At 40.8% G+C, this 288,358-nt stretch overlaps 1 protein-coding gene across 1 annotated transcript; it reads right to left on the reverse strand.

Moving 5' to 3' along the window:
- Positions 1-55,916: 55,916 nt before the first annotated feature.
- NYAP2 (neuronal tyrosine-phosphorylated phosphoinositide-3-kinase adaptor 2) lies at positions 55,917-194,867 on the reverse strand (the record flags this gene model as incomplete). The annotated part of the gene is made up of 6 exons (XM_082319973.1): positions 194,656-194,867; positions 136,648-136,946; positions 110,230-111,327; positions 90,977-91,189; positions 82,159-82,262; positions 55,917-56,144 (listed from the first exon to the last, which is right to left on the reverse strand). The coding sequence occupies exons 1-6, from the start codon at positions 194,859-194,861 to the stop codon at positions 55,917-55,919; spliced, it is 2,148 nt and encodes a 715-aa protein (XP_082176099.1). The 5' UTR covers positions 194,862-194,867.
- Positions 194,868-288,358: the final 93,491 nt, after the last annotated feature.

Genomic DNA, 288,358 nt, shown 5'->3' on the forward strand with positions numbered 1-288,358 from the left:
TTTATGAACTATGCAATTACTACTTGGTTTGGGCTGTATCTAGGGCTTTGTATCATATAGAACAGAAATAGACAGTGAGATTTTTCTTAGGAAAGCATGAGAAGAGTTGCAGCTGTCATGCATGGTGCCTTGGCACCGTGATTTCTGAAAGGATGACCCAAGCATAGTAAGGCAGCTTGGTCAGTGCTTCCAAGCCCTTATACTCTGTGAAAGCATCTGACAGTTGAGGGCTCCAACATGAGCTTATGAAAATACAAAATGCAGCCTGATTTTTTTCTGTTGGTAAATAAGGTAATTTTTCTACAGGGAAATTATTATAGGAACCATTACATAAATGATGTAATCATGTATATCCCACGTGAGACTGGAAGATTAAAGTTTCAAAGAGCCAGGAGCCTAATTTTTGAGGTTTTTTTTTTTTTTTTTTTTAATGCTTAACTTTTATTGAGTTCCCTAAGCCTCTCTGAAAAAGCTCTGCCTTTATGAAGGCCGAGGCTGTAATGTTATTTCTAAAGTCTTTAGCAGGGTCAGGGTTCCACACTGGCTATTACTCTAAAATAAATATGCAGTCTCAACCACAGGCGAGAGGAGTTGCAGCGATTTCTGTGAAGTTGCGTCACGCCTTATGTAAGAGGCTGGCCAAGACAGTCAGAGTGGACCCTTGTGGCCTTATGAAACAATCAAACTTCACATGCCAAAAATACTGTCATTTGAAGAAAACAAAACTTGTGCAAAATCAAATCTTTTGGATTTATGCACATACCTAAATGCTCTGCCAAATCCAGGGTTTTTTTCATTATTATTTTAAAATCTGAACTTTGTTGGCTGAAGTGCTTAGTAATTGTGGTTGTTTACTCTATTACAGAAGTATATGACAGCTAGCAATCAGGCATGTCACTTGAAGAATTCACTGTGCCAATTATAAGTAGCACCCAAGTATTATCAAACTCCGCACAAGGGAATAGCGGGGCATCCCAGAGCTGCAGATTGGGAAGAGGGTCTCTCCTATCAATACCTTACCCTAATTTTTTTTTTTTTTATTTTGCCTGATTTGATCTCACCAGAGGCCAGGCCCTGTCCCAGGGGAGCACGACAAGCTGACAGGAGCTGTGGCACAAAAAGGAGCTGGATTCTGGTCCCTCGCCCAAGGCAAAGGGCCTCTGTGGTGGCACAGCCCTGGGCCGGCTCTGTGGAGCTGTGATGTTGGAGATGCTGGTGTAGGAAAAAATAGACTTGTAACATAAATTGACTCAAGATGAGTTTTTAACTGTTCATATTCATTGGCCAAAAACATTTTTTTCCACCCCTTTATCAGCCAGCCGTGCAGCAGGATATTTTGCAGGAAGGAGACGACACTTCTGAAACTACTCCAGCTGCTTCCCCATTTCCCACTCTCAGATGCCAGGTATCTAATGGGTCTTCAGCTCTGCCCTGCTTCTTACATTAGACATAGGTTTTGTCTGCTGTAAACACAGCTCCTTGCTTAGAACAGCTGGAGCTCTCTATCCTTTGTAGGATTGAGAGCTATGGTCTCACACATATAAATGCTGTGATGAATGCTAGGATGTTAAAAATTCAAATATAAAGTTTGCCATGGAACTGTATTGCACACAGTTAACTACTTACAAACACAGAAGTCTCTAAGCTCCCACCAACAGATTCACATATAATTTTTGCATCACGTGCCCAGGAAAAACTTGGCAGTGTACAAATCACGGTTGCAAGATGCCTTTTTACTTTATTCTCTTAAGTGAAATTTTATTAGTTTTCAGACTTTTGCCATTATTGCACAGTGAAAGCATTCTCCATAGAAACACATAGCCATACTTCTGGGGTTTTGAATTTGCATTACTCCAATTAAAAAAAAATAACCAACCAAACAAACAAAAAAATCCAAACAAAAAACCTCTTGCATTGGGCTTCACTCACAGTAGGTTTGGACTCTGTCTTCACTGAAGAACACAAAACCAAGTTCTGCTTTTCCTGTTGAAACACATGGGATTTGTACTTGCACAGCTAAATCGCTGTTTAACTGGGGGCTTGCTGATTGACTTGTGCAAGCGGGGACAAGATCTTTTGCATCACTCCAGACTATGTTTTGTTTAATTCAAAGGTTTTTTTGGCATACCATGCTATAGGTAAAATGAATCTGTGAACTGTAGATAGAATATCAGTTAGTTTACTTATGAAATTATACTTCCAGTGGGGGGGCTCCCAGAAAAGTTGGGCTTTTTTAGCATAAAATTAGCCTTCAATCATGCAACTATTTGTAAGTGAAAAAGACCCAAGTATCACCCAGGTAGCACAGGATATTGTATGTAGGAGTTTGATTCAGACTGAAGTAAAATCTTTCACTTGCCATCAGAAGGGGAGAAAACTAAACAGTGCTAAATTCAGCCACCATAAAAAAGGTTACTATTTTATCACAGTATGGTTTCTGCCCAGATACTCTAGGGTAGTTTGTCTACTCTCTTAGCCTCATACACTTCCTGCGGGTGCTGCCCTGAGGGCTTGTAACATTCAAGAGCAGAACTAGCATACAGTTTTCTTATGCCAAGCGCTGCTTTCAAAGCAACGGTTGCTGCTTTGAACTTGTAGCTGATGTCTACAAAGAGCTGGGGACTTCATTCAGAAGAGCAGGGGTAATAACATTATGTATATATGAACAGGATGCAAGTATCTTACATCTGTGTGTATGTAAGAAATGTCCATTTGAATGACATTGCACATCATCTGCATGGCCATTTCTCTCTCAATACGTTTCCTAATTAATTGGTTCTATTAAATATTAGAAATTAGAGCTTTAGCTTAAGAAATAGATTAAAATGGATGTTTAAAACTCTATGTTGCTCATGCATGTCCTGATGATTTAGTTCACAAGTTGCAAGTTAAAATAATTAGAGCTCAGCAAAAATCCCACTGGATCAAGTTGTACCTTCAGCTGCACCCAATTAATTCAAAAGAGAGTGTGTTTATAGATTCTAGGTGGTCCAAGCAGCATCTTATGTTGACACCAATAAGACAAACAGTATTTAGCCCAAATAATTAATCCATAAAGTATATATTAAGCAGTACAACTAAGCACCGATTCGTAAGACTGAAGACAATGCTCCAAAATATTTTTTTTTCAAAATAGAATGCATGTAGAAAGTAATGACCTAGGTGACAGAGGTAAATTCTTCTATTTACAGGTGGTATTTTCATCTTAACATCTAAACTCACTTTGAATTTTCATAAGTTAAAAACAACTGCTGAGAATTGTACATACGTAAACACGGGCTGAACTGAAACAATTTTTTAAATGTAGATTGTTTGATGGCCAAATGGCAGTAATATGGCCAAAACCAAAATGGACTATGCAACTAAAAATATTGCTGCTGATTAGCTATAGTTTTTTTTCCTGAAAAAAATGTTCTCAACAGTTATTTGTAAAACATGCCTAATTTAAAAAAAAAAAAAAAAAAAAAGGAAAGAAGAGAAGGTACTTTGTTTATAATGTAATTACTTAACAATCTGCATGCTAAAGAGCACTTTGGGTTTCCCAGCATCCCAGGCAGGAATTTTCACTTAACATCTGCTTGCACTTTAACAGCTTACATAAAACAAAATTTTTAAAAAGTGTAAAATGCATAATTCTCTCAGTTGCAGAAGTATAAAGCAAGAGTAGGGGCGCTGGCTACAATACATGAATGCAGGTGTTTCCAAGTACATTAAAGGAAACATTATGCCTGATAAGCTTTGATTTTACCTTTGAATTCATTATGGGACCAAGTATGGCTCATAGGAGCTTAAGTGTTCAGGAGAGAGGCAGGAGGGGAACTGCCAGAACTGAAGTGCCTTATTTCTGTAAAGAGTATGCTTTCCCTTGGGACCTCAAGAAGGAGGAGTAAGGAAAATACCAACAGCTTCATGTTCTCTACACTCACTACCATAGGGGAGATTACTTTAATCCTTTAGAGTTTGGGGATGGAAGGGGAAGAGAAGGGCTCTGTGTATCTTCTCTCCAGTTAAATGCTCAACTACAGACCTCAACTGAGATAAAGCTGGCTCAAACTTTTTTTTTTAATTGAAAATAATTTAGTTCCCAAGTAGCAATATACCAACCTTACAAAGCAGGTTTCAGCTGGTACCTTATATATTTGAGCTATCGTAGTACCTGTTATTATTAACTATCAAACCTGATCACATTGTCTTTCAATGAATTCTCCCATTATTTTAACCTCTTCTAGAGAGGCTCGGTTTTTGTATGCTTCATATTTACAGCTCCTCAAGTAGTCTGTAAACAAAACCCATCTGTTAGCTATACCTGCGTTTATTTGGCTACGTGTGCTATATTCATACCATGACATTGCTTCTACTCCTGCTTTGGATTACTCAAAACTTCCGAAGTGAGCAGCATCACTAGTGCCAGTCAACAAGAGCTGCTGCAAACACTGTTTTCTAGTATTTGCATAGCTGTACAGATAAAATAGTGAATCTAGTTATGATTACTAGGTTAAGTATCTTGCTGAAGGACCTGGTGCAATACTATGAACAACCACAGAGGTTGCAGCAAAACAGACTTTACAGGTAACTAAGCTACAGACAGTGCCAGGCTCAGCACCTTTAGAGATGGGCAATCAGGAAATTAAAGTTAACATAAGGCAACTGGTGTCTTTCAGCTTTTCTGAAAGGTTGAATCCACCACATCTACACGTTTCTTAAGCAAGTCAGGATCACTTCTCCAGAAGAGCTGCATGCATGTCACAGCTCTGCTCTTTGTTAAGCATTTTTTTTTCCTAAATCTAAAGTCCCTTGCAGCCATTTTGGTGGCCAAATTCAAGTAGATCAACTTGCTCCCTTAAAGCAATATGCAAAAAGTCTCCTAGCACATAGACTTTCCTTCCAACAGAGCTACACTAGTAGGAAAAAGAAGGTATCTCCCCCTTCATTTCTAAACTATATACATTTTTAATTACAGAATCAGATTTAATAAAACAAGTAAGAATTAAATCCTATAAAAAACTTCCATACTTTCCTCTTTTTTTTTTTTCCTCCTAAAAAGAGTGATTTCTTTCCACATTTTCACATCTCTAAGTGGGTTTTCCACAGAAGCCCAGTAACCAGATTTCCACTCTATACCATGGACTCTGACTAGGCATTCAGTGCCATGGCCTTTTGATTTTTACAGTGCACAGATCTTAACCCAAGAGGTGAGAATTCAGCTGGGGGCTGGGGACATCCCAAAGGCACACAGAGCTGGGTTCTTTCACAAGCAAGATTTCATGCTCTGCGCAAAAGCCTCCTCATGAGGAGACCAGCACGTGCCCAGGGCACTCTTGTGGCTCAGTTCTTTGGAGAGGCTGGCTGCTGCATCACTCCTTGCTGCAACTGAGGGGACTGCATGCCACCAGCCTTCAACCTCCTGCCAAGTGCTAGTGGCTGAGAAGACAGCAGCAAAGAAGGGAGGCTGTCTTTGGACCACGTGTGTCAGGAGTTGCTGGCTGCAACCAGTCCTGCAGCACTCCCGTGCCAGCCTGACAGCAAAGAGCCATCACCTCATCTGAATTTGCAAATGCAACTATTTTCCTCCTGAGTTTAATTAGATTGAGTTACATCTGTATTAGGGAGGCACCCTCCCCTGCCAAAAGCCATAGCTTGAAGCAAGTTTTTCCCACTGCAAAAGCTAGTATTAAAACAAGATGCTGCTAAGTTTCCACCTTCACAAGTCATATTAAGATGATTACTCATTAACTCTTTTTTTTTTCTGCACTACCAAATGAGATGAGAGTTACAAGAAAACACTAACACAGGTAAGACTTTTATTACTTGCCAATTAGTTTAACTGATTGTGTGTAGAAACCATGGAAAATTGCCATTGGTTAATACAATGCAGGTATATATGCTGACAGACAAATTAAAGAAATTATACCTTTATAAAGGTGATGACTTTCTGATTTCAGTTTTCATGGAGGTAACAAATATAAATGGAGCTCCATCTCCTGAAAATTCGCTTACTCCCTAAGAGCACCAACTCGAATTCCAGGTGCTCACAGGGGAAGTCTTATTCTGCTACTGGACATTTAACAGAGTGGTAAAATGCAGTGATCGTTTTGGTGATCCTTTTTACAGTGCTTTGAAGTGACATCTGAGTTTGTCTATAAGACTTCAACATTTGAAATCTTGTGTCAAGAAAGAAGCAGAGAGATTTCTTAGTGAACCAGAAAAAGGGTTACTTAAAGGGTGAGTACAAGCAACTTTGAATGTGAAAATGCTAAAAATAATCCAAGTACAAGATAAATCATGTTTCTGAGGTTTACAAAAAATGCATGATTTATGCTTTAAGTTCTGTAAGCAAGAAACTATAAAATACACGTGCTGTCTGAAAGCATGAAAATTCATAGTCAGGTGACTTATAGAAATAAGCATTCCCATACAAATAAAGTCATCGCTAGACTCCATGTCTCCATCTTTCCAGTTTGTTCCTACTCTGAACATCAAGGCCTGTTGATGCACTGCGTGTCTCTCTCGTATACTGCGCAGTATACTGGTTCTCAGACAGCCAAAGTCCTCCTGTATGGCTTTGGGGAGGTCTTTAAAGTGCTGCACTTCAGCTTAAACAAATAATAGTATGCAAAAGCCGTAGCAAAGTCCACCAGTGAATGGAGAGGGGCAACAGAAGTAAAGTAAGGCAGCTGGAAATCCCAAACACTCTTCATTTTCCCCCATTGCATTTTATCTTGCAAAAGAAGCTTAGAGTGCCGATTCCTTTATGCTTAAGTACTGAGGCAAGATTTAATGCTTAACTAATGTCGGTGGTACAACATCAACACCCTATTGTTCCTCACCCGTCACCTAAATCCACACTACAACCAGAAACAGTAGTGGGACACCAGTTTTCAGGAAGGCTCCAGGCAGGACCCAGAAATATCCAGAACAGGAAATCTAGTCTTTAGCATGTGTCCAAGTGGTTGAAACAATAATAAAGAATAAAAATAGTTAACACACTAATGTAATGGGCAAGAGCTGAGAATGCTTTTTACAAAGGGATATCATACTGCCCAAACCTAAGAGTTACCTGAAGGTGGTGTTGAGCAAGTGGCATATCAAGGCATCATCTCACAGTACTCTTGAAACAGCAAGAAGCATTAAGGGCTCTAAAGGAAACTGAACTGCCAGACAATCTATGCAAAATCCTCTCATGAAAAAAATTGTTCAACAATGAGAAAAGTTATTCTACAAAATAATTGAGCAGGTATCAAAATGACTGAAAAATTGCAGAAGGATTTCATGATATCAAACAAGCAATAAAGTCAGAAGTGAAATTCAAAGTAAAATTGTACATGCACGGAAAATAACCCTAAATACGTTAGAATTCATCATTGCTTAATTAGCTATAACATGAAAATTACATTGGATTCTATGTAGATAGGTGTGTGGAAAACGCAGCTTAATGCTGCACTCAAGAAGGCAAAAGGATGTGAAAGCATGATTAGAAGTGTAATGAACCTAAACAGAAAATGCCATTGCATTGCTATGCTAATGGTGCAGCCACTCCTTGATACTTTGCGTAGTTATGGTCACCTCACCTCAGAAGAGGGAAAAAGACTAGAAAAAAGCAAGGAGGATAATCTGAGAAATCCATAACAGCTTCCATGCGAGGAGATATTAAACAACTCAGAATTCTGGTGGAACAGCTGGAAGAGTGTGCCACAGATGTAATGGAACTTTCAAATATTGAAGGGGTGGATAAGGTTAACACCTGACTACCAGGAGTTAGCTATGAAAATACTGAGTGGTAAGCTCAGAAAAAAAGGAAGGGTCCTTTCCATGCAATGCTGCTAAAGTTGCAAAACACCACTATCAGAAGCACTGAATGCCAACAGAGAAACAAACAAACATTACCTTCTACAACATTTATACAAGTTCATAGAAAAAAGCCTCAAAGGATTATTAAAAACATTGGTGCAAATGAAGTCTTAGTCTTAAAAGGACTACAGACTGCCAAAAATTAGTAGTCGACACCAAGGATCATTATATGTTTGCCCTATTTTTATATTCCTTGCCTCAGCATGTGCTGCTGGCTGACTGCTGTCAAAGGCAAGATATTAGTTCAGAGGGACCATTAACCTAATCCAGTAGGGCTGTTCTGGATTCAGCCAGGGCACAAGGACATATGAAGTAGGTGCTATAAGTTTTGAACATCCACACTTTATTTAAAATTATTCAAATGGCAATAAAGAAGATTCATGGAATATATCTTGTTTTTATCCTCTGGTAATTTGAATTTCCTTCTCATTCAGACAAATCCCTTAACCTCTTCAATTACACCTTCACATTATGGAAAAGTTTAAAGAGTGTGTCCCATAACGAAAAGTTTATCATACAATATTAAAAAAAAAACAACACACACACACATCCCTACTGCATATTTTCTCCCTTTCTCTTTGATCCAGTCATTTTAATGGTTATGCACCTTTTCTCCATGAAATTGTCCAACTAAACTGTTGCATATTAAAAAGAAAAAATAACACCATCTCAGTTTCAAATAATAATTTTAGAAAATATATAACTTAACTTTGAGAAGATAATAAGAAAAAAGTTTGCAAAAGAGAGGCTTTGTGAATACTATCGAGTTGCTCCCAAGAGGCTGTGGGAGCCAGGTTCTTGGGGGGAAGAACAGAGAGCTCAGAAGTTACGTGCCTCCATGTGGCAAGAGGAATCCAAGTTCAGGCTTTTGACATGGAGTGTTCCTAAGCATGAGCGTGTTCTTTTCCCCCTAGACCAACCAAAGGATACATGCAACATCCAACCCCTTTGCTTACCACAGCAAGGAGTTGAATGAATGCCAGACATGTCCCTCATGATGCACAAACCCATCTCCTGGTTAAGCAGCAAAGTAGTGGAATGCCTCAGAAAGAAATACTGGTGCTCCATTTTCCCAAGGAATTGACTCTGAAGATAGTGAAGGGATAAACACTACTAGGACAAGGAATGGCTTTAACAGGTGTCAGGCACTAGTCTCCTAGCAGACAAATTACAAATACAGGACCTGTTCTATACATGAATGCAATAGCACGTTTCATTCCTGAGTAGTCAATGACTGTCAGCAGAAGGCAGGCGTCTGATACATGATCAGATGTTGTCTAGACTTCCTTGGGACACGCTTCATCCCTTGCATAAGCCACGTGGACACCAGCACAAGTTATCTGTGAGGATGTATCTCTAGCATTCATTGTGCCAAAGCAAGAAAATAAAGTAGGAAAATGTAACAAGTCAGGCAAGCGGAATTTCCTTTCACTTACAAAGTTGTTGCTAGGCTTTAGGACAGATTCCTTGTGATATGTCCAAGTCCGCTGGATGCAAGTGCAGCAGGCCAACAGAATAACCTCACTTTGCAAATTGTTCAAAATAGGACAATCCTGTATACTGCATAAGTTGGTCTAATAAGAGATGCTTCTGCTCTGCACAAACCTTGCTTTGTACTGAATCAATGATAGTCAATCTTTTTGTATTTTCTTTGGGCTATTTTGCCTTCTTGGTTAGAAGCACGGAAAGAATCATCAAAACATAGATCTACTCTGATTTTTCAGAAGGTTTTTGAACACAAGGAGGCCAATCAAGAGTAGCAATCTTCCATTTTGTCTTAAAGCATTGACTGCTAAATTCTCTATGAAAGTGACTAAAAAGAAATGGTTTATGTAGCCTCATTGGTTGACAAAAATAGAGCATCTTTGCACTAATCCTTTCCACTCCTGGGCTCTTCTTCCCTTTTTAGTATTGTTGGGATAATTGACCTCTCCTACAATCATTGTTCAAACCACTTTATATATCGCTATCAGCCTACTGATCTTCCTTTTCATCCTACTCTCAAGATCTATAACAATTTGTAACAATACTACCGATTTTATTGCTGTTAAGCAATGAATGCCTGCTATTATAATAAGTAGTCTGTGCAAACCATTTACATATCAGAACTTTTGTTTTCCATTTCCAATTTCGTCTCAACTTCTTCCTCTCTTGTAGGCCTATTCTCACAGTGCACTTTACATCCTGAAAGCTTGATATTTGAATCAGCTATAGTGATATAGCTGAATTGCAATAATGACATTCACCATCCTCCTGAAATGTTTAAAGGTGTATTATTTTTCCCCTGTACTCAAATTTCCTTTAAAAAACAGACTCAAGAAATGAATGCAAGAATTCAGGTTTTTTGTTCAAGTGCATCATCTTCAACTTCATTCTCAATTTGTTTTACAGAATGTGTTTGCCAGCTGTTCTTTTGTTATTTTCATACCTCTCTATATCCAATTTTCTAGTTAAATACTTACTATTTGGCCCAAATCCTGCTCCCTAATGTGCATGACCGGAAGTCACAAGCATATCCAAGAATTGGAATTGGCTCTAGCTATTTACCCACAGCCTGTCATGCCTTTGGGTTTTTTGGCCTACATCTGTTTCATTTTTCTTAAATGATCTAAGCCATTTTACTGAGGCAGCTTTTAACAGAAGTGTATATATCTAGCAGCACCTTTACTGAATTTAACATTACTCAGATCTGATGTTTTTAAACTGAGTGTGAAGCAGGTTATTTGATACAATATTCTCATTAGCTGAACAGAATCCAGTTCTTCTCACACATCAGTGCAATTTTTAAAATCACTTCAATTAGGAAGCCAAATTACATGGGTTACATAAGCTTTCTAGCAAATTTAATCTATAATACAATACCTGTTTATCGAGTGTAGGAGCATTGAGATGGTGTTATTAGATTCCCTTCCTCTTATAGCTCCATCATATACTTCCAGGCACTTCTATCCCCTCACTCTATATAAACACATGGAAATCTTTTAGACAAGCATACACAGTCAGCCTGTCTGTATATAACATAAACTACAGCTGTTACATTTGTGGAATTCAATATTTTTAATCTAATCACAGATTATTTTTACGTTAACATGGGAGACAACATTTATACTCTGACAGCAATTCATTCAGGAAATGGATAGCCGTTTAATTTGTGTCTTAGCATACTGGACTATTTTTAGTAAGGATTTTAAAGGTGGTTGGAAAATCATATCCAGAGAGTAGCTGTCAGTTGCTCACTGTCAGGAAAGAAGGGTATGTCAAAGCAGAGTTCTGCAAGAGTCCACACTGGCTCTGGTACTACTCACTGTATTGGAAGTTGGATGATCAAAGTGAATTTGAATTCTAAACAAACAAACAAAAAAGTAAAACCACAGATACAAGTCAATAGGTGAACAGACTGAGCATTCTTAAACAAAAAGAATTAACAATATAGGATTGTACAAGTAGCTGAGCTATGGAAAAGAACCAGGGAGTTATAGCAGATTGCAAGCATGAATAACATAAAATAGTCCCTTTGTTCTATTGATCATGCAGGTGCCACAGGGGAAGAACTAGCTCCACTGTGGCCACCAGACTATAAGAATTATCTAGGCCAATTAGAAAGAGGAGGGGAAAGCAATGAGAAATAATCAAGGCCTAGAAAATACAGCATATGAGGAAAGAATGAGTGAACTGCAATTATTTAACCTTAAAAAAACATGCTGAAGGGCAGACATGGTGAACTGTGGCAAGAAAGAAAACCTTTCCATTTCCATAGTAGATAGGTTTAGGGGCCAAAAGGCTTCAGCTGATGGAAATGACATCAAAGAACATGAGGAAAAAAATCTGTCGGAAGGTACAGTTCAGAAGTGCAGGAGTGGGCAACCAGCAGGGACTGAAGTGGCCTTCACTGCAAGGTTTTACAGCAAAGAAACATGGGCAGAAACAGCAGAGGCACAGCTGATCCCACCTTGGGAAAGCAGAGGGGATTTTACAGATCAGTAAACACGTGTCCTATAGAGAAGGTGAGTTTTTAATACTAGTCCTCCTGTGTTTCTGCTGCTGTTCTGAAAATTAGACCTCAGATATTTATTGATACTTCCTCTCAAACTGTTTTGAAGACTTTCATTCCTCTCTTGCTTGAGCCCCAATTCCTTATGTTTTCTACTTCACCTTACAGAATACACAGTGGAATTACTCATTACTGGCCTGAAAACAACAGCAGGTTTAGCTACAATGTATTGATCCTGCAGGATTACAAACAATGACAAGACATGAAAGAGATTCTTCCCTCCCCATGTTGACTTCTGTTTGGTCTAATTATACAAGACATTTCAGCTGTTGCCTTGCAAACTACTTCAGAAGGAAAAGAACATAAGCTCTGCCCTTCAGACCAGGGAAATGGTAATAAAGTGATGAAGTGATAAAACCCTGGCATGCCTTGTTTTAATGGTTCTACCAGAACAGGTAATTTCATAGTAAATATTACGATATTAGACCATTCCAATGAATTAGGCACAAAAGCTATACAATTAATCTTCAATAGATAAGCATGCAATGGAAGATAAATGCTGTTATTTATACCCGATAAAAGTGTGTAGAGTTTTTATAGTAATTTGTACTACAATTTGCTTATGTTCAGCAGAATAATTTTTTAAAAATTTTTTGCTGAAAAACTGGGCTTTGCTTGCCTTTTTTTGTGTGAAACAAACCTGCACTCCACAAAGTATTTTGTATACATTAACAGTATCTAGATTTCAGCCAAAGATTTTAAAATTATTTTAAATGGCTGCAGTGTCATCTGGTTTGTGAGATGGATGCCACTTGCCTCCATTTTGCAGGGAAATTGCATCCTACATCACGGTAAGCCCAGAAATGGGAACTTGAGAAGCTCATTGTCACCTCCCAGATGATCAGTTCCTGGCTTTCAGGCAAGATTTACACCCCACCCCAAAGAGTCAAAAGTTTGCCTTGGAAATTACCTCCATTACACCCTTCACCTCTTTTCCTCAGAACTTGCCATGGCAGTTGTTTTTTTATTCATAATGTATATTCATGCAACCCTCAAATTCATCTAAAGAATAATTAGGAGACTAAAAGACTGCCAGGAGATGTTCTGGTAGAAATTCTTTCTATAGGAAAATTACTAACTATTAAGTAGAGGGATTTCAGAGCTGGAAGACATGATTTATGGGACACACACACACACGCACACACAATGTCCTGTCTGGACAAAGAAAGCAAGCAACACTCCCCAGCTGTTACAAAACTTAGTTTTAAAAACAATGAATAATAAAAAAAACCATTGTCTTCTAAGTGTCATGAGCAGCATTTGCAGATAATTCCCACATCATGCCTATATCCTGTTTTCAAACAGAACTTTAGGATTTAGGAGACAAAAACCAAGGAACCTAAATCATCCAAGCAAGACTTTAGTATTTTGAAGTGTAAAGATGCACATGCCTAGATGAAACAGCTTTTGAAAGTGCCTAATCAGATTACATAGCAAATTGATTTTAGAAAAAGAAACAAAATTCTCACTTGTGTATGTCTTTAAAAGTATCTTTTTCATTTATATTTAAAGAAAAAGACCATGTTCTTTGCTCTTGTCATCCCTTTCTGAAAGTGCTAACCTGCAGTCTGGTGAAGTCCTTTAAAGACAGACTTTCTTTGTCTTTACCACCTCTCTAAAAGCTGTATAAGCAATTACCTTCTGCCCCAGTTACAGCCATACAGTATCCTGATTGCACAATGCAGCCCAATTACTCAGGCTGTACAGGAATGCCACAAGTTTCACTCTTAATGGAAAAAAGGTTTGAGGTGAAATAAAAGTAGATGTGGGCAATACTTTTTTTCTTCCTACTGCCCAGTTGTGCAACACTGTGACTCAATATCAAAACATTTGCTAAATACGAAACTTTTTTAATCATGACTTTTAGCTTAATTTACACTGAAGTTTTCAAATGAGAAGATTTATTCCTCCAAACATTATTAATCTAGAGATAAATTGTACACATGGGTATGGATGCTAAGTGGGAACATTCCTTCTCAGTCATCAAGCAAACAGTGTTGAACTATTTTAAAAGAGTAGTAAATAAAGTAACAATGACATCTTTTGGATATCTGCTCTGTTTAAATTGGCAGCTCAAACCTTTATCTTATTATCACCAAATTTCTACATAACCACAGTAATGCAAAATTAACCTTCTGCATCTAAAGACTAGCTGCCTGATCTTCCTTCTGCAGAGATAAAATTGATATGCTGCCCTTGGCTTCAGTGGCTGTAAGTCTCTGTTTCTACAGATTTTCTTAAACTAGATTGCATTATGTTTCATTTCAGTCCTTATTTTGTCAGGGACTTTATCTTTCAAGATGCTAAACTAACACATGCATTTGGTTTGTTTCTTTAAAGTGAGCACTGAGCCCCATTACAGCAGAAGTTTGACAGTGACAAAAGGTAATATGATTACCTGCTCGACAACCATTTTGTAATAAAATGTAACTGTTCCTCCCCCCATCTCTCCATAAAACAGGTAAGGAAGTGATCATGAACATAATTAAGTGTGGAACCAAGAATCATATACTCACTGATCAAGTAATTTTTTTCTTTAATAATGTCTTTCACCTTCATTCACTTTAACGTTGCAAACCTGCCCTGTCTTGCTGCACTAGATGTTGTGGAAACTCGTTACAAAGGACCATTTGTCCTCCGAATACGTAATGCAACAATAAGCATTATTAAATACACTTGTGATATGATCTCTTCTGAGAATGATTATATACTATGCAAAGATTTTTTCCATCTATAAGAATGATTTTAATAAAAAGTTATTAGAAAAAGAGAAGGTGAACAATTGCTTTTTCTAGAAATAGCTCGTTTATGCCAAATGTCATTCTATTTACCTCATATTCCACAATGATGCTTTGTTTGCCTCAGTCTGGTTTGCATTTCTGAACACTTGTCACTATTTGCAGGTAACTATTTTAGTTGCATGAAAAGCTATCAAATCCACATTAGCCAGCTTTTCAAATAAAATTTCAATCCTTTAAGTTGTTACAATTCTTGCAATGCTTAACCAGGATTTTAAAAGAAAAGAGGAAAGAGACTGTGCATTACTAAAAAAGTTTTCACTGAAAACTTCGAGTGCCATGAGAGTACTTTAAGAATGTACAGCTACCTGTACATTCTTCTTACTGACTTGAGACTTACTGATCATTTTCTTCCTACAAGAAAAGGGCTCATCCACAGTAAAATTACTTTTCTGACTGTTCCCGTAGGCAGCTTTAGCATGCCAAAACTACACTTTAGAGTGCTGCCACAAGTCATGACTACCGTAGGGTTTAGAGATGAGAGTTAACTAGGAAACTTGTCTTTTGCAACACTGGTCTCCATTCTCAGATGCCACGCTCTATCACGAAATAAATGAGCATGCCACAGGCCAGTCCAAGAATACACTGTGTTTTTCAATAAAAAGCCCTGGCCAATGTTCTAACTTTGCTGCAGGAATTGGTCTCTGTTCCTAAGCTTTTCAAGAACATTTGAACGCCATCTAGCAATGCAGCTATTGCTTTTAAATTAGTTACAGAAAATTTCACAATGCTTCTTGGAGGAACTGAAAGAAAAGTGTGCTAGGAATGCACTCAGAATTGGCCTTAAATAGATATAAATTGGTCTCAGCTTTGATTGAGATGAGCTCCAGATTACAGATCAGCCTGAAGAACCAGGATTTATTTAGGACTAAATAATTTTACCCTTGTTTATAAAACCAAGCCAGGCAGGTAACAATGGGAACCATGTTCGAAGCTACTCACACCTGCAACAGTCAAGACAAGAATGGCTGAAATGCACCCTTGAGTACCCGCAGGCATAATGCGACGGTGAGGCACTATCATACCTCATCCCACCCGTGGTGTTACTGGTGCTGCCCAACCATGTTTCTCCAGGTTTCTCTCTCCTGTTGACAAATGCTATCTGAGCACAATGCAAGCGTTGGCAGGAACTCATCCAGGCTGTGCAGATGTCCAGCAGCCAAGGCAGTCCTCAAGCCACAAAGCAAGCCCTGCCCACCTCTGAACCTTGTTTGTCCCCAGCCATGCCCTGAGGTACCAAAGACTGTACCTGCTACATGCATGATGCAGAAGGGCTCACAGCACACCCTTGGGAATGGCAACGGCTGCTGTCTCTTCTTTCACAGGTGAGTGCGGTAACCCCATTGCTGCCTCCTGCACTGCCCAACACCAGGTTCTGACTTGAAAGCACCACAGAGAAGGGAGAAAACCCCGCCAGGGTCCACAGCACTCATTAATGTCACCCTGCTGAGGAGGGACAGCTGGGGCCACACCAGCTTTCTTGGGAAGTTTGTCTAAATCCACCCCTAGAGGAACATAGTAAACTAAGACTGTTCTGTAGCCTCTATGACCATCCTACATGTAGCTATCAAATACAGAGTTAAGTTAGCCAATTAAACCAGAGCATACTACTCCTGCTGAATAGACTATAATAATTCTAGAGAAATAGATACCTATTTCCAGTGGTATTTGACAATCAGGATGTGTTGCATTACTAGGATTTAACAGGTTTTCAGTGGGATCTAATAAGTTCTGAAATATGCTCTCAGATTTTGCTATAGAGACAGTTCAACCTTGACAGATCCCAAGATAATCATCTTTTAAGGGCATTATGTACTTAGCTGACACAAATAACATTTTAATTACAGTTAATAAGAGTCAGATTTTGTTTTTAATTCCATGATGTCAAACCTGGCATGCTCCTTTAAGGAGTCTCTACAGAGAGCATAATAGTTTTTTCTGTAACTCATCTAGACTTTTTTTGCTCATGTCAGTTTGACCTTGAAGAGAACATGATGTCCTTTGAGATCCTTTTTTAAAAAAAAGTCACACTCAAGTCCAACAATTCTTTCTCTAAAGAGACCTCTGTATCTTTAGCTGGTGAAATCTGTTGCTCTATCATGCATTAAGAGGCAGTATTCCTTGTACTCCTTGTTTACAACAGAATACAGATACAATTGAGCTCTGATTTCAGAAGCATCACCACTAGTACTGGAATTTTTTGTACCAGTGATGGAAGTCTGATGGGATAGGCTGTTAAACATATGGCAAGGGGATGCAAATCTCTAAAGCTTATATATGGTCTGATCTTTTAGTTATTTAGATAGGATAAGAAACAAGGCTCCTGGAAGTTACTAGACAATGTGAATAGCCCAATTGATTTCAGTAAGGATATTTATGCATTATCCATTATTAAAAATTGGCAAATTGGGGCTATTACACTAACAATCACTTGTAACTGGTGTCAGTTAATTCATTACATTTGCCTGCATGTAACATCTGGTGTTTTTACTGATATCGTAAGCTGTCCTTCAGATTCCATCATCCTGCAATAGTTTAGTAGATGCTGTAAATGTGCCAGCAGCCTCACTATGATTTCACTAGATAGTTCAGTGTAATTAAACAAACAAGGCTGATAATAACAGAAATATTTTCCTACCATTACTGTTCTAAGGAATTAGGATTGACTACAGGAAGGGTTTAGAAAATCCACGAGACTAAGTTTTTCTGACATGAAGTGCCGGTCAAGTGCTCATGGACACCATTTTGTTTGCCTGGTCTATAAAGCGTACATACAATTCATCAAGCTCAACAGGGATATTAATCTAAGATAGATTTATACCTCCACATAATCCTGCTGGCAACTACTTAGTCATAGATAGTAAGGCCAAAAGGGACCGTTATGGTAGTATAGTCTGACCTCCTGCATAACACAGGCCAATGAACCTCACCCAATAATTTATGCTTCAAGACCATAATTTGCATCCAAGTTATAGCATCTCTTTTAGAAAGATCTTCAGTCATACCTTAAATACTCTAAGTGGAGGGGAGACCATTACATGTCTAGGTAAGTTGTTCCAGTGATGAATAACCCTTACTGATAAGAGACTGCCTTATCTCTAGTCTGAATTTACATAGCTTCACTTTTTTTGCCATTAAATTTCTCTATGCCTTTTCCAACTGAATGTAGGAGCTATCTATTATTTTTCCCTACAAAGACACTTGACTACTGTAATTCACATCTTAACCTTCACTTAGAGAAGCTAATAGACCAAGTAGACATCTCTCAACATAGAGCACATCCTTGTACTCTAATTAATTTTGTAGTTCTCTGCACTGGTTCTTATTTTAATGCATCCTTTCTGAAATTTCATACCAAAAGGGGCCACATCAATTCTACACCTCCAAAACGACTGTTTCTTTCTTATGACATGGATGCTCATGCTTAGTAAACAAACCCTCACAACCCTGTGTCCTCGTGAAACTAGACAAATTACTTAACTAGAATAGCTTTATAACATTAGAGTAATGAAAAACATATAAGCAATTAAAGATACATATAGATATCTTGGTGCGTAATTCCCACTGACAGGATGAAAAATACCTGATCCTGGATTTAAAAACATTCAGCTTTAATAGTTACTGCTTAGCCTACTGCCTTCATTTATGGTGAAGCCTGATTTTTTTCAGCATCAACATAGTTTTCTTTGTTTCTTTCACAACTCAGTACAGAAAAGTTTGTTGCATTTTTTTTTTTGCTAGGATTAAGTGATATTCCCCCCAAGTCTAATACTGGACATGACTGAAGTCAGGATTTCAGTTTGTTATCAAACATAAGAATTTCTTGTAACTACCCTTTACTTAACGAAGTGAGACAAACTTCAAGTATTTTTAGAATGTCCGATTTTATCTAAACTTCCTATTTGGGTGTGTCATTTTTAGCTTTAGGCTGCATTTCAGTTCCCAGAACCCTAAAAAAAATCCCCCTAATAACAAAACCACAAACTTTTGACATTTTTTACCCACACTTACAAAGTCAGTTTTGAGAGGAAAGAAGTTGTGTGCCAGCAAGGTCTGTATTGTTGGAAAATAAATAAATATAAACAAGTAATTAGTTCTACTTGATGTTGTTTAGAAGTGGCAGACAGTTAAATAAGCCCCTAAACTTCTGAAAGTTTATGCGTGGGAACGAGCACTCCAAACAGCACCCACTAACCCATTCCTTAGCTTGAGCCAGGATCTATTCTGTTTCTATGTCAGGATGTCTGCCAGGAAACTGAAGCAAGCAGTCACTTCTTTTCTGGTTCTATTAGGGAGCTCACAGATTTCTCTTGAACTGATTGCGCACTGTGTGTGCACATACATGCATTTATTTGTGTACACACATGCACGTGTGTATACCTATTGCAGCTGAATTGCCTTGATTTTTTGTGGGGTTTTTTGTTTGGTTGTTTTTTTAAGTGGGGAGGATTGACTATGCAGAGAGCCTTCCTTTGACCTGTGCACCAGTTCTCTGCCGAGGCCAAACCAATTACTATACCCAGCCACAGCCTATGAGGCTCAGTAACTACTTCTGAAAAACTAGTTGTACGTGTACTTCATGGACACAAGAGATGTTAGTCCCATACAAGCAGAGAGAAAAATTCAACTCAATTTATAAAACATTCATGCTGTCTGATTAACATCAGTTTGATACTGACCTCTTCTTTACATTTTGTAACTTAGACTTCAGGATCCATGGCAACTGTGTTGCATTTGAGGAAAAAAAAACAGTGCTAGAGAATCACAAAGTTATTTGACAGAGATGTGACATACTTTTTCTGCTTGCTTTGAATGTCCAAACTCCTAATATGCATTGAGGCACGTTGTCTTAATGCCTACTTTACAGCCTTAACATAATATCACATTCCAGATTCACAGCCACCCAAGATGGTTGCTTCTCTTATTGATATGGCAAATGCTAGAGCAAATGGGGTTAGGGGATTTCTGTTCTAAGACTGAAACAATACTAGATCACGATCCAGGGCAACTAAGTTCAAGGCTCTCATTAAAAATCTGGGTGACTTAATTACTAGCATTAACAATTAGAAGCTAGGCACACTGTGAAGATGGTATGTTTAATGCAACCCATGCCTCAGGCACCAGAGTTGGCAAGGCATTTCTTCATATTTAATTACACAACTATCACAGATTTTGGCTTTGTGCTAGAGTATCCCTATGTACAGGGGACTGGGAAATATATAGGGCAAAAACTTGCTCAGCAGGTGCCTCCGCCTTTCTGAAATACAGTTTCAGCAGTGCTACTGGCAACCCATTAGACATCTAGGTGAAACTGTAAGGGATCGGTACAAAAGAGACCTAGTCTTCCTCCCCTGTTCTGACCCTCTCTGCACCAGGTGAAGAAACATAAGCATAAAGTTACTGTGGAGGTCAGCATAGCACTAGGAACTGTGTTTACCAGCCAATGATTTCGCTGTGTGAGATCTCATTTGTATTATCTTTTTGCTATATGGTTCATTTCCCTGCTGTATTTTTGAGCTCGGCTTAACATTCACGTTTTCTATTCTGTTATTCATTCATGCACCAAAAAAAGAATGTGGTCATGTCCAACATTTGGCAATCTCCATACACGTTTTAATATAAAAGGGCCAAACACATCAGTACAATCTTGTTCTTGTGACTGGAAGTGACCTGCATTCATTAGCAAGACCAAATTTGTTATTTGAGTACTTCCTTCAAAACAACCTAATATTAGAGTTCTCAATCCTACCTATTTGTTCTATTAATCTCTTTCAAGTCAGTTATTCTGTGCTGATAATGTCTATATGTTTGTCACTTCTGCAGTTACAGGCTTCTTTCTTTTACTGTGGGGATCTCAACAAACTTGTGTCTTTTCCAGAATTACTGAGGAGTTTTGGAATAGAAGATAATTCAATCATCACTTCTTCAGACTTGTGCGGAAGTTTTACCAGGTGACAGTAAAACATAAGAGTGGGACTCCTGAGTTTCCATGTGTTACATCCTACAGAATTCAGCTATTTTTACTACTAGTGGCTTGTTCTTATGCATATACATATGAAGCATTAGAAAGTAATTTCAGCTCTTCCAGAAGACTTGCAGTCAGATATCTGACTATATTTTACAAAGCAGGGCAAAGTGTCATTCTTACCATTTTATTACACGGGGGAAATTGAAGAGCAGAGGCAGCAGAGCTAGTCACTGGTGGAGACAGGAGGTGGGTTCATTTTTCCTGCCTGTTAGACTGATATGCAGCCCAGGAACACAAGCAAACAGACTGAACCATGTCTTTATCTAGAGGTCTTTCAGTGCAAGTTGCACTGATACTTACAGCATGAAAACTGCTGAATGCTGTGCTTTTGCAATGAGGACTTTTGTAAAGTTTAATTACTTTAACTCAAAGCTTAAAAACAAGACCCACAAAAATTACACCAAATGGTGATATTGAAAAAAAAAATCCTTAGATATAATAACATTTAAAAATTTTTTAGCCTAATTGTAAGAATCTATAGAAACTTACAAAAGATTAAGTCCTTCTATAAAGCTAGAACCAACAAAAAAAAAAAGCAATATAAAGCTTGACGTGGCAAAAAAAGTGTTTCAAATTTCTGGAAAATTTCTTTTTAACAAGAGAGTTTGCTTCCTATTAATATGTACTGTGAGAAGCTACATGGAAGCAACTAGATAGGCCCAGTCCTATGCTAAACTGGAAAAAATTATTAAGTCATTTTTAGGATTTACTAATGCAGTAAATAAGGTTTTAGTTCACAAAGTAACACCCTCCAGACACAATGTGGAAACCACCAAAAGTCTGACTCATTACTATGAGTTATAAATCACAGATTAAGTCTTGATGAAAGGAGCCATGGGAGAACCCACACAGTTGAGAGATCAATGATGGTATAAACAGCTGTAACATTAGTAATTCACTTCAACTCCATCAAGTGAATAAGAACACCAGTTTTCTGAATTACCCTGTTATATTCACGTGGTTAGATGATAAAGGTTCAAGTAGAGACCTTACTTTTCATAGCTTATTTCTGTTAATAACACATAAGCTTAAGGTTTTAGAGATGCTCTTATTTTTGAAGGACTGTTAGAACGTTCCATAGAATAAATTTCATTTTCACCACTACCTTTTTTTTTTCTTCCCCTCTCCACCCCCCCTTCTTTCAAGCACAGGAATTCCCTGAATTTCCTGTTACATTTGTGATATATATTGTTAAATAGACACACCTTAACTAAAAACATATGGCTTCAAAGCCCTTTGCATTCTGAACTGAGTATGGAAGGGCCTAAACCAAAATAAACCAGAAGCAACCAGAAAGGTGCAAGAAAAATTAAAATAGGCTGGGTCCTGCTGAGAAGTGCAGACAATAGTGGTAAAATCTGTTTCCCTAGGAGACTTCATATATCACCGATATTCTGAGAAAAAGACACCAAGAGGACAATCACATATGGCCCCCAACGAACACTAAATCCAAAGTACATATATGTATAATACTGGCTTTTTAGACAGGAATCTTGAGTGCCTGAAGTGAGCCACTTTAAAGGATCTCTGACTTACCTTCACTCTCAGTTTTGCAGGTATTCTGTGGCAAGCCTCCCTTGCTCTGGAAAAAATGACTTGGTTCTCAGTCCACAACGGCTGCCCTCCCTAAAACGGGAAGAAAGGCTCCCTTAACAATGCAATAGGAGATTTTTAACTTACCACATTAGAGAGAAGCACCTCTGTAATATTACTCTTCTAAGTTATATGGCAACCCTTTCCCAGGGTCCTTTCACGGACCTCCTCACCTCCAAGACACCCACATTGGCTGCACGCTCACACCGAGCCAAAGACAGCCTCGTGCTCTCCCACAGCTTCTTCTGTGCACGTGACTGGGCAAAGGCAACACTCCCAGAACAGCTGAGCCTCATTGCCCTTAACAAGACTAGCTCCAAGTTTCCAAGGGAGACCCAAGTGCTGAGATTGGCCCTTTTATCACACCTGGGTGTGGTTAATTTAGTGACAAGCTGTGGATGCACTTAAATAAATGTTGCACATGATGTAAAGCTTTTCATGCCATCACAGACAAAGCTGACTTTGACATTGATACATTCAGTTATACTTGAGAGAAGCTGTTTTATCTGGCAGAACATTTTACAGGTGCATATACTGTAATTCAACAGGATTGCATGACTGAGTTGATAATTAGTGAGAGACCTTTTAACAGGCACAAACAAGAACCCAGGAAACTAATACCTTCCAGGAAACTTCTTTCTCACCTCCTAAGGGTTATATACCAGAGTGAGGAGTGGCTGACCAGGCTGACCATGAGCAGAAACACCTGGCAACTGCCACTACAAGGCTGCTGCAGAGCCAAATTAGAGACATTAGCAATATAAGTTAATTTCACTATATTTTGTTGTTCAGAAAAAAAATCATATGGGAAAAAAATTTAGAGTAAGAACAGGCAATAAAAATTATACCGTCTGCACTTGTCAAGTATACTTTGGGTTTGATATTCATATATTCCTATGCAGAAGCTAAGAAGTCATGGCAATACGCATATTGTTGTTTCTAGTAGGTGTTGATTAAACTATTAGAAGTTTTAAGAGAAGGATGCTCAAGTCATTACTCCTGTAACACTCTTCATCATTGTTCAGCTACAGTATGATTGAGCAAGGAGTTGACTAAGGGACTGCTGTAAAATGATGTCCAGTGTCAAGGAAGGGGAAAAAAAAGTGTAAAATGTATGCAGACAGCTAAGGATTGTGTTACCAAGCCTCTCTAGGTTCATATTGCCTAATGACCTTGTTCTTTGAATTTCAATTTCTGTCACCTTGCAGGGTCATTTTCATAGGCAGAGCATACAGTGAGAAATAAATCCTGGACTTACTCAGGTGGATAGAAACACACACTCACACCCGTTTCAGTATGGGCCACCTCTGACTAGTTCCACCTCAGGTTTGTGATGAAGTAATCCGGACTAGTTTAGCTTCTGCCACCTGCTGAAGGCTCAGCATTATAGTCGAGTCAGCATTTGTAGGAAGAGGTAATAGCCTTGATTAGAAGAACAGAAAAAAAGCTGGAAAAAAGCAGAGTAGCTTGCAGGCACTCAGCCCGTCAGCCCATGGCAGGCTGTGCAGAACACAATTTCAGACATGAAGACAGGCTGAATGCCTGAAAGCCTGTATTTTTCCAAGAATATCAAGCTAATAAAAACTATTAACTCTGCCCGCAGATCTTGCCTCCCTTATACTCTTAGACTATCATGGCTTCAGAAATGATCTTACAAACATCTGGGAGCCACCGCTGGCAGGGACGGGTGAGTTCCAGCAATGCTGCTCCCTGCCAGGCTATCCCTCTCATTTCCCAGCCAGAAATAAAAAGATGTGCTCCCTGTAAGAGTACTTTGAAGGGAGGGTGGCCATCATGTTCACCACAATTAGAGAGAAGACTTGTAAAAAGTATGCTCTGGGATTATAAAAGAACAACCTTGCTACTTTTTATGTCTCCAGTTCAAAGATGTCAATCCTGCCTCTGTATGTTGGAATAACGCTGATTTAGACCACAAGAAACAGATTGTTACAGATAAATTGCCAACTTCAGGCCAAAGTAACAACAAAATATAGCTTTTAAAGAGGCAGGTAGAGCTCAGAGAGAAATGAATCAACCTTTCCCATTCATCCCTGACCTTTTACAGTATGTGAAAACTCAGTCAATTAAAGAAAACAAAAACTAAAACAGCCAAACCAAAAACCCCAAACCAACCCCAAACCTCTTTTTTTACGAAACACCACAGCTGGATTTACTAAAATTATAGTTGAGACCACTGGAAAATTGCTAGGGTGATAAAGCAGCTTGTATCATAACCACCACTTTCATTCTGCTATGTGGTTTAAAAACTCATCTGATTTACTCTCTAGCATTTTTCTTGTCTGAAAAAATGTTGCTACACAATCTTTTGCGGTTAAAACTATGGCTGAGTCATTCTACTTTGCCACAGTTGACTTATCCTTCAGAAAGCCTGCTCCCACCACACTGTTTGGAGAGTGATTGGACATGCTTTGGCTTCTGCAGAGCTGTCCCATGGAAGGAGATCCTGTATATCTCCGCAGCTTGAAACCATACAGGAAGTTCTTTGGAAGCTAGGGACTAGCCAAGAAAATACAGGCGAGAAGCAGGAGTGTCTAAATACAGTAACAGCAAATGCAGCAAAGTGTATTGCAGCAGTTGTTAGCCTCTTTCACATCTTGACCGGAGGGTATTCTGGAAATAGGTTGCTTCCTACACATCTCAGCTTCCCACTTCTAGGCTCTCATTGAGAGATTATGATCTGTCTACAGCAGATAATCCACTTGACAGATTATTCCTATGGGAAAAAAGAATGGATGCAAGAGACCCAAGAGTGGGAGAAATGAGAGATTAAGACAAGGTCAAGGGAGAGTGTGAAATTGGTTGCAGAAAGGTGGAGAGGGATGAAGTCTGCCAAATAAACTCACTATAACAACATTACTTTTCATTATCTTCCACTTTTGCTCACCAATACTGCATGGACATCCCATGCTGGCTTGCAAATCCAGTAGACCCTGTTACTCCCCCTGCTTCTGTCGTCACATGCTATAAATATGCCAGCTCTGAACATCAGGGACATGGCAAGTAGGCCCCTGTAGACATGCTAGGTTTTCATCGTACGTGCCACCCATGAATTAAGACCCTGATTTTCTCTCATGAATAGCAATTTCTCCCTCCCCAGCAGTAAAATCTTTAGCAGTCACTGAACGTGTTCTGTCCCAAAACTCAGCACTCCCCTCATTTACTATTTGGCACCAATTGGTTTATCATGGGAGAAGATGCTAAACAGTTGGTGAGATTAGTCAGGCAAAAGAAAACAGCCACATCAAAACAAATATTTATTTAAAATAACTCTATGATAAAAACTGTTCTTTGGCTCTCACATCCCTGGAGTAATAATAGCAGATCTTACTGAAAGTGGAAGTTCAGATATGATACAGTCTTAAATGATCAGAGACAAAAAATCCAGCAGACTGTGTTCTCAGCTCATAAAAACACCACATAAAATTTAACATATTTACTGCAGCCCCCAAGGGTGCATAGTAAAAAGGTGTATTTTGTACTGTGCAAGACCTATCTCAAGCCTATTTCATTTCACTTGGGAGTCTTGTTTTCCCTGGTTTTAAGTGACTTCCTTCTGATCTGTGCTCAGTAAGAGAGGGAGTTAGATACAGCCTCTGTAAAAGAACAAGCCAGGTTTATTTATTTAGTATTGTTTCACTGCATAATGAGATCTTACAGTGAATATGGGTAGACTTTTTGTGGTTAAGAAAAGCTGCTCTAAGCAGGTGGATGTTAGTGCTTTCCAAGGGACTCCTGGCAGCTAACATGCATGTAGCCACAGGAAAGGAAAGAAGCCCATGACCCTGTGCTGGAACAGCAATGTAGCAGCATTAATGGCCAGGGTTTAAATGCAATTTAAGGACAGCATCTTTCCCTGGACCAGAATGGTGCAGAAGTGACTTAGAGAAATTTTTCACTCCATGACTGCCCCCTGAACTGTACAAGAGATAGAAAATATAGCCACAAAGATCTGGCCCAGAATACTGATAATGCCTTAAACATCTGTCATCTCTGAACACACGAAGTCCAAGCTTTATCACAACATAACTTTATGGATCCTTTGATAGCACAAGAAACAGAAGATCCAGTAAAAATTATCATATGTAAGCAGTTACCAACCATTTATCATAGGTGTCTTCATTTTCAGGTGCAGACAGAAACCGTGGTTATGTTGGACATTTTGTGGCTAACCTTGGCAAATGCTGCAGTTATAATGGCAGCTACCATACACAACACTGACAATTCTGAAAGATCACTGCTGAATATTTTTCTAACACCACCTTTTTTTATCCTGAAGTGCACAGGTAATTGCAACAGTACTGTATCCAAGATTTTTTAGGTCCACGATGTAAGTGTTGATCAACAGCTGAGAGGTAAGGTGCCAGGGGATGCCCTCACTGCCAGATAACCAGCCTTGCCAGGGAAGGGCTCCTCTGTCACACTCAGGTTTTTCCCCAGGATTCTGAAAATTCTCAGACTATTCAAGACAAAAACACCAGATTATTAAAAAAAAAAAAAAAAAAAAAAGGAAATGTTGTTTTCTAGTTTAGAGGTGTGGTTTATGCTGTCAGATATGAGCCCATAAGATATAATAGCAGTACTAAATGCAGTCTGTTATTACAATCTGAAGATTGTATTGTCATGACAATACGAAGGCAGCACATTTAAAGTTAGACACAAAACCTTAATGCTATATTTTCCTGATTTTTGAGAGCGTAACAATGCAGTGAAGTTCTCTTAGTGCAGTATTTTTAGTTAGCTACTTTTTAAGGCTGAGCATTCTGTGAATGTAAAATCATTGAAAACCTAAAATTGCCAATACTTTAGATTCTATAAATTTAGAAATATTTAGGCTTATGTAGGGAAAAAAATTAATACTAGATCCCCACCTTTTTCTCTTCCCTCCAGTATCCCTCAAAACAATTTATTAACAGCACATATAAGAATAGTAATTTATAACAGAAAAAAAAAAAAAGCTTGATAAAATACAAGTATAGCACAAGAAGAAACATTCACTTAGTCCCTAAGGAAATGAATAGTTCTATCTATAATAAAGATTCATCAGGGAAAAACCTAACTATATTGCCTTTGTTGTGGTTCATATTGAATTTCATTCCTGTGAGCCAGGTGGTACATAAAGATGCAAAAATCAGATTTTTCAGATAAGCCACAAAGCAAAAGAAATTAAGGCTATGGCAGATGGATTATCTCAAACCCAGGAAAAAGACTACTAAGAAAAATATATAAAGAACTAAAATGTTGATTATTTTCCTGATATGATGTCAGGATAATATTGGTATGCAACTAACTTCTAGAGCTCAGGAATCCATCTGTACTCTGGGATCAATCAGTTCTAATACAATGAAAAGCAAACTGTGGAAGGCATCAAAGGCAGACCTCAGTTGCTACAGAGTTTGCTTTGACTATATTTCAGTATTGTATCCATTGTCTTTACCCACCTTCTATGAAAATTTGACTGTGAGATCAAATCTATCCTAATATTCAATCTACGTGAAATAAGTTCACCACTTAGGCACACACAAGTCCATGAGACCAGATGGGATCCACTCAAGGGTACTGAGAGAGCTGGCAGAAGTGCTAACCAAGCCACTTTCCATCATCTATCAACAGCCCTGGCTAACCAGGGAGGTCCCGGTCGACTGGTGGTTAGCAAATATGACACCTATCTACCAGAAGAGCCAGAAGGAGGATCCAGGGAACTACATGGAGCAGATCATCCTGAGTGCCATCATGCGGCACATACAGGGGGTCAGGCCCAGTCAGCATGGGTTTATGAAAGGCTGCTTGACTAACCTGGTCTCCATCTATGACTAGGTAACCCACTTAGTGGATGAGGGGAAGGCTATGGATGTTGTCTACCTGGACTTTAGTAAAGCCTTTGACACTGTCTCCCACAGCATTCTCCTGGAGAAACTGGCTGCTCATGGCTTGGACGGGCATACTCTTCACTGGGTAGAAAACTGGCTGGATGGCCGGGCTCAGAGAGTTGTGGTGAATGGAGTTAAATCCAGTTGGCAGCCAGTCACAAGTGGTGTTCCCCAGGGCTCAGTACTGGGGCCAGTCCAGTTTAATATCTTTATCAATGATCTGGATGAGAGCATTGAGTGGACCCTCAGTAAGTTTGCAGATGACACCAAGTTGGCTGGGATGTTGATCTGCTGGAGGGTAGAAAGGCTCTACAGAGGGACCTGGACAGGCTGGATCGATGGGATGAGGCCAACTATATGACGTTCAACGAGGCTCAGTGCTGGGTCCTGCACTTGGGTCACAACAACCCCACGCAACGCTACAGGTTTGGAGAGGAGTGGCTGGAGAGCTGCCTGGCTGAAAAGGACCTGGGGGTGTTGGCTGACAGCTGCCTGAACATGAGCCAGCAGTGTGCCCAGGTGGCCAAGAGGCCCAATGGCGTCCTGGCTTGCATCAAGAATAGCGTGGCCAGCAGGACTAAGGAAGTGATCGTCCCCTTGTAGTCAGCACTGGTGAGGCCGCACCTTGAGTACTGTGTTCAGTTTTGGGCCCCTCACTACAAGAAGGACATCGAGGTGCTGGAGCGTGTCCAAAGGGCAATGAAGCTGGTGAAGGGTCTAGAGCACAAGTCTTAGGAGGAGCGGCTGAGGGAGCTGGGGTTGTTTAGCCTGGAGAAAAGGAGGCTGAGGGGAGACCTTGTTGCTCTCTACAGCTACCTGAAAGAAGGTTGTAGCGAGGTGGGGGTCGGTCTCTTCTCCCTAGTAACAAGCAATAGGACAAGAGGAAATGGCATCAAACTGCGCCAGGGGAGGTTTAGATTGGATATTAGGAAAAATTTCTTCATCAAAAGGGTTGTCAAGCAATGGAATAGGCTGCCCAGGGAAGTGGTTGAGCCATCATCCCTGGAGGTATTTAAAAGACGTGTAAGATGTGGTGCTTAGAGACATGGTTTAGTGGTACTCGGCAGTACTAAGTTAGCACTTGGACTTGATCTTAAAGGTCTTTTCCAACCTAAACGATTCTGTGATAAGCTGAAACAAACAGGTACAATGCCACTGTTTCCCAGTAATTGAGATATTGGCTTTGTAGCTCCACTTTTGTAGAGCACGTTTAGAAAAACTGCTAAGAGAAAGGGTAGACAAAGGCAGTTCTTCACCAAGAACAAACACATACCTATCACAATCATATATAAATATACAACTTTACCTCTGAGTCTAGGATCAGTTAAGAGCACTTCAGTCTCTGAAGAAAGTAATTTTGCTAGTGGTGGTGATAGGTGTACCCTAGGCATCCATAAATAGCAATGCAAAGTGTAGCATGGAAGTGCCCATACTGGTTTTAGCCTGCCTGGAAAAGCTTCCAGATCAGGGAACCTTTCCCTGCTCTCCTAAGGCAGTTTTTCAGTCATTCTTGGATTGCTGGGGTCATAACACTGGTTCTGTTTCACCAACTAAGTCAAATTCTGTTGGTCAAGCTACCTATTGCTGAAGACTGTGAAATTAAAATAAGAAAATGTCCCCTAGTTTTTGTTACCCACAACAAAATTTCATTAACATAGTTATCAGAAAGAAATTAACTTGACAGCTATCTCACTTTCATCACTGCCATTTGTATTTTTGATATTCCTGGTTATTTCCCATTTTAATGGGCATTGGACTTAGAGTGGTCTGGAGGACTTTGAGGAAGCAAATTCTCCTATGACCCATCAAGCACCTTGCATGATCAGGCCTGTGCAAAACCAAAACAGAAATTTAAAATTTACTTTTACACTCTATAAACATAGTCCCAGTGGCAACATAACTTGCATTTCCCTTTGCTGGTCAGTACTAAACTTCAAGTAGTAAACAATGGCACGGTGCCAAATTTCCACACATGAACAATAAAAATATAATCTTGTTATTGGTATGGGATAGAGAAAAGCAGAGCTCTAAGGCGAATTAAGATAAGCCTTTTTCACTTAGGGCCAGATCCAGAACTTCTCAATAGGCACTTAACTCCCATTTGTTTCACTTTCCCTCAGAGAATTGGGCAAGTATGAGTTCTGTCTTTAAATACCCTTGTGAACTCGGGACTTAATTTACCAAGTGCTTAATGGAGGTTAAGGGTAATTTATTTATGAATATTCTCCTGTGTTTCCATTCCAGGCACTGGGGCTGGCATTAAGTTAACTACTGGAAATTGCTTTGACAAAACATGTCTTGTGAACTAGCAAGAGTTAGATGCTTGCAAATAGAGTTTTTGAGCACATTTGAACTAGCAAAGGAGAAATACTTTTTATGTGTAGCTGTGGTTTGATTTTAATATTGAGGGTTCTGGAAATGATTTAGAAAAAACATTTTTCTCAAAACCATTATTTTGTCACTTTTTCTTTTTTTTTAATCAAGAAGTAAATATACTAAAAAAATTGACAGGTTGGTTATAAGTTAAATAACCTACAGAAGGCTGGAATAAGTAGCAATTAGACAGAAAACAATAAATCCAATCAACTGCTAATAATGGTGCCTAAATGGTTCTAAATCACCCAAATGCCCATGTCGCCTGTGACAAGCAAGCTGAGATCTCCTGAAACAGGATGATTAAATCTCTGGAGTGAGGCTTATTCCCTCTGGCCATTCCCTTCTTTGAGCTTCTGCTCCCTGAGATGAGAGGCTCCTTAGTCAGACGTAACAGGTTTTTCATTAGTCAACCTAAGACTGGAAATTCTGCTTGTTACTCCCAAAGGCAGGAAGGCATTTCCACACGCTAGCTGGGCCCACACATCTGTGGCATGTAGCAGGTGTTCACACAGCCAGCACGCTTCCTACTTCCTCAATAAAAAAGAAAATCAAAACACAACAGCAATCGCCAAAACAAGGTATGTGCACGAATGACAGCAGGTCTGCCAAAACTTGTTGTAATCCATGCTTATTTACAAATGTTCTTAACACATCAACAGCCTTCACCCATGAAACCTGGGACAGTCTGGAATGACAGAACCACAAAAACAAGCAAAGAACATGCTCTAGTGAGCTGATATGTATTTTCCCATTAAGGTTGGAGGAAAAAAAAAAAAGGTGCAATCATACTTTTTCAGTCATAGATTAGGAGCTGCAGAGGTGGTGGGACCTTGATGGGATGGGTGCATGAGCAAGAACTTGCTTTTTGGAAACAAAGGTGATACAGGCTGTCTTCTGATGTTGTCACAGCCTCATCAATGCAGGAGATTATTTCTTGCTAAATGTCAAGTTATCCTGTGCCCCTCTAAGGTGTTCTGCTGTCTATGCTGAAGGCCAGCTCTGATACAGGGTAGCTGTAACCCATAGGAGGAAAAGATCTGTGTGAGGCAGCTGAGAGGTGCTTCACTGGGGCCCCCTCCCTCTTTGCTCAAGCAGCTGCTTTAATCTCAAGCCCTCTGCCTTGTCCCTGCCTGAGCTGCTTTGCATGTGTGCCTGGCCACGTGCCTCTCTGAACTGGATCTCAGCTTGCTGACTTAACTTACTGGCCCTGGTAGTAGTGAGAAAGGTGTCAAAACGCTTTGAATCCTTTTTTTTTTTTTTTTTTTAAGCTAATATTGCTCAACCAGTACCAGTAGGTGCAAGAAATCACACTGCAGTGCATTGGGACAATTTAGATTCATGATTACTCTACTTTCCTCTGAAAGAAGTTTTATGATACCCACACTCATAGTACATTTCACTGTATATAATTTTTCTTTTTTAAGCACTATGTTCCTCTTTAACGGACAAGTAATGAAACTCAAAGACTACCTATCTGCAGTGAGAAGGCAGACAAAACTGACGACTTGTTTTAAAATCATTATGTGGCTATGCATTTTTCTTAAAATGCTTCTTCATTGAGTAATAATATCTATCTTGTAACCTTAATTTTTTTTGGTGCTGATATATAACACATTTGATATAAAAACATTGTTGTAAGTACATCCTTATGTGGTTTCTGTAAAACTCAATGACCCTAAGGAAAGGGATTAATAGATTAATTTTTGCATTTTTTTCTTTTAATTAAGCTGTTAAACTTTTTTTTCTGAGGATACACATAGTTCATCCAGCTTGCCCTAGTTTATGTCCACACATGTCCTGCTATTTGCTCTGTTGCATAGAAAAAAGAATATATATATTGATGTTGCTTAAAGTCCACAAAGAGAACACATTAATTTTGACTGGTTCTTGAACTTGGTCAGAGTAATGTAATACTTTATTGCCTGTTTGTACATTATATGCAAAAAATCCGTTATAAGATACAAAGAGTTATTATGCAATAGCAAATGAAGTTTCCTTATCTTTCTCTTGAATAACTAGCAGCTCTTAAAAAGAAGCAGAAAATTTTACATGAGCCACGCCTTAGTTTGCAATTAATTTCCTTTAATTACATTTCTTATTATTTTAAACTTCAGCATCTTGAGACTCAGTTCCTAGTCATTCAGAGGAGAAATTCCATTAGATCCAGTGCTGCATGAAAATTTTAAACCACAATAGCATAGGTAAAATTAAATCATTTGGTGGCTGAACTTGTGTTTAAAACAGATTCATTCATTATTCCTTTTAATTGGAGATTAAAGTACTCTACATTATAGGAATCAAATACACTCTTGAAATCTCTGCTCTCAGGAATTCACCTACTACCCCTCCTTTTTTAATCTCTTAGTGTGTGGGAAAGAAAGAGAGAGGGGAGGTGAAACAACAAGTCTGAAATCAGATAAAAAGGAAAAAATACCCATATGTTGAGGGAAGCATAAAAAAGGGGCGGGAACAATTCTAGTCACAGATATTTCTCACTGCAGGGACTTAAAACCCCCCTAACTGAATGAGAGAATAACAGGAAGAGAGGTTAATGTTGAGGAGGAAAAGGTAGTGGTATGGTACCATGTATTTTCTCCTTCCTGAAATACTGCTTTCAACAGATATTTTCAGAAGACATTGATTGGTCATAGACTTAATTCAAGGTGAAGTTTTCCAGTTTCTGCAAGAAGACTTGGAAATCTTTCACAATAAATACATAACCATGATTTATAGAAATTTGCTTCAGGCAGATTTTACTGTTTTCAGAGAAAATTGAAACAAAATGCACTGTAAAATAACTAATAACCCCAAATCCAACTTCCACTCAACAAAAAAAAAAAAAAATCAAAACAAAACCAAGAGGTTTATTTCCTCATAAGCCCCTATAAAGTAAATAAGAGCTAGCTTTTGAGACCATTAATCATGACAGCTAATCCTTGCCTCTACAAAGAGGCTCACCAGCTTCAGCATGGCTTCTTATGTGCTTACAGCGCTCCCCAGGGTGAAGAGCTCAGTGGTTTTGTCCACAACCTAGAGATAAGAGATAGAAACAAGAACAGTGCCTAGTCACATCTTAGTCTCCATGAAATCAGGGAGGCCTGTGTTCCTATTGTAATTTCTGTTTTAAAGCATCAGCCCAAGTGTGGTTAATGAGAGAGGTGGAGAAGTCTTTTCTCAGCACATACTTCCCATTACTCAAGCACAGGCTTCCAGTAACCAGGCATGGACAAAGCGGTAACCAACAGGATAGCAGAACTGCGTTGTTGTTGCATGTTTGTCTGCATGTGAAACATTTCAGGAAGAATGACAAATTATATATTTTGGTAGGTTTAAATGAAAGTTTTCCAGATGCTGAATGAAAAAGTAGAATGTCATCTTCTTATGTCTTTGTGACTAATGGAATTGGACAAAACATTTTTCTAAATATTGTATTGTGATTTGACAGCAAGTATAAAGGAAGTAGAAGAGTTTTGATTTCGAACAATAGAGAGAATTTAAGCAAGCCCAAGCTTAAATGCCTTGCTGCTAATATTTGAAATTACTCTACCCAAAGCCATTTTAAATTTAGCAGATGGAACTCTCTCTCTAATGGCAAAACCCAACACGATTAATCTTGGATTTAAATAATATTTAACTCCAAAGTGTTCAAAAAGCTGGAGCCAAATATTGTAGCCATAGCTAATCTCAGAACAAGTGAGAACATTGCAACACAATTCAAACCACAAGATGGAAGCTGAATGTTAAACAACATCTGGGAGAAGAACAGTCATATGAAGTGCTGTTATTCAAAAAACCCAAAGTTTTAAATGGACACAAAAAAGCAATTTTGCTTAAGGAGACTAGTTAGAAAAAATAAACAAACACATTCTCCCGTAATAGAATAACTGAGTTCTGCACAGTACCTGAAGTGTCAAATAGTGTAACTGAGGGGCAAGATACAAAAGCTCTTTCAGAACTGTGATCTCTTCTCCAACACAAGTGTTGAAATGAGAATTCATATTTCTTTGAAGCCCTTGAAATCATTTTAGTGCATCATGGGCTACAGAAACCTGCAACTCTCTCTCACTACAAGTATCTAAAAGCAGAAGAAAGGATTGCCAACTACACTAATTTTTTTTTTTTTTCTCTCACACAGCCTGGTTGGACATAGATGTGGTTATTTTTTCCCGATGGAAAAAGTTATATTACAAAATACTAAGAAATTCTGCTGGAACAGAAATACTGCTCAGGAAATCATTATTTTTATTTTATTTTTTTCATTTAAAGTTGCAGACAGACTTAAAGCAAATGCATACCTGCTGAGCAGAAGTGCAGGCAGGCTTAGACAAATGTGTACATGCCATAATTCTTCCTGAATTTCTCAAGCAAAGTCTGATCTACTCTCATTTGAGGCCCAAGAACTTGTTAGTCATTTGGAAAGTATTGGGTAAATATCAATTCAAAGGAATCAACATCATTAATTCCAGAACAGGGAGCAAGTCAACAAGAGCAAAAAGCACCAATGCCCTTAAACTACAATATTTTAGGTAAAGGAAAAATACACATTTCATAGAATTGTATTCGTATTACTGCCTTGCCATTCAGGGAGAGAAGAAGATTATTATTACGACAGTGCATGATGTTGTTATAATTATCCTTGGCATAAACATTCAGGCTGCGCCATTTTGTTTTATTTTTTTTTTACTGTGCCAGAAGCAATGCTAGTGTCACTGTCTGGTTCTTTTCTTCTGTCATATCTTGAAAGTATCTTTAGATATTATGAAGGTTAAAAATACTCTTATCAGACAGAAATGGGATTGAATACAACATACTCCTTGTGTCCCACCCCCAAGAAGGAAATTTCTATGTAAAGAAAAGTAGGGGGTGATACATAATGAGAAAGGTGACAGAAAGAAAGTGAAGATAAACCAGAGGAAAAGATAAGCAGAGGAGAACAGATGGAAAAAAGCAGAGATTGGATAACAAAAGGAATTTCACTAGACAGCTCTCAAAATTTAACACAATACTGTTTGTGAAGCTCCACTGGAGATTACAGCCCTCGCAGGCAGCCTCCTTCATCCTGAAACATCTTCAGTCCTGAGGCCAGGGCCACTGAAATGTGTTGCACCTGCACTAGGCACAACGCTCCTTCTCACCACATAGCACTCCCCACGTGTTGCTTGTGTTGGACAAATGTCCAGTGAATGTCTCAACTAGACTAGTTGGGAAAGTCACATCTATTCCTTCAAAAGGTGATAGAGTTTTGAAAACTTTCTTCCCTTCTAGGAGGGGGCAAAAACTTACGCGGTTTTTTGCTCTGTGGAAAGGGAATTCTAGAAAAAAAGAACTGTTTTGGAAGAACCATAATGAATTTTCTCTTCCTGCTGTCTGCTGGAAAGGATCTTGGTAATTTCACAGGAGTAAAAAATATATTAAAAAAATTGACATGAACAGCCTAGGCTGACAGAGGGAAGCCAAGCTCCCAGATATATATTGCCTCCCTTGGCTGGCTGCTGAAGGGGCAGCAAGGCTGCAGCGTACTCAGCATCTTCACCTCCCAGTAAGATATTCAGAGGAAAAAAGCTTCTCAGTTTCATTTTCTCTCTTCAGGCAAAGTTTTCCTGAGGGGAAAATATTTTCTTTCCTGTAGAATCATAATTTTCCCATGGAAAAAAAAAAAGTTATTTCACCAAAAAGGGCATTTCATTTCAGAGAATTTGCATGATGGAAGAGATCCATGTGATTTTATCATCTGATAAAATTGATTTCACAATAAATTCTTTTTTTAATATTTGTTAGGAATAGATTATTAGCTCTTGAGAAATCACTCCACTGCCTTTCTATTTAGATCTTCATAATTTACATTTTTAGTAAAAATGAACCACTTCCAAAAGAATAACTCTTAAAAATAAGCTTCTTTTCTGACTGTTGGAGTTACTGTTCTTTCCTGTCTCTGCTGCTCTTTCCAATACTCCAGTATTCAAGTTGCTTATCTGGAGCCTTTAGGATCCTCGAGAAGTCCTCAACCTCATATGGTGAAATTTTAACCTCATGTGATTAAAATACAGAGATGCTTAGGCTGCACATTGTGTTTCCTAGGAAAGGTTCAGCTCATCAGCTGGGATTCAGTTACTGAGCATGCAAAGTCAGTAACATCTCACATCTCAGACATGACACAAGAACTGGGAAGGACAAAGTAACTAAAGATTAGCTGGGACCTCCACTCTTCAGAGGTTCACACGGTGCAACGAGCAGCATAACCACATAACCCCTCGTGCCCCCCCCCGCATCATGTGGTGAATCAAGTTCAAGATCCTTTTAACTTTAATAACTCTCTATTCTTGCTCCATCTTACCAAATTGATCCTTTAATCTCCACGTGCCAAATCGAACACTTTGTTCTCACACAGTGCATCTCTTCCCAAAGCCTGGCTGGAACCTCAGGGGCCCATACTCTTTGTTGAGACTCCCTGGTACTTACTGTGGTGATTTCCCCAGCCCATTCAAGAACTATAAGGTCATAACCATTAACACCTAAAACAAACTTTATCTGTTTGGGCCATTATTATTCCTTCGTTCTCTTAGATCTGTCTTTTATTGCAGTGTATTTTTTAAGAACTGTATTGAAAATGTTCCATAAAATCCATGACATACAAACAAATCAGCTCCACTTCTCTAGACAAATGTGCTTTTAAAGATTCAGTCAGAAAAATATTTGTGATTAGTTGCAAGTACTGCATTATGGGTCATCTCTTTCTAGGTGAAGAACACAAAAAGGCAAACTGTCTTTATGTCCTTTATTCCACAGTATAGCTACTGTGTAATAGACAGCCCTTTGTCCACTGCATCATTTGAAAACTCACCTATCCTGACTTTACCAAGTAGTCAATGCAGCATAAACGCCAGCAATCCTATGTGAGTTTAATTTGGCTAAGTAATGAGAAAAAAACCAAAACAAATCAAACGCCATAAAAAGTCTACCCTGCACCCAGTTTGCTATGTGCTTTGCCTGGAAACTATGGTTATCTTGTCTTATAAACACCTCCGGAAAGACTACCCTAAACTAGGAAGCTTTACAAAAGTGCAAATGAGGTTATGAGTTAGTCTGAAGCTAAGACATGGTATCACCTGGTTAATAAGATACTTTATGGATCTGTGATCTTTTAAGAACATCGTACACACTATTCCTTGTAGAAAATTTTTGCCATTCTTTTAGGAATCAATGAGAACTACTGAAATCTGTTCTTGGAAAGGAAAGAGATGAACAAAGGAAGCACAATCCTGCCTTGTAAGAATTCTGGCAGAGATATCTGATGAGTTAAAGACCTGATGAAGTACTGACAGCTAGAAACTCTCAGACCTATAATCATCCTCAGGGTACTTAATAGGCTTAACTAATAATGCCTTTAAATATCAGCTTCATACAAACCATTGGTTGAGTCATAGATCTTTGTATAAATGAGTACCTGGGAAATTTGAACAACTCTTGCATGACACTTTTTGAAAGTTGAAATGTGCTTTATGGAGGAAACTTCATTCCCTAATGTAAGAGACATTGCAGACCCACATCAGGTACTGCAGACAGTACTGATTCAGCCTCTTGAAGTCAAAAAGAATTGCTCACGCAGTATATTCAAGAATGATCCAAAATAGTCATACAATAAACAGGGTGACCATGAATGTAGCTCATCAAAATGTGATGCCAAGTGACTGTTGCTAGCTCTGGGACAATTTATGACCCGCTTAACCTGTCTGAGAACTGCCCTGCAAACTCCTTATGGTGCCGGTTTCTGCACAGCTCAGAGCTGCACGTCTTTTTGTAATAACACAGTAGGTGACGTGTATTTGCTTATGATTATGGAGGGAGCTGCACCTCTATTCTTGCTTACATAGCACTTGGCGTAAACATACAACATTCAACCTTGTATTCAAATACAGAGTTTTCCAGACTTAAGAACTGAGTAAAGTGTAAATAAAATCAGGCAAATGTATTTTGCTTCATTATAGACTTTACCACCTTTCAAACTTCAACTGCACTTCTGTTATTTCAATTTTTCTTGCCTTGAAACATCATTTTTTATGGTATTAATTTTTGGAGATACTGTGTGTATCTTTCATTTTAATTATAGTTTCAAGGTACTTGTTAACCTACAATTAGCACAGTGTGAAACTGAAGGAGAGCATCGGTTGGGCCCAGAATAACCTTGCAATTTTCTCCTTATTCTCAGCTTTCTAAGCTCTGAGGCTCCAGATTGTTTGATTCCCGTTGGATTTTTAGCCCATCGTGAACTTGACACAGTTGCTAAGATACATATCAGTCTGCACCATGTTGATACAATATTATTTAAACACTTGAAAGGGCAGCCTAACAGTTCTCTGTAAATACACAACTCCGCCATAAACTGTTCTCAGCAGAAACAAGCAGCCTGACACCAAAATTAAATCCAGTGTAATTCAAAGATTACTATGGAAGGCTTCATGAGCATCCACCCACCACCAGCAAAGCACCTCACAGTTGTGTTGCCACCCTGATCTAGCCTCACTGTACACATACGTCCTCTGGCTCGTTGCCTGCAGCAGAGCCCCTGCCTGAAGCTTTGTATCAAGTGAGACTCCTCTCCTGCTATTGCTGTCACAAGTATGCAGGGAATTTGATTTGATATTAGCGGCCCAGGGACAACAGTTGTTTCCAGGCCTGGTCCAGTAACCTGCACAAAGTCGATCTGACCGGAGCCCTGCTCATGACCAAAGGTCTTGCTGCACTGCCTGCTGTTGGAATTAAAAAAAAATAAAAGTTCTCCCCTTTACAAAGACGGGCCAGAGATTCACACAGTCAGCAGGAAAATACAAGGAGATAATACAGACCAAGCTCAGGAGGCTTTTCATGTAATTGACATTTGCCTTCCATGATACTTTGTTAGTTTGGACAACAACTGTATGGAAAAAGGTTTAAAGACTCGCTCAGATGATGCTAAGCAGTCTTTCCTGAAATACAAAGCAACTCTTTCACAGATGTAAGACTTCATGACAATATTTTCTCAGTGGTCTTTGCTGCTCAGCCTTTGTCCGTGGACTGGTGAGCCATACGTCACCTGATGCAATGACCACTACTTCTAACACAGTTTCTCTCCAAGGTGTGCACATGAGGGAGGTGTCTGACAGTGCCTTGCTGTCCTGGTTTTGGCTGGGATAGAGTTCATTTTCTTCCTAGTAGCTGGTATAGTGCTGTGTTTTGGATTTAGGACGAGAATAATGTTGATAACACACTGATGTTGTGGTTGTTGCTAAGAGTGCTTACACTAGTCAAGGACTTGGCTTCTCATGCCCTGCCAGCTGGAAGCTCGGAGAGGGCACAGCCAGGACAGCTGACCCAAACTGGCCAAAGGGCTATTCCATACCATATGACATCATGTTCAGTATATAAACCAGGGGGAACTGGTCAGGGGACAGCAACCACTGCTCAGGAACTGGCTGGGCATTGGTCAGCAGGTGGTGAGCAACTGCATTATGCATCACTTATTTTGTATATTCTTTTATCATCATCATCCTTATTATTACTATTATTTCCCTTCTTTTCCAGTCCTATTAAACTTTCTTTATCTCAACCCACAAATTTTACTTCCCCCTCCCCAATTCTCTCCCCCACCCCACTTCAGGGCAGGGAGAAGAGCGAGCAAATGGCTGTGTGGTCTTTAGCTGCCTGCCAGGTTAAACCACAACACTTGTAAACAATCAATAAACCAGAGGAGCTCACTTACCATAGGACAACCTTACAACAACATTTTGATTTTAATAGCTGATACAAAACCCAAGAATTCCCATGACTATTTCCAACTTTCTGAAGCTAGTGAGGAACTTAAGGGCAAAAGATCCATAGCTGGGACCCAAGATCCAGGGATCATATCTCATGCTGGGTGCTAACAGCATTGCCCTAGTGCAATCACCTCCTGCACCAAACCAAACATCAGCAATAATGGATCAAGTTTTCAAAAACAGAAAAAATTATCCCAAAACTGTATGTTGCTTTCAGAGTAAAAAATATTTCTATCCACAACATACCTTGATGAGTCCAGGATATTGTGATCTTGAGAGCTGTTTCACAAGAGCCAGGCATTAATATAGGTGCTCAAAACACCTGAAAATCCTTCCCCATTTACTCAGTTAATGCCTGCAGGGTTTGATTTTTTACTAATTATGCCAAGTTTCTTTGTGTCAGCCTTAAATTATAACAGTATCTTTGGCTGTTTTCCTGGTGTTATTTATCTGCATTAATTATGACACTGGTTAACATTTGTTTTCTCCCTTTTAGTTTTACTTCCTCCACTAGAGCACATTCAGTCTGTTCTTCAATATTTCACATTTTTTGGGTCAGGCGACAAATTTTTCAGTGCCTTATCTTCTCTCTTCTATGGTTGTTCAAATTGCTGCATTAACTTTTCTTCTACCTGATTTTGCCTTTTTCTATACATTCCTGTTCATCCCTTGAAATATTAAGTTCCCAATGATGAGATGAGTGAAAGCAGGACAAGCTGGGGTGCAGCCAATGACTCAGATCACCAGGCAAGTCCATAGCAGTGAGGCAGGTGCAAGGCACATCCAAGGCCAGACAGGACATCAGCCTCAGGGCTGGGGTCCAGATCATCAGGACAGGACAGGACAGGACAGGACAGGACAGGACAGGACAGGACAGGACAGGACAGGACAGTGGCAGAGCTGAAGACCACTGCTACCATATTGCTTAGTAAGAGACCAATGCCCCTGGGCTGAGCTTAAATGGGGCTCCTGGGCTCATGGGTAGGTGTGTGGTGGGGTGTGGTGGAGGCTCCAGGTGAGGCTGACCACGGCCATTAAGGAAAATGTGTCCACAGGGCTCTGACACAACACACATATATACAAACAAACAGGGATATTGCAATAGGCCAGGAATATTAGCAAAGGGCCATTGCCAGCTGGGATGCAACGACAGCTTTTCAGGGAAGGACAGCAATGTGGTCTACAGGTGTATGGCTTTTAAATTAATATGCTTACTTGGTGATTCCTCTCTATGCACTTGTGAGAATCCTCAGCAGAATGAAACCAACAAAATACTCTCAATATCTATGCCATGTAAGGGAAGACCTTCTTTTTTCATGCAAATATTTTCAACCTTCCTAACACATAGAAATAATTATGTATAGATTTCTTTTGGGTGCACTATCTAATCTGCAGAGATCTCGGCTACTATATGGCAAAGACTTTAATCAAACTCTTCTCATAACCATCACAGCATGATTTCTGGATTAGTCATGTATCTGTATTAATCATCTGCCTTCTAGAGACCATTAGATCAGAGTCAAAAATGCATCCTGAGTCAAAAAGTTAAAATAATACAGTGCAAGGCACTAACTGAAATCAGCTCTCTGGCAAAGATGGCCTCTCTCTCTTGCATAAAAAGACTTTCTATCTTACAGAACAGGCCACAACACATAGTATTTGTTTCTGCGTTGGTTTTTAGAGTCACATCATTTTGTGTGCTTGCAGAGGCAACCACTTTCCATGATTCTGAGGGCTTGTTTTAGGGTTTTCTTAATATTCATGTTGTCCATTGACACTATGCCCGCAGCCAGCTCTTCTGAAAGACCACACTGTGGCCACTGACCTAGTGTTTATGTGTCAGTATGTCATGCTCTGCCGCTCCAAATTCCTATCAGATTTTTTTTCTTTGCAGAACATACAATCATTTTGAAACTTGTTTCCAAAAGGAACAAGGTTTCTCGTCTTTCCTACTCCCACGTCCTAAACTACAGGAACAGCACCAAAATATTGATTTTTACTTAAGTTTTTTATTAATATATAAAACCTACTTAATGTTAAAAATGCATTTCAAAATGGAAAAAAATATTCCACTTGCAAAATAAACCATAGGACACACCATCATTCAAGAATGGCTTCGTATTTTTAAACATGACCAGAATTTTGTCATGTTTTGATATCAATAAAAAAAGATATCTAGACAAAAGACTTCTGTCAAGAATTTTCTGATCAACTGTACTTCCTATTCTTTGCATTTATCTTCCTGGTATGTCCTAACATTTATAATATGCAAAGACCACATGGTGGTCTTGGCCACATGGTATTTCATTCCATAGTTAAAATTGTCCCTCTTCCCTCAAGGAAAATGGAAAGAAATCCAATGGATATTTTCCTTAAAGCCAGGGCTGAATGATACAGTAATATCAGAACACAAGAGGCATAAGCAATGAGCCTGACAATTTGTCATTCTACTGCTAATCCCACCAGCCTGGAGCAGATGTGAACCTCCTCTCCTGCACAGCCACCAGTGATTACTCTACAAGCCTGACAGTCACCTCCAAGCACAGGGCGAGTGCTCTGGGCCATCAGAGGTGCAAGAGATGGTGTCCATTCCCTATCCACTGTACACACTTAGCTGTCTGTTTCTTCAGAACTGTTGTGGGCACCTCTCTGCTTGTAAACTGACTGTATTTTCAAAAGATCATTTGCAGTATGGCAGGAATAATCATCTGACATTAATTAGCTATGCAGTTGTTCTCTATCTTCTTTTCACTATGTAAGCTACAAGGTTAGGAAGACATCGAATACTTTGTTTTTTGTGAAGTGCTAAAATGACAGAGATATAATAATTTTTTGATGGTCACAAGGCATTTTTTATGATAGGCTGTGGTGATTGCGAGGCCTCCTGTTTCAGACATAGATGACTATGGAAAAGCCAGAAGAGGTGACTGAGAGCATGAAGGAGGCACGTGGTCCCAACAGAAATAAGACCTGCGAGTATGAGGGCTTTTTTTTGCAGGAGAAGGGAGAACAGAAATTATTCTCTAGTCCTACTCTGATCCCGTGAAACTGTGGAAACTCTGTAAATGAGAGGCTTGTGAAGATGCAAGATATTCCAGTTAGCACATTCTAGGATCTGTGTTACACTATTTCATACTTGTGAGTAAATATTTTCACCATTTTTTAAAGAAAATAAACCAAAGCACAGTTTTAAGATAGAATCATAGAATAACTGTTTTAAGATCCTGATTCTTGGATGAATATTGCACTAAGTATACATTTTTCATTGTAAATTCAGCACGGGAAAGCGTTCCCACGTGTTCTTAGGCCACAATGACACTCTCTAGTTAGGAGTTATGAGGAGGGCTATAATGTGAAGAAAAATCAATAGTGTTATTTTAAAATGTTCAGCCATGAAAGAACAATCAACGGTTGAAAAGACCAGAAATAATCAATTTCAATGAGCAGTTAAAATTAGGTAAGAAGGCAGCACAGAGATAGATAAAGATTAAACTGATAGGAAAGAATATTTAAAGCATTAATTAGATATACTAGAGCTTAATGCCCCTCAGAAGAGTTTTTAAAAGAAGGCTCTACCTTAAATTTTCACATTCCGTTGCAGAATTACATCAATCAAATAGCACATGACAAATGTGACACTGAAAGCTATTTTCTTTTAAAGCAGTTATAATTTGTTAAACTAAAGTCTATACTGCTGGCTAGATTCTGCAAGAGCATGTAATGGCATTTCTTTCCCCGTCTGAAGGTAACGTTGTACCGTCCAGAGGAAAGTTACTCCCATGCCTGAGTAAATAAGTGCCTAAATCTATGGCAAAGTAAATGGCATCATCAAATTAGGATTCCAGGCTGGAGCTGTCATAACATAGCATGACTCCTTCTTAATGTGAAAGACCTGAACGCCAACAAGGCAAATGATCCCATTTTCTTGTTCTTGTTCAGAAGCACTTGGAGTCAGGTATCCATTTTGTTTTTAAGATATACATACATACATGAATGTATGTGTGATATGTCCATTCCTTGTCATAGCAAACTAATTTATTCCTTATTTCAGAGGTTTACAGGAGAGTATCAGGAGAATAGAAACATATCACAAGACTTAAACTCACAAAACCCAAACCAAAAAACTCAGAGCAAACCAGCTAATAGCAGGAATCTGGAAAGCATCTATAAGGTGCACGTTGTAGAAAATGGGATTAGATTTAAAAAGGGGGAGGAGAGGTAAGGGAATACTCGAGGCTAAGATCTCCAAAGTTTTAAAATGTTCTCTGAAATACAGTGGGACAGGTTGACACTGGGCTCTCATTAAGGCTTTGATTTACCTTTAACGGTATCAGACAGCCAATAACAGTCTACCCAAAGATAAATCAAAGGTGTATAAAATATTCTCAGTCCAGGGTAAATCTGAAAGGGTATTTCTCAATGCTAGCATAGCAGTAAATGTACCATTAATTATTCTTCTTGGTTGTATTATCTAGCGCTCTTCAGTGGAGATACAGTTTGAAGAACAGAGGACACTTTGTCACGAGCAAAAATCCCAAGTCAGCATTTTGTCCAATTTCCTATTAGTCTGTCATGGAAACAGTATAAAACTTTCCTAAGACACGCCTTGAACTAGCAGAATATGTACATTAAGTACTATATTTCACCGTACCATGACACTAAACAATCCTTCCCTCCCCTAAACCCACTAACCTCACTTGACAGAGCATTCATTTATCTTGTGGACATACAGAAAAAGAAAAACCTGAGCAAAAGCCCTACATATTCATTCTTTCTCAGAGAGAGAACAGAAAGGTGATTTATATGTGGTAGAAGTCTGTTAACATAAGCAATAGTATCTCTGTGGAAATGAAATAGGCAGTAAGAAAGCTTTCTTATGGAAATACGAAGAGCCTGAGCTCAAATTTGCTTTTCTATGTTCCTGGAGGGGAGATTATGCTTAGATTATGCTCACTTGGATTAAAACTTGTCAAAATTTGAAATTCCCTTTCGGTACCAAGTCTCAAAATATCGCGTGTGTTTGAATTCCCGAACCAGATGGAAAGTAAAGGAATCTGAAACTTATTGCAAAAAAAAAAAAAAAAAAAAAAAAAAAAAAAATTCTGAAGTGTTACTTAGTTCATTTCAAAAAATGTTTTTATGAAGGGTTTTCAGCATTTCTCAGACATACATTCAGAGTGTTAATTCAGACAGTGTACTGGAGATTTGTACTTCTCTCCCTGTCTACAAAAATAGACATAAATGATGAAACAGAGGGGAGCTTCCTAGGATAAATGAAATGCCAGCAAAAGTACAAACAAAACCACATGATAACTGGTCAAATTCACAATCCCTGTCAGTCCATAGCACTAACTCCCTGGCACAACTGTCGGCAAGATCATTCCAGCATTGACTGTGGTAACTCTGTGCAGTACCTCTTTCTGAAGGGCTCACAGCGATATCCTGGTCACACATGAAGACACACACAGGCTCACAGGAGCGCGTACAGTGGCAGGGCAGCCCCTCTCCTGGTGTTCAGCTGAGATGCCTGGCTGGGCTTTCCCTCAAAGGACACCACCTTTCCGCTCCTCACAGTAATGCTGCAATCCCAAAAGAGTGCTGCAAGATGCTCTATATGTGGTATTCAGGTAAGCTTAAGTTACCCTTCTAGGTGTTGATTGTCAATCCTTTGACCCTGTGGACGGTATTGCAGGTTGTCCCCTGCTGACTGCTGCTGCCCAAGGAATAGAAGTCTAGTTTTTGTTGAGGCTGATGGCATTGCTTGCAAACTTGAGTACTCTGAACAGGTTGGATCTCAGTGTGGAAATTTCCTCTCTTATTCTGTGGTACCACCAGATTAGATGCCTTTTAGGAAGCTAGGCCAGATGTTCTGTCACCAAGGTCAGGGAGAGAGATGGCCAAAGCACAGCAGGGAAGCCCTACTGATGACAAGTGTGGAAATGGTGACTGAAACAGTTCAGAGGATGAAGCAACACTCCCACATTTTATGTGGTTATAACAGCACAGCAACAATGTATACTGGGAGGACCAAATGTTTTCCTCTGGTAAACTCATTCTTCTAATGTCAGTCTATCATTTTTATTCCTGCTTGACTTGCTTAAACTGCTTGGAAAACACACAAGTGAGGACTCATGTCTATATTGTTCTGAAACCTGTTGATCTTCGTGTCAGTCTAGAACAGCATCCGCTTCTGCCTACCCCAGAAACCAGCATCCAGGGGGTGATGGCAGACACAACCTTGCAGCCTGCCATGAATCAATCACAACAAAGTTTTGCATGGAGAGGTGATCATGGCTCCACTCCCCAATCCTGTTGTTCCCAATGACACAGTGTGTACCAGCACAATCCAGATTGCCACAGCCACCTGCAGTGGACACTGGGGTGCCACTCAACAAGCCAGGCAGTGCCCGGCCAGTCAAACACGTACCACAGGGAATAACTCAACCTGCCAACTTATTCCATATACAACTTGTGTCACCGCATCTCACACACAGGGTAAGAGCCAGGAAAAGAAAGTACTTGTTTCAGACTTCTTGGATGGGCCACACACTTCAGCAGAAATTGTGACAAAATTCTGAAACGCCGATGTATCTAAAAGCCAGGCAGAAAGTGAATGCCTCTGCCAGCTTGGCCGAAGACATCTCAGACTCTTTAAACTGGAAGAATAAACACATTAGAGATTCAGTTGTTGTGTTTACAAGAACAGTAAGAAAAACCCTGAAGAACCTGGGAAAGAAAAGAGCTCTTTGGTGGGAGCCGGATTCCACAGGAGTTATTTTTAATTTCTCCAGCCAGCTTGAGCTGGGGGAAGGCTGATTTTCCACTGCCCTGCACCTTGTGGAACCATTTACACTCCTCAAGTGGATGTAGAAACCAAACGTTACAGACACTAACAGCACCATTTAACACCCACTTCACAGAGGTGTTAATGTCTAAACAAAGTATAAGGTCATAGAGAGTAGGCCCAGAGACATTCAATTAAGAGCGATTGCTGAGGAAGTGCAGGCTCCTCTCCTCCAGGGCACTGACAGCCAGGGCACTTCCCACTGCTTCCCCAGGCAGGAGCCGTCATGTGGGGGCACCCTGCGATGGTTACCAAAACACTGTTCAGAGATTACCTTTTGGTGGGTGTCACGTGTGTTGGAGAGCTACGTCCCCATGACCTCCCCTCGTCCCAAGTGGTGCCTCTAGGCAACCCGCAGTGCTCTGCCTGCTGCCGCCCCAGCCAGCAGTGGGCTCTGTCCCCATGGGGCACCGCCGTGCTGCTGTGCATCTCTGAAATGAGAGCACAGGAGGGAGGTTATGGCAGGCATGACTGACCCCACATGAAGCCTGTCAGCCCAAAGCCCGCCGGGTGCACCTGAGCAAGAGGTAGCACTGCAGCGGCCCAAGGAGCTCAGCCTGTGCCAAGCGCTGGACTGGCCAAGCTGTGACCTGGAGAAGTGCTGGTCTCGCCAGCTGGAGACCAGAGATCCGGCTGCTGCCTCACCTCAGTGCGCTCCAGCAGTTTCTGCCCACCCCTGCCATGCCAGGGTGCTCTCCGAAGGAATGGGGTGGCCTCTCAGATGCCAAACTCTAGGGGAGGCTCCCCCGAGGTGGCTGGGCAGCGCAGCTGTGCTGGATACAGCTCCCTCAGGGGAGAGCCGCGTGTTGAGGGGCAGAGGGCCTTGGCTGCAAAAGTGGCGGGAAAGCCCAAGAGCGAGCAGGGGCCAGTGCGGCCAAGCGCCACTGCGCCTCGTTTGGGAAATGGACCCCACCTGGAAAACATGGAGACGACCCCGCTCACTGCAGGGGCACTGCAGCCTGGCACTGCTGCCTCAGGGGTTTCCTTCTTCCGGAGACTAAAGTGTAGCGTTTGCCGCCAAATTCCCAGTCATTTCTCTTTCCTCAACCCAACTGCCATTCTCTCCCAGCCCTGGGGCGTGCGGCCCAGCCCTTGGCACACAAGGTGGCACAAGGACCTGGTCCTCCTGGTGGGGCCATCAGCCCCGGGGACTGGGAGCTGCTCCCCCCATTCCCCTCCAAATGAGATCCCCTGTGGTCGCACGGGGACGGGCAGGGAGGTGGCATTCAGGCTGCAGCTGCCTCCCGCCGCCTGCCTGGCCCCTTGGAGCGGGCGTGGAGGCGGGGCGGCCACTGGCCCACCAGCCTCTGCCCTCACACCGGGGCTTTGCAGGCTCGAAGCCTTCTGGGTTCAGCCTTAGCTACCAGGAGGCTGTTGGAGACCAAGGATTTATCTCTTTTTTTTCTTTTCTCTTTTAAATTCATATTGCATCTCCTGGTATAAAGGTCTAGTCAGGTATTATTGCTGGATTTAGATCAAGTGAGGCTGCTGAATTAGAGGCCCCGTCATGCCAGAAGCAGATATGGTGCTGCTGGCCTCCAGAGATCAAAAGCAATCCAGCTCCCTCAGCCATCAGACGCCAGGAGCCTGGTCTCTCCCCAAAACTTGACCGATGATACTGCGGTTTCGGGCTGTCTCTGGAGTCCCTCTCCCCCGTCTCCCTGCTCCCAGCTGGGACAGGGCCATGGCCTGCTCTTCCATGCATGCTCAGGAGTGCTGGTTTGGCCTTTGGGTGTGACAGCGAGTTTTCTGCTCCTCACGTCAGCCCGTTCCCTTCTCACGAGCTGCTTTCTCCCTCAGCAGCACAGTCAGACATTCTTCTGGCTGATTTGCCCTCCACACCCTCCTCCCAGTGCCCCAGCGCCCATGTGCCCCAGCTCCTCAGCGGCTGCTGTGAGCTCCCAGCAGTTCTGCCACCCTCTTCCCTCTCTCTGTGTCGCTGCCCCCAGCCCAGGGGCCAAGGCAGGTTGCAGGAAGGGGGCAGGTCCACACTGGTACCTTGCCGGAGTAGGGCGAAGCTCCTGGTCTCCTCTGCCGGCTTCCTTGGGGGTTGGGGGGTAGGCAGAGCTCCTCCTGAGCCATTGCTGTGGGCTGCTCGTGGTGCAGGAGATACACGAGACAGAGGTGAAAGCTGAGGGAGAAGGTTTATGAGAAAATTTGTCCTTAGTTTTAATACACATAATTTAATTTCCTCCTGGCCTGTGCTGATGTCCTGCCAGCTGCAGTCAGAGAACCTCTCCCCTAGCACCGCTCTTTCTATTCCTCCACCCAAAGTTGGTTTGGGGGTGAGGATGTTTGGGCCTGGGAGAAACGTGGGCATCAGCCCTGGCCTTGCTGCCCACCAACTGCAGCTGTGGTCCAGCCTGCAGCTTCCCAGTACCTCCGTGTTTTATCAACTCTTTTTAGGCACTTCTGAATCCCTCCATGAAACTTGCTGTGTATACACCAAGAACAGCGTTGATAAATGCTATCCTCTAAAATAAAATTGATGGTGGTTCCTGCTCTTGCTCTCTTTGTATGTTTTTTGTGAGGGTTAGAGAGCGTAGAGCCAGCTGAGAAGAGGGGAGGGAGAGCACAACATTAACAGGAACAAAAGACAACAGGGGAACTCTCATTGTACCTACAAATATATTTCCCAAAGCACGACATGAAAGAAAGGATTGAGACAGAAAGAGAGAAGGGGACAAAGGAAGATGAAAATATGCCACAGGTGGGGAGAACACTAAAACCATCACCCACTCCAGCGCCAAAAATCTCAATTAAAAGGTGATAGGTGTGTAATTTTGTTTTAAAGGCAAAACCGCACCATAAAAGATATGTTGGCAGGCTTAGGAAATAAATGCCAAATGTGTTCAGTCTTGCCTTTGAGCCGTGTTTCTTTTCAGTTGTCTTTAGGTTTTGTAAATTTTATTTAGTTGCCTGTAGTTCCCTTGCCAGCTCTGTCAGCACTGGCCGTAGATCTGAGAGATGTTGGCCCATCTCTCCTCTAACGGCTGCTCGACTTCTCCGCTTTGCTCAGGGCAGGTTACTTGTTCCCAAGCAAGACAGGCCCCTGTGTGCTTTAATTGCTTCGCAGCCACTCTGGCACCAGCTAAGGTCACTCTGAGTGACTGCAGCTGAGAAACAGCAGTAACTCCAGCCAGTGTTATTGTGACGGTTTTTAAAATGCAAAAGGAGCAGAGACCCAAGATAGAGCACTGCAGGCACCTTTCCACTTTTAAATAAACTTAGAGCAAATGCGAATGTAAAATTCAACCATTGCTTTTTATGGTCTTGTCTCCTTTTAATTTAAGCCTCTTCTGTTTAAGAAACAATGGCACATAGAAAGTGTTTCTGCAGTGGCAAAGAAAGTGAATACACGTATTTCAAATAGGGAAAAATCTGAATTTGCCCCAAATTTATGCTCCCTGTTGCATTTAGCAATCCTCCCCTTTCGTTCCTTCTCTGGTTCAGGTGCTGCCGTCTCCAGCAGCGGTCAGGCATGGCACGGGGAGTGAGGTGGATGTTGGAAGTCATCCTGGAAAGTCTTTAGAAATGAGCTAGGACACAGGACTTCATGAACTGTCCCACTGAACAGTACAGACAACAACCTGACTCTTAAACTGACAGAATCTCTTTTCCTCTTTTAGGTCTGCAGAAATCCCTGTAAAACCTTGTTCTGTTCATTTCTAGTCATCCCTATAGGATTTCCCTATGAAACATGGAGCCTGGGACAAAATGGAGGAGTTTGCTTTGGAGGACGAGTCACCCTGAACATCCATGTCAGGGGGTGGTGAGAGGAAGAGGAGCATAAAGAGGTAGCAAAGCTCTTCAGCCACTATATGGGCCCTGGCAACGGGGTTGCTGCTGAGGAGAGCGAGGCTGTGCCCCAGGGAAAGCACATGGCGCCTGGGGCAGGGAAGCACTTGGAAGGCACTTTTTGGGTCATCTGCAACCTGGCTCAGAACCAGCTCCTGCAGAAGACAACCAGAAGATTCCCACTGGTTCACTTCTGCATACGTAACTATACAAACATGGGTAGTACCTTTTTTGCATATTAAAGGCAGCTTTTTCCATGAAGGGAGAGAAATTTGGTCTCTGCGCTATAGCAAGAACATTACTGTTTCTTATTGGGTTCTTTATTAACGACTTGCTTACTTGTTCTTGGAAACATTTTTAAATTACAAAATGTCTTCTTAAAAAAATTAGGGGGGAGGTTCGCTCAGTCACAGAATCCAGGCTACAAAACTTCAACAAAAACCACAAAATATTGAAAAATTGAGCACTGGAAGATCATTATCATTTGCAAGGTTGTACAGGTCCTTTTCTTCCCCCACAGCCCCTGTCCTGTCCCCTCCTCCCACCGTGGAATTCCTCTATAAGGGCTGGGTTTTACATCCCTATGGGAGTAAAGCTTCTGTCTGGAAACATGGATGATTATACTGACTTTTAAGCAGATTTTTTTAGAGCTTTATGGGGAGCGTGATGGGTCCCTCTCCCATTCATGGGTATTCTGCAAACAGAGATCTTTGAAGGAGGGTCTTTGAAGTGAGCATCTTCCATCCCAAACTGTGAAAGTTACTTATAGAAAAACTTGTCTGCTCTTCTGAGAAATCTTATCCTAAGGATTTAGTTGAGGATGGCACTCGTGGCGTTAGATGCAACCAGGCATGACTTGCAAATATTAACCTATTAAAGCAATTCATTCATTTCTTCCAACAAATGACGCGATTAAAAATGTGCCTAGGGAATGTCATAAATGTACATCTATGACTTGACTTTTCTTCCCAGGAATCTCTGGCTAATCCCTAGTGAATAACCCAGCTCTAAGCTGAAACCATCAAATGATAATGAACAGCCAAATATTTTAAACTATTGCTTTTTATTATAATTACACCGGAGCACAAATAAATAAGCACTAAATTATTGTAAAATATTGTCAATGCACTAAAGAAAGCAGAATTGATCTTCAAACAACATCTTATTACTTCAGAAGTATCAAAGTACATTTAATTACATCTTACCTAAAAAAATCAAGTACAAAAATGAAAAGAAAATTAATATGTATTTATACTGTGTATATAGAAACGGCTAATAATATATGATTACAGTTAGCCTCTAGCTACTCCTTACTCCTACACAATCTCAGGCACATACCTGACAATTTCTAACGAAATATGAAAAAAAGCAACATGACATTCAATTTCAAGATATCGGTAAATGTATTACATCGGAATGAACACAGAATGATTTCATTTTATTTAAAAACCCTGTCATTTAAAAACATAGTGCCGTTGTCCACTTAAAAATAAACAACCCAAACCAAAAAAACCCCATACCATTTTATACCATTTGCTTTAATTTGTCAAAAGGAGCAATAAAGTAGACATACATTGGCTAATATACGTAAACACATTTTTAGTGCAAGAATAACAAGACCTGTGACTTTACTGTGCTTTCTTGAAATCACAGTGCACTTTACACAAATTGCTACACTATAATGTTTAACTTCAGGAGTTTAAAGCAAAATAAGTGCATACCAAACAATTTCATATATACAGTCTTCGTAAGTGTGTGTATATATGTGATCTGTATGTATATACAGATTGCATATTTATACAGACTACGGCTTTAATGACCGTGTGTAACTAAGCACTGTCATTCACCCTGTGACACAGAAACTGCTGAGACAATAGGTGATGTAGAAAATGCTTAACAGCGTTTCGATGGCAGGCTCTCGGCAGTACGATGCACCTTTTACTCGAGCGATGGGGTGGGCCACCAGTCACGGGCCGGGACGGTGGCGTATGTCTGGCTCTGGCTCTGGCTCTGTCCGTGACCTTTGGAAACTTCTCCGCCTGAGCCTCACTTCCCTCCTCTGTAAAACGATTCTCGCAAGCGTGAGGTTTAGTTCACATTTCTAAAGTGCTTTGAAGGTAAGTGCTAAGTTATATTTTACTTTTTCCTGTACTGTCGCACTTTAAAACAAAAAGCCATTGTTTCCATGGGATCCAATGGAGGTCTGGAAGCACATGGGCAGTTATTTAGGAAGGACAACATAAACGGTGTTGAGCCATAAAAGCAAAACAAGAAGTGGTTTTAGGGTGGGCTAAGTGTACAAGCGAGTCTGCTTAGGACAAGAATGCTTCGATTCCCTGATCGTTATTCCTATTATGTATCGCTATGAAACGGACACAATATGAACAAACACTATTAAACACGTAACTGTTTACATTAACGTTTGTCTTCCCCCGAAGGGCCTGGCACTGCAGCGCCCGTGCGTACCCATGGGTCTGGACCGCAAAATCGATGCTTCGGCAGTGGGGTTTTTAAAGTAGCTGCTGCAGGAGGAGCCCAGTGCAGAGAGGGAGTACCAAGACTGACTGAATGCCGGCTTTCGTTTTGTCACCAGAGACTTAGTGCAGCTGGGGGAAAGGGCTGAGCTAAGTATTTCACACATGGTTATGAAAAATTCTTCTCTTGCCACATAACAAGGAAGACAAAGCATAAACACTTTCTGAATAATGAACCTGTTATCTCAACAGATTTCTCACGACCAACAAGTCGTCGTCTTTCCAGCAGAGTCTAGAACTTTGCGAGATCTCTGGAGTTTTTCTTCTGCCATTTTCTTTCTTTAAAAAAAAGAGAATAAGCAGAATATACAGTTGGTGTCTTTTGGATGTAACACGTGTTCAAAGATTCCTTCACAGCCTCTGGGTTTTTTCTGTCTTCTGTCATTTTGGCTGTGAGGGGCTCTTTAAATCTGCATTTCAATTGCGTACCCATTCCAGCCACTGTATATTCGTAACACGCACCGATATTTAATGTATGTGGGTATATACGTATGCACACATCTATGAGTATATAGAGAGATACATGCATATATACATATATATGTGTGTACACATATGCATATATACATATACAATAATGCTAATATACATACACACATATAAACACACACTTTATCTTTTACAGAAATCTCAGTTTGGACATCAAAATATACATTAGTTAATTAGTTATAAAATATTTAAAAACTTTATTTCAGAGGCTGAAAAGAAACTACTACTGATAAAGCATTACTCAAACTCAAACTTTAGCAATATAGATTACAAAAACCTTCTAAAATTTGTTATTTTTGGTTTTTTTGATCAGCAATTACAGCTGTGGCAATGCGGTCAATATAATTTCAAAGAAAAGCCAATATAACAAGAAGTTTCAAACAACACACCTTTTCTTCTCGGCGAATATAATATTAAAATGATTGTTTTAAAGAGGGACTTTTGTGCTACCAAACTTCAGACGCATAGATAGAAATTTAAATATACAAAATATATGCCATAGATCTTTTCTCCCGTACTCCACAGCAGTACAAGTTTCCCTCATTCTCAACAGATCCTTTTGGAAGATATTTCACCGCATGGATTTCACCCTCATAATCAGCATAAGCCATCTCTTTCTCCCGTTAAAACCAGGAGGTCATAATTCTTTGGTCATGACATAATATTCTGTTAAAATGGGTGTAATATAATACAGGATTGCAAGCCAATTACAGAAGCAGCCAGGAAGAAGAAACAGCATACCCGGGAGAACGTGTTACGTGGGCCTCTGCTTCAAAACCGCATGAAATCAAGAGGGATTTCCCTACTGGCTTTCAAGGGGTCTGAATTCCAGCCTTTATAAATAACACAAGGAAATCTGACATGGCGTAAAGTAAGGATGTGTTGCTGGATTGAAAAATAATAAACATGTAAACAGATTTTGTCGCCTTTATTTTCTGGACCAAAGACAAATGCGGACAGGAACCGTGGCTGCAGTGCCACTGCCTCAACCTGCTAAGCGACTGGGTCTCTCCGTCACGGGCTGTACAATGCTTAGTCACAGTGAACCATGGTCTCTGCTAGTCAGCTGAATGTACGAAGGAAGAGTTTCTGTTGCAGGCTTTCCTGCAGAAAATTTAGGGGTTTGGCCAAATAATCTTAGTAACTGATTCATATAAAACCACGGGCAATTTATCTGATTAACTTTATGGGAAAACTGATGCAGAACAATTCCTATTTTAAATGCAACTTGGGCATCCACGTTAAGCGCTTTTATTTGCATTGCTTGCAGTTTTGCCGTTTCCCACCAAAACTCTCTCCTTTGTCCAGCCCTCCCCCCCTAAAGCTAAGGACATCTAACGAGTACGACTCTAGGTAACTTCTACAGCCCTAGCACCGAGTTGTTTTGTACATTGTCCTGTTCAACAAAATGTACAACCGCATGCTTTTGTACAGAGGCCAAATCCAGGCAGGTAGGAGAAATAAAATGGTGGCGGCGGGGTGGGGGGGCGGACGACGACATTAGAATACCACATAGAAAATAGGTAATAAAACAGTATAACAGTAACATTATATAGTAAAATTCTTCATAAATTTTTGAATTTCTATATATATATTTAAACAGTGTATTAGTTTGGGTGTTTTCAATATATTGGTGAAATATTTACATTTTCTTATCTTCTGGATCCAAAAAAATCCTGGATAAATATGTCTGCCTTAATCCAGTCGGAAACTTAAATCTCTCTCTCGCTTGACAGGTGAGCACTGTATCGGTGTGGTTTTTCCCTAGGAAGTTCACCACCTGCAGCTAAGTCTTAGGTCAGAGCCTTTGCCTTATGAAGAAAGCAGGCTACCTGCGCACGGTGCAGCACAGTGGAGAGGGCATCCTCCACACGCCTGTCAAATTGCAGTGTCCCAGAAAACAGTTTGTTGTTTGGAATAAGGAGGAGGGCTGTATTTCTTGGTCCCGGTATTCTTTTTCCAGCTCGGCAAAATAGGCATGCTGTCCTGTTTGCAGAGTCCTTTTTCTGATTTCTGTCGAGCTTTTATTTCTTTGCAGAGGCAACGTTTTTTCTCAATCATATCCAGCATTGTATGGTCCCCTTGCAACCACTGCATACACGTCACCTATTGGGAGGGGGGCAGCGGGGAGAAAGAAAAGAAGGAAAAAGAAAAGAAGGAAAAAAGCATACAAATAACTATTTGGTCATAGACTGAATATGTTGTTTCTTTGCAAGGTTAACATTACTCTTATTTGAAACACTCTAATTTGTTTGATGAACAAAAAATCTCTGTGCCAACAACAGAAACAAAGCCAGTCTTTACTTCTAACTACTACTTTAAGAAAAAAAGGGTAATAAAAGGTTCCCTTTGTAACTTCTCCAGAGCACTGAAAGCTAATAAAGAGAAATGTTTTCGGCAAACTAGCACTGGTTGGATTTGAAATGATGGAATAGATCTTAAAAAAGCACATGGATCTTAACAACGTCCTTAAGATGTGGAAATAAAAAATTCTATACACTGAAACCCATGTTTTATTTTGCTTTCCAAATCCAATCTGTCACATTAAAAGCATGGTGTTAACACTTCTGAGTACCAAGCTAAATATAACTCTGTGTTTAATTTTTTTAAAATGATTTAATGAACTCCACGCAAATTATATGGATTAACCTATCCTATTCTGTGATGACATTTCATTAACTGGAAGGCACCAAGAGTTTAGAAGCTCCATGTTTTCGTGCATGTAGGATATCTGAAAACATGATCCTGATCCAAAAAAGGAGGTTAGCATATGTTTAGTTGTAAGTACAGGTCACAGCCCCTCTGAAGCCAGAGATTGTGGCTTCATTGGAGTTCAGTGGGGTGCTCAGATGATTGAAAATGTGTGTGTCTTCAAAGGCTTTCCATTGGAACCGCAATCGCTAATACTAAACTATCCTGAAAGGGCTCATTTTATTTGGATGGCACATTGTATACCTGCAAATCAGAAAACTTCCTCTCAACACTTACTTTGCAAATCTGAAGTGGTCTCGAGTCTCCCCAAATTTATTTTCCACATTAGTCATAAATTAAGGATTTGTGTGTAAGTAAATGCACGCAGGGGCTGTCCAAGTACATCTCTGATCTTGTCATGAAAACGCACGTGTACAGTTACACTTTGGCAGTGTTTTACAGTTCATGAAGGAAATGTACGTTTATTATTGAGAGTACTTGAGTACATTTAATAACGCATATGCCTTTCGTTCACAAATCTTAGAATGCCAAGCGTGGGCATACAGCAGGCTCCTAGAACTGGGGACTGGTCTTCTTAGAAACCAGTATGGAAACTTCCATTGATCTCAGTAGTTTTTGTGGTCAGCTTGAAACGTATTTACCATTTATTGATAAATAGATAGAGAAAATGTTCAGATTTATAGCAGGAAACAAAGCAAAAGGAATAAACATGAGCAAGCCTACCAGAAAAAGTAATAATAAATGATGTATTGAAACAGAAACATAAACAGGATACAGAAATGTGTGTATTTTTTTAAATATCTTTGTAAAAAAGAAGTTTTTAAGGGCTGACACAGGATAAAAGAGCTTCAGATAGAATTACCTTTCTTTATACTGAAACAAAACCATGCTTACCTTACACATTAGATAGTACTTTGAGTAGAACAAGTTTAAACCACAATATGAATTTTGTTCTTGAATATTCTTATGAATTTAGAATCACACAGGTAACCTGTCTGCAGTGTGTCCTCCTGAATGGCTGAGCTAGAAGTCTTCAGGAAGCCTGCTGTGCCTGCTCTTCCTAATCGAATACTTATTTTGCATTTCGGGAGTGATCTAACGTTTACTACGGTGCAGGCAGGTACAAGGCATGTCCTCCGCCACAGCCCTGAGACTTTCTCTCTGTGGGTGCCCAGGCCTGGTCCAAACCTCACCGCCTGCACCAGAGACACTCCTCCCCACCCCCTGGCTCGACTTGACGGGTCTTTGGACGAGGCTGTACCCGAGGCAGATTTCCTGCCGCTCTACTCATCAGGGACGTGTTCGTACTTACGCAGCTGCATCTTCACTTTGGCTGGGTCCTCCTATGTGGGGCAGGACAGGGACACGGTCTGCACACGATTCATTACACAAAACAGTCACAACACACAGCTGCACACCGGCTTCTGGGCTGGATTTGGCAATGGTGCTTGAGCGCGGGCTTCCTCTTCTAGGCATCGGGAAATACCTCCTCTTTTATAACCCATCATGTAAGTAAACAGAGCACGTGCCAATACCAGATCCTTAAGGCATGCCGTGTGCTCCAGTCACCACGCATCACAAGCACCATCCGCAGCAGGTGCAACAGCCACCGCGAGGGTGTTACATCCGCGTCGCCCCCGCTCTCACCACTGGACTACACACGGTGCCGTTGCCCACACAGTGTCTTCTGGTAGCTCATCTCCTTCATGGGACCCAACGGGACTGAAGCAGGATTTTGACATGCTAAGCTAGAAAATACCAGTTGCAACTTCCCAAAGATAGAACTGGTGTTGCAGAATGTATCAGTTACACAGACACTCTGCCACCCCCTGCAAAACAGCCCCTAAAATAAACCCGAGTGTAGGCAGCTCCAAAATCCTTTTTTATACCGGCCACCATATTGTGTTGCAGTTAGTGAATCATTTATTACGAAGAATTTGAGTTTTTCCACTTTCCCAGACAGAGATTTTCAAGACTACTTGCGATTTTTTTTATGTTATTTTTGTTTGATGGCTAAGTCCTTCACACCAGCATCACCTTAGATGTACCGTCCACATGGTACGTTCCTCTCCTGTAACTGCATTCAGGTAACGGTATGTGCAGCATGAACGTGCAGAACTGGTATGTGCAAAGTCATTTGCTAAAATAGGCGAAAAGTGAACACATATGATGTTGAAAGGCTTGAGGAAAAAAGCTTAAAAGTGAGAACAAATGTTAAAGGGTTTTATTTGATAGCTTTGCTCAGTTCTAGAGTTAATGTGCAACAAAACAAAAATGTACTGAACAAGGGTGCATGCCTCTTGAAGCTGCAAGACAGACCTAAGAGGAAATCACCAGTTTGTAGATCAATGAACTACAGATATGACAATAACCATGTTACTAATACAAAATCCCAAAGAGCGTTAATGAAATTTTCACTGTGTCCTAGACAAATTACAGGCGCTAAGGCTCACAAGCCAGCACTCAACCCAGCTGTTTAATCACAGCAGTAACCCCCGATGACTCCAGTAGGGCTACTGAGGTGTTTAAAGCTAATGTGTTTAACACTGCAGACTTAGGCCTAATCCTTCCTGTGACTGAACTGATGGCACTCACGCTTAGTTCCAGTACTAGTTTTTTTCATATCCTCCCTCCCTTCTGGCTTCAGCCTGCTCCTCTGGTCATGCACCAGGTTGTTAATACTCCTCCTATGTCATAACAAGGGATTTGTTCAGTGTGAGAGGCACAAAAAATAATGTTACAACTTAATTTATGGAAAAAAGTAGAGCACTCATAACATTACACAGCTATGCAGCTCTCCCGTTCCTGAAAGATCCCATAGCACGTGAGGAACAGTACACATACTGCAGCATGTCAGAGCTTGGCTGCAGATGTGGATGTAGGCAGACAGGCACAAAACACATCAGCACTGGAGGTAACAGCCAACAAGACACAGCACAGGAGAAGCAAAGTTGGTTTTGACCAGAGAGTCTTGGCCCAAAGCCTGTTCTTACTGAAAAGGGAAGAAAGAGCCAGCAGCTAATGTTAGGATTGTAAGGAGGGATCTCCTGGAGACCCCAGGATGTGTATCAGGTACTATGTCACATCATCTCCTCTGAATTATGAAATTTGCTGATTGTACATCAATTTTTGTTTTGATGGAATTTTTACTCATTAAATTTATCCAGGGTCTAAGACACAATGTTTTTTCAAAATCAGACAGAGCCAGAGAGTGAAGGAAAACACCAGCCAAAGGCCCAGAATTGTGGACATTCACCTAGGAGGTGTTGGAGGTAGGCTCAAATCCTTGCTCCTAAGCAGGCCGTAAAAGCTGTGTGATAACCTGGTGTGTAGGAACCCTACAGGAACGGTGGTCAGATAAATTATCTCACCTGAATGTGACTGAGCACAAGTGTAAATGCGGATGTCTCACGAGGTCCTGGTAAACACACTGACCCTTTGATTATTCATTATTCTCTGTTGGGTTTTGTTTTTTTTTTTTTTTCAGAAATCTTTCTTAAAGCAAATGCTTGCTCCAAACTTGAACATCAACAACAAAAAGTAAGAAACTTCTTCCACTATACAAAACTGCATTCTTCTATACAGTTTTAATCACCAGCTTTCTTGAAGGCCTTATGTTGCTACCTTACTTTTACTATCTGCCCTTATTTTTCTGGTATTTTTATTCCCAAAACATTGGAAGTGAATTTTATTAAGATCTGTTACATACACTCAGGTTCACTGTTGGCAGTGCCACGGAACAAGAAGTAATATAAAACCATCTTTCAACTAAGAAAAACCAACAACTTTACACATCCTCAAAACAATGCAAAATGTTTTGTCTAAGAAAACCTTTCTAAGTAAAAGAAGATCACTTCTGGTGAGTGTTTTAATGATTTATGAAGATCTGAGAAACAAACTGGACAAACTAGGTCCCTTCTCTGCAAAGCGCTATGGGTATATTTTTGTGTGTAGGTGCCTCCGTTAGCAGTGGGTCTGTCTTCATTTCTTCTTACCTCACAGGGCTGAAATTTTGAATTATTCCAGAAAGATAAGTAGCAGTCCCGACGGTTTACAAATATATGTATTGCTTAAATTAGATTGCCCTGAGCTAGGTCACAGACCTGTCCTGGAGCAGAGGTTTGACGGGCAGAACATCCACAGTTCAATCGCTTTTAGAGAACAGGACCCGGAGCCAAAGGTCAGGACAGGCCGTAGCTCTCTGCCACATCAGAATGTACTGAGAAAAGCTCATAAGCCCAGGGAAAACTCAAAACAGGCTTTGGGGAACAGACAATGACTCACGCTGCCAGGAACTCCCTGGTGTCACAGCAGACTATTTCTGTTTTCCATTGCCCTGGCGCGGGCCCTGCCCCGGCCCCGGGCACCCCCGCTGCTGCCCGCAGAACGATGCCGGCGCCGCTCCAGCCCGCGCTGTGTCGTGGCGGCCTGCACCAGCAGATTCACAAAAGTGCTCAAAATATGGGTGTTTAAAGCAAGACAAAGAAATGTAAATGAACATAGTTCTTTCCCTGTTCTTAACTAAGCAGGATAGTTTGGTTTGGCAAAGAGAATAACAGTTACAGATGGAAAAAGATAGAAGAAAATATTCTCCAACAATACAATTAAGCAGCTACTGGCGGATGCAACCTTGCACACCTGCTAGCTGTGGTCACCAGGCGCAGCAAACATCTTGTATCTTTTGGCTGGTGACTATTCACAATACGAGATATGACCTTCTGGCCCTTCAGGAACTGGACGGTCACCATAAGGAGCACCAGGCGAAGTGCATCAGTACAGTGCACAAGCCGGTCGGTGTAAGTTACCGAACACATGTATGCTACTGAAAAAAAGATGGCAATACCTGTAAGTTATACACAAACCAAATGCTCCCATGGAGCATAGCCTTTCCAAATGAAAAACATGAGAGGTGTGAAAAGAAAAATCTGGGAGCAGGACTGAAAATATAGAGTGAAAAATCCTCAGCACCAGGCCTGGGACTCTCTTTCTTAGGTGTGATAAATTTTACTTGCTCATGTGTGACAGACAAATAGCTACATAAATACATAGATAGATAATGCTCTCCCTTGGTAAAAAGATGTATGTGCTACCTAAGTCCCACTGATATCCTCTTGTCTCAACCCGAGCCCCACGTAACTTTAATCACGAGCCCCGCGCACCGGGCAGGCCGGCGCCCTGCGCTCCTGCCTGCGCCAGGAGGAAAGAAGAGCAAGTGCCGGGAGCGATTCTGCCCCTCCAAAGTCAGGCCGCAGGGTGAAGTGTAGGTAGGATAAAGTCACGCTAATTCCCAGCGCTGAGAGGTGTTTCAGGAAACCTATCATTGAAAGGTGCACTGTAATTTTTCACACGAGTGCCTGTGAAAATATGTGCTGCTAAAAATGCCATGGGGGAGAAGAAATATTTGAAATATCATAGGCAGCTCTATTACTAGTCACAAAGTTAGAAAATGCTGCCAATTTGCATTCATTTTTGAGGAAGCTTTTCTAACATTTGAATTGACCACCCGATATTTCATGCTCTGGACACTTCTATGACTGGGGGTTTTTTTTGATGCTGTATGAACTTTTAATGACCTAAAAAAAATATTTTCCACTATAGTTTATGTGAGGGCTTTAGACAACACCATATCCCATTCAGCTGTTTCTCCTCATGACAGCTTGGCTGCTAAGCTCTTGGTTTGCCTATTTTTAATGCTGCTGGTTTGAGGTGAAATCAGAAGCTCTGGGCAATAAGAGAGCCCCATGATACAGTGGTGCTTCCATAATTTTTTCCTAGTACGACAGGCTCCCACTTACTGTGCAGAGGTTGCAGAGGTTACGGGGCTGAGGAAGATGCTGTTCTCTTCTGGCCCTTGTGAGTGCCTCCCTCTCCTGCTGGATGGGCAGAGGGGCCGAGTCTTCATGGACAGGAAGGGTGGGGAAAACCACATCACACCTATGTGATCATGGATGTCATGTCCAAATACCCTTTTCTTTGTGACAACTGCATATCACATCAAATGAAAGCCCAACAGCTGATGTGAGGCTATAACAAAGTGATCTTAAACCAACACGGAATATAATGAAATAAAAAATACCAGCAACATTTGGAGGAGACTATTAGAAATGTCTCCTGGATCTGTAAACAAAGCAATCTCTAACAGTGCAATCTGTGTGCAGTGCTACGCATCATTCAGCAGAGCCAAGCATGCTGGCTTGTTTTGGCAGGCCACAGTAAGTGAAGAAGAAAGGCTTTCTGACAGCCACTTACCATCCTCTGGGAGGAAAAGGTACTCCCTCCCTCTCGCCTGTTCTCAGACAGGAGTTTCCAAACTCTCTTTCCCACTGAAACTCTTGACGGCACTTTCTCTGGTGCAGATGGGTCCCAGCCATCTGGCCGGGTAAGGTATTTCCACTCAGGAGTTTGTGAAATCCCACTCCTAGAAGGCACTCATGTGCCACCGGTGCAAGTGGTGGAGGGCTATGTTAAGCAGCAACAGTTACTTCACGATCTGCTATCTGATACTCTCAGCTTGACGTGGAGGTCCTCTTAGCACATGTTCGCAAAAGGGGAGTTGTCCAAGGCAGGAGTTCAGCCAGAATCAGGTTTCAGAAAATCTGAACAGCGAGATCCTCACCCATTTGAAGCCAACAGGAATGTACTGGCTGACTTCGTGGGCCCAAGAATTTGACTACAGTTTGTTCAAACAAACAGTCAAAAAACCCTCAAATGATTTAAAAAGCCTTCCGAAGAGCACTTGGAAAATTATGCTGGACAAGATTTCTTTTGCTAACCGTTAGCTATAACCATTGCACTGCGGCTGAATGTTGTTACTTCCAATGGCTGCAAAAGTCGGTAAGTGAGGGTCGAACTACAGGCTAAACCTGCAGTCATTTCTTTCTCTCTGACAGAGGTACTCTGGAATAATATTGACATGAAAGACAGCGTAATTTGGCCCAGGACAGTTAGTCGTTCATATAGCTCTGTACTGCTAACCCGTTCTCCTGTTACTGTTAAATTCAAAACAACAATGGATTATTAATGCAAAGGTGATTAAAAGTAACAGTACGTTGAGGAACACGCAGGATGTGCAAGGTGAGCTGTGAAAGCAGACACTCTCCATGCAATTCGCAGTGCATGGTAACGCTCCCCGGGGACACTGGATAACGTAACTGCAAATTCGGCTCTACAAGTGTCTGAGGTGTTTTCTGGAAGGTGTCCTACGATGCCAGCAACCACATGAGAATGACCCCGTGCGTTCCCGTACTCGCATCCCAAGCACAAGCACACGCAAGGTGCTAAGCACTACACAAACTACCCTCTCCGGCCTTTCACAGATTCTTCTTTTTAAGGGACACAAGTAACATCTCTGTTTTCCCTCTAAGCACTTGAGAAAGAGTTCCCCCACCACACTAGTCTTAATTTGGACAAAATAGTTGGGTGGGAAGGAGCACTTTGTAATTTTACCCTGTATGTTTAACATTAAAAGAATTCACTGACACCTGCTATTTCAACTTATAAAACTGTATATGCATCACACTTTAGGGCTATTGGAACATTTGAATTGCTGTGTTTAATGTTTTGATTTACATCATTATTCTAAATTTCTAAACTTCTGGAAATACGTCTTCTTACAAATGATACTTCTACAGAAAAAAATGAAAACTAGAGTCCCTGTAAAAACTGTTCTACCACCCTAATGTAATTATACGATGCGGTACCGTAAGAAAACTCTGGACACCCTTTTCCAAACACAGGACTCCCTAAAAGACTTATTTCATTGTCTTGCACTCTACGGCCTGACTAATCCACCACTTAAAAAAACCTGACAAGAATGTTTGGAACTCCAGGAATTCCCAAAGACTCAAGATTATGAGCAATTAATACTTATCCTAAAATTAAATTAGCAAATGGTTAGTAAACCTTCAGCACCTCTGATTCCAGACCTTCAGTTTCATGATTCATTGCTTCCAATTACTAAATGTCACAGTTACTTTATACAGAACCAGCCCTGCACATACTCCTATGCCTTGAGTTTTCCAGTAACCCTCAGATTATTGCTGAGGCTATCAATAAAGCAAACTTGAAGTGATAAATTCACTGTCCTGCTTTCCATTTTTATACTGGCAATCAGTCTAGCTATAGATCTTCCTGACCTTGCATTATTATCTTATTCGGAAACATGTATTCTTCTCATCTAAGCTTTTTTTTTTTAACACCAAACAACTGTCTGAAATGTACTGCTTGATCTACTGTAAATGCTAGTAAGTTTACAATAAGAGCCTGTAAAGGAACTCGTATTAGGGATATTGTGTAAAGTTGTCTCATGCATCTCATTTATGCAGTGGATCATCACAAAGTGCATTCCTATTGAGATCACTCATGAAAAATCTAAGCTTAATCTATGCCTTTGCTAAGCAATAAATGCAGAACTCAAGCAACCCACCATGATACATCCTGTCGTTCACTGTAAAATAGAAAGGAATTCAATATTGTATTATTCAATATTGTATTAGGTCAAAAAAATTCAATACTGTATTAGGTCAATCACAGGAGGGACAAAGGACAGAATACTTTGCTAGAGTCCAGCGCCACAGAGATCTCCTGCTAACTGCATTGTGCAGTACAGTACCTGCAGGGTAACACTCTGATGTCCTAGATTTCCTCGAGAGGTTGCTAACCCTGTCTCCCCACCTCTTCCTCTTGCTGGGGGTTGCTGCTCCATTGCACGTGTGCCTTAACTGCTCATGAACCAGTGCGTTGGGTTTGCATGGCAAGGTTTTGGTAGCGGGGGGACTACAGGGGTGGCTTCTGCGAGAACCTGCTAGAAGCTTCCCCTATGTCCAACAGAGCCAATACCAGCCGGCTCCAAGATGGACCCGCTGCTGGCCAAGGCCGAGCCCATCAGCGACCGTGGTAGGGCCTCTGGGATAACGTAGTTAAGAAGGGGGGAAAAAGCTGCGCAATAGAAACTGCAGCTGGAGAGAGGAGTGAGAATATGTGAGAGGAACAACCCTGCAGACACCAAGGTCAGTGAAGAAGGAGGGGGAGGAGGTGCTCCAGGTGCCGGAGCAGAGATTCCCCTGCAGCCCGTGGTGAAGACCACAGTGAGGCAGGCTGTGCCCCTGCAGCCCATGGAGGTTAGCGGTGGAGCAGATATCCACCTGCAGCCTGTGGAGGACCCTATGCCAGAGCAGGGGGATGCCCGAAGGAGGCTGTGACCCCGTGGGAAGCCCGCGCTGGAGCGGGCTCCTGGCAGGACCTGTAGGACCTGTAGAGAGACGAGCCCACGCTGGAGCAGGTTTGCTGGCAGGACTTGTGACCCTGTGGGGGACCCATGCTGGAGCAGTCTGTTCCTGAAGGACAGCACCCCATGGAAGGGACCCATGCTGGAGCAGTTTGTGAAGAACTGCAGCCCGTGGGAAGGACCCACGTTGGAGCAGTTCACGGAGGACTGTCTCCCGTGGAAGGGACCCACGCTGGAGCAGGGGAAGAGTGTGAGGAGTCCTCCCCCTGAGGAGGAAGGAGCGGCAGAGACGAGGTGTGATGAACTGACCACAACCCCCATTCCCTGTCCCCCTGCACCGCTGGGAGGGAGGAGGTAGAGAAAATCGGGAGTGAAGCTGAGCCTGGGAAGAAGGGAGGGGTGGGGGGAAGGTGTTTTAAGATTTAGTTTTTATTTTCTCATTACCTTACTCTGATTTGATTGGTAATAAATTAAACTAATTTCCCCAAGTCAAGTCTGTTTTGCCCGTGATGGTAATTGGTGAATGATCTCTCCCTGCCCTCATCTCGACCGCTGAGCCTTTTGTTGTATTTTCTCTCCCCTGTCCAGCTGAGGAGGGGAGTGACAGAGCGGCTTTGGTGGGCACCTGGCATCCAGCCAGGGTCAACCCGCCACAACCAGCCTTAAAACAGCAGGACAGTTCAAGGCAGCGACCTCAGTGACCACTACAGCGGGCCCTGCCTATGACCGAGTAACCACGTCCACAATACAACACACCTGTAATTAGTGTTTCTTACTCTAAATCATGGTAGTTTTCAAAAACTGCCTGATTCTAAATCTCATACTGAGATGAACAGCCCATCCCCCTTTGCCTTACGAGGTGGCACGGAGCAGTGAGAGCTGCTGGTGGGCAAGATCCTTTCCTCCTCCGGATCCAATCCCTGCGGACAGCAAAAGCTCTCGTGTACGAGGGAGCTGAAGGCAGCAGGATGCATGCTCTAGATATGGTTTCTGGTCACCCACCAGAGGCCAAGAAGGACCCAGAAATTTAATATGGAAGAATGAAAATGAGTGGAAACAAGACCAAGACCTTGGAAGAACTAAGAACTACAAGAAAGCAGACACTGAGGCCAATCCTAAAGTTACAAAAACGTGACATGTGGGGACACTACAAATTCCATTAGTTTCCCCATTTTATTGGACCTCATTTTTTCCAAGCTAAAAACACGTACATGAGCTTCAGCACTCTTCCTATTGAAGTCAGCACTAGAACTCAAGATTTAACTAGCCTTTATTGCTGTGACAGCTGAAGAACCTCACCACACTAGTTTGCCAGAAAAGCCCCTAAGTCTATATTTCTCCAGCATTTTCGAGAAAATGGTCACAAGAATAATTCTAAAATAAAAAAAATATAAAATTATCAAAGTAATATCTGGAGGGAGAATGCCTCAGCACTGAAAGGACTGGTGCCTTCAATTCCTCTTGTTTTGTATTAGGTGATCTAAATACACAAGTATCTCAGTTACAGACTGTAAAGTTGCTTTACAGATGAGAAATTTTGAAATACGCTCTTACATTTCTCCTCTTTTGATGGTGAAATTGAGTCAATGATCATTTTCTTAGACTAAATACCATTTCTCAAGTATTGTACTGATTGTACGGGGGGAAAAAAGTTTAGGAAAGCATGACTGAAAACAAGAATGTACAGAGATGATCATATTCTTGTAGGTGCTCACATCTTCCTTTTTAAAGATGCATAAAAACATGATTAAAACCCAGAGATCTCCATTTATGATTAACTTCTAACTCCAATTTCAAATGCAGTTAATGAACGGTTACTAGAGTTATAAACTGTACTGAGAGTTTCTAAAGAATCCAAAATGTAAGAGCCTGCCTTAGCATGAAATACCACATCTGCTCTACCCTCACAGCAACATCATGCCATTTCATTTATATAAGGAATTGCTAAACAATATAGTACCCAAATCCAATATAGACCTGATTTCCTGACACGCAGCATAGCTGAGATACTGGGAAGAAACTAAGACTGGCATCCGCGTGCTTTAGAAAATGGGATTCATTGTGTGCAGCGGTTCCCTGTACCTTGTTTCTGGTTTTCTGTTGAAAAGGCAGTCTCCAAACGGATGGCACTGGCCGATACAGCGTGTGACACCGATTCAGCATTAACTCGGTGAGAAGACTGCAAGACACTAAACCACGAGCACCGCTCTGCTGAACCAGGGCTTTGCTCGCAGGCTCCCACGCATGGAGTGACCAGGCAAACTCGACTTAGCCTGCGACAGCAGCACGGGTTGAAATCAAGTTCAGATCTCCAGAGCAGGGAGGAAATTTAAATATCCATCTTAAAAGGAATGGCTAATTCACAATGCATGGCAAACAAAACATTCACCTTCATGTTAACCTATACATACGTATCACCTGTAACATAAGCAAACAAATTGTCAACCAGCAAAAACGTGCTGTTTTTCTCTGATTATGTTTGTGTTTTAAAGTTTGGTGCAGAAATCAAGCAAGAGCTATGATCTGACCAACAGTTATTTTTAAAATACATATTGCTATTGTCTTTTCTCATTTTTATTCTTTTTTATTGGCAATTATACAGTTGTGATTATAAACCCCAGATAGTAAATGTGCTTTTCCTGACCGTAAAAAAAGAGATGGGCCAACCGAACCCAGGAATCCACTGATTGCCACTGACTTGCAAAGGCTTAAGATCAGGCTGCTGGCCCATAAACACCGAGCTCCATTAGTGGAATGTGTCCTTCCCCTCTCCTATTTTTTATTAAGGAAAAGCATTCCTTGGACATTCCAGTTATAGCTTATGAGTGAAATGGGAATTTGCTGTTGACGTGAGTGAGGTCAGAATTTAACCCTGCAACTTTAAATTAAAAAATGAAAAGGATTTTCTATTATGCAATTTTAGTTGGAGTGAAGGCTCTTCCTAGCAGTGGCTGTCATCCTTCAAGTTCCTCAGTATTTCCAGCATAAAGATCTGTCTTCTGAGATTTTTCTGAGTAGCTGCTGCCACTCTGCTGCAGTAACTTACTACGCACTGAGACTAGTCCGGCTGGACAAGCTAATACAATGATAAAATTAACTGTAGAGGAAGCAAATTTATCACTCCTAGGTCTCATAGAGAAACACACATGATTATCACTGAAGCTCCCATTCAATGAATAACTTAAACACATGCTCAACTGGAACATATGCATCAGTCGTCCCCTTGATTTACAGGGATATTTTGCTATCTAAGATAAGCCAGTGCTTTGCTACCTCAAGGCCAGATAATTGAGCATACATACAGTTGTGTGGTGATTAAGAATAATTTTACAAAGGACTAACAAATGATTGTTAGCTATTTTAATAAATGCCTAATCAATTGGCAATTACATGTTACTGTGGACTGCAAAGCATAAGAGGTTTGACAAATAGGGTCCGTAATGTTCCCATAAAATGGACTCATAAAGTACGGTATTTTCATCCATTCCTAAGGCTCACCTGCACTGGAGAAACTTTTCTTTCCAGCCTGAGGCCCTTCTATATCCAGTATTTATATGTGCGAGACATTACAGACATGGGTCACCCCCTAGATTGATTGCAAGTCCCTCATGTGACCAGAGTTGGGGTTTGCAGCACGACAGTCCAGCTGGTTAAGGGCGTTTCTAAACCTAGGAGCACTTGACCAGCCTAAGATACAGAGAACCAAAACTATACAGCGTGGGCTGTTACCAAACATTTTTCAGGCACAGAAAAGTGTCATGAGAAACACAAATATCTTTGCAATTTTGGATTTGTTCAAAAATTTTTTCTGAAGAACTGGAAACCTTAAAATTAGTAAAAATAATAATCTTTTAAAGTTCTCATTTAAAATACATGACATTTTTATTTTCATTGTTTAACAAGACAAAATGAGAATAAAAGTAGGTTATCAAAAGTGGGTGCTGGCATTCATACTTTTTTAGAATTGGCATACACATAATGTATATGAATAGCCACACATTTCTAGTGAAAGACTATGAACAAACACACATACATATACAGAGATATATAAACATACTATACATACATACATGAGTGAATATACATATTTATGTGCATACAGTATACAGACAAGATACTATACAGGTACAGTAAGTGCAATATACTGTATAAGGCTATACAAACACCGAAAGATTCTGGTGAAATGGTGACAACCATGAGAACGAAGCTTGGATGGTTTGTGACTTAACGCAGATGGTGGGGACGACCTTGCTGTTCCGTGTTGTGTTTTATGCATCAGGCACACACAGTTCGAACAGAAACATGGTACAATACATTCGGTTCATATACAAAAAAGGTAAGACAAGTGGGAGTGCATGGAGGTAACTGAAATGCATATGAGCAGACAAATAAGGTTGCTCTACCTAGAATACAGAATGTTTGGTTCATTTACAGAGAATGCCTATATATAAACCCATGCTTTCATGAATTCATGCCATTTTTATTTCTATTTTTTCCTTTAAGAATATTACAAAATTCTTGCCCTGAGTTAAACATAAATACACACAGAAAAGGGGGGGGAGGAAATTGCATGCTTCTGGTTTTTTTTTTTAAATATTTTTTTAACCAAGGCACAATGTCTTCAATAGTGGTTGCAAGACCATTTGAAATAAACTTAGCAATTGCTATTGTTCTGGTACTGCATCCTTCTTAATGTGACTAAACTAATTGTTTGCACACAAAAGCCTCAGAACAAGTTTTGAAGTGAATTTACAAGTTTTAGAAGAGAATAAGTAAATTTATGAGAAATGCCTTAAAGAGAGATTCCCTGAAGAGGAAGGAATGCTACCAAATTAAATTCCTTTATAGGCAACTTACTGGTTTTTGGACTGAAATTATTTGACATAAATTACATTACATATTTGTTTAGTACTACTGTAAGCTGTTACTTATTTTTAGTAGAACCATGTACAATGCTGTAGGAGCAGCTAAAAATGAGATGAAGAACTTCCAAATAATTTTTAGTTTCTTGTTGTAGGCAGGACAGGACAGCGATCTCGCTGATGCAGTGTTTTATAAGCTGCAAGAGTTACAGCTCAGGAACACTTGTTCAGTGACACCGTAAGACTTCCAAGGCGTGTATCTCCCCATCTCATCAACCTGCATAAGTCTTTTATTGGAAATACTAGTTATTAGTTTCTAGGTATATCATATTAAATTCTACATACCCGTGTACAAGTCTGACTCTCAAAAGAAAGGTCTGGGTGCAAAGGCCATGCTTGGCTGTTGCCCCCATGTCCAAGCCCTCAGGCTCCAGAGGCACACAGTTCTCACCAGCTTCTCACCAGTTTCCAGGGGCTCTGGAGGGTACCTCGCCTTCCAGGGAACAACCACCTACATTGTGCTGCATCAGCTACGGCATCTGTCCCCATAAATTTCTCTGTTGAGCTAAGACTATTTTTCAAAGTACTGAAACACACCATCCCAACTCCATCAAAAATAGGCACAACATAACAACCCCCCGAAATCACAGACCACGCAGATGAGATCTTCTCATGCCTGTTCTATGCCTTTTAAAGAAATTGTAACTCCCAATCTAAGAAACGACTAAGTAAAGACAGTAAAAAAACCTGTTGAGCGGGAAGTGAAAACCCTCATAAATGCTGTATTTCATTCTTTGTCAGAATATTGTTGTATTTGAAAAGTTTCAACAACTTCTGTGAGGGAACAAGCCTCTTTCTGTACTCTGCTGGCAAGCTTACAAAGCCCGTTCAAGAACAAGGAGAGATCAGAGTAAGGGAATGGACTGTTCTTCCTCCCACTCTCTTCCATCGCAGCTGAAACGGCGACAGCCAAGCCAGCACTCGAGGGTGAGGAAAGGTATGAAGACAGACTCTAGGTCTGGTGCTCAGAGATTGGTCGCTCTGTTCCCATCTCTGATACCCTCTTTCTGTGGCATTACTTTTCCTACAGCTGACCTGCTTTCACCCATCACTGCTTCTCCCCGACGCGTCTTTTTTGTGTCTAAAACCCATGCTATTGAGCGGTATGGAGAAAGAGAGCCACCAAAGCCATGCTGGGGCCTTGGGACCTACCACGACAGCAGTGCGTGCCCAGATCCACCTGTGTCTAGCTTCCCCCGCGCTGTGAATCAGAGGCCACATCGGTGGTGCGAGGGCCACCGAGTGTGCACTCTCTCATGCTCTTAAATCAGAGTCCTGGCAAAGGAGGACCCAGCAATGCAGTGACCTGCTTCTGCTGTATGGTCAGCCCAGCTGAATGCTGAAGAAAAGATGTTGGGACAGCAACAGCAGGGCTGTCTGCCAACAGAAGCTGGCTTTGACACATTTGCTTCTCGTGCCAATCAGTCAGGTGTGCCTTGGAGGTGAGGGATGATGGATGTGGCAATTCCATCCACTTCAAGGTTTGCTTTTTCTTTTTGTTCTTTCTTTTTAAATAAGCATTCTCTATTCACAGTTTGTATATTTAGAAACAATTTGCACCGCTCTGGACCCATGCACTGATTATGTAAGACCAGATTCAAGCCGAAACTCAACACAATGCAATGTGGAGCCTTCCCTAAAGCATTAACACTCTTGTTGTTGCTCTCACCCAAAATGTTGACAGCATATTCAGTTGGACTGACGACAGCAGAATTTTGCCTTCGTGTATGCAAGACAGTTGTCCTTGCAGGAAAAAAAAGAGCTGTCTAAAGTGATCCAACTGCTCCCTCTCGTGGGCATGGGGCTCTGCTGCACTTTGTAAAGGCACAAAAGCATACTCGGAAATCCAAACTCTCACAGATTTTTAGCAGTGCAAGCTCCCCAGAAGGCTGTGTGACACTTCAGGACACAGCTCATGCCCCGGCACTTCTTTCCAGGTGGCGGCGGTCAGTGTGATGACTCAAGCCTGACTCGTGGGAACATTCTGCCTGAACAAGAAGGCAAAACCCTATTGCTCTGGATGATTCAGACTTTCAAATACACTCAGGCCACACACTGGTCAAACCCAGACATCATCTCAAGGTAAAAGTTGGCCCATGTTGCATCAGTGAAGTGCCTGTGCCAGGGGTTTCTCTCTGTACCCCACCGTGGGTTCTTCCATGCCTGTCCATCCTCCCAGGCAGGACCCAGAGGAGTTTCCTCCTCCCAGCATCCATGAAATTCAGTCCATGTCTACATTCGTTTCCACCCATGTGGACACTAAAGACTTCTCCAGTGGAGGAGCAGGACTTCTCCATGAGAGGGCCATTTGAGAGAGACACACATCATTTTTAAAATGTCCCTAGTAAAATTTACCTGGTTTTCCATTAGATATTCAAATGCATTTCACTGTATTAGTGGCATATAAAACTAATTAAAATCACGGTCAAAGATACAGTAGGTTGCACCCCAAATAGTTTTTGCACTTTCTAATTTCACATAAACCAAAGCTTAAGCAATTCCTGACAGTCACGTACTTACCCATCTACTCCCATCTGAAACTGCTTGCTTTCTCATCTATTACACCAAGCTTACAAATCCTTGGGGTAAGGACAGTCTTTGTTCTACACACATTGTCTACCAACACGGGGACCTTATTTATGACTATGACTCTTAGACACCACCACAAACATTGTGGTAGATCCTAGTGGCCAACATTAAGCAGGTTTTGGATCCAGTGACTATCCCAAGCCTTATTAAAAGTGACGGTTAAACATAAGGAGTAATTAAGTCCCTTTAAGGGAATAGCTTCACAGGCAAAAATAGAAGCTACCATCCAAAGCAATAAATAGTGTATAGAAAGTCCAGACCAAAACCCCATGGGTCTCTGATTATAGAGTGAGAGGCATGGGACTGTTCCCACACTGTGGACATACATTTTGAATGAAGAAGAAGATCAAGTATCAAAAAGGAGCAACCATAATCTTGGCTCCAGGAGCACAGAGAGAGAGATCTCAGAGGCATTGCACTGGCCGAAGGGGAACACTTGGCATTTACACACAGGGAGAAGAAGAAAACGATTGCCACTATCCCATGAATTGTTTCATATGTTTTGCTATTCTACATCCAAAATACACAATAGACTTTCAAAACTTTTGAAAATTAGAGGAAAAAAGAGGGACAGAGTCATACCAAAGTGGCAATTAGCACAGTAGTTAGATATTCCTTTGGAACAGGAATTCGGGACTGCGTCTCCCCTGAGATCTTTAACCAGCAGCCCAGAGGGATCTTTTTTCCCTTTGGCCCAGAGAGCAAGTATGACAGAAGTGCGTTCTTTCATTGCGAATCCTTCCGCACTACTAGAACCTCAAAAGCAGAATCACTGGAGTCTGATGCTAGTTTCAGGTTGTGATTTGTCAAGGAGTGCATCTAGCAAAGATTTACAGCACTGAGCGATGACACAGGTTTATGCTATGTAGCAGATACGAATTCTCTTACTAGCACAGTTTTTGGGGGGGGGGGGGTACCATTTCTTTAGTATTCAAACTGGATGAAGGAGTACTTCAGTCTACAGAGCTCTCCATCTACCTGCAATGACTGTATTTCTTTCATATAATGGAAGTTAAAAAAAGACTGCTGTGATCAGATATGGAACAGTGGATCTTGATTTATAGGTGCTCGTTTTTCAGCAGCAGGATTCATTAAATGCAGCAGTCAGGAACCCAGCCCTGCTACAATGCCCGACAACTGCAGGGTGTTTACTGACTGCTTTGAACTCTTGTACACTATTGCTGGGGAAAATGGCAACTTTACGCTGAGAATAACAGAAGAGCGCAGATGCTTTGTTTATGCTCACAGAGTAGCGTAAAGCCCATATACTTTCAGATGCACATTTGCCAACTAAAGCATGATAATGTCAATTCATTGGGGAAGTACTTTGTCTATGTGCCTTCAAAAATAATTAGAGCCATAATAGTAACAATTTACCCTTCTTGCATTCATTAATTACAGGGCAAACAATGCTTACAAGGCACATAAGGACTATAATATGCTTTGTATACACAACTAAGGCTAGAGACATTAAGAGCTGGGCTTGTGATATTTAGTTGAGCCAGTACAGAGTTATTCATGAACTTGGGCATGAGACAAATACTTAGCTGTATTGCTGAAGAGTACTCAGTACTTGTCAAAATTCAACTCTAAGTTGTTTCTCTAAAGTTTGGTAAATTTCTTACAAGAGCTTATACTGCACTTAAACTACAGGGCATTGCTCTAAGAATGCACGTGGAGAGCAGCTAAATATACATCTCAGCTTTTTCTTGGTTGTATTTCCCTTCCATCACTCTTTTGTTTTAAAATGGAACAATTAGAATGCGTTTAGGCATTTTTCAGCTAGCATACAAAATTAAATAACGGTTGCCCTGAAGATAAGGTCTCACATCAGTTTTAATGCTAGAATCTTTTTTCACAATAGAATGTGCGTGTTATAATTGCATTTCGGCTAGCACCTAAATATTGGGTCTTAAACAAAATGTAATCTAAGCTGCTGGGTGGAAGAATTTGGGATTTAAGAGGTGAGGCTGGCGCAAGCCTCCCCGCTCCCTCCCTGATGCCAGCTGACGTGGTGCAGGGCCGCGCGTGGTGCTGGGACGGCAGCCACCCTTCTGCAGGCATGCAAGTACCGGCAAGGAGCGTGGCTTGCAACGGTTTCTGTACGAGGTTCTTGCCATTATTTGATGCAACACTTACGATTCCAGCCAGCAGGGAAAGAAAAACCCCCAACACACGGAAACCACTCTTCTTAAAAGAAACGATTTATCTCCTAGAAGACTCGGGTGGAGCTCCTGTAAGATCTGAGCGGGCTTTACCTTTCCCGAGGCTGCGCGGGCTGCCACCGGCTGTGCGGCTGCCGGGGAAGCCCCCGCCCCGCCCCCCCGGGGAGCCGCTTCCCCCAGCCCCGGGGGCGCGGCGCGGGCCGCGGCCGCCAGGCGGCGCCAGGGCCTCGCCGAGCGGGGCCGGGCGGCGGGCGGGGCCTGGTACGCGGCGGGGCGGGGCGGGGCGGGGCGGGGCGGGGCGGGGCGGGGCGGGGCGGGGCCCGGCCTCCCGCTCCGCGCGGGGACGGGCCCCGCCTGCCCGCGAGCGGCGCGGAGCGCAGCGCCGGCAGCCGCGGTGGCTCCCGCAGAGCCGAGCTGCCCGCGGCGCCCCGCCCGCTTGCCCAGCTCCGCCCAGCCCGCCGGGCCGCGGGGCGGCTGCCGGCCCGCCGGAACGGCAGCGCTGCCCCAGGCGGGCGCCCTGCTTCGCCTTCCCGGCCCTGGGAAAAACGATGCTTTTCCTAATCCGTTTGGGTTTTCCACACTGTTCGTTTCGGACAGTTGTTAAAGTGCATTTTCGTCCAGGACTTCTCCGGAACAGACCCAAACAATAAAGAGCGCATTTTCTCATGTTCTTGCTGAACATAAAAACTCTGCGTTATACCTATCTCAGACCAACTGGAAATAAATACAACGACAAAAGCCCTTCCACTTGCATATTTAAAAATCTGCCTTCTACTTGACTACCTACATGAATACATTAGAAAACTATGCTGGAACGACCCCGGTCTCTCGCTTTCAGGACCGTGCGGAGCCGGGGTTCCCATCTCCGCGCGAGGGCTCCCTGGGTGAGGCCAAGGGCCCAACCCCAGGGCCCGCGCCCGCGCCCGCGCCGCCCGGGGCCGCTGCTCCCCCGCGCCCTGCGAGCGAGCCTGACTGCGCCAGGAGGGAAGACGCCAAAAGTACGTCATTTCAAAGATTAACGGCAGGTAGGACCCAGCCGTATCATCCATATAGCTTCCCTCTGACACTCAGCACCCATGGATTAACTCTGAAAAGGTACAAATGTCTATTAAATAGCAATGGAAGTTTTAACGACTGTTATCTGTTCAGTGGTAAACGTCCAGGAGCCTCTAACACGCACAGAGCAGGAACGATCCCAGCTAGCTTTCCACAGCCGACAGAGGTGGTTAAATTAGGAGGATAAACTACCCGGTTATCCGAGGTAACAGACGCACAGCTCTACGTGGTCACTGAGGGTTTAGCGGGGTGAATCCCCTCTGCAGGTTCCTCTCTTCATATAACCCACGGGGAACCTGCATTATACCCCTGATTTAGACATCTCAGAGGTAGGTAGGATAGATCTCAGCTAAAGAGTATACACGGTCCTTCTACAAGTCTGTTTTATTATTTAGCCACCTAAATACAAATTTAAGGACCCAACTTGTATCTAAAATTCTTGCCTGTCCAAGATACATATTCAAATAAACTATTGATGGATTCACTTCATTTGGTGCAAGACAATAATTACATGGTCAAGTCCATTCAGTGAATGGGAGGCCTTTCCCCTTCGCTATATTATATTCAGACAAATCATAAAATAAGTGAAAGCTCTCCTCAATTTTGGAAGGTAATCGTTAGTTTGTCCATCACGTGGGGGCGTTCTGTGTCATGTTCACTGATGGGATTGTATGGGGGAAGAAAAATGCCATCTCAACTTGCTGAGGGCTCAGGCAGATACCGGGCAAGTAATGAAGTGAGCTGCATTTTTTTGGAAAAAGTAAGCCACAAAAAAATTGAGTGTTGATTCTGACATATTTTCTAGCTTTTTCTTCATTCCATCAATGCAAGTTGAAACTCCTTAGTTCGTAGCTGCCTGTGTATCTTCATTCCCTCCTCTGAGTTATTCCTTCTAATCTCAGCGTGGCTTCTGGATTTTACTTTGATCATTACTGTAAAGTTTAAATCTTCTTTCCTTGCTTAAATTGGAGCTAGATATCACTGCCCAGTCCTCCCCACAAGAAGACACCAGACCTTAAGAGGCGTGCAAGCCTTCAGAATTAAGATAGCATACCTCGAGGAAGCAACAGTAAAGGACAGTGCTGTCTTCCTGCTGAAAAGCAAGTAACTAACAGGCAGCATGAAGAGAGGCTGCACATTTGCAGATAAGGTGCACAGTTTTGTGGAAATCTGCTGAAAATAGGCTCTGCTTTGCAGAAAAGCTGGAATACCACAATGTAACTATCGGGAGTTTAGTTTTGAAAGGGTGTATTTTCCTTCAGATCGTGGATCTTCGTTATAAACATGCACTGCTGTGCTGCTATGCAGCTTAATACATGTGATTTTCCAATAGCTGTCTACATCTTAATGAAAACAAACTTCACTTCGCAAAATTCATTTGCAGCAAAAAATCTAGAGATAGTTATATTGGCTCCTTTTTCTTAAAATGGAAACCAGTGTTTTTTTGGTGTGCTGAAGACTGTTTTGGAGAAGCCTGGCAGCAGCCTAGAGATAATTTTATGTACATTAAAAATATGGATGCGAGATGCTCTGCTCTCCAGCAGAGGGACTTCCACAGTGCAGGTTGCTTGAAACATGTTCTTCTTTTGTGACAGACATGCTCAGTGCACATGTATCCTGTATGCGACAGGGATTTTTGAGTCCGTCGATGGAGTGTAATCCTTTGTTACCCTGAAGATGTGGAGAATGATAGGATGCAGGGAAACATCACTGTATCGCAGTGATACCCGTGACTCCAAATCCTGCTTGCTTTACGCAAGTGAACAATTCTGTTCAGTACGGGGATCTCCTGACATGACTGAGCATTGACTGCTGCAGGGTGAAACACCTGACCATGCCTGCTACAGAAGTCTCAGGCACCAGCAGAGGCTCCAGCAATACGGGTGATGAGTTATTTATTGGGGCATCCTTGGACCATGTTTATTTTACTTTATAAACCTCACATGGTGGTTAACTTCTACTGTTCTCTGTCCACTTGGATGGCTACACACGACTGGTACTTGTTATCATTTCCATATAAAGGCAAAACTCAGATGGACTTTCACTATTTCTAATTTTATTCACACATTTCTTATCTCTAAGATATAACTTACTGTACTTTCTAGAACATTTTTCCGTTCCCTATAAGCTCTCTGCTAACACCGGAGAACCTTTACACGGCATTACATTCTGTGATATCTAGAACACTTCTCTGCTACTTACACTCCACTCTTTAGGATATTTATATTAAGGTATGTATTTAGGAAATATAGCTATATGCCACTTCTGTAGCTCAAATATATTCCATACTTCTCCCATATTACAGTTCCAAGCTCTCCACTTGACTTCCTCTGCTACTTCCTGAATTTCTTAAACTTTGTCCTTACACAATCAATAACTTTAGTTCCAAGATAAACTTATGTTTATCTTTCAGTTTAAATGGAGTCAATTCACGACTTCATCCAAGGTTACTTCCTGCAACCAGCTCTTTCAAAATGCTCTCACCATTTACCAGAACGAAGTACAGAACTGCACGCTCTCTATTCAGCTCAGCATGTTGGTAACTGCTGGCTGCCACTACACTACGGAATTTTAATGTGTTCTCCATCAGAGACCAGCCACGTAATTAATCTCTGCTTGTAAACTCCTTCTTTTTATTTATAAGTGATCACTATAATGCTTACCATCAATACATCATAAATACATTCCGTGAGTATTAACTGGTTAATCCTCACAATTCCTACACCAATAAACAAACAAGAAAATAAGGTATAGGGGAGTTAAATCTCAATAGCTATATAATTAGCCAATATTTGATTGGAATTATAATTTAGGTTTCCTTAGATCAGACCCATTTTTAATTACTAAGCATCCTCACCGCTTCCTCGAATGATTCTCTGTTAAAAATTATGGGCCTTGAGAGCTCAGTTGCAAATCTTTTTTTTTCCCCCAAGTTAAGCATTTTGAAAAACATCAGTTTGGGATCCATGAAGACTTGAGCAAACCGATTAACAGTAATCTGCCCTTTCCCAGATCTTGTATCCCTGTATGAATGTTAGCTGTGCCCATCTCATCAACAAAGAGGTGGATAACAGGATGTGTCCTCTTAATCTTTTGGAAAGTCTAACTGCTGATTACGATGTGGTTAAGGAAACCATTATCAATACAATCAATAGTCACAGCACACGAAAAGAAATACCCTGAATGCCACAATCTCAGATTCAGAATGGGCTAACAACCCAGCCATTTCCAAACACATTTCACCTCTCATAGATTATTTGCACGTTAAGATAGAATAGGTGTATAAAGAACACAATCAAAGTAATGTTTGTATCTGCCATGGATATAAGACGACTTTTGTCATTCCACTGGAATCAGGGTCAAATCCACACCTTTAAAAAATTATGCCATCATAATAAATGACAACTTAATAGATGGACAGTAAGAGATTGACAGCTTGAAGGGAAGAATTACGGGAAGAGAAAGCTTTTACTAGTTTATCTTGTTTTTCATGAAGCCATGTCCATACCATACATTATTCAATTAACAAGATCACCCTCTACAGTCACTTGAAAATTCCTCTTATCCTCTTTGTTCCTTTCTTCTGTATGAAGTGAGGTGGATTTTTCCTCCACAGTTTCAGTGAACCCCGGCTGCAGCTTCTAAGAGGCTCATTATCTCTTCTATCACATCAGCTTCTGCTTTCAAGGCTTATTGTTTAGTTCTTAATATAAACTGAGAGACTAAAATCCCTTCAAAACACCCAAGGTGCCTTTGCCACTGAGAAATCAGCAAAGCATCATGTCTGCTGTAAGACCCATTTAATCAAAAGTCATATGCTACATGAACACTGGGACACTACAAACCTTTGGAAGTACAATTACCCTAATTTCTTCCTTAGATGAAGGAACACTTGACATGGTATTTAAATGGGCTGTCATTTTGAATCTCCATTATGGATTCGATTTTCTTATGTAAAATATACTTTAGAAATGTGCAAGGTTCTGTTAGGCATTGTGTCCAGCAGGGCTCAGAAGTGATACAATAGCATCAGTTTTGCACGTTAAAGAATATTAACCTGTATGGACTAGGCTACCCAAATATAACCTTCCTAACACGTAGTTGGCTGTCTGGATTGAGTAGATCAACCTTACTCTTCTGGTCTCTACTTTGGCCAAGACCTTCTAGAAGCAACTCACCCAGCTACAAACAACTTAAATATGTGATTATTACAAAGCTGTCCTCAGCAAGTTTTCCACTCAAATCTCATTGAAATTCAATAGGATTATGAGGACTAATTCCCTGAAAGCCAATCGAAAATTCACCATCTAAATAAGGGTGTCTGTGTGTGTGCATACATATATGTATGTGCACATATATACATATATGTTTATGTCCCTTCATGCATATATATACCCACACACAAACACAGTGATGCGTAGGCCCGTACACGTACACGCAAGTGATACAATACTGGAGTGTTTTGAGCTTGACAGAAGGCATTCACATTATGTTTAGTGAAACCTCTTCTCTCAATTGCTACTCTCAGCAGTTAGTTCTGTCAAACTAATAACACAGGTCTGCGCAGCAAAATGATACAATATCAGTATTAGCATATAAAATAAAGGTAAGTATAGGTTTCCCATGTCTTTATTTCTTTTCCATCTTCTCACTATTGGAGAAATTTGCCAAACCCAAACACTTTCATTTCTTTCTCAAGGGTCTATGTGGCATTTTTGTTTTCAATGAGGAAAAAAAAAAGTATCTCTGTTTAAGATACAGGGAGATGTTACCCCTTTGATTTGGTTTTTGATTCCTAACAACATACAATAAATATAACTACAGTGGACTATTTAATAGTCCTGTAAGCATTACATGGCCTATAGCTGAAGAGAGTCTAGCTGCCTTAACTAAACAAAATAACTTGCTGTAAGAGCAGTTTTCAGGACAGTGATAAATCACAGTGTAATACAATCATGCATTAAGCTCAAAACAAATGTGAGACTGGCACAAATATTTAAGTACAACTGGGCAGAAGTCAGGTATGTACAAGTCATTGACAAACATTGGTGCAAGTGCTTTAGACAAGACATTTAAAAGAAATTTACATAAAAACATAGGTTAAATTTATCAAAGTTTGATAAATTTTTAAGACAGTAAAAACGTACAGAAAACATGAAAAAATAAAAAAACCCAGCCAATTCATACAGTACAGTTTTACTACGTTTCTATTACAGAATGAAGACAGAAAAGGATACAAGGAATTAAGAGCAAAAAAAATTCTACTGGCTGTGGCCAGCGGAATTTCATTGCCAATGAGAGATGCGCACACACAGATGCACGCACACGCACAGAAAATAAAGACAAAAACCAAAAAAATCATTTACTGTAACAAACGACAGACACAGAGGTGAGAAACATTTGGCATGTTGCAGCACATGAAGTCATTCACGATTGGCTAACGATGGTACCTGGCTCGGCTGAAGATCACTGGCTTGCCTGAGCGGAGTAACGGATGGAGGAGGCACACCTGATGTGGATGCAGACCGACCTAATCTGCAACTTGCTTTAGGCTCTGCGAAGGGAGAGAGAAGAAAATACACCAGTGAACAGGAGGTGGGTTACTGCTGCAGTAAACTGACACATGGTGGACCCAGGATTCCCTTGAAACAGAGACTCCAGGCTTTGTTTCTAGTTAAAGTCTTGGGCATTTGGCTGAATCATGAGCAGAAGTTGAGATCAGAAGAAGGGGGATTAAGACAGAACCGATCCCATGTCCTGGCCTCTTTCCTCTCCTCTAGCATCTCTGAAGCTGAAGTATAGAGCATAAAACAGCAGACAGACAGGAAGCGTATAAAGGAAACCTTCTTGTTGCACATGCACACACACCCCCAGCACCTTTTTCTACTCCCCATAAAATACAGAAGTGATTAAGGGAGTTACAGCAGCTTCTGGTTTCATCTCTCGATCCCAGAGCTGAGGGAGATGGTAGCCCAAAGACTGATTGTGCTGAGGGAAAGCATGAAATGCCAGAAAATGAAGGACTGAGTGTATAAAAGTGGTGAGGATACTGTTGCACTTGGGGATTTGGAATGACACCAAAAATACTCGGAAATCTGATGTTAATGGCAGTGAATTGAGAGACAGAAAGTAGGAAGAAAGGAGAGAAACAGAACATCAACAGTGGCAAATTCTGAAGTCATTTCCCCAGAATCAGGGTGATTACAGAAGTAGAGCTTGCCTTGAGAGAAAGCTCTACTCCAGAGAACAACTGCGCAGAAATTACAGTTGTTTGATTTTCCTTCTGCTGTTGTACATGGAGGCATTTCTCAGAAGGCTCCCCATTGATTTCCAGCACAGGTTACTACTGTTAACATACTGACACGAAGGTGACCATGCAGCTCAGGACTCCTGGGTGAAGGTTTTTGTGTCTGAGCCATGCTGACACTAGTGTGCTACCCCAGTGTTCAACACCCCACATCTGGCCTAGGAGAAACTGTCTTTTCCTGAGGAAAGGGTCTGCCTTTTTCTGCCCAAGAAAAATATTTGTCCCTACATTTCCTGCTTATGGCTGAGGAAACATCTCAACCCATGACTTTTGGCTCAGATGACTGTGTTCATTCTCTTCATGTTTTGTAAGCCTTCCTCCCAACCCTGCACCTGTCTTTTCTATTTAGTGGGCAAACACTGAGACCAAGGACATTTGCACTCAGCAAACACTTTGTACAATAAGAGACTCTCAATTTTAGCATTGATAGTACTGCTTTACCATGAATAACAAGTAATTACAATAATACCATGCCTCCTTACAATAGGTTTAAAGAATTCCTCCTATTCAATCTCATGTTTTCAAGAAGAAAGGAAGGGCCTACGCCTCGTGCAATCCTGGTTTAGTAAGTCTGCCTTTGAAGCACATGTCTTCTCACATATCTTTTGCTTGTGTCTCTCTGAAATGTGTTTTCTCATGCCTCATTTACACTGCTGCTTTGTCTGTGTTTGTTTTATTCTACTATCTCTATTTCCTACGTGGATCTCTAGTACCATCACTAGCCACTGGTTGGACCATTGTTTGAAAGGAATAAGATGTCCATCACTAGCACGTCCTTCAGGTCACTTGGCACATCTTGGAAACCCGAGGACAGCTGGCACATTACGCGACCTACCAGCAACATGCTGAAATGTGTTCTTCCAATCTCACGGATGCTTTTTCATTGTCACCTTAAATGCTTATTCTCCTCGGATGTTTCAGAATTCAACAGGGTATGGAGAAGAGCTATCCACTTAAGCTGGAGCACTTAGACCAATGAAAGCATCTGTATGGGTGAATATTCATCAAATAATATTAATGGGTTGGTTAACATCCAGCTGGCTGAGCAGCAAAAATATCTATGCTGTTCCACGAATGCATTATTCAATTCACTCATTCCTAGTCAGTCTGTAAACATACCACGAGTCAACACGGCAATAAGCATACAGAAAGGAGCAGACTGATCTCCCCCATAACCTTGCATTTTGTACATAATCTGTTGTTTTGCTTTTTTTGGACTTGGGCAGTTATTCTGAAGGTTTGATTAGATTTGTTTTTGTTCTGATTTCACACTGTCTGTGTGCCAGATTTGTGACTGTTTATTTCAGTAATATAGATATAATAATGGATCTCATGTCTGTTCCTCCTGGAATTTTGCTGGGGTTTCAGAGAGGACAAGAATTGGGGTTTTTTGGTTGCTTTTCCCTACTGCTAAATAGAGACTCTGTTTTTGCTGTGACAAGCAGAATCAGACACCCAGCATGTAAAAAACTCCAAGGCACTGTCTGCCATTGCTTCTGAATTGTTTTCTTTGCTTTGGGAAAGCAGAGACAACTGTCATAATTTCCAATTTGGATATATGTGCAACAAGAGATTACCATTTCTTTGCCAAAGAGACTCCTTTCATCTGGCATCAAAGAAATAAAACCTATCACACACAGATGAAGTATTAGTTCCTTTATCTCCCTGTAATATACGTTACAGTATTAAGGAAACTATTGTGATTTCCATGGTGATCCTCACCAAAAGAGGTTTCAGCAACGGCTCCATCTAAGTTTTTTTTTTAGGTTCAGGAAGTTGGGTTATGCAGTGAAAGGGAAATGTTTGGTTTTTTTTTTTAATAGCCATTCCATTGGTCTCAGTGGGAATATTTTTAGACCAAATAAATACTCTGTTCTGCTGTAATTAGTGCTCTGAGTAACATCCTCACACTGCACACTACTGTGGGGGGAAAAAATATCCATAAATGGTCTGTTGCGTAAGTGCTGCCCAACTCACTGCTCTGTATTCTGCAGCATGTTATTTTTCAGCTGTGGACAGCTTATTCACTGTACTGAGGCTAACTGGATTTTGATCACTTCAAAATAATAATGATCACTTCAAATAATAACTTCTGCTTTGGGCTACCTAAAAACTAGTAAGAGGTCTTCTTGCATAATTATGTCCACCATCCAGTCACTTTCAGTACCTTTACCTCTTGGCTTCCATGTTTTAAGTGGTCGTTTCAGTTTGTCTGCAAGGCCTGCACATTGATACCGATTCTGGTTCTGGAACGAAAATGGGTTTTCCTATTTACTGCTGAGATTCTCGAAAGAAGAACAACTTCTGCCGGCAAATCTCCGTGACGGTTTCTAGTGTTTAATTTGTGTTTATCTCATGTGGACGGTATTGAGACAGCTCAATATTAACATCTGAAGTAAGTAGTCTTGAGACTTCTTGAGAAGTCCCCTTTGTGACAGTAATGCATGGTGTGGACAAGAGTGTTATCAGCCAGCCAGATAAGCACATAGGGAAGGCTCTGTAGGTATCTGTCCTCTGAGGAGGACCCATTTGCTCAGGGTCCATGATAACGCAAGCTAAAATACATCTAGCTCCACACTGCTAAAGTTAGCATGGCACCCCATCTCTGCACTGTGCTTCACTGTGCGGGTGGATCCTCTGGTTCTAAATCAAACCTGCCTGAAAGAGGGTTCCAGAGACCCCACGCCGAACACAGGGCCCCCCCTGCATCCACAGCTAGGGGCCCTTTGACACTGCTCTAAGCCACTCAAGTGCTGACAAGGGCTAACGGCCTACTGCCAGGCAAGGGAACTCATAGGCATATGTCTAAGTGCTTTACTGGACTGGGGCCAGGGGATGCAGTGCACTTGAGTAGCCATTAGAAATGCCTGTTGCAATCAATGGGCAGCATGAGGTTTGAATTCAGCAGATTGTTTGGGGTAGCTAGAGAGCTGCATAACATATTTAGTTATGTTATGCACAAAAATGTTCATAAGATTCAGTTGCTATGTTTAACTGATGAAACTTTGGTGGTATTATTTTGCACAGCTTCAAATGACGCATCCCTCGCGCTGTGCCATATTACGAAAATCGCAGTGCTCGCTAAGTGCCCGAACCACCTCCAGGAGCCAGGTGCAGATGCGGTGTAACGCTCGCAAGGGGATAGCGGGTCAGCTGTGTCTCAGTCCCCTGTTATGTCACCCACAGCAGCCACAACACTCCCAACAACGCTAGTGGTTGGGACCACAGCCACTGCAGCACGAAGTAAACCCACACAGCTGCAATGGTACCAGCATTACTGGACTCTCAGGTTTAAGCTGAGTCCATGTGTAATCCTGCTGGCATAAGCAAGCGGACAGCCCCAAAGGACAGCATTAAGGATGAGAATTTTAGGAGAGACTATCCAACGTAGAAATACAGGCCTTCCAATCCAAATAGGATTGCCTTAAAATTGTGTACTTACTTAATTATATATTTAAGCACTCACATAATGACCTGTTTTCCAAAAGTGCAAGTGCTGTCATCGTAACTAGAGATGTAGAGGCTTGGCTGGTTGCATTTGGGGCAGGGAGTGTTGTTGGATTTTCCTCAATAAAGCAGAGTGCTGAAATGCGACAAGATTTTATGGAAATATTTTCGATCAATTTTATACCAATGTGCTATGGTTTTCTATATTCTCCAGAAATACAACAGCTCTGCATGATTTTCATTTTTGGATCTTAACGGGAGGAGTTCTTTTTTTCATCCAAGGAAGGCTTCATTCTGCCTATCCTAATCTTAATTCAAAAAAATACTCTGGCTGTCACTTACATTGGAGAAGCTTCTTATCCTGTCACAGTCTCTTCTTTGCACATGAAAAGAGAAATATTGCTTATTTGCTACAGCTGCCAAGAAGCACGTTTTGAATTAAACAAGGCGATGTGACAGGCTGAGAGTAATCACATGCAAAAAAGAAAAAAAAAAAAAGAAGAAAAAGAAAACATGCATACTGGAAAAATGAATCACACCTATTATCATCATACTGGCCTGGCCATGTTGGTCTCCTAAAAAGAGATGAGTAAGCTGAAACGTAACTTGAAATTATGAAACGTTAAGGTGAAATAAACTATATAGTATTCTGGCACTTAAAAAAAAGTATTTAGGGCTTCACCCGCAGAAGCCACTTAGTGCTGAAATAGCACAGCAGCATGTCAAACTGAACTGTTTTCACAAAGGGAGCACTGAACCTGTAGAACTCAGTGTTACTACATATCCATAGGTCAAAAGCTTAGCAGGTCTCAAAACCAAGTCAGGTAATGAGAAAAACCATGTCTGTATTAGATGGAGTATGTTTTAAATTAAGATTTGTTCTGAACTGTCATGTCTCGGGTCTATGTCAATGACTGAGGCGATGAGGTAAGGAATAGTCATGTCCTACTGGCAGTGTTGTTTTCCTTAAAATTTCTTGTTCTTTTTCTCTGAAGCTTCTGGCATGACTACTGTCAGTTTTGGGGCTCTGGATCAAAAGGACAATTGTGCATTGTTCCAAATAGCTGTAATGCCACTGCTGCAGAGAGCAGCGTTCACTTCTACAGTCAGGCTCTGTGACTGTGTGATCCTGCACCCTGAAGATCACACACGTGGCTCGCGGTGCACTGGCTTGATGCCCTTAGTGTACAGCTCCCGGTACTACTCATTTTACTCCAGGTGACAGGAGCTGCTAGGGGAGAGCTTGTGTGCCGAGAACACGGATGACCAGTGTCGGCAAGGTCTGGAAGCATCGCATCCTGCGCTGGACCTCGTTGGGCAGGCTGCCCAGTAATATATACCTCCAGCATTAAGTTGCCTTCACTTGGAGAATCCTTGAGGATTTAGTAGCACAGTGATACTCTGATATTGCCTGTGAGGAGAAAATTTAGGGGTTGGTGGGAGTATGCGGTCGTCTTTGAGTGAAGCAGCCCTAGCTAGCATGAACTGGTACTTTGCCACCAGTCCCTTCTTGTACCAATGAATGCGTCTTGCACCTTGGGCTTCACAGGCATTGCTCCATTCCCAAAGAGCTTGAACTTAACTATTCATTACTTTTGCAAATCCACAACGCTAGACAGTAATTCCAATGAAGGGCGGGCATTTACTCCCTTCCTGATTATCTACAATGTTTTCAGCTAGAATACTAATGGGCTGGCTAAGTGACAAGCTGATGGTGATTCAAAACCAGGACACAACAACAGTGGAGTATCTGAGATTTAAAAGGCAGCGCAGTGCCTGTCTCTAGCAGCAGGTGGCAATGCAAAATGCTTCATGGTTGCAGTTAGGAAAAAAGCAGCAACATTCCAGAAAATACTCTTCAAAGCTCCTGGAGTGAAGTTATCACAGCCTTCTGTTTCACAGATCGCGTTTGGCTGTTCACTACAATTGCACTTACTTTCCTAAATGCCAGCATGCCCCCAAACCACTTACACTGCTTTCCATAAGAAGCAATAGGATGCCAAGAAACAGAAAGTGGCCTTGACAAATTATGTGACAGATGAGAGAACAATCAGGCATTAGAGACAGTGAGACCCATGTGCACTTGACAGGCCAGACTCATTTGAACAAAATGACCAGAAAGCTCAAGATTCTGTTTGGCGATGGCTCATTCCCCCTCTGATCTTACCAGGAGGTGCAGAGATGGGGAGAACCCACAAAAAATCAGTACTCTCACACAGGTATTCGCTCAGACCACTCCAGTTCCTAGTTAATCTGTGCCTCAGCAGAGCTGCCTGTTGAGCACACATGAGAAGTCCTTTCACATCCTTTCTGTTTTACAGCAGAGCAATTCAACCCCATTTGCTTTAAATTATTCCAACACTGCCCTACTAAATGCTTGTACCAGTGTGAACGAGGAAGTAGGCTGCAAACTGGTGTTTCAAGGACATGTCCACACAAAAAACATAGTCTTTTTTCTCTTATCTATGATGTTGGAAAGAGAGCAACAGCAACCACAACTGTACTGGGGACTGCCCTTATTTTGCTCCTGTGAAAAATCTAAGTTCTAAATTCCTAGAACAGAATTACTTTACCTCCTTGACTCCAGAAAGCATTTGTATCCATACAGATGCATTAAATCACTCTTCTTGCATTCTGTTACAGTTCTAATTTAATTGCGAAGAATGAACTGTTACAGTTCATGTACAAGTTCATTGAGGAGAACTGTGTACTGCATTTTGAATGCAATGCTCCACCAATTAAAGGTAAAACATGTTGCTCAGGCAACAGCTAGCGACACAGGGGAAAAAATATTCATGGCACACGAGAGGCAATATTCATCAAATGAAATGTCACAAAAACTGCAGGGAAAGAAAAATCATAATCAGCTTTCAGTTTTTAATCATAAAAAGGAGTCAAAATTCAGCCAATAAAATATTTCCATAATTTTTCTTTGACAGTTCTAGCTATGTAAGACAAAGTCACAGTTAACTAAATCAAGGCATGATTCAACAACTATTACAGTTTTCTGATGCCAAATGAAGATTGAGGCCAACATGTTTTGTCTGCTTTTGGAGATCAACCAACTCTTTAAAATAAAACTGATGCTGGAAGGTTGGACAGAAGTGCTATATTTTGCTAAGAACTTACTCTTTAATTTTCATTTCTCTTCTATTCTGCTTCATACTGTCATCTCGCAGAACTGGAAAGGCTGGTACACACCTTTGGTCTAATTACCAGATGTCCTGATACTTTGATGTGGTGCCTTTAAACCCACCCTTTTACCTGCATTAGCACAGATGATGCTCTAATACACTGGGAACAGAATTTTTAACAAAGCTATGAGCTAATCTGGAAAATTCCTACCTACCAGGATGCTTTGTGAGAACAGACACGTAAGCAAAAGGCAGTAACACCCAAATAACCTGTGCTAGAGTCATGAGATTTGCGGAAAAGTCACTTTTGCTGCCCCAGGAAGGACTGTCTTGGGGGGTGTGTACCAAGAAACACTGGACTACACGATTGCTGCAAATGCCATGTCACATCAGCAAAGCCTATTCAAGTTATATACTGAGTTTCAGGTGTCATTTCCAGCAATGCAGGGAAAATGTGAGTCCCATTATCACACAGGGAAGCGATGCCCTGGATGAGGGGCAAGCATCTCTGCTAGCTCGGCACTGTGAAGACTCATCTCTGCCACTGACTGCCCAGCTGATCTCTCGTGCAGGAATAATTTCTCGTTTGAGTAGCTCATTCATGGTCTTACGCTTACTGAACATTGACCATGAGGTTCCAGTACTATATATGCCAACTGTTTTTAAAGTGGATATTTTTCACAATCCAACCAACAACCAGTTAAGTTACTCTTTTAAGAGAACTGTCAAATCTCAAAAAGTAACAATGCAGTGCTTATGCCAGAGCTATAGATACCTGTTTACAGATGTCCATTCGTGTATTAGTTCCGTTTGTCTTAGTCAATTTATAAACAAGGGTCAATTATTTTTCATGGTTTATGGCAATTCACTATTTTATATATACAAAATTTAATGAATACAATGGATAGGTATAAATTTGAGAATTCTGAAATCCATAGTCACTTTTCTAGAAATTTATGTACAAGCATAAAGCAAAGGCTGCCTGTGTCCACTCACTGTGCATACCAGTAAGACAGCCTTGTCTCTGCACAGTGTGTTTTTGTTACTGTATGTGATATCTGAATTTATGACCTTCTCTCTGAGGCGCCATCCTGGAGGCGTCTTTGCCATAGTGTCCCTTTTCAATGTCAAGTGGAATTCCTTACTTATGGCATGTTTGCTTGCTTATATTACCTGCCACCATCCCAATCCTGTTCCCATACAGAGCACAAGCAGATAGCACAATGCTTATTAGTGCAGCAGTCAATAGGCAGGGCAGATCCCAGAAGATATCTGGAAGTCTAAAGAATCTGGATGCTTACCTACATCTGTGTATCTCTAGGGATCCTTCAGGTCACAAGGAGATTCATGAGATCTTCCCTGCTCTGCTACTTGACGTACCTGAGCTGTTGCTTCCAGCCAACATGGTTGGACTGACAGAGGATCTCCCCAGCCTGCTGGACACTACAGGCGGGCCTGGCGTTCCATCCCATTCCTGAGCTTTCCCTGGCTCCCTGGAGGAAGCTGTCCCATGATGGCCTCCCCTCTCTTTGTTTTCCAGCTTTGGTAGTGGTTCAGTGCTGTGACTTCTGATCTTCAGCTCATCTAGTGGTTCTACAAAATACACAAGTGCACATTTCGTTATGGAGTGTCTGCTAATTACCCACATCGTGTAACAATCTTTTGCTCAATATTTCATATATACCAATCATAAATCTTTTAAGGGTAATTTATATCATGATTTTACTGTCTAGGCCTAAAACATATAGTTTATGTAAGTTTCAATGCACTTATTAAAACCATACACAATGCAGCAGATGGATAAAATGTAACTTTTCTGTTACAACTTTTATATGCCAGGAAAATATTTTTGGAAATGGTATCCTACCAAATTATGCTTTTATTAACAATTCATTGAAATACTTGAACTCTTTTCAGCTGCCATTTCATTGGGAACAAGTTCTTCTTCAGGCACTTTCTAAGGAAGCTCTCTCCTAAGGCAATATTGTGCAACCAACATATCTGTACTCCTCATAAGCTCCAATAAAAAGCACACAATCCACAAAACTGTCCAGTGTTCCTATTTTGGGTGTGCCCAGCACCATAACCTAGGGAATAAAATTTCAGTTCGTTGGAAAATCCTTGGAGTCAGAAAATGACTTTCTGCTTGCAACACCATGAGTCAATATAAGGAGGAGAAATTAAAAAAACAGTTGAATGATTTTTCAAGTGAAGCAGTGATGTCTGCTTTCTTCATGGCTGGTGATTTTCTGTTGTTTTCTCGAGACCCTCATTTGTTTTCTTGCAGGTTGAGCAATGCATGGAGAAACAATCCATTCCTGATCTCTTCCATCTGTAGCTGTGAAAAATTCACACAAAAATCTAGATACAGAAGAACCATTAGATTGCTTTTAGTTGTAACAGCTACTTACTGTGTTAGTCACTTATTCAAAGCTTGCTGAACTCTTTGCCTCTTTTTAGCAAAAAAAAAAAAAAAAAAAAAAAAAAAAATCCCTCTGAGTTTGGGATATTGTACCTCATATTTAAGCCCAAAAGCATCCTTACATGGTACTCTCAGTTCTAGTCACTCAGGTTTATGAATCAAACCCCTGATGTACCTTAATTTCTGTATATATCTACAGTCTTGGAATTCACATTTGATAGAGATGGACCATCTTCCCTTAAGCCCTATCTCAAAATCTTTCTGTGGCTACAAGGGACATTACAAGGTTCGGGAGAGCCAAGCAAAGGGAAAACGCCAGGAGCCTGTCGCAGGCAGGAGACGACAACGGCTCCCCAGGGGACCCATGTGGAATGGCCGTGGCCTGGCTGTCCAGGACCGCCAGAGATGCAATGGCAAAATCTGTCTCAGCAGCCACTTCCTCTCCTAATGATCCCCATGGCCAGGAACTGGGACTATCCAACAGGAATTGCCACTCAGATGATAACAGTCGCAGAAAAAGAACCACATTCAAACCACTTTAATTTGTCTGTGGGTCAAAAACCCACACACTGTTTACCCTTGCTACAAGCAAACAGTGGAAGATGCAATATTAGATATCTATATGGTATTGTAGAGACCCCACCTATGCACAACAGTAACAAAATCTCATGTTGTTTTGAATTCTTTGACATTCCAGTCTGCAGATGAACTTGAGAAACAACACAGTCAGCCTAAAGTTTCCTCAAAGAAACATATAGGAAACATGTAAAAATATCTAACTGGATATGCAATGCAATATGTAATCGTTAGTGTATTTCATGAATTACTATCAGTTAATAGTAAAAATTAATGTTAAGGATATCATACCACAACTTTCAAGATTTTTTTTTAATTACTCGCAGTAGCAACACTCCATGAGAAAATGATAAAATGACCCCAGTTTAGCAAGTCTCGTAAATAGGATTCAGTGATATTTTATGTGACAAAGACCTTCAAAAATAAAACCTCTTCCTTGAACTTTTAGGGCACTTACCTGCTTCAATGTATGCAAAAAGACACTGTAATGAAAATCCAAATTGTTTGTTTTTCCTAGTTGGTACTGCCAGCAGGGTACAAGGTTGAATAACAGTCCGTATCAATATAACATGACATCTGCCTTTCAGGGACCTTTGCTACGAAATGTCGGTAACACATCTCTGACCATGACTGCGTAGATAGAGAGACTTGCTAATACAAAGAGCTGTGCAAAGAGATGTGGAGCCCAAATTATAACTCGATTTGAACTGTTTCAGTTATCAACAAAAATGCTCTTGTATTTTTGCTGAGCATTGATCTATCAAAAACAATTATGTACTTTTTCACATAACAGATACATGCAATCATATCTGATTTTTTTCTTTACACCAGTGACATTCACTTCTTTAAGACAGTACTTATCTGGGAAAAGGAAAGATATGAACAAAGTTTCAAAATGCCTTGGAAGTGCACACAATCCTCTTCCCCACCAATACAGGATGCTGTCTAGATTGCAGCTCTTCCTTGCCAGCGAAACAAAGAGAAAGCCAAAAGAACAGAATACGCTTTTAAAAAGTCAGAATCTGGTCCTGCAAGTGCCCCACCAACTTAACGCATCATTCAATAGATTTAATTTACTGTGTCATTCAGCTGCTACTGGAAATGCTGTGATTACCTTAGTGAAAACTTTCCCTGTGTGTGCCTCATTGACACTACTCGAACACCACCCCTTGAAATTTCACACCCTCATGCAGACAGCCCTTAGTTGCAGTGGAAACACTCTGGTTGAGTGTGGAGTTAAGGATTTATCCACTTCAGTTTACTTAACAGAGAAGCATTTGTACTTCTTGCCTGATAAAAATGATTTGTGCATTCTTAGTTTTATTATCAGCTGAATCAAAGCCCAGCAGTTCTCTGCAACCAGCTGGAAACTCTGGAAATATTCAGACTAAATAAAGATTTGGCTTATAGTCTACTTCTTTATAAGGTGTAGAAAATCAGTTTTCAGCTGGCTGTCTAGACTTTGTAAATTTACATTCCACTATCCTTTCTTGGGGATTTTCAGTTCTCAGTTTATCTGAAAAGTAATATATCCTAAAAATGAAAAGCAGATTGAATCAGATTATAATGTCATGCAACCCATCACAAAGCCTGAATCATTATTACTTGGTGATCACTATCAGTAACATTGATACACAGTCAGAAAAACAACGTCAGTGTTTTATATAGTTTTCTGTAATATTACTTTCCTGCTCACTTGCGAATACATAAAAAAATGAAAAAAAAAATTAATGGCTCACTTTTGCTCAAATATTTTGGGGAGATTTTAGAATAATTTCCACTTCCTTAATAAACGTCAATGGGAATCATACTCAAATTCAATAAAAAAAATCACTGTGCTAGTTCTTGCTCGACTAAACAGAACCTCAGTTCTAATGTGCCTGTGACAGCTCCAGAAACGCAGGACGTGCCCCTCCCAGGTCACAGTGCATTGCTGGGACCTTTTGTTGACTGTCCTGGTCACTTGGGTGTTTTTATACTGTCAGCTACTCCCTGCTGCAAATGCAGGTCCATGGAGCAAGCTCAGTGGCACAAATTATTGTGTCTCATAAAAGCACATTCGTTGCTCCATGTTTTTGCTCCTGCAGTCAGGCACGAGGCATTGGCAGAACGCAGAACATGCCAGTACCTGCTGGCTATGGTTACCTATAGGGTGGTGACCTTACCATCGACTGAAAATCAAACCATTTTTAAACAAGGTAACAAGGTAACCCTTTCTAAAAACCACACCAGGATTTAAATGGCCACTTTATCCACATTGATCCCATACTGAAATCATGAACTCTAACCAGTCATATATATATTCTGCTGAAAGGTAACAGCAGCTGCTGCCCAGCTTTTTTTCTATTTTTTGAGAAGTGTAGAAATACAGGTGGGATCTAAGTTACCTCATGCTGTTAAAAACCTTAATTTGGAGTTAGGAGATATTGAAGCTCAGTGTTATGCTCTCAATCATATGATGGCCGGAGGCAAATCTTTTCACAGTCAAGTGCTGTATTTTGAAAGCTGAAATTATTATGGAAAGCATCTTTATTGTTCAATAATTCGTAAGCCAAAATAGTACATAAAAATGTAAATTTCAAGAAATAATTCTCTGCTTTAAATATTTATGGATACAGTTGGTTGAACTGCCATAAACGCGTTCAAATGTTTCAAGCACTTCCAGGTGTCATTGTATTTCAATATTCAAAGATAGGCATTTTTCTTCTTTATTTCACCTGAATCTCAGGCTTTTCCATTTCAAGAATAAGATGGTGGCTTAAATCTCTTAGAGGGAATGTGTTTTACAAATAATTGACGTGTACAATTTCCCCTCTTTGAAAGGTCCCCTAATAGCTGCACACTAGGCAAGGATGGCATGTGAGCTGTGGTACTGGAAAACTCATAAATGCTAAAGAAAGGGAGAAACAAACTGAGTTAGTCAGCTGTAACTTGGACCAAAGCAAACTGAGAAATACAGCTACGAAAACATCTTACCTGAAAAGCTATCATTCAAATGAATATATACTCTGTGGCTGGTCTGCCACTCTGCTCTTAAGCACAAATTAATTTCAGGTCCTGGTGGCTTCTTAGTGTAACGCTAAGGGATAAACAGCAGAACCTTTATTACAGCTTGGGGTTTTGAGGGGAAGAAAGAAAAGTAATTGTCTTAAGGAACTTAAAATGAGGGTTGCTTTCTGCCATTTCTCTCAGCTGTGAGCTGAAATGTATAAGCTAATCATCCATGCATTATTCATTTACTGTTTTTTCTGTGTGTTTGTTATAAACCTAAATAAATAATACATCACTCTAGGCAGAACTCACATACTGTGAGAAGTAAATGGTACTACTCACAGAGTCTAAAATTCAGCATATGCATACAGGTGTAAGCAAATCAGTCGCTTGGGATGGGGTTTAGATGTGAATCAGAACTCCCGATCTCCTCCAGCCCCAACACGTCGGATCTCACCTCATACGGCCACAAGGCAGGCATGGACCTGGCCAAGGGAGCAGGAGCGCACAGCACCCCCAAGGGCACGCCTGGCCATCAGGAGGGGTGGAGACGCGGGACTAGACTGCAGCCAGCATGCGTGTCCGATGATTAGAGCTGCCAGGGACACGTCCCAGGCTTCAGCTCCTACCCCCGTACCTGGGGCAGAGCTGCCGAGCCGGCAGCAGCCCTGCTCAGCGAGCCGTGTCTAACCCAGGGTCCTGACCGGGGCAAGGCCAGGCACAGCTCCACCAGTGTCGCGTGTAACACTGCCAGCGTAACAGCAGCATGTGCCCATCCGCTACAGACTGACCACTGCCACGGACATCAGATGTAGAGCAATACTAAGCCCTTGAGGGGATCCCACAGTTTCTTCTTTCTGCACACCAGGGCCTTTTATTTACCTTTATTACACATTTAAAAATTAGAGCTGCCTTTTAATGGTTTTCTTGATGTGTGGTGGTTTGTCTGATCTGCACAACTGTAAGTTTATCCCAGCCTCTCCCAAAGAAAACTAATAGGCTATTAATACCACATGCAAGAAACATGGATAATTCTCAGTGCTTAAGCCATTTTTCCCCCCAAAATAGCAGTATATTATACTTACAGTGAAAGCCATTTTCTCATCTTTATTAACTATGGTAGTTTGTCTATTCTGACTTCATCTGCTTGCTAATTAACCAGAAGTTTGCTTTGCATATCAATTTTTAATACCCCCTTTTTACAGTTAAGTGAGAGTTGCAGCAGCCAGCTTGTTCAATTAAAAGCAGCTCTGACCTAGTTCCATGCAAAATCAATGGAAAGCCTGAAAGAGTCTCACAAACTAACATTTAAGGAGACATGACTGAAATGCTTCTCAGTGTTCACTGAGCACATGTTTCTGTGAGCAGTGTAGAGTTTGGTTTGGTTTGTTTTATATGGAGAAATCCGGCAGAGATCACATCTGCCTGCTACAGACGTGCAAAGATCAGCTCTGCCTGCCACAGACAGCGAAGGGAGGGGGAAGAGGGGTTGCTGAAGAAATGCGTTTGGTTGATTTTCTGTGGCTATCCCAAAGCTGCTAAGTGGGCAATCCTGGCTAGGAAAACAAGATAGGAAAAGAAAAAGCCCACACTGCAATTAGTTGAAGACTAACAAAAGAAGGGATAGATTTGTACCAAAAGATCATCCAACGCTTTAGAATAAAAATATTCAATGAAAATGATGAGTGTTATAATCTGGTTGAAAAAAATAGAATAGAGTAGAATAGAACAGAACAGGATAGCATAAGTTTCAACAAACTTCAGCTGGCATTATCAGTCACTTACAAGATGAAGTTTTTAGAATTCTGCATGATAAGCTATACATTTAACATTGTTTGATGTCCTAGCGTAAGAGGAAATATCTTCTTGTATCTTGATGCCTGATTGAACTACAGGAAAACCTCTTTCTGTTCTTCCATAAGGAGAGCCATTTGATCCAAGATGATTATATTTTGGCATGTATTATAGAACTGGTGACAATATAATACATCCCATTTCCAACAGGGACATCATCATTTCTTCATGATTTCTTCCAGTACTGCGCTTGATCTTTCAAGTGTGCCTATTCTGCTGCAGATCACCTCACAGCAAGATCCTTTGACTGAAAAGGCCACATCTGGAAGATATGCATTGTACAGATGTATTACCAAAGCAAATAAAAAGCAATGTCCTGCGACTCTCACCATTAAATCAAACAGCAGTCTTGGAAAGGATGTTCTTTTGGTACTCTAGTAATAGGTTTGCTGTTTACCTCGGACCAGTCACAATTACATAATTAAGCAGAATACTTTATTCTCTGATATTGACTGCATATTTTTCTTTTCTTTGCCTTTCAGAGCTGGCAATGTTGGGAATTGGTAACTTGCATTTAGGAGAACCTTAACAGAAGCCTCTGTGTTCCCCAGTGCCGCCTTAGGCAAAAACCTAAGTACAGCAAGTCAAAGGGAATTCTGCCATTGACTTCAACAGAGCAAGCTGAAGTCCAGCTGAACTTCCAGCAGGTATTATTTGGGGCTAGCCAGCTATGCTGATTCATATGAATGTACAGCACAGTTGATACTGGCGAGCTGCAAACATTTGTCTTACATAGTTTGTGCACCCAGATCTCCTGCTGATAATCCAGGCTGACCTTTCAGTCAAATAAGTAAAGGTCTGCACATGCATTTCATACCTGTAGATGGGTACATACATGGTCTATGTCTGTTTGCAGCAAACAGGATGTAAGTAGGAGAAGAAGGAAGATTACTAGTTTGAAAAGTCTGAATGTGGCCATCTTGTGAAACTTTCTTCTCTCCCCTGCCTCTGTTGGTATCACTGACACTAGCCTTGGATTACTTAGCAACACCTATATGCAACACAAGCATATACTGCCATCCCCACCCTAAACTCAACACTGATCAAAGAAAACACTGTTCGATGAAACATGCAATTAAACTGTGGAAATCAGTGACTGTAAAAGGTTGCCCAACTGTTAGCAGCATTTGATTTGAAGAGAAGATGGTGCCTACTCTTACTTAATTGCTTTCCTTCCCAACCCTGATCATTTCACTGCACGCTCATTCTGTTATTCAGGTTCTTAAATATACAGCCTTCGTGTTTGGCTGAGGAAACAATGGTTTGATGGGCGCTGCACATGTCCTAGCACAGTATGGCAAGAAATCAGAAAGCAAGTGTGAGCCAACAAAGCTAAAATATACAGACACTTTAAGAAAAATGTTTTTGTAGAAAGTTCATGACCTTAAGTTTCAAAGCTTCACTTCAAAAATATCAATCTTTCATAGAAGTGCTGACTATATTAAACTCGTCAACATTTTTTTGGTCAAGTTTTCTGCTGAAAAACAGCCTTTGAACTATATCAGCAGTGTGAATGCAGGGTTTTCCCATTGTTTGACCACTTTCATTTCTTCTAAAGCATATGCCTTCATCCAGATTCAGTAGTAAATGAGAATCTGTTGTTAGTCAGAAAAATGCAGAGACACTCATGAAAACTGGGGACAGAAACCCTCACTCTCATATTTTCACATTAAAAAAATCAATTAGAAAGTTGGAGTGAAAATAAATTCTTTCCTGCCTACTTTGTCTGTATTTTAACTACCCTTATGAAAAACATTTTTATTAATGCTTTTCTCTTTATTGACTCCATTAATGAATGAGAAAATTTGCCTTTCATTATTGGAACAAGAGTCTCATTTGTACAGCTCTCCTACCACGATACGTTACCAGTAAAAGGGAATCCTGATGTTGTCTTAACATTGGCCCTACCTGAATTTTGCTCTCAGTTTCACAAAGCCAGGCACAAGTGTACGGGCTTTTCTATGCAGCCTCTGTGCCAAGCCTACCCGCGTCAGGGTCCCAGGCACTATCTGCTCTGCAAGTTAACGCTCAAGGTTTCTCCCAATTACAGAATGAAACCCATATGTCACTCTGTCTTTCTATGCCTTTTAACAGAGTCAATCATTTTAGGCCCTCCTCACTTTCTAATTAGAGGTTTCATTTTGTGAACTGGTTTTACTCTTGCTAGCTAAGCAAGTGTTAAGCCATGACAGCACAGTCTTCAGATCCTGAGGAAATAAGTATAATTGCAGATGGCCTTATACAGCTCCGGCCGATGCCTGTGCTTGTAAGGCGTTGCTATTATTGCTTTCACAAGTGTGCAGAGCAGCTAGTGGGGCTGGCACAAGTGTCTCTGTATGTGTTACACCACATATAAATTAAATATAAATTACAGAAACATTGCCCGAGCAGTAAAATAGCTATAGAATTCCTGGAAGAAGGTACTTTTTGAGTTATATATTTAAGTCACACACAAAAATAAAGTAATTTCCATCTCCAGCAAAATTAAACATGCAGCTTCTCTTTTTCAGATGAGTAGTTACAAGAACAATAGTTCTCCTTACTCATTCTTAAATGCCAGATAAAGTGCTAATTGCATGTTACTGTTTTAACAAAAAAAATAATTATTACGGATGGATAATTCGGTTCAGAGGAGTAAAAGTAACCTGAACCTTCACATCAAATTGAATGTAAATTAACCTAATTTTTTAATATGCATTATTATCCTGACAATTATTTCCTCAATGTTCCTGTACTTCTCACTTTATCTATACCTAGCATGTTTGTACACCCCTAGAGTTTCATGGTTCAATATTTGAATCAATGTTACATGTATAACCCAAATAAAGCTATTTCTAACTCTTTGATTTCTCTTGTTACTGATAGACTCTTGGAAGGTCCAGACAAAATTTTAAGCAGAAGCATATCCACCTTTTCTCAGTTAAGAGTCTAAAACTTTTTATCAGAATGTTATCGGTAGGTTAGATAATACACTGACAAAAATGTGTAGCATATCATGCTGTCATCCACTATTTTTTCTTAGTCTTCGTATTATTCACCGCTACATTCTGGATACCTAAGTGCCTTGGCTTGCAGAGTGGTTTTGCAAGGAACAGCAGCCTAAGACAAGGAGAGGACCCCTCTTGCCTTGATTTATAATGGGATCCCCTGAAGTATATCTTATCTCATACTTCAAGGACCTTTGGATGGGGCCTTTAATGATGGGGTTTAAGAATTGAGCTCACTCTGCCAGGAATCACATCAGACATGCCAGAAAAAGTATGTTTTTTAAAAATGGACATATAAACCACTTAGCCCAAGAAATTGTCAGTCTTTGTTACACAGATCAGTGAGGTAAAGGCATTTTAAGAAATTCCAGGAGGAGAAATAGCAGTAAAAAGTATTGGAGGATTTTAGAACTGAGGGAGGAAACCTTGTTCTTTCCTTTATTCCTCCCAAAGTTCCCACCACCTTCTCTTAAAATCGCAAAGCTTCCACAGCTAAAGCTGTGTCACTGTAAGTACAGATAAGGCATTTAATTAAACTCCATCTCTTGTAAAGATGCAATGACAGCAGCTCAAGAGATCATGAAACCAGGTTTCAGATCATAAGCCAGCATGCATTTGATTTAACAGTGATCTTGAGCAGCTCCTCTGGCTATGATGTAGATATTCCAGTTTCTGGCAAAAAAGCAGATTTTTGTTTGCAAAACTGTTTTTTCTCTCATGATAAATTTTGGGGAAACTGTTATGTTCTGCTCTCTTCGAAACTTGCACAGTGTTTCACGTTCCTAAAGCTCACAGTCCTTGGCTTGGTGGTGGTGGTGTGGTCAGGGGGACTTTGGTTATTTTTCCTAAACAAAACTGCGATCTCGTTCCCTGTGATTGAGTTTAAGCAGACAGACTTAAGTGCTATCTCTATATACCTACTTGCAGAACACATCAAAGCTGGTTCAAAGTGCTTTATGAATATCGTGCTTCTTAAAAACAAACACAATAAATGAAGGCCTTCCTACTAATGGTCTCTAATTTTAGGATTTAACAAACAAAAATGCCCTTGAATCCCAATGCAAAGAAAACCTGATTCTTAAATTAGAAAAAATGCAGTTCAGGGTCCAGTGCTTGGTTATAAAGACAAGTTCTGAAAGATTTGGCAGCTGCCTTGAAAAAGCAGCCCTGTACTGCCAAAGCCAAAGGCAGGAGCGCCAGCTGGCCCCACCCTGAAAGTCAGCGCTTCAGCCAGCCAGCCAAGCCGACCCACCAAAAGATGCACTACAGTCCCCAGCCACTGGTTCGATCTACACTGTCATGAACTTGCTTTCTCCCTTTTGTAAAGCTAACATGCACAGGTATCTTTTTGACATCTGAACTGCAATTCCTGCTTAAAACTGCTAACTGGCCAATTGCTGCAACACATGATATGATTTTAGTAAGATACTCTACAAAAGTCCTATAAACCAAAGCTGACGCCAGACATTTCCTCCAGCAAGAGGCTCCGCATTATTTGCAAATAAATTATCTCCAACTGACACCAGGTTAGAGATAATCAGACAATCCCCTAACAGCTCTATAGGGTACAAAGTTCAAGCATGTCTATGTTCAATACAACCATGCACTGTTCTAGCAGACAGAAATAAAGCATGGCTCCCTATCAAATCCAGAAGCCCCAGGGAGGAGGACACGGGTGAGAGCGAGGGGTTGGGACAGCCACCCACCCCGGGTGCCACAGCTGCCGCCCTCGGGGCACCTCCTCTCAAACCTCTGGCACTGCCAGCCCAGCCGACTTCATTGAACGCAGCCGCGCCAACTTCCCGAGTAGAGGCTACGTAAATAAAACTGCACCATTCCTTTAAATCAAAGTCGTTTGATTCCTATCCTTGGTTTTTTTTCCCTTAGTTCTTTCACAAAAGGAGGACCCTGATACCCTACAGTGATACCACCTTCCCTAAAAAACACAGTGAGAATTTTAAGAAATTGTATTTAGCAGTTTCGTTGAAGGTAATGTATGCTTACAGAAAACATCACCAGATTAAGCATTTCTTACCATTACTATTGAGCACCCATAAATTGGTCGTAAATCGTGTGGTCCTGTTTGAAACAAAAAGACAATAAAGTCTCCTATTCGCCACCCTGCTGTATGACTACACCATTTTGAATACAAGCTGTTCTAGTCACAAAGGACACATTTATTTTCTTGAAGCCAGAGACGCAGATGGTGTAAACTGGAGTAGCTCTCCTGATTTCAAATAAGAAGTGGTGATTTATAAGTGCTGAGGATTTGGCCTAAAGGTCAAGGTACTCCTCTGGCTTAGAAAGCTCTGTTCAGGAAGGGGCGGGGGAGAGAAAAAAAATCAATGGCACTTAAAACTCAGAACCTATTATCATTATCCACGTCCTTAAGTGCAGCATGTGTTACTTATTCACAACACAGGGAAATAGGTGTCGGTAACTGAATTGAAGGCATTTTTTTCCCCTTTATTTTTAACGTCTTTCAGACAACTCACATCACAACTTTAGGTACATTAAACCTAAAGAGAAAATGTCTTTTTCAGTCCTTTACCTGAAACCGTCTGTTACTTGAAATCTAACAAAAAGAGAATAGTTTTATCTCTATTAATTTTTTTTTTACCCCTTACAAGTTTATTTCTTCTTCATAACAAGACACGTTGATTAAATTGCTAACCAGAAATTCTATCAAGCAGTCAAGTAATATAAACAGAAGGAATAAATAAATACGTATACATCAATCAGAAACAGCAGCTGTTTCCAGAAAAACCTGAGCAATTATTTATGAAATTATGTCTTCTTCAATGCTTCTGTATACCATCACAATCCCAGGAGGACCTGATTTTCTGATGAGCCTAAATTGCTGAATTAGAAGAGGAGACAATGTCATGGTACCAATTAGCAAAAGCACTGCATATCATCTCAAAACGCGTGTTTTCTATTTTAATAACTGCATGTAACAAAGACATTCCTTCATCTTAAAAATGGAGGGGACATCCCACCCATTAGTGACTTGAACAACTAAGTGCCTTTAAAATAGACATATTCGCTTTTGTGTGAAAGCAGCAAGACAACAAACGACATAGCGTGCATTTCAATCAAGGAACGGGTACCTACGGATTTATCCATTCGAAACAAGTCCTCAAACCTGGCACTATCCTTGGTGCCGAGAAAGAACTGAATTACTGGCATGCAATGCAAAACGGGGTGGCAATGGCATAGCTACGGCAGGGGATTAACACCCAGGGATGTGCAAGCTGCCACTGAGCTGCCGTGCATCCTTTCACACGTTCCTTCTTTGTACCTTTGCTTCTCAGCTCATTCTTTCCCACTTAGAATAAACCTAGGCAAAATGCTGGTTTCCTGCCTTTTTTGTGCTTAGCTGAATGACCCTACTGTCACGTTATGATTTTTCTTTCCAATTATTTCCTGTGATTGTTAATTGGGGAACACATGTCAGCTTCAACAAGTAAGAGGCTCCAGCTGGTCCGGCTAGCTGATCTGGATCAAAATATTTAGTCCAGTGCCCACCTCTTTTCGCTAGGGGATCTAAGGATTACTGGTGAAGGACAACAACAGGTACGGCTGAAGCAGCACTCAAGACCACTCAACTGCAAAATGAATCTTGTTTTTTTCCCAGAAGCTTGGCTCCTGAAGGATGCTGACCACATCTGGTCATCCCCATGTTTACACTTCAGTCATTTTCAGTTCTGTCTCACAGCACGGCACACTCACCCACACAGGCACGTCCCTCGGCGAAGGGCAGAGTTCCAGAGACCCAACTGACACCAGCAGACAGCTCATGACCTTTGTGCGTGCAGGTGTACGCAGCTCTTGCCTGCCCTGAACATGCACTCACAAGTGAGCACTTGAAGAAAGTACTTTTGATGCTGCAACTCCTTAGCTTGCTTATATCTCGACAGATAGTAATTGACAGGCAAGGACAGAGCCTCCTTCAGGCTTTAACTAAATGCAATTAACTGTGGTAAGACCATATCCTTCCAGTGGTGAACGAGTGTCATTCTCTTCAAAGCCGGTGTTCTCTTACCTTCTATTCCTTTTCCTCTGGCACTTTCCCCTGCTCCCTCCTCTAAGTCTTTTCTTTCAGATCTGCTTTCAGGACTGTCAAACAAGACATGACTGCTATGATCACCTCGTCTAATCTCATACATATCATGGGTCATCAGACTAGAAAAGCTAACTTCTAGTGAAACAGCTGCTTCACCTGTGACGGAGAAGCCAATACACCTCTGGCTCAGAGGTTCACGAGCAACTTCAGTTACGCAGTATTATTTCTGTAAAGCTGTAGCTATCTTATTAGACTGAACATAGCGTTCATACTGCATGCAATCAATTGCTACAATGCAGAAAAGGGCTGGAGAATTAGGCTGACATCCCTTTATATAAAACTACAGAAAATATATTAACCTAGAGGTTAGAAATGACATAGGCTTCCAAATTTCACTCTCCGGTACTGACTCTCAGCTATGCAGTAGTTGAGCAATGGTATGTAGTGGAGTAGCTAGAATACTTTTATGGCCAGCCTAGGCTTGCAGGCAAGCTCTTCCTCTTCAGAATACCAGAGGCTGAGCAGGTATCCAAATGAGAAGGTATGCACAGTTCAATGGCATACCAAGTCCACCCTGCTTAGGCCAACATTTTTCATCCTAGGTCCATTAGAAATATAAGCTGAAATCCTGCCGTGTCTGTCTACGTCCCTCATCCTGTGTTTAATGCACAGAGGTGGAGGTTAAACAGCCAAACAGACCCATGTGGGGTGAATTTTCACTTGACTCATTTCCCAAACTCTCTTTTCCAACATACTGTTTATCTAACAGGGAACCCAAAGCTGCTTTCTAGCTCCCTGGAAAGCACCAGCATTAAAAAAAAAAAAAAAAAAAAAAAAAAAAAGTAGAAATTTCCACTCTAACTCCACGATTTCTTCATGGGAGGGTCCCAGCTGCCTGAAATCAGCACGAGCTCCTTTTTAACAAGTTGAGCCACTTCTGCACCCCTCCCCTCCTCACACTATTTGACAGCTTATAATAAAATGTTTTACATTCCTAATGCAGTGGGTACCAGCCAGGAACAGGAACAGGAAATGTTAATAATTATCCCAATTTTCAATCACTTTAACTGAATTTTCAAAGTAGCACGTTCACAAATTTCCTCCCTATATGTGACTAGAAGCTGAAGAGTGAAGCTCTCCATACGCAAAAGCCAAAGCAGCTATGAAACCCTGCAGAGCAGCTAAGGAAAAGAGCAATGAGCTGCTGTGTATCGCATGTCCTGATCTCATACCTTGTGCACAGAGTCAGGGCACACAGCAGAGGTAACTACTATGTTGTGCAGTTCATTAGGGTGAATATTTGCAATACTTGCTCAAAACAGGCCTGAAGTTCTCAGGAAATTATGAAGAAACTGAAGCCTTAACAAATGGAAACAACCAATACACAAACAGAAAGGGCTGGTACTGGCAAGGGTTTACAGGACCATTTCACCCAGAAAAAACGTACTGCCTTGAAGTGAGCGCAGTTCAGATGCACACCAGCAGCTTCTCTGTTTTGTTTTTTAGGATGTGGGTATGCCTATAGGCACATGACTTCAGTTCTATATTGTCATGGAGTACCGCATGTTTCTATGGTGCAGAAAAGGCAGAGGCAGCAAATACAGCTGCAGAAGATCTGACGACCGTTCCTTCCCTCTCTCCCTCTGTAATTCCCGCTTTACTGAAGGACATGGGTAACACAGACACTCCGTGCATATGCTAAAAGCAAAGGGAATGTGTCACTCAACACAGCTGGATTGCGCGGTCGTACTTAAGCACCTTCCAACTGCATTAGAAAAGGACACACTGCAGCAGCCCAAGGACACCAGGCAGTGTTGGTACCCTTTAAATAGTTCCCCTCTGACCTCTGAGGACTGACGTTGTATTTCACAGCAGTCTGTCAACGGTTAGGGCACACTACTGTGGTATCCCACACAAAAGCAGGAAGAGTTAAAGAACAGTCAGTGGCAATTAATAATATCTATCTTTTCCACTCTTTGACATTTTTCATGCTCTACATCTTTCTTCAGTTTTCCATAAGGGTTCTCTCCATCTTTCTGCCTCTTTGTGACCGTCTTCCACCAATTTTTTCATTTCTGATTTGGCCTTACAATTTATGTTTCTTTGTTCTTTTCTCCCCACCTTCATAATTGTGCTGTAATGCATACTTAAGATACTAACAGCACACAAGAGGATTTTTAGAAGAACACAGCACAAGCGAGCTGCTTATAAAATCCAGATACACACATCACAGCTGCAGCCAGTGGATGCTGAGTGCATTCAGCAACATGTCTGGGGCTTCAGCGGAAGCTCATATCCTCAGAAAATGTGGCCCTGAGGTGACAGTCTCCTTAGTATCACTGATTTATCCCGATTTCCCACTAATGCAATTCCAGTGAACTCTATAGGAATAAAATGGAGGGGGATAAAAAAGGAAAAATGGCAGAAGAGTAAAGAAAATAATACAGAAAGGCTACAAGGGTAGCTTTGCTTGTGTATTAAAGCCGTTGACTGGAAATAAGATTTGTGCAGTTCCCCTCCTCAAAAAGAAACCCACTCAAAAATGCCACAAATTAAAAGCCAGCAAATACATTCTGAATTTGGACTCAGATGCCAAATTTCCACAAAGTCAGTTGCAGTAATAACAATAAAAATGAGAGAGAATTTTCTCTGTAACTGCTGCAATATTTTCCAAATACACTCAGCTGAATACAAAATTTAGTATTGTGCTATTTTTTTTTTTTGACTAGCATATGGCAGTGAGAGCTTCAGACAAGTCACAGAGGGCTGAGTCTTGGAGGATTCAATGAGAAAGTTGCTTGACATGTGCTCAGAATAATTTTATATTTTAGAAGCAAATATTCTTAGTTTCCTAGCATGATTTCGTAGGAGTCATGTAAGTTGTTTTTTTGTGTGTGTGTTTATTATCCTCTAGATTCTGGAAATCTTTCTGTATGCTGAGAGCAAATTACACTTAAGTGACAACTATAAAACCATGGCAGTCCCAATCTGTCCTATGCTATGCATTTGTTCTCTCATAGCTTTAAGGAAAAAAATCCAGAACTGTATGAGTGCCTTAGGTTTCCAGTGTGATTTGCAGGAGCAAGATTTCTTTAACAGATCGTATGATTAGTCTGCACTATCTATCACTATGTATAATCACGGCATATAAATGTGACAGTCTGGTCAAATTCTACGTTCAGATCACACAATTTAGATTCTTTATGGTGGATCATTTTAGTGTAGAATTGCAAGACATAAAATGCTAGACCGGTATGTGTTTTCTATAAATCTTAGGGTGTCTTCTACCTCTGTAATATCAGAGCACAAATCTGGTTCTTGCTCCGTGCAGTACTCCCACAGGATTAAGTCATACTGTAAATACCAGACAAATTACAATCGGATTAGATGAACAGTCTGTTCATTTACTCTACACAGCTGCACTCCAGAGTCTTTTCACCACTGGTGTCTATTTATAACATGAATGTTTTGTCCTTAAAGTAAATGAACACAGTTTCTGTTTCAGATCTCTCGTCTTAACGTTAATGACCAATAAGGAACACATTTCTACTTCCTAAGGAGCAAGCAGAATGCTCCTTGAGAGGCCAAGAAGAAAGCTGTTCTTGGTACAGATCTGCAGGGCAAGATTTATTTTAAATTTATCAGTGAAAAGTCCCTTGAAAGGTCTGCATTCAATTTCAGTCAAGTGGAATACAGAGAATATCTTTCTGGAGGTAGGTATGAGACAGCAGCACAGATTTGCTGAAATTTCCTGGGACTTGCCACAGTCGCTGCAGGAATTTCTACAGGTTCCGAACCTGGTACTTTGGCCTGCGTCAGTGAGCATTAAACTGTCCAACTTACGGAGCTCACCAGGTAGATCTGGTGTAGCATGGGGTTTACAGGGGATTTCTGCTCACTTATGAATAAGAAACATGTTTAATAATGTTCAATATTGTCTGCACTTTGCCAAAATCTCCCTACCACTTCACTGCAATTATTTATAAATGTCACATCACATCCCTCATAATTGTTCCCAATTACAAGAATCGTTTTGCCTTTTAGGTACAAACTTGCTTCCATCCAGCACACAAATCCAGTGTTATTGTATTTTTATTACTGTAATCACTTAGTGAAACCCTACTGAATCATGGAGCTAAGGCTTTCATAAAATAGCATTTATGATTACAGGCCACAAAAATTTTAAAGCCAAATTAAGCAAACTGCTGCACCAACTCATATTCTCAGTACCCTGCTAACTCCATTCTCACCCCCACCTTCTGATTTCAGAGTCATTATTCCTGATTTGCACAGAGATAAATAAGAATAAAACTGCTGAGGTTGGGGCAGTGGAGTCCATGAGTCAGGAGGAATGCTTTGTATGCCAACCCAAACATTGCCACCAAGGCTCTCCATACTTACACATTTGTATGTACTCACTCAGCTGCAGAGGTGCGAAGTGAGCAACCTCTGCCCATGAAAACCCAGAGGGGGTGTTCTTGTGAGCCCCCTGAGCATGCCCCAAAGTGATGTGACCACACTGCGATGAGTAATGTAACAGAGCAGCGCAAACACAACCAGAAAGGCAGTGCAGAATTCACTTCTCTTCTGTAGTGATATGGCAGCCTGGAAACCAGAACACCTTCCTTTATCAGGTATAAACCAACGTAGTTTATCACATTGTATTTAGTACATTACAGCTGCCAACTAGGTATAATATAGGACTTACATAAACATAAGATCAGCTGTTCTCCAAAGAGAGCTTTTCCGTTAGGTGGGTGTCAAGAATTCAAAGTCATAAACTGATTTTACTGAAGTTGGAGGAGAAAGCGTACTGAGCCCGCTTTGCACTCTGACAAAAGGTGTTATGGCTACCTTCCACTGCAAGACGTTGTCTTTGGCAGCACTGAATGGGAACGTTTTTGCAACAGAAATACTGGTGCCAGGTTCTGCTTTTACTCACACTTGTGACTCCTGCTGATTTCATTAGGAGTTTCCATATTTCACTAGCTCAGAAATAGGTGTACATTGTGTAAACCTGAATGCATATGGGACAACGATTTTATGATACAGCATATGAAAAGTCAATACTGGCTTAAGGTTTTCCTGCACAACTTCCTCCCGTGCTTTCCTCTGTGTGTGTGGGTAATGTGTTACAGGTCATGTTGGTTTTCAGATCGATTCACAGTATGGCCTCCCAACCAGTCACACTAGCACAGCTGAACGAGATACTCTGTGGCACAGTACGGAGGAAGGCAGCGGGAAGGAGAGGAATGGTTTAAGCTGGTACCTCTGGTTGCCATCACACACTGTGACCACTGGCCAAGTTAAGGGCGATCAACGGATCTTTGCCAAAAAAACAACTACTGTTTGGTTATTTTGTTACAAGCTGCTTGGACAATTACTGTGTCTTAGCATCCATCAAGAAAGGAAGGATGTGACATCGTGGGAAGATCCCAACTCATATGGGACCCTTAAAACTGTAGAAAAGTTAATGAAAACTGACTCCTTTTGCAAGACCAAGCCATGAATTGTACTTCTGTAGTGCAGTATGCATACTTAAAAATCTTAAAAATATAACAATATGAAGACTAAAGCAATTTTAACAATAATCACTTTTCTTCCTGTTACAAGCAATTTATATAAGGAATTCAGACTTCTGAGGTGTTTGGTTTTTGCAAGCGTTCGATTTAGTAAAATGTAGTGAAATATATTTTTATACAAGGAAGAACGAGGAAAAGTTACATCAAGAACTTACTTTCTGCAGGTTCCTTAGATCTTCTGCCACTGGAGGACTTCCTCAGGAGACTTCGTCCTGAGGTAAAGAGGCTGGTTAGTTCCTCCAGAGGACTGGTGGGTGTCCGAGAACGGGAACCACTCTGAGATGATGACCCGTAGGTACTGACCGAGGCATTTACCATCTTTCCTCCTTCTTGCAACGTGTTTCTGGCTGTAGAATGAGGCACTGATGGAGAGCTTCTTGAGAGACTTCCTGAATGTACAGAATCATAAGGTGGAGGTCTTTTGAGGCTTAAAGGGGTAAGAGACCTACCCATACTGACAGGAGAAGGTGAGGCAGAGTGACTTTTAGGATAACCATGTGGAGACTGTGTTCTGTATAAGGTAGAAGGATGAGGAGGTGAGGAGGTGTGCCCAGGGGTGCTAGTTCCATGAGATACTGTCTGGTCTTTCTCCAGTTTTTGATGGCCTGGTGTATGAGGTGGCAGTGAAGATGGAGAAGCTCCAGCTTGTTGTTTGATGTAAGACACATTTTCTAAAACGGGAAGCTTTGTGACCTCTAGTGGAGTTAGAGGAGACTCATCAGAATTCGGGGAACACTGCACTGGTGCCGGTGGGAACACCAGCAGTGGAGGTCTGTGAGAAAGCAGATTTGGAAATGGTGGGGGTATATCACACAGCAAGCCCTTGGGAGTAGATGGCACTGAAGACTTGGTGAAATCTAGGTCAGGCACTGTGGGAGTAGCACACTGAGAAGAACAAGTGTGATGGTCATATTCACATTGACATTTTGAATCTTGGCCTACATCATCAAATATAGGGTATTTCATCTCCTCATAGACTGCTTCGCTTTGGTCATCCTCGTCTTTTTTGAAGTCTCTGAGAATATTCCCAACCATTTCAATATAAACAGGCTCTTCTTCCTCTGTGTCTGGGGCAGGACTGCTGACCTGCGATAAAGAGGCATCCCTAGTGAGTGTTGTCTTCATAGGGCCATGCTTTTTGATATATGTTTCATCAAAAGATGTGCTTAGTTGAGTGTTTGGATTTCGTTTCGGCTTAGGAGGTGGAATCTTCTTTGTGTATTCATCACTGTGAGGTCTTGGTTTGGCTGACACTGAAAATGGAACAAAATATAAATTCATCAGAAGTATGTAACACACTTTGTCAACCATAGGATCTCTGTTACAGTGTCATAATTCTGGAATGGGTTTCCTGGGACCAGCCCGTTGCTGGTTTTCTCTGGTATTACATCAGTAGAACACTATAAAAATAACACCTTATTCAAAACACTCCTAATCTTCCCCCAGAATGCTCTGACACTCCAGCATTAAGTAGCCAGTGAGCACTTCCCTTTCTCCGAGACATCTGTTCTCTCCCAAACTCTTTCAACACAGGACTTTCCATTTTTAAATATTATGCTTTTCAAATACCACTGTGGGATTTTAAAGACCCCAAGAGTTGCCAAAGACATAAAACTAAGTATCCAAATGAACTTCTTATGGCTGCAAGAGAACAGTTAAGATCCTGGACATTCATACTGGAATGACAGTGATATAACTCTGCAGTGACATAGTGATGAATCAAGACGTTTTATTTATAGTAACTTCTTGCATAAAGCACAACAATTCTCTCAGCACTGACTGAGAAAGAAAACACTCATATACAAATGCTGTAAAATTTGCTGTTGGGATAATCGCAATCATTTATCTGGACTCTATCCTATGAATTAACGAGACTTCAGTGAAGCCAAGGGGGAACAAAGTGTCTCACAGATTCAGATCCTTCCCAAACAGGATATTTCTAGAAACAATAGACCATTTTGTCTTTGAAATTATAAATCAAAACACTGTGATGAAATTAGTTTGAAATGAGAGGTCAAGGGTTTTTTAGAAATTATCCTTTATGAGAATTAAACAATAAAGAAACTCATGGAAATTGCATGTTGTTCACTTTGCATAAATAGTTAATAAAACATCTCATTAAATGTTGGGGTTCATAAAATGCCTTATTAAATGTTTGGGTGAAGTCAGGTTTTATCCAAAGAGGACTCAACAAACTTATTCAGAAACAAAATTTACCACATACCCTAAACCTAATTTGTATTCCTATAGGGTAAATAGTTCTTGCATTGAAAGCCTTGATACCTCATTGGTAAGTTTCCCAATTTAAAAAAAATCCTGAACTACAGGCCAGCTTAGAACGGCAGCTTTCCTGTCTTACCAAACTTTGCTGCTCCTCGCAATTCACTGCTACAGATCTGCCACTGCAAAATCAGCACTCAGAGAAATTTCTGGACACTTTCTGCTGACCCCTCAGAAAACAGCCAGCAAATGTCTAATATCAAACCAAGCAGCCAGTGCTCATGGAGTTAAAAACCCTCTTTTAGGAACAGCCTCAAACATATTACTAAAGCCAGCAGCGAGGCACTGCTCTGCCAGCTGAAAGGCAGTATTTTGACAGTCTGCGAGGACGCCGGCTCAGGGCTGAAAGACGCCTGCATTACAGCATCTTACTAACATGATTTGGTCAGTATCAGAGGAGGATTCAAACATAGTGTTATCACGTTGTCACACTTCTGCTTTGATCTGCTAAATAATCTCTCTTCGTTTCTTACAAAACATTTAGCAATAAAGGCAGATGTTAAACAAGATTCCAGTTTTGTTTAGGAATAAGGAGCTGTGAACATATGCATGTGCACATATATGAAGTAATGAGACCACCCTTCATTGACAGCATTTGTTTCAGCTTAACGCATAACTAAGGTACAACAAAGCAAACAGAAAAAGAAATCTTGCTGAAATTTAAAAAAAAAAAAAACTACTCAAAAAAATGATATTATGCTTTCATGATGGTTCCAATTAATGCGTTCCACTTTGTAGGAGGCTAGGGATATGCAAAAGCTACCACAGATAAGAGTATTTGGTAGCTTAATAGTTTTTCACCATGTGGATATATCCTAATGCACCTTAAATTTGTCTTTTTAATTAACCCAAATTAATTTTTGGTGTAGCCAAAGGAAACGGTGCAGCTAGAAATAGATGTATAATGCAAATCAACTTCTGGCTTCATAGCTGGTGCTGTCATGAGGGTTTTGGCTTTTATGACAACGGGCCATTCTGCGATGACTATAGCCTGTTAGGGAGGGATGGGATCCACCCACCCAGAAGAGGGAAGGGAATCTTTGGCAGCAGGCTGGCCAACTTGGTGAGGCGGGCTTTAAACTGAAGGCCTCGGGGGGCGGGGTCCAAAGTGGCAACGCTCACACTATTGCAACCAACTGGGGAATAAGCCAGGCCAACCAGAGCAGCAACAAATGTTCCTTAGCTGCCTCCTAAGACGAGAACCAGAAGACCAACCACCTCAAGTGTGTGTATACCAATGCCCGCAGCCTGGGGAACAAACAGGAGCTCCATGCCCAGTCAGAAAGTTATGATATCATAGGAATAACTGAAACATGGTGGGACAACTCACATGACTGGAGGATTGTGATGGATGGCTATAGCCTGTTTCATAAAGAAAGGCAGGGAAGAAGAGGAGGAGGAGTTGTGCTCTATGTTAAGGAGAACCTTGAATGTATAGAAGTCAGGTAAGGCAATTGTGGAAGCCCTATTGAATGTCACTGGGTCAAGATCAGAGGGGTTGTCTCCAAGGGGGAATCTTACAGTAGGCATCTGCTACTGACCTCCAAACCAAGACGATAAGGCCAACAAAGCAATATTTGGGTCACTTAAGCAAGCTTCAGGTCAACAGAACCTGGTTCTTATGGGTGACTCCAACTACCCAGACATTTGTTGGAAGAACAATACAGCAGCTCACGTGTCATTCAAGTTCCTGGAATGCATAGAGCCGTGCTTTCTCATACAAATGTTAGATGTGCCAACCAGGAATGAGGCAGTGCTGGACTTGCTACTCACAAACCAAGAAAACCTGCTTTGTAATACCTCGGTTAGTGATAGCCTTGGCTGCAGTGATCACAATATTGTGGAGTTTGGGATCCTGCTGAGCATGCTGAAGGTTAGTACCATGACAAAGGTTTTAGATTTTAGAAGACCAAACTTCAGCTCACTCAGAGCTCAGTTGGGAGGGATTCTGTGGGAAGCTTCCATGAAGGATAAAGGAGCTAGCGAGTGCTGGGAGTTTTTCAAGGACGCTCCTGGAAGCACAAGACCCATTCATCCCCTTTAAGAGTAAGGGAAATAGGCAGAGGAAGAGAGCCCCTTGGCTTAACTGCAGGCTTCTGAGTCTGCTCAAAACCAAAAGAGAAGCATATCAGAGATGAAAAAGCAAACAAATACCCATTGAGAAGAAGGGCATTGCCAGGGTGTGCAGAGATGCAGTTAGAAAAGCAAAAGCTCAGCTTGAATTGAAATTGGCCAGAGATGTCACAAACTACAAGAAAGGGTTCTTCAGGTATGTAAAGAACAAGCAGAAACAGAAGGAAAATATCGGCCCGCTGTTAAATAGGAGAGGTCAATTAGTCACCAACAACGCTGAAAAGGCAGAGGTTCTCAGCACTTTCTTCACCTCTGTCCTTACCAGCACTGTTGGGCCCCAGGCCTTGGGAACAAAAATCCAGGTTGATGCAAACACAGATGCACTGTCAGTGAAGGAAGAGTTGGTATGAGAACTCTTACAGGAGCTTGACCCCTACAAATCAGTGGGCCCTGACATTATCCACCTGAGGGTCTTAGGAGAGCTGGCTGTTGTTATTTTGAGGCCACTCTCCATAATCTTTGAGAAGTCATGCAGACTGGGGGACATCCCAGAAGACTGGAAGAAGGCTAATGTCAGCCCCTTCTACAAGAAAGTCTTAAAGGAGAATCCAGGAAATTACAGGTCCCCCCCTTCAGTCCCTGGGAAAATTATGGAACAAATCATGCTGGGGGCTATCACAAGTCAAATGAAGCATGTGATTGGGAAAAGCCAGCATGGATTCACCAAAGGCAAATCATGCTTGACAAATCTGATCGCCTTCTACGACAAAGTAACCTGCTCGGTTGATGTGGGGTGAGCAGTGGACATTGTCTACCTGGTTTCTCCAAGGCTTTCGATACGGTTTCCCACAGCCTCCTCCTAGAGAAGCGGATGTGTTACAGTCTAGGTAAGCGGTCTGCGCAGTGGGTGGGGAACGGGCTGACAGGCCCAGAGGGTGGTGGTAAATAGCTCCTTTTCAAACTGGCAACCTGTCACAAGTGGGGTCCCACAGGGATGGATATTGGGCCGAATTATGTTTATTATCTTCATAAGTGATCTGGATGATAGGATCAAGTGCAGTTCTTTCCTTCATCACTTCTTGATGAGGTTGGCCAATGATACCAAACTGAGTGGGGAAGTGGACACTCTGGAACGGAGAGCCAGCCTGCAGGAAGACCTGGATAGGCTGGAAGAGTGGGCTAACAAGAACTTTATGAAGTTCAACAAGGACAAGTGTAAGGTCTTGCACCTGGGAAAACATAATCCAGGAGTGCAGCATAGGCTGGGATCTACCCAGCTGGGGAGCAGCTCTGTGGAAAGGGACCTGGGGGTGTTGGTGGACAACAAGCTCAATATGAGCGAAGTGTGCTGCTGCAGCAAAGAAAGCCAACAGGATGCGGGGTTGCATCAACAAGGGCATTGCCAGCAGAGATAAAAAAGTCATTATCCCACTCTACTCAGTGCTTGTCAGGCCACACCTGGAACACTGTGTTCAGTTTTGGTCCTCGCTATGCAAAAAAGATGTGGATGGGCTGGAGAGGGTCCAGAGAAGGTCCACCAAGATGATCAAAGGACTGGGAAGCCTGCTGTATGAGGAAAGGCTGACAGAACTGGGTTTGTTCAGCCTTGAGAAAAGGCGGCTTAGGGGAGACCTTATCACCATGTTCCAGTATTTAAAGGGTGGCTACAAAGAAGATGGAGACTCCCTTTTTACAAGGAGTCACATGGAAAAGACGAGGGGTAATGAGTACAAGTTATTCCTCTGGAGACTCCGATGGGACACAAGAGGAACATTTTTCACAACGAGAACAATCAGCCATTGAAATAATCTCCCCAGGGAAGTGGTGGATTCCCCAACATTGGACACTTTTAAGATTCAGCTGGACAGGGTGCTGGGCCACCTTGGCTAGACTGTGCTTTTGCCTAGAAAGGTTGGAACAGATGATCCTTGAGGTCCCTTCCAACCTGGTGTTCTATGATTCTATGAATTTTCTTGAATGTATTAGGATAGACTTTTGGGAATGAGATGTAGGCTACCAGAATCATTAGGGCTTTGCAGAAAATATTACTCCTGATGTATTTGACAATATTAGCAGATTTTTCTTGCCGTGCTTCCAGCTAAATCACTATTTCCTTTCTGTTTAGTCTGTTATTTGTATATTACATTCATATACATTCTACTGACATAAACTTAATCTCAATCCTCTCTCCACACCTCTGTTAATCTGATTTACAGCCCTGGCAAAAGCAATCTTCTTCAGATCAGTGTCATTAAAATGAAGAGACAGTCAACGAGACTGGCACAAACTGCCTGATCATTTCTGAACATGTTGCCCAGGACCTGAACTCTACTTTAGACTGGCTAAAGAATTAGAGACTTTGCTGCATTTGAAAATTGCGTATTTTGTATAGAGAGGCTTCTCGCAGTCTTCAGTTCCCTGTGCATCAAGCTACCATCCTTAATGGATACTTGAGATACAAATGTTTCCCGCTCCTCTGCCTTCCTCAGACCTCTGTCCCCTACGCTGTCTTCTACATCGCCTGTGCCACAGGTGTCACATGGAGAACGTGCTCTGTCTCATAGCCAGATCCCCACTCTTCTATCTCTTTATCTGGAGAGATGTTAATGATGGACAAAGTAATCAAAAGATACTCTTCTGCTGGAGGTCATTCAAGGCTAGCGTTAACTGATATTTTTACCTAAAAATAGCTAAAAGTGGTTAAGAGTACTGTGTTTTCAAACAAATTGCTAGAAATAGCATATTCTGCCTCTTCCCTCCTTGCATTTTCACAATTTTTATCCAACTGATGAGGTTCTGCCACGTGGTCTAGACCTGTCCTTAGGTGTTGAGGTTTGCATGTACAACATTCACAAGGTTTTACATTACAGACAAGGAAATGAGAAATGTCATGGAAAAATGATTGACATTCTGCCATCTAGTCTTGTAAAGTATTTTTGCATGGGTTGAAATTAAGTACCATAGTGACATACACAGCATTCTCATCTGCCATTGCATGATATGTAGCATTAGCCTAAAATATCTTGGTGACATTATCAACAAAAAGGTCAAATGACCCAGTCTTTCTGTATGATACACAGGGTAAAACATGACAAGGTGAAAGATTTACTTTCTATTTTCTATTAAAAGCATTTTTTCCTCTACCACAGTTTATTTTATTAAAGCACCTGTTTCCAGGAGGTGGTATGTTACTGAGATCTTTTCCCCTCCTTGACAAACTGGACTTTTCAAACTAAAATTTAAAACTAAATGCTTTAAAAATTTTATAAACCTCATAAAGGTATAGAGGCACCTCCTATATGCTACATGGAGTGAGAGCATTTGGTGCTATAAGACTTCCTAGAGAAAATACACAGGTACGTGGATAGGGTAAATAGCAAAGGAATCTTTTTATCATGACTGGGAACAGAGGAACTGCTCAACACCTACTGGGAACTCCCCTCAGCTGCAGTGGGGCATTCAGGAGGCAAACTGAATTAGCTTTAAGAAGGCTATGATGCAAGATGCTTATCATGTTTATTTAACAAAGGTTTCTAGTCTGAAACACAGCTCCATAGCAAGGGCTGAACTCTATGGCACACCCGATAATGGAATATGGATCATGAACTACTGCTCCAGCCCAGAATAACTGAGAAAAAAAACAGGAATCCTGCAACCGAACAGAGCTGTGGAAAGCTAATGAAAGGAGCAGGGAGTATTTGTACAGTTCCTGTGTTACCAACATTTGGCAGGGATAAATGTGCATGAATGCAGAAGCCCTGGCAAGATCCCATAGCCAATGAAAGGAGATTATTTGGCAATCTCCAGAGAGGAACAGGCAAGATTGCTTTAAGTACTTGACATTTATCAGGCAGAAAAAGCATTCGGTGCCTGCTGGGAACATAAACTACTATGAAAAGCAAACCATGCTGACATATTGGTGATACACATACTGCCATGTTGTCTGCTCTAAACATGGAGTAATTAAGTGCTTTTCAACACGGATTACTACGTCCTTGGTGCAATTGTCGCCAGTAACTTGCCTTGAGACTCTGCCACTCGCACGTCAGAGCACACGGGGCCCGATCCAAAGCTAAATGGAAGAAATGAAAATGAGGACTATTTCTCTCCCTGCCAGGTGCAAGTTCCCTTAAACAGCCATGCCAAAGTGCACCAGAAAGCTCTTGTCAGTGCTTCTATTACAGAGACACACAAATGCAAGAGTCCACCAGGTCTGCAAGGAGTTCGAGCCGACCAGAGGCGATCAGAGGAAGACAGCTCAGCAACTGCTACACGGTCCTCTGCCCTCAGGAGCTGCCCCGGCTGCGGGAGCTCGGGGTGCTATGCTAGCAGCTCCTTTTTTGCATCAGAACCGCCCAAACTACCACAGTTGATAAACTGGAGGCACGATGATCCCTGCAAACAAAACTGAACTTCATGGAGTTTACGCTGCTTGGGCAGGAACTCTCCATGTTTAATAGCATCCTACTACCAAGCAATTATCTAGCTCTAATAAACCGCAAGTGAAACAAAACATGCAGGCTGTAATAACTTCAGTTCTCATCTAGAAGCATGAAGCACAGTGCTTAAAATAGCCTTATGGAAGCCCTACTGAATAAGCAGAATATGACATTTTTGAAATGAGATATTTGTAGTGCAAAGGTTATGCATAGCTTTCAGACATGCCCAGATAATCTGCCTTTCATAGTTAATTTTGGAAATACAGAATGCTTCTGGTCATCTCATCCTTCTGAAGTATTTTTTTACTCTTTACGGAGAGACTGAAATACAAAAATGTGTTATCAGATTCATTTTTATTATTTGCTCACTGTATAAGGAATGAGTGAAAACATTTAAAAACTAAAATGAATATTGTCATTTTCTATTGTCCTTTGGGTGTTTACCAGCTTTTGCAGTTCAGAGACCAAGCAGATTTATTGTGCTGTTCACCACAACAAACAGAAAAAAACCCCATGTAACAGGAAAATTCCTCCCTTTCAATTTATACGAGAGGCTATAGCATTCAATTTCTTTCTAAATGAAGGAATGATTTGAGGCCTAAAAATTTTTAAATGTCTTAAAAATGTTACTTTCAACGCAGAAGAAATTAATCTTGCTGTATTTTGAGGGGTACCTCTATCAAAAAGAGCCTCCAGGAGTGAAAGGAAATAGAATGTCTTTAATTAAACCCTGAACATGCTGGATACTGAATCAAAGATGCACAGATTCTGATTTACATCACATAATTCAACAGAGAAAATCCAGCTCTAGGGTAGCACAGAACCTATATGCGTATGTCTAAGTTCAAGACTGTGTAACCCCACTGGCTTTAATGAAATGAACTGCTTGTTCGAAGTTGCACATGATCTTAAGTGCATTTGTGCACCAGTGCTTATATTGGGTTGGATTTAATTATCTCTGTAGATGAAGTTTGAATATTCTTAGTGAAACTGAATTTAAAAAGGCACAGTCCTCTGAACTGTGCAAAAGATCAGCACTCAGGAGACCCGAGTTTAATTCATCTCTTTGTCACAGACCACAGGGCCTTGCCTGTCATTTTACCCCTTAATGCCACTTTTCACCATCTATCTTTTGACAGTTTAGGCTCTAAGGTATTTTACACAAGGTTTTTATTTTAATTTATTTGTTTATATCAATCCTTGCACAGTGGTTCCCATCACTGGAAAGCAACAGTAGAAAACAAAAGCAAATTTAAATGCATCTGTTGGAGACGTGCAGTGTTGAACATGCATCTTTTCTTCTCCAAGGAATTTTTGAAGGCAAATGTTCCTACACCGTGAACAGCCATAAAATATACATACAAAGATGCATCTTAACAAATGACTATAGCAATGTCATCACTAGGTTGAAGTAACATCAGAGAATGTATCTCTGTCACGAAAAAAACCTGACTTTCAAAATAGCATTGTCCTCATGGACACAAGTCCTTTCCCTGCAGGTTACCTTTTCTTTTCTAAAAGATGTTAGTAGGAAAAAGCAAAGAGGGAAAGAACATGGATGGAATAAAAGGACCATCTGATTCATTCAAACAGCTTTGCAAGCAATAGGTGGTTTCAGCACAATGATTTCATGCAGTACATATTTCTTCCCCCTCCTGAATCTATTAGCTTTTACTGGAAATTATTTGGGCATTTAAAGAGGACAAAACTACACTGAAAGGACAAAAAGATAGTTTTATAAAATAATACTGATGTGCTACTTGGATGTCTCAAGGCTATGATTAAGAAGACTTCTTCAAAAGTATTCAGGTCCCTTTATTTTGGCTACAATTTCTTTCAGCTTTTAAAATTACTGGTTTCTGCTCTAATTCAAAGTAGTGGAAACCTAGTGGCTTCAGTAGTGATATTCCAGAATTAAACACCAGTATAATGGAGAGCAGAATTGGGCCCTGCAGTTAAATTCAGTTCTGCGTTAATCCAACAATACAACTACTGCAACTGATAGGCACCATGACTGAAGACATGCTGCTGCCAGATTCAGCTTAGGGCTGTGTATCTGGGCCACAAAACCAAATTCTCAGCCCCAACACCACGGCTCCTTACACGCTGTATATGCCAAAGTAGCCATACCTGCCTGGGATTCACAAAAGCCAGCCTACTGCACTAACCGCTCCACCGCCAGAGCCTCCTCCCAGCGTGGCAGGGGCTGCAGGTCCTTTGCTCTGCACTATCAAGATGAGGGCAGACCCAGAGATGCCAGGACATTTCAAAAACTTTGGAGTGTCAGCATGCTGGAGAGAGTCCCTCCCCAAACTGCCACGCTCCAGAGCAGACTGACTGCCAGGTTTTCTCCTCCGTAGCCCTTCACTTCTCTGTGCGTCCGCCTGACACACTGAGCTCTGCTTATTACCCTTTCCCACGGTGAAAAGGTCTCCAAAAGCTTTCAGAAAGTTACAAAGCAACTAAGTCTCCTTCTGAATGCCCAGCCTCGTGCTTTCATATATTTTGAACTTTACATCCTAGTTCTTTTAAAGAATGAGTAATTGATGTCCCTGATTTTTCCAGATAACATTGAATAGGCAAAGAAAAAAAGAAAAGAGAGTGTTTGAGAAATAATTACAAATTATTTGCAATCAAGCCTTTCTGTACTATTCACTGAAGCTAAAAGTTATTTTCAGTCGGCACAGCCCTGGAAAGGCAGAAAAAGCAAGATTTTGGATAAGTAAGAAAAGAAAAGTTAATTTGAATCATTCTCCTTTTACCGGAAAACTGATGAACTGAGTGCAAATGGAGGTGAACAAAAATCTCACAGTAACTTCTTTTAGGTTGCAATGACTTCTGAGTATCCATGCAGAAAAATATCCTTGAACTAATATCCCCAGACACAAGGGGCCAGGATCTATGGCATTACATGCGTGTAAGTCACAGCAGTTCCAGTGGAAGCAGGCTCTGAAGGGGGAGAGGTGGGAGGATTACTGGGGGAATGGGAATCTGAGTGAAGGATCCTCACGCTGCCCACACATGCAACCAATACTGCTGAGGAGCTGGTTTGTTCTGTTTCGGTTAGCCTGCAGTCTGCATATGCGAAACAGATTTTGCAGCCAATGCAACAGCAGCAATAAAAAAATTCTGTAACTGTATATAATCTGAAGGAATTTAGATATAGAAAGGCAATTGGCATGGGAATTTATCAATTGCAGGCATCATTAGATGAATTACATGAAGAGTGTGCAAATAGAACTACTGAATCATGCTTGCAGAGAAATTAAGTTACAAAGTGTACGTGCTTGTTTGTTGGTGGCTCTAGTGCTCTGCTGCGGGAACCTATAGAGAGTCGGAGCACTGAAGAGTTAAACATGGTCACAACAGAGTACGGAAAACCAGCCACAGATCAGCAGCATGAGCACAGCCCTTCAGTTTTAAAGCAACATTTATGGTATCTTGACTGTCATCTTGGAGATGAAACCTGAACAGCTTTCGCTGTTTTACTGTAAATTAACTGTTATCACTCTATTCTTATAGCTACCCACAAACTGACTGCATTTCACACTGAGAACGATGGGCGACATCAGCCCCCGCCACCCAGCATCTTCATTGCGGTGCAGCTATTAGAGCCCAGTTCTCATACAGCTGTCATCCTGCGCTACCTGCCCCCTCTCCCTCTCCGCAGCTACCCATCTCGCATTCCCCAAATATCACGCACAAGATGGTGGGGCTCTGCATTTTGTCTGACTGACTTTCTACAGGCTGTGCTGCGTGATGACTGCAAGTGCAGCACCATTTCTGTCGACCTGCAGAAAGAAAAGATCTCTCTTCTGCTCAGAAAGGGATGCTTCTGGGTATGTGTGAAGGGCTAAGTCCCACCGACACGTGCCTTAGACCCCTATGTCATATGAGCTTGGTATGTAATGGACACCATTATGATACCAGTAAGCCTTTGAGGGCCGAGCTGCTGATTCATGTATTATCTGCTGCCCAAAGGGCACCGAAGGCCTCTGTGGTATCATTTGGCAATGCTCACGCAAACAAAGGTATACTCCAGTCTGAATGCAACTCCTGGCTTCACAGGAACAACACTGCTATTGATTACTAGCTATCGTAGCTGAGGGAGGTGATGTGGGAAATCACCTGCTGGACTTCCATGAACTTGTTGGAGAAGGTACGGTACAGAGGCTTTCTGACCCAGTACTCATCGAGACACTGAATGAAACTGATCTCTGCAAGAGTTCCTGGCTCTGGGTGATTTCTAAATCCATTACCTGCACCCAAACAGTGGACTCTGAAATGATTTACAGAGAAAATGGGAAAGAAGGAAATCAAGCCAGAGAAAGAGCAAATGCTTAATGAAACAGTAAGTTTAGCTCACCTACTTCATTTATCTAGAAAAATAGTCTGTATTTGCTCACTTGATTTAATTGTTGCTTTGGTTCACAAACATGCTGTCCAGAACACTAGCGGTGACTATATGCAAAGACCTGAATAATTTGTCTGGAGATATGAGACTCTTCATTTTTTAGATCCACAGTAACGCCTATCTTCTACTTACAGATACAATAAGTAGGTCAAATCCATTGTTTGCTTATATAAGTAGCAATCTGTTTCCGAGCTTCTAAAATAATTGCAGCCCATTAAATCAAGCTGGCAGACCTACCGAGGTGATATTGTGCATAATACTGACCTCTTGGGGACTCCAACATGAAACGTACTGCGTCCAACTATTCCAGAGGCACGGCAGCCCCACAAATGCTGCTGCGCTTCCTCAGCGTCTCCCACCAGTGACAAGGAACCAACAGATTTCACTAACCTCCTCTCCCCCACAAATTCCGTGGGCTTTGTACAATTCTTTTCCTTGAGGCCACTGTATAAAAAGCCTCTTGCTGCTGCTGAATGACAGGTCCGGCAGGCCCTTCCGCCGTGGAGCTCACATTTCAAAACAAAGCACAAGGTTGATCGCAGGGGTCAAATGAGTCACCACAGCAGGAGCATCGGGAAAGCAAATGAGCCCCAATGAACAGGAGTTCATCTAGAGGGGCACTCTTGCCTCTACCAAAAGGACACAAGGTGACCCCACAGAAGCAGTTCCTGCAGGTTGTCACCGAGCATCTTTCGGGTGGATATGATGATAGCTGAAGTGGACAGAGCATTGTCAGAGCAGCTCACAGGCAGGCAGCAGTGCCTGGAGGTGTAACAGCTCTGCGGTCAGAGGCTGAGCGTTACTGCAATACTCAGTGTAATCGGCTTTAGGAAAAGAGCCTCACAGCTATTCATTTTACTTCCATCTCCATAGGGGTGACTCCTTTCTCCCCCTCAACTCTACGTGTTGACAAAATTACAGGCAAGCCACACGTTATCAGCTGCCTCCCACTCAGAGCTCCTCTGTGCACCTGGAATCTATAATTTCATCTTGCATTTATTTGCAGAGTGGTCTAGTGAAACTAGTACAGCCTATAATAGTGTTGATCTATAAGAGTCATGCAGCCAGGCCTAATCACCATAAATTCACCTGGTATGGCTGCAGTGTCCAGTACCATTTTGACAGTGTTGTACGCAGTTCCAGACAAGCTTCAGGAGAGCCCTCTCCTCTTTCAAACGCCAGGTTTAACCTCATTGTGCCACCTGAGAAGTGAGACAGAGGTTGAAAAGACAAAGATGGCGCACAAAAAGGAACAGAGGAATTGCTGCCAGAAGCTGTTCCTACCTCACCTGCGACTGCAGAACCTGTTCAGTTCAACTCACAGGCAGAACTAGTGGGAACAAGAAAGAGACTTGATTGAAAACTAGCACCCTGCAAAAAAGGGAAAAAAGACCAAGAAGTAGAAGACAGAAGATAGAACAATGAGGAAAAGTGGAGCGCCCTAGCATAAATGTTTGGAAAGCTGAGGTAAATGAAAGGCAATGAAAGCAAGAGCAGTATCACAGGCTAAAAGATCTTAGACAATATCTAAGGGAAGAAGCAGGCATCAACTACCAGAGTATGACTGGAGAGAGAGCGCCAAGATCATCATTTGCCCCAAAAAGCTCTTTACATGAATGAACTGTGTTGTTATTTCCCCCTGTCTCTCCCACACTGTTTGCAGTGAGCACACACACAGCACTCCCCTTCTCTTCTCTTCCCCTTTTTCTCCTTCCCATTTACTTATAATTTGGACCCATCCAACCTTGCAGCACAGCCCCTAAACCAGCCCTAATGGTTCCACTAAGGGCAGAATGCAATGGCATGGGTGCAGTATCAAGCCAATGCTGGCTTTCCCACTGAAAAGCCACTGACTGCTGAAACTTATCCCAGTCAGCTTTCTCAGATAACATGTCCTATCCTTTCCTTCGCCAAGCAACTTTTCATTGCAAGAAATGTTCTATCCTAGCTGTTGAAGTTCCCCATGAAGACTGAACTAGCATCTACTCCCCCTGTCACTAGGACACGGGGATGCACCCACGCTTTGAGCAGTTGCACCACCACAGGAAACGAGAAGCTGTTGCTATAACCCAGTGTTTACAGCCTGCTTCGTTTTGCTTTTGCTCAGAAGCAAAGCTCTTTGCAGGAATTCATCCGTACCACTGAGGCACAGGCTCTGGTACAGGACAGCACAGAACAGCCTAAGCTCTGAGGGGGGTTGTTACTTACCATCACCTGGGACTGTCTGTGCTGCAAACCAATGGCACTCAGCATTTCATAGAGCGGACCATAATCGCAGCCCAGATTTTGCCATCCTTATTCATGCACTGCAGCATCAGTGATACCAACAGGAGGCTGGGAAAGGGAACTTGAGCAGTTCCTGTGCTGAGAAGCTGCTTGAAGTCCTCGTTTCCCCAGTGACTGCCCTGAGTTCACAAATGAAATCTTGCCACATGTGTGAAATTTCACATTAAGCAAGGACAGTCTTTTTGAGGTATTCCCTTCTCTGCTCAAAAGCCTCCTTCTGCAGTGCTGCTCACAAAGGCACTCACATGTGTCCCATTAGCCCACGTTTTGACTGTGAGCAGAAATACTCTGATGATAAGCTGATTGCAAACTACCTCACAAAATAAAGCCCTTGTCACTATCTCTGTTTTACAAAGGAGGAATCTGGGACACTGAGAGCCAAGTGAAATGCTCAAGGTCATCTGAGCCAGTGACAGAGCTGTGAAGAGCCCTCCCTGTTCCTCCATTTACACCACTGGGAGATAGATAGTATTACAGAAGACTCCATTACTCACATGCAAGCATGTATTTGCAGGACTGGGATCTTATGGCAATTAGTCACTGCAGATATTTATCCACAACACCTGTAAAAATTATCTCATCTTTAATAGAAAATAACAAATAATTCAGAACCATAGAATCACCTTGAGCTTCCATGCTTTTGTTTGCAAAACCTCATATTTAAGAAAATACACAGGCTAGACATATTATCAAGTTTTTGAATCCACATTAGTGATATAGCTTCAAGTTTGTGCTTGGTACACATTTGTATGTTTGCTTTTTTTGGTTGTGTTGTTTTTTTTTTTTTTTTATTTTAATCAAAGGATTACTTACCACCTTATTCACCAAAATCCAAGTATTAAGAGACTTCCATTGTCATAAGCAAAAACCTAACCCCATTAAAACTTTCCCAATTAAGGAGCCTTGGGGCATCATCACACTGATCCTAAGGCAAGATTTATAGCCAAGCCATCCTTCGGTATTCTACCAAGAGGAAATGTAAGACAGCTCCCTTTGCAGTCATGCACGGAGGGGAAAGTGCCAGGAATCTTCTTCATCCCACAAAGCACTGTTAGGGCCAACAACCAAAAGGTTATACTGCTCCCAACACAGAGCTGAGTTCTTCCAGGCATGTTTAGGCTCAGAGAGTCCTGTACTTGCAGTACTGGTTTTGTTTTACTATTAAGTGTAAGAGGAGCTAGAATTATGCAATTGTTACGTACAAGCTGGTTGTGAATTGGAAGGCAGAGTATTATTCATGATTATCTCAGAGAAATTATGGAAGCCATGGCAAATATTATACCACTGCACTGGGAATGGATACTAAGCTATGCCTTTTGATGATGTCAAGTACACCATGCTCCAGCTTTTTACTTGCCACATCTAAGCCTCCCCCCACCCTGAACCAGCAGCAAATCACACTGGACTTTGGGGCATGTGCTTCTTGTTTGACATGCTAGCTGTTCAAAGTTATGGCCACTAAAATTAGCACAAAAATTTGTGTGTGCTTGGTTTTTTTTCCCTCGTGTATCTACGAAAAGCCCAGGCTGGTACACTGTGACCTCCACGCAAGTTGATGGCATTGCAAAAAGGAAGCTGTGCTCTGTTGAGCTGTCACTGCTGTGCACGTTATCCCAACGCAGCACTGTTTGCACACGTACGAATTGAAAAGCATGAAGTGCCAAACACAGTTGTAGTATGTCAGGTATATGTTGCTTGATGTCATCCAGCATTAAGCCAAGTGGAAGAGATGAAAGCAGCAAACCAGTGCACCAACCAGGACTACTATATTCACACAGTCATTAGAAAGAAATCACCAATAAAACAGCAGATAGCCATGACAGAATCTCACCTGGAGCCAGACTTAAATCTCCTGGGATGTGATTCTGCTAAGCACTGTGCGTTCCCAGTAAAGCCAAAGTGAGTGTAGGGTGCGCGCCCACCCCAGTAGCAGCCTCTTGGCAGGAAATGCTTTGAGAGCTCAGTCATGCTTCACTCCATAAGGATTTGTCTCATTTGGTTGTTTAAGTGAGAACAGAATTAGGACACCAGTTAAAAATAAGGTAAGACAAAGAGGTGGAAATCTAGTATGTGCTGTGGAATAAAAAGTGCAGCTGTTTTGTGTTTTTTCCTTTAATTCCAAATGAGTTTTGCCAGACATCTCTATTATCACAGACCAGCTCTGAGAGTAAACAGGGACTTCAGGATTTCAGTCTGATCAGTCAAGCCCTTACTCATTTATCTGTGATGTCTTTAACAGAAAATGCCAAAGACAGTATGGAAAACAGAAGTGTAGTATGAGTATTCCAAAATTGTTGTTTTTGTAGTTTCACGGGCATTTCGTTTTACTTAACAAATTCTGAAGGGCTGTCAAAATGAGGCAAGAGAATTACCTGGATTTCTCCTCCCCTCTTCTCCTGGCCCTGATTTCAGAGCCATTCAGTGATGCAAAATAATGCAAGAATCTAGTGTTTCATAGTATTTCAGCTCACAGGTGGAAATGCTGAGAAGGCCCAGTATTATGGTTCCCTGAGGTATAAACAAAGTAAAAAATGAAATATAGTCACAAATATGATGACTTACAGTTTTTTCTAGCAGTATTCCAGGCTTGACATACAGTGACCTGATGATAATGAATGGATTTATTGACACTGTAACCTTCCAGTTACATAGGGGCTGTCCGTCGAGGCTGCAAATGAACCATGCAGTGGACAAGAGCACCCACATGATAGCTTTCTTCAGAGACTCTCTCTTCATTGTGGTCTTTCTGATAAAGATTACTGATTCAGACACCTCAAGAGCACAGCTTAAGTACTTCCAGGGCTGTGTTGGCTCTAAAAGCAGACTAGTGACTTTCATATGATGTGAAACCTGTGCTAATTCTCTCTCCTAGATCCCAGCTGACTGCATGCGTAAGTGGCTGATCTGTCCTTGCTTTGTTGACATGTCCAGGGACTACAGCGACCCTATACAATCAGTGGACCTCAGGGTGGCAGCAGCCTGGAGAAAGTCTCCTACTCAGCATGTCTGTGTTATACCCAAGACTGCTTTGAGGTCCTAGATGGTTTGCTAATTCCAGGGCAGAATGGTGTGAATCCACAAGTGCAGTTTAGGCCTGGGGTTGCAACCAGGCTTATAAACTCTCCCGAGCCCTGGAGCACTGGGGTGCACAGTGCAGAAAAGCCCACATGCTCAGCAGGACTCACAAGTGTTTAGCAGGGCTTACTAGCCTCAGTCTAGGGCAGGCAGCCTCCTTCCAGACTGGCTGCATTTGCAGTCAATCTGGCAAATCAGCACAACACTCCCTGAACTCACATTATTAAGGCCTTTCCATTATCAAGAACATCACAGCTTCTATCACCCTTGAGAACAGAGAGATATCTGTACTGCAGGGGGGCTGCACATTTAATTTTGTGCTTTTTTACACAGGTGCAGCGTCTCTCAGCAAACGAGCAACATCCTAATGTGAAAAGAGAGATGAGGAATATATAAAGCAACTTTGTTAAATTAAAAAGAAAAAAAAAAGACACTAAGTACACAGGATAGACTAGCACAACATAGCTAAAGTACCAACTGCCAAGTCTTGGGCACAATGCAATTCCCAAGTGGGTAACTAGATCTTCATGTCTTTTACCACTGCATGGTCTATTTTCTGTTCAATGCTTGCAGCTTCCATTAACGTTAATGAGTATGCATATGTGCCTTGAGGGTAAGAACATACTCCCTCTGTGGCTTCAAAACTTGTTTATAAATCCCTCCAAAAATCACATTGTGTTCATTGCTCTGCACAGAAAACTATTATAACAGCTATAAGAACGGCTGCTTTCATTCCTTTCTTCCCCCTTGCCCTCCCTTATCTGAGGGACCAGAAAACAGACCTGAAAAGATGAAGGGCTGGAGGAGGTGGTACACACAGGAAAGTAACCCAGCTCTGGGAGCTGCAATCTGAAAACTGACTTGCTGCAGGGAGGGGCAAACTGAAATCTCAGCAAAAGCAAAGAAAACCAAACCCCAAACCGCTGAAAACCTCCCCCCCCCCCCCCCCCCCCCCAAAGCAAAGCCTTCGAAAATCTCTAAGCCATTAAATGCTAGAGGATAGACTGAACGTGTCCTTCCTGCTAGAGCACAGGTCAGTGGGAACAGGCTGCTTCAACAACCAAAGGGGCCAAACACAGAGCAGAGGCACCGCTGGGCAGAGTCCCACAGCAAAGTCAGGCCAGCGCTGCCCTCCAGCCTTTTAACCACGGCAGCAGCAAGGAGACTGCCGAGATGCAGGGCTGAACAAAGGGAAAGAAGTGCTAGGTTTCTAGTAGAGACTGCATTGCTCTAGTGCTGCTGAAGGCACCGTATATCCATCCCCGTGCCACCTGGACACGCAGGGCAGTTCTCTGGAGTCATGTATGGTAGTTAAGAGCCAAGTCCACCTCACTCTACTGACAACAGGGCATGTGTTTTCTGATGCTGGCTTTGACTTTTCCCTCTGTCATTGCCAGCTGCCTTCTCCCAATGTGCACAGTTTCAAGTTAAGCCCTCTCAAGACTCACAGTCTGCAAGAGATACATTACAGCATACAAAAAATAATGGGTAATGCAGCACTGAGATCAAGAATCAGATTAAAGTATGTGAAGGAAAACGGACACTGCTTTACACATGGCTGAATACTGGCTTGCATTATACCTATATAGCTAACGTGAACACTAGGTGCAGCTTCTCATGGATCAAAATGTTTTGCTTAAAATACAGAGCAGGCTGTAGGAAAGAGGAAAATGAGCTGAAAAACATACAGTGCACAACATGCAAGCACTCAGGCCTCTCAGGCACAATGACAGATGGGGGCTCCAGCTGAGCACCTGGCCGAGAAGCCCATGCTCTGGGAGGACGCCTGGGAGGACACCTCGGAGGCCGGACCGCAGGAGGCAGCGCACCCATGTCCTGCCACAGCCGCACAGCCTGTCCTTCCCCTGTTCTCAGACCCACAGCCCGGCATCACAGCAGCATCGCAGGCCACAGCGACGACTGGCCCTCGCTAAGAGGGAGCGCGTTGCAAGAGCCGCCGCACGAGTCTCGTGCTCGCTGCGCGGGGCTCTGACAGACATCGCCGCAGGATGCTTCTCCCCAGACCCACCCGCCCCACTCCCCTGACACAGCTCCTGCCCAGCAGCAGGGCGGTGCAGCAGCACCCACGTCTCAAAGGCACGTCCCTAAAATATTGCATTCTGCTACGGCAGCACTGGGTTGTCAGGCCTGGCAGGAGGCCACGCAGATAGCCCAGAAGCAGCAGCATCTTAAGCTGCCCGCAGCTATACCCACCAGAACTCATCTGTCAGTCCCTTTAGACTCCTTAGGTCTGAAGAGGGCTCATTAGTGATATTTCTCCCTTTAGTAGGCACAGATGAAAAGATGCAGAAATAAGATCTGGCTATAAGGAAGGACATGACATGGCTACTGCAGAGGACAGTATTTCAAAGTTCAGGTTAAATACATTATTCGCTAAGGTAGGAAATAAAAGGAAACCATCACCACGCAAAAACCGCAAAAGTGCTAAATCCCTTTAATCCAAGTTCTGTTTAATGAGAGTAGCAAAAGTTCAAGTTTACAATGCAGGGTCACCAGTCTAGCCGACAGAAAACTAGATTTATGAGAGAGACCAGCTGGACTGCAACTCCAGTTACAGGTACTGTAATTGCTTTTCTCCAGAGAAAAATTCTCCTTACAAGTTGCCCACCTTTAGAGCTTGCTGAGCAACAGAGAGAGGCTTCCACTGCATGGGCTTGGAAAGTAGCAAGAAGGATATCTTCTTCCACACACAACACTCAGAAGGAAAATGCTAAACAAATTGAGTGGGTTGGAGAGGTGGGGAACCCTGCAAGCATTTTCACGTATCAGACCTACACTTCCCGTGGGCTCTGGCAGGAGCAGAATTACAACCACGAACAGCCATTTTGAAAATGCTACTTTTAATTGGCATTTGTGTGCACATATTTGTATGTACATGCAAGCACACACAACTTGCATTTTCATTATACATAAATGTGTATATTATGTATACATAAATTACATTATATTATATGTATTTATGTGCATATATTTATATAATGCAGTCATCATCCATATTACTAAACAGAATTTTAATAAAGAGTTAACTTTCAAAATGCAATTCACTTATACCTCTTCATTTATATTTGCACTGCAGTAGATCTGTAAACCTTTCTTATGGACATGCAGTGATCATATCAAAAAACACTGCTTGAGGCTGGTTACATTCACCAATTATACTGTTTTGGTAATTCCTTTTTCAGTACGATTGGGCACCAAAAGCACATCAGTTAATTACACTCCTGCCTTTTCTCAATAAAGAGCCTTTGAGGATCAAGATTAGATATACCTTCCATGCTGAAATGTTATTTAAAATTACCCTTTTCAGTTCACTTCTCACTTCCAATGTGTGATGTGTTGGGCACAGCTACATTTGTTTGCTGTTCCTACCAGAGTTTGAAAACTCTGCAGAAAAGACAACCCACGTTTTTAAAAACAACTTTCTAGAAATCTGTCATGGAGAAGAAATGCATTGGGTGGAAGGCATTCAGTGGGTGCATATGAGCGGCAGCCGGAAGAATAAAAAAGGAATATTGAAGCCTAAGAAGGGACATAAAAGTGTGGAAACACAGCAACAAAGTCAAGTTAAGCAGAATGAGGCCTTCAGGCTGGAGGGTGCGCCTTCAGGCAGAAGCAAGGTAGACTGGGATGAGACACGAACGGAAGTGTTATCACACTGCTGCACAATGAGACAGGGTTAATACACGTCATCGCCAATTGAAAGAAGATGCTCACATTCCCACAAATTTGGAAGCAAGAGCACTTACAGGAAAAGTGTACAGAGCCGGTGTGGCTGTTACTATTTGTGCTTCAGGAGGAAAAGATCTTTCAAGCTCATGACCAAATTTCTTCTGCCACTTACTTCTGCAGTAAAGTCAGACTCATATTCAAAACATAATCTAATGTTATGGTAGTCATTATGATGGGATGGATTCAATATTTTGACTTTACCATGATCAGAAAAAGAATAAAAGTTACCATCAGTAACTGCTCTTGTTTGTATAAACTGGATCATTATCAAAAAGCAAGTAAACATGTTTAATAAAAATGAGTGGTGAGGCTGTCCCTGGTTGCCTAGGAAATGTAGCAAATTCCTTTTCAAAGTAGCCACAGGGTCAGACAATAGACATTATAGTCTGAATTATTCTGCATTGCCATAAAAAAAATGAGCTGGAAACAATTTTGTGACAACTCCTTTGTAGAAATTCCACAACAGTTGATGGAGAAACAATAGGGTTTTTCATAATTGTTTTCCATAGTTCCTGGAAAAAGCTGTAGCCATTCAGCCTGCAACTACCACAAGTACACGCAAATGTGTGAGACACGTGCATATACAAATATTTGGGTACAATATAGACAACAGCGCCTGAAAGTTAAACCTGCCTGTTCTTGGACTTGAGCTTCCAAAGACCTCTCTAGGAGAACATGAATATTGTATCCTATGGGCTATCTCACCTGAAATTGGAAAGATACAGATTTACAATTTCTTGAATTCAAAGACTTCTACTAGAATGAGAACTACTAGATATGGAAAAACTTAACCACTTGCATATAAAAAACAGACTGGCAGATTCAGAGCTTCACAGGTTTCTTTGAGCTAGACACAATTTCAGATACTAAATTTGCTGGGAATTAATTGTAGAGCAACCGTAATAATTTCATATTCTGGGACAAAGCTGGTTTAATATTTGTATCAAATCAATACTGCAGATAATGACCTTCATCTGGTTCTGCTCATCTTTAGATGCCCTCATCCATGTATGACCACAGTGTTCATATAAACATTCCTATGCTAGCCAGATGATGACTGTGAATATTCTTTCATCAAAACAAACATGTTACCTCGGAGTGCACGGGTGATAAAAAAGCCTCTCTCCTGGTGACACCAAAGCGTTTTAGAAATCCAGCCTGTTCATCCAAACGCTCTATTGTACCACCCTGGAGTATATCTCAGACTTTAAAATCTGACTGCTTACTTCAAAAAACCCCTACAATCTGATCTTACTTTCTATGTATCAAACTCTTTGGTGAAACCCCTATAAGTCTGGCACATATAAAACTAGACACATACAAACAGGGCAGATATTCTGAACACGTTAAAACAACAGCATGGTTAAAGGGTTCCGTCAATTCAAAATCTCCAGGACTTCTTCATGATAGTATAAAAGTGCCCAGTGCTGCACTACATACAAACCAGCAGAATGAATATAATACAGGTCATATATTAGGTATCATAGAGATTGTCAATATTCCATGAAGGCATTTAGTCACACTAAAAGGTAACATTTAAATATTACCTTTTATGCTAGTGACGGAGTATTAGTTATTAACTAGTTCTTTCCAGAGATCTTGCTATGAATATTCAGCTCTTGATTATAATAATGAATCCGAGGCGCAATACTGCAATACTTAGTACTATGGTGTAGTAGTACCATTGTCATACAGATTATCCAAAGCGAACAATACCAAGTGCTACAATACCACACGTGCCACTCGTAACCATCATGCGGTGGGATAGATCAAGCTCAACCTGTGCAGAGTGGGAAGAGGCAAAGTGGTACTTGGCCTTGGAAACAGAAATGTCAATCAATTTCAAACTTTGAAATCTGTCAGAAGGGACATGACTACATATTACATCCTTGGTGTCAAATATCAGATGGCAGGAGGAGATGAGGGAAAGGAAGCAAAATTTTCAGAACCTTGCATAATAATAATAATGCTGAAGAAGACCTAGTTTCATGAGCACACAGACTGCTTAAGGAGTCTGCCGTAACTTCTGTGAGATTGGTAAAATACTTGGATGTATTTCAATTATCACTACCATTATTTTTATTCTTATTGCTACTTTAAGGCTATCAAAGTCTCTTCCTTCTCAGTAAATGAGGGAAAGGGCTGGGGGATAGATGTAAAACAGACCTCATTCCTAATCATCCTAGAGATAATACCAAGGTCAGCTATGCCAAAGAGCACAATATACTGTGTGACTCAATGCGCACTTGCAGGAGTATTCATTGAACAAGTTACAAAACGTTAGAGCCTGTCTTACTGCCCTGTCTGCAAAACAAACTTCATTTAGCCTTGGTAATTCTGGTTGTGCAGACTCAGGAAGAAAGAGTGCTAAAATATATTAAAAATCATTAAAATATTTTAAAATATAGTATTTTTTTAAAGAACTTTAGAGTAACTTAAGAGCTCCTGCTTTTCACCTCAGAGCATATCAGACCAAGAAGCTTGTGCCTTGCATTTTCTTTTTGTGTTAAATGAAAGACTTGAAAGACTTTCTGATATGAGATTTTAAATCTGTCAGTGGAGTTGATGTAACAGTCACTGTAGAGGACAAGCTATGAAAGTAATGGTAAATATCATATGCAAAATAACTACCAACAACAGCATAAATAAATCTACAGTTTTGTTTAGTGTTTATGTTCAACCTTGCAATCGTAAACATACATGCCACCAGTTGAATTATACATTCCTTTGCATCTTTGTTATCACTGATGACTTTTTAAAATCAGATTTGCTTAAAAAGGGTTGTAGCATGAATGTAACTAACAAGTATTTCTGGCCACAACAACAAGCAAAAGGAATACACACTAAGAGCACAACATACTGCATGGGATATGTCCTGGTTTTGGCTGGGATAGAGTTAATTTTCTTCCTAGTAGCTGGTATAGTGCTGTGTTTTAGATTTAGGATGAGAATAATGTTGATAACACACTGATGTTTTAGTTGTTGCTAAGTAGTGCTTACACCAGTCAAGGACTTTTCAGCTGCCCATGCTCTGCCTGGTGCACAAGCTGGGAGGGGGCAGAGCCAGGACAGCTGACCCAGGCTGGCCACGGGGCTATGCCGTACCGTATGGCGTCATGCTCAGCATATAGACTGGGGAGGTTGGCCGGGGGACAGTGATTGCTGCCTGGAGATGGGCTAGGCATTGGTCAGTGGGTGGTGAGCAATTGCATTATGCATCACTTGTTTTGTATATTCTTTTATCATTATCATTATTATCATTATTTTCTCTTCATCTGCTGTCCTATTAAACTGTCTTTATCTCAACCCACGGGTTTTACTTTTTTTTTTCTGATTCTCTCCCCCATCCCACCAGGATGGGGGAGTGAGCGAGTGGCTGTGTGGTGCTTAGTTGCTGACTGGGGTTAAACCACGACAGATGTCAAAACTGATATGTAACATAGCAGTGGGAAAGACCAGCACTGATCAAACCCATTTGTCGCTAAGGGTTCCTTCTTACAGTTCACACTGTGAAGCAGGCTCGTCCTGATCTCTCCTAGCAGGGAGTACAGCTGGTCCTACTGCTGCACAAAATGCATTTCCAGCATGGAAGAAAGGAAGGAGAAGATCCCTATAGCTTTAGCTCATCTTTAGTAGTTCAGAGTAAGGAAGTGATATCCTTATTCAACACATTTGTTTATTTTCTTCTGAATGCTGCATTGGCTGAAATGTAACTGGGAGGAATGGGAAGAGAAAATGTAGTCTCATATGCAAACAGAAGCTTTGGGCAATACATTATATCATCTCGGGTACAATTTTTACTGTTGGATAATATTTCCTTGCTGTAGAGTTTCAGGGCCATGCAGTATTCTTTTTAATAGTGTCTGTCCTTCACTTCTTTGTTGAGGAGGACCCTTTCCAAAGGTGTGGTTTGCACAGTGCTAGTGATATGGTGAGTTGTCCTTGGCTGGTGTGCAGATAACATTGTCCTACATACATCCGATAGCAATCTCTTTTTCCCTTCATTTTGAATGAATTCAACTCATTCCTCAGTAATATAACCAGGCCATATAAGTGGTACAGTTCCGTGAGAAATGTCGAAGGTTGGCAATTACCCACTGGTCCAAAATTTGGAGAACAGTTATCTAGGATACCTGTGCTGGTACTGTTACACAGATGTGGAAACATAAGGTAATTCTTAAATGCAAGATTATCAACTGGATAATCTTAACACTGGGTCACCAAAAAACTTTTTTCCAAAGAATTATAGTGTTTACCTTCAGTCCTGTCCGGTAGTTTCCCACTTTTACTTGTTGTTCCAGTGTTGACTGTTTCAGATGAGGTGCTCAGTTTGGTGTTGGGGTCTCGCTTAGGTTTTGGAGGCGGCTGCTTACGAGAGCTGCTACTTTCGTCATCGGTTCCTCCAACAGAATGAAGAGACTGGGATCTCACCGTAAAGCCACTGGAGCACGGATGTGGCAGTCTGTCCTGAGGAGCAGGCATTGTCATAAATCCCATGCGGAAATGTTTCCCCACGTAGCTTCCTTCATTTCCTCTCACTACTTCTCCACCTATGCTGTAGGAGAAAATACGCATATAAGTAAATGATCCACCTTTGCCTGAACTGTACCTGGAACCAGGGTCTGAGTTCTGCCTGTGATAAGCAGATTGTACTTCTGAATTTGGAAACAAGCAATACTCTTTTCTTAAAACGATGACTACTAGAATAGAGTAGTCTATTTTTCAACATAAGTTGCCAGCAACTGAAATGTAGATACACTGCTATGCATTCACTCAAAATTTTACAAAAAGAAATTGAGAAAAGCTTTCGTTCAGGTTTCATAGCATTGTGACTAGAAATTGTCAACCATTGGAAATCAGAACTGAGTTTTCAGGAGGACGACAGACTGTGAGTAGGGCAAAAAATACTGCTTTAGAAACGCAACATCATGTATTGATCTCCACTCTCCTACGCTCATCTTTGACTACAGACACTCATGTACCTCGGAAAACAAGGCTCTTGGGGTCCGATCAATCATTTCCCTTCAGATTAAAGAATGGTAAGAGAAAGAAATACTCTAAAAATTGCTTGGACATAGGAAACTGAACATTAACATCTCATCAATACCATAAGAGGCTGCAACATGAGCAGCATCAGACCAGTAAGATAAAAGCGTAGGAGATGAAAAGGCTGTGGGACACCAGGAAGAAAATAACTTCCAACCATTCAGAAACACAGGTATGGAAGAAGGAAAGCTCAGTTGCAACAAGTGCTGTCATACCAAGTACTACATTGTACTGTGGATGGCAGGACTGAGAACCTGATATTACTCCTGCTATACTCATGCATGCTTATCAGTTCTGAAAAACAGCTCTTATGGTAAACCTACAGCACATTTCAATTAAGGCAATTCAGTGACTATGCAAAGAAACTCAGCAACACACACAGGTGAACATGGGCCTGTTTGCAAGGAGGTTTGAAATGGTACCACTGTGGGCATGTAGAAACGTCAGTATGAGAACTGTGAAGTCCCAGAAAGCCCTAATTACCCCTTGATTCCCCTTCACACAGTGTGAAGCTCTAAGCAGGGTCAGTCTGCTCCTCTGTAAGTTTCCTATTTGATGTTGCCTTGGGCTGGTGCAGTTTATTTGGTGCTGGAACACATTTTCTTCTTTAAAAGACAAGAACGTTTCTCAGTGGTTCATGTGAAGAGTGAGTAAGGTCACCTCATTCCCTGACACTATCCCCATCTTCATCGTAGGTACTACACAAGCTGTATCAAATTGTCCTAAAAGCATCAGATTGGCACCGTGCAACACACAACTTTGTGCATGATAAAGCAGAACCTTCGTTTCCTTACTACTGTCCTTGCATTTTTCTTTAATTATTTAATTTCTACTAGTGGAGAGGTCCACTTTCCAAATTGGTAACAACTGAACAGGTCTAACTGAACATGTGCCACTCTCCAGGGCCACTGACACCTACCCACACATGTACACACAGACGTATGCCACACATATGCACACACTGGTCCATGTTCATAACCAAGTTATTACCGAATCCTAATTGGCATCAATTCCAGAGGGATTTGCAGCCAGAAAGATCAAAAGGTAGAACTCATTAATTTGAAGATTAATAAAAAACCTGTAGCTAATTTAAATGATTAACTATGCCTCTACTAATCTTTCATAAATTGTTCTGAAAATAATATAATCCTCTGACGCGGGACTACAAAAAGGGCCTGTCACATTATTTAAAGAAGATTACTACCCAAACATGCTGAAGAACGCAGGTGGGGAGTCTGCTTCCTTCCTTAAGTCTGTTGGAGAAATCATGTTTAGCAAATAAAATTTCAGTTCGCCATGTCTCTGACATTAAAATTCTTATCAGGTTACACTATTTAATTTGTGCATTTACTTCACTGCTACATGGAGGTTTTTAAACCACACACTATAGGGCAGATTCTGTTGTGGATGGACTTGCACAAATTCCACTGAGGTGACAGGTTTCACCCTTTTCCTAAGAATACACAGAACTGCATTTATATGAAGCATGTTTTTTTTCAAAACTGCTACATCTTGTATTCCAGAAATAAAAACTTTCAAAATATAAGTCCAGTGTCTAAATGCACTGTCGCATTAAACCATTAAATCATGTCCTTTCTTTTTCCTTCCCTTCCCATAATTTTTTCATTCTTTATTGAATTCCTTTCAACATCACGGACAAAAACCTGTCTCGCCTGCTTCCTATGCTAACTCCAGAATAAACAGCCTATAGCCAGGTCTGAGAGAGGTTGCAGGTACAGATGGGAACAGACCTTGCTGTTCTGCTTCATGGCTGAAGTAGATCTGCTTGCTTTTGTACATCCTCTAATAGACAAAAACAGCAGGATGCCATTTCCCTCTTTTCAGACACATTTAAAATCATAGAAACATAGCATGATAGAACACCAGGTTGGAAGGGACCTCAAGGATCATCTGGTCCAGCCTTTCTAGGCAACAGCACGGTTTAGATGAGATGGCCCAGCACCCTGTCCAGCTGAGTCTTAAAGTGTCCAGTGTAGCAGAGTCAACCACTTCGCTGGGGAGGTTATTCCAATGGTTGACTGTTCTCATTGTGCAAAATTTTCCTCTCGTGTCCAATCAGAATCCCCCCGGGAGTAAAAGAGAGTCCATTTCTCTTTCAGCGTAGGAGACAACCTTCAGGTGATGGTTAGGCACTGTAAACCCCAAGCTGAAGAAGATTAGCCTCTAATTCTTGGACCATGGTCATCAACCAGAATCACAAAAGGCGTAGGTTTGTTACTTACGTTGGTAGCGATTCCTGAGTGTCGGGCAGTGGATGTTCGCTAGCACAGCTTGACTACTAAGTCCAAGCGTAACATTGGGTGGAGTGCCAAGTTCGCATCTCCGTAATACAGACTGAAATCCACCATGGTGCAAACAGAAACGAGTAACTCTAGACTGATACCCAGAGCACAAGTACAAAAGCAGCATGGCAGATTTCAAACGTGGCATCCCCTACCCTCAGGCAGCAGCATGCTGAAGCTCCATTTGGACTTGTGCAACACAGCTTTGCAATGCACAGTGCTGCTGATGTTACGTCATGAAACCAGACAGAATGAAAGGATTTATTTACATACTCCTCCTGCTTGCAACAACAGGAGTTGGCTGGGGCTGGTGTATGTCCCACTACAGCACAACAGGCCAAGAAAGATTTATATGCACCTTGCTGCATAAATGGCTACAGAGACAGCAAGGGAAAATAATTGTGTAGATCTCACTCCATTATTTCTGACAGGAAAGAGCCTGTGCTCCTCATTGTACTGATAATGAGTTCTATCTCATTTCAAAACCGTATTATGTGAGTTGCTGCAAGTATTACACAGTTTATTAATATATATGGAAATACAGATTTGGATTACTCCTCTGGGAAGTTTCAATTTGAACTTGGCCAGGTTCAACTGCTTCTCTGACAAAGAATTATGTACGGCGTTCAAATAACCGTTAAAAACGCAAGACATTTGTCGACAAAGAGAGACATGAATTATATAATAACAAAATTAATCATACGATCACTCACGTTACACACTTACAGCGAAGCTGACTTTGTGCTGAAAATGCACTTTGGCGTTTGCCTAGGTCTGGTGACTGATGCTGCAGTGGATGGGAAAAAGGGCAGTGCAGCGAGGCTGGCTCCAGACACCCTTAAGAAGACTGTTCTGAAGCAGCTCTCCTTTCAGAAACATGTCACAGGGCTTCTCCAAAGCCTACCTAACAAGTCCAGTGTAGACCATCGAGTGCTGCCAGACTACATGCTCTCTCCTTGGGTGCACTGGAAGGTAAGCGAGCTTCCCATCCCTCTCCCTCTTCCACACAGTACTGGAATCATTACAACAAATACCAAAATGGGTGTATCTGCCTTAAATCTGTAATAGTGGATTTCAGCTTTCATTTCCAAGATATGGACGAGAGCTCCAACTGATGGATCTGATGAGCCTTGTTATACCTCCAATACAGGTTTTATCTGTCAGCTGAGATTTCTGAGGTCAGAACTGGGCTAGCATAAAACCACACTGACCTTGCTGTTCCTACCTGCGGTATCAGCCTGCCTGCACGTAAGCTGCAATCATCACAGTCCTGGACACATTACAGCTCAGCTTACTGTGCTCTGCCTGCTCTAGTCTAGGAAGTAGATACTAGAGTATTGACCAAACTACAGCACAGAATAACTGAAAGGTTTACATGTTTGAAGAACTACAGAGGGGAAAGTCTTTTATATTATTCATTTTATTACACATCACAAGAGGGCAAGTTATAGAGGAAGACTAAACATGAAAAATTAACACAGAAAATACTCTAAATGGACAGAGCACGGGCAAGGTAATTTCCACCTTGCTTTGCCATGAGTCGTAACGTTCCTATTGACTAGGAATATATTTTCAAGTTCTTAAATTAGAAAACTAAGAAAAAGAACTTCTCATCACATTGCTGAAAAATACAAGGCAAAGAAAAAGTATCCAGAGACTGCCTGCCTCAATTGGTGTGGCCTTTTTAATTTGCATTGTTCCTACTTAGCATTGCAAATAACACTTTTAATTTGCTGTGAAGTTTCATTACTTGGTCCAGGCAGAAATTGAATTAATTCCTGGAAAACAAATTAATAGTTGTGTGAAAACTTTTGTTTCACTTGGTGTTACTGCTTTAACTATAAACAATGTGGAATATTAAATCCCTCAGTGCAGTTGTAAGGAGTAAGAGAATTCTTGGGAATATCTAAGTCCCACAAAGTCAGAATACCCTAGTGCTACCTTTTATTCCCAGCCATCTATCTACCCTTGTTCTTGGTATTCATCCAGAAATTCTCTTATCAGTTCAGACTTACAATGGATTAGTTTCATGCCTCAGGCACCAAGAACCGCTTGGTAGTTCTCCTCATCTTTGTATTTTTCTTTCTGTGCTCCTTTACATGAGATTTTCTGACTTTTTATCCACAAGTTCAAAACAGGAACTACACCTGATTATGAGACTTGACCTCCTAAGCAGGAGAAAGGGGAAGGTACTCTGCTGGTGACATGGCATCTTTGAAGGTATTTTGCCATTTCTTTGCTGTGATACACCCCAGTCTGGGACCACAGCAGGTCACCGTCCTTCTCTGAGTGTTGAAATTCAAGACAACCAAGAGAAGCCATCTCAGTAGCAGCTGCTCACTCTTCTTGTGCTTGAGGAAGGCAGTCACAGATACCGGTTTGTTAGCTGGCAGAAACTGAGCTGGGAGTTTCTGCAGGCTCCTCTGCAGAAGTGGGGAGAACTATGAATTACAGGGCAAACAATGCACATGGATGGCCAGGCCTCTTCCCTCTGGGGAGCTGCAAGCCCACGCAGTGCTACCCGCCCATGGCATGCATCTGATCCACCAGGGAAGCTGTCTGAGTCAGAGACTGAAAAAAAGAAGTGTCACAAAAAATTAACTGTGATGATGTAGGGAGATTTTTATAAGACCATCATAAAAATGACTAATCATCATCAAAAATACAAAAGTAATAAAAATACTTAACTCAAGGATTGTGTATGAGCTGGCTTGACTGAGCAAACAGCAGTTCATCCCTTGGCGCATGTACTTTTTTTGGGTTAAGAGAATAGGTACTGTTATTTTAACCACTTCATTACTCTTACAGCAATGAACACCCAGCTCCTCTGCTCATATCAAATGTTCTGAGTATAAAGGGCTGAAATGGCTTTGAAATGTCTACTCCCCATCAGAATAAATTATACACACATATACTAAGGATGACACATTTTACTTTGTATCTGAGAAGCACTTTCAAGATTAGCATAAATTATATTTGTAAATTAGAGGTTGGATGCCAAAAAACAGAAGATATACTATTTTTATCCCCCTAAACATGATTTCAGCAGACCATGAAATGTAATACTGAAGAAAGAAGGGCAGGATCACAATCATGGATTCAGGAACTGCACTCTAAGTATGGTTTTACACAAATCTACACCATTTTTATTACAGAAATTAAACATACAAACAAATTACATTTCTATTTTTTTTTTTAATCACACTTCAGAGGTCCCCCTCCTTATTCCCAAGGAATAACATACATGATTTTTTTCTGCATTACTTTTCTGAAAGACTCCAAATGACTCACAATGATCTTACACCAAGACCCAGAGGATAATACTACCATCCTTTTAGATACAGGCTAAAGTATAAATGAATCATGACAAAGGTCAAATTTAGAGTCATTTTGTGCAGCTGGAGGACTATCTAAAGTGAGCAACTGACATGTCTGTGCACAACAAACATCTTGCCTCTGCTTTTGAGGTAGGAGATCACGTGCTGCTTAAGAAGTCAGGCCTCTCAGGACACAGAATACATTAGTGCTATAAAATAAAATTAATTCTTTTATCACACCTGTCAAATCCACAGGCCCAGGGTTTGATCCTGCAAACATGCAATGGGCTGACACTCGCTCTGTGTGTACCTGCATTATCGCACAGCAATAACTAGGAAGCCTTGCAGAAATTGCTTGTCGCTTGTGAATCTGTTCTAAGCAATACCACTTGCAGAGATGTGCCCACGTAGTCTGACACTGGCTTATTTCTAGGAAATCATTTCTTCAAGCCAACCTATACATGTAACAGACCCCTAACAGCACTCTGTGCTGCTGTTGAGAGTCTGGTTCCTGCCATCCATGACAGGACTGAATCTTGCACGGAGAAGATTCTCCAGATCAAACCGAACCACCACATGTTGTGGCTGCACTGTAAGATTAACTGAGTCCCTGGTGAGCAGCCAAAAGACAGCTGTAATGCCTGTGCAGTGCACATGGACGATAAAAGCAACACTAACCAAGACTGTCCACAGCAGGTTTTCCATAAGATGCCAGATAACCTAATTTCAAATGATGATCTGCTATGCTCCACAGTAAACTATTTTTAGAATGCAAAAGGTTGAAAATGCTAGCAATAGTTGGGGTTTTGGAAAAAAAAAATCAAAATCAAAACAAAACCAAAACAAACCCAAAACACTTTATAGGAAACATTGATAAATAAAACTATGTATGCTATTTTTTCAACAAGTCTAACATTAGCTAGACAGCTTGGAAAGGAGTAACTGAGAAGTAAGGACCTTTCTGATCCACAGAGAGCCTAACAAAACTGTATTTCATAAGTTTGTGCAGATACTACTTCTTATTTCCACTGGCATTCCTTCTGTCTTTAGTAGGCTGCCTCTTAAACCGGGGACCAACGACAAGTACGTTGGGCTGAACACCCACGATGGCCTGATGTTGCTTTCCTCAGAGGACCAACACTTGCTACTGTACCTGGGGCACAGGGTCTCCAGTGCTCCAGCCCCACGTATGACTGGCGACTAACTGATGCATATGGAAAGCTTGGGAAGTTGTGAATACAGAGGACACTGAACAGGCAGGAGTGAAGAGCCCTCTGCTTTTACATGACTACAGATATTTTTAATTTTGCATGGGAGATGCACAGCTAAAAGCCAGTAAATGAAAGCTCATATGTTCAGAGTCACCTAGAATTAGACATCGACCATATGCAATGTTTAAACTGAGTGCAAATGCATGTTCGCGTTAATGGAGTGGGGTTTTGCATCCTGTCAAAAAAGGGTGGAGTTAGAACAAGGCTGTGTTTTTGTCACATTCAGTGGAAAACCACATGGCGCAGGCTCCACTCTGCCTGAGCAACTGTGCCTAAGTAAATATTTCAATGACATATAGGAATAAATTATCATATAAAATCATTTTTGTGGATTTTTGTAATAAAATGTTTCTTTGGTTTTGAGTCAAAGAGTTGTAATGGAAGGAAAATCTGTAAAAAGTAAGAAAGTCTTTTCATGGATCAGATGCTGGGAGAAGTTTAAACCTGGACAAATGAATGAAATGTGCCAACACTTTAAGAACAGCGATTTGTAAACCAAGTGCACTGTGCCTGCCGAGATATTACACTGTAACTAACCTTTCCAGATTCAGGCTTATTTCAAACAGTGATTGTACAGATGCTCTTCTGAGTCCCTCGAGCAAACATAACTCTACTTTTAAAATCCAAGCTCAAATACAAGGAAATTAAGGTTTTAAATAAATGCTTCCTATGACCTCCAGCCCCAAAGAGAAAGGAGTTTGATTCTGACCTGGCAGTGAACAGGAAGAAGAAGATTTCATTTTGGTGGAAAACCCCTCACAAATTTCACTTCAGCATGATCCATAGCAAAACATATAGATTTTTTTTGTTCAACCAGTGACCTGAAACTCCAGTTATTCACATAATTCTTCTGATAATATTGTCATTCGTAACTCTCAGTTCAAAATATATTCCCTGGGCTGGCTTGTCTCTCTGTTTTCTTTTATAAATGCCATGTGAGTAGGTAAGAAAGGGAGCGGCACTGCGGGGCGCGCAGAGCCTGGGAGGAAGTCTCAGTAGCACAGCCGCAGCAGGGATGCGACAGGGACGCAGGCTCCGCTGAAGGGACAGTTTTATGCAAATGCTTGTCTTTTGGCAGCTCACCACTCCAGATCTGTTATATTCATACAAGGCAATTTTGCTTCCAGACATCTCAGCACATGGCAAAACTCAGGGATTTGCATTCTCTTGAACAGGCATATATCCAAATATTCCAGGTACAATTTTAGGTACTGCTTTCATAGATATCCAGGGTCAGTTTGTAGTTACTAAAAAAGCATCTGCACATCAGCAATTTAAATGGGACCAAATCCATTTTAATCTACAAATTGTATTTTAAAATTTTTATTTAAGGGGAATGCACAGTGCAAGTTCCTACAGAACAGCACAAGGCCTACTTGGGTATTTTCCCCACTTAGAATGTTTCTGTGTGCTGAACTGGTCTTTGCACAGGAAACAAAAAAAATTATCTTCACCAGAAAATCCTTTTTTGCGGTGGGACAGCCCTGCTGAAGTCCATTAACTTGACTTTACAGCCAGCATTACTAACCGTGTGCTGTTAAGTATACATATTACCATCTCCCTGTTCCTTCTGATTTCTGGAGGGCCGGTTTCAGCTCGTTTGTCATCACCACTTTGTGATCTAACTGGACAGCATGAATATCTGTCTGTGCCTTGCAAAATGAAACAAAGACTCCAAAAAGCAGGCAAAACATTTTTCACAGGTGTGATAAACCCAGAAAACAGGAAAGGGAATCACTCCACACAGACATGTACATTGGTCTCTCTCTCTCCTTCTTCCCTGGACAGTCTCAGTCTGGTAAATAAAACTACACGAAATGCTGTACATCAGTATTGACAGCTCTCAGCGTCAAAGCCTGGAGAGGCTTGTTCACTAAGATACAAAGCCGCTTGGAAAATCTCTCTGCTTATATCACTTTTTTATCCATAGCAAAGTGACCATTATCGCCACAACAGAATATTAATGTGCTTCACACTTAAATTTAGAAATAATAAAAGAACTCTTTCCCTGTCTTGATGGATATCAGTTTCTTAGCCAGAGTTGTCAGAAGCTGGTTATTTGTTCAGAGAAATAAATAAAAAAGAACATTATATTTTCAGAAACACAGTTGATTTAGTATTGCATGTCAGAGCGTGTGAAAAGCAAGTGTAATGGGCATATAGGTGGTTAAGACTTAGTGATTTCAGTCCAGACACTGAAAGAGGCTAGCCAGCAAAAGTATAGCTTGTCCCATACATACATTTTCCTAGAGTGCCAGTTCCACACTCAGGTCTTCCAATACGTTCACTGCGTGTCCATGCATTCCCTTTAGAAATCAAGGTGAATTGTACAAATGCAAAGTACAGAAATTCTTTTCTCCTCTGTATCCGTGCACAGACCTAACGGGCCAGATCCAGTAACTCTAGCAGACTACTAAAAGGTCTCTACATATATGGGAATTTAACACCAGAGACAACCGGCTACTATAAAAGCTGCCAATAAATTGCCAAAGCTGCCAAAATTGAGCACACGCTGATTTTCATCACTCTCAGAATTACTTTTACAAATGGGGATGTTCAGCTAATTATTATTTTTTGGTCACTGCTGTGTTGTTTTGGTTTTGTTTTTTTTTTTTTCTTGCAGGGGTAGCTTTTTGCCAAATAGTTGAGCAAATACTATATCCACAAGCTGTGACACTGAAGGAAGGTGGTACTTAAATGCTCCTTTATTGACATATACTTACATTGCCCAAAGGATCATCACTACAGCCTATGAAGCTGCAGTGAAATGGAATTTTGCTAAAGTAACAGTGAGTATGTTTTCCAAGCTGTGAAAATCTGTGTGAGGATTTTATAGGGAGTTAAAACATTAAAACGAAGAGGAAACACCCTTGTAACCTGCATGCAACGGTTTAATGGTAAATTAAGTGGGGAATGTACTGGTTTAGTTCCCTGCATGAGATGTGATCAGCTCAGTGCTGTTCATCCTGAAAGTGTGTAAACTCCCTTTATTCCTCAGGTCACTCTTTGCAGCTGCCATTCATTGAGTGGCATGTTCAAGTATCTGAGCTTGCAAGAAATAGTGCTTTCTGTGCACTGAGGTGGTAAGCTGTGGCAACCGGAGTTACAGAAAGTCTGGACCTCATTTTACTAAAAGATGACAAACCAAAAATAACGTGTGCTGCTTTTCTTTGCACTAAGAATTACCATTAAAATCTGCAAAGCTGCTGGTAGTAAATTTTAGTGTATGTGCATTTCTAGGTCACTTAAGCCCCTTTGAAGAGTCTTCTAGCTAGAAACCATAACCCTGACAATATGAATTGTTTTTCCATCTCCCAATGCTACATTGCAGGCAGCAGTCTACTTTAAAACAACTTAAGCCAGCAAGGGGCTCAGAGACACCTTGTATGTGTGCTCGAAGCACTGCAGCCCAAATCAGCTAGTCTGCAGACTAGGCAGCACAAAGTGATATCTGTGTGTCTCTAGTAAGAGCAATTCAACTCTGGGTTGGTTTTTTTTTATTTTTTTAAAACAAGAAAATACTGTTGTTCTCTGCTCCAGAATACATGATGCCCCTTTCCCTGCCCTGCTGCCCAGTGCCCACACAGGACACAGAAGCCTGCTGCCAGGTACCCCAGGATTTCAAGTTTTGTAATGCTAAGCCAAAAAAAAAAAAAAAAAATCCTTCAAGATGGTCTCATGATAGAAATCTTAAACCAGAACAGCCTCGACTCAAAACATTTTGGGCCATTATGTATAGTACTGCACCCGGCAGGCTTTCAAGTCCTACAGAGAGCTCATGGCAACATATGTTTTAATAGGCACAGTCATCCACTTAGTAAATGCAGTAAAGGGCTACTGAGTTCTAGGAAGGATGAACAACCGCACTGGACTTCACACGCACACTTCCATGAATTTGCCTGGGAAATGGTTTTCTAAGCTACCTAGAATGGCATGGAGAAATGTTAATGTTTCTGGTGATGACCAGCTCATTATTTTGGTCTCTAGAATCTCTTTGTATTTTATTTTCTACTCAGTGAGAAGTGAAAGATAACAATTGTTAAATAAAGCCTATCAGCACCTAGTTATTTAGCCAGTGGATGCATTGCTTTACAACAAAAGCAGATGATTAGAGGTAAGAAAAGATAGAAGAAGCACAATTACATTACTGCAGATCTAAAAAGTGCCTTCTAGAATCCGTGTGGAGGTAAAGGGTAAAAACAGCATATTTCCCATTGGGGGTTTTGAGTTATATGGTTACCTGTGGTCAGGTTTTCAAGTTTTGCTTTATATCCACGAGCAACAACACGCTCTTAACATGAGAGCCAAGGCTCTTTTGTAATCCTACTGTTGGATTCTGGAAGGGAAAACTAAATACAATCTCAGGATTGTGAGACACTAGAGAAGAAACTTGGGAAATCAAAACTATGGAGTTTTACAGATGTTTGTGAGTGATCCAAGCTGAAGTTTTTAATCCACCCTCAGATATTAAAAGGGAGTTCATACTTCACAGGTGTATCCAGTAAAACCTTTAGGATAGCTTTGATTCAAGACCCAGATCAACGTCAAGAGGGCTCATGAAAGAATAGTGTCAAGGAAAGAAAATATCTCCCAGGGAAAGATTCCCTACTGTGAAAGTGACAAAACTGGGTTGCCTAATAGATGCTAGTCTATAATTCTTGAAATGCAGATAAAAATAAATGCAAATTATAATCTTTCATAATACATATGAGTTATTTATGCATATGCTTATTAATCTGTGTTTATTGCCCTTCAAGCTGAATAGAGAAACAATTAGATCCCTTTTTAGCAGTAGTAGTATGGGGCATGTAGATATATAACTTTGATTTACAGAGTATGACAGGCAATCAATGTGCGTCAGAGAAAGCCCACATCAGCAAAGAGAAATGTTAAAGCCGCATTTGAATTTTCTTTTTTAGAACTGAACAGATGAGTGTTTCCTTCATGTTCTGAACACAATGGGACTGGGAAATAACCTGAATTTCAGGCTAGGATAAAATGGATTGCTTCAAATTACAGGAAAATGAACAGCACTAATTTTATTCCGCACTTTCAGCAGAATCGAGTAGTGCATACCACAAAAAGGAAAGCCAGACATGTCCTTAAGTCTCTTATCAGACCTTTCCACTTGCACACACAAGTAGTATAGGAATGACAGCTAGAAATCAACTATTCTCCTACATTTTTCACTCTCATGACAGAAACATTAAATTTGGCTAGTGAACTGAAAAGTCTATGGATTTTTATTTTTTTTTAAATTATTAAACAAAACAGGAATACAGCCAGGAAATGAAAGACTGAATTCCTGTATTAATACTGATGTACAATGAGAGCAGTTAAAAGATCTCATTTAAAAGACATTGATATTACTTCCACAAAAGGTTTACCTCAGTTGTCAGAATATGAACCAACTACCTATTTCAGCTGGGAAGTGTCTGATTGCAAAGTCATGAAGCTGTCAAAGAGGCAGACTTGTAGGAAGCAAACATCTAAGCTGATCAAATCAGTAGCATCTTGCTTTTGAGACCAGAGGGTCAAATTCAACATAATGTCTCAAGTTTGAAAAAAAAACACTACAAAACTGAGAAACCTGAGCAAGACTACATTCCCCAGTCCCCTCTGTCCCATTATCAGACAGTCCCATCACATCCTTTGTCAAATCCTGGCTTGGACCCTTCCCACTAATACTTGATATGCTTTGTCAGGATGACAGGGTTAGAGCTGGGTATCACACAGTTCTGTTTTCTATGCAAACAAACAAATGTAAACTTTTTTCTTACAAGTCAAGTCACTCAGTGTGAATATAGTGCATATGAATGGCTGGACAAATGACCAAGGCTGTCCCTGGAGAGGAGCACTCTGTGCCCTGCTGCACCTTGTGGCTCCGCAAGGAGGAGAGTGGTCAGATTGGTCTCCGGAGTCACTTGGTCACCTCAGGGCTGCTCTTCTGTCCTGCCTTTTAACTGCAAAGTGCAAGGTAATTGAGAGACAAAACAGAGACTAAATCACGCACAAAAAGTTCTTGAGATTCAAGCTCCCCAAAATTTCCTTTAGAGACAGAGTTATACACACACATATACCTCCCACACATACAGTTTACTCATCCTATGCAGAAAGCTTCAGTCTCAGTGAGTGCTGTTTTCCAAGAACAATGCTCCAATACGTAATTTAATAATTCCATTGGTATTCTTTGGGAATAATGACCATTGTTGATCCTTCTTGTTTTGCTGCATTTTCTATTTTTTTGCTAGCTTCTATTCCTAATGTGTTTTATTACTATTCTGGTCCTTGCCAAGTCTGTCTGTTACCTGCTCATTAGAACTTCTGTGGCAGAAAATGTTCCTGCAAGAAACTAATTCTAGTACCTTTCAATTTATTTTCAGGCTGAGTGAGTCTATAAACTCAGATTATTATTAAGGTGAGCTTGCAGTGATGTGTTCGATAGACTCTGAATTTTGTTGTATTAAGGCAAAGGGAAATTCATCTACATAGCTTTATACTTCTTATATACTTCCCTATACTTCTTATACTTAATTCATGTATATAACTTTATACTTGGACGGCTGAACAAAAAATAAGTAATTATAGACCAAAGAAGCTTGCCTCTACTGGGGTTTAAAGTGACTAGCGGGTCCATAGGGAAAACTTAGAGAGTTTCTTTGTTAGACATAGGAGAGGGATATATGGCAACTAGCAATACAAACTTGTTGGGATGACTCTTTCACAATGGAAACCCACTTTGGGATTCTCCAAAGCAACGTTAAAATTTCCAAGAGCAGGCGTACACATGCTCTTAGTTAATATTGCTAATAAAACCACTAAGTAGCTCAGTGAGTTGAACCTACAGCAAGCTCCAGCAACACAGAGTTTTTATATGCAATTTGAGGGCTCCGTTCCCTACAGAATGATTGTAGAGTTCTTATTCCACTGCAGTTACGACTATAAAATATTAGCAATGTTAAGTAAATTACAAGAGATTACATGAGAAAGGCCTTCCATCAGTTAACAGCTGGGCCTCCAAGCTATCCACAACAGGCCTTATTGCTTGTCTCCACTTTTTTTTAAAAATCATATTAAAGTTGTTTACTAACACTTGAACTAAATAAAGAAAAAGAAAAAAAAAAAGAAACAAAACTCAGTTTAAATAATCAGAGCTAAAAGGTTTACAGCATGCATTTTCCCCAATTTATTATTAAAAACAGCAGCAAAAATTGACTGTGATTTTGCAAGGCCAGGAGAAAATTAAGCAATGTCTCATCTATGACTTCCAACTAAATTTTAAGCACTCTGGGGCTTTTAATATAAATGGCAATTTTATTGCTGGCATTAGAGATGTAGTCATCCTGATCTCCAAAAATGCCTGCCACTTTCTGGGCAGTTCTGTGAAATACTTGTACATTATTAACCACAGGACAGGTCATCTCAGACACAGAGCAATTACATGACTGTTGCAGAAGCATGCGTTCTCTTTGGGTACCAAACTTCAAAGCCACAGGCCAACAGAGGATCCGAACTGAGAGAAGCAGACTAAGCCACTGGCCAGCTACCCCTACTGAAACAAGGTGGCCTCAATGCCCTCTTTCCCCTTCCCCTGCATTTATTTTATCTACACCATCTCCTGGGTAGGAACAGTGGGCCTGTGTCCAGCAGGCAGTACCATCACAGCCAGACTTGGTCCCCAGGAGGCTCTTGTCTCCCCAAGAGCCGGAACAGCTCAGAAGCATCTCGTCAGACTAGCAAGCCTGTGCAGAGGGAGCCTGGCTCTACCCCAGTCATGCCTTAATGAGAAGATCATCTGCCTTGTTACAAAAGACACCAAATAAAAGCATGTATTTAGGACTCATACTGTCATGAGGGGGAAAACTGCTACTAAGTATTAGCTTATCACTAGGTATCCAACCAATTTCACAGAAGACTAGCAGCATCTCGTTCGGTTTAGGAATATAAACTTTCTCTGTTCAGTCCATTTATAAAATGTGAGAAGGCAGCAGGAAACCTCAAGATTCACGAGGACTTCCTGTAGAGAAACATCCACTGCTTGCTCTCTCATTTCTCTCAGCCTTTGATTTTAGTCTCATCTTTTCACAGTCCTTTCTTCTCATTTCTGGATGCCCCCTGTACTGCAGGGCCACCAATCGCCCTGTGCACTCCGTGTTACACACTGAGGGAACTTCTGTGCAAGTGTCCAGCACCACCACAGCTGTAGCCAGCTGTATGCCTGTTCAGACTGTTGTCTGTAAAGCTGACAACGCTTTACAACAGTTGATCTTAATCTAGGGACAAGGGGAAAGAAGAGCATGAAGAACACCAGGGAAAGCAGGGACCACCCTTGAGTCTACACAGATAGATGCAGTTTGTTTTGACAAAGAGGAGCTAGGCCTACACATGGAGCTGCACGGCAGGAGGATGGCAAGGACTTCAGAAGACTCACTGAGAAAGTGGGGTCCAGTCTGTACAGCTGTCTTGTATAGTTATATAGTCTCACAGACTTACAGTACCTGAGCATCTCCTCATCATTTACTTATCTCTGTGGGATAACTGCTATTGCCCCATTTCGAAGGCTGGAAGATGACACAGAACATACAGCCAAGCAAAAACCTGAATCCACGTCCCCTAATTCCCAGGCTGCAATCTCAAACCCAGAACCACCCTTCCCTTCTGTCACACTTCTGCTTTTCTCTAAGTGGTTAGAATTTCACCTCTGAAATACACAACAAATACTGGTCTGAATGCAGTGCAGCATGCCAGAAGACAGCCCCAGAGCCTTCAGAGAGGAGGGCATCGCAAGCCATCACAGATCACTTTATTTCAGGAAGAAGCTATTGACACTACGAAGGCCCCCCAACTCACTCCCTTTTGACACAATTGACAATGGCAGTCTCTCAGGAGAAGGCCAAGCCTCTGGCCTGAGAGCACAGAAGGGGTTTGCAGTGAGGCCTCAGACCTGGAAAGCAAGGGCAGAATGTGCTCTTGGCTTATCTACAGCTGTCATTTCATTCTTTCCCATGTTGCTTTCCAAAGTTCCCCAGCACACTGGCAGGAGAAGCAAAAGTCTGATGATGTGTAAAATACAAGCTATATACAAAAAGGATAAAATAAAATACCTCATGTTGTCGATACAATACAGCCCTTGGCCAGCGACCTGCGAATGGATTTGACTATTTGGGCAATCCGCTCCTGACAAAAGACATGACAGACAAAAATGCAAGAGTGTGTCCAGTACACGTCGTGAAGTACCAAGGCTGAAGGGACCAGTAGCAACTGGAGAAAGACAGAGGGAAGTTATTTTGCCTTTCAGAAGGCAGATAAGCAGGAAGAAGAGTACAATGAGAAAGAAAGGGGGAAGTCCTGCCCTGAGCATGCTAAGATGCTTCATGGATGGATGCATAGTTGGTGCACTGCAGATACACTTACACATAATAAACCTGAATTCATTAATACTAAATATTTACGCTCAGCTTGTAACTGGTCCAAAAAAGCAATTATGATACATCATGTTGACGGAGACTATAAAGCCATTAAAACTTGGATCACTCACACAAGATACTGTGTCAATGCACAGTTAACAATAACATCCCTAGTACAGTACATTTAGATGGGACAGTCCAATGCTTTCTAATAAAGCAATGCAAAATCTATGTTTTGCTGTGTCACACATCCTACAATGAGATCCCTTTAACTGAAAATATGCTACAGTGAAAGCCATGAATATGATTTCAGTTGCCCATTAAATTTAGCATAGTTTATCTGGTAAACTCAGAGGGAGCTCTTGGGACTGTACTTTGGCTGTAATATTTTCCCAGCAGCCTAACATATCATTCATGGAGGACATAAAACATAGAGATAAGCTGGTAGCAACAGCACCTTGAGCCTCATGATGGCAGGTGAAGAGAAGCCGTGAAGAGAAGCAGGTGAAGTGGAGATAGTAAAAGATTTTGAAATTACCAATAGCTACTTTAAAAACATGTGGCCTAAAATGCAGTCCAAATACACTGCAGGGAAATTGAAATACAAGCCGATGACATACAGAGGTTTTTGGGGAAGTAGCTGTCCAGTTTGGCATTGGGAATACATTACTACAACAACATGACCTACACAAGTCATGAGCATCCCCTCATTCCATTTACTCTTCTCTTTGGATAACGCTGTATATAAACACATGGTGCCACTGGTAAAACATCAGCTGCCAAGATAAATGGTAAAAGACATAGCATTAAATCAGCCATTTCCAGGGCCCAGATCCAAAGACACTAATCCTTTCATCAGGATTCAAACTGGCAATGTTCCATATAGGAGGACATTTGTTCTCTCTCTGGACTGGATATAAAACCCATCTGTTGAAGAGAGCAAAATCTCTTCTACTCTCAACTCCACTACTGAGTAAAAGCGCAAAACCATGTTTGCCTTTTGTGTGTCTCCAGAATCACCAAAGTGACCACGAGTACAATGACAATCCAATGACACTATTTGAGTAGGTGTTATAATGCTCAGGTCCAACTCAGATATAAGATTTTGCATTGTATTTTGTAAAGCCCATTGATGGTACAGGAGCATGCAACACGTTTGATCTACACCAGAATCAAATGTACTTACCTACTGTGTTTTGATACAGGCCCACCTTTGCACATGACTCGACAAGAGTCTTGAATTCACAAATGGATCCAAAGTTTGGATTTAGATCTGCTGACATGGCTCTCATTGCTGGCACAGCAATGGTATACTTCAAAATTTGCCTTTGTTTGGATCAGGGAAATCATGCCAGTGTTTTAGATACCATATCGTGTAACTGCTGAGTTTTTTGTGGTGACCTTCATTCCTTCACAAAACTCTCACCCACAGCAAGCAGCTTTCCAAAACAACAATTGCCATTTTCACATAGAAAGATGATCTGATTATTTAAGTCGAATGACATGTAAAATGAGTTAGAACTACTGTAGAAGATTCAGTCAATGATCATTTCCTTGAATTCCAGTTTTGCCATTCTGTTTATTCTTGAGGCTGAGCCTGAGAACTTATATCCATGCACAGATCAAATTGTATGTTGCTACTTTGGGCAACCACACACTGTAAATGTCATTGTATGTATCAATCAATAAAGATGTCTTATGTATTTCTCTGCTTGATTCCTGTGCACCAGGATGTTTACAAGATGGCCAAAGTCAAATAAATCATTATTTTCTGTGGTAGGAATAAATGTCTGGCCATTAACTTGGACATTCTATTTTACCCTAAAAACATGGGATAGGAGTGTGATACTGCCACTGAGAATAAACAAGAAGTAGGAGTATTTCAGTGATTCAAAGAAAAATCACAGTTCCAGTTTCCTTAGATATAGAAGGCCCAAGGAAGTATTAAATTAAATGTTAAAATTAACATCTACATTCTTTCTCAGGTAATTTATTTAATTACTATAAAGAAATTTCTCCAATTCTGTGTTGGCCATGTTATGCAATAAATGAAGAACCTCATCCTGTAGATTCCTATATATACAAGCAGAGTATTTTCAAGGCCAGTTCTTTTCTACTAGTATGTGTTTATGCATCTCATAATGTGTGAAATATGGTTCAGGCAAATTCAGTCTGAAAATCAAGTCATTTTTGCTATATTTACTTGCCATGTTGAGATGGAAAGTTTTTGGATATCAACTACGTTTTAAACAACATAGTTTTCTATACCTTATAAATAAAACTAAGTCTTGATAAGCTGTGTTCTAGCAACTTCTAAGGAGAAAACTACTTTCTAGAAGCATGATATAAAATATTACTTAGCAGAAACCATCAAGCAACTGTCTATTTTCCCAACGCTTTACAAAGCACTTTTTTGGACAATACATAAAAAGAAGTACCTAGTCTAACATCATGCATTGGTAGAACTCATGTTGCTAGGGTATGGTGTAAAAAGCATCAAAATCCACAACCGTTATAACTTTCTATCCATCAGTTTCAGCTCAGAAGAGTCATGGAAATATGTTAGAAGAATGTTCTTTACTCTTTTTTCCAAGTCAAGTAATCCCTGTCTTTTCAGTTTTTCCTCATGTTGCTGTCTAGATGGAGTTACCTTGTCAACAAAGTGTCATAATATTTCTTCAAAGTACTTAAAAATACTTTCTAAATGTGTTCTTTTAGGATAGATTAAAACACAATAAGCCATTCCAGTGCCTTCGAAAAATTAGAAGTAGCTTAAACCTCCCCAAATATTGATTTAGCTGCTAGAACAAAATAACTCTTTTGGGTAACCCTAATAAAGGATTTAAAATACTTACTAAACATGTATGATCTACTGGGTAAACACAACTGCGAAGAATCCATTTCAGTCTCTCAAGCAACACTTTGCATATTTTATAACTTTCCAGGGAAAACTTTCAGAAGTTCAGTAGTTTATTACGTATTTATTATTGAACTATACCTAGGGACCCAATTTAAACCTACATCATGTGAGAAGGAATCAGGATTGCTATCCCTTCCCAAGCCTCTACTGTGTTTGTCCTGGATCTGAGCACCATGAACGTGAGCACCTTGCACCAATGATGCATTCTACCTCCGAGTTCAACAGCACTAGGATTTTACTCTCTGAATTAAACCTGAAATTTGGCTTCCACTGTGGGCTTCCCTTGCTGCTCTTGCTTAGGACAGAGAGTTACCAATTAAATATTTCCTCATAAGTGAGAAGAAACTGGGGAATAATAATGTTCCTGGTAATGTTGGCTAAACAAGTATAAGCAGGGTGTGCCTTCAGATCAGCCCTGCCTGCAAGTGCAGGGTACCAATATGCCGCAAGCCAGATCCAGGCCACTGGGTTTTAAATGCTTCCTAGTGCTACTGCACATACAGCACTTTAACTATCTCTATTTCAAGGTCAACCTGAAGAGCTGTTGGCCCAGGGATGGGCAGAAGCTGCGTGATCTTGGTTTGAAGCATCCATATTACTGCTGGCCTGAGTTGGTCAGGAAAAAGACTACATTAGTAGAATATGATCTAAGTACAAGACTATTTATTCTGCTTCTATACTACATTGCTGAGCGAGCTTCACAGCACAAATTTAAAAACAGCTTAGTGGGAGCAACAAATCCTCTTCAATAACTATTAATCACCTCACGATTCTCACAGTGGGTATTAACCATCATGAGGCCTTCCCACTGAAGGACTAATAGCAAATCAGTGCAAGGCTGGGCTCTTACCGCTCTCCATCTAGCTGGAACTCTCTTCCTCATCCCATTCCCTCAAGGCAAGTGGGTTCTAACTTGGGGTGAAAACCAAATTCAGCTGGCACTATGAAGTGACCATCCTCCTCATGTCTGATTCCACAGCAGAGTCCAACCGTCTTGTAAAGCCCAGCATATCAATATGAGGTCTGATTGCATACTGCAGTGATTAGGGAGGGGATACATCTCATTTAGCCATCTCCAACAGGAAGGTAAGGAGCAATAACTCACTCAAGCCTGCAAACACAAGCCACAGCCCTCATCTTGCTTTTGGACAAAGGAGACCCCTTCCTTCCAGTCTGCACAATACGAGACCCAGGAGAACTAGCCAGTGAGCAACATCAATGAGACAAGCCAAACAGAGAGAATGGATCTCCAAGGAATGACAAAAGTACTTGCTCCATATGAGCAACTACATTTTGCAAGTTAAAATGCTCTGAAGGAGTTGGGAGCCAGTCAGGGAGCAGCATTCAGCGCAGCCTGGGAAAGTGATGAAGCAAAAGGGGCTGCCGAGCTGCTGCAGTAGTGCATGGGACTGCCTCTGTAAGGGGAAGGGCTGATAGCATCCTTATACTTTTTACTCATTAGACTAGAAAAGGAATTTTGCTTTATAACTAGAGGAAATACTTTTGGATCTATGAATAGCCACCAACTTTCTGGGATGCAGCAATACATGCTTTGAGCCTTGTCTTCTGCCCAGTCTGAGGCCCTCATGCAACCCAGCCACTTTGCAGGAAAGTCCCAGGGGTGGGGAGACGACCCACTTTAGGAGACGGCTCATCTGATGAAATAGGAGTTTCCTGTTAGGAGATCAGGACTTTCCTAGCTCCTTCTCCTCACACCAGTCTCCAGGGGAATGATGTGCCCAATTACTGACTTTTCAAACACTAGAACAATTCCCCTGTCCTTCATAAAGTATCTCTCACTGACCGGCATATAACCTCAGGTAATTAGGTAGATTCCTAGATGGCAAATACCCAAGATTAGTCTTTAATCTCAAGGGAAAGAATAGCGACAGAGCTTTTAAAAGATTTTCAGGTAATTCACAGAGACATTACATCCCTCATTACAGTCATCTTAAATGCAGCAGAATTGACTGAGTTGGAGTTTCTGGAATGAAATGAGATACAACCTAAAGCACACTGAACAGTCCTTTCCTGGGCATCTCCCCTGTTTCCTACTCAACCTCCTCAGACAGGTGATAAATGCATTCTCTCCATTTATTGGATCATATTTCAAACACAAATGTATGTGTCACTATACATCTGTGCACTCCCTAGATGGCCTCTCGAGATTATGCTAATGGGGCTGCAGCAGGACAGAACCAGGCTCAAGTCCCCATAAAGCATAACTCAGGACAGCAAGGGAGGCTGGTATTCATTCAGGACCCATATGGAAAAGAAATGATCCATTTCTTCAGAAGACCTCTCTAATTTAATTCTCAGCTAAACAGCAAAGCAGTTTCTATTCTTACCTGACCTAAGAGATCCTGGGGTGAGCAAATCCCTGAGTAAATGTCTGAGGTAACAGGGTACATTCACCCTGATCTGGGATCGGTTCAGACCTGGTTCTATGTAGCACTAAACATTAGACAATACTCCCAGACAACAAGATGCAAAGTGGGATGTGGTCATACCATGAAACTAATATGCTGCCCTGCTAAATCAGCCCAGTTAAAGTCACTATTACGTCTTTTCTACTGCAACTGCCCTTAAAGGTCCCACATGGGGACCCAATACTCATCCTTACAGACCATGAAAAAGCAAGAACCCAGAGCTAGTCATGAACCCAGGAGACCAGCTACTGATAGCCCCTGAGTTCTGAATTAAAAATCCTCAAAAGAAATTGTTTATAAACTATTTAGCAGCTCAGGAATTAGCTACAGAATTATCCAAACAGTTATAACAAATTTATAAACATATGAATAAAATCATAAGCCCCCTTAAGCAATTTATAAAGAAGAAAAATAACATGTCAATTATTTGCTGTAAAAAAATACTTCTATTTTAGCTTCTACTTACGTAGCTGCAAAAATAAACAGTTTGCAACCATGTTGTTTTGGCATAACCACATCTGAATTTAATTCTTAACAAAAAGCAGTTATGATTTTTGAAGTTCACTTTCATTTCAGATAAACAAAGAATTTTTTTTTTTTTTTTTTTTTTTTTGGTCTTTACACTTATAAAGTACAGGGCTTGGACCTTAGCGAGAATAGCCTACAGCATAGGAAGTCTGGACTGGAGGAGTTGCAGAAGTGCCTCTGGAGGTCCTGGGCAGATCACTAGGAGTCAGTGAGAGACAACTCTGGAGTCAAAAATTCCTGCTTATCAAGGATGAGATCTTGCAAGTTCACTAAATGTGACCTATTTCAAAGTTCAACAAGGTTCAGATAAAAATCTAAACTTTGTCTTGATTGTGAAGACACGGAGTAAAATACTCTATCCAAACCAATTTCACATCTGGTTAAATCTAGTTTTGGGGCTCAACCCTCAAAAGGTTATTCTAGAAAACTCTTGGGACATAAGTACAAAGCTGAGGCAGTATTATAGGATTGAGTGTTTTGATGAACATGGAGATTGGGAAAATGTATGGGGAACAGCTGAGAAATTACATCGAGAAGTAGTGAGCTTCACTTCAGGAAAAGACAGACAGATAATTGATTTCAAAGGGAAACAGACAGAATGGTAAAATGAACTACGTGGGGAAACCTCAGAGGACCTGAATTACTTTAAACACGTATGACTCAGTATCACTCGTCATGCAGATCAACTCTAATACTTTAGCCATACAAATTGAACAATTCCAGCTAATATAAAAAGGAGTCCATTAATTCTCTATGCATATTCATATGTAAAATAGATACGAGTATATAGTTATTTTTCAGAGTATGGTCAGACCTATACATCTTACATCTACATAGCTGCTAAAATTTCTATGCTTTAGATATGCAGCAGGAAACGTGGACTGATTTTACTTAATCAAATAAAAAAAAAGTTTGAACTGCTTTCTTATTTAGCTAACAGCATATAATAACCATAAGAACAAGCCATAAAGTTATCAGCTCATTTGCATGAATACCATACTAGAGTCAATGAAAGTATTCCAGATTTACAGAGTCATTGGGAGGAAGATAAGTCCACAGTGTATAAACATTAAAAAGACCCTAATTAGGATCAAGTATTTTTGACAATTTTATTTCCAGCTAATTAGCACCGATGTTTTAGTACTAGGACCTGCCTGCGCTGTATTCTGCAATAAAGAATGATTCATATCTACATTCAAATAAATAATTCAGCAAAGAAAGATGCATAGAAGTGCTTTTGTTTATAGTGCTGTCAAAATGAAATACTTGGGAAAAAAAAATGTTAATCATCATACACTTCTAACAGGTTGAGACTAGACTAAATGCTATTTACAGGGAATCAGCAAGCCACCCTGCGGACTCAGGATACTTAGTCACCAGAGCAGGTTTCTTGCAATCTGACATGTAAGGGCCAATTTCTGGTGTGTGTACACATTCCCACGTCTGTAACAGGAGCAATGGTTAGCCATATACAACTGGGAGACTGCGGCTCATCTTGGGTGGCTGCCTTTCTCTAGACCTTAAAGGGACTGTGGATGCTGCGGGGCTGCTGGCACTAAGGGGGAGAGCCTTAGCCCTGCATCCTGCAGAGGAACATGGATATGTGCTTGCACAACCCAGCACCCGAAACCAGAGTCAAGTTCAAGGACCATGCCCCACCCTGAGGCTTCTGCCATGTTCCTGTGCAAGGCAAATTGCTGCCATAGTATCATATACCTGCTGTATGGATGCAAAGGTACACAGAATCTGCAGGTACAAACCCAAGAAAATGGGATCACTGCACTTGCCATGTATAAAAACTTCCGCAAACACATGCAAAACTGTAAAGGCTGCACGTACAAGCCTCAATATTTAATGCAGAATCTGTAGATGAAGCGACCTGGAAATACACTAACCACTGAGAGAGAGGCTTCACATCCAAAACCCAGAAATAAATTGACAGTAGTAAGCAGAGAAACCTGAAGCACTCTTGTGACTCTTGTGCACAAAACAATTGCTTTATCCAAGGTGATTTTAAGAAAGACATGATCTCTAGGCAAGGCTGCTATCAGAAATGGCATAGGGAATAAGAACAAAACATCAGAACAGTCTCTCTAAGATTGCTGCGAAGGAGAGGACATTCCTAAAGTCACAGGCCATTCAGAATTTGGAAGACCTCCATCCATCTCTCAGCTTCAGCACACACTGCCTGGGCAGCCTGGCTCAATCATTCATATCATCATTTATAAAAGTATTCACCCTTTGGAGGCTCTTGTCCTTCCACAGCAGGTGCCTAGGCAGTTCAAACATGTAGCTCTGGCGATTCAAGCCATGGGACTAAAATGAGAAGAATCTAGGTTTTTGCCCCATTTTACAACCACACCATGGCAATCAGGTACACTGTGGATCAGAAGGTGCAGAGGCACTACAACAACAGGCAACACCTAAGTACTTAAGACATAGTGAGGAGAAGTGGTGCATTACAGCTATCATTTGTTTAGCATGTTAATAAAATCAGTTTCATATGTAACTAGCAGCAACTGCAAAACAGAAACCTATTTTTTACTCCAAATTTCTATCACTGTGTACAAAACATCTCAATGAGTATAAATAATTTTAATGTCCTGTTTTGCTCCTCTGTAAGTGGCAAAGCATTGACTTCAGCCAGAGTAAATTCTATACACGAATACTTTGTAGGTGATGTTTCTCTTCCCTTGTCTCAGCCCTGCTTTGGGCCAGATTGTCAGCTGCCGTAGGCTAGCAAAACTTCATAGGACTAAAGGAATGATGCTGACTTATGGCAACTACGGATCTCTGCTTTGTTAAGTATGAGGAGGAGGGAGAAGGGGAATTTATTAGTGTAGTTACTTTAAAAAGCCAATTACAATTTTATTAGAGCAAAAGCTTCAGCAGTTTCAGTTATTTACAATTTAACAACCATGCTATGAATTAAATTTATATGGATTTTTTTTTTTTTTAAATAATTAACACTATAAACAATAAAACGAATTGAGTGTTGATCAAGACAGTTTGGTGGTATTTTCCATTTGGTGAAGCCTTTATTATTACCACTTTAATGACCTGAACTTAGACATTCTGCTTCCTTTTACCATATGTCACTTTTATTCTGCCCTTCTGGATACATGTGTGGGAAGGAGTAGGACTGATGTATACTGGAAAAGTTAACTCAGTCAATTAATTAAAGCCTTTATTTTTACATAGCTAACATTCATGAAGTGGGAGATAAATTAATTCTAAACCAATAATAAAGAATCAACAGCATTAATTAGACCTTCAATAATGAGTGACAGTAATAACCCCAGAGAATAAACTCCATTTTAACTCTGGTAAATAAAAACTGATGCAATAGACTTGTAGTTTTGGTTCACTAGCAGAGATTCATGTACTTCACCTGAGGACAGTGAAGTCGTTGCTGAAGTCTCAGACAAGGTACTGGATTTGCATGCAGGGACTGCTTCTGCTGGATGGAAGCATTCAGCTTCTTCCTTACTCCCAGAGAGCTGACGTGAGTAGCTAGACTCTGATTTCACACCAGTTTAACACATCAGTAACATTTCAATAGTATAATTCAATCTCTGAAACTATATCTTGACTTACACTGATAGCTGGGCAAGGTTAAAAATCAGGCCAAGAGGAGAATTCCAGAAGCAAGGTAGCTATTGCCTGGAGACAGAAACGCACGTACCTCCCACATACCTATTCTCCGCAGAGAGAATCATTTCAGTCCATTCATCCAGAACAAGCAAACCCACAAATAGAAGAAATGAAGCTTTCTCCTTTGTGCTTGGATCCACAGCATAATGAGCTAAGATCTATCCTCTCTGCCATGGGCATATTAGCAAGCAGCTCCTACTGCCTCAAGGGAAGAAGAAAATGGGGGATAAGACAACTCCATCACGCCCACACCTATCTGCACCAGCAGGACAGTGGCACAGCGGGACTGGAGCCAAGAAATGAATTGGTCCTCCTCTACTCAGCCAGCTAAAACTACTTTTCCTCCCTCCCTTCCTTATTTCTGTAGCTGTTATCCTAAGCTGCTACCCTAGCCTTGTGCTTTTGATAACTATATCATGGATTGGCAGGGAAGCAAAGGCACCTCTGTCCTGTGGCTGCAGCTCCTCCCTCAAGCACGGCTGTGCTGGCTTTGGCTGAGGTAGAGTTAATTTTCTTCATAGTAGCTGGTATAGGGCTGAAAACAGTGTTGATAAAAGAGGGATGTTTTTGTTACTGCTGAGCAGGGCTTACACAGCATCAAGGCCTTTCCTGCCTCTCACCCCACCCCACCAGCGAGGAGGCTGGGGGTGCACAAGAAGCTGGGAGGGGACACGGCTGGGACAGCTGACCCCAACTGACCAAAGGGCTGTTCCATACCATATGGCGTCATGCTCAGCCCATAAAGCTGGGGGAAGAAGCAGGAAGGGGGGGACATTCAGAGTGATGGCATTTTGTCTTCCCAAGTAACCATTATGCATGATGGAGCCCTGCTTTCCTGGAGGTGGCTGAACACCTGCCTGCCGATGGGAAAGAGTGAATGAATTCCTTGTTTTGCTTTTGCTTGCATGTGCGGCTTTTGCTTTACTTATTAAACTGTCTTTATCTCAAGCCATGAGTTTTCTCACTTTTACCCTTGCGATGCTCTCCCCCATCCCACTGCAGGGGCGTGAGCGAGCGGCTCTGTGGGGCTTAGTTGCCAGCTGGGGTTAAACCATGACAACAGCCCTTCCCCAAGCTTCTCCTGGCCTGCAGCAGCCTTTTCCCCTGGCAGTGCTCCCACAAAGCAGTCTAATCCCTGAAGGGAAGAAGAGTTTGCAATCCCCAGTTCTGAAAAGAACACATATTTATTTGAAGCAGGCTCCAAATGCAGCAGAGCTGCATCCTTTTTCACAAGAACCAGTCAGTCAGTCATTAAAACTGACTGGACTTGACTGCCGGATTCTGCTTGCTGGCATTTTACAAAGCAGCCATGGCAGCTCCTCATTTGCTCCTCTGTGCAAACGTTAGCAATTACAGCTCACACAGACATGAAATGTAGGTATGTGGGCCTAATTAGAGCTGAAAAGATTTAAAGACAAATATTTTCCTTAGAGAAAACTCATCTGAAACCATACTTCAGACACTTGCTTGGACAGGTGCTTTGTGATAGAGTTATCCACATTGCACTGTGCTGGAAATCTTTAAGGAGAGCAAAGGAATCAAGAGCTCAGAGCAAGCTTTAATTCCAAACGCACCACTGATGTCTGTATTCCTGTGATCCCTTGACACATTTCTTTAACCAGCCAGCTGGGATTGCAGCCAGGCCAGTAACATTTAGTTCCAGACTACAGTAAAACCTATTTGTACATTCAGCCCTCTACCGTAGATCACAAACACTAATAGGTATCATTATGTTATATATAACAAAGAATTAGAGCTCAAACATAAACTATCTTTTAGAAGATGCTTTCATTAAACGATACTGCAGTGAGTCTGAAACCAAGTAAAATGCTGTCACCTGTCTCATTTGAGTTGACTTTCACTGTTCTATACAGTCAGTCTACTGTCATTTACAGTAATAGGAGAGATATTTTTAAACACCTTTGATCAGTCTTTTTTTTGTGGAAACAGCTGAAAATAAGGAGTTTCTGGTGCCATGTCATCCTGTCTCCTGTCCTACCACTTGCACTGACTGATTCCAGAGAAGTGAATGCCTTGGCTGATGGCAGAAATCCTGTAGCTTCATCAAAATCAGTGGCACAATGTGAGTTTGCATGCTCAAAAATTTGGCTTGGTAAGGATTTATCTACCATACCAAAACGTGGTCCTGGATAGCCATTTGCTTCCTCCAGCTAAATTAAAAATCCAAAGTTAAATTTGTTTAAAACACTAAAACAGAAAATCTATTTTCTTCTTGAACAGACCCCATGTGGAAACTTTAGAAGTCTGAATCTTCATAAGCAGATTAACTTTGGCATCTCCCACCATGAAGCAGGAATATTTAAATCTAAAAATAGCACACTAAAGCTGTTTTAAGTTGGATAATTCAGCCGGAGGTGGCTCTCATTTCATCTAGCTCTACCTAATTTGCTACAGCTAAAACCTATTTGAGACATGCTGCGCAAAAGGGACAAGCAAAGTGTCCCCTTGTCCATAGCTTAAAACACCACATTAAATCTTGCAAGTCACTGCACACATCCTGTCCTATATTTAAAAGGTCACATTTGAACAAGCTATCATTAATCACACATCCGCACAATTTAATCAACTGGTAGAGAGATTATATTAGTAGTTTCCTATAGCAGCATGCAAATCTTTTTGCCATTGTTCAGCTTCTTTCCAACAAAGCCAAGCCAGTTTACAGTAGAAAGGTGAAAAGCTAATGCTCATCTGCTAGAGGAGACAAACATAGGAGATGCCTGCTCTTTTTGTTTTCGTACTTAAAGATCAAGGAGAATGTACATTGGTATGGGGAGGTTGTTGTTTAATTATACAACAGCTATGGAGAGATAGCAATCTCTTTGAAGTGCTTTAACTTCTGTGCCACTTTCTCAAGTGAAAAAGGAAGAAAGATACTCATCACTTTGAATGCTGCCAGCTTAGATCTGGGGGAGGAGACAAGGGGGAAGAATGTCACATTGAGGAAGATATATATTCAAACTGATTAATAAATGTAAACACATCATTAGATTAAATAGCAGGTTAGTTTCCTGACAGCTAGGTTGTCAGGAGTAGAGAAAAGAAAGAATGAAAGATCACAAAAAAACCAAACAAACAGCAGCTAAAATGCTAGAGTTATTTGGAGCTTAATGCTGTTTCTATTTGAGTGGGTGAGTATCCTTCCATCAACTGGGTGCAGCAGGAGCTAGCCCTGGGTTGTTTTCTGCAATTCTTCGTGTCGGTGTCAATTAACTGATTCCTACTTTATTCAGCTTATGCATATTTAGAATCTAATTTTCAGGACATAGTGATTCCTTCTTCCCTCTCCAGGATTAGGACCTGATGTTCTTTCACAAGGGATTTCTTGTTTTAAGGAGGATATTCTGGCCTGGGGTAGGTAGGTATACCCTCCTGCTAGCTACAGAAAGATTATCTTTTTCAGCTATGAATATATTAAGGAGTAGTCAGGGAAGAGGAAAATTCTGCAAGTGTCTTGAACTGATCAAATCTGTCAAAACAAAAAAGGATACATTTTAGAAGGATAACTTCTTGAACAGGGAAGGCAGAGTACACTGACAGCATTTTTTCTTCCACTGAAATTCTTTAGAAATGTATTCTCAATAGGCAAACTATAAACTTTAAAACAAATTGTTAGAAAAGAAAGAAAATCTAGAGCAAGAACATGAAGAAATGAAATTAATTCCACTGTCTCTGTTATTTACTGAGTGATCGAAAATCTTCAGCTGTGAATTTCTCTGTTCAAAACCTCATATACTTTTTAGGCATAAGGATGGCTGAATTCAGTAAAAAATATGGACTGATAACCTAAGCAGTGAAAGTGTTGCCAGTTCAATTACACAGTTGATCAGTGCCCAGTAAAGCAGAAGGAGAAGGGAAAGATCATTTAAGCACAATATGTGAGAGGACAAAAAGTGATACCTTTTCTTGAGGTCTCCAGATCTGATCAAGTAATCTTCAGCTACTGCTTACAGAATTTTGGCCCTTCCATGACACAGATATTTATTTAATCTTCTATACAAGACAAATGCCTATACATGTTTTTAAATGAAATGTTGCTTAACTAAATAAAGAAAGCTTTTTTATTAAGTAGTATATCATTTCTATGTGCCATATGACACACATGGTTTTATTATCATAGCAATAACTTACATTTATCTCTGTGTACTTGCAAATACTCCCTAGAGACCAATGAAAGAGCATATGGCATAATGGCATCTCTTCAACTGTAATCATTATTAGTGGTACTTATCAAGTATTGAAGGTGAACTGGGGGCTTGTAAAAGATGAGCCCTTTAATATACATGCTTGCTTTTTGGTTTCAAACAAAATCAGTATTACAAAAGATGGTACATTATTCAACATTTTACAGTGAGGGTGCAGCTTTAGGAAGCACTAGTTTTGGCAACAAAACTGGCTTAAGAAGTTCTACCGGCCCTTTTCTTCTTTCACACAACCCTTTTATTTGGAGGCACAACAGTAATTTCTTCTCGGTAAAGATCCTGCTCCAAGTGTGCTCTGTTCCTACCTTGGAAGGCTTACTTCTAGACATGAGAAAATACTTTTCATAACTACCCAGTCCCACTCCAGCAGAAAGACTGGTTGCATCTTATTTGGAAAACACAGCTTTGTTTCTGTGGCTCAGAGACTGGCAAAGCTTATGACAGCATCTAATAGGCAGTAAAACTCGAATCCAGAATTAGGTCTTCAGTTAAATTCTCCCAAATTTTTGAGAGCTGTCTGGATTCAGGGAATTATGACTGAAGGCCAGACACCAAGGTTCAATGCCTAAACTCACATATGGGATATGTTTTTAATTCAGAAACTGAGCTAACATCCAATGATGGTAATGGGGATGCTCACGTCTTCTCTCCTTCCCAGTGAAGAACCAGGGGGTGTAAATAACGGAACTACTTCTAAACAGACCTGCAAAAATTGCTGTCTGATGCAACGGTGATAACAGGTCACCATGTTGTGTCTGACACCAAGCAGGTATTGCCATCACAAAATTACACCTTTACCTGGTAGCTGAAAGTCTCCAACTTTCATCCTAGTAGGTCAGAGGCATCTAGAGCTCCTGAACAAGTTACCCAGACTCTCCTCCCAACATTACAAATGCTACATAGAAACAGAGACACTGAGGAACACAACTTGAACAACATCACGCATCTCATGGGAATTCTGGGCTATATCCTTTCTCTCTGATTTAATTCTAGCATCCAAATACAATCTCAAATAGCCAGTGCCTCAGATTTTCTCATGAGCTGTACTCAATGCTCAGGCCTTCAGAAATGCCATTCTAGCCTGAAGCGTGAGGCTGTTTTTAATCTTCCTTAGAGCTTCTGGATGATGCAGTTGTACAAATATCAGACAACCTTAATATTTATTGCTTTCCAAACAGGAATAATTAGGATGTGTGTGACTGTTTTTCTCATCAAGAAGATGCATATTTGTAACTCCAGGACTCTGCCACGTGTACCTATGTGTCTGTACACAAAAGATGAGGTTTGCTTATCACTCCAGATGTCTGGTGCACAAGACATCTGATGCCCACAATAACAAAAAACCTGGGACATTAAATGTAGATGTAACTAGCAGTTTTATACCATATTCTACTTCCACTCACAATAAAACAGCTCAGTATCACTTTGAAACAGACCAGGGTTAACAGTCTGTTAACCCAAACTACTGACAAAAAGGTCTGTTGCTTCAAAATTTACATCTCAACAGCTGCTTAAGGAGTACCTTATCAACTCCTTTTCATAACTCATCTACTCTCTGTAATGAAGAGAAAACCAAAAACTTGGTTGCAGTTGTTTTCCTACAGGCTAATGGAATTAAATGGCTTCTGAACTCTAGTCTGTCTCAGAATCCTCAATTAAGGAATGGTACCTCCATTTTATTTAGAGGTTTTCCATTATTAAAAATGAGTATGGGAAGACATAAAGGAAGGAAAACAGTTTGAGACTCCTAAAATGATCAATGGCCTCTGAGCCAGCAGCTTTCAGCTTAAGATGGTGAAGAAAAAAAAAAAAAAAAAAATTAAAGGTGCATTACTCAGGAGGTACACAGGATACACCACACCACTGCCACAGCGGCTGAGTGAAAGGACCCACAGGCAGGACACGCCAATGCTGCCGTCTCCAGCGTCCCTCACATGCCACCACGGCCCCATAGCACGTACAGCACAGCCACAACCGGACGGTCCCTTCTGTACGTAGTTCATAGTCTGAACAGAGGAAGCAGGCAGAGAGGGGAGAAGTAAAGGAAAACAGGTTTAATGACTTTCTTAAGGTCGTATTTCATAACAGCAGCAGAGACAGAAGAAAATCCTTCTCTCCAAATCCCTACTTTGGTAACTTTTTGCCCACTAGAGTGCTGCGTATGGCAGGGGAGATTAAACAAGAGTCTCTCCAACCTTCTTCTTCTGGCCAACAGGATACTCCCCCCACTTTAACCTCTTATCTGTCTTAAAAAGAACCGAGGATTTCTTTACATCAGCTCGAGCTCTCCTATTGGAGACTTTTGAAACATATAGATAATTTCCAGCAGGTATTTTTTATTATTATTTATCTCCCTGTTACCATCTCCTACTCCTCACCCCTTCTCCCTTCTGCAATAACCTCCTCCCCCAGAAACCAAGTGAATCACAGTCTTCATGAAGAGGAAAGCACCAAGAAGCACATGCAAAAATTCTGTTGAAGAAAAAAAAAAAAAAAGAAAAAAGAAAAAAAAAAAAAAAGGAAGAAAAGAGGGCCAGGGCCAGTTAGGCATAAAAACATTTCCTGAGAAAAATCCCTGCAGAACTGGATGACACTAGGAGTTTGGACTTACAATTCTTAAGGAGAATAGGCAGAATAGACCCAACTAAACCACGCCTTTGTGGGCTTCTGGTTGAAGATGTAAGCAGCTACAGACTCACCAATACTGTTGTGTTAAAAGCAGCAATGGCAAAGCATGACATAAATATTCTTTGTCTCATACAGGAAAGGTATTCCATTTGCTTTGGGAACTATTCAATGTTATCTGCTAAGCTCCGTCTTAAAAGTTGCGTACAATAATAAAATAAAACCAAACACCATGATCACATACTAAGAATAACACACACAAAACAACTCACGGGTACTCTATAGGCTGAAATTTGTTTGCACCAATTATTCAGTGAGCACTTATGAATAATTAATGCATTGTGGAAATCACGATCAGCTTATGAATGATTTATGAACTGAAATATGGGCTGAATTTGTCAGATAACCTTATTTTCCACAAATCACTCAACCATCTCTTGCATTAAATGGTACCTACTAGTTTCCAAATAGCCCTACCTGCAAAATAGAATCTCTGCTTTCTGTGGCATGAGAAGAGCTTTTTAAACCAAATTTCTGGAGACCTTCCATAATATTATCTGTCAAAGCTTTGCTTGAAAAACAAGTAATTATCCAGAACCAATACTAATGCCATCCTATATTTTAATTACCAAAGGCTATAATATGACAGTTTGGCACCTACCCTATCAATCCCAAGTCTGCAAAGAGACTATGGGTGGAAATTACCTATCACAGAATACTTTATAGACTAGGAATAGTCCTGCCAATCACAGTGCCTTTAAAAGGAGTCATTATTTTTGAATGAGTTGTCTGGGAGAGAAAGAATAACTAAAACAGCCTCAGCAAGTGAATGAACATGACCAGAAATTTAAAATATTTAATTCTGAAGTATTTTAAAATGCTTAGGAAATTAACTCGGCAGCTTATAACAGAACCTCATTTCTTGAAGATTTTGTTCTATAGCCTGTTTAACCAAGGAATCTAAAAGCAGTTTATCGACATATACAAAAGACTTCCACATGGTAGGTAGCACTGGTACACAGAAACTGTCCTACTGGATCAGACCCAAAGTCTAGCTAGCCTGTTCTCTTCGATGGCACTCAAGGTTTACAGAAAGCTGTAAAAAACCTGGAGTAAGAAGCAAGATCTCTGCCATGCTCATAAACATCAGAAGGGCAAGCTGCTCTTCTTGGCCCAATTCCTACTTGGTGCCAGAGGCCCATGGAAGGTGCTATCACTGCATCCCTACAGATCGCAGGCACTGCTTGCCTCTGGCCCTTTCACATCAGTCACGAGGCAGAATGAGACTCCTCTTAGTGCCCTCTTTTCCCAAGCATCCCCACAGAGCCAGGAAAAACTTGGCTGAGGGTGAATCAGGGAACATCCTTTCAAAAAGCATTGCGATTTTATGAGTAATCCCTCTAATGTACAGACAGCAGCGGGTTTAACACACCATTACTGTCAAATGGCATGCGGGGCCTACTGCCTTAATTTAATGCTCTTGATTTGCTGAGTGAACACCAGGATGCAGAGAGACGGCTAGCCGTCGCACGCGATGTCAGCAGCCACTTCGGTTGTTCCTTCACAGCCTGTCACACCTCCAAAGAAAGGAGACATGAAACAGCTGGCGTATGCATCAGCTTAAGAAGGAACAACAACTCAGGTGGGATTTCATCTCCCTTGGGGTGGAACAACTCCACGTGGTGGAAAGCCACTAATGATCACGCAGTGCCGAGATGAGAAAGGCAACTTGATTATACTGTATTTGCTGCTTGCTTATGCAATTGTAAGGAAGGATTGCTGCAGTATTGCTAAAAGACCTGGAGGGCTTGTGACCTTTTGTTTTGCTTACTGCAATCTCTGACAGTTTCAGCAGCGTGATGGTTCATAGCAAGAAGCAAGTACTGCACTATTTGGAGTACAAATGAATAATGAATAGGAGCTGAATCAGGACCTTACTCCGTAAGAATCAGCATTCTTACTCTAATAGTGCCAAAATGCAACAGGCTACTCACGAATAAACCATACAGAGATTAAAAAATAGCATTTCCCCAATGATTTATTGCAAATAAAGTTCAGGAATGAGTTCATCCCAAACGTTACTCCACTAAATAAAGGAAGCTGCATTAGATCTGATGGTAGCCCTCACTGCTTCAGGACAAATTGTGGGTTTGGGAAAAGTGGAAGAAGGTATTAATTAAAGATTTTTGGAAACAGCTGGAATTGACTTCCGGCTTTTCATCTGGACAAATACAGTGAAATCAAAGTGGAAGCAAATTTAACATATTCTGCAGAAGTGCTTCATTCTCTTTTTGTTTACAACTACCATCCCAAATCAACAGGTATTCTAACATGGTTGAGACATGGTTATTGTAACAGGATGTATTATTAGCATGGTCAGGAAATGGTTCACTTGAGGCAATCAGAACAGACATAGAAGCTTTCATTATAATTACAAAATTGTGATGGTTTTTGACCACCTAGGTTTTTTTTTCCAGTGTGGGTATAGTATGACCTGACCACAGACCCATCACACACATTAAAAAGCAACAAAAAGCATATCAAAAGCATCAGTCTGCGAGGAAGAGGATAAAGACTAAACTGTCTTAACTGTTTCCTTCATGAGTAGGCATAAAGGACCTAAACAAATAGCAACACAGCTGTTACAAGAAGTGGAAACTCCATCTTACGAAAAATGGTCACAGATCGTGCCTTGTTGGGAAGGTCTCTCTCCTTTTGTTGCTTTGAGGCACTTCATAAATACAAAAAAGGGAGGGGAGAGGAGGGAATGCCAGAGACTGAAAACTCTGCTCCAGAAACCTACTTGCTTTAGGCTGAAAACTGAATTTTTAATTATCTATGCAATAAGGTTCTACAACTCCAGTGGGAGAAAACTGGCTACTTTTAAGATTAAGCTCAATTCGCTCCCGAATGCCTCATCAGCTTCTAAGAGACATTCGTTCGAAAGAATGCACAACTGGATCTCATCTTCCCCTTCTACATTGAAATGGTGGGCTCAGAGTAGGGTCTGAGTGCATGCCATAAAAGCCTTAGCCACCACAGGCTCAAAAATGCTCAGATTAGGATATGTTTCACTCTTTCCCATGCACACACAGAGAAAAATGAAAAGGACTGGGAAAAGTGATTTGCATCACTTTCAGCAGAAAGTATTGCAAAGAGACAAACAAGGACATCGCAGTGAAAGTAAAGCAACTACAAAGCTTTAGGTGAGGCAATTGGAGAGTATGAATCATCTTAAGGAACTTTGCCACTGCTTGTGAAACAAATTATTCATCAAATTACTTCTGCTGGTATTTGACTGGATCTAATAAATATCCCAAGGTTTAAAAAAGCACAGTGGTAAAACAGCAAGATTAGATATCTTTATATCCTGTGGTCTCATAACCACAATGAAGAAACTGAAAATTCTTGCAAATTGAAGACACCACTGAGGAGGCAAAGAATCAATTTTGATCATACAACCTGAAATTTGTTGTAGTTCAAACTAGAAAAAGGTTAATGTTTTGACTTTATGAAGAAAGAGAGAAAAATAGCAGGCAGTATATTTCTTTCTCAAGCTGTCATTTCATGCTCACCCTTCTGAACAAGTTCCACTCACCTTAGCTATCCGAAGACTACTGCAGCCTTTTAAACCAAAAGCTCCGGCAAGTCTGCAACATACTGAGACTTGCATCCCCTTGCAAATTCTAAGTTACTTACAGCCATACAGTAAACGTTCAGGCAATCCTGGTCATCCAGGCACCTTCTGTTACAACTTCAGTACCTGGGTCATATAGGTGGAGGCATTTACATTGGGATATAGTGCAAAATTAAACCTGAAAATGGCTGAATCTGAGCACCATCTGCTCATGAACACAGCTGTGGTTTGCAAAGCCAAGAGATACCTGACTTCACAAACCAAAAGGTGACTGTTGCACACTATAAGACCTTGCACTCACCAGAACTGCAACTCTCAACACACACATAAAACTGTCAACAAAACAATCAGTTCACAGGGATGCTAAACATGGGCTATTTGACATGTTTTGACTTTTACAGGTGGAGTCTAAACTTTGCAGTCCAGGCTGAACGTCTCTTGAAGTACTGGGATTGCCCAAAAACAACCTGTCTAGGAAGTGGCTACCATTAGCAAACAAACACCTCAATTTTCTTCATGTGCACATCTGCTCTTCTGCTTTGATCTACATGACCAAAAAAATGAGAAAAATAAACAGTCAAGTATGCAAATAATAACAGTAATATTAACAGTCTTGGACCTAAGAGAGGAAGAAAGGCAAGGCATAGAAAATTAAATGTTTTAAGTGAAACAAAGTTCAATTTGCTCTTCCAATGAAATTAAAAGACTTTCTTCAATGCACAGCCTAGTGCTGTAATTTGCCAGAGAAAGATTATATTGCAAGAATACACCTAAATTAATCTTCGTGTGTCACTCCGCTGTGGTCGCTTTGTAGAGACCTTACCTTCTCTTCTTTGCTGAAAGCTGATAGGTTTCCATGTACTACAGGGGACATGGTAGAAAGGACTTCCAGTTTCCAAACCAAGAAATGGAAAGGGTACGTTGTGGGACTGCAAATCACCAACAGCACATAATTATATCTGACAATTCCGTTCCTTTTGTTTTGGCAGAAAACAGCTGAGAATTTCAGTTCCTCTGCTGGCTCTCTTTGTTCTGTTTCTGCTTCATTGACTTTGGTGGTGGAGAGTTTCTTCCACAAGGCTGCTAACAAGTACTATGAAAAAAGTGGCACCTTGAATCACTGATGGTTCATAAAGCACATTGAAATAAACGTGGATCAACCACTGTTGGCCTTCACATGATCTTAGTCTATTAGGTGTATACTAATTCAGGTCCCCTTTTACTGCCTCTAGACTTTTGTGTTGCATTTCTGTAAGAAATGCTGCTCAATTGCCCCTTATGCGCTTCACTGAAAGCCTACTGTGGTCACATTGTCTTGCTGTCACCAGCATAGGAACCACAGCAAACCCACAGGACAGAACAAGCATCAGAGTGGTCTGGCAGGTTAACAGCTGTGCTGCCTTGCAGGGAAAACAGATACAGGGGATCATTTTAAGCAAGTAGAATGAATGTTTTCAGTGTGTTGGTTTTGTGTTTGTTTTTTGTTTGTTTGGGGTTTTTTGTTTGTTTGTTTGTTTTTGGTTTTGGGTTTTTTTGCATCTCCTAAGTATCACTCACATATTTATACCAGAGCTTATCTGGAATCTTCTGACAGGATACCTTATGTGAGAAAATTATGAAGGATTTTGCTACAAGCAAGACTTTCTGCAGCCTATGCCAGTTTTGATAGTGGTTTATGTCGAAAAACAACAACTGAAAAGTGAGCATATCCAGTGAATCAGTATTCAGCAGTGACATTTCAAGTTTTTAACACGTAGATGTTTCAACATGAAGTGACCTTTAATTTCAATATTTTAAAATTACATATAGAAAAAGAAAAATGTGGACCTTGCCTTTTAAGTTCATTTCCCAGGGGAAAAAAAAAAACCCAACAACTCTGGTTTTGGTTTTAGTTGGAAAGAAAAATTTGGAAGATGTAGAATTTCCTACAGAACAGAATTTTTGAAGTCTACATAACGCTTCTTCAATTGATCACAATTCTTTTGTAGGAGGAAAACGTGACTGTGGAGCTGAGAAAAAATTTCTCATGGCAGACTTAATTATTAACTAATGATGTGTAGAGTGAGAAAGCACAGAAAGACAATAGGTGCTGGGTTATTATTTGCCACACTTGGTGATATTAGACCAGAGGAATTCCAAACACTTGAAGTATTTTTACTTCTGCGTGATTTCTCTTATGCGTTTCTTTGCCTTGCTTTGATCTCATCTTCTTCAAACCACCCTTTTCTCACCGTTCTTGAGCTCTATTTAGTGAGAAGGGAAAGTTGCGGGGTTCTCTACCTGCAGCTTTCAAGCACACAGCTCCTAACTATCAGCATGCTCTTGCTGTGCTGTTCAGATTAGAATGAGGTCAGCTGAATCAGTGTAAAGCAGGGGGTGTGAATAAAAAATAAAAAAAAAAAAAAAAAAGGAAAAAAGAAATGGAAAAAGCAACATTATGCAATATTTTTGCCATAGTTGACAAGAATACCCATGGGCCTAATCCACTTTTCAGGCCTGATAAGTAGCAGATAGGCCGACAGAAGTTTCTAGTGGAGATAATTTTTCAAACAAACAAGAAACTAGGAGAGGAAGAGAAAAATTAGCCCAGCCTTCACAACCTTGTGCCTGCACTGCAACATACAGGCATATATTAGTTAGCACTAACCTGATCTTTCCTTTTCTATCAGGAGGAAAGCAAATGGTCTCCAGACACTAACTTGGGCATAGGGCTGGTCTAGCCATCTGTAATGATGCAGTCATGCTGCTGGTGAGTTTGGGCAAGCTTTAAGGCCTGCGAGTGAAGCAGCATGGGTATGTTAATAGGAATGCTTCCTGTCATCGTCTTCAGAAGGGGCTGTGATAGAGAAGCAGAGCTCAATCCGAGAAATCTGCTACTTTGTTCAGCATATATTTTCTTGAGGTGTTGGCTTCAAAAGGGAATTGCCTTCACCTGCGATTTCCTGCTCCAGTATTTGGCTCTGCTTATGCCTTCTAAAGTCATTGGACAAATTAAGACACTATAAGTGTTTCAAGCAATATTTGTTTTGAAGAACTAAAATACTGTGTCCTTGTTGTATCACAGTACTGGAAAACATAATCACTTTCCCTAAGATCTCTGATTACATTTGGGAAATACTATTGTTACTGTAAAAATCAAGGCCATGAATCCATTAATTTGACATCTACACCAGCCAGAAAGATGAAATGGATCTGAAATGGAAAGAAAGTGGCACTTGCATTTTTGCTCATCACCTAGCACTCCACTAGGTGAGCACAAGAGGTATTTACCTGCCCTCAGGTGGATTCCCTAATGTTCTCATCTTCAGCCTTCCATCAGGCATCAAAGCATAAAAGAGCAGAATTTGAACAAGCCATAACCTTCTCCAAACACCAGTCCTTTATACAACAAGCAGATCTGAGTTTCTTTTCCTTTTACACGGTAGCTGAATTCTCCAATGTATTCAAAGGCTAATACGCTGGGAGCCATCACGTTAAAGTAAAGATGACTGTGCACAACCTGTGTACAAACACTACTGTAAGTAGTCAGAGTTATGTTCCAACCACAACAAACCCCCTGACTCCTGTGGGAGGTACTTTTACTTAGTTAAATAAAGTAGAATCCAGTAGCCTCCGACAGGCACCTGGACTTATTTGCAACCCCTGTTCTAAAGACAGCTAATAAGCTTCCAAAGAAAGCTCCTGAAGTTACGTTCTTATTTGTACAAATCCCCTTCCTCGGAGGCTGCAGGCCCATGCCAGATGATAGCAGCTCTCTTCTAGAGCTACACGCAGTTGCACACGGCTGCAAAAGGTTGGCTATAGCACTGAGAAAAACAGCTCTACCTTGTGCCCTGAGTTCATGCTCAGATGGGACCTGCAGCTGCCACAGAGGAGCTGAGCTGTGGAGTTTGCCCTCTAAGCCACCTCCCCGTAACGCTGTCTCCCAGCCTCCTGCAGTCCCCTGGCCCCCCTCCTTTCTGGCTCAGGGAGGGGGAGGCACCACAACACTATTTATATACAAACCAGCTACTGCACAAGCAGTAAATCCAAGTACTGAGCAGCTGGTGGTTGCTCTGCCCAGTAAAACTTAATGTACTCAGAAGATTGACTGTCAGGAAAACGCCTCTGCAAATCATGTGGAATTTGACCACAAGCCATAGAAAGGCTCAACGCAGGTTAGTGCAACTTTGTGAAACCGAACAGATACAACTAATTACCAAAAAAGTCCAGCATATGAAAGGCCCTCAGGTATACTGACAGCTTTTTCTACCAAAAGCAAAAGCATTTTTTTCTGTCTTAATGCAAAATATCATGGTATAAATGAACATGTGGAAGGAAAAAAGATTTTTTTTTTAAATGATACAAAAAAGTAAATGGCAAAATATTTTAACCAGCACAGAAGACATACTATATGCCATTTAAACACAGAATTGACCTTGCAGTAGGAGGTTGAGCATGACTGTGTACAGCATGAGGGGACATGCTAGAAGAAAACACTACTTAAATTATGCATTATCTCATTAACTAGACTACAGTAGTTAATGCATATATCTGTAAACTAACTGCTAATGTGCATGGAACAAATATTTACATTTCTTTAATTAAAAAAAAATATGAACAGCCATATACTCCATAAAAAAATTTAAGGTCTGTTTTGCTAATAAGTATCAACTAAAATGGCTGGTCCTCATAATAAAATTATAAAGGGCAAGATTATCACCAATACCTCAAAACAGAAAATATGCAAGGGAAAGACCTTTTGCATCAGTCATTCCAAGAATTTCAGTATCAAAGTCATTTAGTTCCTTTTTTAGATTTTACTTATGCTACCTCCATATTGCAAGACGAGGGTGGAGAGTTGGTGATTATAGACAGCAGAATTGGAAATAGCATACGAAAAGCTGTGTGCCAAAGAAACAGCAAGGTACACATAGCACCACCTCATTCAGAGTGTCACCAACATCATTAGAGTGTTTATCCCAGTCTTTTATAAAGCACTTTATAATATGAGGTCTACAACAAATATGCACTTCTAAAGACCTTGCCATTAAAGAAAAAGACTGACAAAGCTTTTCCTACCCCTCATTTGCATGAAAGGGGCAAAAAAGGTTGAGAATAACCAACCTCCCTTTCTGCTTTTTGTCACTGCATTTCATTTGCTCTCAAAGAACACCCCAAAGTGATTCTGAAAAATGAAAAAGAAAAAAAAAAAGTTAGGAGATTCAGACTGCTTTTCAAAGAGGGGGGAAAGTTTCAGATTTGATTCTTTTTCACCTTGACAATTGTGCATCTAGATGTTGGAATATTATTTAAATGACACTTTTTTCCCCTGACTACATGTTTAGTGCGGAGTAAGAAAAAATTCATCACACAACAACAACAAAGTTGCAGCAAACCCCTTCATGGAATGGCTTCTCCTTACTCTTAGGGCTTTCTGCATCCAGACACAGCACGAGTGGTGGTGTTGCAGTCAGAATAGATCACCCAGCGACAAAGCTTTGCCCCTGCCCCTCACTGGCAGAGGCTCAGCTCCTTTTTCTAAGGCAGCATACCGTTTTGTCTACATTACACATGGGAGCCAACAGTGGATCACTGGGACCCCAAAGAGAAAAGAAGCAACCACCAGAAAGCCCTTGCTGTGCTCCTGTGGCCTAGGAGACAGCTTTCCAGAGAAGTCAGCAGGTGTCATTTTTAATAGGACAACTGGCACTTAATCCTTTGGCTACCCAATGCCGACTTCCACTGTTGGATTGCTACCAGTGGAAGTTAAAAGGATGATCACCTGTGAAACAGGCCAATGTGCCTGCAGCTCTGTTGTTTCTGATGCAGTCTTCAAAAGATGTGTTTCATCAGAACTTAACCAAGACTCCTTTGCAGCCACAAGGATCAGAGAATGAGCTAGAGTGACACTGAGGGGCTGGTAGCATCTTAAAACTCTGGCATGCTTCCCTGAAGCTAGAAGGTGAGAAGTTACCTGCATCAACAAAAAAAGGACTTGGCAGGTAAGTGTTTCTGGCACAATTTTTCTGGGGAAGTGACCTGCAGTTTGGCTATGCTCAAGCTTGGTGAAAACATCTACTTTTGTCTGTCCTGATGAACTTCAGTGAGCAGAAGGATTCACAGCCCTCACTGGGGCAAGGTGCAGAGGCCACAGGCCACGCTCCAGGACAACCCTCTGCCCCAGCCTTCCCAGACCCACATCCCACGAAACAGTAATGCACCTGTATGTACATACTTCAGCACTGCAATGGCAGAGCTACTGACCGAATACCAATTCAGATTTGAGCTTACTATTAGGCTGGTCGGAAGTGCTTATTCCTTCAGTATCATGGTGAGTTCTTCAATTTTACAGCTAGTGTTTCACATTAGCTAAAAATGAATCTTTATTTCCAGTAAAGAAAGCAATGGAAGATGTCACCATTCTGAAAACAGAGGGAGAAACCTCTGCTTCTCTATTTTTACTGCCTGTACTTAATTTACCAGATGCATGCCCTTAAAACCAAGAAAATGAATAGCTTAGGATGGCATAAAGCTTATACTGTCTACATAATAGCCACAGTGACACAGAGAAACGTAAACTTCATTGTGGCACAAACTTAGTTTGCACCCAAAATAAATTGTAGTACTTATCTCAAAGTGCAAGCACAACACAAAACATTTTAGAAAAAGAAACATAAAATAAGTCAGTGACTCATGCCGGTCAAACTTAACATCAGCATACATCAATAATGGAATCATAATACAGGAACACTGAACACTGCTACTATTATAGTAAGAACGTATCATTTTCAAGAAACTGTAGCTGTAAGTCTGTCACTAGAAAAATTGTATGTTTCTATATATTTTTTTTTCACATTTTCTGTATTATCAGTTAAAAAACATGCAATGTATGTAGATTTTGAGAGTGAGAGGGAAATGAAAATAGCAGATATTACACATTTAGAAAAAAACACAGGTCAAACTGAAAGCTCTCGTGTCATTTTCAAATGCCCTTCTTAAAACTGCATTTGACAAGAAAATGCATTCGGCTTATTTTGTGCATAGCTTAGAATTCAGGGCAGTCCACAGCTCTCGCCCTTCTAAGTGTTTGGGAATGGTAAACAAATTGGCAGATAATTATATTCTGTCTCTTAGCAACCTTAACTGTCTTGCAATGAAGTTATTGGGCTTTTTTTTTTTTCCTGATGTATTCTGGTAATGACATTATTTCCACAAATTTTAGACCCAGTCTGACAAACCCTTTTTGTACAGAACCTCCTGGATCAGCCCATCATTAAATGACAGCAAAGATCAGCTAGTGAAAGCTACCATCTTGTTTATAGTCTCTTGGGAAGACAATTCACAATAAACATATACTGAGGACAAACAAATGAGTAAGTAGGAAGAGGCTAGTCAAAATATTTTGTCATGAGCCTAAATAGCCCCTTCTACTGCTGTAACTGCAAACAAACACAATATAGAAACCTGTGGTTTAAGTACAAACCTTTAGATAGCAAAACTCCCAATTATTTAACTGAAGAAATGAAATTTGAAATTCTGGAATAGAAGAGAGGTTTGGGCCAGTTTTTCAGAAAAGATTTAATTTTGGTAATCTCTTTTGAAAATGCAATCCCACTTGTAGGCATGAAGGAATTTTGAAAAGCTGCTTCTTTCACTGCACACGAAAGGCGAAATATTGCTGCCAGTATTCCACTTCTGCAGACCTAGGACTACGCAGCAGTAGCAGACTGCTAGGAGTGGTTGTAAAAATCTTGACTACATTTCAGTGGAGTAGGCAGGGCCTTTGTTCAGTGCCCTCCTAGGAAAGAAATGATCTCTAAGTTCTCTTTCCCTCTTAACAATATCAGAGCAGGTATTAATAAGAAAGTAGTTAAAGATACTGAAAAATCAGTATGTCATAAAATACAATTAAAACAGTAACCTAAAATACCTTAACCTGCCAAAAGAATTTTTATTACAAACCATCTCAAAACGTCTCCTTACTCAAACGCTGATTTTGCATGAGAATCCTCGTACAATCGCTGCCAGAGATGCACGGATACACACTTCAGAAGAGAGCACCTTTCTTATCTGTGTCCCTAATAACGAACAAAATACTGCTTCTCTGTTTAATGGTCAATTTATGTACAGGTACCTCTCTAAATTAATTCCCAAAGCAGGTTATTGCTCCCTTATCGTGGATCATCTCCAAAATGGTAACTGAACAATAAACTCACTTGAAACAGAACACAAGGAACAAGCAGTCTCTCACTGAAGAGCATTAATTATAAGTATTTGCACCTTGACTGATTACTTGGGAAATGAAGATGAAAATCTGACAGACTGGAACCGGACATTGAAAATAGATTTTCCTTAAGTTCAAAAGCAACAACATAAATCACAAAAATTAATAATTTCAGCAAATGGACTTGAGAGTTGGTCTCTTAACTCTTGGTAAATTGCATCTTCATAGCAGACATAGGAGACTAAACAGGGGTTTTGGGGAGCAATTGCTAATTAAGATTAATACAGTCTTTTCACAATGTTTTATTGCTTTGCAGAATGTTGTTCTCCATTTTAGTCAGGCACCTGGCGATGTATCTGGGGTCAGATGGAGTGCTTGCCACAAAAACCTCAGGTTCCAACTAGATGAGAAAGAAAAACCATGCCACTTCAGTCAGGCAATCCAATAGAGGAAAGGCGAACATAACGGGAAAGGGATTCCTTTCCCTTGTGTGCTGTTTCGCTAAAGAATCAGTTTTCCAGCAGCTCCCCTCTGAGCATACGAGTGTGCTGCTCCTCAAGAACAGTGCCAGTGGGCAGCAGAGAGGACGCCAGCAGCAGCATATGCTGCGCCTGCCCTTTAGCAATGGCATCGGGGCAAGACTGCATTTCTGCTGTTCTCCTTTCCTTCACGGACATTAGGGTGCAGACAGACATACTTGCTCAACTCCAGCCCAACCTCTTAACTTCTCTTTGCTCACCACCACTCATTCCCTTGATGTTGCAGCCCCTCAGATTTGCTAAACAAGTGTCACAGGTAACAGGACCAGGGTTTTTTTCCTCTGTCCTCATTTACTCTCCTGAAATCTAGTAAAAGCCCACAGGAGGTGACAGCAGAAAATATGTCCAAAAAAGCAGTACATTGTTCACCCAACTGTACCAAAGAGCCCCTTAATTTCTAATTTAAAAAAGAAAAAAAAATTAACCCCCCCCACTATTTTATCTTTGCACATAGATTTTTTCCAAATGAAAGATAAACAGAAGAAAATACCTATAAGCAGTCTTGTCAACCTTCATTCATTTTTTTAAAAAACTCAACACAGAATCTAAGAGGAGAGGAAGGAACTTAGGCAAGATGATGCCGATGAAAACACTATGATGCTCAAACGCAGTTTCCCTTTAAAAAGCTGCCAGGGCTAGAGCAGTCACGTGGCAAAACGGCGTGTGCCTGGGCCTGTGCATGCCTGTGTAATAAGCCATGAAGCTCTTTGGCTGAACTAGCGCGTGCGCCACGTGACAGAGGGGTTGCCATGGCAAGTACATATGCAGTTCTTGATCTGCTTCATGACAGACGTAGCAGAATTCAGATTAACAATGCAGGAATATGATTTCCTAGGAAAAAAAGCTGCGCTTTTCTTAGCCTAACAGTTTGGATGTAAAGCTGAAACAATTTAAATTATCTGTTAAATGGTATTTGTGATACGCTGATTAAAAACTTTTAATCTCAAAACAATAGCCATGTAACACAAACGCTATCAGTTCAGTCTTTGAAAGCAGCTGTATATTTGGCATATATTGCAGTACATGAATTTCAGTATACTTTTCCATTTAAATACACAGAAAATTGTATTTCTGCTTCAGCCCTCAAAACACAGATATAACCGGCAGAGAGAGGAACGGGGGACAACTGTTCCAGTGAAATAACAAAAAGCATGTCAAACCAACTCTAAAATTCAGCCATTGCTTTTTTTTATGTGGTAATCCACAGGCTGACAGTCCACACAACAGATTCCCGTGAAAGATGTTCCTGACACTGAGGTAGAAAACATATCATCAGAGTTTTAACATCTAGTACCAAAATTAAGCAGCTTGCTAATACAACAGGCTGATGAAGACCCGCATGGTATGGGCTGCCATTCCTAACTCAGCGACAGAATACGGCTGGAGCTACTTGCAACCCAGAGCCAAGTTTATAGAGATGACTCTGTTCCTGTAGGGGCAGCCATAGGACTGTTGTACCTGACTGAGGTCAGTTCCAGCGAGGCACACCGTTCCTGCCCTTTTAGGAACCTCGCTATGGTGCCAGGATCTACCATGAAATGCCCAAAGACCTTTGGCATACCTTGACCTTCAGCGTTTAACACATGTTCAAGTGATTTTCATGTGTGCTACTGCTCCAAGAGAGAAGATATCCAAGTCCTGAAATAATTTCTGATACTACAGAACAAACAACCTTCAAGCAAAAAATTACAAGGAGCCTAACCATAAAGAGTGAGTGCCCGAGCCTCTGAGCAATTATGTAAAAGGAGGCAGACCTCAATGCAATTGGAATATTTTATAGAAGTTAGACCTTAGGCTCCATGCTTTTCGTAGAAGCACTTGAAAAGAGATAACCTGTATTGAAAAGACAATTGATTCTCTCCAGTGTCTCCTTCCAGCAAGAAAACCAAATAAAAATTAAATTTGAGTTAAAGCCAAATGGATTTCCCCCACCCCTACAGTGGCTTCCAAACTCTTCCATCACTTACATGGGGCTGGTCTCGAAACCTACAGCATCATTCGTTACTACCAACTCAGGGCATCTGGAAATGCAAAGCTCCCCCAGCATGTAAAGAACAAGATGTTGCTTTTGTTCTTTCCCTTTATTAGAAGATACTGTGTTGGGACTTCATGGGTTAATTTCAGATCCTTCTCTTTTTTAACTTTATGCTTCTTACGCCACTTACATTCTTCATGTCCCCATACACATCTCACTTCCACTGTGTATCATAGGTTTTTCTCCAATAGCAATAAAAGGGAAAATCTCCATTGCAAATCACTTGCTGATTTAAAGGAATCAGAATACTAAACCACAAAGCGATGCTCCAGGATTTCCTCGCCATTAGAGTGGGCTGCATTTAGCGTTGATTGTTATTATTTTTAATCGGATGTCCATAAAATTGAAGACCTGCATCACTACTGATCCAATCAAGATGTTTCTCCCATAACAAAATTGCATAACAGATTATATGGATTTTTCCTGAAACTACCTCGAATCTCTCTGCTTATGGAAGATGAATATCAAAATCTAACCACTAAAATAATGGATGCCGTTTCAAGATGCAAAAAAATGATTCTGTTGTGCTACTTGGTTTTGTTTATTACAAAATAGCTGACATCTCTCTCAAGTTCATCTCATTACCAAAAATTAGAAAGAATGAGATCACTAGTCAGAGCTCCTACTAATGTGATTTTGGTGTTAGCAGACTGATTTTTTAATTAGCTTCTCTTTGTTTCCTTATTCAGACTGGCACATTGTGGAGGGCTGCAGGATTGTCTCATGTCAGAGTTACAAAGCTGAGCATAAGATAAGTAACTTCTCACATTCCCCAATACCTCTCTTTCAGCCCTGAGCTTTCTCCAGACAGCAGGAATTTGCTTTTCCATAGCTGCATGCAGAGAAGAAAAACAAACTTTATGTTTAATTATAGAAGATTATTCTCTAGATGGGTTACATTTTTAAACAATCTCTTTTGCAATACTAAAGGACTCAGCAGTTTCCTTTTGTCTTTAAAGATTCAATTAAAAGTATGTTTCAGAAATTAAATTACAGCATGAAATTAGCTAAGGGTATGAAATACTGCATTTGCCCTAGCATTCAGGGAAAGGCTGTACAAAGCAATTCGCTTAATGGCTCCTAACACGTGATCTCAACTTAATAACTCAAGTGCCCTCAGCTAGCAGAGGATCTGCTGGTGAGATACGCCCTATATAATCCACCAAAAGGAGAAATGGATTAAACTCAGGTAAATCTTATTAATTTATGGTAAACCCTACAGTTACTCTCATTTTTGATATTTTAAAATGTTACAATTTTGTCAAGTAACATGCTTGCTGGCAGTAATATTCCTGTGGGTTTTAGGTGGCTGTGGCCCTCTCAATCTTGACATGTTCCAGAAGCATCTGCCAGAGTCTATTGGAAGTGTTGTTTCTCTCTCTCTTTCAGAGTACTGCTGGATGTAATTCATCACAACCACTGGGGATACACTTCAGTTTATTCTTTGCTGTACTAATATAGGAAAGGAAATGAGCAGTCCCGTAACTCTTCAGCTGTCCCTTTAGTCACCTGTTGGGTACAATTTCAGCTCATGCTGTGAGCTTGCTTTGTGCTGCGTGCGTGCACTGGGTTAGTGTTTCAGAGGAATCTAATTTCCATTTGGGGTCCTTGGGTATTGTGCAATAAAAAATGAAATAAACAACAATTCCACTTATGACTGCCTTCTGTGGGACCAAACTAGCTCACTTTGCTCATTCACAGGCTCCCGGCAGCTCTGGCCCCTAGCAGCGCACCGGCACTGCCAACCCCCGGCTGCGCAGGGCTCTCCCGAGGGCTGAGCAGTGCCTGCCCCGCCACGGCCTCGGCGCAGGAGATGGCTGCTGGCTCTGTATTGTTGATGAAGGCCCTGAGCAGAGGATACACTCCACACGGTAGGGTTTTTTGTGTTTGGTTGGTTTTGGATTTGTTTTGCCCCCCCCCCCCCCCCCCCCCCCCTTTTTGTAAAAAGTATTTTTAAACTGACTTCACTTAGAATTACAAGTCAAATTAGAGTGGAAAGCCAGAAAGAAAAATAAAAGGAGTCTCAAATTAGCTATAAAACCTACAGCTAGTAATGTCTCTGCAATCCACTTCTCTAATCTCTCCTTACTCCCATTTTAATCCAATTGCATAAAAATCTAATCAGTGCACATGCACATTCCTGTTTTCATACAAATTTTAGCCACCGATCTAGCGTAACTCAGCAACAAGGTGCCAATCACCAGATGCTTCTGTTGCAGAGGTGGTCTGTACTGACATTCTCCGCTTTCAGGGGTATACCCAAGAGTGGACTCTCTTCTTTAGGCTAAGAAAATAAACATACCAATTAAATTATCAAGCACCATACCATGTTTGTGCTTTCCTGTGGAGGAAAACAAACAAATAAATAAATAAATAAAAGCATGCATAGCCTGTCAGAACAGTGCTGAGAAGGACAACATGCAAAGGGAACAAATGCCTGCCAGCTGGGTGGGGCATGAAGTAATCTTTATTATTATTATTGACAGCAAAATACAGCTGTGATTTATGGCCCTGGAAAGAGCAATGCACTGAGCTGCTTCACTCAAATAACGTGTTTGTTTTTCTGCAACTTTATGAACAGGTATTGTTAAACAATGAATTTTCCTGAAGGCACAGAAAGATTCACTCTCATTATTCTAATGCTAGCACAGACCTTCAGTTCTGCTGGTTCTCAGACCAGTGCTGCATATTCCCCGTGTTTATTACAGACAGTTTTGGCAGAATTTCCAAAGTGCATGTGGCTGAACCTCCATGTGTGCCCATGCAGGAGTGTGGCTAGCTGCAATTTTGCTACTTATGAGTCATGAGAGTACTTTCTGCAAGTCTTTTGTACAAGTATCTGTCCTTCGGGTTGTAAGGCGAGTTCTTAATTCAGGTCACAGGCAATTACAACATTTGTCAGGTGTCAGTGAACTTCAGTATGGAGTACTTTCTGGTTACTGCAAGCCTTGAACCAGAACAGATCAACGCTTCAATTTTGCCAGCAGTCCTGGGCTAGACTTTTTTAATGTTACATGGCATATTAATTGTGGTGTTTTACTGAATGTACTTCTCCATTAATGAAGTCCAACCCAGATTAGTTATAAAGACTCTATCTGGGCATGCTTCAAAACAGCCTTCCTTTCTTTTAATCCAGTCTTCGTATTACAAGTGTTTGTTTATTTCTGCTCTACTCTATGCAATTTCATAATATACTTGAAGACATTTTCCAAGCAAATGCAAACTTTTGACTAGAAATAGCAGCACCACCAGAACCCTAGAGGGTTATGCAAAATATCTACTTCCCCACAGCTCCATGTGCATCTCTGTCTTGCTAAGGGGGGCATTTTGGTTAGAGGCACTGCTGGATAATTTTAACTACCAGGTTAAAATTACAATCCCAAATCTTATAGTTAAAGAGTAATAGAGAGACAGTGAGTAAAAAAAACCTAGAAATAAAAGTGGAATGGGAACGAATGACTAAAAACTGGACATTAAGGTCCATACACCCCCCTGCATCCTTCAGCGATGGTATGTCAAGGACTGTCTGCAGTGGTACAACAGAGCTCCTCCAGAATGACTCAGGCTGCCGAGGAGGCCCAGCCTGTAGGCTGCATGGGAACACGCGCCCAAACGGAATTGGAGCAAGGCCAGTTAACTCATTTACACAGGTGGCCAGAAAGCCTGCGAATACCAATAGCATGGAGCCACTTAGACTGGATTTTTACAAGAAGAAAAAAAGGGGTCTGTAACCCTTTTAAAAGTCCTCTGGGCTCTCTGTGACCCCACACTTCCAATTATGCTTTTAAATATAGCGAATGAATCCTGAGCAAAAATGCATCCATTTACATGATGGGCCAGTATACGTCTGAGCATTTTGTGGAATGATGAAAGGGAAGAGATCATATAACTTCCCTGAAAAAGAGTAAAAGTTGTAGGCAGGAGCTCTAGAATTATGGAAGATTCATTAACAATAGCATCAAGATTTAAATACCAAATTGATAATGATTTCTGCTTTATTTCCTTGGTACTTGGAATTACCAAGCAGGCTACCAGTCTCTATGGTAAACTTTAAATGACGTTTGTTGCATGACTGTCCTAAAATAAAACTTCTCAGAATAACAGCACCAGCAATAGAATATAGTTTGCATTGTGTCTGGTGTTTATTTTGTGTGGCAATAATACAGGCGGCCATATGGATATGAGCATTTGGGAGGGAGGATTTCTTGGCTAGATCATCACATCTGTTTACTTATAAATGCAACAAAAATACATTTGGAGGTCACTGACTGCACAGCCATTTTACGTACTCTGCATAAAAAAAACCAAAAAAATCCTATCAATGCTACTCCTTCTATGTTAACCCAACTTCAAAAGAGACCCTATGATATTTTGATGAGAAAAAGGTTTTGAAATCATACTAAAATTAGTCTCTATCACACCTCATCAGCCACTGCCACCATAAAGGTGGTATCACAGCAATAATTTAATCTAGGATGAAATGAATACGCAACATGTCCAGGAAGAAGATAAGGAAAACAACTAGTGCCACACTTAAGCTTCCTCATAATACATACCTTTGATTAAAGGAGCATATACCACTGACCTCACATCCAAAAATCACATTCACCGAGTGAACTTAGATTTTAATTAAAAAAACCCCAAACCAAAACACAACACAAAAAAACACACCGACACAGCTAACCAATAACAAGTTCACAAGCTTGTAGTTTATAACATCTCAATAATGTGCTTGCAGGTACTTCAGCTGAGCCCCTCACCATGATCCAAAATATTTATTGCACTTACTTCACATTTTTCTTGAGATCTGGCATATTGGCATATTGTAATCTAGTAAGCATAAGTATTATTGCAAATTTAGACACATGCAGTTCACTATGCAAAATTTCAACTACAGACAAATGTTCAGAAAACAATACTTTAAGCATTCTTTTACCTAAAGTATTTTTCTGATTTCGAGACATTATTATAAACAATAAGTTCATAATGAAATTATTTTACTTAGGTTATTTTTGATTCTGGTAGAAATCTTTTGGTAGAAACACCTCAGCGTGTCCACATACTCTAAGATTACACACATTTTTCTCAGCTGAATGGAGCTTTTGGCAGTGAATAATCCGATGCATAGAAATATTTTTATATTTGGTTTGCTGTCACCCACACTTGATAACACTTAACTTTTTAGCTGAAGGACACATAACTTATGTCTTGTTTACGAAGGAACCTAAGGACAGAAAGTACAGAAAACTACAGACAGATAATACCTGAATTCAATTACTTCGAAAACCTTAAAAAAAAGAATAGAGCAAGAGAAAAATATGATCTTACTTTTGCCGATGGGTTAGTCTTCAATATTTGATTTGCCAAAGGAAGGAGAGGTTAGGATGACAGCTGTTCATTACAATTCCTTCTTTATTACAAGAGCTTAACTCTGCCACTGGCTGGCTGGCCCATTTCTGCTAGCTTTAGCACAGAACAGTGCTCCTAAAAGCTCCTCCTCTTGACAGCATCTGTCTGGATGCTTCCCTCAACAAGCAGAAACAAGGCTTTCCACAGAGCCATTTAGGTGCTGGGAATGAGCTACAAGTAAGGGAAACCATTAGAAGCAGAAATAAATATTTTGATGGCTACATCCAGGATTTGGCAGGTAGAAATTCATGCCCACCAACACCATCAGCTTTACACCAGCGTAGTCACATCTTCATAGTGTTACCAATCAAAATGACGACATCGCCAACAGAAACAGTAGCTTAAATGACACCTAAAAGCTAGAAGCCAAAACTTTGAAAGCATACATCTCCTACGAAAGTGTACACCAGCCACTCCCTATGATTAATGCAACATGCATTAATCCTCCTCAGCCTTCAGAGGAGGAGGAGGTTTCATTATTTGTTTCTTTCCAAACTTTTGTATTTATACAATCAAAAAAAAAGCACTGGTGAAGCATTCACACAAGACTATGCATAATAGAGAGAAAGTATCTAAATATATGTATTTCAATTATGGATGAGTCAGAAAGCAACTGCTCATTCTAACAGATGCCCTATGTAAACTCAAAATACTCACCTTTTCCCTGGCACCCGTAACAGCCGAGGCAAATCTACCTTCTGTTCCCAGAAATGCTGCCTACGGCAGATATTGTATCATGGCAAATGTACATCTCACAGTACTGCAACTTTATTGCCAGTGAAAACAATACTGCTTCATAACTTTATTTGCAATTTATAAGCTCTGTGGGCAATATGCCAGTACCTTCTCTTGGTCTGGACACAGCCGCCTGAACGGACAAGTAGTGAATGATCAAGTAGTGAGACCAGACGAATAAAAGATGGAAGAAAAAAGGTCTAAAAATTAGGCCCTATATATATATATACACACACACAAAGATATTTATTGTGGCTTACTCTCAGCTACCGATCAGCACATTAACCTTATTTTCTCTGCATGATTGCTAAGTACCATGCTAAAATTAGGTCAGAAATTCAGATCAGATCAGCTGACTCAGCCCAGCAAAAGGAGACAAAGACTAGTTGCTTTTTTTTTCTCCAATCCAATACGATGTGTTTTATCCCCTGCAATATACAGCAGATCTATACATTTTTCCCCCCAATTAACCTATCAGAACCACACACGACGAGATAGCAATCACACTGAAGGTACATCAGTGCTACTGAAGAAACACAACACAGTGTATCCTTAGGAAGGCAAAACATACAATCAAACGGCTTTTGTTTTTAGGTAATTTTTCAGATCTTGTTTCCAAACTGCTCAGACTAATGCATTTCAATGAACTTTTAAGTCATTCAGCATGGTTATGAGATGATTTAGGTAAATAACAGCTGCTTCCAAATAGTGCTGTGTGTGAATACTACCACTTTATTAGATAATAAATTACTCATTACTATGTTGTTAATATACATGATCAGCCTTCTTCTAAAAGAGACCATCTGAACACTAAAAGTGAATAGCTTCTCAAAAATTCAATAATCGGACTATTAGGTGATTTTCAGTAGGTGCCAAAGACTTAGAGTTGCTTTATTTTGATTCCCGCAAGCAAAAGGAGAGTGTTTGCGGGAACCCCCTCTCCTGCTCAAAATCTACCTGTGGTTAATCACAGGAGATGACTCCCTTGTTGCTAAGGAGATTGTTTTCAGATGTTGGTAGTCTCCAGACTGGTAGAACTGTTATCACTGCACATGTGCAGAGCTTGCTATCTAGGCCACAATATCAGGAATTACGTATAATATAAATACCCACCAAGATAAGGAAAAGATACAAGGAAAATAGTATAGAACAAAGAAGAAATCAATAATCTACTTTACCTTTCCTGACTCCTGTGTTTCAATAGACAACATGGTCTTGGATGAATCTCTGGAGGTTACTACAGGGAGCAGACTCAACTGCAATCAGCCTAAGTGACTTCAGACATCACGGTTCCTTCAGTCAAATCAGATGTGCTCCCTTGGTCTGCCATTGCTTTTAGTTTTCCTGATCAAGGGTTGATCACTAATATCTTGTTTTCCCTCTCCAAGTTTACACAGGGCAAAGACAGGAAAAAAAGACTCGAATACAGCATTTTCCAATATTTCCTAGGGTGTTTTTCCTACTTTGTTTCTTCAGACGGATATCGTCTACCTCCTCAATGTTACTGAGATAAGCCAAGTGGGGAGGGAGTAGAGGGGACCACTGCAAACATGGTTTCCTACAGAAGAGCACTATATCCAAGAAATATTGATGCCTCCAATCCACATACATATACATGCTGTTCCTCTGATAAACCCATTATATTGCTGGTAATCTTCCTTCTGTTTTCTGACTCTGTATCTGGGGAACACAGCACTGTTCTCAGCGGTCTCAGTTTAGCATGAGCAAGAATTTCACGGTTTATCTCAGCCCTAAATCATCTGCACTTATCCAGAGCTCTTCGTCAAATCACTTTGCCAAGATCAATAAATAAAACCACACAAACCAACCACAAGGTAGGAAATGCTGTTACCGCCATTCAAATTAGGTAGAGAAGCTTGGCTAGAGGACTATAAAGAACCAGGTAGGTCCACAACTTAATCTCTCGTGCCCCAAGAAACTTATTCATAACAAAACCTGTTCTGGCACTTCGTGACCTTTATGGTCACACATACTAAAGTGCATGTAAACAGGTTAGCCAGAGTACAGCCTCATTAGCTGTCAACTCTGAAGACTATATTCTAAATACATCTGTATACATTGACAGTTTAACAAAGCTTATCATCAAATGAAGAAGTTGCCACGAGGACTAAGAAATTTATTTTTCCAGGCAATTCTAAATTAATTAAATAGTGAAGTTTCAATAAAATAGAAATATTTACAATGTTTTTGTTTTTATTATTTTCCTCAGTGGGGAAGAGCCAGCAATGTACAATGAGAAAGTACTCTTCATCTCACTACTTTAAAACGGTCATTTATTGACTAGCACTTTTATATGCGCTCACTTAGCAGGTGAGACAGATTCAAATTCTTCCCCTGCTTCATGTAACGAGAACTTAACTTCCCTCTCCATCGCATTAAGAAATATTTTGAGGTGGGTCTCCCTACCCTTTCCTCTTGGAAATTTTTCAGTATATGTAGCTATTCAGCAATCAAAAGAGAGAGATGAACGCCAAACAAAGATGGCAAGAATGAAACAAAATGTGTATCCAGTGTAAATCAAAACAAACAAAAAATACCCTTCCTATGTTAATCTCCTGCATGGAAAAACATTTTCTCTCATGATGTTGTGTATAGTATGGCTCCTGCTACAAGCAGCCTCTGCCTTTGACTCCCTGATAGTTTGAATCCCCCTAAACATCACCCAAAAGTTGAGCTGACAAGATAATAGTCCAGAAGGTACCAAAATACACACTGCATGGGCTCTCATTATTCACCTTGATTTCACATTAGTCGTATCTCCCCAACCAAATTAGTGACAATCCAAAAAATTCTACTTCCTGGAACGTAAAGCAGCCATCATTTTGCTTTACATTGCTGCTTCTCCCTTCTCTGTCAAACTGTATGTGTTGCTCTTTTCCTTTAAACATTCCATCAGAATTACTAGACTACTGAGGCGTTGCTGGAACGTTCAGAGCACAGCATGTCTGTTATACCTGGATGTACAGTACCCAAGACATAGCATAAAATTTAATCACTTAAACTGAAATACAGAAGATTCATGCTGGGGGAAAAAATTCAAAGGGCCTATCAGTTTGTGCTCAAGCCATCCATTTGCACATAAAAGTTTAGCATTTGGATGGATGATTTGCCCGTATTACACAATTTGTCCCTCTCCTCAAGAAAATACATTTCTTTATTATGCAAATATGTATATAATAAATGTTTATACCTATCCCATTCAACCTTCTTTTCCTCTCCAAGAGGCTGCAGAGATTTCATTGTTATCCATTGGCACAAGAGGCCAGGTCATGTGAGTGCTCCTCTCATTAACTGTCAATTAAAATCGATGGAATTGTTCAAGAGCCATTACAGGGTTCTGCCCATCAGGGGCTTGATCCATTTTCCTTTAAATGATTGCAGTATTTTTACTGACTTCAGAGCATGCAGAATGGTGAGGAAATCATAAATAACAGACTTTTTTTTTTTTTTAAAAAAAAAACAAACCTCAGACGGCAATTAGAGAGCTTTGAAAATGTACCAGATTTAAAACATCAACTCAAGGAGAGTCTATTTTGATCTGTGAGGCTGCCCCTGTCTTGCAAGAGCTCACACACAAATATATCTTTGCACAAAGTACACGCTGTCCATCTAAAAGCACTGAGTGGATGAGGACCTATTTTCCATTAGATCTATACCTCCTATTCCAAACACCTAAGCTTTTTGTTACAAATCACACCTGCTGAAGATGCCACACGTGCTCAAACTGAATACATTTGTATGGGAATACTTTGTTCCATTGAGTGAGGTAAAACCAGTCAGCATCATGTCTACCCAATGTAACACGTGCAATTAGAAGCCTGACATGGGACAACGGTCTGCGCTGCTTTTACCAGCGAGCTGCTTAGATATCAACTTCTCTACACTTTTGCCATATCTGAGACTGAGCCTCTCACTGTTCATTCATTCCGCCAGACCACTCATCTTTTTATCAAAATATTTACCGTTTTATTGCTTCTTCTTGTTTTCGGCGTTTTTCACTCTTTTCTTTCAAGTAAGCCAGGTTTGTTTCATTCCTCATGCGATCATTCTCTCGAGCAATGTCTGATGCATTCTGTATAACCAAGCCATCATAGGCCTTCATCCCCATATCTTCAATATACTGGAGAAAAGCGCCCAAAGTGACCTCCTCCTGATTAGAACTCATCATCTTGCAGGAGATAATGAACAAAGGAAAGCAACGTTTCCTGCAGGTTGAAAAACACATAATACCTTAATCAGTAGGAAAATAGCTTATGGTTTATGACAGCGAGATTGTGTCAATTGTAATTAACATCTCTGTAAGAGACAATTTTTAGACTTTCTCCTGTCTAAAGGATAATAAACAAAGCAATTCAGGACACAGAACAACATTACTCGAGACAAGAGAAGATAAAAACCAAGAGTTTCTTCTTTCAAGCGATGAAGATCCATCCAGTTATACATTGTTCCAATCCCAAAAAGGTTTTCTCCCACCCCTTCCCTTTTCCTAATACCCTTCAGTTGCAACAACACTGACCTCCCTGAATCTCAGTTTGAATTGGACTGAAAAGGCTTCTATCCCAGGACAACAGGTCCTTTTTGCAGTTTCAATAAAGCTGTACTAGAGCAGATCACCTGACAAAATTCCTATTCTGCAGGATATTCCAAAGTTCAGGTGGAAAATACTGCTCCATTTTTTGGAACAAGAAAGTTAAAATTTTTTCTCAGGTTCAAAATCTGGAAAGAAACATTGTGAAATAGTTTCCTATATTTATTAGTAACTTAGACACGAGCCCATACGCCCTAGTCATCTGTTGCCCAACAGCTTGTTAGCTTGAAGCTCCAAGAACAGACAAGAACCTCTAAAGCCCTTGAATTCTCCAAGCTTCCATATTTCTTCCACAGGTGTGACAGACACTTGGGTTTACAGCACCTCCAGCATGGAGCACAGACACGCTTACATCCCTAGGTGACTCCTGGCTCCATGGCAGGCAACCTAAAAGCTCTCAGAAAGGCCCCAGAGGTCTTCCACTCAGCAGGAGACACCCTGGGAGTCACGGGAACTCTGGTGTACAGACACATTAGTAAATACTACAGGTGACTAAAGGCAAGGTATAATTTCAAGAAACATACTGGCTATCTAAATTCTACACGACTGGATTAACTACTTATTAAACAAGTAAAATAGAACTTCAGTAAAACAGAATTGTGACATCTTCTTATTTCAAATACTGATTACTGTCAGGTCCTGAGACATTACGATCTTGAGTGGCATTATCCTTGCACAGCCCAGTGAGGTGGGTCCTCATCTTATAAACAAGGAGTCGATGCAGAGAGTGACTGAGTGACACACTGGCAGACCTGGCAGCTGAACTCAGCTCTCTAAGGCACGTTTGCTTCTTCACCACTAGAGCATCTCTCCCTTCCCTGAAGAAGAATGGTGTGACTTCTCGGAATCAGCCCGAGAACCATGCCAGCACTGCAACTAGAAGTGATCTTATTGAACAGGCAACGAGTATCCTGTCTGCACGCAGATTCTACGGGCAGAGCCCCTTTGTAATCAGTGACAAAAATCTTTCCTCCATTTCCTAATATACAGCCATATTTCTTATCTTCATTACACTGCAGGACAAGCAAAATTCTGATCAGGGTAAGCACTGATTCTAACAAAAAAATAAATAATAAATTAAAAGCTCTTATAGATTCTAGCAATCCACTCTGGGCCTTCAGGCACAGCCCTGAATAGGAGAACAAAATGCTTTTACATCCATGGAGTAAGCAATCTGCAAGGGATAAAAAGAGAAAAAGAGAAATATTTTTCCACCCTTTAATTTTTTTTTTCCCCGTTTTTGATCATTTGAAGTGGCAACAGCAACAAGCAGCTGGTTTCAGGCAGTTAATACTTAAGTAGCACACCAATATTTTTTTCCCTTGTTCTCTGTGTCTCTATATCAAAATTATTTTTGTACAATGGTAACCTGACTGTTAAAATCGTGAAGATTCAGAGGATGCAAAGGGTTTGCTCCTGTCACCTCTTCCACCTCTCAAGACATCCTTTTCTATCAACTAAGCCTGAACATGAGCATAAGGCTGATGTTCAGGGTCACTAAATTGATCTTAAAGTATTTTCAGGCATAGGTATAGGTATCTCCTACTAATCCCTGCAGGGTAAAACCAGCGAAGGAGGTCTTAGTGCAGCCCAAAGTGCATGCATGCAATTTCACACAGCTTTCACGTTGGAAGCAGCTAGAACTCCACTGGGTTGGAACATGCATTGAGCCTTTCTATATATTCACCCTAAGTGGTGCAGTATCTGCAAAGGAGTGAACTGGGAAGCTGACAATGAGCTAAACGGACTCTATCAGTACTACTGATGCTTCAGCAGACATCATTTTAGACCAATTCCTAACCTTTCTGATTAATAAAAGTAAGTCCAGATACAATAGTCCCTTCCTGGGAGTCTGTCTACAGCACGAAGCCTACCTGATTAAAAACAATGCTAACAGCATAGACAGCTGTAACTCCACAGTCTCCGAACTTCGCAAATGGTATCTGCTCTTTGATGGTTAAAGTCTGGGCCATTTCCCCAGTACATGGCTATTTCGCTATCTTTTCCATTTTGGACTCCTAGTAAAGCCTAGTTTCTGCGTATGCTGAATTAAATTCAGATAAACTTGTACAACAGAGAAACCCCACCCTAGCAACCTTAATGGCAGTTCTGCCATCAATTTCTCCAGTAACCAGATTTTACTTCTGAAATATAATATGAAATTTTATACTGAAGATTAACTTCAGCACGCTTTCAATAAATGCAGTTCTGATCCATTTTTCCCTGAGACATAGAACTTGATCTGCTTCACACTCTCTTTTATGACAACAATACTGCATTTTTTTTCTCAATGTTTCCCTTTCTTTTTGGAGGTCAAAAATGAGCTGACACTCAAGGACATGCCGATTGTCCTTTTATTATGATATTTATTTTCATACGAGAGGATAAAGTCATTCCAATTCCAAAAAGACTGGAATAAAAAAGCCTTTATTCTGCTGCATGCACTGACCAGATACTTTATATACTGGTTTATCACTGAAGTTTTCTATTACTAAACTCATGCAGAATGACAAAAATTTACACAATATTTAATAAATAGATCAAGATAGATTCTTTGTCCTAATAGGGGTCCAATCCTGCAGCAGTACCGAGCAACTGTAGCTAGTGAACTCCTCCTGTGACTGTTGATGCTTGCATGCTCATGACACCAAATTCAATTGGGGTACTCCTGGAGGGGGTTGGAGGACTCATAGGTATTTCAAAACCTTGAATCAGCTCTTATGGCACTAACTCCAAAAAGCATCTCCACAAGTAGCAAGCATTTTCTGGATCAAAATCTCTGGCATGCATGGTATTTTACAGCCTCATTGCATTTACTAATATTGGACAGTTGTGCATGCTATGCTTAAACAGGGAATAAAAATGCAAACAGCTGGGGAAAAAGCTTAACTAATTACTGTAAACATTTTTACAGTATTAATATTCCTTGTACAGCACACTAGGACTGATTTCACTTATAGGTATTAATGCCACTTCAGAAATACTATGTTACCTTAATAAATGTGCTTTATAACTGCAATAGGCAGCAACCAGTATACATGGCCCATCGAGTCGCATGCATTGCTTACTTGTCACCCTCCTTGGAAAATGTGTGGACAGCACTGATCAACTTTGATCAAAGGTTCTGCTGACTGGCAAACTCAGGCAGTGAGCAATTCCTAACCATCTGTCAGGGCAGATACAAGTACAAGCAAGTGTTCTGTTTGAGTACATTTATATTTGATTAAAAATATGCAAATGCAAGTTGTTAAATAAGTAATGTAAGCTGTAGGTGAGGCACCACCATTTTGGCACCCCTAACGTGCACACTGTGGTCAGGTATTTTGTTAACTGGTAACAAGGATCATAGAGTCACCTGTGTATTTGCAATCAAATTGTTTTCAGGGCATTTTGTTTTCTGAAACCAAGCAGCCCTGGAAAATTGTAACTGGGAGTGCTCTGTTTGGGAAATTCTTTTGACACTCCTTTCTCTTCCCCTCCTTACTGTGAAGGAACAGAAGGAGACAGCAGGGAGGAGGAAAAACCCTGGATTTCAGCTGTTGAAGCCAACATACTGAGAAGTCAACAGAAATTGATTGGAGGAACTTTGTTGTGAGTGTTCACCGAACACGAACATTTTTGGAAATTCACCTGAGTGCAAGGACACAAAGGAGGAGTTCTCCAACATGTTCACTTTGCCTCTTAAAGGTCAAACTAACACTATGTGAAACCTCACTGAGAAAAAAAACAAACAAAACACAATCATGCTGACTGGCACCTGCCCCTCCAGGTATCCCCAAATCAGAAGGGCATTGGCAAAGGAGCACAGAGCAGCTCGTGCTGCCGTGGCCCATGCAATCAGCCGTCAGCATGGGAGGAGTAAAGCAAGCAAGATTTATTTTTTTTCCCTTCCCTGCCAGTGCATCTGGTTTACTGGCAAGGGCAAGCAGTCCCTTACTGGTTTGCCTAGAAATATTTACATAACTAAATTCAAGATCTCTGTATTGATTCAGACAGAATTTCTACAGGAGAATAATGCATTGTGCTTCACAAGACTGTTGCATACCTTACTTCTAATTTAACTTTGCTCTGATGCCAAACATACAGCATTCTTGGTCAAACCCACCTCCTTTTCATACAATCAGTGTGCAAAAATATTGAATTCAGAAAATGAGGAGTAATCGACCCAATATCACAGTATCAAAGCAGTGCTATACGTTAATATTCAGACATGCAGTTCTCCCTCTTATTCACATGAGGATCCCCAAAATATCAGTTGCTTTTCAGCCATAAGCTGCAGCTGTGCTGCACTGAAAATTGGCAATGCTGACATTAAACTGAAGGAGCTTTTTGAAGTAATGACAAAGGCACTGATTGCCTTCTTCCAAACCAGAGGGATTTTTTTTTTTTTTTTTTTTTATTTTAACATGGAAGAATAGAGCTTGGAAACATAAGAGTGGGGTTGCCCAAAGTCCTGAGTCCAACCCCTAATTTATAAAGGTCTACACACCTCTCCAGTCCTGCCTGTCTCCCTTCCAAATACTGCCTTCTCTCTTTGAGAGCACATCTGCTTTCACATTACCTGTCAATTCCCTCCACTAAATTCAGTATAATCAGAAGGATTCTGCACAAATCAAGGATGCTAATCAGCCATTCAACCCTCGAGCTTGAGCTGTTGCATTCTAGTTGCTTGCAAGGCAGAAGTAGACAGACCAGCCATATCCAATTTTCACAAACTGCTGACCACAGCAGCACTAATAAGGACCTAATGGTATTGGGTGTACAAAGAATACTTTCACTGCAACCAAGAAAAATTCAGTGATGCAAAAATATACTAGAAACTACTTTGCAGAACTCTGTCTGTTATCATACCTGTGCCTTATACCAACTGAGCTTTGAAATATCCAAACAGTTGAATGTGATGAGAAAAATTGCTAAGACGTGCTTTTTAGAGTTGTAGACTCTGCTCATTCTTAACAATGAGCTGGCATTACTGTTTTCATGGACAGTGATGCATTAAATTCTAATGTCAAAGAGGAAAGACCTTCTGAAATAGGCTGCAAGTTTCCTACTACATATCATTTGACAACTTTTTATGCAGATATTTAAAGAAAAAGAATGACTACACTCATTTGGAAGAACAAAATATACTTGGTATTTTGACTGGGATTACAGATTATATACCTTGTCCTCATTATACTGCACAGCATGAGCTCTAGCACCTGGGTGAAATCACTGAAGCTAAGTAGTGCTAAGCCCTTCACTTAAAGAGGTTAAAAGTGGCTCCTTCAGTAGAATGAGAATGCTACTGCATGGGTTTAAAGAAATAGTCCATTTCTATAGACATTCCACCCTTCATAGGGGAAAGTTATGCTCCCTGTAGTTTTAAGAACTGAAAAAAAATACCCTGAGCCTTGCATTCTGGCTCCCTTGCTAGTGCCTTTTGAAAAGGGAAAAAGGTCTTTGCTAACAATGACTCCTCTATGACTTCAGAATGTAAAGAGCTGTTGTTTACTTTGCAATACAGCAACACTTTTATCACTTTTATCCCCCAAGGAAAATAATGCTTCCTCCTAACCACACGGATGTGGACAATTACAAATCTAGATTCAGAATGGCCAGCACTTAAGTGCAATTATGACATTTTATCATCGCAATATTATGCGGAAGACTTACGAACAAGAAGAAGAAATAAAACCAAACAATACAGACATATACACACACACATTCTGTATGCAAACAGGGGTGCATTTGAACTCGGGAGCAAGAATGAGCTTCTTGCTGATGGATGTATTTTTTTTTCTTCCTCCTTAAGAAAATGAAATGGAGATTTCACTACCACCAGCATCACGTTAAGATGCTATAAAATATTAATGGTGTAGCAGGTCTGATAAGTAACTAACACAGATGTTAGAAATTATTTCAATTAATTCATCAGAAAATAGCAAAGAATGTTTTTAATTATTTAACAGTGCTTTTTACAAACAAAAAAAAAAATCCAGCTGCAAAATGTCTCTATTACAAGCACAATCAACATGTGAAGTATACAAAAACAGTGAAATAGACTTCAGCTTTTAGTTTAGCAATGGCTTGATTAATACCTCCTAAAAATACATGCAACTTCATCATTATGCATTCTGACTACTCATTATTTCATTTCGTAATATTTTTTCATTCTAATCAGCACCATATTTTATTAGCATGCTCATATAATGTATTAAAATATGTACGTACCAAAATTTAAGTCCACAGGGACTGCTAAGTGCAATAATGAAAGGTGACTTTTGCCTGTAAAAGCCCTTTCCTGTGGTTATCTCAGTGCAGTCGGAAGGGATATTTCAGCACCATAAGAAACAGATTTGCAGTTAGGCTCAGTTTTTTCTTCAGTTAAAGTGCATTAAATCTTGTTGGCAAAATTGCCCAGATTGTAGAATTCGACATCACTATAAGTCGGTGTGTTACGTTACAGGTCTTCTTAACATACGATTAAAACGGCATGGAAAGTTTGGCTTTTAAAAAATGCAGTGGCAAGAGAAGACAGGTACTTGCTTCTTTAAATCCACATTCAGAGACGAGAAGGTACAGATAATGGGAGGGTATAAACAACACCCTGCTTTGAGGTCCAGCAGAGGAGAAACTGGATGATTTTTACCCACTTTACAACATAGAAGATTACAGCACCATCATATGCACTAACACAGAGATTTCTAAGGTGCCTCATTTGAATATGTTCTGTGGAGACAAAAAGAAAGGGATATAAGGAACAGAAAAAATCCTATCCGAATGGGTTCTTGCAGCAGGAAAGACGTTCGCTCTCTCATTGCCACTTAGATACAGAAGGTCTGAGGCGTTCTAGCTTGTGGCATCGTCTCTCTCTCTCTCCCTCTCCCCCGTGACTACAGGCAGGCTTGCTCTCTCCAGCTGCCTCAGTCTGTTGATTAATCAGGGATTCTCGAACAAAGAGCAAGCCTACCTTCGGGTGCCAGCAGGACTGTGGGGCTCCTCTCCTGCTGCAATCCGGCTGCCCTGACCCCCCGCGCAGCCAGCATCCCAGCACCTCGGACAGCTCCCCCGCGCTAGGCCCACGGGAAGGGGCGAGCAGCCGGCAGCGGCGGCGCGCCGGGAGCCGGAGAGCGGCCGCTGCGTCGGTCCTCGGCTCCGGGGGCTCGGGCGCTCGGCACAGCCTCCTAGCTAGGCAACAGTCTCTCTCTTATCTCCACTGCACTGAAGCCTGATTAGCAAATAATCCAGTGGGAAAAAAAAACCTGCATGAACAGCACTGTACATTGCATTTAGTCTATAGGTAGGAAAGAATATGAAACAACACCCTTCCCCCCTCCTCCCTTCCCAAAAAAAGAAACTGTTCTTCCACAGAGAATGTGTAAGTTAACCTTTAGCCCATGTTATGGCTCAAGGAAATGAGCAGCCACTTAAAAGGAACATCTAAGCCTCAATTTGATACCTCATATTGATGTATCTTTTGCACTCACCCTCACTGAAAAGCAGTGCAAGGCACACAATTACTGCTGACGCAGATGAGGCTGCTGCTTGGGGGAAGAGGGGAGGAGCTTCTTAACCTCATCAAAACAACCTCCCACCACCTGCTCCCATTGCACAAGAACAAAACTATGCCACTCGGACAGAGCGAGCGCGACATTTACGCTGTTTTACTCACACTGATAGGAGATGCGCGCTCCGGAAAGAAGCATTCTGTTTGAAAAGCATTCAGGGTTAAACTATGGAGTTTTATGCTCATCTAGAATTTGTGACTGTAATGGTTTGGAAGAAAACATTCCCTTTTTTTCTGAACTGGATCTATCTGCGTTATAGCTCCTCCTTGCAGAATATGTGCAGTTTTGCTTCCTCTCCTCCAAACCTGCAGCCTGGACACAAAGCAAAAGCATCCACTCCCTGCGCAGAAGCCAGTAAAAGGGGATATGTCTGAATGCGCACGGAATGCGTTACCCCGCTGTTACATGCCATTTCATTCTTCCCCCTTTCTTAAGTCACAAGCATATTTTTCTCTTGCATAAATCTTGATTCTGATGTTACAATAACAGTTGAATTTATTTCTAAAACTAGTAACAGAAATTATGGTCATGGAATAAAGTCCTTTCAAAATAATGCGTGTTTACATGAAGAGCAGTGCTAGTACACAAGTTAGACCTCGCCTATAGAGCACAGGAGAACCTCCTGCAGAGTTATGACCCCCCGACTGGAATATCAGTATTACCTCAGATTCAAGAGCACCCACGATAGCCAGCTAGACACATTGCAAAACATGGTGACCTCCTTCATGCAGCAGTGGCCAATTCTAACATTGGAACTGTAGCCTGAAAAAAGCCTGCCCCTAAAACTCCCTCTCATAATCACTAGTAACTCACTCACTGCTCACTGTCATAGTGCACATCCCAGCACACCTCTTGCAACACTGTGAAACAGGGCAGTGAAGCTTCCACATAACATCTCCAAGGACCATTTCAAAAGTATGCTTTAAGAAGGGTTACAAAGACAGAAAAACAGGGTTTGAAGATATGGAGAGTTTTTCTTTTTCTCAGGGAAAAAGAGCTGGAAAGGAAGTACCTATGGTGTAGAAGAACTGGAGGCAGTTCTGGAAGGAGAGGTCTTTCCTTAGCTCTGCTTCTGATTTTTTCTTTCCTCGAAGGATACCTTAAGAGCAGCTATGGCTGTGCGGTAATTGGGGAATGCTTTGATTTTCATCAACTGGAGATTCCTGTCACATAATAGCCTCTTTTTTCCAATACCCCTCCAGAATTTAAGACCTTCCCTATCTCTGCCCCAAGTCATGCACCAAAAACAGAGAAATTGCCCAGTCAGATTTCTTTCTGTGTTACTTTAACAAAGATATCATTGTAAGGTCATTATAACTTCATAAGCAATTTGAAGAACTACAAATTTTAATCCATAAGCATGAAACACTTGGCTATGTCTTCGCCACATGTCTCATCCCAGTAATTGAACTAACCAAGATACAATCATCTTCCAGACTACATATGTTATTGCACCTTTTGGCAGTTTCCACATCTCATTATTCTTGCACCAAGGTTCCTGGGGACCATAACTCCATCAGCTGTGGAAAGAAATGTCCATTTTTCCTTCCAGTAGCACTGTGGGAAGGCTACTGGGTGAATACCATGACTTCTGCAAGGCTGGCAGTTCCACTCCTGGTTAAAGCACAGAAAAGTCTCTCATCTGCCTCCACAGCCAGATCGCATCAACCCAGGAAAAAGCACCTACAGAATCAACTGTGGGACTTTCTGCATGGATGACAGAAGAGCTTGATCAGAACTCAGGTAACCTGTTTTGTGGAGTTTTTTTCCCCCAAGTTTCTTACAGAATAGTGCTATGATAACCTTTAAACATGTTTAATGACAACCTTAATGAAGCTGTGACTGGCTTTCACTCAGTTATCAAAGAGGCCTAATCAGTACAAACATATGTACCTCCACTAATTACTACCTGTGTTCTCATGTTGCAGAGGTCTACACCTGGCTTCCTGGTCTCCAGCTAGCAGTGGAGAACCATTCATTCCTCATAGTAGCTGCCAATGCCCTCTCCCCATCTTCTTTGCTCCACATCCTTCCTGGAGGTTAAAACCACACAGAATTCTGGCAGATGTAGATTATTTGCACTCGCTTTGCATTTCTTAAAAACTTGTGCAAGACTTCATTATATAGCACATAGATGAACCCATTTTATTTGTTTATTTATGTGTATGTACACACTCTCACACACACATATATAATATAAATATACATAAAGACAGGGAGAGATGTCACTTGACCAGTGGTTGGCATTTGCACACCAGAAAAAGAGAAGATGAACGATCTGTTGTGGAAATGCGCACTGGCAACTACTCAGTCTTAGAATAGTTGCTGGATACTGCAGCCTCTCCCTGGCCATGCTGTAAGTAGGCTGGAAGCACACGCTATGTAATAGGGCGAAGGCAGACCTCTGCAGAAGGCTTCTTTGCCAAGGGGATGACAAGCCCTTTCAAGCTCAGAGACAAGTGGATTTGCAAGGCCTGAAGACTGCAGGCAGCAGAGAGACAAAGGGCTTTCAAGAGGAAGAGAATATTCAATTTAAGATGCTAACTGGCCACTTAGTGACTGAGAAAGACTGTCTGCCTGTCCCTGAAGTAAGGGAAGCTTGAGGACAAATGGATTAGAGTCCAGTGCTATTGACTCAGTCTCTGCTTGGTTGGTGAACGGAGGAGGAAGGCTCTCCAAGAAAAGGAAACTCCATTGTTTCCAGGTCTGAACCTGGTAACACCTGACTTGATGCAGGGACCTTTATGTAATTATTTACATTTATGAGGGTCAAAAAGGACAGCTTTCTTCACTTTGAATGCACCATCCCCCAGGTCACCTGAAGCTTCTCCTGAGAAGGCAGTCCCATGACAGATTTTTATATCTGACCTCTAGGCCATAGATGAAGAGTTCCATGAATGGAGATGCCATAAGAGCTAAAAAAACCAAACGAAATTAAAACCAGAAATGAGGACTTAAACCTGGAAATTCCTGACACCTAACCAAGCGGAGTGTGGTATGAACCTACACCCCTGTACCCAAACTCTGCATCGCAGTGAATGGGAAGAGAGAGGCTACTGAACAAGACCTGGCCATACAGCAACAAAATGAGACACTGTTCCTATGAGTCAGATTTTGCCAAGCCCAAAGGCTTACCAAGCCCAACTCATCACAGGGGAAGCTAAGGATTGGTAGTTCACCCACACTTACAAATACAAGGCCATCAAGATGCTGACTTTGGCTGATTAACATGTCCCTTGGCTAAGCTAAGCTGAACTTGGTTTGCTTCTTTCTCCTTTACCCTGTCTCCTTAGATTCAATTACTTTTTCCCCCGTCTCCTTTGTGCTTAGTCCTGACTCTTAGTTTCTATTGCTGCCAGTCTGCAATTTCTCTAGCCACTTCATGCCTCTTGCAGTATGGATTCCTTGCCTGATCTCTGGCCACATCTCTTAACCTAGGCCTTGCTACTATCCTTGACCTTTCCAGCACTTATATTTGACTTTTCTTGACTCCAACACCTGGTATCTGGTTCCGATTGGTCCCAACTGTTAGGATCAAGCTAAGTGTCTTAATTTCATGATAAAACAATAGTTTCCTCCCAGAGACTATCATCATTCTCATATATGAGTGAGGCAAGTGAAATTTTCAATGACAATCTTAGCTATGCTGCATCCTAAGTCTTGGTTTAGCAGTCACTGAATGCGCATGCATGAAAAAAGCTGCTTAGATTTTTATTTGGATTTAAACCTGAGTTAACAAATATTTTAAATCAGCAGTGGGTTAATTTGAGGAAAATGCACAGAAAACAAACTACATCCAAAACCAAGCACAGTGCTCACCATAACCTTGACCTTAAGCAACTCTCTCAAATTTGGTTTGTTCATGCTCTCAGTATCCACCTATGATCATGCTAAGCAGAGTGAAAACGTAACGATCTATTTGCAATTAATTTTCAACATGATATGCTGAAATACTAAAGTGAGCCTTCGAGGCCACTTTTCCCAAATTATTTCATTCCATGCCCCAGATAAGCTTTAACATTCATGTCTTTTCCCCTCAAGCATTCTTAAACCCCTGGAAGTTCTTCTCCCAGCCATGTTTGGCTCCTTTTGCTCCTCTCCCCCCCCTCCCCCCCAGTGCTTCTACAAGTAAAACTATACACACAGTAAGAGTAAAGGAAGCTCTCGTTGCTCCATCTCCGTCTTGGCATTTGTTTCAGCTATTTCACATCCCTCCATAGCACCCTTTCACTTCCCTGGCGCACACTGGCCCTATCCCTCCCAGCAACTGACTATCCACAACCATCACACACATTTCTCTCTTCAGAGTACTGAGAGGGATTCTTCTAAAGGTACAACAGTAGAGGGGTCCCCACTCATGTAAAAAGCCAATTAAAGTTAAATGCTTAACTGCCATCTGTGCCTTTAAGACAAATCTCTTAATTTTCCCTAGTGATCAATTTTTTTCACATGGGACCAATTTTGCTGTTATTGCTTAGGCAAAATTCCCATTGAAGTCCATGGGGAACTTTGCCTGAATACAAAATGTGGAGCAAAACCCTGCACTTATTTGCATAGACCACAAATCACAAAGATCATGTCCTGATGCAAGTGATTTATCCTACATGACAGCTGGTGCAACTGGGCTATTTTTAACCATGATTTGTTGTAAAATATTTCATTATATTTACCATTCAAAAAAAAAGAGTCAATTGATTTTTTTTTCTTAAACTGGATTAGATTGAAAGATTCGGGCTGCTTTCCAAACCCATTAATTACTAAATGGTACATTTTCAACAGAAATGTTAAGCTATAAGTAGTTCTTCTGGAGCCAGTTAGCTCCTAGCTAAAATCAATTAAAGCCGGTAAAGATACATTTCTATGGTCACGTCCCAAATACAGACATCTGTATTTATAGCATAGTGGATGCTAGCAAAATCCTCTAACATAGATGCACTTACACAGTAAAAGCACAGTTTTGCTAGTACAGCTCACGCAGGCGGTAGTAGGTGTTTTATTACTCAAGGATAAATGCAACTGTGTCAGTATGGTTGCACTCACACTATGCTCTATTTCTGCTATAGTACCCTCGATTTTCTAGCCCCAAAGAAGCACTCTTTAGCCTATGGAGTATAAAGGCAAGGCGGTTTAAGCTTGCTTGTCACCCCCTCACCCAGCTGCTCATTCCCATTCGTGTGGCCTTGCAGGGAACTGGGTCATGGAAATGATCCAGAACAGAAATAATTTTGGGTGGGAATGAGGGGGAATCCAAATAAAAACAAAGAGGAGGGTGTTCTTTTCAACTAAATCACTTCCTTGCACTACACAATGCAGAGGGCACTTCACAGCGTGAGAATGGTACCCCTGCCAAAGTGGTCGGTGACTTTTAAAGTGAAAAGTCCTTGTGCTACAGACACCAGTGTGCGTTAAGCTTCTATCTGAATGACTCCAGCGCCCAGGCAGCACAAATGCCAAAGCTGTTGCACTGAGACTTGGCCTGCTGTAGCCTACAGGAGCAAAGAAAATCCTGCAGGCAGGCAGGGAGTTGACGGGCAGTCTGCCCTGCCCTAGAAACTCCACAACAACTCCGACAAGCACATGCAACCACTTGATTACTTTAAGGCAGGCAGAGAAGGCTATGTACACACTATACAAATGTGACCACATATGCAAGTTGCAAAGTGCTTTACCAGAGCACTTGACAATCTCCAGGCATTTCAAATTTGTGTAAGCCAGCACTGCAGCTAAAAAAACATTATCAAGAACGCAGTTCTGCTTTCCTCCCACCCCCAGCTATTCCTGTGGCCTTATGCTGGCACAAACACTGCTTGGCCGTGTGGCGAAGCAGATTGAGAAACTGATCAAGCTGAGAACTAGCTTGGGATTTTGGCACCACATGGATGTTATTACTTCTGAGAGGACCACCCTGCCTATGTAATCAGCGGGCAGCAGAGAGCCAGCGTGGCCCAGCAGATGGAAGGCAGGCCAGTTGGGTCTCATTCAGGAGCAGCCAACTTCTTGCTTTCATCCAAGCTACTCAGAGAATCAGCTGTGAACAAGGAGCTCCAGTGAGCCCCACGGCACTTCTGAACTCTGGAAAAAAAAAGTGGCTGGAAGCCCACAGAGCATAAAATCTGTAAAAGTGACCCATGATGAAGTCTAGAGCAAGAGGTCTGGGAATGGGAGTTGAGAAACTTTCTTGAAATTTGAAGTCTCCTATTTGCACTCATTCATATAATCTGCAATTTTTTTCCAGCACTACAGGTAAGTCAGTTGCATCTAGTTAGAAAATGGGCAAAGATGGGGAAAGTCAGAGTTGCTCACTTTCACCAAAAAAGCATCTGGGTTACTAAATAAAGGCATGGTAAATACTGAAAGACTGGAAAGACTCAGAGAAGAAATTGCAGTTTGTACTTCAGGATTGACAAATTGGCAAATTCCTCTATTAAATAATAGAGGAAGCACATAGATGTGCTATGTACATTAAGATGGTATTTAAGAGTAAATTGTTGCTGTTGGCTAAATTCTTTAAGGCATTAACTGTATGAAAAAAATAAAAGATGCTATTTGTTCAGTAAAATATATGTAAGCTTTATAAACAATGCAACTATATCATGTATTTTTCAAATGTGTTTGTTTTCAGTGCCTAATAAAAATTTACGTGAAATATTTGTTGCTACACACTTCAGGATGGGACAGGAGGGCAAGTGAAGTTTGGATGAAAAAGCTGTTAGACCCCTAGAGAGAGCATGCACAGCTCAGTGAGGGCTAGGAAGAAAAAAATGGAGGAGCAATAGGCAAAAAAAAAAAAAATTTGAAGAAATTCGAGAATGGGGGGAAGGCGACCTCAAGCCAAAGAAGAGATGGCCACAGCAGAAAAAGAAGAAACTGATGGCATGGATGTGTGTTTGTTTCTTTGTTTGCTTTTCTTAATGAAACAAAGATTGTCTCATTAACTCTAGAGCTGAAGAAACAATGACCTTTGGCGGAAGAGGAAGCTTTGTACCAGGGATTTTGGATTTTAAGTGGCAAGGGAGGCTAGTTACCTTGTGCTGTTCCCATCATCCAAATCCACGAGTCACACTCAGAGAGGCAGTAACTATGTAAGGTACTGGGTAGGCTGCAAGCTTACTTATGGTCCATAGGCAGCCAGCCTTAGGAGATCATCAGCCCCTGGAGCCCAATCCAAGCATGGAGAGCTGCAGGCAGATGATGGAGACTGGCTGTCGTGCAGTCAGAAGTCAGTGCCAGCAGCTTGCCCAGGCAGCATGTGGCCAGGCTCCCCCAGTCCTCGTTAGCTGCTCCTGGCTTAAACCCTGTGCAATAATCCAAGGTTAAAAAGCATGAAGGGAAGACCTTACCAACAGAACAGGCTGGTGGCAAGGCCAGAGGTAACCTGGTAGCCTCAGTTGGTATCAGCTGACCAGTTCCTCTGGTCATGGACCAACTAAGCTCCCATGAGGGCAACAGGGAGCAGAAGCCTAATTTGTTCCCATCAATTTAGGGAGATAAGTCTCATTTTAGGTGTCTGGGTATCTAGATACAGGCTGTGTGAACACTTCCCTTGCCACCTCAGATTGAGCAAAACGAAAGAGCAGTAGCTTCTCTCTTACATTCAGAAAATCCTTATCTCCACAGAGAAAAGGGTTGAAATTTGCAACATGTATGTCAAGGAAAACACTTTGACCAATGTGAGCTATTTTTCCCATGCTCAGATATAAAGCAATTAGAAAAAAAAAATTCTTCTAATTACTACAGAAACAACAATTTCCTGCAGACACTCCCTAAATAAACTCTTAGGAAAATCAGCTTTCTCCACAGATATAGCTGGCTAATCATCATATGTCAGTTAACATATTTCTGGTTTTCCCTCCTGCTTATTTTCTCGGAGAAAATATTGTGATCCTTTATATTGTCTCAGTATAATAGCCATTCCTATCAACGGATGAGCTCAAATTGCCACCACTCAGGAAGAAACGAATGCAAATGAGGAATGCCAATTAACCCCTTTACAATTAAAAATATCTCGATCTATTATAGCACCCATTAGTGATACTCTAGTTAATGGTCTGTCAACATTTCCATTAGACCTTTTCCCCCTGCTCCCACACAGAACTAAATCCTAGCTAACCACCTTGAATATACCTCTATGGATTTACACAATACATATACACAGCTCAAATGAGGCAAAATACAGATTTCTCTGTTATCTTGAGCCATTACATTCTCCTAAGTACTGTTTTTTAATGTATCATTCCAAATACTCTGTACTCCAACTACACTGAATAATTTTGCAGGACAATTTTTTTTTTTTCCAGTGTTACAAATACTTTATGTACAGAAAACCCCAAGTCATTACAAAGACCCATCCTAAATATACACTGTGAAAATTGTAGAGTGAAGCTCTATTCACAGCAGATTCCTTTTGCTCAATATATTTCACATTATACCATACTTTTTTTTTTTTTTTTTTACACTAGACGTGAGACAGTGGGTTACATTTGGTGCCATGTACTGTAGTACCTAGAAATGACAGGGTGAATTAAGGACAAAGCTTCAGCCTTAATAGCTTAAGATCCCCTGGCATCCTTATGGTCAAACCACATTCTCCACACTACTGCGATGTATTTGTGTGTGTGTCAAATTCATTACAAATGTATCACATTCACATACATTGCATTTGTTAGTCCTTTCAACTCTCAAAATACACTTAAGCATTTTACAGTATGCTCATCATCAACCATCCTCAGTTAAAGTGCTGGCATAGTAGGGAGAATAAGGACTCTGTAACCAATATCCAGATGGAAAAAGGGAGAGGTATACAACATCAATCCTAAGATATAGTTTAACCCTTATTTTCACCACAAGATTTCTCAGTAAATTTACAATGGTGTTGTTTGGTATCTATATGCACCTTGGCACCATTTTGAACACTGAGCTTGCACACAGCAATTCAGCTACGCCAGGTTTTCCTGGCTTGTTTATAATCCTCAAATAGATGATCCATAGCTCAGATGAAAACTAATTAATTAAATACATTTTGTACACAGACTACCCTTCAGAAACAAAAACTGCACTCTGCTCACCGGAGTTAAGTGTTTAATACAGTGTAACTGGCTTTTGTTTGGAATTACTGTTTGCAAACTCTAATTAGACCAACTGAAAATGACTCACATTTTATATATTACAGCTGATAAAATACTGGTTGGAAAAAACTATGTTTTTCATACTCAGTTTATAGGCATACAAACCAATGCCACCACATACATAAGTGCTAGAAATACTGCTTTCTGCCAGCCCTGCAAAGATATCCTTAGTTTTAGAGACTGGTTGAATTTAGTTTCTTGAATTCATGAGGCTACTTCAGTTCGTGAAGTCAGAAACAGACAGACCTGCTTATAAGATCAGGCCTTTTGTATATTTGTAATACCAAATTTGCTCAATCTATATTTAAGAATTCCATTATGTGTGGCATATCTTCAACATTAAAGTGTTCTTTTATCATCTAAACTGCATCAAGTACTTGCTAAACTAATCCCATCCAGAAAATAATAAGCAACAGTGCAATGGAAGTTACGTTCACATCTTCCAATATAAAAGTCCTGTAAAACTGAATGTCCTCAATTTTCTGGAAAATGGGGCTGGCACCACTAAAGGCCAACCACAGAATTACATCTTCTGTAAAACAATTATCTGTCTGTAGAACAGCCCTGAAACACCAGCTAGCTTTTTGCCCAGCCATACCAATAAGTGATTTTTTTCATAAATACTCAGCATTACACATAATATCAATAACTGTATGTGTCTAGCATTGTTTCAGGGTAAACGTGAGAAATAAACACGAACTACATTGTCTGCCTTGAGTTTACACATTAAAGGCCAGTTACACTTATTTTCTGGAAATATTTCAAATATTTCATGCATAGAGCCAACAATAAACTCCAAATGGGATTCAGACTTTTTATTCTGCTATCAGTGGCATTTTATTTGTTGTGAGTGTTGGATGAATGAACCACAGGTGGCATTAAGAATAAAAATTTGATGCAACTGCTGTTACCCATCCAGGTATGAAGAAACTGCAACACAACCTTTTGTGTGAGAACAAGTCAAAGTACAAGTGAATGTTAAGGGGACACCAAACAGAATCAGATCAATAAGAGATTCCACATGGGAAACTTGTTAAGTGGGAAATGGCCCTGCCTCGCTCTTTCTTTCTAAGCTTAAGAAAAAAAAAAAAAAAAAGGGTGCAAGAGAGGAGATGCCAACATATCCAGGAGGAGTGTGCTAGCAGGAAGTGAAATGCAAAGTTTATACTACCGCATGCTTGACCCAGTTTTCCCATCTTTCTTGATATGTAACTTGTAAAAGAAAAGAAGAGATTAAGCTTCTGCCCTGGAAGAGGAGGGGAGAGGGCTGGGAAACCACAATTTGGAGTATTTGTTGACTTGAGACAGAACAGATGACCCCATAGCAAAATAGATCCTGTCACCTAAACACAGCAATGAGACATTTCGAAGACTAAATATTAACCTTAAATAATTAATCCTTTCCTTAATCCCTGGGAAAGAGGATCAAAAGGAAGCACGTGAAGTAGGCTTGTGGTTTGCCTGAACTTATTTCTGGTTTCTCAGATCCAAAATAGAATCTTTTTTGAAAGCCAGACAGTCACCCTGATGAAAGAAATTACAAATCAGCACATTTCCCCAAAATGTTTTGGCTTCCTTGAATCAACATTTTCCAACTGAAAACGCATTTAATTAAAAATGCAATCAGATCCAACTTAAGTGAGGCACAGGAAGCCAGGAAAATCTCTTAAGCAGGATAAAACCACATCCGAGTGACATCTTTCACTTAAAAAAAAAAAAAAAAGATGGTGACTGTGGAATAGTGGGCAGAAATTACAGGTATTTCTGAGCTTTTTATTCTCAGGTGCCATTAACCATTTTGGACCACTAAGAGATCAAAAACAATGATTAAGTAAGCAGCAGAGCCCAAAAATTAGACAGTGATATTTAGCTCTTATTATCTAGATTAAGCATTCAAAATCCTTTCAAAACAGATGGCATTGGATGCCTCTACCTACAGATCTGCAAAGATCAATTCTGACTCAACTCTCAGAGTATGCTTTTCTTAACGTTAATTTCATCCTAACTTTTTTTTTTTCAGGAATGTAATAGCAATGCTTTTTCCTCCATTATCAGGAGAATCTCATATTAGTACTATTTCAAGGCTTTCTAGTGACCAAAGAGAAATTTAAACAAATGGATGTTTTGCCAGAATTGTCTTCTAAAGACAAAAAAAAAAAGGGGGGGGGGGGGGAGAGAGAGATTTTTCTTCTTTTCTAACCCAAGAACAGCAGCAATGGCATAGCTCTTAAAAAGGTCCCATTACATAGGTCTCCTATATTCCAGTTACTCAAACTATAACATGCAGTCAAAATAAAAAAGCCTTCTGGGCATGGAAAATTCAAAAGTCATTGCCCTACAGGAAGCTATGCAAACAAGGTGGCAATGGGCACTGAATTTGTTATTTGGCTTTATAAAGGTGAAAAATGTTTACAGAACAATTCCTCTCTTTCACAACCTCCTTGAACAATGTTGTTCCTCCCTACTCAGCATACCTGTTCTCAGATTATTCACCATTTGCCTCTCCTTTAGAGTTATTAGAAAAAATGGGTGACTTGGACAAAGAGAACTTGGTCCAGGGTATATTGAATTCAAGGTACTGTCACTGAGACAGTTTTGCTGAGAACTGGATTACACAGTCTTATCTAGGCGTGTGAAAGGAGCAGAATTGCAAGCAGTTTTCCTTTACATCTCCATAGCATAGTACTGCAAGCAGTTACAATCGTGGGTCAGTGGAAAATGATCTATGTCAACTAACAACACTACCTATGTTATCCATGCAAATGGGGAGATCTCTCCAGGAGATCAAGACTACATGCTCTTCTAGAATGATGAAGTTGCCGCTACAAACCCATTTCCCGAGGAATTAAGGCTATTTCCATAGGGTCTGCTGCAGTCCCTCTAGAATGGGCTTCTAGATGTATAGAGTTTCTTTCTACTTGAATAGAATAATTACATTGTAAGTCTCCCATATACAACAGATGGAGCCTGCTTTCCCTAGAGCAGTATAGAAAACAAATGTGAAGAGCTGGTATCATTTAAAGGCTCCATAGCGTACAAGTTGATTACACACACACAAAAGAAATACGTTACAAAAAACTGCAGATTCATTTCATTACCTAAGTTTCTTTTCAACTTTGAATACCTTAGTTAACGCTCACTGCAAGTCCTTTGACAGGCTGCTGTTGTGAATATTGCTGAAGAGATGCTCAGAGACATTCTGACAAAGCGTTCTTAAAATCAGAAAATACCAGCTTGTTAAGCTGAAGAGCTTTTGAGGCAATATGAAACTGCAGTAGAAACCTGCCAGGTTAGCGGCAAGCAATAGGGGAACTCAGATCCTTGACACACCAGCTTTAGGGTCCATGACAAATTGTCAGGCATACTACCACACAATTTCAGGGACTCTTAGAGCTCCCATCTCTTCCATTACAAAGATCACCAGAAGCCTTCTGGGCTGCTGTATAGCCGTACACAGTAAACATGGCGCTTGGATCAAACTAAGTCCTGATTATCTCCTCAATCCCACAGCATGCTGTAAAGAACGAAGACACAAAGCTAATCCCATGCCATGCTTAACGGGTAGCAAGAGGATGACATTGAATTTCAGCACTCTGCACGATTGATCAGCCTTGTGCTACATCCTTCAAACACCTTGAGGAACTTTTCAAGTTACTACATTCTCCTCTGCCTAAGACTACCCTGTAGCTTTTGGTCCTTTGCATTATACCGGTAGACTGTTTGTCCTCCAGAAAGTTTTGCTGAGTATCTCTGAACTACCCTAATTGTCTATAGTGTTGATAAGTCAGATCTAATGCCTCCACGTTTCTCTCACTGCTCCTCTGTCCACACTGACTTACGCAAACTTGCCCCTTCAGCACACCATGCAGAAATATTTAATAGGATTTTTACTCCTGCTTTCCAGATTGTTAAAACAAGGCTAAGTAAACAGCACAAAATGAATAACACCGTATATTCATGTATAGTAGGACCCCCAAAATAGTAGCCAGGATCTTTGTCATTCAGACAAAACAGAGAATTTTGTGAGCCTTTATAAATTGCCAAACACCATGGCACTCAAATTTCTCACAGTAGTGAGAATGATCAGCAAATTTCACTGAAAGCAAAGCAGAGACATCCCTATAAAACTTGTGTAAACAAGAAGAGAAACAGGTCCACTGAGTTTTATAGCTCCAGCATGTTTTTCTCACATAGAAAAATAATACCAGGGCTAAGAAAGCTGCATGGGAAGTCTCCAGACCCCTGTCATCTCGTGCTCATTGTTCACGGAGCTTTGCTTTTATATTTATCGCAAATGTACATTATCCGTGAACACAGAATCGTCCCAGGCCTAGGAAGAAATAAAAAGGAAGCAGCTTATGATGTTGTCTCGGCTGTCCTCACACACTGCTCAAAACGGGCACATCCAAGAAAAATACATGAGAGTCTCCCCCTCTCCTTCCTTTATCCCCACACTTCTCTAAGTGCACTGGCAATCTATCTCAGATAGATACTTCTTAATCTTTAGCAAAAGAGGTCTTGAAGTTTCTTATTTCCATAATTTAAACAAATCTCAGGGCTGTTCTTTGCTGGGATTTTTTTTTTTCTTAATCATTCCTGTGACTCATAAATAGGATATGAAATAGTAAAAGGTGATGTGAACTCTCTGCCAGAATAGGCACTCCAGAATGAAAGTGGCATTACTGCTTCTTATTTTCTGCTTCTCATTATTCATCTGTTTCATGCTTCTTCATTGCCAAGATAGTTTAAGATTTCTGATGCTTCATATTTTACCGATGTTTAATTGCAAATAGCTTCAAGGGAGGAGAAAAAAAGGCAATAAGAACAGACATGGGCTAAGGGATTTTTGTTTAAACAGTAAATGTTGTTGCTGTACAATTTAAACCAAATTAACTGGGAGGGTGACACAAAGGATTGAAAACAGACCTGACTGTTTCCTGATCTCTAGCTGATGAAGGTCAGCATGACAAAGGTTAATGTAACCAGTGCAGATTATGTGTCCAGCTTCCAATTTTTATGGTTACAAAGATGTCATTCCAAATAATACAGGACATGTACTTTGAAATAGACTGACTTTCACATTAAATAAGGTAGAGTCACTGAACACATTTCCATCTGCTGAAGTGCAAGGGTTTTACAAATATAAATGAGAATATAAGAGGATTCCCCAAAAATGGTCTCAACAAATGGAGGAATACAGCAAAAAACTCTGCATCTAGATTACACCTGAGCAGTGGGCATTAACTGAAAGTTACATGATAGATTCATGCAGAAATACTAACAGCCAACTCAAGAAAGCACCTTTTATTCTACTGCTGGTCACTATGATGTACCTAAAGCAACACATGGGATGATATACAGACATTGGTGTTCGATGTGGAGTTACTACCATACTCTGCCCCAAAAGCACAGTAAGCAGTCTAATGTGACTGGCCCAAATCAACTTGTATGGATCACAATAGTGTTGACCCACCAGAAGAGCACAGGAATCCTTTCCCTGCTATGGATTTCCCACTAAGCTTGCTTCCCTCTGAACAATAATGCATGATTTGACTGTCTATTATAACATCTTAAACCCCCTTGTAGGCATACAGGCATATGACAGTCATCTCACAGGCATCCTAACAGGGATGTGCCACATGGACCTCTGCACTCCAGCACAAAGCGAAGTGTTCTCTATCACGTGCAAAATCCTAGGAGCCCCATATTAAGAGTTTGGTTTCTGATGAGCCTGATCAACCTTGCCCAGCCCTCAAGGAGACCCACTCATTGCCTTAACTGCATATCCACGAGGCGTAGAAGTGTGTAGATTGGAATACAACTCTCTACATGACCCTCCACTGCTGATCTTGCAGACAACCTCTTGAGGTTCTCCTTCACCTGTACAATAAGCCAAAACTGAAGGAACAGTGAGACATTCCTAACAACCACCAATTGCCTGGAGATTTCTCACTCTTGTTGTAGAACAAATGGCAGAGGCTTGGAAGAAAGAAAGACTACCACTAGGAAAGCGAGGGGGTCTCTCTGCTGGACTCAGGTTTTGGTCAGGTTTTTTGTGACAGGCTAGGTAGGAAGAACTACTCTTCCAGCAGATCCCTCAGGGAAACTCTTAAATCAAAAGGGATAGAGTAAAGGATGAGGCTACTAGGACAGACACTGTGCTACACCTCATGCAGAGTACAAGAACTCACAATGAAGGGTAGCATGATCACTGCTAGCATTAGGACTACAATGATTCCTGCTGAAATTAATCTACTCTGAGCTTGTCTCAGATCAGACAGCTGCTTTTTACTGGATTCAAGAAAGGCCCTTCAGAACTGTAACATGCCATCCCAGAAACAAGACAAGCTGTGGGACAAAATTATCCCAAATCACTGCCTTCACCGAAGGGGCTTCAGATTCCTTGGACAAACAGGAGGATTTTATTATTTGGAGTAGTGTTGCTCAGAGGGCACCTAATCTAATTATCTACGGAACTTCAAGTATATGTAGTACAGTTTCCCTAACCTATGGTAATATCTCTAACAACAGCTTTTTAGTTATCATCTGATGTCTCAGCAGCAGATTCCAGTCTTTTTCATTTTATTTTTATATATTCAGGAATTGCACATGGCTTCTGCAGCTGGAGGTTTTGAGTAACCAGAACAGATCAAAATGTCTAGTGGCTGAATTAAGTCACAGTTATTAAACACTACTAATATTGGAACACTCTTAAAATATTTTGCATCTATTCATCTATAATTCATTAATATTTCAAACTTGACTTAGGTTTTCTGTCAGTCAGATGTCTGATCTTATACTAGGTGTTTCTGTTGGTCAGGCATCAGATACAAACAGACTCTGAACTTCCCATTCACTTATGGACAAATGGCATTTGCGACTACAGCACACTTCTGGAAATCTCTGCTGGCTACTGCTGCTGGGTGCAACAACTGTCAACAGGTTAAGAACTAAGAGCTAGAGAAACCTCCGTTTGTGCCGATTTAAAAGTAGTTTCAAAATTGAACAATTTTAATAACCCTTTATCTATTTGAAACATAAATCTAAAGCTGTTAGATGGGCCCCTTTCTTTCCTAATATTTTCTCAGAGTTGTGAATCATCCCTGTACTGAATAACAAGAATCGAATCTTGCATGTCTTCACACAGATTTAGCAATTTTGCAATAAACCCTAATCCATTTTTCACTCTCCCAATCTTCCTTCAGACCCAAAGCGGCACCTAGCATTGCTGTAATATATAACTGCTCTAAAAATATATTGCTGTAGGCAGCAACTCTGACAGTGAAGACCTGATGGAAAGCCACCAGTCCAACCCCCGCCACATCTCATTTCTGATCATGCCTTCTTTGCTCTCTACATCAACAGGAGCAAGGTATATAGAGCTGCACCCACTCACAGCCTTCCTTAGATACACAGTGACTTGCCAAAATGGTATTTACACTGTCTCACATGCCACAAAAGTTCATAGCACTCTTGAGCAGATGGGCTAAAAGATGAGGGTGGTAAGAAAGCCTGAAAGAGACTGTGCAGAGGGACACACAACAGTAATCCACGCCCGTTTTAATTTACGCCATGTAATTTTCTTCCCACGTTTTGAATCCCAAGTGCCAACAGTTTGGTACTTTAAACTTATTTATTAGTCTGAAGACAGGAAAGAGTGACGAGTTTCTGACAGTAGCAAAGTGACTCTGCAAGCAAGTCCAGGCTAGGACTACACAAAAAACAGAGCTCACAACTTCATCTCCAAACTGAGACAGAGATAGGAAAAAGTAAACAGATCTGACTGGAACAAACTAATCTCTTCAGCTTTCCAACCCAACTCAGAGAAACATACACCATGCGCACTTCTATCAAGGGCCTTTTGAACCAAGACAGTACAAAGGAAATGGCAGGTTCTGTTTAGGCACCGTTCACAACACTGGATATCTGATGGACACGTTTTCCAAAATTGCATTTTTGGTAGCAGTAATTGATGCTACCCTAGTCTTCAATCACTGCCTTCAAATGTGTCTCCTGACTATTAAAACAAGAAAGTACAGGAAATATTGAAAGGAAGTTTTTCCAACAAAGCAGGAGGTTGGCAATGCAGTAACAATACAATGGTTATCCTTTTACATATCAGATGAAAAATGCTGGATACCTGCAGGGAATTTTGTAGATTGCTCCAGGAGTTGGCTGGGCTTCTACAGAAGAACTGAGTTTTCATATGTCTCCACTATGCTTTTCAGTCGTCGGTGCTGTCTGCTTATCTACACGCATGATTTCCTGAACTGCTGCTCATTTTGCACAACATGGTTCCAGGCAACAAGGACACCATCGCCACAGATGAAGCTGAAAGATTTTCAGTATGAGCAAAACTACACACAACAGCAGTGTTATCAGGAAACGCTGCGACACATTCAAAAAGTTGCTAACGATATCCCTGTCCACATTCAGAGCTTTAAAAAAAAGCTGCTAGACTGAGGTACCAATAGAGAAACTCATTTCTTCTCCTGTCCAAAATAACATCCATTACTTCAGGGTATGATATCTGGCCAAAACCCGACTTTGTATCTTTGATTTGGGGCTAGAACTAATAAGCACAAAAATTTCCTTAACCACATTTTTGCTTAACTTTGATCTACTAAAACATATGCAAAACAAGTTCAAAGTTACCAATGCAAAAGCAATAGAGAAGAGAGTCTGGCTCATAAACAAAGGACTGCAGCTAAGTGTATTTAAGGCACATATGTATGGCTGAATATTTTATTTTCATTTTAGATGCCAATATTCAGCCATCTGGCTTTCCTTGAGGCATTTCTTTTGTGGCTTTTTTTTTTTTTTTTAATAGACAGTCTTCAATAGCAAGGCATTAAAAATATAAAAGAAAAGAAAACTAAGTTCTTCAGTGTGAACCACTGCAGGCTACCAACCACCACTCCATTGTTCAACCTACATGAAACATAACATCAAGAAAGTTTCTATTTTCTAAAACAGTTCTTTGTTATCTAAAATATCCATTCCCTCTTTATCCTACTTAATGTTAGTCTTAATGGCCATATGGCTGGACATTTATAATTAACAGCTTTTATCTAAATAAATACAGTGCTTTGAATTTTTAATAGGCTTGTCCATTAAGTACCCTCAAAGAAAGGTGAAAAAATAAAACTCTTTCTAAAATAAGAACAGAGGGATATGAACTTCATGAGGTGCCTGCAGGCAGGAAGCAGTAGGTTGTATGTGATATCGACCATTCACACCAAACAAGCACTGCATGCCTGCACGGAAACTTCAGCATAAAGCAGATAAAATGCCGGGTGAATGAAGAGGAGTTCCACGCAATGAACAAACCACAGACCTACTGCTTGTATGGTGCAGGGGATCTGCTAGCTTGAATTAGCCTTGGAGACATCTGCACCCAAACGTTAGTCTACAGCACAACACCAAGAGACCTCAGTTTTTATGTGACTTTACAATCTAACCATGCTGATTAAACGTGCTTTCTGTTTTTTTATATAACACGCATGAAAGGCAGAGAACAGCAGTCATTCCTCCAGCCTTCTCACACTGGCACAGTGACGTGACCATTTCCAGTGGGGCACTGCACATTAGCACTGCCTCATCATGGCAGGAGCTCTCAGTTTTTGCTATCTGTACTGCCACAGTGTTTTGTGCTGTTCTAACAACCAAATTCTTGTTAGATTTCCACATCCACTCATTATTTCCTTTCCTTGTTTATATAAATTACCATGGCTTGTTATTTGTCAGGATTCATATCTGTGAATTTAATGGAACTGCACTTCTCAAAATCACCCACACTGTCAACAGCTCTAATTTGTTTATGTCAAATCAGTCTTTTTTTCCCCATTTACCCTTCTGTTTCATACCATTTATATTAGCTTGTCAGCTGGGATTTTATTTATTTATTTGCTTTGGAAGGTTTGCTTCTGTGAAACCCTGATGGCAGAAGAACTGCACAACTCAAGGGACAAGTAATAAGATATAAATGCTTTCAACATCAAGCTGTTACTTCCAATTCAGTCCTGGTCAAGAGCAACAGAAGTTTTGGCCAGTTTTTGCATTTACTAGAGAAACAGATACGAGGTGGGTTTGGTTTGGTTGTTGGGGTTTTTTTTTGTTTGTTTTTTGTTTGGTTAACTCTGCAGATTGCTCTTTCTCACTATTTTACTAGCCACCACTCTAGAAAATGCTTAAGAAACACTAAGCTTGTAAGTGGAAATGTAGGCACCTAGAGATTTTACAAACTCTTCCAAGCACCAGTATTGTAAGAACCTAAAAGGCTTGCTAGGCACCTGATCTCCCATAGCAATCTAAGCACTATGACCGTACCTCTTCTCTCAAAAAGGTATCAGGTGAGAGGATAAAGAAAATAGAAATATTCTTGCAGTAAGTATTTCCATATAGAACTTTGCAAAGAGGCTAGTACTAAGATATCAAAGCATGTATGAAATTTAATATGTACTGAGAAGAAATGAAAATCATCGCTCAGACACATGCACAGTATTTGCTTTTCAGTGTCATCCAAGGTGCGATATTGTATACAGTGCCTGCACTGTGCTTGGCGCTGCAGAAATCCAAAGCAAAGAGACAGTCACAGCTTACACTGATCATTTAGGAAGGACTGAAATAAGCTGCAGCACAGCATAACAAAACTCACTCCATGAAAAACTACATGAATACTTAAAAGGATGTATTTTTGTCCAGATTCGACATGAGTTTCAACAAATATTTAAGGCTCTAATGATTTAGAAGGGATTAGGAGGCAAGGAAAAAACTCCAGTATTTTGCTCAGCTGGATGCCTGATCCTTAAAGACCCAATTATTGACCCAGAAGGTGGTTCTGGTCATTGTGCAGTGCTCAGCATTTCCAAGGTAAAAAAAGACATCCAACTCAAGCCATGCTTTTGAAGGGGCTTGGTCCGTAACATCTCCTCCTACTCCATGGAGCGGCAGAGGCTGCATCACTCCTCTCAGGCATTTCCCATTCTCTTGCCGTGGCCTTCCCCAGCTCCGTTGCCACCCAGTACAAAAGCGTGCTAACAGCCCCATGCAACAAAGGAGGTGAGCATCTGGGCTCTGAAGGCAGACACAAAAAACAGCTTTTCTATTCTCCACCCATTTTTGTGCTGCGCCAATTTAATCAAGCAGCAAGCTACTTTTGTCAGTGCTCTTTGGCAGCAGCCTGGCACACCAGCTCCTTTGCTGGCCAACCTGCTTTTTAGACCTTTGACAATAGCTCAGCGTTTTGAATGCTCAACACATCATATATCGCTATTGGTGCTTCTGATTTCCATTTCATTTTGGGTACTGAATTTTTCCAGTCGTGGCAAGATTTACATGCTGGCAAAGCCTTAACAAAATGATTAATGGGAAGTATTTCTGGATATTATGGCAGAGTTCTGTTCAGAAAAAGAACAAAAGCCCTATATTTCAGTTATCATGCTGAAATCAACAAACTGTCTTATTTCTGTTAAAACACTCACTAGAATTTGTGTATTTTTACTTTCTGTAACTTTTCTCCTTAAAAAAAAAATCTTAGACTTCACAGCAACAATATTAGTGCAACTACTGTATCATCATACCAAAAGAAGTTACTATTTTAGGAGTTTATAGATCTTCCCAGCTTTAAATAAAACAAAAATGCCTTGGGCTAAATTTAGCTCTCAAGATTTTAGCATTTATGTGGGGGAGGAAGGGACTTTGAAATCCTGGTGCACTTGAAGTCAGTGTGTGTACTTTCCAGATTTTAACAGGACAGGATTTATTCCATTCATATTTGCTGAATTGAGGAAAAAAAAACATAATAATAACAAATATGTAGGATCAAATCTTCTGGCTCATTCAAATAACATGCCTTCAGCTGTACATAAGCATAACATGCACTAATTTTACAAGCAATTTGAAACTAATTTAAGCCCTGAATGAGAAATATTCTGAGTACCTCAACAGAGAGTTGCAATCATCATTATTCTCCTTGCAGCATACTGAGATGGGACTGATCCCATCTGCTCAGGCAATGAAGCCAGAAACTAAAGTTGAGATAATGCAAAATCTGGATTGTTTTTTTTCTGTTTGTGTCAGAGAGATCTAATCTTTGGGACACAACCCAGGGTGGTTCTTAATCTTTAAGTCTACTTTAATGAACTTATAGCTAAGATTTGAAAACCTGCACAAACAATTCAACTAGACATTGAGATCATCACTTTAAAAGATTCCACAGGCTACATGATTCACAAAAAATAAGTCTGGAAAAGCCGTGTCATCCATTGCCCTGCTCCAAGACAAGAGAGGGATACGTAATCCAACCCACACAGGTGCTTCTAACCTATCATTAAAGGCTTCCAATGATGGAGAACAGACCATCTCCTTGTGAAACCTGCTCCAGCCTGAAAATTCAGCTAACAGCTCTTTACTCTGCTCTCTGAGGGAGACAGAGAATGACAGTTGTCATCTTTCTGTTTACAAGAAACTTTCACATACTGTCAATTAATCACCTCAACTTCTCCTCATAGCTTGTGTTACCTAAAAGAGAACAACAATAAAACAGAGAGCTAGACTTTTTGTCTATGTCTTTCTCAAAACACAGCTCCCAAAAGAGAACTTCGAGGACTGTAATAATGTCTTGCATATGACGATCCTATTCATTCACCCAAGAGCAATTTGTTTGCCTTTTTCAAGTAGCAGCATGGTACTGAAGCTTTATGTTCAGTTTGTGGTCTGCTAACAAGTATTTTCAGCAGTACTGCTGCCTACCCAATTTTTCCTCATTCTATATTTGATCATTAATCTGCCTTGTTCTTCTCATATGCAGCATCACCTGGGTGAGCTTGGGTGAATCTGGCAGATGTGTCATCCTTGCTCACTGGTTCCCTTTTTAACGTTGTGTGGGAAATTACCATTCTTGTAAATACATCTTTTAAACAAATAGCCTACTTTATATCAGAAGCCAATGGTCCAGACAACCAAGTAAACAGCAATAATAGCTGTTGCCACAATAGCTTTACTACTAATTCACATCAGCCTTAGTAATGACTTTTCCTTCATTATTACTGTTCGATTGATATTAAGCACCAATTAGCCTCAGTTCTTCACCAACAGAACCCTGAGCAGACGGTGAGGACATATGAAGTGATAAGGCCAGGGCTGGCAGTTCTAAGAGTTATAAACCATATTCTGGGACAATCACAAAAAGCAAATACTGCATTTATTTTCTATCACTTCTGTTCTTCAGAGGGGAGTAACTCTGGGTACACAGTGTTCAAATTGAGCCAAGAGTCCACTGGGGCCAATTAATTATATTTGTGTATATAACCAGACAAGTTAAGTTAACAAACTGGCATCCATGCGAAGCCTCAAACATAAAACCAGCTTTGATTTTTCCATTGGGCAAGAACCAGAAGCATTATACAAGATTTATGAGAGGGCAAACTTTGCTCATTCACACCGCCTAATCACTTGATACTGCTGTGGTGGAGGCCTGAAGACGATGAACCACAAGGGGGTGAAAGTATCATACCAGGGAGATGCGAGTTCAAGCCTTGCACTGAAAACTTTCCCCTTTCAACCCGGTTACGAGAGGTCTTTCAAGATAGAAAATCAAAAGTGACTGAAAAGGATGTTAACTACAGCACTTCTGCTGTTTCTGCCAATTACACACCTTGGCTGGCTTTAACCAAGGCATAGGACCCCACCTGGCTAGGGCACAACATCAGCCTCTTGACTGAAGCCATAAAACAGTGCAGTTTCCTCCTCCCTTCCCCCCCCAAATACAGAAAAATAAATTACTGGAGTCGCATTTAGATCTCAAGTAAATCAATATTGACTTCTGACACAGGTGTTGATATTTGGAAACTTCATGCAGTCCTTTAAAAAAAAAGACACCAGGAGGGATCTCAAACATATTCAAATCAGGGAATGTGATTTAGACCTATATGAACAGAGTAGGAAAGGATGCATTCTACACTTCATTGTAGCTACTGAGTTATACATCCCCGCAGCATCATTACAGATTTTGAGAAGACCCAGTCTATTACATTTCCGATGATATTGTTAGCTTACATGGAGTCAAATAGGACCATAAAACAGGATGATCTGGCTCCTCGTTGCAGAGATCACACAGTAGAGGTCCAAATATTTGCTTTGCTGCCTGTAATATGGCACTTCAATGAACAATTGAAAGTATGTAGCACAGTTGGCGGTGAACATTTGTGTCGAATAGCCCATGCTGGTTACATACCCCTGTATCTGCAGCAAAGGCTGCTTCTGAACTTCAGGGGGGAGGCGGAGGCAGGTAGTGGGGAGGAGGATTGTTTTACAAGAACACATTCACCCACAACACCTCTGTCACAAACACCCCAAGAATAGCAGCCTGGTTATCTGGCTGGTCTGTGAACTTTTATATCTAGACCTACGCTCATGCTTTAGATTCAAACATCCTCCACAATTATCCCAGGACCTTTGCCATTTTGTGGGGTAGGAGAATTGAGAAGGGGGGTATTTCAGATAGTCTAGCAATCAAAAAAATCAGGGTAGAACAGTACTCTTGAGTATTTATCTTTTAAAGTAAAAAGAAGTTGTACACAGTAACTAGTTGTATACTTTGTAGTACTATTTCTTAGCGGCTTCATTTAACAGACAAAGCACTCGCCTGAAACATCCAAGACTTACATCTTGGTCCCAGCTGGGATCATTGCTTTCACTTACTAAATGTATGCAACGTATTCCATTAGACAATTGCTTGCCTATCAGTGTACAATCTGGGCTAATCCATGTTCCCTTGAAAACATTATATTTGATAACAATCATAAGGATTGATTAAATTGCCTCAGATAAGAGTATCTGCTTCCATCAGGTTAGCTAGTTACACTAACACCATGTGGCAGCAGTTACAAAGCAGATGAATTTGTGAAAATTTCTACAGAAATTTTGAGGCTATAATGGCAATCTCATTTTGACTCTTCAGATTAACACAATTTTTCCCCCCAACTGCTGAAAAGCATAGATGTATAAAAATATTAAAGCCAACAATTTCTATCTCCCCTTTTTATTTAAAACATGCTTAATTAAGGCATTTATATTTCTGCAAATTACTGCAAAGTGATTGACCTAGAGGTTGCTCTAAGCCTTACAGATGAAAGAATTTACATCAACTTCTTCTCAGCAGCTTTTTTCCAAGAAAAATCTTTTCAAAATTCTTCTTTTGATCATTATCGCTAAATGAAAATTCTTTAGTTGGCCAGAATAGGAAAATATTTAACTATCACCATGAATCTATTTCTTAAAGCTGATTAGCTCCTATTTCATAACAGCTCTAAGCATTCCATTATCAGCAGTGACTCCCAAATAATCATGTCGGGCACTTACAATGAAGCAAAATTTACTTCAAAGCAAACAATTGCAAATGCAGCATGCTTCAGATTTCCTAATGTCATTTTAAGTATTATTGCCTGTTACAACAACAACAGCACAGCTGAAGCGGTTAATAGAAATGAACACAAGTCACAGTTTTAATTGCAGCCTCAGAGCCATATTCATTAGAGATGAACATAGCCCCTTCACACTGCAAGTAGGATGCCTGCATACGTGATTTCAAAGTGATACACATCTGTGCAGAATATGACTCCCGTCTTCCCACACCTATCTGATGTCTCTGATGAGGATAAGAATGCTTCTCCCCTAAACTTACCAGCTATGTAATGTAAAACAGTGCACACCTAACAAACAAACAAAAAATTACACTTTGATATTTCTTTAAACGGGGCTTTAGAACAAGTTGTAATTTAAAGTAGCCTACACAGATACATGGAAATGACCTGACTTGCTATATCTGTCCCACTGTAAGAAACCATGTATTTCCAGTGCCAGATTTAAGAAAACTATACCTGCCAAGCAAAAACCTCCTCAAACTCTCAATACTATCCCTCGGAAACACAAAAAGATGTTACATTATGTTATTTCCTGTGCTGGTAGAGGTCAACTATTGCACAGGGGTCATTTACATCTCTGGAGGAAAAACAGTGCTTGCAGAGCTCATGACACCACCCTGTTTATGTCAGCTCATGCAGCCTTCAAGGATACAACATCTTGTATGTTTCCTCAGAAGCCCCAAAGCAGAGCTCTGTAACTACAGCTGGTAACAGAGAGGCTAACTGGGCAGCAAAAATCCAGGGAAGACTGTATAAGCCTGAAAAGGATCCAGTAAAGGATCAGAGTCAATGAAGTGGGAAACAAGAGTATTTGGCTGCTCTGAAACTAAATATGTCAGTCCACGACATCTGTCTAAAAAGGAAAAAGTTCAAAATGCAGATCTGGAAGCAGCACTTTTTACTGTGAGCCGCTAGGTGTCTGTAAGCAATTTCCAACCTTCCAGTCATTGGACTTCAGGGAGGATAACTCACAGTGGATGCAGGAACAATAACAGACTGGCAAGCTCTTCAAATGAGAAGAGATGAAACTCTGAGGATGCCAACTCACAGAGTGAAAGATTGAAAGCAGCACAGTGCAGAGATTCATTCCACCCCTCCAGGCTTTAAAAAGCCAGGAAGAAACTCCAGCGACCAAGGGATTCTTGAGTTTCACTTCACCATTTATCTATCAGTTGGAAAAGCATAAGCGTGTTACTCTACAAAGGTCAAGTAGTTCACATACTCAGAGAGCTACAAGAGTCCAACAGAAAACATTTACATTGCATGTGTTAATAATGTTATATTCCTGTATTCCTGAAAGTTGTTTAAGAGAAAGTATAATATAAACAAAGAAAAAGCAATTAATCAATGCAAGGCTTTTTTATAAATATATATCTCTCTCTACAGTGTATTCTGCACTTGAACTCTGAAAAAGGGTTCCTCTTGCATGATTTATTTTTCATTTTCTACTGATAGACCTGGCTAGATAGCTTGTAAGGGTCAGTGTAGTCTGATGAACCCATGTATTACCAATTACAGTACACTGCATTAGTATGTCATCCACATAAAGTATACTTTAAGGTTAATACAGTATGGTTAGTCATTTATTAATTAGAAGATATGTTGAATAATTTTATTCCTTCAGAATGAACACTAGTTTTCTCATTTGGAACTCAGTACAAACATGAAAAAATAGAAACTGCTGAAGAAATAGGCAACATATGCTGAAAATAAATTTGGCTGCACTACCAAAACATTTCAATGACTTGCAATTTACTGGCAAGAACAACTGCCAATTTCACCTCGTGAAATTAATTCTCTTACTGTTACTACTTCAGTTGACAGCTGTACTGGCTTCACAGGTCCTGCCTATGTCCTGCCTTTGGCTCCAACCTCATCAACCTTTAAAGGGTGGTCTCTGAGGAAACAAAAGTCTTTTCAATTCTTAACTCCAACTCTTCATCTTCATTTATCCATAATGCACCTCAACCTGAGCTGCTGAACAAGGAAATTATGCCAACAGTAACAGCACCACACACAAAATAGACTGCAGCCCAACAGCCAAAGCCTTGGTCCTAAGCCCTTTGTCTTTCTATCATTGTGTTGCAGCTCCTCAAAAAAACCAAAACAAAACACCAAGTCGAATTCTTTGGCCATTAAGACTCTCCTTGAAACTCTGACTTGAATTTTAGGCTCTCTTCCTAGCCCATTCAAACTCACCATCCTCATGATTAAGTCTCCAGTGTCAGTGCACATATTTCTTCTGTTTATGATTTATACAGCCAGTTCACACTTTGCATTTGAGACTTCACACACCTGACCGTGCCCTTCCTTGTTTCTTGTCCCCATTTCTCCTGAGCCAGAAAAAAAAGTAATTTAAAAAACCCACCTTAAACTACTCTGGAGGATTTTCCTCCTGTGGCATAGACTGTACCCTCAGAGCACTAATCCATAGATACTCTTTAATGAAATTTAATATTCAGGAAAGCCATGGAACAATACTGCCAACTCTTTTTTTCCTGGTATTTTTGCAATAATGAAAAGTGTCAAGGTTATCCATATTTTATACTTTTTTTGAGGCACAGTTACAATTGATTCAAGAGCAACAGGAATCGAGAAGGTTCCTGGTGCTCAGCTCCAGAAGGTATATCGTAGACATCAAGCTTACACAGCAAACGTTTGGAAACAGCCTCCTCTGGGAAGTCAGATTTCCTCTTTTTCACTGCAGAATTTCAGTCTCACTTGCTTCCACATCAAATCTGCCCACCTCCTGCTACAGATGTAAAGAAACAGAATGGGTGTGTTCATAAATACAAGACAACACGGCTGAACCACAGAAAGCACCTCTGATGTTCTCACCCTCCCAGCCTTTCACCTTCTTTTCACACCTGTTTTTGATGGTAGCCTCCAAAGACTGAGAATTTGGCCTTGACGTGAAGAATCAGACACTAAGTCTATGACACAGCATGAAAAGCAATAACCGAAATTTCCAAATAGTGAAGTCGGAGAAAAGGCAGGAAAAAGGAATTCACACAGTTAGGATCTGCTCTCCAAGATGCTCCCTCAGCAGCTTCCAGAGGGAGCTCTGCATCCAGAGAGGTGGGAGGACTGGGCCCCCTGCTGCTCCCTGAATAGTGCATTTAGGCATTTCTCTCGGGCTCCCATTTAAATGTAATGCACAAATGCATGCTCACCAGCATGTCACCCTCCAGATGATACACTTCTGCTCTATCTTTTTGTATTGGAGGGACAATTTCCTCATTAAACCCATGTGACCTACAGCAAACCAATTTGGTGTCTTACCAGTCTGCATTTCTGGTCCATATTTCAGCCAGCAACCACTACTGCTGTTTTTCATAAAATGCAGTAACACATAGCAGCACAATCTTTGAGAAATACTGGAAAGAAGAAGGGCAGGGCACCAAAGGGAGAAAAAATGGACAGAAAAATGGTGTTTACAATGAGTAATTCACAGACCTGAGGCAAAAGACACACAGCATGATGTTCAGAACTACTGAAAAAACAGCACAGTGGAGAAAATTGGCAATGTTTCCACCAAGCATCTCCACAAAGGCCTCAGGTCAGTATGAAAAAATACAGGATTAGAAACAGTTTATTTAAGTACTTAGCTGAATTAGAGCATAGGAATAGCTATCTTGGATCCTTCCCAGGCAAGTCACCATCAAGGATGTGGACACACTGCAAAAGTGGACTTGTAAGAGGCTTGGGAGACATGTTCCCTTACAGAGACCTTTATATAAGGAAATTACTTCCAACCCAAGAAATGCAGGTGCTGTGGTCTTCCTTTATGTTTTCTTAAAGAAGGTCAAATACCTAATTCTAGTCCAAATTCACCTTAAAGCTTGATTATCCGGCTTCATCCCACAGGATGAAGCAAATTCCCTTTGTAGTCAATAGAAAGCCATTTTCCTGCCCATCAGAATCAGGAGGAGGAGGAGGAGGAAAAAAAACCCTAGACATAACCTACTCTCCCTTACAAGATATATATTTGTTTTAATTTTTTTAAACTTATTAGGTATCATGTCCTTCCTGGCAAAAACAGAGATGTGTGTATCAAGGACACACGAAGAATAAGTTGAAAGGACAATAATATTACAGACTTCCCACTGCTCGAGACACTGGAAGGAGAGCAATAAGCAGCGAGGTTGCCCAGACCCCCCAGCTACTCTGCAGTCTTACAAGGAAAACTAACAAATTGCAAAAAGCACGGTTAAAGCCATCGGAGACACTCTTTCACAAAAGCTGCTAACACCTTATTCCAGGGTCCCCTGCTGTAAGCCACTGCCAGCTGAGGAGAAGAGGCGGTTGCTCAGAGCAAAGCTCCAGCTCGGGCGGCAACGCCTTGGCCGTCGCTCTCTGCCCGCGCTCCGGCTCTGCTGCTTGCTACGCACCGGAGGTACCGAAAGGCAGAGGGAATAACAACGTGCTGCAGGGAAAAAAGTAAAAGGCAGAACAGCACACACACAAAAAATGGCAATAAAGTTGACAGTATAAAGACAGTACATTCATCCCTGAATGTGAATCAAGCACAAAATGTTTTCTCATGAAAGAGGGTGGAGTCTCTTCCAACGACAAGAAATTACCAACATCTGAACTGAATCTTTTGATCCTAAAAGCTACCAAAAACCACAGTCCAAAAAGCAGGTTAGAGTTTGGACCAGCAAAAGTGCTTCTTGTAAGGTAGCAGCTGTCTGCACTTCCATACGTGAAGCTATCACAGCGCCAATGCTATTCTGCTGCTCTGGGTGCAGGGATTTCTAATTGCAAGCCTCTCCTGCTCCCCTCCCCTACTTTTCTAAACATAAGACGTATCAAATAGGACAGAGTAAATTGGGAGGCACATAGTAATGCCGCGACGCAGCACACCAACTCCAGCAAACGCTGGCTGCAGGACACCAACCACCCGGCCGCGTCCCCACAGAGGCGCGCCCACCGCGGCACCCGCCCCGGGCTTTCCCTCGCGGCCTCCAGCGGTCCTGAACAGCCCCGCCCCGCGGGCTGCCCCTCTCTCACCGCGCCTCGACGCATTTCAAGCCGAGCCCTGCTGACCCCCCGGCCCGGCGCCCCGACCTACCTCGACACCACGCACAGCCCGCCAGCCACCATCCTCACAGCCGCCAGGCCTTAACGCCGCGGGCTGCGGGCGGGAGGACAGCCCGGGCCCGCCCTGCGGGGGCCGCCCTGCGGGGGCGCGGCTGCGCCGGGCGGGGCGAGGTGCTAAGTGCCGCCTCGGCGGCGACGGGCGGGCACGCGGCAGCGAGGCGCGCGGCCCGAGTGTGCTCCCGCCGCCTCGGCGGGACGTGGCAGCTGTTTGCTGCGCGGGCGCGCGCCTCCCCCTCAGGGCGGGACGGTCGGCGGCCGCGGCCCTTACCCGGGCGAGGGGCTCCGCCGCCCCCGAGCACCCTCGGCAGAGCCCGCCTGCGGAGAAGCCAGGTAAGGAGCCGCTGCCTTCTGCGGGGACCCTCGTTATAGGTGCGCCGAGGCCTGCCGCAGCCTGGGCGGTCTCGTTCCTGCCTACGGCTGCTGGCTGGGGAGAGGTTTTAGCTGGGTGTAGGTTGCAGGGCCCGGCTGAGGGGGAAGGCGCCTGTCCTGTGTGGCCCGGTAAGTGTTGCCGCATGTCTGTTCGCAAGCGGCTATAGTTCCAGTGGGAGCTACCAGTGAGACGCGGGAAGCATTGTGGGAATCAGGGAGACAAGGTTTGCCGAGAGGGTGTATCTCTTATTAAACTAAATGGCCCGAAAAAAATGGAGAAGCATTTAGGTGCGTATACCATTCCTCCCAGTTCGGTGTGTGTGCCGTTATGTTGCATGTGAGGAACAGGGTGGAAGCAGGAGAGCTGGAAACAGAGGTGTTTACCAGTGCAGAGCAGGCCCTGGGAAACAAGGAAAGCAATGAGTAAAAGACACTTGGAAGCAGGAGTTTTCGTTTGGCAGCGTGCAGTTCACTGGGTTCAGAGGCAGCTGAGTCCTCACGTCTCTTTCCTTCTGAAAAACACCATGGGATAGCTGAGGCCTGCTTGTGAGGAGTCTGTGCGTGCCCATGAGTCGTGGCTTCACGTGCACACTTGGTAATGGCTGCACAAAGGAGACATCAGTGCCAGCTGGGTACTGGCTGGTAATGTCCGATTTTGTGGGGGCAGCTGGGAGTGTTGACGGGTACCCAGAGACCCAAGGCCTGGCTGTTGGGCACCTCTTCTGCAGCGCCTCAGTCGACTGCGCGGTGAGCATTGTATGCTGCTCATGGGGGACTTCCCCCACTGTGGCCTGCCCACGTAGTGACCCAGCTCTGCGTAGTTTATGGGATCATAGCTTGAGGTTGTATGGCTGCAGGCTGTAATGCCAGTAGGCTGCTGCTTTTATAGTGACTGAATCCACCTTCTGGCTTAAAGGAGGAGGAAATGAACACCTGGTGAATGTCCCAAGTGTGAATACAAAGAACAGTTCGCTTGTGACAGCCCCTCACTTGCTACTGAAAATGGAGTTGCTTAATGAGTGTTATATTCCTCTAAGGGTTTTTTCTGCTTCATTTTTTGGGACTATTTGAGGATATTCATTGACAAAAGAATACGGGCTAGGGCTGTGCAATTGTTTTCATGGTTCCCTCCCCCTGGTGTTACAGTAACTGTTCTTTTATGTATTTTTATACTGGTTTTTGGTGGCATAATGGATGATTTTGACCTCCTTTTTTTTGAGAACCCTACTTGCCTCTGTCTTCTCCGTAGATGTTAAGGTGGAGAAGATTAGCCTTGTTTTCTGCTTCAGATGTAACACTGCTTTCCTGTAAGCAGCTGTGGGCTGGACTGTGGAGTCACTATTTCAATGTGTTTAAAAATGCAGAAGCTGCAATAAATGCAATTGGAAGGTTTGATAACCATGAATGAAAGGGAACAAGCTTGTTACTTTGTCCCGCTTCCTCAGGGGAACTGAAAATGTGGAGCACTAGTTTAAGTAAAAATGTAGGGGTTTTGGGGCTCTGTAGCACATATTTTTTTTTAAGCGGTTGTAACAGAAATTATTAGGTATAAATGACAAATATAGCATAATGAGAACCCCAAGAATAGTATGTTTTCCATGTGCTAATAAAAAAAGCTCCAAACTATTATTGTGGACAACAGGAATTATTGCTGATCCAAAGGGGTTTTGATGGCCTGAGATGCAATGGTCAGGACTCACTTTAGGGTTAAACTGGGCAAGTCCACTTCCTTTCTATTGATAAAGCGTGAGTTTCTTTGAATGGAGTTATGAAGAGTGTAAACTTGCTATTCGTCTGATGACAGGAGCAATAGGCTTGTCAAAGCATTTGACACATAGTAAGTTATGTGAAGATTCTAGATTTTCTTGTAGTAAGTAGCCACCTGTTACAAGTACTTAAGCACAAAGCACTTAGGGGAATGTTTCCAGTTGTTACTTATTTATACAGGAAGGCCTGTTAGAGGAAACATGATGAAAGAGAATCCCTCATGCTCCATACAGGCAGAACAAATTATTGTATTAGACTTGGAATTCGTTCTCTTAAACTGTAACTTTACCTTTGCAAAAAGAAAAAGGTCATGGGTATCATAATGTGCAAAATATCTTTCTCTGAATCCTGTTCAGTTCTCTTGCTGTAAGGCAGTTTCTCAGAAAAAGACTTTTTTGTGAAAGGGTCTTGGGGATGAGGAATTTGTCTGAGAGGTGTGGAACTGCAATAGAACATTTTAATGAGGCAGTTTGGCTCATGGCTGTCCATGCTGCTTAAAAATTGGCTGATCAGTTTTTATGACGTGTGGGACATATTGCTGCCTGTCTTGTGACAGCATTCTTTATAATTCTTTATTTTTAAAGTGAATTTAGTGCTTATGAAAGGTGACAGATTTATAGCTGTAAACAGAGTGGGATTTTCAAGCCATTTGGGGGGAAATAAAGCACCCAAAAATTCATGAAGCAGGTCTGAAGATCTTAGTCTTATAGAAGACTGGGGTAAGAATCATGTTTCATTTTAAAGTACTTTTGATTTTTTTCGATATTTTTGAAACAAAAACAGAAACTGTTAAACGTTGTTTTGAATGGTATCATTACAAAAAATCTGTTTAGTCCAGAACTTTTTTGACTTGGAGGTGCATAGAAGATTGAGGTCTGTGTGATTCATAATGAGTCAGGCCAAAAAGGGACTTAATGCCCTACATATAGTCTCCAAAAGGCTGTCATATGTGAAAATTTCTCTTTCACAACAGCATTCTGAACAGCATGGCTTGAAAAGAGCATTATGTTCTGACCCACTCTAGTCTGCAGCAACTTTACCATACTTTCCCCCTCTATGCTTTCCTTACAACTGGCAATGATAATTTTCATTCCTCTTCAGTCTTTGGCCTTTTTGTTGTAGCTAGCAGTAGGAGCACTGCTTGTGCATAGTGCATCTTTGTTATGCTACAGGCCTGGTCAGATACTCTCAGGAAGTCATTTTATACCTCTAGCTCTGTTTCCTGCTCTGCAAAAGGGAGAAAATGCTATTGCATTGTAAAAACTTGTGCAATCTACTTGTAAGAAGCCAGTATTATTAAATACCTTTTGATTTCTGAAAAATCATCATTGCAATAGCACCAGCTTGCTTTGTATGTTGCATCTCACCAGTTTCTTGTATTGGTAAACTTATTGTTAATTAGAGTTCCTGCAGATTTTCACAATATATGACATTTTTTACAATATAATAACACTATATGCTTATCTATGGTACTTAATATACAAGCATATATAGAGAGATTTGATGTCTTAAAAGAAACTGAAACACTACATTCCTCTTTATCATATAGGGTGTATTAGTAGCTGCAGCTGTTTGCTGTTATGACCCGATACTGTATTGGGAAAGAGCACTAACAAATGCTCCTTTGGTTGCTGGGTGCATAAGAAATAATTGGCTTTTTTCCCAGCTCCATTCATATCTATTTTTATTAACTTTAGGCATGATGCAAATCATCAGCAAATAGATGTGTAGCGTTAGGAGTACCTGATTTATGCTGCATACTTATGAAATGACATTGCTAAAAGAAACATAAAATGAAATTTACTTTTAAACCACCTGAACTTACATGCTGAGAATTGAAGTCCAATTTAAAAGTGATTCCTTTTCTTCTCTGTATTTCATGCATGTGTTCTGAGTTTTGAGGTTGGGCGTGTTTGTAATTCTTTTTCATGAATTCGAAGAGTCAGACTGAGGGGTGTTAAAGGTAGGAAAGATCTCCTGGAATATCCAGTAACAGAATTATTTTATTGGTATGTGTTTCCAAGAGTTTTTCTTAGTCTAGTTCAATAAGACCGAAGTAGCTATGTTTCAGCTGCTTCCTCAGAAACCATATTTTTATTGCTTTCAAAATTTTACCTGATATTTCAGATATATATTTGTTCTCCTTCCATTAGTGCTATTTACATTCAAATAATTTTTTCTCCATGGTAGAGTTTATTCTATTGTGAATAATTAATGTATGCAGTCTTGTTTTGTTGCTTTTCAGCCTTCACTTCGTTGAGCTGTATGTATTTAGTCCGCTTAATGTTTCTTCATTGCAGTTGACGTATGATATTATATGCAGGGAAATACATGTCTTTCAGTTGCCCGTCAGCATTTTCCTAGCACAGCATAAACGTGCCGAGTTTTTTGGGAGACTAAGCCTTTAAGTTTAGCAGAGCTGAGTTGCATTATGCCTGTAGTGACCATTTTATGGCTGCTTAATACATTTATTCTATTTGGTGTTAGTTCCTGATGTATGTCTCTCTTCATGTTCCACTCAAAGAGAAATTAACCCTTCACTCATTTCTGTTGTTAATTTTAGGAAACCTTTCTCTGTCTCACTGTTGTGTTGGGGAGGCGGTGGCTGTGATGGTACGATATTGTCAGTCTTGTCAGATCTGGGTCATGTGGAGCAAGATCTGTGTGCCTGCCTAGTGGTAGTGGGTTTTGCCTGTGCAGCCCAGAATCATGGCTATCTTTGCTTGTGTGAATATTGCTGCATACTCTTGGTTAGCTCATACTCTGTGTTTGCCCTCGGTTCTTGTTCAGTTTTATTATTGATATATACCCTAAATCCTTCTCCCACTTATATACTGACAGGCAGCTTTTCAAGTGGAATAGTAGTTTTTTGTCCTAGTAAGTCCAAACATAGTATTTTTCTGCCTGCTTGACATTTACCTTTGTGCCCCATGTAAACTCTGCCTTATCTTTACTCCACAGAGGAGTGATTTTCAGCTCTTCTGTATTATAGACTCATAGAATCGTTTAGGTTGGAAAAGACCTTTAAGATCATCAAGTCCAACCATTAACCTAGCACTGCCAAGCCCACCACTAAACCATGTCCCTAAGCACCACATCTACTTGTCTTTTAAATACCTCCAGGGATGGGGACTCAACCACTCCCCTGGGCAGCCTGGTCCAGTGCCTGACTGCCCTTTTGGGAAGAAATTCTTTATTTTTTCAAAGTGTCTCAGTGGCTGAAAAAAGAACAATGAGTTATTTACACAACTGTATTATTCCAGATATTCTCTAGACAGTGGATTCAAGATAAAATAGTTAATTGTTGGAAAGTGTAGACTGGAATGGGCAATTTAGATAGGCATTGTCATGTAAGGCAGAAATAAATGGGGGAGGAGAAAGTGCCCCACAAGCCACTTTTTGCTATAACATGCCTGTTTGCGTGACCAGTGTTCAGCAAGGATTGTGTCTCTTCCATAGGGAATAGTGACTTTTTAAAAAATTCTTATCTATCTTCTATATTTTTAGGGCTTTTGGGTGTGATGTCTATTTTGTTTCTGTGCCATAAGCTTTCTTCTTAAGGTAGGCATTAAGAATGTACCTGTCAAACAAACAGTTAAGCTTGCAAAAAGACTTGTGCATAACAGCTTCCCTGCAGCCTATTAAGGCACAGTCCTCTCTGAGTATCATCTTCTATTCTTCTTAGGATTTTAGAAGCTTTTGAAGCTAGTGGTTTTGGAAAAGCCGCCCAGATTATGGAGCTAAAGGAACTGTATATTTCATAGAATTTTTTAGTTCGGTTATTTCCACTGCTCTGGTCTTTCCAGTAACTGGAGCATAAAGAATCATGCTCTACCTTAATGCATCTGAGGGAATACTTTTAGTTTACCTTTAGTTTGTCAAGAGGCAGCAATGAAAAATTGAAAGCCATGACTTTTTCTAGGAAATAAATCATCAAAAAATATTCTGAACAATTCATTTGGGTTTTAACTAGTCAAAATATTCTCAAATGCAGGCAGAACACCCTTCATCCAGAAACTTATTTTTGGTTAAGAAATGTGTACTCCCTTTTCTTCATGTATTTAAGATTCTTAACCAACTTGTACTCAGAAGTCCTCATGATCACAAAGTCTGTTTCCATACAACTGTGAATGAAATGTCACATCTACTCATGTTGTAGTAACAGCAAAATGGAATCGATAGAGTTTTTTCCTCCAGCTAGTGATAACACCTGCTAGTAATTTTTTTAAGTTGCACTTTCTTCCCTTCAGACAGCAAAAAACAAGAGAGCAATGATCATTGAATCGTTAAGTGATTTTTACAGATATTTACATTTCAGGACAGAGATATATTCTAATTAAAAGATCTTGGGACTTTCAAATAATTTTGATCTTTGTCCTGTGGTTATGGTCTATGTGTATGAGTCATAATTACTGCTGTTGGAGGCATGCAGTTTCCTAGAAGCCATGGCAAAGAGACAAGAAATCCTTCCCCAGTTTCAGTTTCATCACAGCAATCTCCAGCATGGCAAATATTCATGTCGTGAGGATTTGGGATGTACTCTTCCTTGGATTGCACTGTACCCTGCTGAATTCAGGCTTTAGAGCATTTTTCAGATATGTTCCTGGTGAATGGAGGCTCCTGTCCAAATTAAATTAGTCCACTGGAAGGCTTCAAATTTTGCAGAACCAGCTAGAATGTAAAGCTGCCTTTGGAGCTCAGTTTTGCATAGTTTTGTACATTCGAACATCCCTGGAATTACAGAATTCACCACCAAACCTACAGGTTGGGAAATGTGATTGGCTTGATGGCTTGCTAATCTCCAGGAAGCAGGAGTTGGTTGTCTGTAGCACTTTGCAGATTGGTTGGGTAGCAGAAAACTACCTCTATCTCAAACAATTGTCCACCTGGGGCATTAAGATGAGTTATATATTTCAAAAAAAGGTCCTTTTCCGCCAGGCAGCTTTCCAGCCGCTCTTCCCCAAGCCTGTAGCGTTGCATGGGGTTGTTGTGACCCAAGTGCAGGAAGTATTTAGTTGGTAAACAGATCATCGCTGTTATGGTGTTTCTAAAGGGTGGCTGTGTGTGGTTGTCAAGCATTCATAATCCATCCTGATGAAGAGGGAATTAGGGGACAATGATCAATGTTTTGCTGGGATGAAATTGTAAGGAAAGCTTAAGCATTCATAAAACAACTAAGTAGTGATAAAGAAAAGGCTCTGACTGTTGCCTAAAGGTATTTGAAAGTTGAGTAGGGCATGAAGGGAAAATAATTTTTAAAATACCAAGAAATTTTATTGTGTGTTGGGAAGAAGACTGTGGAAAAGGGAATCAGACATCTATGAACCCTTATGCAGAGACAAAAATTTTTTGCTCTTAATGTGTATTATAATCAGCAGAAATGCTGTAGTCCTTTATGGAAACTTTTTTCTTCCCCATTTTTTTCCATCTAAAATAAGCTGTTTTGCAGTTTGATCCTTGTGCGTGTAAAGTGCAACACTTCTACCTTTGCCTTTCAGCCTCCTGAGGCTGAAACAGAGACAGATTGGAATTAGAGGAAATGTACTATGATGATAATCTTTATCACACTACCCTTTTTTTTTTTTCCTTCCGTAGGTGAGAGGAAGGGTGATATATCATAGGCTTTGGTATATTGTAAAAAACAGAATCTGTGCAGAGAGCCCAGTACACAGAGAAAAGGAGCAATTCTGCTGTGATTTCTGTTGTGTCTTTTTGAATCAAAGTCATACAGTGATTGAACGACTGATATTTCAACAAAATGTTGAAATTTTACAAGAACAGCAGACCAAAATTGATCAATCGAGAATAATAATTTTTAATTTAAAGACAATTTTTTTGAAATTTTTTATCTTGTTCAAGGTAAAACGTTTATGATTGACAAAAATTGAAAATTTGTTTTTTTTTCACAATTATGATTCATATTTGTTTCTGAACTCTTTGTATTGTAGCACAGGATATCTCCCCTCCTTATCTGCACTATTGCTGTCCCAGTAGAAGGCTTATATCTCTTTTGGGCCTCTCTGTAAATTGGTGTTTGGGCAGTTAAAATTCATAAAGCAATAACTGGTAAAATCTGATTCCTCTGCTCCCATTTTTAGCTGTTTACAATTTTATAAAGCAGCTAAAGAGTTTCATGCAGCGCTGCGTATAACTGCAGAGCTCCCTCCCTGGTTGCTCGTGACGTCCTCCCAAGGATGACGGAAATCAGCGGAGGAGGGGTGGGGCTCACTCAATTTGCCCCTGCGAGGTGGAACCAGTTTATTTGGTGAAAAGCAGAAAAGTGAAAAGAATGAACTCTCCTTCCTTGCCAAGCTTGAAACCATATGAAACAAAGAGTGGTATCAACAGACAGAGGAAAGGTGGTTTCTTTCGTTTCTTAGTGTGAAGGTGTCCAGATAAAAACATACGTTTCCTGACTTCCCACCATCTGTTCTAACCTTCATGTGTACTTCTTGTGTCTGTAGGGAATAAAAGTGCTAACTTCCAATCTAGGTACCTAGCAGCTTTGCATATGGTGTCAAACTGACACCTTTTAACTTGAAAGCTGGTTAGAGGAAATGAGGAGCCTTGGTGACAAACGCTCCACTGTATTATAAGGGAAATGCTTTTGTTTTCACTGCTGGGAAATTTTCCAGGCCTCCACCATGAGCTTTTGGCAGAGTAGACCATGAGTAATTACTTACTGATTTCCTCCAGTAAACTGCTGAGCTCATAAGAAAAATAATATGGTTTTGAGGATTTGAAGAAGGTACGCTACACTGCAGTGTAACAGTTGGGACATCAGGTTGCGTTGTGTAACAGTGATCCTGAAAGATCTGAGACCAGGGACTAAATTTCCTGGATTAGCAAAACTGGCACAAATGTGAAAGTTCTTTCAGGCCAGAAAGAGAGAGCATTTTGCATCGCCTTCAAGTTATGTTTAGATGCAGCGACTGCTGATAAGCTCCAGAGAGTCGATGTTTTTGAAACTGAGGGATAGGAGGGGAAAATGGGTGAACTGTAAGTTACTAGAACTAACTCAGGGGGTCAGGGTGAAGTGTTTAGATAATTTAAATGGACCAAAGTCTGATCTAGTTCTGTTATCTCAAAGGTAGTACACAACATTTTTCCAGCTGGCTTAGTGCATTGAGACCTACAGGAGGACTTAAAGATTTGTTTGGTTTTGGGAGAAGATGAGAAATTCCTTTTTTAAACATCAAGGATTGATTGCTTTGTGTGGGACATCAGACATGACAGATAGCAAGTCCAACCTGATATAGTGGTCTTTGCCTCCACCCCCTTCAACAATCTGATTATTTAATCCCTTTAAAAATATGAGAAAGCCTAGATGCAGTTTATCAATAGTTCTTAGAAAACAAGATTCTCTCTCTCATTACTGAGAGAAATTATGATCTTTTCCTTTATTTCCATAGGTGCACCAATGGAATACTAAACCTATATGGTCAAAATAATTTTTATGTACTTTAATAGTAATAAATAATTTGCAAATGAAATAATGACTATATCTGTCTCCTACGACAACTGAGTCATTTGCAGCTGTGCAAAATGAGGATTGACACTAAAAGCCTGGGATGATTTAAGGGAGATGACAAACTCACACTTTTACAATAGTAAAGTACCATGTATTTTAAGATGAGTGGGAAACCTAGACAAGTGCATAACTGCATGTTTCTAATTTATGATGAGGAACTTAAAGGCATTTGTATGAAGTCATATGTACCTGACAGAGCAGTACCTGAGAGTAGTTTTTTGGTAGCTTGAATGTGCGCAACACTCATTTTTGCTCTCCATATAAATAATCACATTTCGCCTGAATATGAAATATCCATAATCCATATAGAAATTTCTAAACATACAAGAGCAGAGCAAATGAGTCTGAGCATGGAGCTTGAGTCCAGGAGTGCTGGTCCTGTGCCTGCAGTGATAGCCCACAATAGTGAGAAGGGGATTGGGATCCTCCAGCCTCTGTGGATTCAGACTGGTTGGTCTCCAAGTTCTCAGTTGGTGGATTCTTCTCCTCAATGTGTTTGGCTTCCAGAAAACACCCTCTTGGTAATGCTGGCACATGCGGAATAGAACATGTAACTTTGTTCTATAAGCAAGCAATGAATTGGGATTGCTTACCTCTGTATTTTTGTGGATGTTTACTTTTTGGAGCTTGTCATCTGTTTATCAGGTGAATTCAGGTATTCTTTTGGATTCCTCGCACTTTGATCTTGTATCATCTTATTAGATTGCCTACGTCGTTTCCTCTGAAGTAGGCTCAAGCTTCACGTGGGAGTCCAGCCTCTCTGCTAGCTTTTTTTCCTCCTTTTCTTCCCTACCTTTGCAATCTTTGTGTATTAAAAGCAGCACAGTCAGTGCTCCTCATCAGGTTGCTTGGATACTGTACATAGAAAATGCTGTTGCTTCTGAGCACCTCATCTATCTTTGCTTGTTGGAACTTGGCAGTGCTAAAGAATCCAATTCTTTTTTGCACAAGTGTAAGTCGAGGGTAACTCCTCTGAGGACTGGGCTGTTACCTGCTAAGAAAATCAAGACCAAGGTACCTTGCTGCAAGTATAGCTTCCCTCTCTCCTCTTGCAGCTCCTCTATCCGCTGTCCAGCCAGCTTATCTGTGACCTATTACTGTCTGTAATCTCAGGGCCTGACTCTTATCTCAGAGCAAGGTACTTTGTTGTTGTGAACTCAATCCCGAGTTTTTGTTTTGTCCTCAGGTTGTCACTCATTTGTGTGCTGCTTACAGAGTAAAATCTGACCTTGAGAAAATAGAGAGAGGAGGGACAGCAATAGGGAATCAAAGAACCTTAGAAGATAGGGACCAGAGGAAGCTCTTCAACCTAATCACTACAGTAAGAGACATGGGGATGGGGTGCCAAGGAATGCTGAGGAAAGGTCTGATTTCTCAGGAGGCTGCTTTGTGGCTCACAAGATATTGAAGCTATGGGTAAAATCCAGTCTTTGATCCTGAAAACAGAGAAGCCAAGAATAGATTCAACTTGTATTTCCCTGTTAGTTTAGAGTGAGAATGCCTGACCTACAGCATGTGGGCCAAAGTTTGCCACCAGCCCAATTCATCTGGCTGGATTTTTGCCACCCTCTTTCCCATAGGTGTTTTGGATGTGAACATGGCATAAATTAGATAAATTGTTTCAGGAGCTTGATTCCTGCTGCCTTCTTTCTTGAGCCTTTCTGGGCCCTTCCTTATTGCTTGACTCCAAGAGCTCTTGGGATGACTTGACCACTAATCCACAATTCTTGCAGATTTTTCCAGGCTTGGGCCTTTGAAAAAGTACATTTCTGGAGCATAACTTTACTTTTTCTTCCTTTATTTTTGATGTTGGTGATAACATTTTGACAAATTACCTGTACTATTGAAATTGCTATTTGTTATGTAAAGATTATATCCATATGTGGCATTTGTTTGAATTCTCATTTTATTTCTGGTTATAATGCTCATGCCAGCCTAATTAAATGCTGTTTTCCTGCTGGAATGTTACATTGTGTTAGCCAAATAATTAGATTGGCTGATGATCTGTGACATAGAATTTCATTGTCCTTGGATTTGTAGCTTGCTTTTGGGGAGCACAACTTTGGTCCAGGTCCGTCAGCAGATGAAAACTTAAGCACAGTTGGTGACAAATACAGCATGTCTGTGGGAGACAGTGGGCATGAGTTGCGAGGGTCTGGAGCTCCCGGTGGGATGGGGCTTCGAAAAATGTTGAGCTTCTATTGTGTGCTTGACTTTACCTTTGGCAGCTGAGAAAACAGCTGGTGTTTCTTTCTTCCCATGTTTCTTTTCTTTCCCCTTCAAAATCAAGCCCTAAATGTTTTATTAAATGAAATCTAATTACTCTTGCTGAACACATATCCTTTGTTTTATTGAAAAGAAGAAAAACTATGAAAGAAAAGTAATTATGTGAGGAAAATATGCTGTGCCTCATGAGTGGTGCTGTTTCTTTCAAAGCCTGGATGCTCTTTCTATTGTATTTCTTCGCCCTAATTCTTCTTTCTGTCTGAGCTGGACTTGAGACAGGACTGAAGGTAATGGGAAAAGTTTGTGCAGATTCTAGGGCTTGGTTGTCAAGATATATAATAACCAGCACAACTCAAAGCTTCCTGTAAACCAGAGGAGGGAAGCCTGAAGAGCTCAAGTGCACTGAACTTAAGCCATACGGTATGTATGCTGCAAAGCAGATGCTCTGGCCCATCTGCTGTCCTTTTCTAGTGGCATAACGCATTTGGCACGGGCTACCTTGAGCCATGTGAAATGGTCCCCCCTGTCCAGCCTGAGAGTGAACCAGCTGCAGTGTAGGGAGGAAATCATCGATCACTATGCCACACGATGCTGAGTGTGTATGTCCTGTTGGGCAGCGCCAACAGGAGGGAAAGTGGGTTAGACCCCTGCCCTCCCAGAAGATTTGCTATGGGTCAAACACTGATATTTCTTTCTACGTTCTGCTTTCTCCATTAGCTGGCACCTGAGTCTTGCTATCCTATGGGCAAGGCCCAGAGCTTTCACACCAGGTGCAAGCTCCAGAGGTGCTGGGTAAGTTTTATGCATGGTGTGACTTTGCTATTTCCTTTCCTGTAAAAGGATGGACTGAAGGAAAGCAGGCTTCTCCTAACTGAATGTGTGCCTACATACGTTCTGAGGAGTGGTTGTTGGCAAACAATTTTGGCAACGTGTTTTACTTTATTCTATCTTAATGTACAATGTTATCAAGTCATGGTTTTTACTGCTTATATTCCTTTTCAAGCTGGGAGAAAGGCTCCGCCGTTGGTTTCAGTGAGGCATTTTGCAACAGAAAGAAATGCAGTTAGTGGGGTATCCTGTTTGGTAGGAGCTTCGGTCTGAGACCAATTTGGGCATCAGTTTCAGTATACAAGTTTATTTTATTATGTACTTTTATTTTTAAATGAGACTGTCTTGCATAAAAATGAATGTGTCTCATATATAGGCTCCCCCCCTGCTGTTTTCTTTAGCATTAAAATGATGCACATTGATAACTTAGCTTGTGTAGAAATACCGTTCAGCAAGGGAATTATTATTCATGTTTGGTGCTGGCAGCAAGGTCTCAGTACATGTACCAGTGTCGGGATTTTTACCTGTCTTATAAAGTATTCTCACCCTAACAGAGATACCTGATGCTGCACAGGAAGGCTCCAGTCTTACATTCATTAAAATTGATGAGTCTCTTCACTGTTTTTTAAGAGGAGTCAGATTAGATCCTAACTTCATTGGCTGCAGGTGCAATACCTTAACACAGGGGAAGGAGAAATCACTTTCCAGTCCATCAGTTTATGCCTTAGAATTGAGAATGGATCAAAGGAAATGTCTAGGCTTACAGTGCATGATGAACAGCCCTATACAGCCACATAATTTACTAAGTCTCTTATATAATGTGGTGTAACTGAGGAAGTCAAGAATATACAGGAGAAAAAAATATTTTTCAAAATAGATTCACTTAGATTTTTTTTATTTCCTGTTTTTCTTCATTATCAATAAACAGTATGCAGCTATATTATTTTTATTATTAAGGATATTCCTTTTAGAAAACTTGGCAATGCTGATTTGAATTTTTATTCTACCTAACATTATTTGTAGACCCCAAGTAAGCTTTACCCAGACTTTTCCTTGGGTACATAAGTGGTCACTTCAGATAAAGCAAAGAAATGGGTTATAAAATGGAAAAGAAATGCATTACTTTGGGAAATTTTTTCTTAAAGTACCATTTAAAAAAATTACATACTCAAAAGCTTTCTATGAATCATTAAATATTTAAAGTTAGTTCATTAGGAGTAAAAAAAAAAAAAAGAGCTTAAGCCTTTAAATCCTGTAATTTGCTCTGATGTGAACTCGAGGGTTTAATCATAGAAACCCTTGGATGCTTGCTGATGATGCACCTGTCAGCTTTCCTTACCAGTGTAGAAAGCACAGTAAGGGAGGCTAATTTTTCAAACTGACAGTCACTTTTGAAATTAGTTCTAGTGAGTTGGAATGAATCTACAAAATGTAAAGAATATTATTTTAAAGGAATATGAAAAAAAAAAAAGCTGGTTAGTATTAAGAAAACAATTTGACTAGGAAAATTTCTTAAGCATATCATCTGTGACATTCTTTCTACGTTCTGGGAAAAAAAATAGAGTGGAGTAGAGGAAAGGAGGGGAGAGCCAGCTCCATAAGGAACTTAGTCTTGTAAAACAGACAGCTTGAAAATGGCAAGAAATGAAGTGATAACTTACAAGTATTTGTTTTGCACAGGCTAGGCAAATGGGAGTCAAACACTGAATGATATTTTGGTACGACACTCCTAAAGGGCGCAAGGCTTTGCTGTAGTAAAGCTGAAATTCTTTTAAAGGCCTGCTGACCTGTAATCTTTACACATACATAGCTCCCACTGACTTCAACAAGTCAGAGACACCTGGCAGTCCCAAGCTGTACGGCTGCAGTGGCCTAGAAAACCTCTTGCAGTGGCTGGGTGTGCCTTCCACTTGTTTGCTTGCTTTGTGTTTCAGACTTGCAGCTCACTTTCTCAGCGGGACTGGCTTTATGCTGTACCGCGCTGTTTTGTGCTAGTGTGGTGATGAACTTGCTTACTTCAGAGTTTCACTGTAAATAGTTTTCCAATTAAGAACTGACTGTTAAACAGTAAGTTAAATTGCTGCTCTGACCTTGCTGTGAAAAGCCACAGGGTAACCCTGCCAAAGCCTTCTGTGTCAGGATTTGTCTCTTCGTAGTGAAAGCTTAGGTATCAATGCAAGATAGTCTGTCAGAAGTGTGGAAAACAGGACCAACTATACAGAATCCCTTTACCTTCCCCCCCCCCCCCCCCCTTGAAAGAATCCTAGTTTCTCCCCAGCACGCTGGGGAGTGTGAAAAGTAAATTTAGCAGACAGGTGAAGTAACTGCTACCCTAGATATCTGTTTTCTTCTCTGCACCCTAGGAGAGACAGCTGAACAGACTGTGTGTATCTGCTTCCAAGCCTCCCCAGAAGTACATGTATGTGTTTTCTTCAGCCTTCTCTACTATGGGGTCAGTAATCTTCAACGAGGGTGACAAGCTGCTTGGGGCAAATATCTGTCTTGGTAATTATTTATCTCAGCTAAAGAATACCCACTTGTGCATGTGAGACAGGACTTTCCTAAGGCTCGGGACTATTTTACAGCCCAACTATTTTCCCATGCACCACAGTGAAAGTGCATGGAAGGTTTGGGGAGAAAGCTATTTTACAGTAGCATTTCTCATCCTTTTACTGAGGATATTTAGCCAAAGGACTGCAAAGGAGCACTATGCAAAGATTGCCTGTGGTTATGAAAGAGGAAATGTGTATGAAGTGATTACAGAATCAGAATGCACTGAAAGCATACATCTTTCAAACATCTTTATTTTTTTATTGTTAGGTATCATGCATAAACCAGAATAGAAGGTAGAATACTGCACAGGCAATGGATCTACAACTCCCATCGCTATAGAGCAAACTCTTACAGAAATATCTCCCTGCTTCTCTCCCTGCCAATACTAACTTTTTCATGAAAACAGAGGTTGCCAAGATCAACATTATAAACTCATAAATACTTTTGGCTCTACTTTTTTGGAAGATTGGGTTTTTTTAAAGTTTTCCCAAATTTGTTTCTTTTGTACGGGTGGTTTCCGTTTTGGCAGGTTTTTGTAGTAGAGAAAAAAAGTTTAACAGGAAAAGTTTTGGCAAACTAATCCATCGCTAATGAAAAGACTGTAAAGAGAATTTGGATACACAGTCCCCCACTAGTCTGGGGCAGAAATTGGACATGAAAGTCTCTTAATGTGGTGGTCAGAATTCTTTGTCTCAATAATGAGTAAATACCAACTATTTCTACATGCATATTCCACGTTTAATGTCCTTGTGATGGTCAGACTTAGCGCATCTTCTCAACTGCATCTTTTAGTCAAGTGTCTCCTTCCTGTAAAGTGTTGTTCCTGTGCCTGTTAACTATAACTGAAGATTTCATGTCAGACTTGCCCTTGTTTGGATTAGGCTGTTGAACATGCTTCGTACAGACACCTCTGCGGTCCTGGAGATCAAGCTTGTCCTTAGCAAGTGGTGGTGGGCTGTAAATTTCACTAGTGCTGTTTAACTTTTGCTATATCCTGAAAAATTGGGAGATCACTCAGATCTTTTGCTTTTAATACATAGATTATTTTCATGATCTCTGGTTAGATCAAATAGAAATTCTTTTCATGCTTTTGTGCTGGCTTTCTGAATTTTTACGTAAGCCATGATTAGTAGCATAATGTGTTATCAATAATGAGAACTTTTAGAGACCAAACTTTGAATATATTTCCCCACAAATCATTCCTGTCACAAACGTAAGCATTACACACAGGATACAGTTCTGGAGCCACGTGGCTCAGATGTTAACCTACCTAAACAAAAATTTTATTTATTTTTAATTATGGAATCATTTCAAGTCATTTAAAAATCGTGGTTAGATAGCCTCCCACAGCACATATGCAAAGGATCACAATCTGCTTTGGAAAAGGAATTAAGTTCAGCAAAAGAATGTTTCATCAGAAATATCTCTTCCATTTTTGGATAAGGTTGTATAGATATATAGCTATATGATATGTAAAATATGGTCAAATTATAATGACAGCTAAGAAAAACAGGATCCTAGAGGTTTTTGCTAGGTACTGAGCCAGAAGTAGGATAAAATTATAGTGGATGAGCCTTCAAGTGAAAGCTGACATAGGAGGGGAGGCAAGCACAGGAACTGCAGTAAGAAAACTGTATATTTTGATTCAGAAAACTTTATTTGAAAATAGCTCAAATTTTCAAATGTTTCAAATGGAGAAGACTCTGTCTGTGTAAGTTCCTGCAGCAGAGACACAGGCTAGTAGCCAGAAAGATACGTATTATCTATAGAGAAATTTATTTAATAATTCTGCCAGTCAGACAACCTGACTTCTGTAGAGACTTCCAGGAATCCTGAGTACAATTACCTTTCATTTTTAGTGGATAACACTCTTTCATGCTGGTCCTTGGAGCAGTCAGTCATTTCAGGCTGAGTCCTGCCAAACTTAACACACAGAGCTGACTTTCCTGAAACAGAAGTGTACAGTTACGCGTGTTTAAACTTTGCTGCTCAGAGCACCTTGCTGTGTGTGTGGTACAGGATGGGGGAAGGGCAATAAATAACAGCAGACAATGGAGAAAACAGTCCTAAAAGTGCTTTTGACTACAGAAACCGCAGGAGAAAGGCTGGCATGTGAAAATATTTCCCCATTACTGCTTGCTGAAGTAAACGAGAGCATTGGTGACAGAAACTGTATAGATTTGTGTTCTTTCCTCATTATCTGCTCCTATTTCTGATGAGAACATCCCCAAACTGCATAGTAGGCAAAACCCCTGTTGTGTGCCAGGCACTTGGAGCTGCTAATGAATGCTGATACAGGAGAAGTGCTCCAGTAATTTTTTCATGTAAATGGGATCGACAGTAGGTCAGAGACAAACATGAAAAGGAAGGCAGACATTTAAAAAGAATGATTTAGTGAGATAATTTGTATGATATTTTATTCCTTTCATACACTAAAAGAAAAGCCTCTGAAAAATACAAATGAAAGAGGAGACTGCAACAGTCTGTGTCTGGGAAGCTACAAGGCTCTGTATAGGAAGGTGACATTTGAATCAATTAGATAACCATCACATGAGATAGCCTCTCAGCTGAGTTTCAGTGGGCAAGAGCATTGCTTTTCCCCCTCCTTTCCTTCCCCTGCCCTCCAATCTAATATATGAAAGAGGGAAAAATGAGGTGCAGGGCATGTCTCTCTCACTCAAGCCTGCAACACTAAAGTGATACAAATTGCATACGATGAGCCCTGTCTTAAGTCAATAACTAGTCAGATCCTCATCTGCTACAGATTACTTAACCCCATGGAGGTCGTCGTAACAGGACATCAACATGAGCGAGCAGCTTTGTTCTGTATGATGTCCCCTGATGGGTAGAACAGATTTCTAACCTCTGATTTGTCATTCAGTAGATAGATCATTTCTGAGATCACCTTCTGCACTGTAGCTATGTTCCCCAGTGTGCAGCAACTGCAGGTACTTGGTCTAAAGCAGCCCAAAGGTGGACCACAGTACCAAAGGATGGATGTAGTTGGGTAAATCAGTTTCATAATTAAAGATACTTATAATAGGCCACCTGAAAAGGGGTATGTTTAAAGTCAAGATTCTAATTTGCCTGTCTTATTAATACAATTTATGCTGAAAATGGTGGCTGTTTTTATGAGAAATTGCTTCCCTAGCCTTACAAAGAAGGAAATGTCATTGCAATACTGTTTTAACATTTTGCACGATTTCCTGTTTGTATGTGTAATCAAACCATTTTTTCTAAACAAAACCTGTGTGCTTTAAGCATTGCACAAAGTAGCTGAAGGTTAGTATTTAGTGCTTCAAAATATACAAGTCTCCTTGAAAATGGGAAGGTGACTAGTTCTGTGATTATGTGTGTCTCGTATCTGTAGCATAATACAAAATTCAAAGTTATTCTGATTAGAATTTTTAATGATCAGAATAATTGCCTTTAGCTGCCTTATACTTAGTGTCTATGTTCTGTATCAATATGCAGGTGAACTAAGTACATAACTCCCTCATGCTTTGAAATGATTGCAGCCCTTAATGTATAAGAGCCTGTTCCTGAGAGATACTGAGTGCCTTCGCTTTTGTTGACTGCAGTGGGTGTTCAAAGAGCTTAGAGCTTCTCAAGAACTACCTCTGAATCTCACTGCATCAGGACCTGAAAACGTTCAGAATAAGCCACAGAAGAAAGCAGTCTTAGGACGTGACCTGTGTGAGCCCTGCAGGGGTCAGTTTGTTACGGATTCTATTAAATGAAGTGCCTGCTTCAATGGACAGAAAGTTGAAATTGAATCAATCTATGAAAATTCGATTTCAAATTCCAGTGCCCCAAAGAAGTGCAGCATTTCTCCTAGGAGAAGACTCTTCCTTCCCTTCTTCACAAACTTCCTATCTCTCAAAATGTTTCCTGATTTCAGTTCCTTTTTTACCCTTATCCTGCCTCAGTGTCTACGGAAACAGCTCTGAGGGACACGTCAGTCCCTTGGGATCACAGCGGCTGCACTCTAAACCTTTGTTCTGCCTGGTTTGCACTGACGATTTGGCCCTGGGTAGCCAGAGTGCAAGATGAGGGCTCTGTTCTTGAGGCTGTTTCAGCAATCCTGGGGATGTCTTGTTGAGTTTCCTAGTGGATACAAATGAGCATTCATTGAGTATGGAGCTGAAACTCAGTGTCCCATCTTCAACTGCATCTGGAGCTGTGCCGTCTTTTTCCCTGGGTTAGTATTTATTTGTATAAAGTAGTAGAGTTCTGACAGAAGAGAGAAAAAACATGCAAGAATAGTTAATAGAATGAGTGGATAATTACTGGGATATGCAAAATAGGTCTAGTTTCGCAGTCAGACTCAGCCAGAGCAATGTGGGTTAATTAGAAACTAGATGAAGCTCTAGTGGTCGGAGGTATTGGCTGTCCTGGACTTAATATCCCATCAGGGCTAAGGACCTATTCCCCCTAAAAATATTATTAAAATCAATACTTCCATGAAATGTTTCCATTTCAATTCACAAGCTTTTTCTCATGGGGAAAAAATGCTTTGTCAGAATAGTCACCATTAGTTCTGCTCATCAAGCTGAATTTGTAAGCCTTGTTCAGGGTTTGGAGCTTGATGAAGGTGATGGCTAGGTTGCTTAGGTTTTCATAAGGCCAGCAGATATTTTTCTCATACTGATGGCTCTGATGCTGAAACCATCAGGGCCCTGTAATAAGTAAATGCTTTTTTTTTTATTCAGTGCAACTCATGCTTTCTTTCCCCTTATCCAAATAAAAAAAAACTTAGGTCTTTTTATAGATTCTGTTGTGCGACCTGTTAAAGTGACATTCACAATGGAATGTGAATCCTATTCTCTTCTCTTATCTGTATCAGTAAAAAAAACCCTTCATTATGCTGGTATAAATGTGTGCAGACTGAATAGCTGCATTGACCATAAAGCTGAAGGCTATGTCTGAGTCAGAAGGTCTGCTGAGTCTCAGAATGACTGAAAGTTGGCAGAATAATTCTGGTAAACATCCCATATATATTTGCTGTTTCTATCATGTTCACTTTTGACCACTGCTAGAGAGGACTTCAACCTAGATGAACTGATACAGGCAGTCTTACGTTCTTACAGTCTGCGGGTGACCACATCACTCAGTTCTTAGGAACAAAGTCAGGGAAGTCGGCCATGGGATGGACATTTATTGAGAGGCTGAAAACAGAAACTCATCAGGTTTGTGGAGACCTAGCTATTGTGGACTCCCCTTTGTAGCAAGAGCAGAATTATCTAAGCACTTGTTTCTTAGTTCCTCGTCGCACATGCTGGAGAGGAGCTAAAATCAGCCACCTTCATTACAGTATGTCACCTATCTTTTGAGTGTCTTTTAAAGACCCTGTAAAGCCAAAATGTCCCAGGTTATAAAAAGGCATGGCTTTGGTGATATCAAGAGATCTCTAGTGATTTACATAAACTGCAGATCTGGTACTACCTTTAAAAAAAAAATGTGGAAAAAATTTCCTCTATGGCAGGTAGCAGCTTGTTCTGTCCTCTAATGAATTACATAGTGTGCAAGCAAGACTGAGATGAATTGCCAATACTTAGATATTGTTGAAATGACAATTGTTATAACTGATGAGGGTGTGAGTGCTAACAGAAGTCTAATCTTATCTAATTTTTTCCTAATCCTGGAGTATAGATGAAGGTCTAAAGCAGAAGAAAAACAAAACTGAGACCACAAACATCTTTATATATTTGCAGTTATCAAAAGTAACTTTTTCAGAGAGTATTAAAGTTCTTGAACACAAATCTAAAACTATTGTTCTTGAAATTGTTTTACAAAGATTTAGGTTTTTTGTTTTTTTTTTTTTTTTTTTTTTAAAAGCTGAAGAGGCATGTGCAGAAGTGAGTAAGAAACTTCTCATAAATAACTGAGTTCTATCTGTTAATAATGAATGAGATCTGAAACTAGGCTGTATCTGTGTTATGCAGATGGGATGGTTTAGCCATTTTTATTAAAAGTCAAAATGTGTGAATTACAAATGTATGCAGAGACAATCTCGCAAAGGATATTAAAAATCCTTGTGAATGTTTCTAGCATGAGAAAACTTAAACAAGCTTTCACCCTGAGCAATAATGACAGTAACTTTAAAATAATGGATATCTGAGTGAATGATCTGGTCTTGCATTCAGAGAAAGTGAATAGGAGAATAAGAGGTGAATAGGAGAGGGTGGTTATTTACTATTTCTCAAAGTATTGAGGACAAAGAAATGAACAACGATATGATCAAGTGTCAGATTTAACTACTAAAAAGAGTGCTTTTTATGCACACCAGGTAATTAAATCTTGGAGCTCATCGCCATAGTAGAGACAAGATATAATTACTTTAAAAAAAAAATAAAATTAGCAATCGGTAGCCTTCAGTCATCATGGTGCAGTGCAGAAATCTTTTTCAGTGGATGGCAAAACCTCTGTAGCAAGGGAAGGATCACACTTTGATTGCCCTGGTTCTTACACTCTTTCTGAAGTCTCCACAGCTGGCCGCTGTTTGAGGTAGGATGTTGAATTTGAAGAACCTTTGGTCTTATAATCCATAAGCACTTGTTTACAGTATCCTGGGGACCTGGATATGACACTAAATTTTTCAGTCTGTGTTTGAGAGTGGTACTCTATTTGCCTGTATGATGTGTATGGGGATACAGCATTCCTGTGAGTGGGTGTAGAGTCTACAGAAAGGGAAAAATATATTTATCATAGAGTCGTTTGGGTTGGAAGGAACCTTAAGGATCATCTGATTCCAACCCCCCTGCCATGGGCAGGGACACCTTCCACTAGACCAGGTTGCTCAAAGCCCCATCCAACCTGGCCTTGAACACTGCCAGGGATGGGGCAGCCACAGCTTCTCTGGGCCACCTGTTCCAGTGCCTCACCACCCTCATAGTGAAGAATTTCTTCCTTACATCTAATCTAAATCTATCCTCTTTCAGTTTAAAGCCATTACCCCTTGTCCTGTCACTACATGCCCTTGTCCGAAGTCCCTCACCAGCTTTCTTGCAGGCCCCCTTCAGGTACTGGAAGGCTGCTATAAGGTCTCCTTGGAGCCTTCTCTTGCCCAGGCTGGACAACCCCAGCTCTCAGCCTGTCTTCATAGGATTGCACCTCAACCTGTCACTGAGGGCACCTTGACTGTGTCTCAGCTTTGTGATGGGAGCAGAGCAAGTGGTGGTGTGTTCTCCTGTGCGCCTGAATTTTCTTTTGCAGAAAACCTGGGTGCATGGGCAGGAATTGGTGTCGATATCCTATTAGTTTCCAGATAGGTTACTCAGAGGACAAGGATACCTTCTCTGCAGTCCAAGACACAGGCAGTTCACATGTCCAGGAGCCAGGACTGTTAAGCTACTGTGAGGTGCTTTTCCCTAGTGTTGATTTAGTCTCGCCATACAGCAGTGGCAGCTTGGGCACTGTGGAAAGACAACAAAGACTGGCTCCGTTTGTGACTGCTACTGACTTGCTGAATGAATTTGTGCAACTCGGCTTGGCACTTCCCTCCCCCCCATATGCTTTTCCTGCTTTGGCTACTCAGGGTAGGCAAGATTTGTCAATTCCACGTCTAGAAGACAAAGCTTGTATTAAGAAAGCTTTTTTTAACCTTCACCACAGTTTATTAACTTGAGTTTGGTACAATGGCAGTTTGAAGCGTGATGTGTGTTCACTAACATCCATCTGAAAAATACCACCTGTATATGCACTTACGCAGGAGGCTCTTTAGGACAGAGTCTCTAGCTCTACATGTTTGTACAGTACCTCATACAATGGACCTTACCATGGTTACAACCTGCGTGCACTACTACTTATATGTAATAAATAATTAAAATTAAGTATAATTGATATTTGTAAAGGGAAAGACACTTTCTCTTCTTACTATCCATTTTTTTTATTTCCCAGCCCAGGCAGCAGCTGAACTATGATACACTAACTTCATCATCTTTTTTCTATTAGGCTTGTGAAAGCTTTACTAAATTTCCATTCCAAGAATTAGACTAAATGCAAATGTAGAGCTCTCCATGGAATTACATTTAATCCTATAAACTAATGCAAAAGATAGCAATGCCATTGATGCTATTTTTAGGGACATAGCCTAAAATTCTATACATTTTTAGAGCTGTTATCAAACATCAGAGGAATTTTACAAGTAGCACTAGTGAGTATGTTCATTTCCCAATGTATTTGTGGGTCTAATTCTGACGACTGCTCAAAGTATCTGGATTCAGCAGCCATTTAAATTTTTCTCCTGTATATCCCGACTATTGATTTTGAGGAGGGTTTCAGGGTTTTCAGTCTCTATTATCTTTGCTACTTCATAAACAATGGGAGACTTCTCATTTTGTCTTCTGTACTGATCAAAAATGCTTATCTGAGATGTTTATATCATGAGCTGGAGCCATAAGCAAAGCCCACTGCTTACTGTTGCTGTTGACCATGTGTTAAGGATGTTGTGCGTATGTGTACAGTAGAGGATCACCATCTTTCCTCACCCTGATTTCACAGTAGAGTTTAGAGTTATACATGTCCCTGATCTGTAGCAGGGCACAGTAGTCATGGATTTCTTTCCTTCTCCTCTTGCACATTTTTAGGGAACACAGCAATGACCTGCCCTACAAGTAAATGTCTGCAAGTGAATTTAGACTCCAGTGATGCACTGTGGTGGCTCACAGATTAGGGAAGGAACCATTGTGCATTTAGGGAGATTTTTTTTTTTTTTAACTAATTTTAATGCTTAGTCGGTCTTTCATGGGCCAGCAATAGTTCTGGTTTTTAAAATCCTGAAACTTGAAGGTTTAGGGGATTTATTCTTTGAACGGACCCCAGCTGGAAAACTGAATATGCAAATGAAAACCTTGAATCTGCACAGCCTTGAAATTTTAATCTGAGGCTACAAATTTTCATTTTAGGTTGGCTTCTAATTTGCTGTTTCATAGGAGTGGCAGAATTTGTAGGGTTTTCCATGGATTAGCAAGAAAAACATTTTTATGCTCTCTGCTTTGGTTCTGTAAGTGCAGTGATTTTCTTTAGAAGTAATGTCTTTACTGCACCTTGGCCATGCTCTGAGGGGGTCAGCCTGCAAGGAGCAAGAGTATTTCATTCTCCTGACTAGTGCTGATCCTAGATTTATACATTTAAGATGCAAAAAGCTCTCAGCAACTTAAGAAACTAGCCAAGTATTATTTTGTGACAGGACTGTTTGGGTTAGAATGGGCTAATAGGAAGAAGCAGCGAGGTTTTTATTCTGAGTGTAAAAAGCAGATTTATAACTGAGATAAGTGATAAGTGTCTTGAACACTGAGATAAGCTTTTGAAAAGGAGGTGAGAGAGATGTGAATGGAAACAGCAACAAAACCTTGTTGAAGACTGAGCCTAGATCTTGCATAGGACACACATTCTTGTACCACAGTGTTGCTGCTGCTGCTGGATAGAAAGGCAGCTGGCTCTTCCACTTGGCCTTTGGTAGAGTCAGTAGAGTAGAGCCTAGAAAGGAAGGTCTGCTGGGGGGAAATAAGGCGTTCCATGGAGTTATATATTGCACGTTATTTATATTTTGGATCTCAGTTATTCCCAGGTATGTGTACATCCATAAATGCTTCATACGCATCCTAATTTGCAATAGGAAAGCTTGCATATTGCTGATACTTAGTGCTTATGGTAATTGAAGTTCTTATTGCCCAGTGTTAAAAGTATCCTATTAATCCTATATTCTTGGCTACATTTCAGTCTTGGCAATTATACTATCTATGCTTATATAAAAAGTCCTATCTGGTGTCATATTCTCCTGCTACTCCTGAGGAACTACTCGTATAGCGTTAATGTTAAGCACCTTGTAGGTAAATTGATCATTTGCAGATGGTAGATAGCTACTCTGGAAGAGTTAGTGATTTTAACAGAAGTGTGCGCTCTGGAGGAAGCAGGGAGTTGCATAAAGAGTGGACTTCCTGAAGGTTCTGAATTTAAATCGATGTTCAGACCTAATGCTAAGCTTTTTATAAACCCTGCTATTACTGCGATCCATTTCTATTCTCATACAGGAAGTCAGATCTAGAATACCATTTCCATAAAAATCCAGATCATATTCTTGAAAATGACCTATGCGTTTAAGGGTTTAATTTGCACAGAAGCAGTTTTGAAATTGTGTCCATTGTTCCCTTTAAAGCAGCAAAACAATGTTCTTGTCAATGCTATGCAAGCTAAGACCAAGATAGCTGTGGCTTGCATAGTATGGTGTCTTTGCTAACGGAAACGGGTATGAAAATGAGCACTAACTTTCTCCAGGACAGAACTGGTTTTGATGCTGCTTCTGTATATAGATTTGTTTGATGGGCCATTAGAGATCAGAAAAAATGAGAGTGTAGTTGTTACTGCTAGGTTGTCATTGAAAACAATAAGGAGTATCGAAGTGTTGCTTATTTTAATTCTTTTTTTTATCTCAGTATCTTCATATATAGTAACATATTTTTTTTTTTTTTGTCTGAAAGCTGAATCTATAATTATCTTTACTAGTGAAATGTGACAAACTAACCAGAAGAGTTTGTATTTTCAAAATGTGCAGCTGATGTAGAATGCCCTTTGAAGAGCTGTTACATATAGCACTAGGGTATGCATGGCTATGTATCTCTAAAACTGTTATCCTTTTTCCAGCTCCCTAAGACTAGGAAATTATTTTTGTGATATGTAGTATTATATACCCTAATATTATGTCATGTTATCAGTGACTATGCATAGCTGCTGCCTGCTGTCATCGCCTGTACAGTAAATTGGATCCACAATGGACAATTTTGTATGTGTGTATGAATATATGTATACACACATATATTCAGCTAGTTTGCATATGCGTGTGTGTGTATATGTGTATGTATATACACAGATAGAAACTGTAGTGTTTGTCAGGATGGTTTGTCAGTGTGAAGCATTTTTTAACACGTGAAAGCAATGTGAAATTATTATTGCCATAAATCTGCAGTATCAATCTGTACTGTTTATTGCTATAAATCTAAAATGACTATGTTTTTATAAATTTTTTGTGATTTTTTTCAAGTGTTTACATTATGTATTTTAAGAGATAATAATGTAATCTTCACATCATATTAATCTTTCCCTGGATATTTCTTCAGAAGAAGCTGTTATCAGAGGACTTTTAAGTTTTTAATTGCTTTTCTGCTTCAAAAAAATCTGACACTTCAAAATAGCAATCAAGAACCTCTAACTACAACTCCTGAGTTATGTTCAAATCCTATTAGTTCCTCTAATAGGACTCTGATTTACCCATTGAAAATCACACTGTTTCTTGCATTCTCCATTTAATTGAGAACTGTATGGGATGCCAGAAATTTCTATTGTGAAGAAACCAATAACTTCAAGCTACATTTGATGGAAAATATAGTCTATCCTGCTGCAAAATCCCATAGAGCTGAATTCATCCCAGCTAGGGCAAATGAAATGTGGGGGGTCTGCTTAGATAATTTTTGATATTAACAATTAGTAAATTGTGTAGAAATTCTTTTGAGGTGATAAGGATTTGGTTGAAGCCACTTCGGTAATGGTGAACAGATAAAATAGAGATATTACAGAATATGTCTTCTGGACAGCTTAATATTTCTTTGTCTGTGTTGAATACTATAATGTCCTTCTACTGTTGTGTCACCGTAATAAAACTTTTCTATTCTAAAGTATCCTCTAGATTGATAATGCTATAAGACTATAGAAGAAGTTCTTGCCCCATGCCCCAGTTTGCTAACATTGCACCTGCCTTGTTAGGGGCCAGGACTTTAAGGTGGGTCACAGAATCAAAACAAAACAAGGCACACCTTCAAAAATGTTTGCTTAGCTTGCGTGTTGCAGGTTTGTGCATGGGAAGGAGCAGATAAAAGCAGGGAACTTCCCAAGGTGGCTTTTCAGCTCAATAAAAATTACTTGGGACTGTACCAGCACATGGTGTTCTGATGGTCACCAAACAAGTTGAGGCTGATGGTATAAATCCAGGGTTAGCTTTCATGGCTACCTTCAAAGCAATGAGAAACACCTTTGCTGTGTTTTGTTTGAGAGTCTGATTTGACAAACTTTGGAGTGTGAACCTTTGTCCCTGGATCTATTTTTGTGCCTCTTGGCAAAATGCAGTTTTGCACTAGAAAGCATTACTGATGTCAGTGGATTTGATCTCGGTTGTTTTAGTTACTGGATGGTAATAAAATTCCTGCCCTATGAGGTGACTGTAACATTTATATAAACTAGATATGTACAATGTCATAAACTTATGGTGACAACTTAAGGACATAAAACCTAAGGAGCAATGTGTACACTGTGTAAATACAACACGTGGAAAATTAAAATGCTAGTATTTTTGAGAGTCATAATTAGCTTAGATCATAAGGAAAACACCTCTGTCCTTTTGGGCTTCAATACATTTGGACATAGAGTGGTATATATTTTATGCTGCTGGATTTTGCACAGGCTTCCATTAGTATTTTTGCAACACTCCATCATTTTGATGAAATATGAACATGTGTGCATGTGACTTCATTCTATACTTTATTGTTTGCTGGTAGAAAATGTCAAATTGATTCATGGTGCTTTTTAACAAAAACTAATATTATGGCTATTATGACTACCTTCTTTAAACTGCTGCATAATGTATTTTGCGCCATTATCTAGCTTGTTACTGGTTTTGTAGGTGCAGCATGCCTTTTAGAAATACTTAAAGATCTGAAGTGATGGGAAATAAGTCTATCCCTAGATAAGATATCCATAAGGTTAGCCTACCTCACTGTCATGCTTTGAAATGGCTTTTTTTTTTTTCCCCCCCTTAATAACTTTCTTAGGTCAGATGACAAACGTGGCAGAGGTTTTTTTTTTGTGTGTGTTTCCCCCCACCCCACCCCCCACCCCCCCAGTTTTAAAACATTTTCAGTAAAACCAATTCTGATTTCAAAAATTCCCAAATGTAAAGCAGGAAAAAAATTAAAAGTCAAAACTCTTCTTCAATAAGTGTTTGTTTAACCCTGGGAATTGTTTCAAATTGTAGCAAAAGGGAGAATTACTCTCAATGCTCAAATTTCCCATAATTTGTTTTCATTTCCTGATTCACTTGTATGTCAATATTCATGGTAACTGTTAAGATATCTAGTAACTCAGTAAAAATGAGATTTTCATGTTTCTCTGGTGACAACTGATTTGTGCTTGGGACCATAAAAATATCCCTTATGAAGTCATAGATAGATCAGACATATGGCATTGGTAAAGAATCACAGCTAGGGTTGCAAGAGATTGTTGGTTTTTTCCTATGTTCCATAGAAAAAGCTACTTTCTTCAAACAATGGATGAAGAACCATATGAAATAAGGAAATGGGCAAATCTCTGTATTTTGTGTGTTCCTGCTTTGCAGCAGAGCTTTGGCCTAGAGTCTTTCCTAACTGATCTTAGCTTTCTCCCTGCTGCTGATTTACTAGAAGGTATATGCATTGTGTCTAGGATCCTGATCCCACTGAAGATTTTTCCATTTATTTTCCATTTATTTAATGACATTTTCATAGGACCCAAAGAAGCTATCGTAATTAGTATTACAAAGTATATGCACGGCCAGAATCAGGGAATCTTAAGTCATGCTAGTTTATCAGAAGCAAACAATCATTCACTTCTGGTCAATGCAATTCATGCATGCATTGATTTTTTTTGTTCAAGCTCTGAATTGGTGCACTTGTGAGTCTGATGTCTGAATATAACTGTGGTTAAGTTCCTCGATGGTGGAAGTGATCACCTCTAAAAGCTAGGGTCACTTTCGCTAATCTAGATAATCAAACAAGCATTTGGGGAAGGAAAAAAAGCAAGCTATGGCTGTTTTGAAAAGTCTCAAAACAGAAAATGTCAAAACAGCATGGTTGAAGTGCACTTTAATGAATGTGAATAATACAAAACCCATTTCTGCAGACAGGCTTTTCAGCTGAATAGTCTCTTCAGTCTACTGCATTTCATTTTGTTAGCTTATCACTGACATTTTAACCAATTCTTCCAGGGTCCATCTGGTGGTCCATCTGTCTTCAGCATCTACAGTTCACTATGTGACAAATGACGTATAGACTATTAAAGAATAACAATTAGTTACAACATTAAACATAAAGGTTACATAAATTGCATACTTCTGTTAACAAACAGTGTCACACTAAGGCAAGAAGAATTTGACAAGTCAGACAGTAAAAGTATATTTTATATCACAGAGCAAAACATATTTAGGTCAAATGACTTACTGTGATTTCTTTTTTCCTACCCCTCAGGTCTTTTGAATAACAGATGTTGGCTGTATAGTGTTTTGGTTATGCAGAACCTTTTTAGTAGAGTAGTGTTCATTATAAAGGTCAGATTTACATGCAAAGGAAAATACTCAAATTATTCATCAATCAAATATTTGTTGTTCACCATACATTACTTTAGGATAAACACCTTGATTATTATAGGTTAAATTATAGGACCCTTCTCATTTAAAACAGCATAGCAAATTTCCTATACAGCTGCAGTGTGAGCTTAACACTTGTTCTACCTCTTCTGGTTCAAGGTAATCTCTCCCCTGATATAGGGAGGTTGTGTATGCTCTGTGTCAAGTTGCCTGAGACCAAAAGAGGAAAGAGTTAACAATTGAACTTTGTTCATTTGACTCCTGAATCTCTCTGCACTCCATGTAGCAGATAAGTGGTGGAGAAATTGCCCAGGGTAGGCTATCAGCAAAAGGTAGTACAAGAAGAATGGTGACATAAGATTGAAAAAGAAAACCAGGGAAAGCAGCAGAAGGATGACCTTTTCACGCGACACTGTCTTTGCATCAGCATTGTTTAGTAGCTCAGCAAGTCTATTTCAGTTATTTCATGCCAATAAGTGGCATCCATCCAAATTCCTTGCATGCTATTGATACATTCTGGTAGGTGCAGCTTTCCCACCTGTTGGCTCCCTGTAAAAGAATATTGAATGCTTAATGAGTACTTCTGACCTGGTAAAATGTGACTGGACTTTGCAAGTACAGCCCCACTGTAACAGATCTTGGGAAGCAGATGGAGAGGCCGAATCACATCCATACACTTGCAGAGTTGGTTTGGTTTCTTTTTTTTGTGGTGTTTTTTTTTTTTTTTTTTCCTCCTCCGTATTTTTAAGACCTCTTCTGGCACAGATTTTTTTTATTTTTTTTTTTTTTTTTTTAATTTTCTCATTCGGGTCCCCACAATGAATTGGAAAAGAGGTGCGGTCTTGATAGATGAGACTGTCTTTTCTCTTCTGACTCTGTCATTCTGACCTCTTTTGCTTTTAGGACAGACATAGGCTCAGCTACTGCCCCCTTAGTTTCTCTCTTCCCCTCTCCTGTTGTTCACCGCATCACCATCATCTTTGTTAAGCTTCATCTTCTCATTGCGTGACATGATGACATGTAGAGAGAATGCATGGAGCTACTTCCATTTAAGTACTCTGCTCTTAAAATTATTATTTCCTGATGGGAAAGAAGAGTGGTTACTGCCCTGAGTCCTAGGCAGGAAAGAATTTTAACATGAGCTTTCAGAGACTGAATTATTGTTGTTTTTATTAAGAATAAATATGTGTAAAAACCCTACTCTGATTTATCCTATGGGCAATAACAGGGACTGGTTTTGCTCTGCTAAATGCATGAAGTGAAAGTAGTTGCACAAACTAACTCATGTTTGTTAGTAGTCAGTGGGACTGTATATTGCCAGTGTATCATACAGTTTTTTGACCCTTTCAGGGCTTTGCAAACCACCTTGGAATATGTGGCTGTTGCTTAACCCAGGTTGTTGTGGTGAGTTAATACACCATAGGGGAAGCACAGATATGACTCTAAAGAGATATGGAGCACATACAAGGTCACAGTGATATGTTGAGAAGCAGAAAGGAGTAGTGACCCGAGAAGACCAGGTCATACATATTAGGGGAAAGGCTACAAGGGACAGAACTAAGGAAGAATGTGGAGGAGGATTACAAGCTAATCACAAAATTGTCATGATCATTTCTCCTTTGATGTCAGGCAGAAATGAGAAGTTGGGGAGAAGCCATATATGTTTTTTCTTTCCTATGAGGAAAGAGGGAGTGAGGTGACCTGGAAGGCAGCAGGAAAAGAGAGGCATGAGCACCTTCTTGGAATGGAGGTAGAGCCCTAGAGAACGGGAGGCAGCATGGCAGCTGCACTTGGATGAAGGGCAGAGCTGTCTGGGGGACGGAGGAGAATGAGAGTTTTTGTCGCACTGTTGTCACTGTTCTATTTTGAATGACTTCTGAGGGTTAACCCTTTCTCAGCCCCTAAAAATGAGAACATCAGATTTGTAAGTAGACTAGTAGCTCTCAGCACATGGAAGCAGCCCTCTAAAGGCCTCCGATTGTCCTAAAATAAATTCCCCTCAGAATTTTTCATTATGATATGTCACGCTAACACACTTGGTTCACCTGCAGCTAGGATGTTTCAGTTATCTGTTGGATCTGTTAAAGACATTCAGAGCATTGAGGATTATATGCCTCATCCTGTGTTGTCAAAAAGGCTTGAAAATAGAAAGCAACATACTCCTTGCATGCTGATTGCTGGGGTCAGTTTTGGCATAGAAGGACTTTACCTCATGTATATGTGCCTTGAATAAAATAAGTATGTACTAGGCATGCTGCAAATATCACACTTCTAATTCAATCCCGGACTATTCTGCTAAACCTTTGAGTTATGGTAAGATGACAAAAGAGGAAAAGATTAATTTTGAAGGTGAAAACGTGATTAAAAATTGCTTCCATAGCCACTCATGCAAACATTTAGGCCATGTCTGAGTGTTACCAACCCCAGCTGTGTTGGAGGAAGTCAGTTTGGCTGCTGCTCACTTGTGGATCAGAGCTCTGGAGAGGAGTCAAATAAAGGAGAAGGCAAGAGGAGGAGGTCCTTGTCTCTGATGCTGGTCAGTTTTCAAGAGCAGGAATTAGCTGCATGGGTGAGCTATAATTTTGCGTGTGGAGTGACGCTTAATGTTTTTATTGGTAATCAGGTAAAGAGGATGTGTGGAAAGGTGACAAAATTTTCTAATGATGCAAAATTAAGTTAATCCAGGGTAGGGATTGAGGGGAATCTTAAAGAATGCTGATTGCCCTGGCAGAGTGATAGTGATTGACAATCAGTACTGATGGACATGAAACTAGGTGAATTATTGGCAAATAGCACACACTTTTTCATGGTAGAAGTTTGCCAAAACACCTTTCTATGCTGCAAAATGTCCAACAACAGTAATACCCATTGTTCATGGGGTACAAGTGACAAGGAATATGTTCTCCATAGTAAATGTTGATAAGACTTGTGCAGAGTGACAGATATCCCAGTAGTGAACTTCATTATGTTAGAATTTTCCCATCCCCTTTCCTGTGCTACAATATTGGAGGAAAGTAAAATCGACATTCTCCACTGCAGAGACGGCCTCATTCTACTGGTGTGTGAAATGATCTGTCTTAGTCCGCTTTGTGCATTTGTAAAATGTGTAAGCACTCTCGAATCCTTTAGGATGAAAGACATTCTTGAAAGGCAAGGTAAAGCAGTAATATAGTCTACCAGACTGTAGCAAAAATCGTAATCATGCCTAAAAATTTTTAATAGTAGTAATATTGCTATCGCTATTTTTAAATACCAATTTGAAATATTAAAAGGGTGGGTGTAGTTTTTAGGATTTACCAAAGCCACATATTTCTATCCAAAACATGTAAAGTTGATTGCTGGTTCCAAGAAAAAACTATTAAAAGCCTTCATACTTTTAAGTACATGGTGAATTACATGGCTGTATAAGTACTGGTGAAATACTTTACTCATTTATTCAGTTTCTACAGTCAATAGTTGACATAACATTTGTTTTCCCTTTGTTGATTTTTTAACAACCTAATGCAGAGTGCCTAAATGTTGCACTTAATTTATTTTTCTGCTCGAATGACAAATGCCCATTTGTCTTGAGGCAACAATTTCACTGCACTATCTGCTAGTATTCCTCTCTCAGCAACAAATGCAGAATACTTTTGAAAGAAAATATGCAGTAACATTAAGAAAAATTACCACTTTTATAAGAAAAGTTTTGGAATAAAACTTGAAAGTGTCAAAATTGCTGTGATAGCTTCTATATCTATTTGAAAAAATGATGATCAGACTTTACATTTTATGAATGAGATTTTTTTTTTTTTTTAGATTATGTTCTTTGAGAATAGCGAGTGCATCCTCTAGCATTGTTCTCAGTCTTCAATACTAAAGCAAAACAAATTAATAGTTAATATGTATACCCTGCAATGATTCCTGTGCAGTCATGCTCCATCTACTTCAATTCGGTGGGGTTAGGTACCAGTGAGTACAAGATCTGATTCCGGGAGGGGTTCTGGCAGTAAGCTCTGCTGTGCCGGGTTGAATGTAATCCTTCTCTTCTGCCCCTGGTAGACCTGTGCGTTGTACCCGGGATACCAGATTATCTCGTGTGCCCTATCTGAAACACACCTTGCTGCGGATGTGTTGCTGTTGGTAACAAAGCTAACTACTACTGCTTGCATGTCTACACCCCCTGCAGTCATCCTGCTCAACTGCAGTATAGGCATGGGTTAGCCTTGTTTGTTAGAGTCTAATGAACTTCTGTGTAGTTCAGCAAGTGCAAGAAACAAGTGTCATTGTGACTGGATGTCAACTCTATCAATTGCCAAACAAAATCCACATCAAGTCCGATTCCCTATGTCTGTGCAAGGAATTCAAATGCTCTGTCGTTACAAAGACTGCGCTGCATGGTCTATGGATAGGGCTAGAGCAGAGCAGCTTCAGCTGCAGCTCCCTAGCCCCACTGCTTTCAGGTACTGCTGGACTATAAAAGGAGATGTTCATAATTTGCATCAGGATCCCCATAAGTCAAGGTCTAAGTTACCCATGCCTGGTCCAAAACCAAGCATTGCAGAGCTGCCTGGCTTTTTGTTCCGCTTCATCAATGCCCTTGATAAGAAGGTTAGGCTGTATTGTTTTATTTTTTTTTTCTTTGTTGCCTGTAAAGGTGCCCAACTGATAGTCTTAGAGAATAAAATCTTCTTTTCAATCACAAAGCAGATAACTGCCTGTGAAATGGCAGTGCATGTCTCAGTCTTGACCTGCAAAGAGATGAAGGAATACCAAAGACTGTAATGTGTTCAATTCATACTTATTCAGACGAGACTGCCATCCAAGATACTAAGTGCATCTGGCAATGATGTCATCTTACAGACAACCTGCCCTCCCTGAGACAGACTGAAATCGCTGCATGTATTTTTGCAGCTGACAGAACATCTCTGGGATATTCTGAAAGTTTTAAATTTGCACTTGTTTTTTACTTGAAACAAAAGGCTTTTTTTCCTATGGAAAGAATAAGAATATTAATTTCATAAAAACATGATTTTGGAGCAATGGAATACTATATTTTTTTAATAACTTGAAATGTATCTCTGTAAGGTTGAATGCTTCAAATTAATAATGTTAGAATGTGAAGCAGTAGAACTTTGAACAAAACTGTATTTTCTGAGGAGAAAAATAGAAGCACTTCTTCTGGGTTTTGGGCTTTTTTTTCCTAGCACTGTTTACTTAGAAAAGCCTCCAGCAGTTAGTGGTGTTCAGCAGGATCGGTATTTTGGTGCTGAGTAGAGAGGAAGTCCAGACTCATATTAAAGCAGCAACTATTCCTGGCCGCTGCTGATCTGAGGTAGATCCAAAGTGACAAAATAAAGATGAAATGCCGTGGGCTGTCATATCGCCTGGTATTGTCCACTGAATGACAGGCTGGGTAAGGGAGTACCAATTTTCCTTGTGATTCCTAGGCACTCCTGTTCCAAGGCTCTGCTCTGTCCTGACAACACCGGTTCCTCTAACTTAAGAAGACACTGATTTCCTTTAATGCTTTAAAACAGATTCTGTACCGGCTGGGTTAAACCCACTATCAACACAGTGTGCCCAGTGTTTCCCTGTATTGTACGTGGCCTTATGGTTTGTATTTTTTAATAAACTCAAATATTTGCTGCGGATTTAATACTCCATTTTCACAGAGCTTGTTGCCACAGAACCTCTTCTTTCAGGCAACTTTCATATGCTGTAATCAGGTAGAAATATTGACTACCTCTGTGGTTGCAGCAAAGGCCTTGGGTAACATGCAGCAATGGAACATCAAATATAATTGATAATCCTATTTAAACAAAAACAGATCTCCCAGTGAAGGACTTTGTCTATAATAGAGGTATTTGTACCAGTCTAGATACAAGTATTACTGTATAAAACAGTCCTGAAGACAGTTCATTTACTTTATTCCTATATACTGCCAGTCGTTTGAAAGCTTTTTCCTTGATGTCAGTTGATCTTGCCACTTAGCCGATTTCAGGAGTGCTCAAGACAGTTTTTTCCTGGATCAGCTTTGACAGCATGTCCAAGCAATTTTTTAAAGTAACAATACTAAATAAATAGCATGGGGTTCGGTCATTCTTTCAGGCTCAGCTCTATCTGCATCTCCTTTCTAATCACATCAGAAGGCCTTCTAGGTGTCTTGCTTTATAATATTGCAAATAGTAAACTTCAGATTCAAGAAGTGAATAGGAACCTCACATGAGGGGTGTACCTGGCATTGTATTTGATAGAGCTGACTGACGGCAGTGCACAGTGATTTGTGAACAAAGCTGCCAGGTCACGTTATTTGTTTCCTGTGAGTATTCAGCACTATCCTGATACTTGTGGAAGTGCTCAGAAATCCCTTACGATTCGTAAGCGGGAAAGCCATCATCTTCTTTTTCCTTGCTTTCTTTCTGTCTTTGACCTTACTACGCAGTTGGTTTGCTCCTTTTCTTAGTAAAAAACAGCTACAGGATCTGACCTCGAATTCCCAGAATTCTGTGTTTGTCAGCAGGGAGCTACCAACAATAAAAGAGGGAAAATCTGATGTTTCTCTGTCAGTTTGCTTCAAGCTTGGCAGTAAGGCTCCATTGCTACGAGGACCGGCTTTTTTGTTGCGTGTTTGTACACTGGGTAACAGTGGGGTCCCCATCAAGAGCTGGAGCTTAGATGTTATTGTAACAGAAATAATGTGAGAAATAATAGCTGTGCTGGCAGGGAACCAGGCAGGAGCTCGGCAGGGAGTCTTTCCTCAGCCCAGGTCCCTTTTTAAAGGTGCAGGTAAGCCAGCTGTGAAAATTAGCTTGTCCGGCTTCTGGTACAGAGGGGAGAGAATGGATTTATCTAGGTTTTGCCTGCTGATGTTAATCACTGTGCGATGGGATGTTTCCTGTGGTCTCCACAAACACTGAGTAAGGCTGCTAAGTGTGGGGTACAGTTGCATTTGGAAGTGAATTCAGAATAAAGTTATGTTGCAAGGGCTTTATGAATCTGGCCTGATGATGTCAACAGTGTTGCTGTATTGAGAATGACCTTCCAGGTGAATTACTTGTTATCTTATGTAGAAAAGGTTTTGTAACTTAAAGGGGGGGAAAGGGGATACTGTACATTTGAGAAACAAGCACAAGTGGAAAAATATTCTATTGAAAGACTAATATGCCAGCAGCGGCCTCTGTTTGAAGGTAGGGCAAATAGATCCTGCAGACCATGTAGGTGCTTAGAGATTTTCTGTCCTGGGTGCTTGAAGAGCACAGACTGTACTTGTAGACTTCTCAACTAAATGATCTGCTATTGCCTACATTCTTGCTGGGTAAACAGCTAGAAGATTGCCTTTTCATGCCTTTACGTGCTTATTTATATGATGAAAGATCTTAAAGTGTTGAGATTTCCATGTGCAAAGAGAAAAACAAAACAAAATCTTTCTGCATTTGAGTGAAACTTACTATTTCTCAATTTCCTGGAAACAAAAGTTCTCGTCTAAAGGGAGTAGAATAGAAGTGTCTAAACACAATTGACCGGCTTCCCCTTGCAGCTCGCAGCTTTGGCGGTTTGCCTAGTGGGCTAATAAGAAGCTCGGAGTTCAAAAGATTTTGATGAGACTGATTCAGCCACAGCTTCTGAAGGCCCTGGCACTTCTCAACCTGTGGGAAGCTGAACTGGCAAGAAATGGAGGTTTGAAGAGTCAACAAAATTGACTCTGCTCCTCAAAATTTTTCTGTTTAGAAAAATGAAGGTTTGTCAAAAGAAGAATGTTCCGTCAGAAAATTCACAAGTATGCTTTGGGGAAGGGGAGGAGGGAGAAGAGGTTTACTTTTTTCCTCCTGCCTTCCAAAGCAACAGGCCAGAAAGATGTTTTCATTGTGTGAGCAGGGACTGAGTCACGGGGAATTGGATTACGAAAATTATTAAAAAAAAAAAGGGAGCGGTGAAGGTTGTCAGTGTGGTGTACTCTACAAATGTGCTTTGTCTGTTACATGTTGGCTGCTTATTTCTGGGCTAAGATGGAAAGCTCTCTGGAGTAGAGGCTGCTTTCCTTCTGTGAGTGCCCGGCCCCTAGTACGGAAGAGCCCCGTGCGACGGGGGGCTCTGGGCGGGCTCTCGGGGCGCACAGTGCCCGTGTCGGCTTCCGGCGGCCAGGCTTTGCCAGCGCCCAGCTGAACCCCCACCAAAAGCCTGGCGGAGACCGCCCTGCTCGTAGGCCTCGTGGAAGCGGGTGTAGGGCACAAACTCTACCGATTACGATCTGGGTAGCGGTCATAGCTTTATTTGCTGCGTGTGAATCTGTACATTACATCTGGGGCTAAGGATTTTTGAAAACTGTTTAATTACATGGAAACAGTTTTCTTTAATGAATTGACTGGTTAAGAGGCCCCCTGATTTAATAGTTACAATTATAACCCGTACAAGGTAATACACAGGGCTCTAACTAAATCCAGCAAGTTACTGTTCCTGTTGGCAAGTTGATACGAACAGAAGGGACCTGTGACCATCATCTGGTCCAACTCCTGGATCAGGGCAGGCCAGTTCCAACCACGTCAAAAAGAACCGGCAATTTCATGAGGCAACTTTTCTAAATAAGGTAGATATTCATAATTTTCAACCCATGGTGAGGATCAAATGGAATGAGAAACTTTACCAGACTTTAATTAATGTCCATAAAGTGAACACCTGCAATGTGTACTTTTAATTTTCTATGACATTAACCACAGAATTTATACACTTATAAATACAAAATTATCAATGAAATTGAAGCTAGTGATAAACAGTACGACGCTGAGGAAAACACTGCCACTACCAAATACTTACTTGAAGTATTGGAAGTGGTTTGTGACGCATGACAAATGCTCTGTCTCTTGCATGATTTTGCAAATCTCCGGTTCAGTTTTCTTTTTTTGCTTTAGCTTAAATTTTCAGGAACTTTAGGTTATTACAGCTGCATTGTAACAAAGCAGAGTATAAACTACACACAGAATTAAACTTAATCTGTAAAAGCATATGGTTAATACGGGGTTCAGGCATAGTGGGTGTGAAAGAGAAGTGAATTTCAGCCAGCATGTGTTTATCAAGCATTTTCATCGCCAGCTATTTGAAATTCATTTTTTGCCATTTGGAAACGGTAACATTGTGATTCTTATGTTTTTCCCGACACAGAGAGCAAACAGATACTCTTTATGTGAATTAGATTTATTTGATTAAGAGAACAACAAACCAAACAAAAAAGAGGGCATTCTTGAAAGAACGCCCTGGTGGGTTGTTTTCTTTTCTGACGGCCTGCGCTGCGGCGCGCTCCGCTCCAGGCGGGCGGGCTGCCTGGGCGGGGGATGGAGCGGCCCCTGCCCGCTGCCGCTGCCGCCGCCCCGTCGGGCCCCGCGGAGCCGCGGGCGGCGCCGGTGGCGGGTTCCCCCCGTCGGCGGCTTCGGCCCGGAGGGGCTGCCTGCAGGCTGCCCGCCGCGGGGAAAGGGGGTCGAGGGCAGCCCCCAGGAGGACCAGCGGGCAGGGCCCGCCGCGGCGGGGGGCACCCCTCTCCCCCTCCGGCCAACGGGGGCTACCCGGGAAAACATAAAATGGGGTTCGCCGCTTTATAACGCAGACCCGGGTTTCCTTCATAAAAAGAAGAGCTTTTAATATTCTCTTCATATCTCGTTTTTAAGATTACTTGCTGCAAAAAAAAAAAAAAAACAAACCAAATGTAGTGTAGAAGTGGAGTTCTGCATAGTTGCATAACAAAACATCATTAGTTTTCATATTTCAACTGACAAGATGTGATACATCTAATTTCCCATATCACACATCAAATTCATACTTTGTTTTTCTAAATATTGTTTATATTGAAGCTTTCTCTGTAAAGAACATCATATAATTGTAATTGCTATGCATAATTATTGACAAAAATTGCTGGGCTTTGTGCTTTGTTTTTAAATCGCAGTTCCCTAAACTTAAAAACGCAGCCCCCGGGGTTTTTTTTTGTTTCCTGAAGAGGAGCGATGGGCAGTGTTTTCGGGGAGCTGGGTCACACCGGGGGGGGGGGGGGGGGGGGCGGAGCCGCCGTTGCCATGGGGACGGAAGCCCCTGGCGGGGCGCTCGCGGGCGGTGAGCGAGCCGCTCGCGGAGGCGGCGGGCGGGCGTGGGGGGCCGCTCCTCAGAGCCCGCCCAGCGCCGCCGGTAGCGCGCCTCTCCGGCTGAGAGATGAAGATTCCCCTTGCCTTCTTCTCCAATAAAAAAGATGAAATTGCGCAGTGTTCGGCCGGCAATTTAGCCAAAAGCAGAAACGCAAGGTGAATGGGAGTGTCTGACCTCAGTGTGTCCTTCAGTGGGACTTGGAGTATTCCTCCTCCTGTTTATCAAATTTCCATTCATTTACACACAAGGTTTAAAAAAAAAACAACAAACAACAAAAAAAACCCAGAAACAAAACACACAAACAAAAAAACCTGACTCAAAATAGAAATGGCACTAAAAGCAAAGCGGTCTACGGAAAAAGCTCACTGACTTATATCTGTTTGGATTTATTTTTAGATCTGTAAAGTATTTCTTGTCTTTCTGCCTTGTGTCAATGTCAGCAAACCTCCATGAGATTCCCAAGCTCTAGTTCCTGCTAGTTATTAGCATTGAGATAGGAGCATTAGGAAGAATTTGGGTTGTGATGGTGTGTTGTGGTATGCTGTCATTTGAGAAGTCTGAGGGAGTCAGAGATCCTGCAAATACCTCTCCTATTAGTCTTACAAAGCTATTTTTATGTGCCAGGCAGATTAATGCTAATACTTGTACAATGAGAAAACTAAATCTCTGAGACCACACATTCAGCTTCTAAGGTGTCTGCAGGCTCTTATTACGTCTTAGCTTACGCCAACTCCCAGTTGACACCTGGAGTGTGCCCCCAGAATTGTCTTTGCACTTGACAGCGCTATGTTGTTTATTGCATACATGTTCTATATTTACAGACATTTCCTAAGGTGGATTAGTAGTTACTCTGGGTAGATAGAAAAATATGGTAATTTCTCAGTTCTGACAAATATATACCATGGGCCAACAGCATCTGCAACTCCTATACTAGGGTGACAGGCTCTTTAGAAATCCAGAGAGAAAGAGTGAGATCAAAGAGCATGCTCTTTGACTTAGCTCTAGTTCAAAAACCAAAATGGCATACCAAGCCTGCATCCTACAGCAGCAAAGTCTGTGATCTGATTATCAGCCTCTACTTGACAAATGCATACCCTGAGAAACAAATCAAAGTCGTGCTGTAGGCATAGGGGAAGACAGAAGGCAGAGCCTCTTCCCCATGCTAGCAGAAGTGTGGGACATTGCCAGTGCAGCATGCAGGATGTCTTGAGTTTAAATAACGAATTGATTTCAGTACCAAGGGCTTCACCAGGTCTGCACTGAAGTAATAAGAAAACTGGAGAGGATCCTGGGGGTGATGAAGTTCCACTCCCAGTGATTGCAGGCTCCAGTCACTGCTTTCTAGGAGCTCAGTAAGCTCTTAATACTGGGGAGTTTGGGTCTGCTGTGCCTATAGGGAGGCTGTTCCTCATAGAATGTCATTCCTCTGGTTAAAAACCTTCTGTTGACATCCAATTTTCACTTTATTCAGGGAAAGCTCATGCTGCTTTATTCTTGTGCCAGCATCTTCTATTTTCACACAAAGAGGTCTTTCCCCTTCCTGGCATTTATCCTTGTGATGTATTTATAGACACTAATGGGCTTCTATACGTTCTCAGCTTTCATTTGTTAGCAGAAGCAAGTCAAGCTTCGCCAGCCCCTTCGTTTGAGCAAAATTATAGGCAGTATTGTAGTCAAAGCTGTTCAACATCTTATATTCTTCCCCCAAGCGTTACCTGCATGCTTTTAATGAAGCAGATGATGATGATGTCTCTTTGCTACTTTCACAGGTGTCACTGTGGCAGCTTGTTGTCATCTCACATTCAGATTGTATACCCATATTCTTCTCAGTCACTTCTACCCTGATGAGCTCCTACTTTATATCCCAAAGGTTTGGGGTGGGTTGTTTGGGTGTTTTTTGTTGTTGTTTTTGGTTTGTTTTTTTTTTTTTTTTTTTTTTTTTATTAGGCCATTATGACCTGATGTTTTATGATACTGAATTTCATTCTGTTTCTGTTGCTCTAATTCTTTCTGTCTAACCTTCCAATCTTCTTCTGTTGCTGATACAACCTAAATTTGTGTCACTGGCAAATTTCATTAGTATGCTTTTTGTGGTAAGGTCATTGAAAATATTAAACAAAATTTGTCAGCATAGTTCACTGTCATCTCCTATTTATCCATTTCCTTTGCTCTCTTACAATCTGTTTTTCAGTCCACACCTTCTTTATCTCAGCTAATGAACTCCCATGTGGTGCTCTGCTGAACTCCAGATAGTCTAGATCTTTCTTTCGGTTAGAAAATCAGTTATCTTATCAAAGAAACCTAGGTGAAGCCAGACTAATCGGATATGGCCTGTCATTTCTTGTCCAATCCACTCAGAATTTGGGCCTGAAATAACTCAATTCTGCCTGTTTCATTTTCTCAATGCGGTATGTTTGTTTGAGTTTTGTTTCCGTACAACTCCTGGTCATATCTATAGCCTAGTTCCTTAGCCAATCTGCTTTGACTCCTATATTCTTTTCCATTTGGGCAATGCTCTATTTTCTTTTCTTTCCTTTCTATACTGTGTGAGATGTGTTTTTTTGAATTAGGTAAATTCCAAACTCTTTCTGTGGCAAATAGTGTGATGGAGTGTAGTTGACACATTGATTTATATAGTCCAGGATGATGCCTCTTCATAGTCCTCATGGTGTGTGGTTGTGGACAACAGCCGGGGCAGTATACACTCCATGTCCCAACCATATGTGAGCAGAAGATGATGATAGGAGGTCATTGCAAAAGCAGTTATGCACTGTCAAAGAGTACAGAGGTTTTAATTTTCAGACGAAGGTCAGAGTCAAAGGTTTCAGCCACAGTCAAATACCCTATTAGAGGGGTGAAGACAAGATATGCAGTTTGCTGTGATTTATGGCACACAAGATGGCAGGCAGGGTGGCATCCAGCCATCTCTCCCCTGTTGGCCTTGCTGACCATGGTCCTTTTACTTGTTACGGCTTTGGGTCCTTAGTAGAAGGCTTTAGTTGCCATACTCCTCAGCATGAACAGCAGACAGTCTCAGTGGACAGTCACTGCAAGATTTGGAAGAATAAAACAAGAAAAAAAATCTGGAATATCTTCCTTTTTCCCCTCAAAAAACAACAGTTGTAATAATAAAAAAGGCAGGGGGGGAAATTTATTTATTTTTTCCATTTATGGAAATGGCTGTAAATTTAGCTACTAACAGTGAGACTTCAGGGAGTTACAAAGGAGCCAGGCGTTCAGCACGTTAAAGGTAATAAACTGGTGGGTGCCTGCTCCCTTTTGAAAGTGTCTGCTAGAAGAGATGAACATCATCTCTAGTAGACCTTGATGAGCTCTGGAATGAGCCCTCAGTGCAGCAGGGAATACCCAGTTCTGGGGCACCTGTGCAGTTCAGTTCTTTGCTACACCTTCCAGAATCATTCTTGAATGTGCCAACAGTGTTGTCGGGTCCATTTTCCTCACCTTTAATTTCTACTGTTTGAGAAGGAAGAAAGAGGGAAGGCACTCGGCGCTGCAGTTGTGATGTGCCTCAAGACCTCTCCTAAAAAGCAGTGGAAAATTAAAAGAAAGGGCTTGCTACGGACTACATCACAGCTTTCAATTCATCATCATGTCCACAGCAAGTTTTACAACATTACTAAAGTAAGGAAAGATCTCAGTGAGTCCCTCACAAACAAATTTGTACAGAATAACTTTATCACTAATGATTTTGGAGAAGTCTGTTTTACCTGGAATGAATTTGACCCAATGACTTTGAATCTCTAAAATATTAAATATGAATTTCTCTCTATCTATTAGTTCTTATCTAAAATGTTTATTATAGACTGTCTTTGATACATTACTATTGGCTCAAAAAATAATAGTTTAATAGTTGTTACAGAACAACCATTTATATTCTTAACCTAACAGCTATCACAGTTTTGGTTTAAAATTTCTGTTTTCATGGATTTATCGTTTGGCTGTAAAATGTTCCAGACTGAAGCTTGGCATAAGGACTTAGCTAGGGATTGCATTTATACAATTAATCTGGGGATTTTTTAATTTCAGAACTGCAGTATAATAACAAAAAAAAACCCCAACCCAACAACAACTAGTTTAAAGAAGCTTTTTTTTGTCCCTAATATGAATTAATGCTACTGGGTATCTAAAATGTCAGATGCATTTTCATTACTAACAGGTTTACTGCATGGTGCGTTATTATATTTTCAGAACGTATTACATGCATTTTGTCACAAACCACGGGACCAAAATATTCTGGGCCCACTTCTGTGTCATGTTAAGGTAGCTTTGCTTGGGTTTTGTGATGAAAAGCTCTTGTGAAGCTGCCAGTCATGGGAAGATGATTCTAGCTGCTTGAGAGTCTTCAGATGGCAAGGACATCAAGGAAGGTTGCACACTAACTTCGTAGCTTTAGCACTGTGGCTGGCATCAGGGTTTGTGTTGCTAACCTCGCATTTCTGTAGATATTTACAGCCACAAGCCAGTGTCAGCCACTCAGTGTAGCTGCTCCACTGCTGAGAAGTGGCTTGTAACGTGTCAGTGTGCAAAAACAGATTAAAATTGTTCTTCATTTACCTTTTTTCTTCTTTATTTTTTCCATCTTCTGCAGGTTTCACTTCATGCTTTGTAACAGGAGCAGAAGACTGGAAACAATATCTGGAGTGCAGACAATCGTTTGCAAATCCAAAGCACTGGATCATAGACTTGTAAGTTTAAAACCAAAAAAAAAACCTTATTCCTGATGAAATAATTCTTAGCACATACTTTATTCTAAGCATAATGTCAACCATGTATGATTGCCATTGAAGGCCACAGTCAGGACCCCCGGCTCGGGAACTGACAGAATCTGTTGCAACAGTGTGCGCAGAGGCTTTTGTCGCATATGTGATGAGCAGCACTTGAGCCGCTTACAAACCGAACACAGCACAGGGACAGCAGCCTGTCTCCTTTTCTTTTTTGTCCTTGGGCTAGTGCAGTATTACAGCAAAGGAGATGATGTTTTTGTCTGTATCTGTAGAGATAATTACAAATCTAAACTATATATGTTAATGCTTCACATATTTAAGTAGTTGTTTATGAATATGGATTAGCCTAGCCAGTGAATATTAACAATGACAAATATCTTGTGTTCTTCAGCATCGTTTGTCAACAGGTATTCCAAAATTCATTGCGGTTTTAACCTTATGATTTATACAAACTCTGTGATGTGCACAGAAGTCACTCTGTAACAAATTGAAGGCAAAACAAAGCAGCAAATTAAGTGTAGCAATTAATGTATTCAAGCATAGTAACAAGGTCATGTGAAAGTAATAGACGTTAGGGAGAAGAGTTGCCCACATTAGAATTCAGCATCTCTGGACTACCATCTTTTTGTAGAAAGTTAACAGTAATAATAATACTCTGAGGTTTTAATGGCTACAAACAGTCCAGCAATGTTAGTTTCCAATCCCCTGGAAGCATTGCTTTCCAACTACAGTAGCATACGCATGATGCTCAGGTATGAACTTGGCCTTGCCACTCTGCCAGATTTTTGTCAGCTTTGTATGGCTAGTGGTCTTTTGAGGGTACACCCTGTCTGCTGACCTGCATGACCAAATTTAACCTACTCAATGCAATTGAGCTGCAAGAGGTGTGCAACAGAGCATGGTGCATCCCTCTAAAAATAGTCACCCACTGCTTTACCCATATAACTTTCACTTGTACTTCTCTGAGAGTCCTGCCACTCAACTACAGACCCACTTCTCTTATGAGTTCTGACAAGATCACAGCTGGAGATAGTATGGCTGCAGGCATTATGCATTGTCATGCACTCTGAGTACTGTTTCAGGGTGAGAGTGAGCAATTACAAATTTTGACATGGTGAGGAAAAACGAGGAAGTCCCATGGACTGCAATTTAAAAATACAAAATAATAAAAATTAATAGCAGACATGAGATGTAAAATATTTTTTGGCCACCAAGACTTTGAGCCTTTGAAGCTGTTTTATTAAATATAGTAATTGTGCTTCTGTGAGATGTGTCACAATTATTCTGCATTTTTGCCAGGCTTCGTGATCTGAGAACTATCGAAAGTCTCTTCTCAGATTGATTCATACATTCCAGAACAGAAGATACATAAAGGTCGGGAGATAGACTGTGTTTGTTATAACAATGATGAACTTTATCCCTAATATTTTTCATTAATATCTCTCAAGTACAAATGCATGTTTAAATGGAAATAAAGGCTATGTCAGGATAAAGAGACAAGTAAAGAGGTATAAAGCACAACAACAACAGAACAATTAAATGGAGCTGAAGAATGCATTACGTTGTTCCAAGGTCATGGTTGATTTGTATGGTTATGGGGTTGGGTGAGAGAGACCATGCTGACTGTGCTTGTGTTGATCTCAAAAACAGAAACAGAAGGAGACATGGGGCAAAGACATGTAAAGGGGCTGGATACAAGTCAGGTTGGGTTTGCCTATCATTCATCATATTTGCATAGTCCTAATAAGCCATTCCAAGACATTCTGGACGAAAGTAAATAAATCCATTTGGCACTGGACAGCGTAGACATACTGGCTCTGGTCTCAGGACTTAGCTCTGGATTTTCTAAAGTACATTCTATTTCTTTAGTGTAGGCATGCCTTGAAATGATTTCTCGGATAGCTCTTCTGTCAGCTGTGAGCAGCAAGGGATTGAGGGGAAGGAGACTTAGCCACGTTGTGTCACATGCAGCACATAGTGGCTACTGTGGTATTATATGAAACATGGAGGTTTGGCAGGGTGAGTGTTACAACTAGGCAAGACAAAGTAGGTAATTTTGCTTTACATTCAGAAGAAAAAAAAATTCTTAAGGCATGTTGATATTTTAAGGTTCAGATGGGAAGTGTGGTTACTGCATATTAAGTATAATGTAATCTGTAGAACTTGGGACTAGGAGACTCTATAAAGTGGTATATTACAAGTTTCTGTGTAAGAACAAATGAGGTCATAAATTAGAGGCAACTGGCAGAATTCAGCTAATTAGAATTTATGATGGTATAGGAGATACTTTGTGCTACTAAGAGGCATCAGACTACCCTGTGTTAAATACAGACGGTGTATTTAATTGGGGTCCAGGATTTTGACCCAGTAGTTTCTCCTTGGTGCAGGGTTACAAGTCTGTGCTATTACAGATTTGTCTGTATTCCTGTAACTTCAGCTGATGCTGTTCTTTACTATCTCATATTCTACTCAGTATGTTGATGGCTCAGTAAGACTGTCACAGGGAGAGGTGGGCTTGCAAGCATTTGCTCTCCAGTTCTGAGCACAACCTGTGATAAGAACAGACAGTCCATGCTTCTGTTTCTGGTAAGTGTTTGTGTGGAGCTGCATAAAGGGGGAGATTAATTTCCTAAAAGATATTCAAAGCCTCTTGCCCTCTCCATTTCTTGTTAGGAAATACTGAAGGTGAAACTTATTCCTCCAGAGCAATGCTTTAAAAGGTCCTACTATATAGGAAATGGAAGTTTGTGCTAAATTCGAAATGTTTCCAAATGCCTGGGTACTCCTGCCTCAGTCTGTTCCCTGGTGCCAGCTCCATGATTCAGTGCTGTTCTGAGCAATTTTTGCTTGTTTTTTACATTCCTTCCATTCAGGTCATTTATGTTTGGGCTCCACTGGTTTTACAGGGAGATGCAGCCTTCTCTTCTGCACTGTGGGGATTGTTGACCAGTATGCAAGGACTATAGCAATGGGGCTAGTGATCTTTTTCAGAAGTCTTTTTAATACCATCACTACTATCTCTGCTTTGCCATTGCTCTGAGGATGACATAAATAACCAGTGGTGAAAGCCCAAATACTGGAAGAACACTTGGAATGCTTTAGAGGAAAACCAAGGCCTTTCACCTGACACGAGAAATTTAGAAACTGTCTTCCAGTTGCGGACATTAGAGAGCTGATGATAATTTTGTAAGTAGAGCCAAGTCAATATATCTGGAAAAGTAATCAGCTACAATAGTATACGTGTCCTTTCCAGAAAAACAAATGTATGCTAATTGCAGCCAAGGATTGTAAGGTACCTTTGTGGAAAATAATTTTCTAAAGGCTTGGGTTTTTTTCTCCCTTGTTACATCCCTGTAGCTCTCTACTGAAATTCTAGATAAAGCATTTGGTCTTGCAAGTGATTTTTTCCTTGTATGTGTCCAAAGGCAAAAGAAAATCTTATCAGTGGTAGTCGAAATATTTGAATTATAAATGGAAGTTTACTTGTTACCTGCAACTCAGTAATGCCACTAGGATCTTGTGCTCTGTATCTTGAGTAAAAGCTAATTCAGATACTCACTGGCATGTTTGCAGGTCCGAGTCATTGCTAGTGCTTCTTCTTTCACTTGAGTTTGTTCCTGATCCATTTGCATGAGGTATATTGGTATGAATACTGGCTGGTCTTGTGTGAGCACTGTGCCTCTGCAGTCAGAGCATGCATCCGCTACCAGTCCCCTGGTTGGTTCGTAACTGAATTGAGTCAGAACTGGCAGAAACACCAGCTTTGGCTTAATTTTGTCAAATTTTAAGTCTCCTCCAGATCCACTTTTAAAAGTGTCTTTAATGATTTCAATAATTGAGCCAACCTTGGTGAAAGAATTTCCCCCAGACTAACTGTCCTGTGAATGAATCTCGGAATTTTTGGTAAGGCAAGTGTTTTATCTGAGACTGCTCTTACTAGCATTAAAAAAGTATTGTCCATCTGTCAAAGGTCACCAAAAACCTCAGACTGTACGGGCTGAAGCCTTAGACTCTTTCTGAAAACTTTCCAGTGTAAAGCTTACTGGATTTGTGCACTGAACTGGTAGAGGCACAAATTTTGATCCAGAAGTCACAACACTTCAGATCTGCCTCTTATCCAGCAAGGCTGGAACATAAGCAGGGGAAATTCAGGATTGTCTTTAAAAGCGCATGTGTATTATTTTGGAAAGGTTTTGGTACCAAAGCTATGCCGAGTGGAAGTTGACTGAATCAGTTCCTTCCAAATGAGTGAAGAGAAGATAGTGGATTTTTCAATTATTTTAAATATAAATTATTTTTTGATATTTGGAGGGAAAGACCTTATTTTACCATTGCTGATACACACTGATACCTGAAGAGACGGGGAAAGATGAGAAAAGGAAAACTGAGATATGACTGAACTGATGTCTGACCAGATAAAAACCCATCATAAATATCAAAACTTACATGGTATTTATCTTACCTCAGTCAGTTATTTTTTATGATTAAATTAAAAAATTTAGTATCACCATTACTGTCTTCCTAGAAATAAAGCACTGCAGTCTTTTGCTTTGGTGGTGGAAGCTAATTCTACTGCAGTCAATGAGTATAAAGAAACGGAAATCGTGAAATGTGGTTTTCAAGTGAACTGGATGCTTTCCAGGTTTCTTTAATACAGCTGAAGTGAAGACTGTGTAGGACACCACTGAGTCTCTCGGCAAGAGAATTCTAATGGAGCCTGAGATTGTGAGCTTTCTGTTCAGGCAGAACAGAGCAACTTTTCAAAGGTTGTCAAGGATGAAACTCAGTTGGGTGCTGCAAGAGACCACGAAATAATCATTCAAACTGCCTGACATTAATGCCTTTATATTTCTAGGAGTTAAAAGGCCAGATGTCATGCATGTAATCATAGAGCACTGAGAAAACTTGTATGAAGTCTAGACCAGGAAGAAAATCTAAATATCATAACATTTTCTGCCTATAATGGTTCTAGAGATCTTGGATGTGAATGGCACTGCAGTAAGAGCCAGAAAAGTGAAACCAAAAAACTCAAATCTCCAAATGTCCCAAGACAGCCAAAGAGCATGTTGGACATATGAAAACCAATGAGAGCCTACTATGGTTTTCAGAAAGCTAATATTTACACCGTGGCAGTCAGTATCAGATAAACAAGTGAATAACGTTGGTACTGCAAGAGAATTTAATGTACAGAAATACAGAACACTGGTACAATTTTTGCAGAATCAGACAAGGTTTATCTCTTGTCATTATAAACATATGCAAGATTTTCTCACAAAGAAGAAAGAACTGAATGAAAAAAGCAAGATTACAGACCAATTTCCCAACATGGAATGGGATTTTTTCATCTGTGAAAAATGCAACCACCAAATTCTTTTTCCTCACTTACTGCTCCAGCTGGTTTCCTCCCACACGTCATCAAATCCTTTTATAGATTTCATTATCCCAGCGTCTCCTTCTTTAACAATGTCAGACTCCTTTTCTCTGCTAAGTAAATACAAATGAATTTTAATATATTCTTCTTTTGTTTGACTCTTCTAACTTAAAAGCAACAGCAGATGCAAATTTTGTTCACTGTGCTTGTATTCCATTAGAAGGCAAGGGACAACAGGTTTTTTTCATAGACTTTAATAACAGTAATTTAGAAACAGAGATTAGATAAGGTAGGTTACTTGGTGTAAATGTAGAACAGCTCTATGTCTGCAAACAGAAGATGATCCTAAACAAAAACTTCTTCCAAAACATGTACAAAATTGTGATTATTTTACACACCAGAAGTTAAATCTGCAAGGAATCCTGTTGATAGATAACCGGATGGCATCTTAGTTCTTTTCCCAAACAGGAAACGAAAAGAAAATCCTTAGATAACACTATGTAATGCTGTCCCTTAAGGCTTTCTTTTGTTATAGCAATATGCAAAATATTTCAATGCATCGCAGACATAATTTTGCCTTAGTTGAGGCAGAAAAAAATCCATTAAACAAGAGTCAATCATTCCCAGCAAGAAAAGCATCTTACTCATTTATTTTCCATACAGTTCGATTCTGTGTTGTTCAGTAATTTTTGATTCATTTTATTTACAAAAGAAAGAACCTCCTTGTTCATCTCTGTAGCATTTTTGGTATCATACAGTTTCAAATATGAAGACAGCTTATATTATTTGTCCTTTTGTAACAACAGAAGTAGAATAAAGTTGTGCTCTGAGATAACATTTTACCCAGCCTTCCCAGTGGATCCAAAGAACCTAAGTTAGTAGGTCACTTAAAGTGCTGGGGAGAAGTGGAGGACACAGGAGAAAGGCATGTTGTAACTCAGTCACGGAGAACAGGATTTGTTAAATGTAGTGACTCATTCTTTTTCATATTTTGATCGCAGGAGGAAAATATTGCTGGACTGAATTGTACTCCACCTCTATCCCCGGCCCCATCCTAGAGGATATGTTGCGTGTTTTACTTCCATTTTGGGTTTGGAGTCCCCTGCTTCTGCCCTGTCCTTTTCACTTCTGCTAGAGAATCTTCTTTTCTGTCTAGTGTGACTAGATATTTCATTCCCATGCTTCAAACTCAATATGGCTGTTCACAATCTGATTTATTCTTAAAGCACTGATTCATTCTTTAATGGTTGTCCACCCCAAAGTAATGTATCTGTAGAAAATTAACTTGATGGCGGGAAAGTTCTGCCCACTGATGTAGAAAGCTTATGTTAGGATCAGTTCTCAATTATTAACAATGATGTAAATTCGGAAAGGTTATACTGATGACTTTTCCAGTTAGGGTGGTTTTAAGTATCAGGTGGCATTTCTCATAAATTTACGCCACAAGTCGGTAGTACACTTAATTTGGTTTAAACGAATTCCACTTTGGTTAGGCTTAAATTAATCAGGGACAGCATTAACCTGTAGATACGCATTAACTTAGTAAACAGCTCCAACATTTCAAGATATTATTTCTTCTTATGTAGTGCTGAATGTTCAGTCCACAGCTCTGGTACCTGGTAGCAGATCAGAACACGTGAGCACGTACTAATCCACTTCATCATGAAGTGCAGAGGCCTAGCTCAGGATCTGCACGGATCTACTACAGGGTTTTTTTGTCTCACATATTTACTGAAGTTAGACTGAATGACAATTTATTCTGTCTTCGCTAAGAATATGAAGATAGCTGAATGAAGAATTTGTTTCAATTCTTTTATTTGCTCTTGAATCCAGTCTGAAGTTCACACTACTGGCTTAAAATAAGAGCTTTTTTTTTTTTTTTTTAAAACACATTTATGGGCTCCACAGAGTGCATATTGAGTGGCATATTTGGCAGGTTTGAGAACAGTCTTGTTCAGGAAAGCTGTATTATTTTACACTATTAGATTATTTTAAAAGCATCCTGCCAAGAGAGTATGTACCAAGAAGATCATTCAGTTATCCTGATTAAAAACATTTGCAGATGTCATTTGAAGCTTGTATACAAAAGCCATTTCTTTTGTTACCATTTCTGTACTTGGCATTTTCCTTCTCTTCTCCATATATGTGCATGTTTGCAAAAAAAACCTGAAGATGTACAACCAGAGCATGTTTTCCCAAGTGGGTTGGAGTCAGAGCAGAAACCTTCCTTCAGGTCAGCACCCTGTTGTGGTGCGCAGGGTCAGATCAGCAGCCCAGAGGGCATCTGATGGTGCCCCAGCAAGCTCAGTTACCCTGGGTCCTCGACCTGAATTGTTGAGGTTGTTGCTGCTGCTTGATCTCTCCTGCCTGGCTCTGTCTCCAGGTGGAGCATGTGGGTGCACTCACATGATGGCTGTGACCACTAGCTTTTAGATGTCATGTCCTGTAACTTCCAGTGACGTCAGAGCTGATTTCAAGAATATCTATGTGTAAATGATAGTAGCAGACCATCTGCTATAGCAGCTTCACCAAGAAAACCACAAGCAAACAAGCTATACATTTTTTTCTTTTAAAAGATGAAAATAATTCTTTCTGGCAGGTAAGAAACTGATACAATTCTTCATCCTTTCTAATGATACACATTAGGAATGGGATCACAGTGAAAATAAGGAACTAGGCCTACAGAACATGCTTCGTTAAAAAATCTTGCCTTGAATCTGGGATACAGCAAACTGCACTCAGATGTATAAGCCTTTCCTCTCCCTTTAGAGGGAGGTAGGCCTAGCCTTAGATATGGAGATTCCAGCACACTCTCTCTCATATTCTTCAATGCCTTTTCCTGTTTCTGCTTGCTCATTTGAAAGTGGCAAGTTCCGTCATGAGAGGGTTAACAGAGATATATATCACTCTATTCCAGGGATGGATGAACTTTTCTCTCACATCATTTATGACAGAGTAAATCATTCATTTTGCTGAGAGGATTGATACTTGTTTCCTTTCGATTTGGTAGACCCAGATACAGGCAGAAATTTTAAGAACCCTAATGTAAATAGTAATTAAGAATCTTGGTTATTCAGATATCAAGGTCTGGCCAGAGCTCAGGTTTGCAGCAGACAGGAATCCTGGTGTTATAATTCACCTTCTAAAGATTTGAGAACGGTCGAGGCTTCTCCAGCACACCTAACTTCTGGAAGTGTACAGCACTTTTAAATTAGTGAGCCTAAAATTAGCAGCAGCAGATTTTAGTGAAATACGTAAATTACTGATACTGGGAGCTTTCCACCTGTTCAAATTATCTGAGTGTTCAAATACAGAATGAATAATCAACTTAGTCACCAGTTTTTGAAAACTTAAGTTGTGCCTACGTAGTTTGTTGTAATACTGTTTTTTAATGCTTTGTACTTTTACTCCTAGGGGTTGTTAATTATACCGTCAGGTTTAAAAAAAAAAAACCAACAGCTTAGCATAAAATAGTCATCTTTCTCCCTGAAATATCTCTGAGTGCATTGCTGTGGTGCATTTTAACTCTAAAATGAGTTTGTTTAAAAAGGGAAGAGAGCACTGGGTAGACACATTTCATTAAATGACCAATTATATTCATAGCTAGAGCTGTAGTGATTCCTCCCTGACCTTTAATAGAGAAGTTGCTCTCCCAATAATTATAATTGCTCGTTAAACTAACCTAATAGTGCAGTACTAGCCTATAAAGAGCTGTTTAAACTTGAGATTCAGGTAGCGCTTTCTAATTCTAGGTACCTCTTTTGTTAAGGCTAATTGAATTGTAGAGGTTATTCTACTGTCCTCTAAGAGGAAGCATTCTTGCTTTACTGTTCACACAAAATCTTGCTAAATAGTTACACAGCAACATCTCTAGCTGAACTGCTGTTTTACTAATTTGTAACAAATGCTACTAAATCTAAGGGCTAAAATTGTGATAAATAACAGAGAACCCTTAAAATATGAGGCTTAGAATTGTTTAAGAATACTCCCTGTTCTCTCTGTGAAAGTTTTTCAGGCTATATGAAGTCATCCAGTTGCCTGAATGTGGAATTACCCCATTTTCAGTGAGCGTGGGTTCAGGTCATAAGGAAAAAGGAAGCAATTCAATGGAAAGTTTGCTACACTGGATTAAAAAAGAGAGGAAAATGTAATGCTGGGGAAGAATGCACACTAATATTAAGCTTGGAAATTTCAGAACAAAGTAATTCCTACTTTTTAGTTAAACAACAGTAAAGAAGGCTGTGCAGAGCTATTCTAAGTGATACGCTTTCAGTTTGCTGATTAAATTGGGAGAAAAAAAATTGATGAAATTAAAAAAACAAAACCAACAACAACAAAAAACCCAAACCCCCTGAACTTTCAGTTGAATGGATTTGTTTAAGAAAGTGTGTATTTTGGTTTTATGTATCAAATTGTTCCCTTTTGAAATGAAAACTCTCCCCATTTTATTTCCTCAATGTTCTTAATCTTCCCACCCCCCATTTTTTTCAAAACAGCTCAACAAATTCACATTTCCAACCACTTTGGCTGACCTGAATCTGTATCTTTCAGTAAATTCATCATTTTCTTAAAAAATTTGCTCAACTCAAAGTGCAAGATGAAACACTGGTTGTCCTGTTGTAAGCTGAATGAAAACCTACGGCCATACGTGTACTGAACTGATAGTTAAGAGTAAGTAAGTTCAAAAAGGACTTGTTCAAAAAAAGAGTAAGAGGCTGTGCTGAGTTAAATGTGGTGTAAACTTGGGTAGGCTATTCAACAGTTCAAAGTTATTCAGCTGGAAAACTCTACAAAGCCCTTGCTTCTGTGTATGACCACCTTGCATACCTGTAAAATAAGGGGAAAACAGGAATACGTTCCGAAGCTCGTGTTCCCACGGGGAATGGTGAAATGAGCATCCTGTCTGAGGGAGGATGTGGTTTGCAGGTGGCAAAGAGGGACTGGAGATCTGCCAGTGTGAATACCAGTATGGCATTCAAGTTAACTCCATCAACCTCCCAGCCAACTCAAAGTAACACATGCAGCATGCTAATAAACATCATATGGCTTTTCAGTCTGTGGTGGGAAGGGCCAAAGCTGCAATTTTTCAGATAGATGAAGTACTGCTCTGATATCAGAAGGATGATTTAATTAACAAGATTCATTGTAAAGGCAGAGTAGAGACAAAGGAAAATATTTCAGAATCACAGCGATGTCAGAAGTTAAAGTTTGGGCGAGGGGGGAAGTGGCTGATAAGCTCTTGTCAAGAGGAGATTCAGGCTGATGGAACGCTCAACAGAAGGACCCCGGAATGTCTAGACACGTCTTCTGCAATGTCTTCAGACATTTGGCAACAGCGTAGTAGTGAAATGCAGGAAAATGTTAAAATACCTTGTCAGTAAGACACTGTCTGTATGAAGGTTTCTTGGTTGGAGTTACTTTATGTCGTTTCTTATTTCAGTACATAGCAGCCACCAGGCCACATGAAATTCCTAAAATAAGATTATAAATTATGTAATTTTACTGTGCTGTCATGTCTGGCAGCTTCACTTGGTGATGTCAGTAGAGGAGGCATAGGAGGAGATGCGTGTCTGGAGGGTTTTGGTTCTGTTTGTCAATAAGTCTTGTCCTTTTTTTGATTTTAATGGTCTGATTAGAATGTGTTCTCTAGTATAAATATTAGCTAGATAATTGGAAAGGTCTTAAATGTTTGCCGGAAGCGTTAACAGTGGAACCCAGTTAAAGTAGAAAAGGTAAAAAACAAGTATTCAAGATGGAATCATCACAAGTCTCCATTACCACTCTCTCTAACTACTACCAGGCTTTTAGCCTCCATAACTGCAATTGCATATAATCCAGATCTGTCAGACAATGTATAGGAAATTAAAGTAGAATCTTATTGTTGGAGGGAATATGTCAATGTGGATTGTAAATGACAGATACAAAAACCAAGGGGACAACAGTAGGAACATGTCAGTCCTTCTGCAGGACCTCATCTGATAGCTGTTA

Source organism: Platalea leucorodia, assembly GCF_965183815.1.
Source record: "Platalea leucorodia genome assembly, chromosome: 8".
Taxonomy (NCBI): Eukaryota; Metazoa; Chordata; class Aves; order Pelecaniformes; family Threskiornithidae; genus Platalea; species Platalea leucorodia.